This window comes from Ostrea edulis, chromosome 3, assembly GCF_947568905.1.
Source record: "Ostrea edulis chromosome 3, xbOstEdul1.1, whole genome shotgun sequence".
Lineage (NCBI taxonomy): Eukaryota > Metazoa > Mollusca > Bivalvia > Ostreida > Ostreidae > Ostrea > Ostrea edulis.
The window spans coordinates 96097363-96314862 of record NC_079166.1 but is presented as its reverse complement, the minus strand read 5'-3'; the positions used below and the strand labels follow the sequence as shown (position 1 = coordinate 96314862).

The window sequence follows — 217500 nt, the reverse complement described above, 5'->3', positions numbered from 1 at the left end:
ATAAGGCTTGAAATATGTCTCCTACGTAGTTATTTTTACTATACTGTCATTTAGGATAAAAGTGAAATTACGAAAATGATAAGGTTTTTTTGGAGGGGGATGCAAGTTCTCCCAATAAAAGTAATTAAATAAATCAAAACATTTTGTCATTTATTTCTCCGAGAGTGAAAGAAATTATTGCTTCTTTTATCGTTTACACTTTTCTAAACAAAAGACCATGATTTACCTTAATTTTGAAAATTTAAGGGGGGGGGGGGGGGGGGGGGGGGGGGGGGCGACTGCGCCCCTTTAACTCCGCCCCTGATACACTCATGATTTTAAAATCTCAAACTGTTAATTAATTTTTATGAATTAATTATCACTTTTTTAACTGTCTTATATAAATATAAATAGTATCTCATTTTGTGCCAGAATCAATGTTTACGAGTTTCATAATAACTCTTCTCATTTTCATCGATTTTTCTTCCAAAATAAGGCTTTACGTCTCATAAAAAAACATTCATTTGAAATTTTGGAATGAATAAAGTAGTTTGTGAATGTTAACACCGTTCCCAATGATTATAGCAATTATGTTTCTTTTATTTCTTTCATGTGTGAAAATAAAGGGTACCTGTAAAGTGCGAAACGAAATCGAAACGAAATGAAATCTACCGAAACGAAACGAAATCTACCGAAACGAAACGAAACCTACCGAAACGAAACCCACCGAAACGAAACGAAATCTATCGAAACGAAACCCACCCAAACGAAACCTACCGAAACGAAACGAAACAGATTGTATGATCGAACTCTTTAAATTATAATAATTGAAAATGGTATCTAAGGCCCCTGTTAAAGTTTACACATATAAATAAAATTCGCCTCCCCTTTGATGTAGGCTTTCGGCTTGACTGATACAAAGTTTTAAGAGTTGGAAAAGGGGGTACAAAGTACATAAATACCATGTGCAATTAGCTTCGGATCCATAAATTTCAGAATGGAAGGTTACAGGTTCACAGGTCAGAGGTCTGGGGAAACACACTAAACGAGGGATAGGGTTGTCGGCGTTGAATCCGATTTTGGGCATAAATACATGTTTCAGTATTTTTTGCTCTAAAGACAAATATATGTATACATGTGGATATTGTGTATTTGTATGTAGTATATCAAACGGTGGATTCTAAATATGTCCTCCCGTTCTCTTTGTGATTTCTGCTTAAAATCCCCTTGTTCATAAGCCTTTTCAGTTTACAAAATGCCGACCTCCTCCTAAAATTATTGCATTAAAAAAAATCTGTTTTCCGTCCCGTTTTCAATTCCCCGTCTTAGCAACATCCCAAATGTATAGAGTTTTTCCATTATTGAAAGTACTCGCACCTCAGCAGTTAGAGATAAAATAAAAGATTAAGAGCTCTTCCTGCTTTCAATTTTCTCAGACACCAGCTTCTTCAAACAATGTATCTATGCCCAAACGCGGATCCAACGTCGGTGACCCCACCCCTCGTATAGTGTGTTTCCCCAGATCTCTGAGACTGTAACCCTCGGTTCTGAAATGTATGAATCCGAAACTAATTGTACATGGCATTTAATCAACTACGGATATGTACTGTGTGCTTACTCCCCCCTTTCCAACTTTTAAAATTTTGTAACAGTCAAGCCAAAAGCCTACATCAAAGGGGAGGCAAATTTTATTTATATGTGGTAACTTTCACAGGGGCCTAAGATACCATTTTTAATTATTATAATTAAAAGAGCTCGGTTATACAATCTGTTTCGTTTCTTTTCGGTAGGTTTCGTTTCGTTTCGGTGGGTTTCGTTTCGTTTAGGTAGATTTCGTTTCGTTTCGGTAGATTTCGTTTCGTTTCGATTTCATTTCGCACTTTACAGGTACCCGAAAATAAATGATAAATCCTGGTTTTCTGTGATTTTTTATCAAAATGTACGATTTTGCCTCCAAAATACACGTTTCCCCTTTGTTTTGTGCTCTCGATTTTTTATATATGCTAGAGCATCCCTTGACTCACCGTTTGAAAACAAAAACATTTCTGTTGCAATTAGTTTGAGGTTACACTATATTTTTGGCTAGAATGACTGGACTATTTAAATAATAGGTGTATTAACATTAAAGCATCAAACGATATGACTAATTTGGACTCATCTTAAAGTCATAATCCTGGGTTGTGAAATTCACCATTTTTTGTACATCCTTTTCTGCTATTCCTAAGTATGCATTTAGATTTTATACAGTATCAGCAAACTTACACATACATACTACATACCACATACCAAGTTTGGCCCCACCCTGGGGTCAAAAACCCTTACTCGGGGGAAAATCAAATTTACAATTTTGGTAAAAGACTACCTGCTCTATCCATTTAGTTTGAATTTAGTATCAAAACCACTAAAGAAAATGTTAGTTAAGTGTTTTACACATAAACACTATATAACAAGTTAGGCTCTGCTCTGGGGTTTGAACCTCTACCCTCGGGATCATGAAATTTACAATTGTGGTAGAGGCCTTCCTGCTCTACATTACTATGCATTTAGTTTTTCTTACATGTGTCTGGTTCTTGAGAAGAATATTTTGAAAATTGGTCAATTTTGGGCAGTTTTTGCCCCACCCCTAGGGCCACAGGGGTGCTGGAGTCCTGGAATTTACAATTTATGTCCCCCTTCATACCAAATTTGAAATAATTGGACTGGTAGTTATTAAGAAGAAGTTAAAATTGTTCAATTGTTAACGCATGACGGACAACGACAAATGAAAACCAATTGCAATAGGTGACCTGAGTTTACTCAGGTGACCTAAAATCTTGAATTTGCACTATGTCAGGAAGCTTTCTGATAAATGCAAACTTTTTTGGCTCAGTGATTTTTCAGAAGACAAGACAAGATTTTCCGTATACATGTATATTTCTCTGTAAAACTTTGATCCCCTATCATGGCCCTATCCTACATTTGGGTGCCATCATTTTAATAAACTTGAATCTGCACTGTCAGGAAGATTTCATGTAAGTTTGTATTTTCCTGGCACAGTGGTTATTGAGAAGATTTTCAAAGACTTTACCTATACATTTGAATGTAAAAGTTTGATCCCCTATTGTGGCATTAATGAATCCCCAGGGGTCTTGGCTTTAACAAACTTAAATGTGTACTATTTCAGGAAACTTTCAGGTAAATTTCAGCTCTTCTGGCCAAATGGTTCCTGACAAGATCTTTTTTAAACAACCCCAAGCTGTTTTTGCATTTTTGTGATTATCTTCCCTTTGAAGGGGGCATGGACCTTCAATTGAACAAACTTGAATCCCCCTTTACCCAAGGATACTTTGTGACATGATTAGGTAAAATTGGCAGATTGTTTCTAGAGAAGATTTTCAAAAGTCGTCAATGTATTTCCACTATTTCGCTATTAACCCCCTTGGAAAGGGGCACGATCATTCATTTGAACAAACTTAAATCCCTTTGTGTCAGGTTTGGTTGAAATTGGCCCAGTGGTTCTGAAGAAGATTTTTTAAAGATGTTAATGTAGTTTCACTATTTCGCTATTATCTCCCCTTGCAGAAGGATGTGGCCCTTTATTTGAACAAACTTGAATTCCCTTTACCCAAGGATGTTTTGTGCCAAGCTTGGTTGAAATTGGCCCACTGGTTCTGGAGAAGAAGATGGACATGTGAAAAATTTATGATGACCCCCTATGACAAAGATGACAGACAATGGATAAATTTCGGTAAGAAAAAATGGCCCTAATGTACATTATTTCAGCCCAATAAATTTCAGAATGTACCCACCGTGTTCCCAAAAATGGGGTCTATGGCTTATTGTGTTTGTCCTTCTCATGCATCGATGACCCTAATCCTATCCTCTGGAACCAGACTTCAAACAATTTACAATATGTCAGGAAGGTTTCACATGACTTATAGAGGTTTCGTCATTTCTAGCTCAGTAGTTATGGACACGATTCTTAAATGACCCAACTCTATCTGTTTTCATTTGTTGATTATCTTTGAAGGTCCTTCATTTAAACGATTTTTAATCCTTTAACGGTACTGAGTTGATTGAAATTGATCTATGTGATTGTAGAGAAGTTGAAAATAAGTTTACAGACAGATGGACAGACAGATGTACAACAGACAAGGGGTTATCAGAAAAACCCACTTGAGCTTATAGCTCAAACAAAATAAAAAAATATAGAAAATTTACCAGCTCCATACAAAAGTTTGTCTCCAAAATGAATCAGATGCTAAGAAAACCTCTGTCTGCTTTTAAGAGATACCGGTAGGAACTGCTCCTACTGCAGAGTGTCAACATCTCATGAGGACCAGGGAGCTGAAAAACCAAAGTGACAATGAGAGCTGGAATGACCAGAAATCATACAGGTACCAGTAAATGAAAGTTTGAGCAAATTAAAATTCCCATTTTTTTTTCAAAAGAAACCAGCTTGTTATCTTCTAAACAAGAGACTCACTGGCCTTATCGGTCATCTGAGCATTGGTTATATGTAACAATAAGGATACAAAGGCAATAATAATTTTCCTATATTGACCCTATTTTGGAGCCTGACCCTGACAGAGGGGCAATGTATTTTACATTTAAATTCTGGGTTTTGAAGGTCTTCATTTGAAGGGCCTGGGCGTTTCCTATCGTGGCCCCCACCTAACCCCCCCCCCACCCCCCACGGGGGGGGGGGGGGGGGGGGGGGGGGGGGGGGGGGGGCATGATTTGAACAAACTTGAATCTGCACTATGTCAGGAAGCTTTTAAGAACATTTCAGTTCCTCTGGGCCGGTAGTTCTTGAGAAGAAGATTTGTAAAGATTTTTCCTAATTTTGCATTTTTGTGATGATCTCCCCTTTGAATGGGGCATGGCCCTTTATTTGAACAAACTTGAACACCCTTTACCCATGGATACTTTTTGTCAAGTTTGGTTATAATTGGCCCAGTGGTTCTTGATAAGATGAAAATGTGAAAAGTTTACAACGCTGTCGGCGCTGAAGCCACTGACGACAGACAATGGACAAATTTTGATCAGAAAAGCTCACTTGAGCCTTCAGCTCAGGTGGGCTAAAAAGATAAAAAAAAAAAAAAAAAAGAATACCAGCTCCATACTAAAGTTTGTCTCCAGAAATGGAGCAGATGCTAAGAAAACCTCTGTCTGCTTTTAAGAGATACCGGCAGGAACTGCTCCTACTGCAGGGTGTCAACATCTCATGAGGACCAGGGAGCTGAAAAACCAAAGTGACAATGAGTGCTGGAATGGCCAGAAATCAGACAAATACTAGTAAATAAAAGTTTGAGGAAATTACAATCCTCATGAATTTTTTTCAAAAGTTTAGCCAGCTTGTTATTTTCTAAACAGGAAACTCACTGGTCTTATTGGTCACCTGAGCATTGGTTATATGTAACAATAAGGATACAAAAGCAATAATAATTTTTCTAAATTGACCCTGTTTTGGAGCCTGACCCTGACAGAGGGGCAATGGATTTTACATTTTAAATTCTGTTTTTTTAAGGTCTTCATTTGAACGACCTTGGCTTTTCCAATTGGGTAAAAATAATGGCATTTGTTTGAACTTGGGAGAAATGTTTCACACAAAGAAGTAGGGAGAAAATCAATCCACAGTGAATTAAGGTAGAACTGGACTCTTTCTGACTTTCAATTTGGTCAGAGCTTATGTACCTCATTAAAATAAGCAGAGGACAAAATATTAGGTTTATATAACAATTGTTAGGCAAAAATTGTAATCTATGGGCTAGTGAAGATTATTAACAATTAGGCTACCCTGCTTTGATTTGTTTTCATTGCTTGGGAATTTCACAGTACAGAATGGGAAAATACCTGCTTTTTTAGCATGGGAATGGAACCTTAATTCAGCCCCCTAGGACCCTAAAATTCCTGAAATTAGAGGGCATTTCATACATCATGACAAAGCATTCAGATGGTGGACAATGCATCCCATCTTAAGACAGATATACATGCATCGCTGTACCATAATACGTCCCACCTACAGTGATATACCATAATACGTCCCATCTACAAACAGACATACAGACATTGCTGTACCATAATACGTCCCACCTACAGTGATATACCATAATGTATCCCATCTATAGACAGACATACAGACATTGCTGTACCATAATACGTCCCATCTACAAACAGACATACAGACATTGCTGTGTTATGATACGTCCGATCTGCATTCTGCAGACAGACATATAGACATTGCTGTACCATAATACATCCCATCTACAGACAGACATACAGACATTGCTGTACCATAATACATCCCATCTACAGACAGACACACAGACATTGCTGGCAGCTGTACCATAATACATCCCATCTACAGACAGACATACAGACATTGCTGTACCATAAAACATCCCATCTACAGACATACAGACATTGCTGTACCATAATACGTCCCATTTAAAGACAGGTATATAACATGCTCAATTGGTAATGCACGACAGACGTAACACAATGATGTATGCAGACCAACAGCAATAATCACTCAGGTAAAAATGCATCCCTGAAGAGTCAGGTACATGTAATCTACCATTAATTCTGTAGGTAACTGTCTGTAAACTGGTACAATACAGGCAGCTATAACTCATGTCAGGTACATGTAATCTACCGTTAATTCTGTAGGTAACTGTCTGTAAACTGGTACAATACAGACAGCTATAACTCATGTCAGGTACATGTAATCTACTGTTAATTCTGTAGGTAACTGTATGTAAACTGGTACAATACAGGCAGCTATAACTCATGTCAGGTACATGTAATCTACTGTTAATTCTGTAGGTAACTGTATGTAAACTGGTATAATACAGGCAGCTATAACTCATGTCAGGTACATGTAATCTACTGTTAATTCTGTAGGTAACTGTCTGTAAACTGGTACAATACAGGCAGCTATAACTCATGTCAGGTACATGTAATCTACTGTTAATTCTGTAGGTAACTGTCTGTAAACTGGTACAATACAGGCAGCTATAACTCATGTCAGGTACATGTAATCTACTGTTAATTCTGTAGGTAACTGTCTGTAAACTGGTACAATACAGGCAGCTATAACTCATGTCTTTGACTACAAACCAAATTGACAACATTCAAACAACATTTAATATGTAAAATAACACCATTAGCAAGTGCTTATTATAATTTACATAGTCTAAGGGAGATAACTGTAAAATCTGCCTTCATGCTCTTTACATGAACTAAACTTTTTACAGTAAAAATGAATACTTCTCTGACTCTTCTCAGGGCAAATGAGGACACCCACTGATTGCTACACCCCAGCAATTTTCAATAAAGTGTTCAGTCTCCAACAGCAGGCAATGATGGGATAGTCAGTTAAAAAAAATTCTTCTGCCCATTCATACAAGTGCCTAAAAATTTTAATGATAATTGTTAAATATTGCCAAAATTGAGAATGTAAATGAGGCTGAGCAGATCGAGACACATATCTTGCCAGCTGGTGAATGTCAAGACACTCGGGAGAAATGAGTCCCTACAAGAAATCCCTGTTTAGAGTGAGTGGTACCTACTATAATCCCCTGTACACATTATGTACTCGGGGGTAGGCGAGTCGTTCTTGCAGCCAGCAACACAAACTGCATGTGTACTCCTTCCTTAAAAGTGTCACCTCAAAGCATGAAATAATTAAAATGGTGACAAAGAATGAACTTTGCTGAATACGTGGTCACTTACTAGATGACAATAAGAAAACGAAGATGATGTTGACTATTGTGTTAGTTTTATGTGACAAACAAGACAACTTCTATATATAGATTCCAATAACCATTATGGTTCTTGAGATATACGACAGAGACTTGATGGGCCTTACTACTCACACGAGTTTTTGTATGTTTGTATTTCTGTAGCCATGTACTGTCCGAGATCATTGTGTCTACAAACTGGAATCTACACTACATGAGGGTGCGGGCATTACAGCATAAAGAATTATATATATCATTGTGGATTTTAAATGCATTTTGAAAGAATTCTTTCAAATACACTTCTATATAAAACTTTAGACTCCTATGCTGTCACATACCAATGGGGTAGGACTTGAAGCTAATTACCTTTTATGTCAACAGTCCAGCCAGACTGATAGGGGGTATACTATCATCCAGTCCGCAGAAAAAAATTACCAGTCCAACAGTTTTCCAGAAATAATTAAACATATTTCGTTAATGTACATGTATTCAAATACAATTTAATTCAATATGCCTCAGACAATATTGTAAGACTTAAATGTGGGATTTGTATTTACGAATCAGATTCACCTCATATCTACAGATCGAAGGTATTTCATAAGTATATCTTCCAAAATGATGCTTTAGAAAATTAACTAGTCCCATCGGACTGACTAAAACAAAAGTCAGTCAGTCCGCCAGACTTTTAACCAGTCACAGACTGACGGGCATATGTTAATTTCCATTATGGGTGGGTGGTGGTCACATTGGTGTGCATAAATTAAAATTTTCTAAAGTCCTAAGTAGTCCTTACTCCTAACACAGAGGTCACACTATTAAACAACTTGAACCTTTATATCAAATGTCATATTGTACCCATTGGTTCCTTGAACCTCTTCTAATACCTCATCCTTGTCCCCAGAGACAGCTGTGACATAAACCAGTGGCGGATCTACAGGGGGTTAAAAGCCCCCCCCCCCCCTCCCCACCCACCACATTTGGTTGAATATTTTTTTAAAAAGAAAGAATTTTTTGTCATTTTATAGTCTTGTGTAGAAAAAGTACACATTCAGGTCGCACCCCTTTCAAAATTGCATAGATCCGCCACTGGTGTAAACAAACTCAATGTTACATGTACGTCAGGCCTAGGTTGGCAATCCGACATTTCTTTGATGCAACTCGCATATATTATATAGATAAAAAACCAGACAATATATTCAGTGTATTATCTAATAGCACTGTACCCCACAGTCATTTTTGCTAAGTACCTGCAAAGATCCCAAAACAAGTTTTTCTTCAGAATCCAGCATGCATTTCCGTTTTCACAGAAAGTGTCTTCTGCTTCTTAAAGAACGACAACTCTTGTAGATTTTTTAGTGGGAATGAGTTGTATTTCTTGACAAATCAGTGGCGGATCCAGAAAATTCCTTCAAAAAGGGAGGTGAATCGAAGCCCGCAAAAGAGCAAATGCTGATAATTTTGGTTGGTAACGTTCAAATAAAACCTACCCACTAGATCCATCAATGTAAATTATGTAGTGCTCAGCTAAAATTATCATTTCTAAATATCAGCGTACAATATCTTCCCACTACACACACTTATTGAATTGTCAGAATATTGTAGATCACGCCACATTTTTTTACGCTTTCGCTGTAAGGTTGATTTGAAAAAAACCCCACTTTTCTCGCAATATTCAGATACGAAATAAGCCACAGGAAGACAAGCAGTAATTTCACCACCACCCCCCTTAATTGATTTGTAAATGACAAATGATATATCATATGATATATATATGTATGTATGTATATATACATACATTCATATTAGGTCCACCCCAATGCTCGAGCTGTGATATTGCAGTTTAAATTTAAATTTAAATTTAAATAGCCACTTTATAGATAGATAACTGTTATTTCTGATTTTGATGCGGGTTTTTACGCTCGACTCGGTAAATAAAATCTTTTTGAACAAATTTAAATACGATTTCAAAAGTGGAAAAAAAATCAAAAGTGACAAAAAAAAGTGTTTGCAATAAATCAGTTAAAATATATCTCACGTGTTTTCATTGAACACGTGGTTGACTATATTGAGTTAACTTACGGTATACATTTTGAGCTTTTCACACCATAGATTACAGCCACCCTCCCCCAGCTTCTGCAGTGAGGTTTTTTCGTTCCTTAAAAATTTGAATTTATGTTACAAAGTATGCGTATCGATGTAAATATCAAGTTTCTGAAACTGTTGGTGTATTCTGATACCAATCAGGTCTTACTTGAAAATGGAGGGAGAAAAACGAGGGTTTCGACTGCTATCAATAGCTGAGAATGATAATCTGTATGAAGCGACAGTTATTTATTACTGCGCAATGACATATCTGTACAAGTCTACAGTTATTTATAACTGCACAATGACAAATCTTTATAAATCTAGTTATTTATAACTGCGCAATGACAAATCTTTATAAATTTACAGTTATTTATAACTGCGCAATGACAAATCTTTATAAATCTAGTTATTTATAACTGCGCAATGACAAATCTTTATAAATCTAGTTATTTATAACTGCGCAATGACAAATCTTTATAAATTTACAGTTATTTATAACTGCGCAATGACAAATCTTTATAAGTCTACAGTTATTTATAACTGCACAATGACAAATCTTTATAAGTCTACAGTTATTTATAACTGCACAATGACAAATCTTTATAAGTCTACAGTTATTTATAACTGCGCAATGACAAATCTTTATAAATTTACAGTTATTTATAACTGCGCAATGACAAATCTTTATAAATCGACAGTTATTTATAACTGCGCAATGACAAATCTTTATAAATCTAGTTATTTATAACTGCACAATGACAGATCTTTATAAATTTAGTTATTTATAACTGCACAATGACAAATCTTTATAAATCTAGTTATTCATAACTGCACAATGACAAATCTTTATAAGTCTACAGTTATTTATAACTGTGCAATGACAAATCTTTATAAGTCTACAGTTATTTATAACTGCACAATGACAAATCTTTATAAATCTAGTTATTTATAACTGTGGAATGACAAATCTTTATAAATCTAGTTACTTATAACTGCGCAATGACAAATCTTTATAAATCTAGTTATTTATAACTGCGCAATGACAAATCTTTATAAATCTAGTTATTCATAACTGCACAATGACAAATCTTTATAAGTCTACAGTTATTTATAACTGTGCAATGACAAATCTTTATAAGTCTACAGTTATTTATAACTGCACAATGACAAATCTTTATAAATCTAGTTATTTATAACTGTGGAATGACAAATCTTTATAAATCTAGTTACTTATAACTGCGCAATGACAAATCTTTATAAATCTAGTTATTTATAACTGCGCAATGACAAATCTGTATAAGTCTACAGTTATTTAAAACTGCGCAATGACGAATCTTTATAAATCTAGTTATTTATAACTGCACAATGACAAATCTTTATAAATCTAGTTATTTATAACTGCGCAATGACAAATCTTTATAAATCTAGTTATTTATAACTGCGCAATGACAAATCTTTATAAGTCTACAGTTATTTATAACTGCGCAATGACAAATCTTTATAAGTCTACAGTTATTTATAACTGCACAATGACAAATCTTTATAAATCTAGTTATTTATAACTGCACAATGACAAATCTTTATAAATCTACAGTTATTTATAACTGCGCAATGACAAATCTTTATAAATCTATAGTTATTTATAACTGCGCAATGACAAATCTTTATAAATTTACAGTTATTTATAACTGCGCAATGACAAATCTTTATAAATCGGCAGTTATTTATAACTGCACAATGACAAATCTTTATAAGTCTACAGTTACTTATAACTGCACAATGACAAATCTTTATAAATCGACAGTTATTTATAACTGCACAATGACAAATCTTGATAAGTCTACAGTTATTTATAACTGCGCAATGACAAATCTTTATAAATCTAGTTATTTATAACTGCACAATGACAAATCTTTATAAATCTACAGTTATTTATAACTGCGCAATGACAAATCTTTATAAATCTATAGTTATTTATAACTGCACAATGACAAATCTTTATAAATTTACAGTTATTTATAACTGCGCAATGACAAATCTTTATAAATCGGCAGTTATTTATAACTGCACAATGACAAATCTTTATAAGTCTACAGTTACTTATAACTGCACAATGACAAATCTTTATAAATCGACAGTTATTTATAACTGCACAATGACAAATCTTGATAAGTCTACAGTTATTTATAACTGCGCAATGACAAATCTTTATAAATCTAGTTATTTATAACTGCACAATGACAAATCTTTATAAATCTACAGTTATTTATAACTGCGCAATGACAAATCTTTATAAATCTATAGTTATTTATAACTGCGCAATGACAAATCTTTATAAGTCTACAGTTATTTATAACTGCACAATGACAAATCTTTATAAATCTAGTAATTCATAACTGCACAATGACAAATCTTTATAAATCTAGTTATTTATAACTGTGGAATGACAAATCTTTATAAATCTAGTTATTTATAACTGCGCAATGACAAATCTTTATAAGTCTACAGTTATTTATAACTGCGCAATGACAAATCTGTATAAGTCTACAGTTATTCATAACTGCACAATGACAAATCTTTATAAGTCTACAGTTATTTATAACTGCACAATGACAAATCTTTATAAGTCTACAGTTATTGACAAATCTTTATAAGTCTACAGTTATTTATAACTGCACAATGACAAATCTTTATAAGTCTACAGTTATTGACAAATCTTTATAAGTCTACAGTTATTTATAACTGTGCAATGACAAATCTTTATAAATCTAGTTATTTATAATTGCACAATGACAAATCTTTATAAATGTAGTTATTTATAACTGCACAATGACAAATCTTTATAAATCTAGTTATTTATAACTGCACAATGACAAATCTTTATAAGTCTACAGTTATTTATAACTGCGCAATGACAAATCTTTATAAATCTAGTTATTTATAACTGCGCAATGACAAATCTTTATAAGTCTACAGTTATTTATAACTGCGCAATGACAAATCTTTATAAATCTAGTTATTTATAACTGCGCAATGACAAATCTTTATAAATCTAGTTATTTATAACTGCACAATGACAAATCTTTATAAGTCTACAGTTATTTATAACTGCGCAATGACAAATCTTTATAAGTCTACAGTTATTTATAACTGCGCAATGACAAATCTTTATAAATCTAGTTATTTATAACTGCACAATGACAAATCTTTATAAATCTACAGTTATTTATATCTGCGCAATGACGAATCTTTATAAATCTAGTTATTTATAACTGCGCAATGACAAATCTGTATAAGTCTACAGTTATTTATAACTGCACAATGACAAATCTTTATAAATCTAGTTATTTATAACTGCGCAATGACAAATCTTTATAAATCTAGTTATTTATAACTGCACAATGACAAATCTTTATAAGTCTACAGTTATTTATAACTACGCAATGACAAATCTTCATAAATCTACAGTTATTTATAACTGCACAATGACAAATCTTTATAAGTCTACAGTTATTTATAACTGAGCAATGACAAATTTTTATAAATTTACAGTTATTTATAACTGCGCAATGACAAATCTTTATAAGTCTACAGTTATTTATAACTGCACAATGACAAATCTTTATAAATCTAGTTATTTATAACTGCACAATGACAAATCTTTATAAAACTAGTTATTTATAACTGCACAATGACAAATCTTTATAAGTCTACAGTTATTTATAACTGCGCAATGACAAATCATTATAAGTCTACAGTAATTTATAACTGCGCAACGACAAATCTTGATAAGTCTACAGTTATTTATAACTGCGCAATGACAAATCTTTATAAATCTAGTTATTAATAACTGCACAATGACAAATCTTTATAAGTCTACAGTTATTTATAACTGCACAATAAGAAAGTCTATCAATTCAAAGTGAAGATAACGATCAGTGATCAATGTCACAACTCCTATTAGCAGTTATTTAGGCGTAAACACTGAAAAATCTGTATAAATCTACCATCATTTATAACTTGACAGTGACAAATCTGTATCTATCTACTGCTGTCAATTTTTAAGCTGCTGTACACAGTACAATCAGTATCACAGTACACAGTACAATCAGTACACAATACACGGTACAATCAGTACACAGTACAATCAGTACACAATACACGGTACAATCAGTACACAGTACACAGTACAATCAGAATCAATAAACACCAAATGTCAGTACGTAGTATTTCACTTTTTCGAAAACATACATATGGATATTTGTTTTTATTATACTTTCATGTAAAATACTTGAACCTGATTGGCCGAGAAGCATTTGAAAAAACATATTGTTACCCTCAGAGAACAGAAAACACGCACCCCAGGGTGATAGTATCTAGCAACGGGTAACAGTACTTGACAACGGGTGATGTTATAAAAAATTATCACATGCGTCAAATTTATGCGCATACGGTTCGCCGTAGATTGCTAGACGACGTCGTTTGAGCGTTTGTAATAAACGCGAGTACCCGCATCGAAATACGAAATATCGCATGACAGTGATTGATCAAATGTCAACAGACGTAAGTTTTTCTGCTTTCCAGTTTACATAATATTCAGTATAATAAAACAAATATTGCATGTAGCTGAGGGTAACATTGAAATTTTCACCCCTCCTGAAACCACTGTCAACCTCGGCTACGCCTCGGTTGACAATGGTTTTCTCGGGGTGAAAATTTTCAATGTTACCTTCAACTACATGCAATATTTATATAGTAGTATTATCAGTAGATATAACGGTACCTCAGAATGTAGTATTATCGGTAGATAACCTCAGAATGAAGTATTAGCAGTAGATATAATGATACCCCAGAATGCAGTATGATCAGTAGATATAACGGTACCCCAGAATGTAGTATCATCGGTAAATATAATGATACCTCAGAATGCAGTATTATCAATAGATATAAAATTACCTCAGAATGTAGTATTATCGGTAGATATAACGGTACATCAAACTGTTGTATTATCAGTAGATATAACGGTACCTCAGAATGCAGTATTATCAGTAGATATAACGGTACCTCAGAATGTAGTATTATCGGTAGATAACATCAGAATGAAGTATTAGCAGTAGATATAATGATACCCCAGAATGCAGTATGATCAGTAGATATAACGGTACCCCAGAATGTAGTATCATCGGTAAATATAATGATACCTCAGAATGCAGTATTATCAATAGATATAAAATTACCTCAGAATGTAGTATTATCGGTAGATATAACGGTACATCAAACTGTTGTATTATCAGTAGATATAACGGTACCTCAGAATGCAGTATTATCAGTAGATATAACGGTACCTCAGAATGTAGTATTATCAGTAGATATAACGGTACCTCAGAATGTGGTATTATCAGTAGATATAACGGTACCTCAGAATGTAGTATTATCAGTAGATATAACAGTACCTCAGAATGTAGTATTATCAGTAGATATAACGGTACCTCAGAATGTAGTATTATCAGTTGATATAACGGTACCTCAGAATGTAGTATTATCAGTAGATATAACGGTACCTCAGAATGTAGTATTATCAGTAGATATAACGGTACCTCAGAATGTGGTATTATCAGTAGATATAACAGTACCTCAGAATGTAGTATTATCAGTAGATATAACGGTACCTCAGAATGTAGTATTATCAGTAGATATAACGGTACATCAGAATATAGTATTATCGGTAGATATAAGAGAACCTCAGAATGAAGTATTAGCAGTAGATATAACGGTACCTCAGAATGGAGAATTATTAGTAGCACGTATTATCACTAGATATAACTGTGCCTCAGAATGTAGTATTATCAGTAGGTATAATGGTACCTCAGAATGTAGTATTATCAGTAGATATAACAGTACCTGAGAATGTAGTATTATCAGTAGATATAACGGTACTTCAGAATGTAGTATCATCAGTAGATAATGACAGTAAATCATAATTTAGTATTATCTGGAGATATAACGGTACTTCAGAATGTAGTATTATCAGTAGATATAACGGTACCTCAGAATGTAGTATTATCAGTAGATATAACGGTACCTCAGAATGTATTATTATTAGCAGTAGATATATTATTTGTTTTGGTTCAACACATTTATTCAATTCTTTTAGTCAGGATTTTTACAACTGCCCCTACATCCCAACCTGACCAGCGGGTATGGGGACTGAATGCTATTTACACAAACACTCACTTTCATACTAATGATAGGCTTTCATACCAAAGATAGAAGTAAAGAGTAAGAAGATAGAGGGAAAAGTTACTCTGGCTGCTGAACAAATACATCAAATAATGGGAAATAATTGCCAACATAGGTGATGTTGTTTTGTTTACCCTGTGCGCAATCTAAGTCTTAACATTTTGGTATCAAAATCAGTAGAAATATATATTCATGCACAAATTATGCTGATGTAATGTAGCATCTTTGCCTATAATATTCTTACACACAATGTAATATAAAATCATTCATTCAGTTTTTTAAACAATTTCCATTTTTCCTCAAATAGTTCAATACAACTCTTCTTAAGAGCTATGTGTCTTTCAATATGATATACATTTATCAGATATTCCGACACAAATTTTATCTCATCCATTGACATTTAAAATACATCTACCATGACTCAAATTTTTTTAAGGAAATTCAGCCAGAGTAAGAAAGAGCAAATAGTAAATAAGAAAGAGCAAAATACAAAAGTGACAAAAAACATTGTTCATAAACTTTAAAACTATGTGTTGTTTTAAACATGGCAATATTGTGGTGTATATATATGAAAAACCACTTACCGACAAAAAGGCTCATTTGTTTAAATATGTACATGCAATCCAATCATTTGGGAAAGTCAAGCCCAATTCTAAATTTTAGATATTGAGCCCCCTTGTCAGTATAAATGTTATATATATATATATATATATATATAGGACAAGAACTAATGTATAACGTTGCATTAAGTAGAATGTAATGATTATAAATTACGAGTATAAAATCATATAAGTAAATATTACAAAGTTTTTCATCAGTTTCTGTGGCCATATATATATATTTTATAGGGAGGCTTTGTGCATATGTGGTCGCCTCTCAAAGAGCCACACAGAAGGTGTAAATGTTACTGTATAAAAAGTTTGTTTAGTTCACATGTTTGAGAAGCACATTACCTTCTCTTATCTGATTCCTCCTGAATGCGTTGTTCAACATTGTCAAATAGATCGATTTTCAACTGGAGTCCTGATTTTGTTCCCCCATACACGCAGGTGTTGTAATACCATGCCGATTCCATCTTTTCATTTTCACGAATGTTCTTCATCAGATCCAGATTTCGTTTTGTAACGTCATCTGCGAATCGAACACTGTTCTTCAGGTTTTTCTTCTGTCTCATTATCTTTTGTTTCACTTCAGCAGATGCAAAGCGCACAATGATGGGGTTATCTCGAAGATTTGGGGTTTTTGATGGAATCCTATGGATTGCTGAGATGTCCGTGGGATCAAGTTGCAAATTAAGGTAACATTTTGCAAGGTTCACCAGGTCCTGTCGAAGATCCTGTCTTGGTGTTGTCTTTAGGTTGAAGATTTTAATGTTGTTCTTTCTAGAATACTGTTCATTGAAATTAGCAGCCTTTATTGCTTCCTGGGAAGTTGCCTTATTTGTATTCACTTCTCTTTTTAGTTTCTGATTCGTATCTCTCACTAATTTGAGTTCCTTTGCTAAGCTATCATTTTCCATCTCTAGTGCCTGTATTTTATTCTGATAGTCCTCTCTCAGATCTTCTATCCTTCTATCCACTTCTTCATGCAATCTTTTTTCAAATGTTGTAAGCACTCCTTTCACAATATCTGTAACCAATGACTTTAACTCATCTTTCCATACTAATGATTCCCTCAAAGAACCAATGTCTTTTTTCGTTGGAAGGTCAAGTAATTGGCTTTTTATAGAGCCCAATTTTTCTGTAAGGTGTCCTGAGTCAAAACTTGTTTCACTTATGCTGGACACATCAGAGAGGGCATGCGTGACTGATTTCTCACTGGCCTGTGTTGTTGAGATATAATGCAGTAGATATAATGATACCTCAGAATGTAGGATTATTACTAGATATAACGGCACATTTGAATGTAGTATAATCAGTAGATATAACGGTAACTCAGAATGTAGTATTATCAGTAGATATAACGGTAACTCAGAATGTAGTATTATCAGTAGATATAACAGTACTTCAGAATGTAGTATAATCAGTAGATATAACAGTACTTCAGAATGTAGTATTATCAGTAGATATAACAGTACTTCAGAATGTAGTATTATCAGTAGATATAACAGTACTTCAGAATGTAGTATATTCAGTAGATATAACAGTACCTCAAAAGTTAGTATTATCAGTAGCTATAACATTACCTCAGAATGTAGTATTATCAGTAGATATAATGGTACCTCAGAATGTAGTATATTCAGTAGATATAACAGTACCTCAGACTGTAGTATAATCAGTAGATATAACAGTACCTCAAAAGTTAGTATTATCAGTAGCTATAACATTACCTCAGAATGTAGTATTATCAGTAGATATAACGGTACCTCAGAATGTAGTATTATCAGTAGATATAACAGTACCTCAGAATGTAGTATTGTCAGTAGATATAACGGTAACTCAGAATGTAGTATTATCAGTAGATATAACGGTACATCAGAATGTAGTATTATCGGTAGATATAACAGTACTTCAGAATGTAGTATTATCAGTAAATATAACAGTAACTCAGATTGTTGTATTAGCAGTAGATATAACGGTACCTCAGAATGTATCATTATTAGCAGATATAATGGTAAATCAAAATGTAGTATTAGCAGTTGATATAACGGTATTTCAGAATGTATTAGTATTAATAGATATGACGGTACTTCAGAATGTATTATTATTAGTAGATATGACGGTACTTCAGAGTGTAGTATTATCAGTTGATATAACGGTACCTTAAAAAGTAGTATTATCAGTTGATATAACGGTACCTTAAAAAGTAGTATTATCAGTAGATATAACAGTATCTCAGAATGCAGTATTATCAGTAGATATAACGGTACCTCAGAATGTAGTATTATCAATACATGTAACAGTACCTCAGAATGTAGTATTATCAGTAGATATAACAGTACCTCAGAATGTAGTATTATCAGTAGATATAACATTACCTCAGAATGTAGTATGATCAGTAGATATAACATTACCTCAGAATGTAGTATTATCAGTAGATATAACGGTAACTCAGAATGTAGTATTAACAGTAGATATAACGGTATCTCAGAATGTAGTATTATCAGTAGATAATAACAGTAAATCAGAATGTAGTATTATCAGTAAATATAACGGTATCTCAGAATGTAGTATTATCAGTAGATATAATGGTACCTCAGAATGTAGTATAATCAGTAGATATAACAGTACCTCAAAATTTAGTATTATCAGTAGCTATAACATTACCTCAGAATGTAGTATTTTCAGTAGATATAACGGTAACTCAGAATGTAGTATAATCCGTAGATATAACAGTACCTCAGAATGTAGTATTATCAGTAGATATAACATTACCTCAGAATGTAGTATTATCAGTAGATATAACAGTAACTCAGAATGTAGTATTAACAGTAGATATAACGGTATCTCAGAATGTAGTATTATCAGTAGATAATAACAGTAAATCAGAATGTAGTATTATCAGTAGCTATAACATTACCTCAGAATGTAGTATTATCAGTAGATATAACGGTACCTCAGAATGTAGTATTATCAGTAGATATAACAGTACCTCAGAATGTAGTATTGTCAGTAGATATAACGGTAACTCAGAATATAGTATTATCAGTAGATATAACGGTACCTCAGAATGTAGTATTATCAGTAGATATAACGGTGCCTCAGAATATAGGATAATCAGTAGATATAACGGTACCTCAGAATGTAGTATTATCAATAGATATAACAGTACCTCAGAATGTAGTATGATCAGTAGATATAACGGTAAATCAGAATGTAGTATTATCAGTAGATATAACGGTGCCTCAGAATATAGGATAATCAGTAGATATAACGGTACCTCAGAATGTAGTATTATCAATAGATATAACAGTACCTCAGAATGTAGTATGATCAGTAGATATAACGGTACCTCAGAATGTAGTATTATCGGTAGATAACCTCAGAATGAAGTATTAGCAGTAGATATAATGATACCCCAGAATGCAGTATGATCAGTAGATATAACGGTACCCCAGAATGTAGTATCATCGGTAAATATAATGATACCTCAGAATGCAGTATTATCAATAGATATAACATTACCTCAGAATGTAGTATTATCGGTAGATATAACGGTACATCAAACTGTTGTATTATCAGTAGATATAACGGTACCTCAGAATGCAGTATTATCAGTAGATATAACGGTGCCTCAGAATATAGGATAATCAGTAGATATAACAGTACCTCAGAATGTAGTATTATCAATAGATATAACAGTACCTCAGAATGTAGTATGATCAGTAGATATAACGGTAACTCAGAATGTAGTATTATCGGTAAATATAATGATACCTCAGAATGCAGTATTATCAATAGATATAGCATTACCTCAGAATGTAGTATAATCAGTAGATATAACGGTACCCCAGAATGTAGTATTATCGGTAAATATAATGATACCTCAGAATGCAGTATTATCAATAGGTATAACATTACCTCAGAATGTAGTATAATCAGTAGATATAATGGTACCTCAGAATGTAGTATTATCAGTAGATATAACGGTACCTCAGAATGTAGTATTATCAGTAGATTTAACGGTACCTCAGAATGTAGTATAATCATTAGATATAACGGTACCTAAGACTGTAGTATTTGCCACCTCTGGTATTTCAAGGGGCCCATGTTTACCCTACTCGTTATTTTGTATTCCTTATAGAATTTTTTTTATATTAATCACTGTTCGTTATATTTACCTTTATTCCTTGTTTGTCGTAAGAAGCGACTAATGGGACGGTGCTTCGGATGTGACCACACAAACCTATGTGTCACGACAGGTGCGGCACGATAAAGATCTGTCCCTGCTCAAAGGTTGTAAGCGCCGAACATAGGTCTAAATTTTGCAGCCCTTCACCGGTAATTGTGACGTCGTCATGTGAGTCAAAGTTCTCGTCCCCTTAAACAATATATAATCATTTAATCAAGCATTTATTTAGGTTTGATCGCCGAGAACATCACACCTTTCAAATGTCGCCAGGGATTCGCCAAGGTCAGTCGCTGGTGCCTTTACTTTCATACAGAGCCCACCAGTATATTGAACTCCAACGAGATGTTTTGATCAAGGCGCACATATGGTTGTGTTGGATTCAAAGGAAAAGGAAAAGGTCATTACGACTTTCATCGAAGGTGAGTAATGGCGGATTCTAATACGGTATTTTCCAGTTCAGATTACTAAAGTTACAAACGTAAATGGATCCTTTGAAAATATAGTCTTTTAAAGAGAAGGGGGCGTGGTGGCTAGGACTATGCTATCGGCCTGGATAGTTGAGTGATTAAAGCACATGACTAGTGATTCGGAGTCATAGGTTCTATTCCAAGTTCATCCATATTTTTTCTCTCAAATTCTTGGTTGCAAAGGTATACGACACACAAGTATATATATTTTCACAAAATAGAAATTATCTTTAGCAATAAATATGACTATGGACTACTCCGTTTACCTGATCAAGACATAGGACGGGTGTGGTCGGTCATCAGGGGACGCTTCCTCCTCCGTGATTGACCAACTGTTTTATGTTGTATTCCTTATAAGAGTTATGAAATTGACCATTCTTCAATATCTTTACCTTTTATTCTTTTAAAATCGATATCTGATTATTTGGAAGTCTGCTGCATATATCGTAGCTGTCGTTTCTCTGAGGTTCCTTTTTTGTTGTCAAATGTCCATATTTTTAGATTTTTAGTAGAGTAATGTATAATGTGCATATTTTGGAGACAACTGCTATGACAGTGTGAGTTCTCTTTGAAGATATCAATAAACGTGTCAGCAATGTATTTTCTCACAGGGATTATTGTTAGTTTTCGTCATATGCATGTTCTAAATGACGAGAGATAACTTAATTAATTTGAGTGTTGTTGGCCTCTCATTGCAGGTATAACATCAGTTTAAATAATGCTGAGTTTGAGTGAGAGGGTGAATGTCAATAGATTCTAACCATGAGACATTCATTTTTTCTTCAGACATGAACTTGATCAACTTAACCCTTTCTCTACCGGCACATTTTAGAGGTTTTTAAAGACTAAATGACAATATTTTAAAATCGAGTTACATCTACATGCAAGGTGAAGATAACGAACAGTGATCAATCTCATAACTCCTACAAGCAATACAAAATAGATAGTTGGGCAAACACGGACCCCTGGACACACCAGAGGTGGGATGAGGTGCCTAGGAGGAGTAAGCATCCCCTTTTAGGTAGGCATGTGACATATAATTTTGTTACGAATTGGACAGGGAACATTTTGTTTATAAAGTTTGTCATCTTATCCCATGACCTCAAAGAGTTATACAGGGTCGAAGGTCATTTATGTGCACAATTTTGCAATCTTTTTTCTCTGGAATATATATATTACGACCCCAATCACTAGATTCAAGTCAAAAATAGGAAATTCTAAATGTATGAGCTGGTGTGTCTTTTAAAATACTACAAAAACATCACAATCAAATTAATCAATTTTATTGACAAACAAATATTTTTGGTTGCTAAGTAACAACACTCTTGGTGTAATTTTGACCATAATTTGCCTTTCTACATCCATTCGACACAATTTAAACATAATTACATTGCATGATGATTAGTAAATGTCACAGTATTTTAAAAATATAATCTTTGACTAGATCTTAATCATTTCAAAAGGTTTTTAACAAAAAATATAATGAAGAGAATTAAGGTCAAAGGTCCTAAAATGCAAATGTCGTACTTCATATGTACTTCATATACGTCTTCATCATTTTCTAATAATATGACGTTTTGCCATTATGTTCCACTAAATAGTATAAATATTGCAACATTAAAACAAAGATATTTTCTCTTAAAATCTAAAATAATCTATATTTTATATTCAAATATATTTGGTTGCTAAGCAACAACACCATTATGATATCAAATGTTATGAGAAAGTAATGCCAATTTTTCCTCCCTAAGTTCATTGTATACGAATGTTCAAGTACTTACTTTCAATCACTAAATTTAAATGTACTTGTATTGTATTTAACAAAAATGTTCTTCTTATATTCAACCTCTTAAAACATATTTTTAGACATAATTCTTGATACTGGGTTGTTCTGATAGGGGCATGCGTTGACCAATATCTGTCTATCGACTGGAACTTTCTCTGCAGACATGTATAAAATAATGCCCAAAAATCTGAAAAAAAAAGGATTTCTTTATACTTAACCCCAAATACTGATGTATTCTCAGAGCTTTTGAATATTCAATTGGCTCTGTAAATGTTTTTTTATAATCAAGGCCCTCTGAAAATCATGCATTTAATGACTTGTAAAATTTTATCTGGGGTAATTATAATACACATTTAATATATGTGTTAGATGCACAGTTAGATTAATTTTGGTAAAGGTAATCTTATTAAAATGCATTTTATTATTCGTTTTAAACTGGAAATCACTGTTACAATATCGGTACTTTAAAACTAGTAATACATGTACAGTTTCTCTTCAGCGAGAGGTTGTGGACTTCCTTGGGAAGCATATGACAATCCTTCCCCCTAGATATGACCATCTCAGCATAATGGTTGGTGGCAACACAGATGGAGAAAACCAAATCCTTTGTCAAAAACAGTTTCATAAAATCTGCAATGCTCTGAATAATCAGGTTCCATATCTGAAACAAAATTGCAAATAAAATCAGTATTGGCCATCATACCTTATTTGTCAGCATTTAAAACACTTATCATACCTTATAATTAGAAACAGAATAATGATTTTCCATGTTTTGCCTCTTTTTGTGTGCATGTTATATCTAGTAATGCAACGATAAACAGTAAAATGGTACACGCATATCAGTGTTCCATAATGTCATGATTCCATGCAAGGTGAAGGTAACGAACAATGATCAATCTCATAACTCCTACAAGCAATACAAAATAGATAGTTGGGCAAACACGGAACCCTGGACACACCAGAGGTGGGATGAGGTGCCTAGGAGGAGTAAGCATCCCCTGTTGTGAATGAATTATCTGGATTAATTTGATTGTTAACCAAATGTATACGGATTTAACCCTATATTCAACCTCAAAGAGTCCTACCAACTGAATGTCAGGTTTTCATTCCGAATGAAATGTCACAGTTCTTGGATCAGGTGTCCATGTGTCCTCCTCATCAACAAGCTTCCAATGCATGTCTGGATTTGCCAGTAGACTGTCACTAGCGGAAGATACCAGGAAGCTTCCCACTAAAGATTGGGATGTCAATAACCTTTTTTAAAGATGAAAAAATACAATTAAGAATTATTGGTTTATGTTTTAAAGCAAAATATAAGCTTTATAGTAGTAAGGGACAGTTTCGCACGAAAGTACATGTCATATTTATTTAGATGGATGTCCTATATTTAAAGTGTCATTTGGTAAGGGATATTACATACATGTGTTAGAAATCAAATGAATGGAATATTTCATTATACATTGCGAGTGTAGCAGAGTGCGTATTGAAAAAACAAATGCATCATGGAGGCGTTAGCATTATGCCCAACATATAAATGGGAGCAAATACTGAAGAAATTCAGGTTAAAACATACAATGTCCAGCGAAAATATTGTGTCTCTGAGGGAAATAGAATGGCCCCTGATTTAAAGTAGAATTGAATTGGTTCTTCATTGTACACAGTGTCTAAATCCCCTGGCATGGTACTCTGATGGGGTGTGAATTTAGTCGAAATTAGAGAAATACAAGAAGTGGGCACATGCCTATCAGTTCATAGCACATCAGCATGTATAGATCATATAATTAAATGATTTTTCAATAGCCTGCCATAACCAGATTTTGATTGATGATACCCCCCCCCCCAACCCCCACCTTTTGTCCCAAACATACATTTCGTTTTTATTTCTTTACAATATGAAGAAAAAACTCCAATTACGGTAATAAGTTCTATTATTACGATAATACAATAATGTAATATATGCTTTCCTAACAGATTATTATTTCTTTTCATAGAAAGATACTTTTTTTTTTATAAACATAGAAAAATCTTGGAAAATAGCTTCCTCAACAATGGTCACGAATGCCCAGTCTGATTAAAACCATCCCACCCTTTTCTCATCATACACTAAATCCACCCTCTACCACAGAGTTTTGACACAATATGAGCAAATTGGTATATATAGTATAATAGTATACTATATATACCAATTTGCTAATATTGTGTCAAAACCCTGTGCCCTCTACTTACACTCGCGCGTCAGGTGAAGAGAGCGTGGGGGGGGGGGGGGGGGGAGGTAATCAGACTGACTAATGCCGGACCAGGACAGATTAATTGATTTAAGATATGTTTAGCTCTTAAAAAACAATTGGGTCTTATACACTTGGTTTAGATATCATTAAATATAAATATTTTCTTTCATGAAACGACAAATTATGGCATCAAATCGCGGATTTTTCATAAGATGACCGCGAACACTCTTTTTTCCTAGTTGGCCTATGTGGCTACATCAACTTACATGTTTATACTGAATGCTAGCTGGATATCTGTAGCGTTATGGTTTTATATTCTTGTCTTTGACCATAACGCTACAGTTCCTGTAACGTAAATATTGTGCAATTTACGGCGCAAGATTTTCTGCGCACGTTTGGGGATGTATTTATCCACTTTCCAGCATTGGGTAATCATCTACCCTTCATTCCCTAATTGTAAACATATTTCATTACCAACCTGTATATTCTATTCACCCCTCAATCCTTTATAATCGTCTCTACAGACCGATAAACTCGCTTGTTTTGAATTTTCTGCCATCCGACAGCAATGTTGACTTACTGATGAAATCTCGCTAAAAGGTCACGCGATATATGGAATGTAGAACACATATGTTCTAAAATATATAGGTTGGTAATAAAATATTAAAATATAGATGATGTTCTTAATAATGTATTATTTTTGGATATAGAATCTGTATAGATTGACGCTCAATAATCACTGATCTGTGTCACGTGTTGGTGACGTTAAGTTTGCTGTATATATAGATTGTCATTCAATGTTCTGTGTCACGTGTTGGTGACGTTAAGTTTGCTGTATATATAGATTGTCATTCAATGTTCTGTGTCACGTGTTGGTGACGTTAAGTTTGCTGTATATATAGATTGTCATTCAATGTTCTGTGTCACGTGTTGGTGACGTTAAGTTTGCTGTATATATAGATTGTCATTCAATGTTCTGTGTCACGTGTTGGTGACGTTAAGTTTGCTGTATATATAGATTGTCATTCAATGTTCTGTGTCACGTGTTGGTGACGTTAAGTTTGCTGTATATATAGATTGTCATTCAATGTTCTGTGTCACGTGTTGGTGACGTTAAGTTTCATGTTTGTATAGATTGTCATTCAATGACCTGTATCACGTGTTGGTGACGTTAAGTTTGCTGTATATATAGATTGTCATTCAATGTTCTGTGTCACGTGTTGGTGACGTTAAGTTTCATGTTTGTATAGATTGCCATTCAATGACCTGTATCACGTGTTGGTGACGTTAAGTTTGCTGTATATATAGATTGTCATTCAATGTTCTGTGTCACGTGTTCTTGACACTATCTTGTACACGTAAGATTCCTCTAGGTTCACCCCCACATCACAGAGCAAAGCTAGCCACGCCCACTGGATTCTCTGTCAAACTGTCCTCCATTCCGGGTGCAGGGATGGGCGCATTTGCCGAAATGTTCGTACCAAAATACACGATGCTTGGCATGTACGAAGGACAGACCCACACATGGGACACCGGATGATCTTTATTCTTGGCAGGCAAGATTTTGATTTCAAATAAGAGTCTAGAGTTTGATGTGATTTAAGATGTTCTTATATCAAATACCATTCGCGATAAATATTACAAACCCTGAACCATATTACTACTGCATCTAAACTGTTCTGTTCTCGATAAGAAACGTTCCATCCCAACATTAAACCGTTCCTTTCAAACCGCCCATCGCTCCGTTCCCAGATCAAACCGCCCATCGCTCCGTTCCCAGATCAAAGCCTTTTGCTTTCGTCTGAACCATTTGCTACCTCAAACCATTTGTTCCCGCATGGTCTTTCATAGCTCACATCTGTCAGTCACTGTAGGGTAGCACGACACCACTAGTCTACGGGAGATTCGAGCCCACCCTATAGGTCCCCGTCTCACTAGTCTACGGGAGAATTGAGCCCACCCTATAGGTCCCCGTCGCATTTGTCTCCGGGAGAATTGAGCCCACCCTATAGGTCACCGTCTTACTAATCTCCGGGAGAATTGAGCCCACCCTATAGGTCCCCGTCTCACTAGTCTCCGGGAGAATTGAGCTCACCCTATAGGTCCCCGTCTCACTAGTCTACGGGAGATTGAGCCCACCCTATAGGTCCCCGTCTCACTAGTTTCCGGGAGAATTGAGCCCACTATATAGGTCCCTGTCTCATATGACATTGATTACCTTGATATCCATCTCTAAATTTTGGCATGTGTCGTTAAAAATTTAAAAATTCTTAATTATTATTTATTGTTGAGTTACATTGATAAGATTAAGAAACTCATTTCAAAATTAAGGATTATCTCCCTCATGTATATCTCTTATCTTTAGACGAATCTGACTACTCTACTTTTTGACACTTTGTTTCTCCCTAAAATAGCTCTTACAAGTTTATTGTTGTTTCGGATTTCAAACATTTTGGTTGAGCATCACTAAAGAGACATTATTTGTCGAAATCGGCATCTGGTGCATCGAACTTGGTATCGTATAAGTTTTACATGTGCACTTCTAAATATGGTATGCATAAGAAAAAAGGATCCAAACAGTTCAACGAGCTTTATATACTGCGATGTGCATTTTTATAGGTGTGAACCACTGATTTGAAGTTTACAGGAAATACAGAATGGAAATTAATTCTTTTAAAGGAAAAAATGTCTGCATAAAGTAATCAGAAAAGTCATACAGAATTGACTTAACTGTGACAATGTTACTGATATGACCCAATGCAATTATTATTCCTAAATAAAGCTGTTTACTTGCTTTTATTCTAGATGACATTTCCACCTCTGGTATATTTAGGAGCCCGTGTTAGCCGAAATCTCTATTTTGTATTGCTTATTGGAGTTATGAGATAGATTACTGTTCGTTATATTCGATTTTTATACATGTAAATTTTAAGATATAAAATCTAAAGCACGTGTAACTGTATGTATCAAATTATGTCCTTCAGTTTTGAAATGTTAATTTTTCTAAATGTAAAACTTATACGGTACCAATTTTGATGCACCAGATGTGCATTTCGACAAATAATGTCTCTTCAGTGATGCTCAACCGAAATGTTTGAAATCCGAAATAACTATGAAGTTTTAGAGCTAAATATAGCCATAAACAGCATACCCAAAAAATGGAGCCAAATTCGTCCAATAGATTAAACCGATGTGTGGTATCTGAAATCCAGGTTAATCCTTTTGTTCCCATTTTGACCTAATGTGCAACGTTCTAAATAAGAATCACTCGTTCCCTACTTTAAAATATTCTGCTCTCGTTAAGAGTCATTTCGTCCTCACCGAGAACCGTTCTGTTGAAACCGTTGAATGTTCGTCCCAACAAATAAACTTTCGATCCCCAAACTAAACATTTCGTCCAGGAACCGATCAGCGTTTCAGTGTTGTAATAGTACCCCTCAGTGTCTGTATCACAGCATACACATCTGTGATTCTGTGAAATTCAGCTGCCATAAATCATGTTACGATTCTAATATCTCTATATAATAATAAAGTCTGGAAATAGGATTGTTCTGTAGTTATGATTATCTTACTGGGTCTTGCAGAGACAGTTCGTATTTTCAGGTAGACATGCAAGAGACCAATGGAACCTATATCATAGACGCCTCTGCTCGAATTGGCTCAGATTCTTGAATGCTCCATCCTCATACGAACAGGAAATCGTGGTCCCCGTGTCATGTGCTGGGACCATCTTCTAAATGGCTTCACGTGACATCGAGCCTGGAACGGAACTTTTGGTGTGTTGCGGGAACAGTTATGGAAGCTATTTGGGGTTAAACCGTATTCACCCAGGTAAGTTAGTATTTTTTTTCGTTGCTATTTTCTGCAAAATGGAAGAGGTATAAAACATTAGCAGCTTTTCTAGATGTAGCTTTTTAAAAATAAATACTTTATTTTGCTAGTTTTCTTGAACTACATAGGTATATGACTAATCGTGTAACTCGGAAAAATAACATTGTCAAAATGCTTGTCATTCTCCTTCGATATTCTTCTCAGCTTTGAATTCAAATGTAGCTCTGATTGTATTGTTTTATACAACATTCAAACGCGCAATATAAACGTGGTTCCTTGTTGTGTAGGGGCGGTAAGCAATACACAGTATTTGTTTGTATAAATATTTCGATGAGATGGTTGGCATTGATGTATGTACAATGATTATTTTCTTTCAGAGAATGACCCGAATGGCTCATTCGCATTTCGAGCATATGTATTAACGTTTGACGACAATGACCGACTCATATTTGATAACTGGGCACCTGTTACATATCAAAACTGGTTCCTAAACACGGAGGACGAGGCCGACACACCGGTTGACCACATTTTCGGTGTCCTGCTGACATTTCATCACGACGAGCAATGGCGTTGGGTAGCGAAGAGGAACTACTCTTATTACACTGGAGAAGAAGGACTGAAACTTCCGTTCATTTGTGAGCATTCCGCGTTCCACGTTGAACCAGGATGATGTTTGTAAATTCAATGCTATCAGATGTGTGATTGATGTCTCTATGCTATTGAATAAACCTTACAAAGTCACTATAGTAATTTACAATCCTCTTCTCCATTCACCTTTCAAATTTATGGGGTGAATATGATAAAAGGTATCAAAATGGATCCCCCAAATAATATACCCCACTGTAAATAGGACCACAACAGTTTGATCATGTTCATGGTTTTAATTGCTTGTTCGTTTACTTATATTAAGACATCGCCAGATGTAGGCGAAGTATCACAAATTCAGAATTCAAAGCCGTATCAGTGAGGGTTCTCTGACTTACCAAGGACTATTACACCATATGACCTGTACTCTGAGTCATATACAAACGAGCTGTGGTTCTCCTATCTAAATACTCATTGTCGTCCATATGTCTAATTGTCGATTCAAAATATCGCAGTAAAACTCGAAACAAAACTAGGCATGGTTCTTTGCTTTTGTTTCATACTTAATACTCTATAGAAAATAAATAATAGCGGCAAACTAACAACTCAGCTTTACACCAAAATGGGATGGATTTACCTTGTTAATCGTAAACTTTCCATATTTATGTAGCAACATTCCATTATCATATCCATAATACCGGGTTATGTCTCTCATTGGATAAGCAAGATCTTGTTCTACATATGATCAGTTTATAAATCTAGACAAACTACTGAGAAACAATTTAATGTTATGGGATTACAACAGTCTGGTTTAAAGTAGGCATTTTGCAAATTTTATGGTTGTTATAATGATCTACTTTGCAAATACAACCTATCATATGATCAAGTGTTGTCTGACGTGTTTCATACCAACTGTTAGGCAAGTCTTTACACATTAATTTTAACTACGGATTTCTCTGTTTTCCTAATCAAGACATAGGGTGTGACAGGTCAACTCCTCCTAGACACCTGATCACATCCCTAGTATGTCCAGGGGTCTGCGTTTGCACTACTTTTAATTTTGCATTCTTTGTAAAGGGTTTTGAGGTTAATCGTTCTCACTATTTCCACCTCTTCGTGAGATTGATCACTGTTCGTTATCTTCGCCTTTTAATCCGTATACAAGCATTGCACTGTAGCGCAGATTACATTAGACCTGGGGCTAAAATTGGGTTAAAATAGGGATCCAGGGTATTGAATGAGAATATACAACATCTTTAAAAACACCTCTTTCAATATAAAAAGGACACACTACGTTTTATCCTAGAATAAACAAATACTACTAAGCAATATAGATTCATTTGTTTTTTTAATTATGAACTCTAGGGTTAGCGATTTCTATTTTCATGTTAAAGAATCGTCGATATGCACGTTTATCATGATACATACATACTGGTAGAAGTCAAATCAGAAATGTCTTTTAATGTATTGCAACTTTCCTCAATATCGGGGTTTTAAATGCTAGGTGAAATAATGCAGTGTACTTTTTCTTCAGATATATCGATCTCCATATGACTTATCAATATTAATGATTGAAAGTTGAAAACCTCTATTAATTTTCACTCAATATAGTTGAATTCAATCATTAACCATAGAAAATACGTATGTCGCCACTTGACAGACAAACAAAAAAGCTCAGAAATATATGTGAACATCGGAAAAGCATACATTTTCGTCAAACAAAATAATAAATATAGATAAAAAATTGCTAAAGTATCAAAATTTTGATGGGAACAGCTTAGGAAAACTACTAATTTATGAATATGTATAAAGTAATTTCAGACATTATGAAAACCTATGAATGGTAGGCATACAGTCGAGGGAATACCAGCATAAGAGTAATGAACCATGGCAATATTTTTTTTTTAAAATCACAAATAATTGATTGATTATGTATGGACAAATATTGACACTTCAACTCTATATTTCACCATTTTTCATTTTATTCAGTGAATTAAATTTCTCTAAAATATGTATTTCTACTCGTATCGTGCACAAAGTTAAATGTACGAAAGAATTTTGCTAACACCTATGACATCACGAGGTTTCATCTACCTTAACTAGCCTTAGGAAATCCATCATATGAGTGAACCAATCAATACACATGAATGCAATCCTCTCCAAATACGTAAATTACATGCATGTTAGTATGCCGTATAACAAAGGAAACACATCCGCCATGTTGATAGTAAGTATTCATTCCAGATAGTATGGCTGCCTTTTTATGAAAGGTGAAGATAACGAACAGTGATCAATCTCATAAGTCCTATAACCAATACAAAATAGATAGTTGAGCAAACACGGACCCCTGGACACACCAGAGGTGGGATCAGGTGCCTAGGGTGAATAAGCATCCCCTGTCGACCGGTCACACCCGCCGTGAGTCCTATATCCTGATCAGGTAAACGGGGTTATTTGTAGTCAAAATCAGAGTGTCAAGAACTAACAATCGGTATAAAACACATCAGACAACAATTGACACAATGATAGGTTGCATCGACGAACTAGAGCGTTATAACGACCATAGAAATTGCGAAATGCTGACTTAAATCGAGACAGTTGAAACCCCTGTACCATTAACTTGTTTGTCAGTAGCTTGCCTCGATTTAAAGTGGGTAGATAGAATACACGTTTTCATGAGCGTATCCACTAATGATATAATCGTTTATTGACCTCCAACCCAGAAGTAAATTTTGATAGGTATAAAGGTGTATTTATTTTTGTAATGATAAAATACTGTTCCCTTGTTGGCATCAGTGGAGGACATTTAGCATATTTCCACTACAATTTGTATTGGTAAGGAACTGCTTATTTGTTATCTAGTGTTAAAGATTGTCTTGTTATCTTTATTAGCTAACAGATTAGCATTTATACGAAGCACATCAGACTACGTTCGGTCTAACAGCATGTTCTAATTGTAAGGATGACAAAAAACTGACCATAAAACAGACTGTTTCAGCCTCTGTACAAAAGGCGTTATTCGTTCAGTATCCACCGGCAATGATACATAACTCATCGGGCAATGATACATAACTCATCGGGCAATGATACATAACTCATCGGGCAATGTTACATAACCCCATTGTTAATCATACATAAATTCATTGGCAATGCCACATAATTCCTCAGGGAACAATACTTAATTCTTTAGGTACATAACATTATTGATAACGATACATAACTCCATTGCTACTGTTACATAACGATATTGGTAACAATATATAACTCCATTGGTAACGATACATCAATCCATTGATAATGTTACAGTGACGATATTGGTAACAATACAAAACTCCATTGGCAATAACACACAATTTCTCGGGGAACAATACTTAGCTCTATGGACAATAATACATTTTAAGGAATTAGGAAAGATATGTTCTAAAATAAAGCGATAGTATCGTGATATTTTAGAAAAAAATTCGTGATATATTGCGACATATTTTTTTTTTTGACGATGACCATCCCTACACTATAAATATACCCCTCAGTTCAAAGGACATAAGCTCCCAACATAGGCCTAAACTTTGCAGCCCTTCACCGGCAATGGTGACGTTGCCTGATAAGTGAAAAAATCTCAAGCGAAGCATTAAACAATATACAAGTAACTCTAACTCCATGAACAATGGTACATTTATATGTTCATGGGGATTTATACCTAACTTAACTAAGTGACTGCGTGGATTTAGATATTCCAAAGTCAGTTTGCTATATCAAACATGCTTCAGTATATATGACATTAGACATTGATATCGTCACATGTTTAGTCCCAGCTCTGTGCTTAGATCAATAATTGATTGCTGATTCCAAATTGATGGAATATGTCTATTTTGGAAAACGTTATCTCCTTAAATCGTTTGACGTTAATTGATGTTTGATAATAAACAATTTAGTAAATGATTAATTTACAGAATAAGGTTTACACAGGATGGAGTGCGTATTTTAATGACATTCTGAACTTTAACCTGTGTCCACTCGCTGTGTACATAATAATCTTGTCTTTCCATTTGTCTCCCAGTAAGACCTGTGATGTTCTCTCTAATTACCGGCGTGAGTGGAACACTATAATACTATCTTTTGTAACTGATCACGAGTTACATAATGCTGTCACGTCACTAGTGTTGTGGCTTGATATATGACTCACGGTGGGTGTGACCGGTTGACGGGGGATGCTCACTACAACTAGACAACTGATTCTACCTCTGGTGTTGGCGAGAATCAGTGTTTGGCCAACACCATTTTATTCCTTGTCGACTGGTCACACCCGCCGTGAGCCCTATATCCTCATCAGGTAAACGGAGTTATCCGTAGTCAAAATTAGTGTTCCACAAACGATCTAACAATCGCTATGAAATAAGTCAGACAGCATTTGACTCAACAAAAGGTTGCATTGGCAAACTAGATCACTATAACAACCACAGAATTTCAAAAAGATGACTTTAAAAGAAACTGTTGAAGCCCCTGTACCATCAACTTATTTGTCAGTAGCTTGCCTCGTTTTAAAAATTTATCGTACGCAAAACAAGCTTTTGCATATCGAATCAGTTGAGAGCTATAATCTCATGTGCAGGTGGTAATGGAATATTGCTACATTTGCCCAACTCTCTATTTTGTATTGTTGATGGGAGTTATGAGATTGATCAATGTTCATTATCTTCGCCTTTTATAGATAAGGGAAGATGACGATGTAGAAGCTGAAATCATCCCGTTTGTCAAAAAGTTGAGTTGTTAGTTTGCCGTTAACAGCTACTTCCAATGAAATGTCTGAGTATGAAGCAGAAGTGGATGACCGAGGTGTCTTTTATTTCGAGCTAGCTCGGATATATCGAGTTGGCATATGAATGAAAGTTATTATTGTTAATAGATAAAACGTCGTATATATATCTAGATGTCGAATTGTAGGACACAGCAAGATATTCTTTTCTTCTCACGTGGAAGTTTCTGAATAAATTCTGGTTATATGCATATAAAAATAGGTCAGCTAACAAAAGGTTACTCTATCAGTTTATTACCATACCCCCATCGATTGGTTATTTGTGTTCAAATACAAGGTCAACGTTTTGATTTTGATTATTTTAGGAATGTCCCATACCTTGTGTTGGTAGATTGAATACTTATTTGCCATGTATTTCTATAGAACCATGGGTTTCTAGTCAATTTACCCTCAACTTATTAGGTTTAGAAAATAGATACACATATCAAGCCACTTTATTTTTTTTTCAAATTCTTTTAATCTTGGCATTTGTTACAGTTCTACCGGTTCCTTGGTCAGTTGAAACAAACTACAAAGTGAGATAGCGCTTTACTTCTATCTAAATCTTCCTATACTACAATATGAGAGAGCGCTTTACTTCTCTCTCTCTATCTCCGTATACAAACAAACTACAAAATGAAATATCGCTTTACTTCTCTCTCTCTATCTCCCTATACAAACAAACTACAAAATGAAATATCGCTTTACTTCTCTCTCTATCTCCCTATACAAACAAACTACAAAATGAAATATCGTTTTACTTCTCTCTCTATCTCCCTATACAAACAAACTACAAAATGAAATATCGCTTTACTTCTCTCTCTATCTCCCTATACAAACAAACTACAAAATGAAATATCGCTTTACTTTTCTCTCTCTATCTCCCTATACAAACAAACTACAAAATGAAATATCGCTTTACTTCTCTCTCTCTATCTCCCTATACAAACAAACTACAAAATGAAATATCGCTTTACTTCTCTCTCTCTATCTCCCTATACAAACAAACTACAAAATGAAATATCGCTTTACTTCTCTCTCTCTATCTCCCTATACAAACAAACTACAAAATGAAATATCGCTTTACTTCTCTCTCTATCTCCCTATACAAACAAACTACAAAATGAAATATCACTTTACTTTTCTCTCTCTATCTCCCTATACAAACAAACTACAAAATGAAATATCGCTTTACTTTTCTCTCTCTATCTCCCTATACAAACAAACTACAAAATGAAATATCGCTTTACTTTTCTCTCTCTATCTCCCTATACAAACAAACTACAATATGAAATATCGCTTTACTTCTCTCTCTCTATCTTCCTATACAAACAAACTACAAAATGAAATATCGCTTTACTTCTCTCTCTCTATCTTCCTATACAAACAAACTACAAAATGAAATATCGCTTTACTTCTTTCTCTATCACCCTATACAAACAAACTACAAAATGAAATATCGCTTTACTTCTCTCTCTCTATCTCCCTATACAAACAAACTACAAAATGAAATATCGCTTTACTTCTCTCTCTCTATCTTCCTATACAAACAAACTACAAAATGAAATATCGCTTTACTTCTCTCTCTATCTTCCTATACAAACAAACTACAAAATGAAATATCGCTTTACTTCTCTCTCTCTATCTCCCTATACAAACAAACTACAAAATGAAATATCGCTTTACTTCTCTCTCTCTATCTCCCTATACAAACAAACTACAAAATGAAATATCGCTTTACTTCTCTCTCTCTATCTCCCTATACAAACAAACTACAAAATGAAATATCGCTTTACTTCTCTCTCTCTATCTCCGTGTACAAACAAACTACAAAATGAAATATCGCTTTACTTCTCTCTCTCTATCTCCCTATACAAACAAACTACAAAATGAAATATCGCTTTACTTCTCTCTCTATATCTCCCTATACAAACAAACTACAAAATGAAATATCGCTTTACTTTTCTCTCTCTATCTCCCTATACAAACAAACTACAAAATGAAATATCGCTTTACTTCTCTCTCTCTATCTCCCTATACAAACAAACTACAAAATGAAATATCGCTTTACTTTTCTCTCTCTATCTCCCTATACAAACAAACTACAAAATGAAATATCGCTTTACTTCTCTCTCTCTATCTCCCTATACAAACAAACTACAAAATGAAATATCGCTTTACTTCTCTCTCTCTATCTCCCTATACAAACAAACTACAAAATGAAATATCGCTTTACTTCTCTCTCTATCTCCCTATACAAACAAACTACAAAATGAAATATCGCTTTACTTTTCTCTCTCCATCTCCCTATGCAAACAAACTACAAAATGAAATATCGCTTTACTTCTTTCTCTATATCTCCCTATACAAACAAACTACAAAATGAAATATCGCTTTACTTTTCTCTCTCTATCTCCCTATACAAACAAACTACAAAATGAAATATCGCTTTACTTCTCTCTCTCTATCTCCCTATACAAACAAACTACAAAATGAAATATCGCTTTACTTCTCTCTCTATCTCCCTATACAAACAAACTACAAAATGAAATATCGCTTTACTTTTCTCTCTCCATCTCCCTATACAAACAAACTACAAAATGAAATATCGCTTTACTTCTTTCTCTATATCTCCCTATACAAACAAACTACAAAATGAAATATCGCTTTACTTCTCCCTTTATCTTTTATTATGTCCCTTTACAAACGGACTTAAAACTGAGGGTTTACTTCACTTACATAAATTATCATGTTGATTGTCACAGCATTCACTCCTATCCAAAATACAACTGTAGTAAAAAAAAAATGTTGACAATATTCAGTCTGAGAAACGTTTTGGGTAATTATTATGAAATACAACTCAAAACTAGTGACTTGCAATTTCCAACTTCAAATGTAAAATACATTATGCATATAGAATACTGTTTCAAATAGAGTTAAAATTTGCAATACTTTTGGATATATATATATATATATATATAAATAAATTAGGTTTCTAACTTACATCTGCTATCAAATGAAGTATGTCAGCATATGAAATAAGCGTTGATAGAAGCAATATTGTTTCTGTCTATAACAGATACACGTACCTAGTAGTAGGCCACAATTAACATATAGAACGGATGTATAAAACCAGGAAGTGGAATGTAGTGTCTTAAATAGCTATCAAAACTGCATAAATCCCTTTAGGGTAACTAACGAACGAACTAAACGATATGAGCGATTATACAGGGGCATATAAGTCATCCTTCTAAAATTAAAACATAGCAACACAAAATATCCACTGTATGTAAAGAGAGATAACTCTTTAGGGAAAAGTACAAACACAGAGGTTTAACAGAATGTGTCGTTTACCATTTAATAGTTTGAACAACTAGTTATATATCTACTGACTATTTTTCTCTTGAATAAATGCTTGCATTCAACCGTTTGATCGTCCTTAAGAATACCATAGTTTTAAACCTCTAGAGTTTTTGTATGTAAAATGTCAATGTATTCTGTACAATACTCCTTATATCCTTGTTTGCATTTCGCCGAAAATAATGTATCAATACATGTGATAATTACATGTATATAGACGGACTTCATATCAAATCCTTAAATGATATTTCTCAATCAAGGGTTTTAAGAGTCAAATGAATCAACGTTTATATATTCTAAACTTTCTTACTAATAATTTTCCTGAACTATGTACAGTTTGTAAAAACGGCACTTCAGAAATCATTTGTTATGTCGCCAAAACCCATTCCATTACATACATGTTTATCAATTAGACGAAATTAAGAATATATGATATTCCAGAGAGGACCCTCTTCTTATTACACGATCATAACATTCACGTTACCGATATTTATACAATTTACTGACCCTGAAGTAAAGCACTTCTGCACGGGTGAAAGATCCCATAGTATTGATATATAAAGTTGTTAAAGAGACAAATCATAGTTAGATTTCATTGGAATTTGCTTTAGAAATTCATAAATATCCTTAACATCGTTGACCGAAGGCGAACATCGTCAAATTTGGCGATTTTTTTTTTCAGAAACAAGTATCGATTATAACAACGTCAGGATGATTTGTACCTCCCTCAAGCAAGATTCGCATAATACCATTGGCTGTCTTTAATATCAATGACGATTTCAAAGTGACGATGTAATGTTAAAATGATTAGTGCATACTATATAGAGAGATTGCAGATATATATTATCAAAGAAAAATAATTCAGAAAAAACCGACCATTTGCCAAGCAAATTTATTTTACATATACAGCTAAACACTTCAAAGCGTTTTGCTTTGACGTCATATAGCTGACTTGTTTTGGTATTCTTATGAAGCAGAATTTATTCCAACTCTTTTACATGAGAAAAATATCCTGCTATGGCCTTCAACCTGATAGTTAGATGTATTGACGTTCTTGTATATATCAGGATATGGTGCTCACGGCGGGTGTGACCAGTCAACAGGGGATGCTTACTCCTCCTAGGCACCTGATTCCACCTCTAGTGTGTCCAGGGGTCCGTGTTTGCCCAACTATCTATTTTGTGTTGCTTGTGGGAGTTATAAGATTGATCACTGTTCGTTATCTTCACCTTGCATATATCAGCAGTAATCATTTCATTAATATGTCGACTCTTTATATCCCAGTGAACTGAGTCTCTACATCTGCTTTGTACTTAAATGTTTTATTGAATATATAAATCCTAACATCAAATAAAAAACTCAACTTTATGACAAACGGAATACCGTGAGCTTCCCCACCATCAACTTCTCATATTCATGACGCCATACTACATTATCATCTGCATATGTTGTTTATTCTCTCTTAGCCAATTCGATACACAAGAGTTTGTTCCGCGTACGATCATTTGATTTAAATTGATGCACGCTGCTGACAAAAAACACGGTTGATGCTACATGAGTTTCTACAGCCTCGTTTAAAGTCAACAATTTACAAATTCTATGGTCGTTTCAACGATCTTATCTGCAAATACAACCTGCCATTAGGTCAAATGCCGTCAAAAGTGTTTCATACCAATAATTAGGCCATTTTACACACTGCTTTTGATTACGGATTAATCCGTTTATCTAATTAAGATATGGGGCTTACAGCAAGTGTGACTGGTCCACAGGGACTGCTTACACCGCCTAGACACATCAACCCAACTCTTGTATGTCCAGGTGTCCGTGTTTGTCCAACTCTCTTTGTATTTGTTATAATCTCCGAAAACCTTTGCTACACTGTGTAATTGTGCTATGTTTCTTTTTAGTAATGCAGTGGTTCTCCATTGTTTGCTTCTACAAAAGGCGGAGGGTCTTTCTCTCGAAACAGTAAAAAATTAATTTGATATAACGAGCTTCTAATTCTAACGCCAACCATCTTGTTATAACAAGTCAGTGCCTCGTTATAAAAGACACTATATAATTTTCCACATTTGCGCGATATTTCGATGTTTCATTGCATGTATCTCCCAATGGCAAACTAACAGCTCAGCATTATTACAAAAAGGATTATTTCAGATTTGTTATCGTCAACTTCCCATATGCAAGGTGAAGATAACGAACAGTGATCAATATCATAACTCCTATAAGTAATACAACATAGATAGTTGGGCAAACACGGACCCCTGGACACATCAGAGGTGGGATCAGGTGCCTAGGAGGAGTAAGCATCCCCTGTTGACCGGTCACACCCGCCGTGAGCCCCATATCCTGATCAGATAAACGGAGTTATCCACAGTCAAAATCAGTGTGCCAAGAACGGCTTAACAATCGGTATGAAACACGTCAGACAGCATTTGACCCAATGCGAGGTTGTACGGACGAAGTAGATCGTTATAACGACCATAGAATTTGCGAAATGCTGACTTCAATATCTATATAGAAATAAATCTTTATAACGTCTACTTTTTCTATACACTCAAGCATTTTCGAGTTCTGTGACCGGTCGACTTGGGATGGTTACTCCTTCCAGGCACCTGATTTCACCTCTGGTATATCCAAAAATCATTGTCTAACTATCAATTTTGCGTTCCCTCAGAAAGTTATAATATTGGGCAGTGTGCTTTTCTTTCACCTTTCATGATTCGTCTTTTATTTTCAAATCGAGGCAAACTACCAACAAATAAGCTAACGTTAGGGTGATTTTCACAGTCTCATTTAAAATCAGCATTTTGCAAAGTCTATCGTCGTAATAATAACCAATGTTTCATGTGAATTTTCAGGCTGTGCTTTGTAGAATTATTTTATTTACCACGTCTTACTCCTAGTAATAGTGCCCATGTTGTGCATGACCAGTTAAGAAGAGCTAATGACGGGTGTGACCAGTCAGGAGTTGATGTTCACTAATCTTAGGCGCATCACCCCACTTCTGTTGTATACTATGCTTCGTGTTTTCTTTCTCTTAACTTTCGGGTTGTGATATTTATGAAATTAACCACCGTTCGTTATCTTCACTTTTTATGTAGTAATCGATTGGTCAGTCTTGTTTCTGTTGACCTGTAGACTGGTTTGTCTTATTCTGTGGTATCTGGCACCTAGCATTTAGGAATTGTTTGAGAACTTCCTCTGAAAAGGATATAAAATATGTAACAAGCACTTCATTTTTAAGGTAGCCTTGCGAATCTGGAAGATGGAATATACCTTATAAAGTGAAGTGCGCATCTTTGTGCATTCACTGCCATCTGGTATTTTATGAACATGTCAACTCCTGAGTTATGCTATAAAGGGTCGATTTATTAGAACAATAGTGAATAAAACGATGGGTAAATTTAATTGATGATGTAAAATGAGACAATCCATCAATTCCATCAAGATCAGGCTACATAATCCTACTGTACTTATGATGTTTCGTATGAAGTTTGATTTGGATGTCATTGAGCAGACTACATAATCCTACTGTCCTTATGATGTTTCGTATGAAGTTTGATTTGGATGTCATTGAGCAGACTACATAATCCTACTGTACTTATGATGTTTCGTATGAAGTTTGATTTGGATGTCATTGAGCAGGCTACATAATACTAGTGTACTTATGATGTTTCTTATGAAGTTTGATTTGGATATCATTGAGCAGACTATACATAATCCTAGTGTACTTATGATGTTTCGTATGAAGAATGATTTGGATGTCATTGAGCAGACTAAATACATCATCTTATGATTTGTCACACACGACTGGTCGTTATGGTGAACACTGGAATTAACGTTTGTCGATTAATTCATTTCGTTTTCTACTGAATGTAGTGTATCAGATTGTAGTAGATCTAAGAGTTACTCCCCTTTAAATACTTTTAGAAGATAATTTAGAAGATACATAAATTGTGTATCATAATGTTTCGAAAACATCAAACTGTAGACATGGCTGTTTGTGACATTTTGGGAGACATTCAATTCTTCAGACGACAATGTATAACTTGCTGCTTCATCCATATTCTTCATCTATAAACGAATTCCGAGGTGATGCAAAGTAACTGTTGTGAGCAATTGTTTAATGAATCAACTGAAAAGGACAATTAGGCTTTGAATTAACAGAGTCAACCCAGGCTATTAATAGGCTTTTGAAACTCAGATTTTCAATATACCTCGCGTCACCATACATGTAATTACAAGCACAATAATTAGAAACTGATGGGATGGACAACGCAGTGGTTAAATACAGTTATATGAATACATATCCGTGCATTACGATATTACCCTGTGATAGTTTAACAGCAGCACATAATTACAGATAACTCTGGAGCTGTATGAATCGTTAGATTTTGATAGTTTAACAGCAGCATAGAATTACAGATAACTCTGGAGCTGTATGAATTGTAAGATTTTGATAGTTTAACAGCAGCACAATATTACGGATAGCTCTGGAGCTGTATGCAAGGTGAAGATAACGAACAGTGATCAATCTCATAACTCCTATAAGCAATACAAAATAGATAGTTGGGCAAACACGGACCCCTGGACACACCAGAGGTGGGATCAGGTGCCCAACAGGAGTAAGCATCCCCTGTTGACCGGTCACACCCGCCGTGAGCCCTATATCCTGATCAGGTAAACGGAGTTATCCGCAGTCATAATCAGTGTGCCAAGAACGGTTTAACAATCGGTATGAAACACGTCAGACAGCATTTGACCCAATGCGAGGTTGTATTGACGAACTAGAGCGTTATAACGACCATATAATTTGCGAAATGCTGACTTCAATCGAGATTGTTGAAATCCCTGTACCATCAACGTGTCTGTCAGTAGCTTACTTCGATTTAAAAACTGATTATACGCAGAACAAGCTCTTGCATATCGAATCAGTTGAATGTGATTGTAATTATATAATCACAATTCTGGTGTATCTCCTGCTCAGACTTATTTGACACTTATTGATTGATTCAGAGAGTGGAAGATTTGTTGAATTTACTTAACCTTGAATATAGATCTTTTACTAATATATTCATGATAATTTTTATTTTTTGCTTGTTTTTTCACTTTCCGATTCAGAATGTTTTACTTATGTAAGCATGTTACCATTTGAAAGTGAATTATCAAATTTTACCTATGGTGTCAGTGTGGTCGCAGTGAGGTTTCGTTAGCCTGCCAACACTCACCACGACACAAGACCTCTATTTTAATATCATATCCAAAGGCCAATGACTTTCAACTCGCAGCATCATCGCGACCTATTTCCACATGGGAAAACCATAGACAGATTGTATGTACTTTCTTTGTTAACTCTAATTGTGTACTTAGCGATAGTGTCCGGTACAGCACAACAATCCTCTTCACTAGACCTTATGTACTCATCCCATAAAACCTCCCAGTCACTACTTCCTGTTGATGTAAAGACCGTATTGTTGTAGATGAGTTTCTGTCCTCTCTCTTTCTTGTAAAAGTTTGTGTCAGCACTTCCCATTGATATAAGGATGATATTGTCGTAGATGAGTTTCTTTCCTCTATCTTTCTTGTAGAAGTTTGTGTCACCACTTCCTATTGTTAGGAGGACTCTGCTGTCGTCAAAGTGTTTTATTTCCCCTGTTTCTTGTACAATGAATGTGTTCTAATTGATATCAATAACATACCGTTCATCTTATATCCTGTATTATTGCAAATCATGCATTTAGAAATAAAAAAGAAAGAAGATATATTGAAATGTTTAATGCAATTTTTGCAGGAAAATAGATATAGCTAGACTAAAAATTGAACCCAGGACCTCTTACATAACTGGCCAGGTGTTCTCTCCACTGAACAATTTAAAGACGAGTGCATCTGGAACCTCTTTTGGAGAGAAAGAATGCCGGTAATAATAGTTAAGAAAATAGTTTTAGATTTTATCTTCACAATTGTTATCTATTCTACAAGTTACATAAACCCACCTATAATCTTGAAAAGTTTACAGACAATATCTTCTTCCTGTTCAAAGTATGTTTATTCTCTCCAGTAGATTCATTTCACCTAGACCTTTCATTTGCTAATACACATTTGACCTTGTGATATTGACCTTGGAGTTTCATTCTTAATTCAAAACTTTAACCAAAATTTCCGGTTTTTGATTTGTTACCAAAGTGTATACCGTTTTATTGGTCTTTGTTACGGTCGAGGGCTTAGTGTTTCACAACCAAACCTCGCTTTCTTATCTTCCTTTATAAATATTACAAAATTAATGCCTAAGTAACCAAAGCAGGTGCCGAGTTGACCATTTTTTGATGCCAAATTCACTAGGCGCACAGTTAAAAGAGTGTCGAATTCATTTTCTTTCTTTCTTTTTCACCGGGTGCTGACTTGATGTGCCTAGTTGTCCCGGTCCATATATATGGTTCAGTAAGTTTAGTACCATGTAACTGTTTCTTATACTTCAAAGATATCAACACCTGTTCATCCTTGGTAGGACTAATATTGATAAAAAGCCTAAACCATTGTACAATACATAGCGTTCGAAATTAATTTTGATTGCCTATCTGAACGAGGAATCGATATCAAGGCCACCTATAAAGTAGAACAGGGAGATTTATATAACTTTTTCCAGGATTATGTATTTATATTTCATTATTTTTGGAATGTTGTGAAAAACAAGTTTGAAACTAATGTAAGATGTGGGAACAACATCGGATTGATAGGAAATGTAAACTTTTCAAACTTACATATCGTGTGTATGTCACTTATTTCATAATTTGCAATCATGTACCGCATTCCATCTCTAGTAAGGGACACAACTCTGTATTGGAGAAGAGGCTTACAATGATACTTTATTGGGACACATATTACGGTTGAAAATCTCCACAAGTCATCTAAGTTTTATGGAAAATGCGAAATAATGTAAAATGTGCAGGTCATAGCCCTCTTCATCTAGTTTACATACAGATCAGGATTCACTTCGTGAAATGCTGTTTTTAAGGCAAATAACTCATAAACAAGTGACCAAAATATCCGTTTGATTTTAAGAGTGTGCAAAATGAGAGCTTCATTTGGTCACCCATTTTAAGTAAACACTTAAAAGACAGACGGCGTTGATCAAGAGCTGCACTTGGTGCTTGGTGCGCATGAATTTAGGTCATTATGTTCAGATACATTTTGTTATCAAGCTCCTAGTTCATTAAGAGCATTTTATTTGTTAACAGAAAAATATTAAGAACTTTACACAATATTCTGCACAACAGACCATCGATTTCTTCACAATCTGGAGCATTCTACTAACAGGTTTTCAGGTGAAAGCTGAGAGGTCGGGATTTTCCCGAATACTCGTTGTGCGGTTCTCATTGAGAAAAGATAATTGTAATTGGAAAGTCAATGCTTTAGACAGAGCCGATAGCGATCATTTTGACAATGGTTTCTGCTGTGTCTACTGTTCAGATTTTTTGACAGTTATTTTTTTCAATACAGAGATAAATGAAGATTTGTGGAGTTTTCTATACACATAATCATGTACAGCAGAAATGCCTCAATCGCATTATGTAAGATGAAGATAACGAATAGTGATCAATCTCTTAACTCCTATAAGCAATACAAAATAGATATTTGGGCAAACACGGACTCCTGGACACACCAGAGGTGGGATCAGGTGCCTAGGAGGAGTAAGCATCCCATGTTGACCGGTCACACCCGCCGTGAGCCCTATATCCTGACCAGGTTAACGGAGTTATCCGCAGTCAAAATCAGTGTGCCAAGAACGGCTTAAAGACCCAACTTTAAGTTAACGCCCCCAAATTTTACCTGTGTTGTGATCAATGATAAGACGCCGGTCAATCAAACTTTTAACAATAGAGCCTATGTTGATTGACGTTTGCAGAGACTGTAGACAATCACGGCTAATGATGACCGGCAGTCTTTAGATCTCGAGGAAAGCCCGGTATACCCGAGTTTTGACAGCATTGACTCGCACCTAGGAAATTGTTCACTGCCTTCGTCCACATTGAACGAGAATGACCTCCAAAATTTCTGCAAGTCTCTCTGAGGAAAAATTAGCGGCAATCCGTGCATTATTTGCATATATGATAAATTACTCAATATTTTAATGGCTAACGTCCCCTACACAATGAAATTTATTATCGTATTTTCTCTCTCCATCTATATACATGTATTATAGATTAAACAATCAGAAATCAAACAATAATAATTTTAAAAAACCAAACAAACATAAGTTATTGAAATATTTTCTATTAATGATTTATTAGGACTTTATATTTATAGAAAAAGGAACAATTCTTTATTGGTGCAGCACATCAACATGTAATGGTTATATTGCCCTTGTGTAAAACTGTTACAGTAGTAAAAAAAATACTTCTGTTTGAGATACCACATGGATTATAAATTACACAATCAGAAATCAAACAATAGTAAAAAAGCATAAATAAGTTATTGAGATATTTCTATTTATAATTTATCATGGCTTTATATTGATAAAGAGAGAGAGAGAGAGAGAGAGAGAGAGAGAGAGAGAGAGAGAAATGTGTAAAACTGTAGAAATAATAAAGATAGATGAAATAATATGGCATGGCAATAGTGTTGCATACGTATGACAATAATTACTCATTTAGTCAATGATTGAGAGTAAGGGACAGAGAAAAGGGGGGGGGGTAGACTAGCTATGTGTCAGCTACTGTTTGGGATACCATCATTACACAAACATTACGTCCACAGAAACCCTAAAGAGAGAGAGAGAGAGAGGAGGGGGGTGTAGACTTCGTGTCAGCTTCTGTTTGGGATACCATCGTTACACAAACACTACAGCCACAGAAACCCTACAGACGGCCCATATTGAGGGGTATCTTGATCATTCTTCATTTGGTTGTACATATACACAGATTTACTTGGGTTTATTCATTCTCTCGAAACATGAATATTTTATCTACTACACCCACGACACCGCGAACTCCTAGGACACCAGAAAGTGCCCGGAAACACCGGGTAATATTATATTTAAGAAATTATTTATATACGATATATAACAGATTAATTAGAAGTTTTAAAAAAAAAGCACAGGTTTAGAAATGAGCTAAACCTGTTATCTGCAATACATAAATATGACTAAGTTTAAGGTTTACGGTAAATAGAAATGCGGTATGCATGTAGGTAGAATTTTTTTTTTGCACAAATCAAGACACTAAGCATAATGTTGATAACCTGAGAAGTTTCCTGTGTATATCATAAAAATATACACAACAACCGATCTCTTGGCCAGGTAAATTCCAGGTAAATAACATTGACCATGGACAAGCTCCGCCCACATTCAGTGATCCGTGGAGAAACCGTACGGTGTTATTTTTGGGTCCTTAACAATCGTTATGAAACACGTCAGACAACATTTGACCCAATGCGAGGTTATCATTCCTTGCGTAGAAGTTTGGACTCAAGGCGGCACAAAAACCGGCATATGAAAGGTGGAGATAACGAACAGTGATCAATCTCACAACTCATACAAGCAATACAAAATAGATAGTTGGGCAAACACGGACCCCTGGAGAGACCAGAGGTAGGGTCAGGTGCCCAGGAGGAGCAACCATCCCCTGTCGACCGGTTACACCCGCCGCGAGCCCTATATATAATTTTTATTCAAATAACATTATCTATAAGGTGTAGAAGACTTTCGTTACCTTACAAATTTCATAGTGATACTCAGTTAACTCAGATAGTTGATAACGCCTGTGTGTGTCTTGTTTTACTCAAGGAAAGGAAAATAGTTTTAAGTGAAGTGTCAAATTTTAATTTTAACTTCTGCATGACGCTCAGGACCGCACCGATAAAGGTCCTTTATCGTCTCAATGAATACCTAAACACCGATACAGGCCCTTCACCGTCTCAATGAATACCTAAACACCGATACAGGCCCTTCACTGTCTCAATGAATACCTAAACACCGATATAGGCCCTTCACCGTCTCAAAGTTCCCCTAAACATCGGTAATGGTCCTCTATCGTAGTAATGCCTACCTAACCCCTGGGACTCGGTTTTAAGGTCACATTAAAAGACTTCCACTACGACAAGAACATCCTAAACACTACGATGCTGCGACCTGTCCATACAGAACTAATCATAGGAAGATTAATGTACTTGGTACATAAAATCCTATCAATATTTTATTTCGATCAAGGCATATTGTTAAAGGTAACTAGTTGCAGATTTAGGATTTTGATACGGAAAGTACAATATTTTGCCTCGTTTAGATACGATCTGGATGTGAATGTCGAAAATCCCCAGCATCTGAGTTGAGATTATGGAAATTGTTATATTTGAGATGATATTGTACTGATCCGTATCCGTTGTTAAATTTACCATATCAATGTCGATATATCAAGCCCAAACTGCAAATGATTTGAGTGCATATTACACCTGTGCCGAGGTGATAAACAACTAAAAGTCTAGTGGATAAAAATAGCTCTACGTCACTTGTATGACCATGTAATAGTTAAGCGAAGGATTTCCCCACGTGATACGATGTTTGTTTATGTATTGACAAACGATTTTTACTAGAAATATGTGACGCTTTGAAGAACTTTACTTTAATATGAATATCCAGTTATTACTTGTTATTTTACTCGGGACACCTAAACTCCGCTGTGTATGGAATCTTTTCACTATCGTTTTCCTCAATGCACAAATTGCAGTTCATAATGTCTATGTCCCTGCTCATGTTTTCTCCATATCGTGCAGTGCATTAAGGTGGTGTAATTTGGAGTAATTTCAATATGGAGAGCTGGGGAGACATTTTGTCTTAGATCACCAGAGTCACTCAGATGACATAATGTATTTGGGAACCATCTGTCAGTCCGTCAGTCCTTTTCTTGTCAGCGCAACTCCTCTGAGACCGCTCAACAAAATTTCGTGAAACTATGTAGTTATTAAGGACACACTGTGTAAACGTGTATACTCCCTGGAAATTCTTATTCAATAATTTTTGTAGGAATTACGCTCCTTTTGAACTTAGAACTGAGCCCATTTGTCCTGTTCCTGTCAGTGCAACTCCTCTCAGACCGCTCAACATAATTTCATGAAACTATGTAGTTTTTGGCAGATATGCACCTTTTTAACTTAGAATTTCGAGCCCATCCGCCCGGTTGAAGCGCGGTGTATGCGAGCTTGCTCACCTCTGCTTTATTTCACTCACATATGTACTCCTTGTGACAAGACCTTTCCTCTTGTAAATGTTGACCTCATGACCTTGTTTGCAATTTACTACTTTGGCAATAACTTTTGAACGGTTAGTGTTACCAGAATTTACTTGTCTGTTATACATTACCATCAGTGTTTCACAAACACACCTTGTCAATCCTGTAACTATGCAAGCGTCCCCAGGTAGCATATATTCAAGTTTGTTTAATTCACAACCTCAGACATGGAGGTTAGTCAGGGCTAGATAGGAGATCAAATACTTGTAACAGCTGTGTCATGATTATTCAAACAAGCACCCTCAGGTAGAGCACATTCAAGAGGATTCTTTGCTTACCAGACATCAAACGTACTACACTGGTACACCGTAATGAGTAGATGACCCCTAGTGCTTTTGAGGTGACATGATCAAATGTCAAACTGAACATAGACATACATCGTCCGCTCAATATCTTGATAACCCTTTGCTTGACAGATATTTATCATGGTGCACTGGTATATCATAAGGAGTAGATGAGCCCAATTAATTTTGGGTTCATATGGTCAAGGGTTAAACTGGACATAGTAATATATTGTCTCCTATATTTTAAGAATCATTTGCTTGATGACGCCAAATTTGGTACACTTGTACATCCTAAGGGATACATGACCCCTATTGATTTTAGGTCACATAGTTAAAGGACACATCTCGCGTTTTCAAAGTTCTCAAAATTATACGTAATTTACCTTCCTTATATACACAGTAATGAATTCTAATGGTTAGTTTGTGGACATAAAGTGATAATTAGCCAAATTATGGCTTCAAAGCTAGGACCCGATTGTAAAAACATCTCGCTAATTAGGTAGGGAGTCACGTGGTACCGTGACGTCATATGCGACCTTCCTCGATCAGCTTATAGTAAAAATAGTGTGGAAATCTTAAAGAACTCTGCTTTTAATCACCATAATTCACCATGGACGACATCTGTTCCGATTTTGAAGAAATTCCCGAAAATCTTCACATTCAACCTTATATGTTTGAACCACCATCGCGTTCAAATAGGAATGTAAATACCCAAGAAAGTAAAGAGGAAAGCGAGGATGAAATCTGCAATGATGAGAAAATTTATCGCCGTCGGAACACTATTTGGTAAGGATATTCATTTAAACCTCTGTGATGGACGTTGTTTTTATAAAATGTGCAATAAATATTTATTTAAAGATTGGGGGAAATAATAATTTCACGATACCGTTGACTACTATGGACGAATTTCGAAGGACAAGATAATACATTCAAAGTTGAAATCATGTTATGCACTTTATTATAAACGCAGCCACGCACATACAATGAAGGCGGGTACACTTTTCAAAAACATTTTCCGTTATGTATCTACGCATGGAAAGATATATTGGGTATTCCCTCCTTGTTAAATTATACAGTCCCCCCCCCCTTCAATAAATCGTAGTTCACGATATTTTTCATTAAATCATATTAACACCCTCCCCCCCCCCGGGCATTTGGTTTTTGAAGACGAGTATAATTTTTATTTAGAACTTTAGACAATTTCCAAGAAGGGGTCTTGTTCCCCACCCCCACCCCAGAAAAGCGTTACTATGTATTCTTATGTAATATTTCATTTCTTGTCATAAAATGTGATCTACACTTAATTATTCTTCATGATATAAAAGTGTTTTCTTTTTCCACAAGAACTTTGGTCAAAATGTGAAAACATTCAATTTAAAGTGGGAATTATATTATTATATCACCAATGCAAATGCAAGCTTTTAAAAAAAATGTACATGTAAATATTTACAAGTTTCTGTTTTGTATTTCCAAGGTGCGAGTGTGGGATTTATGAAGTGATGGAGACCAGAACAGAATGCATATGCTGTGCTGAGATTCCAGTCATATATGAGCTTCGAGAGTCGAGTGACCTTGAATGCATCACACAACACAGAACTTTCATAGGCAATTGTTTGAATGCACGAGTACTGGAAGTCAGTCTTTATGACTTCATTCAAAGATAGGGGCCTTTGGATGACAATGAAACCATTAATGAGTAAGATAATATTCAAATCTTGATCAGTTGAATACTCAAATGTAAATAATGATTCCTGTTTTCTTTAATTCTGTACAAAAACAATCACATAAAAGTTACAAACAATTCACAACAACAGTATTTCCAACAACAGTCTCCAACTAACTTCACTTAGTTCATGGCACATAAACCAAATCAGTTACAGCTGTAATTGTTTTATCGTTGACAGAACATACAGACACAAATCAGTTACAGCTGTAATTGTTTTATCGTTGACAGAACATACAGACACAAATCAGTTACAACTGTAACTGTTTTATCGTTGACAGAACATACAGACACATTGCATATCGCCGGTTTGTCCTCTGGATATGGTATCGACTCGGACGGAGGAATCGTAAAGTTTTGGTACCATGTGTTGTCACAACAATTCGCAGGACATTCCTATCAGAGGATTACACAGGATTCCAAGCCCACTGTATAGAACCATAGCTCTACCGTGCACATCTAGTACGCCTTGTAACAATGAGCTGGTCTTTGTTGACTGCAGCATAGCCTGATGTAAGGGTTGGTGGTTGGTATCCAAGAGAAGCTTTTCCATCAGATGAAGCTGCTGAACACGAGGGTAGCTGGAGCCTGCGTTCCACAAGATTCAGTCGCAAGATGTCAATATAATCGGAAAAGTATGAAACTGTTTAAATATGTGATTTGAAAATTTTTATGTTATGAATCCTTTTCTGATTGATATTATCTACATTGACCAACAGTGTTAAAACAAATAAAAAGATGTAGAATTAATGTGTAATTTTGTTGTTCTGTATTTAATATTGAAAATTACAGCAAAGTTTAAAAGACTAAACACATACCATAAGTAACTGGAGTCTTCCTTGGCTTTACAACAACATGCTTTCCTTTTTTCCCTTTCGGGTAGCTCAACTGCCACTGTGGTACACCAGCTCTTGTCACAGCCTGGTGACGCCGACCATTTTCGTTAAAGTGAAGAGCTGCTACACACAATCTATAAATAACAACATTAATATCATTAGTTTTAATAAGAAGTTGCAAGTTCAGACATACTAAGGAAAAAACTTTAAAGACTCGTAGCTCTTAGAAAGAACCACATAGAACAATTTGAGGAGGAATGGTAATTTTTAAAGAAGAAAAACTGAGTTAATGAACTTTATATCACATTATGCATGTATAAGAAGCATTTAGACATAAATGGTATTAGCAATGTAATTTGTACATGAATAGTATATACAGTGAAACTTCTCCATACCGGCCCCTCAGAAAACCGGTTCTCCCTGAATATCGGCCGATTTTCAAAGTCCCGGCAGAAATCTTAACATTTCCTTACAAAGAAAGTCTTACAAAACCAGTCACCTCTGAAAACCGGACATCGGCCACTTTTTAAAGTACATTTGTTAACAAACATGTGTAATTTACCCTTAACATACCGGCCACTTTTTGAAGACAAGAAAAGTTTGGCCAGAGGTTGATCAAGATCGTCCAGGTGTGCAAATTGCCTGACTGACTGGCCAGGTGGATAATTATCAACCGGAGGTGTGAAAAACACTAGTGGCCTCTTTATTTTCTATTGTATACCTGTGCTGTCAAGGGTGTTAATTGACACTTAGCTAATCCAAGAGACCCTTCCAAATTCTGTACAAAATGTAAAAAACAGATGGGAACATATTGAATGAATGCCATATTGTTACACTACATTACCGTATGGATATAAGTGGTAGTTAATAAAGAACAAACCCATAACTGTTAATGATGATTATTAAAAGATAGATTAATTTTCTTGGTTTCCATAGACTTAATATTCCAAAGAAATATTCAAATTACAATTTCATTTTTACTACTGTACTTTTTAAAAACGTCAAAACAAAATTTTTAATGACATAAGCGATGAATGTAAACAGTTTTTATAGGTAAGAGGAATTCCAATAATAGGCCTCTGTGTTTTCTTTATGTATCCTGTTATAGATTTTCAGTTTAAAATTAGATGATTTCAGCGAGAATATTTTTTGTAATTCATAATTACTTTTAGGTACAAGCGGACTAATTTAATCTCCACCAATAATTGATCATAGATCACCAGATGAAAGTGAACAGTACCTACTTTGTGAATATTGAGATAAAACGTCTATAATTGCTAAATTCTCGGTATACCGGCCATCCTTCTAAACCGGCCGTTCTGTCCAGTCCGAGAGCCGGCCGGTTTAGAGAAGTTTCACTGTATATAACCAAAAGAACTGACTAAATGAATTTTCTTAATTTAAAAAAAGGGGGAGGGGGTTATAAATTTGAAGTTCAAATACACTTTTAAATTTACAAATACATACCTTGCTGTCATAGCAGGGAAGAAAAAATGCGTTGTCTTTGGGGCAAAGCTATTCACCACACTACGGAAAACCTCTAGACTGAAAGTTTGGTGAAGAGGAGATAACTTGGACACATCCTTCAACAAAAATTTACTCTCTACTCATAAAATTAACTTACAATTGATAAACAGCAAATACTATTTTAAAATTTGCAGCCGGTATAATAATTAAATCATATATTCATCTGAACCAATTGAAAATCCACCACTTTCCCCATCTCCAAGTCCAACAATGTATAGGAGCCAAACTTGGCAGAGAAGCCTGGAGAATCGCATCTTGCATCGCCTCCTAATATAAGGGGTCTTCCTGCATTCTTATTCAGCAACTCTGCTTGATGAAAGTCCCACGTGAATAAGGCTGCTGACACAACATACGAAGACTGGATTCTGCTGAATGTAGATGCTGAGATTGTTGACACTTTGAGATGTCTAAAAAAAAACGGACACACTTAGAGCTGTTGATGCCACTAAATACAATGGCACCTGCCAGAAGAAGATTTGACCATGGCATTCTGTGGTAACATGTCTGACTTTCCCATTGCATGGTATGTCCATTCACACATTTTGACACAGTCCCAATCATGGTGCCCCTCGTGAACTGCACAACTGGATTGCATACTTCACCACAAATGTCACATTTCCCCAATAATTTTGCTAGGGAAGACTCTGCAACCAGGAATTGTCCCTCTTCCTCTGGTGGAGGATTGGTCCTCAGGGGATATGATTTGTTCGGGATGTCTTCATCATCTTCCTCTGCCTCATCTAAATCAAAGTCTGGGTCACTATCATAATTGTCTTCCTCTTCACTGTCACTTTCAGGGGATAGCTGAGGCACATGACAAGGCACTAATCCTGCAGCGACCCTCAATGAAACACCATCGGAGAGGCTGGAACATTGAACTCCGGTAGACAGAGTCCTTACTGTCTTGTCATTTGTAAGAGACACTTGTATCTTACGTGTCCTCTGTGGGGGGTCGAATTGCTGCTTGGCATTGCTTCTCCATCTGGTTTGAGGTGATGGCAACTGTCTCCTCATCAGCTGATTGTGGTTCTGGCTCTATCTGCTCAGTAGGTGGCAGTTCAGGCAGAAGTGGAGGTTCTGTATCCTCATCATGGTCATTAGGCTGCTCCTCATTAGCACGAGGTTCCATTTCTTGAAGAACTTGGCGTAGAACCTGCAAAAAATAAAACAATGTTACATCTAAAAAGTGTCTGCTCTTGAATACTGCACTTATTCTGACACTATCTTACTATAAAAATAAAATTATAGTTTAGTACTAGCATTACTTCTTCATAACTATCTTACTGAATATTCCATTCTAATTCATTTAAATATGTTTATCATACAATAAGGTGGAAGATATTTGTAGTAGTCCTGGCCTAGCTTCTTTTTTTTTTTATTTTATAGAATTTGTTCTAAGCCAAACTAAATATCAGCAAATATATATATAATTTGTTTCCAATTTCCCCCACCTAGCTATGCTTTTGTTGCTGACCCTCTCCCTCTATACAAATGTATTGATGATACATGTATAACTATCAAAAATGAAAATCTCTCAATTTTTAAACTGGAATGTTTTCCTTTTCGCAATCAAGTTTCTCTAATTTACATAATTTAATTTTGTCTGGGTACTATTGATCTTCAAAATGCTGGACAAGTATTTATAAAGTATATAATATACCTGTATTCAAAGCGTATAAAACATAACAATTTCGAATACAATGCAATGTTTACCTACCTATCCTAGGTAATTATAGGAAATACACGTGTACACAATATTTACTCTAGTATGCCGAGGACGCAAGAATTGTATAAATCGTAATTATACTCCAAACAAATAATAACATATTTACAATTAGTTTTAATTAAAACTTACGTTGGCTCTCTGGCGTTTTGCATATGCTCCTCGGGGCTTTGATGCGGGTAGATGGCGGCATTCTCGTCATGGACATGATGCAGAGGGAGGGGGATATCGGGAATAGCATCAGTTCGCAACCGAATTTTGGCTCCATTATAACCATTTTCCTTCAGTTTATCTGGATCTCTGTCCAACTGCTCTTTAGAAAAGTGCAAAGAACACAGGCGACTGCTTTTGGATGGAACAAAGTCCTCGCGCGGACAAAAATTCACCCAAGTATTTTTCCTCAAACCTTCCTTAGGAAAACTGTAAAAAACTCAGTCCACATCCCTTCTTATGACGGCTAGTGCATCCGTAGGCGGCACAAAACACCATAATGAACCGTTATAAATAATCCGATAACGTGAAAAATGATTTGTTTAGCAATCAAAGCTGATCAAATGGCTTACACAATTTTACATCTGTTATCACACCTTCTCGCCAAAGGTCGCATATGACGTCACACATAATGGCGCGTAAATCGCGAGAAAAAATATGCATATTGAGAAATTTGAATTTCATCGCTCTAAAACTAGAAAACTACGCAAAATATTTCCTTTTTTACACGTTAACATTTATTTTTGGCATGAAAAGAATTCAGTTTGCACAAAAAATCAAAATGTTTGAAAACTCGAGATGTGTCCTTTAAAGACCACGGGTCAATCCACTCAGGACATAGGAAGATATCGTTCACTCAATTTCTTGAATTGTTTTGACACTATCAATTAAATAATGCATGTTGATGACCCTTTCGAATTTTGCACCATGGTGGCATTTATGTTTTTACAAACATTTCTTGCTTATATACATGTACAGTGTAGCTTCGTTATGACAGATCTTGTATTTCATACAATACCTTATGTTACGGATATGAAAAGACCCTTTATGGCTAGGTTGGGAACATACTATGTGATCTAACCTTGTCGTGGAAATAAAGATTGAAAAATAAAAATAAATATTTTTTTTTTTTAATATGGCCTATGAGTTTGGTTTGTCATTACAATCTATCATTGGGTCAATTGTTGCCTGACGTGTTTGATAGTTAGACGCTCTTTTGACACTGCTTTTGATTACGGATTACTCAGTTTACTTGATTAAGACATGGAGCACACAACAGGTATGACCATTCGACAGGGGATGTATACCCCTCCTAGGCATCTGATCCCACCTCTGGTGTGTCCATGGGTCCGTGTTTGGGCAACTCTTTATTTTATATTTCTGATAGGAGTGATATGATTCATTACTGTTCGCTATTTTCAGAAATGCATATGCATAATACAGTCTCTACCAAACTTGTAAAATTCACGGTCCGTGTGTCAGACTGCGGTGTACTTCTTAGTTGTGATTTATAACACGATTTATATACTAGGGAGCCTATTGAAGCTCATGTATGGATCCAAGGTAGCTAATGACAGATAGTAACATTGAACCTTGATTGCTCGAGCAAGGTCAAGGTCACTGTTGATAAATGTTTGAAATAATTCTCATGAGCTTAATTTTTGAAATATAAACGTTAAAAAACATGAATGTCGCTTTCAATCAGCCAGTCGTAATAGTTCTGTGGTAGGCTCTTCCATTCTCAAATTTAACGCCAGGTGTTAAAACTCCTATTGTGCCACTGTCGAATAAAACCTAAGATTTAAACATAGGCATTTATCGCTCCTTTGCCAAACATACCGGTAACTTGATATGATCTTTAAAATGGAGCTCCCATTTTATGTCATGCATGAACATGTTAAAGATTCCTCACTGATACAGCCCTGAGCACTATGCAAAGGTATAAATTTGTTTTACTTCACCTGCAGCTTGTGACGTCTCACTATGAGTGAATAATTCTCATAGGGACCTAAAACAAACAGGCACTTTTAATCGCATAGATTGAAACCTTAGTTTTCTGAGTTTGACAGATACACCCATTGCACCATTAATATTCATTTTTATAAGTACATACAAAGCAAGTACATTACCAAGCTGATTAAAATAAGATCTTTGATCCGCTCCGTTATTGTTATGTCGCTACACAAAGTACGGAGCGTATCAAAGATCTTATTTTAATCAGATTGGCACATTACCCAATTATTTCAGGATTCTTATCATTTTACATTGTCTTTATTTGGAAATTTCTTTTGATAAACTGGACTGGCGTAAGAAATAGCGGTATGATATAGGGAGGTGATTGGATGTATAAAGTTCTTCTCGTATTCCAGGAACCACACTGAGACAAGTCTACTGGACTCCAACAGATTCTGATTAACACCTTGGTCATTCAACTAGACTGGAGAGCAGCCTTGGCCTGATAAATTGTTAATCTAACTGGTCAGTTAAATTATGTGTTTCGAAAGGGCGGTGTGGGGTGCTTGAGTTTTGAGTTAAACCGTGTATCATCTTCTCTTTGTTCGCTGAGCTTTTCTGATCGCTTGTTGTCCGCCATCTGTGCGTCTGTTCTTCTGATTGTCCGTCTGTAACCGTTTTACATTTTCGACTTCTTCTTCAGAAGCAATGTGCCAATTTTAACCAATTTGGCGAAAAGCATAATCTGATAATTGCGGGAAGGGTTCTCAAGTTTGTTCAAATGAAGGACCATACCTCCTCCAAAGAGGAGATAATCACAACAATGTACAAATAGGGCGGGTCACTTAAAATCATCCCAAGAACCACTGGGTCAGAAGTGCTGAGATTTATATCAACGTTTCCTGACATAATTTAGATTCAAGTTTGGTAAAATCATGACCTCGGGGGATAGGATGGGGCCACAATAGGGGATCAAAGTTTTACATACAAATGCATCGGGAAAATCTTTTTAAAAATCTTCTTCTCAAGAACCAGTGGGCCAGGAAAGTACAAATTTACATGACAGCATTCTCACGTGCAGATTCAAGTCTGTTAAGATAATGGTCCCCGGGGGTAGGCTGGGGTCACAATAAGGGATGAAAGTTTTACATACAAATATAGGGACATGTTTAAAAATCTTAAGAACCACTGAGCCAGGAAAGTTAACATTTACATGAAAGCTTCCTGACATAGTGCAGATTCAAGTTTGGAAAAATCATGGTTCCCGGGGGTAGGTCGGGGTCACAATCGAGATCACAGTTTTGATGCCTCGAAGATCAGGGGGTTGGGGGGCATATTGTTTTTGTCCTGTCTGCCATCCTGTAATTCTGTCATCCTGTCTGAAACTTTAACCTTGCTAATAACTTTTGAACAGTAAGTTCTAGAGCTTTGATATTTCACAGGAGTATTCCTTGTGACAAGATCTTTCCATGGGTACTAAACCTTTTGACCTTGACATTTGACCTACTTTTTGAAAAATGACATTGGTCATAACTACATAATGGTAAATATTAGAGCTTTCATATTGCACATGAGCATTTCTTGTGACAAGATCTTTCTACTGGTACCAATATATTTGTCCTTGTGACATTGGCCATCTTTGGAATTGACCATTTTCGGGGGCATTTGTGTTTCACAAACACATTTTGTTCATTCTAATATATAGGGAAATCTTTAAATATGGGCCAAGGTGACTCAGATGAACGATGTGGGCCATGGGCTTCTTGTTTTTATTAAGTTGCCATAAAGGAAGATTCAGAAAACACATAGATTTTGGTCTGTATGTCTGTTTGTGTGCAGAAATTTAACCTCAACCACAACTTTAAAATGGTTGGTGATAGGGTTTTCATGTTTCACATATCTATTCCCGTGACGTGTTGTTTCTTTTCGTATCAAAGGTTTTTGGCTTCGTGACTTTGACATTTGGGTTTGACACATTTAAAAAACTTTAACCTTTGGCAAAATCAGCTACTTAATTACTTTGCTGTGATACCGGGGTTCAGTAATTTTTGTTTTTGGTATGATAATTTCTGCAATAATTTCTGAACCGCCAAAATAATGACAATCGCTAATTCTACACCATTTTCATGTTTTTCCATGCTCAAAACATGTAATATGAAAATCTCCAAATTTAGAACTTTAAAATTACTCAGCTACCTTTACCTCTCAAATTCATTAAATCTTACACCCACCAACAATATGTTTTTATGAAAGAGTATGGCCCCAAGAACAACAAGAGGCCTATCGGCGACGTTGCTCACCTGAGTCACATTAGCCCTGCCATTGTTCAGCTGTTATGGTTTTAAAAAGATTTATTCCCCTTAATTTTTTTGACTCCATATTATGGTCCTAACTCAGGATCAAACCATAACTGTAAATGAATTCGAATGCGAGATGCATCAACACCAATATGACTAACATGATCTTGCTGTTTTGAATAAAACCATGGTCACAAGGTCATAGATCGTGTTATGATATGAAAACATATTTCCTTAAGAAATATAAATACAGAATATGAAAACTTAAATTGTTCAAGAGATATAGTTCTGCAGATATTCAACAGATCCTGTTTTCTTCAAAGGAAGTCAAATTTCAATGTCACATGGACAAAGCCATAGTAAAAAGTAAAAGGTCTTGCCACAGGAAATCAACATTATACACAAAATATGAAAGATATACCTAGAATAGTCCAGAAGACATTGAATAAGTCAGCTATGTACGAATTGGGTCCACCTCAAAGGTGACGGTCATAAGGTCAAACTTCACAAAATAATAAGGACTTGCCATAAAAAAATATATCGGTATATAGAAAATATGAAAGCCCTATCTTAAATAGTTCAAGAGAAATTGAATAGATCAGGGATTTTTAAAGTAGGTCAAGCTCCAAGGTCAAAAGATAAAACACCATTGTTACAAGGTCTTGCAGTAAAGAATCTGTACACAAAATGCGAAAGCTCCACCTAAAATATTTCCGGATTTATTTAATGTTATGCTTCCTTGAAATTAGAGGTCAAACTCCAAGGTCACAAGGTCGAATATCAAGTTATGAAATGAAAGGTCTTGCCATAAGAAATATCTCAACAAGATATGAGAGATGTGTCTTCCTTAGTTCAGGATATATTCTATAGGTCAGATTTAAATTTTGTTATAAAACTGGGTCAAACTTTCAGCTCAAGGTCAGAAGATCACACACCATTGCAAAACATGTAAAGCTGAGTAATTTTATTTTGTTTAACGTCCCTCTCGAGAATTTTTCACTCATACGGATACGGAAATGTCACCAAGACCGGTGAAGAGCTTCAAATTTAGGCCTATGGTCGGCGCTTACGAGTTTTGAGCAATGAGGGTTCTTTTGGTGTACCACACCTGCTGTGGGACGAGACATCCATTTTTAAGGCTATGTCGGACATTGACACATGATGCCGACCGTTTGGAGATGGATCATCCTGTTACTTCCTGTTTAACGACTTAGGTCTGTCGCGGCTGGTATTTGAACTCTGACCTTCTGCATGCGGGACGAACGCTCTACCTGTTGACACGGTGATAGTCTTATCACTCTTCATTCATAAGATTTTAAGTAGGTTGAAGTTTTGGAGATTTGAGTCAAACTCGAAGGTCACCAGGTGAAATATATTATCAAATGGAAAGTCATGTCATAGAAAATGTACAAAATACGAAAACTCTACCTTAAATAGTTCAGGAGATATTGTCTATGTTAAGTATTGTTAAACATGGGTCAAATTCCAGAGCCAAGGTCACAAGGAAAGCATAATCATGGAGTCAAATGAAAAGAATTGTCATTAGGAATTCATACACAAAATATGAATGTTCTATCTTGAATAATTCAGGCAATATTGTGTAGGTGCAGTATGCGTTAAAAGTAGGTCAAACTCCAAAGTGAAGGCCATGACATAAAAAAATCATAAGAAATTTACATATAATTTGTGAAATCTTGTCCTTAAATAGTTCGGATGATAATGCCTAGATTAGGTTTTGTAAAAGTAGGTCAAATATCAAGGTCACAATTTTTTGTACGAACAGAAAGATTGTATTTGTGGGATATGAAATCCTTCTTATGTTATATCTTTATTTTCTTATCATTCAATAGTTATGAGTGAGATAAAAATTTCGGACAGACAAACGGACAGGACGAAACTTATACCCCCCACTTTAGTCATGTTATCATGAAATAACACTAAATACTAATGTCCAACCTGTTTAAAACATAATTCTTATATATTATTTATCAGTCAAAAATTTGAAAATAAATATCATCGTGGTGGGAAGGGTCCCGCTTTGTGCCATTATTTGCTATGTTCAAGGTCCATAACTCTAGGAAAATAGGTCAACAGAGCATAAGTTTATATATAAATTTTCAACTCAATGGCTGCAGGAATAATCACAACAAATCAATAAAACTATCAATGTACAGACACACAGGCTGATCACTATAGACAGTCAATGTACAGACACACAGGCTGATCACTATAGGCCAATCAATGTACAGACACACAGGCTGATCACTATAGACAGTCAATGTACAGACACACAGGCTGATCACTATAGACCAGTCAATGTACAGACACACAGGCTGATCACTATAGACAGTCAATGTACAGAAACACAGGCTGATCACTATAGACAGTCAATGTACAGACACACAGGCTGATCACTATAGACAGTCAATGTACAGACACACAGGCTGATCACTATAGACAGTCAATGTACAGACACACAGGCTGATCACTATAGACCAGTCAATGTACAGACACACAGGCTGATCACTATAGGCAGTCAATGTACAGACACACAGGCTGATCACTATCGGGCTCCCGTCTATATAACAGTTTTTACCTTTTGTAAAGAGTAATTAACTCTTCATTACAGGTTCATTTAGTTATGATTTTAATTTGTGAGTGTTTATTTTGTAGGATGTTGGAGACTTAGATACTTGTTGTTTATTGACGTGATAAACAGAAGACTGTGACCTTGTATCTGAAGATCTGTGAAGGAGGCCGGACGTTTATGGTCACTCTCTATTACAGTACTACATATCTAAGTAAGTACTCAGTAATAAAGTAAGACTGTACACTAAATCATGTTTATCTATCTGTACTGACAGTAATAATGCAAGACTGTACACTAAATCATGTTTATCTATCTTTACTGACAGTAATAATGTAAGACTGTACACTAAATCATGTTTATCTATCTGTACTGACAGTAATAATGTAAGACTGTACACTAAATCATGTTTATCTATCTGTACTGACAGTAATAATCTAAGACTGTACACTAAATCATGTTTATCTATCTGTACTGACAGTAATAATGTAAGACTGTACACTAAATCATGTTTATTTATCTGTACTGACAGTAATAATCTAAGACTGTACACTAAATCATGTTTATCTATCTGTACTGACAGTAATAATGTAAGACTGTACACTAAATCATGTTTATCTATCTGTACTGACAGTAATAATGTAAGACTGTACACTAAATCATGTTTATTTATCTGTACTGACAGTAATAATCTAAGACTGTACACTAAATCATGTTTATCTATCTGTACTGACAGTAATAATGTAAGACTGTATACTGAATCATGTTTATCTATAATATATACATTGAAATATAACACAGATAACAAACAAAAGTTCAATCAAACACTCATAAACAAACACACATTTACTGTCAATGCACGCGTTAATCTCAAACACTGGTGTAATTAACACAGCTGTAATCAACACAGGACTGTAATTAACATCGTGTTTATTACGGTAATCAACACAGAACTTTGTAGATATGTAATTAACACTGGATATATGAAATTAACACTGTGCTGGTAGATGTAATTAACACTGTGCTGAGCTGTGTTATTAACACTGTGATTATAGATATTGGATTTTTCTCACTTTAGCAGTGTAACACTCAGCCACAAAGAGGTTGTCTCTGATGTCCACACATAAACCTAATGGAGACTCTAAATGACAGTGAATGTAACGGAGGAACTGTCCGTCCTGATCTAGGATGTGGATACGGTGATTGTTAATGTCTGCTGTCAGGATGTGACTCTGGCTGTCTGTAGTGATGCCGCGTGGATTAAATGATTGCTTGGTATTAGAGGGATGACCAGTGTATTTAAATCGGAGTTTTCCTGACTGATTGACCACCACTACTACACTAGTGTCAGCCACACAGATATCCAGGTTCCTGTTTTCACTGATGTATTGATATAAACCATGAGATGAATAGAGAGGATGACCCTGATCATCAAACTGAATGCTTTGTTTCTCTGTGGAGCCGGAGTAACGCATGACTTTGGATGGTTTTATATCATCACTGTGCATGGTAACCAGGAGATCGTTACACGCGGTACTGCAGACATTGTGAGGTCTCCATCCCTGTAGTGTGATCACGGTCTGTATTTTCTTATTATTTACTAAGTTCACAGTTCTATTCTTATAGTCAGTATAAACAAGATATCTGTCCCGTGTCACTGCTATGTCTGTTGGTCGTCTCCCTGACTTGGTTTGTATTGATGTCAGTAGTTTACTCTGGAGGTTGAGGAGCTTCATGGTTTTGTTCTCCCCGCATGTCCAGACTTGATCTTCACTCAGACAGCTAACACTGAATAGTCCGCGATACGTGCTATACCCAGTGTCTATGGTGGCGGTGAGGCGCGGCTCATCAAGCAGTGATCCGACTTTTGTAACGGATAGTGAGGTTAATGAACCAAACATCTCATTAAGTATTTCTGTGTTAATTGTTGGAGTAGATAAGCTTGGTAATGTAACTTTGATTTTAGGTGGCAGTTTATTGAATTCATCATTTCTAGATTTGTAAGTTGATGTTAAGGAGATATCATTGGTGTCCAGGATGTTTTTCATTTCTAGAATGACATGGTTGATTTCAGTCATTCTGTGCGTGATTTCATCTGCTTGTTTATCTAATATAGAGAGATGTTTAGTTTTTGTCTCTACAATGTCTGCTTTCCGTTTGTTGACAATGGCGGTGACCTCGCGATGCCAGAATTCTCCTTGTTGGTCAGCAGTTGTGGCCAGTTTTCCGTAATTCATTTCTACTTCGACTTTCTCGTTTTGGACAGCGGAGGAAATTTCCTTATATCGGGGGTAAATCTTGTTCTCGAGTTCTTCTAAATCTTTTTGTATGCGTTGTTTTTTAGAGCCGAGTGTTTCCAGAATATCTGATATATCGTGACCTTTGTGTTTACCTGAGGAGACGCAGGCAATACACACAGGAATGTGACAGCTCTCACAGTATATTTCGCAATCTTTGTCGGCGTGTTTCAGACATTTTGAGTATTTAGGAGTAAACAAATGATAGGGTGCGATTTTGTGTTTTTTAGAGGAATTTGAGAGATGTTTACTGACACAGTCAGGACAAATATTGATATCGCAATGTTCACAGAGATACTGTAGGGGGTCAGTTTCACAGAGGTCACAAAGTAGAACGTCCTGAGCACGCGGGTCCATCTCTGGGGTCAGGGGTCACGAGTAGTTAACTGTCAATGAAAAAAAAATGTTAAAACAATATATTTACATTAAATGCTGTTTTGTTTGTAATAATTAATGTATCAAGGTTTTATCTCGATTTAAGCAGCATCTTTCAATTTGACTTAAAAACAAAATATATGTATTACACAACATTTTTTGTCTGTAGCATACAGGAAACATGCACAACGGAATAATGGGGTAATTTCTACAGAATTGGCGAGACTATTAAATTGCCTGAATTTTATTTATTTATTTATCGTATAAGTTTTACATTATGACCCCTGGATCGAGGCCTCTGCTGGTGGACTGTTAGTCCCCGAGAGTCTCTACAGCCCAGTAGCTAAGTACTTCGTTACTAGCTTGAAAATACGGATGTATATTTAATTGCTGTTACAAAATTTAGAAATTCATTTCAAAATTAAGGATTATCTCCTTCATGCATAGCTCTTATCCTTGGACGAATTTGGCTCCACTTTTTTGGCACGCTGTTTTTGGCTATATTTAGCTCTAAAACTTCATAGTTATTTCGGATTTCAAAGATTTCGGTTGAGCATCACTGAAGAGACATTATTTGTCGAAATGCGCATCTGGTGCATCAAAATTGGTACCGTACAAGTTTTACATTATCATAGATGAATTTTTTAATATATTAAGATCATGAAATGTATAATATTTATAGGTTATAGACTTTGTATGGGAAAATATGACGACCGAGTTTTTTGGCGCGTAGACAAGGTCGTCATATTTTCCCACACAAAGTCTATAACCTTTTTATTATATGCTTTCAATTTCATTTAGAAACTATCAATAATTTATTTTTAACAATTTCTTTATTGATTTAACTGAGTAAAAGATGAAAAACACGAAAACTTTTAAAATTATCGACGTAGTAATTTGCTTGTGTATTGATTGTGACGTAATGTTTGCGGGCCGGAATGTTTCCGGGCATATATCACACGATATATGCCCGCAAACTTTAAAAAAAAAAAAAAGAGATGAAATTGAAAGTATATAATAAAGATAGATGCCCCCTCCCCCTCCGCTGCGCTCTGAATTACATAAAATGAAGATGCTCGCGGGTAAGCATATCTTAATAATTGTACTTGTTTAAAACAATTTTCCGATACATTTCTAACATTTTAGTTGTTATACAATGCGTATTGTAAAATAATGATGTCTAACCTGTAAATATCCAAAATGTCCTCTGTACAGCCGCCTCTTCCTGGTATGTCGACCTGATGATGATGAGTGAATTTAATGTGCGGGCCCAGCTACACTATATATGTAGACATTCCGTCCTGTCACGTGATCATTTATCCAAATAAACCACGCCTCATTTACATAGCCACTAAAACTTTCTAATGGAAACAATACATTTATAACGGCGGGGGTATTTATGAAATACATATATAGAAATAATTTGTCTTTAGACAAACAAATCAGTTACCTGTTTAGGGGCGGATCAAAACAAGCTTAGGTGGTGGTAGCAGCTACCCAAGTTCCCCCATTAGATCCGCCACAGCTGTTTACTTGACCTTTTCATAATTAATGTTCCGTGAATTTCAGTTTCGACTTGAAAAGGCGAATAGCTGTAAAACTAATATTTTCAGATATCGGAAAATTTACACCACGTGTCCCACTGGGTCGTTATTTAGCGGTATTAATCATTTGTCTGAGTCGTTATTTAGCGGTATTAATCATTTGTCCTAGGAAAAATATTCATAAGATCTGTAAATGTGCATATATATATAACTACAATAGTTCTTGTTTGTTAATTAGCAATTTTTATACCCCCCGCAACAAGTTGTGTGGGGGGGGGGGGGTATACTGGAATCGGGTTGTCCGTCTGTCTGTCCGTCCGTCCGTCCGTCTGTAGACAAAATGGTTTCCGGACTCTAAAGCATTATCCTTTCCACCTACCGTCACCATATCATATATATGGATTACCCATGGACTGAAGGTGTTCCCTATCGATTTTGGGGTCAAAAGGTCAAAGGTCAATCTAGCTCCAAAATGAGCAAAACCTCAAACTAATTGCAACAGAAATGAAATTTTGATTATTCATGCAAGAAAACACATGCAAACAACATATTAAAAATCGGCTTTTGTATTTCCATGGGAAAATTGGAATTTTGGGGTAAAAGATGTGTTTTTTTTTTCATGAAAATCGCTAGAATCTGGAAATTGAAGAAAATGTCCATTTTATGTAACATACAGTAAAAATAAGTTTCATGTCTCAAATTTCAACCTGTAAATGTTCGATTAATTTTTTACAGCAGAATATATTCTTTCCTTGACTAATTTTTGGGTAAAATCTTGCTTTTTTGAATATAATTGTTAAAGATTGAAATTTTAAGAAGAAAACCCACATTTTGTCATACATTTGAGTTTACCAATAAAAAATTGAAGTTAGAATTTATTTTAAAAACTGCTCAACAAGTAAGATATAAAGATTATTGGCAATATATATGAAAAATACCATTTTAGGTAGGTAAGCCTACCTTTTTCTAAAACAAAAATAGTGAAAAAATAGAAATGATAGGAAATGACTGTTTTATAGAAGAGATGACATTGATCTTATAAATTTAAGAATAAAACGTCCAATTGCACAACTAAACTTTTCTGCACCAAAATTTATTTTCCCTTGCTGAATTTTGGGCTGAAATCTTCATTTTCCAACAAAAATCGTTAAAAACTGGATTTTGGAAGAAAATACTTTTTCCTGTCCATTAGGCATATATGAGTTACCACATGAAGATTTATACATTAAAATAAACTGTTACCACAAAATAAGTGCCCTTTCAAAAATGGTCTGTAAAAGATGACCTACATTTTTGCAGTTGCTCCCCTTACATCGGAAGTTGGAGGCGCGCTTACCATTCCGGTCCTATGTTTCACATAAATACACGTAGTATTTTAAAACAAACAGTGTATACAGTAAAGCTTACGTTACCAAATTCTTTATTAAGCTGAATTTTAACAGTTTGTACTACATCTATGACGAAACAAGGTTCAGTTTCTTCGATTTTATAAAGAAATTTTTAATACGTGCACTTTGTCAAGTTCTAGAGTTTGGGAAAGAGGGGGTTGGGGTTATAGCCGTATTTGATGTTTAGTTATATCCAAATTATTGTGCAATTAATACCGAGAATTTCAGGAGTAATCTGTTTTAAAAACAATGGACACATAGAGTTAAAAGCAAAATGAATCAGGCACGCAGCATCGTAAAAAAAGGGGGGGGGGGGTGTGTGAAGATAATTTGACAATATTGCCTGAAAATTGACAAGTAAATTTTAATCCAAAGTTATAAAAATCCTTGATGGTGTATGTGATGGTGGTGGTGGTGGTGGGGGGGGGGGGCTAAGGTTGTTCTCTCAGTTCAATTTTACACTTCCACTGTGTACAGTTCACGACAATGCTATTTAAAAAAAAAAAAAAGAGGAGGGAGGGCAACCAATCTGTCTAAAAATCGACCTCTGTACGTAAAAATTTATCAACTTTGCATGTAATGATAAAAGGTGTAGAGCCATTATTGCTATGTGCCTGATAATTATATAAGTGATCATTTGAGTAATTGCAGTACAGTTCAGTCCATGTTTTTACAACTACAACGGCTAGTGTCACAATTTGCCTTGCATTTACAGTGAAAAACGTTCAAAAGTTTATCTGGCGCGACTTGTAATTTAGTTTTAACGGATACAAGAATTGCTGAAAGCAGTGATAAGCCCCAATTCGAAGGATCCAAATTAATCATTTCTTTAGTCCACTCTATGACTTAAAAAATTCTTGCAGTGCTCCTTTTCTGCAGCTGTAGTTAGTAGTTAGTGGCAATGACTGAACTTATAAAAATGAGATTGTGTTAGACAATTCTTCACAAAGCAAATCTCCTATAAGTGTCTCTATGGTATTCCATCGTACAAAGTCGATATGACATCGACACCAGAATATATCTTTTTCTCTATGAAATCCTCATATACGAAGGTGAAGATAACGAACAGTGATCCATCTCGTAACTCCTATAAGCAATACAAAATAGAGAGGTGGGCAAACACGGACCCCTGGATATACCAGAAGTGGGATCAGGTGCCTATGGACTATAAGGAGTAAGCACCCCCTGTTGACCGGTTACACCCGCCGTGAGCTCTATATCTTAATAAGGCAAACGGAGTTACCCTTATTCAATATCATTGTGCCAAAAACGGCCGCCTAACAATCTATATGAAACAAGTGAGACAGATTTGACCCAATGATAGGTTGTATTGGCAAAGTAGATTGTTATAACGACCATATAATCGCAAAATGCTGACTTTAAACGAAACAGTTGAAACCCCTTCACCATCAACTTGTTTGTCAGTAGCCTGCCTCCATTTAAAAACTAATCATATACAGAATTTTTTCGCGATTTGTCTACATCTTGACAACACAGGACCTGTTCCGATGCCGAACATTCTTGACGTTGTGTCGCATCCTGTGAATGCATGTAGAAAGGGCAAGGATTGACAAACTTCGTTTCCTAAAAAGACGTCTGGTTTTAACGATATTCTTCACTTAGGGGCAAGATCAAAAATTCAATGTCTCACAGAAAACTAAGTTCACATAGTTTTCACCAAGAACACCCCCCACCCTTTAAAACTTAATATGACAAATGTTGAAACTAATCGAATAACAAGAAAAGAAACGTACGATTATAAATAACACCCTGTATACCTCTGTATACCTTTTCTACTGTTTATTCACAAATGATAGTGTACATTAAATCTATTAAATGTTCATTAATATGTTTTAAATATTATGTGGTATTCAACAGTCGCTTGTCTTTTTCCACTAAAGTGTTATTGATGTCGGATGACAGAAACTTGCGGGAATTTTTATTCCCCTACCCCTAACTTATTGAATTTAAATTTTCATCCGACATTGATTTCGTCCCTTAGGGCAGTTATGTTTATTTTAGAGTTCGTTGCTATTTCTGTGCTTTTAATATAGACATTTCAAACACAATGTGCATTTTGTATGATCCTCCAAAATTTACGATAAATAACTGTATCCCATTTCCATTCTCAATGATCGTGTGCCAGCGTGGCGAGAATTCCATCGTCATCGAAAACAAGTTTTGTATTGAATAGATGGCCGGGCGGTCTAGCGCGCTGTTTGCATGTTGCTAGGAGTTGTGGTTACGCAGGTCGTGAGCCCAAGACTAATTAGAAAGAGTAACTACTCGATTTTACATTAAATCATGATACTATGCGCAAGTGTTTACTTACATTGATTTTTATTATTATATTATCAATGTTTTATTATCATTATTATTACCCATGAATGACTCCCCAAACCTGAATTTGAAAAAGAAAAGCAAAAATACTTTACTTACTTAATTTTATAAAAGTTTTTAATACAAAACGCTTGCTCAAATGATGAAGATACAAAATAACTGAAATTTTTAACCCGAATAGCTTTCCATACTTTCTTTTTTAGTTTAAACAATATTTATTCGTAAATAATTCGATAATGTTTACAAACAATGTTTTATACATGAAATAAATTGAGAAACAAGCCAAAAGGCTTATATTAATCTCGCTCTAAATATCTTACAAGTAAGAGGTGAATGAAAATTCTAAGTAAAATAAGTCGTATACTAATTATTACAATACATGCAAAAAGAAATAGGAATAAGAAAGAAAAGCTGGAATTGAGTATTGGGAGAGAAAAATAACACACAATATTGTCAACAAATCAAGAGTATAATTGTGTTTTATGGTTTGAGACATATCATAGTATAAACCTGTCCTGATCCTGTGAATAGTACTACTAACTGGCATTATGTAATAGGTCTGTGGAAGAAAATAAGAAGCAGAATAGAGAGAGTAAGGATCAGGCTCAAGGACACAAGTAAAATGCAAAAAACAAATAAGTAAAACATCCCCTCACTTAGGAGGGACTCAATTCCAGCTTTGTATTGGGAGTTGTGTCCCAGAAAAACAAATACAATCTTGATAGTTAGGGAAAAAAACATATATACAGTTATGAAATACGTTGTGAAAATTATTCAGTCTTTATATAGTGAAAGGAAAGTGATCTATTTCACTCGCTAATATATCTAAAAATAGATTTTAAGAGGGCCTGAAATTAAAGAAAGTAATTATAATAATTTATGTTCGAAAAGGTATATTGTTTATAAGTATGGGACTTAAATAAATATATAAACTAACATTCAGATTTCATGAATAAATCTATTGAATTTACAAAATGACTTCTTGAAATATAGGTCGTTTACAAGAAGAACTGGTATTAAACTGGTATTAAACATCGGGATCAAACATTTACACATCATAGTCAAGCGTATGTTTGACGTAGATTGTTTTTACACGTGTTGACATTATAACAATATTGGAATTTTAAGACAGTTACTTATGAGTAATTCATAGGTGTTCATGTAGAAAAAGTGTTGTTTTGGAGCTCATTAAGCAGTGTTAAGAGTGTCTTTATTTGGAAAACACATTTCACATTTCCATTACGGACGAATAACCCACAGATTCAGGTTGGACACCCAGTTGAGTGAGGAGTTCAATCATGTCAGGTGGACAAAGGATTTTGTGCTTTTTGTCACTGTAATCGATCACAAATATTTTCCCATCCCATACAAAAGAAGATTTGGCTTTACCTGATTTTACTAACTTCCGTGCATCATATGAAAGTTTGTTCCGGGTTTTCGTAAGATCCTGGTTTACAGCTACATTTTCCATCCCCGTGATTTTTCTCAGATGTTTGCTGGATTTGAGCATTCGATGACGCAGTTCATAATTTGTAATCCTGGCAATTATTTGCCTCGGTATGTCACTCCTTTTGGGACCAACTCTGTGCGATACAGCAATTTCCTCTCTTTTCATGGGAATCTTAAGTTTGTCAGCAATATCCAATATGACGTCGTCTGTGTCCGTTCTATCCTCAGAAATTCCAGCTACACGAATGCAGTCACGGCGACTATACATTTCAAGTTCGTCTACTTCCCTACGGAGTTTTGAATTCTCTTTCTGAAGAGTAGAAATCTGTTCCTGTAGTGGTGATATGATGGTTTGGACGTCCTTGACTATGATGCCCCTGACAGCCTCGGCAATGCGTTGGACGTCTACGTCGGAGATGAAGGCCTGTTGAGGCCCAGTACATGCCCCCGGTGATGGCATAGGGTATGATCCTGGAAATCCCATAGGTGGATAAGGAACATGGTACTGTGTTGGACTCGGAGTTGAGTGCGTAATAGGAGTTGAAGGACCGACTGAATTTTGCGTAGCCATTTTTTTGGATAGTTGCACTGAAGAAGGAGAGAGTTCAGTATCCGTAGATTCTTGGGAACGTCTACGTTTAGAGAGTTCACTGTTTTTTAGCATAACACAGTCACAGATAGAAATATCACAATACACAGTTCACAAGTGCAATACGTTATCGGTATATCTTCAAAGTCATGAAAGTGAACAATGACCAGAGTGAAAACAACTCACCAGGAATTGGAGCACCGTTCGAAACCAACAAAATATAAAGTTATGCACACATTTACAAGTTCATTTTCAAGAAACAACCTTACCCTCTATTGTTGAACATTCAGATCACAAAATTCTTTTTTAACAACTGTAATTCCCCCTTGTAAATTGACACTAATTCTTTAGGATTTCATTACAATTGATTATGTATAACTTCTAAAGTGAATATTGTGTTTTATAATTAAAATTAATTCAGTAGAGGATCAAACAAAATATTTTGAAGCTTTATTCGCGAAAGTTCCCCGGGAATGGAAGTTGGCAAAGAATATGAGATGCTGAGCAATATTGTATGTATATAGAAGGTCTTAAAATCACCTTTTTAATTGTTAAGCTGTTTAATCACGTTTTTTATTACATGCACTTTAGATCGTCGTGTATAACTTTATTCCGATGATTGTCGCAGTTAAGTTACTCCCCTTTACGTGAACGGCGTGCCGTAAACACCAAAAAATATCGATGGTTTACTAAAACATTTAAGTCTAAATTTTAGATATTTCCCATTGTCCGATTTTGTCCGGTTTTTTTTTTTTTTTGTATGTTGTTAATCACGCTTTTGTTTATTCCGTCGAGTTTGTTTCTGTTGCAATTACTTTGAGGTGATTTGCTAGATTGACTAGACTATTAGGATCGATTGATTGATTGTATCTTGTTTAACGTCCCTCTCGATAATTTTTCACTCATATGGAGACGTCACCAAGACCTATGAAGGGAGTCCTGGACAGATTTAGAAAGGGGGATGGGGCTTGTAAAATGGTTTACGTATTCATATCGCATCCTGTCTAGAGCTACAGGAAAATGGTCATCAATACAGTAATTATGGATAATTCTCTTGTTCTTTTTCAGGAATCATGATTTTGGGAGGAATGTCTTCTGAGGGGTCCATGAAAAAGCCCCGCCCTACATACCAGTGAACAAAGAATGGAAGAAACCTCAAACATTATAGAATCATTGAAATAAAGAATCATTTCCAGACTAGATGTGTTATTATCTAGCTTATCACGTGACCTCAGTGGTCAGAGTTGATTCATGACAAGGAGGTCGTGAGTTCGATTGATTGATTGATGATTTCCGCTACACAAAACAATTGGTCAGTTTATTTTTCAATTTATGGTGGTGGCTAGTTTTTGTTGCTGGAAGAGAGAAAGAACTCTGATACAATTTACCTCGGAAGAGACCACCGACCTTCCGCTAGTAAACTGGGAAACTTTCTCACTTACTTCGAACCCCCACCGACAGAGGTGAGAGGCCGTATGATTTTGAACGCAATGCTCTAACCACTACGCTACGGAGCCCCCGTCGCGAGTTTGAGTCCCGTTTGTGCTATGGTCGCGTCAATTTCAGTTCTTTATTGTCCTTGAGTTATACAACTCATCGGAATACATCTAGTACATAAACATTTGTATACACAATATATCAAATTGTATAAGATAAACAACAGGTGAGTGGACAGGAGAAGATAGGAGGAGAAGAAATTACACAATATATAAATAATATATATGTAACCGCATTATGAGATACACATGTTATTAGAAAAATACTATAATCATATTATTGATTTACAATGCTAAACTTCGTATTTTCACAGCTTGAACTAAGAATTTCCCCAAGTTATTGAGTTCTTTGGTATTGTCTACACTAAGGAGTTTAATTAATTTAAAGACACTTGGTTTTGTGTAATAAAAACTCTTAATATATTTCTTTCTCAAATCTTTGTAAAATGGACATTTCAGGATAAAATGAAATTCATCTTCCATATCATTATAATCACATAATTTACAAAGCCTCGCAGTCCTTAAAACATTATTGTGTCTGCCTTTTTCAATATTCAAAGAATGTGAAGACGTTCTGAATTTAATGATACATTTTTCCTTATTAAGTTGATTGGTCTTTTGAGATATGATTGTAAACAAAGGTTATCCATTAAATGTTGATAAAGAACACTTTTTGGTGAACTTGAAAGAGACGACATTAGGTTTTGTTTGTAAATATCCAATATTCTGAATTCTATTATTTTATAATCTTTAAGCTGATTCACACACGACTTTTCAAACAAATATTCTAAACCAATCAAACCTAAGACATTAACTTTGTTAGTAGTTGGTGCTTGGCCCTTCCTCGAACGCTTGGCGTTTACAAAACTACCCCGAAATAGCAGACATGAGAGAGTACCTTGGCGAAGCCGCTTTGGCGTATCTAAACCAGTTTTTTTTTGTTTTTTTTTACATTATGGAATAAATTCATTGTTTTATCGATGCTTGATTTTGATCTAGCAGAATAGATAAGTTTCGATAATTTTTTAATCAATAACATATGCCTCTTCGTTTTTTTTTTTTTGTTTTTTTTTTTGTTGTTGTTTTTTTGTTGGTTTTTTTTTTGTTGGTGTTTTTTGTTGTTGTCTTTTTTAATTCGTGATTTTAGTCTTGAATCAGCCTTATGGAAAATTTCAGAACGAAGCATCACAATAGACGCTTAAGTCAACAAGCAATCGTATATTCTCGGAGGCGGACCTTTCCGGCAAGTCGAGAAGTGATACATGATCAGCATACAATTGTGTAGGTGTTCAGTGTTAGTTATACTTATAATACTTCTGACTAGCCCCATATTTATCACTTGATGAGAACTTCTACGAACGACACCCCCCACCATTTCCGAGACCAACGATTTGTGACACATCGATTAATTATTTTATTACGATAGTCATCTGATATTTTCGATGTTCTTAAATTCCCCCCTTAGTTATAGAAGTTACTATTACGATTTTTTGTAATGCTTTATCAACAGTTACCAGTATGTACAAACACATGGAAAATCACAAAAGTTTTTATTTTTTCTGGTTGATTATATTTTGTGATGACACAGAACATGAAATTAAGTAATAAGTCGAAAACTGTCCAATATGTCAGATATCTAAAGGTCCGGGACTTTCTGGAAAGTTTGTGCCTTATAACTTTAAAGTTAAAACATTTTACCGAAATTATGTTGAACATCTACACTAACCGACAACGTCCAAGGAATCAGGCCACTGTTTACAGTACAGCAGTGTTTCTGTTTGTCATTCATATAGTGCGTTGTGTTTTAATTGAGTATTGTGTCTGACGAGAAGAAACAATGTGTATTCATAACTTTGCCCTCAGATATCGCACTGGACAAAAACTACCATTATCAACTTATTCTCAATACAAAAACTACCATTATATTCTCCCTCACTTTGTTCGTCCGAATATAAATTAATTAGATGCTAATTACCAAAAAACAAGAAACTATATAATATAAGTAGGATGGCAGCTCGCTAGCACTTTATTCATCACTCGTAATGTCCTTAAGAAATATATCGCAAACAAAACTACTCATGTTAATACACATCAATATATACACAGATTAATGTCATCTGATAAATGGTTACTATCCGCCATAGAAATATTGTAAAATTTACCTGTACGTAGAACTAGCGAGCGTGCTTAGAATGCCGCACAAACACATGTTCGCCTATTTATATGCCTTCACCACGTGACCAATACAAATGATATTCGAACCCGACTACCTATAAAACACCCGCATATAATTATAATTATATTCTCCCTCACTTTGTTCGTCCGAATATAAATTAATTAGATGCTAATTACCAAAAAACAAGAAACTATATAATATAAGTAGGATGGCAGCTCGCTAGCACTTAGAAAAACAAAGAGAGAAAAATCTAATGGCGGAAGTAACATATTTGTTATTAATTATATAAACAAAAGTGAACAATATATAAACCTTTCATATGTTCAAATTTTTGGTAACATGAAGTTGCTTTTGCACACAATCTTTAATGTAGTTGTCCCTTGAAAAATCCGATTTCCATCGACCATGAATTTTTAACAACCTGTCACTTACGCCGCTTGAAGCCGCTGAAGTAGCGCCGCCACTTCGTAGACTGTGTAAACCAAACAACTTTGAATTCAAACCAATGGACGATAAAGCACTAAGTAGTATTTCTCGTGCTCTAGTATAAGAAATGGGTTTGTTAATCTCACAAAGCTTATAACGTTTTGATGACTTGTAAAAACGTATAGATCGAAAGATGAAATCGTCAGGTTTTTCAGTAATACCTGCAAGTTGTAAATAGTGCTTTAACCAAAAAACAGAACAGGTTGATTTACCTGTGCTTGCAATTAAAACATCATTACCTCGTCTATATACGTCTGTCTTGCTACTTTCAAGATGAACAGACATAAATAATGCATGAAAAGATATATTTCTAACACGTAAATTTGAAAGTTCGTTAAATCTGAAAAATCCCGCAAAACCCAACAATACCATTGTACAAACTCTCACATTAGACAAGTCATTTTTACAACTATCATTGCCGTATTTGCTTATAATCTGCTCTAAAATTTCAGGCGTTATTGGATCCTTCTTCTGAATCGGTTTCGAAAGAATTCGTTTTCCTCCTTCCATGAGCATATGGAGAATTTTTTGATCACACGGGTTAGAGCACATATTGCAATCATGATACCACTTGATACTGTAGAAATATGTTGATAACACAGATTCGGAAACCGATTGCTGTACAAGACCGCTTAGAAATACTGCCACAGTACTCACTGCTGCGGGTAAATAGGAAACATCGTGAGCCGAACACCAGCCTTTAAATTTTTGGAAATAAGTGTCGTATTTTCTATTAGAGTTGTCGCTCTTTCCTTTCCGTAGAATGTAATGAATGTGTGATGCTGCCGATGCAAACCTGCTGTCTTTTTTCATTTCCTGGATTTCCGACAGAATGTTATTGTGTACCTATAAAAAAGACAGATTTTATCAATGCAAAGTTGTCCCACAACTTTCCACCTTGAGACTTAAGATATAGTTCATGCATGCCCCGTTCAATTACATTTGATTTTCTGAAAACGCACATGGTGCCTTATCTCTAATTCATATTTAGCTCACAAAATCCCACTTCGTTTCAATTCAAAATTCTCTTAGTATACACAAGAAAACGCACATGGTGCTTTGTTTACAATTTCATATGTAGCTCATAAGGTATATGCACATGGTGCTCAAAATACTGCTCTAGAATTCATTATGCACATGGTGCCATGCAAGATATGCCATGTGGTTCATGGAACCTTGTTGATCATCCATATGATCTATCTAAAATCAACTCTCAGCACTAGAACATTACTAGCAAACTTATATGCCGCAAAAATACTGTTTATATCTGATCCAGCTTTGAAAAAATTTTTTGGATTATTATACTCAATAAATCCTTTTACAAAATAATGAAAATTGTTTTGCTTTGCATTCCAAATCAGAGGCCAAAACATTGAAGATTTCCATTTTGGAATAATTAGTGTACCAAAAGCTTTACATATCTGCAAGTGCGTAAGTACTCGACAAATCAACACGGGTGGAGGTACTATCCAACAGTTTTCATCTGACCAATTTTGCGCAAAAGCATCAACTCCAGAAGTGTCGGGTGTCCAAAATTTTGAAAAGAATTTTTTGCATTTTTTGTTTTTACTGTCTGCAAATAAATCACATGTAAACTTTCCCCACGTTTTATCCAAAAATTCAAAAATCCTGTCTGAAACACCCCAGTCATCAAAATCGTAAATTTTGCTTAACTCATCTGCTAACGAGTTCATATTTCTAGGAATCCATTCCACTTCCAATTTTACTGAATGTGTTACACACAATCCAAACATTTCCAAAGCGAGCTGATGCAGCTCAAAATTCATACTTCCTTTACATGCAATCAGTACAACATTTTGATTATCTGTATATACTTTCACAAGTTTCCCTGATAGATAACTGTGTAAACTCTCAATAAGAATACAGATAGTTTTTAACTCTCGCCACGTAGAACTTTTCAATCTTTCAGAATCACTCCACATATAATGTACAATTTTTGAGTCTTGTTCTACAGAAATCCCTGCACCAGCAAAAGCACTAGCATCTGAAAATAAAATTTTTTCAGGTACACTGCTACAACTTTCAATTTGACAATTTGGCAGACTGGGTAAATTCTTATTCCAAAATAACAATTCTGTTATACAATCAGATGACAAATTTAATATACTATCCCAGCTAAATCTCTGACATAGAGCCATGCTTAAATGCCTTGTCATCAACTGACAAATACTTCCGATCGCTGGTTTTAATGATATCACCTTGCCGACGAAAGAAGCTATCTTTCGAGCACTGATTTTACCTACATTTTGAATGACTGAATCAACCATTGAATGGATGTTTTTTATTTTCTCGCTTGGGATCTCTAAAGTGCCGTCTTGCAAATTCCATAAAAAACCTAGCCAAATAATTTTGTCTACGGGAATAAATTGAGATTTTTCAAAATTTATCTGAAAACCAGAGTTTTTTAAAACTTTTTGAAGAAAATACGCTATTTCCAAGCAAGAATTATAATCTGAACACACCCAGCCGTCGTCTAAATATACTACGATAGGAACGCTAAAAGTTCTCCAGTATCTTACCAATACTCTAACAACCTTTGTGAAAATGTGGCCAGCTGATGACAAACCAAAAGGTAGAACAGTAAATTCAAAAAACCGTTTTTTGCCCTCCAAATCCCAACTAAATCCAAGATATTTTTGAAAATCTGAGTGAATATCTATGTGATGGTATCCAGATTTTAGGTCAAACTTTATCATGTAGTGCCCTTTTTTAGCATAAGCCATACCTTCCTTGATTCCCTCGAATTTGACCTTTTGTTTTTCTACAAATTGATTGACATGTCTGAGATCTAGAACTAGCCGTTTCTTACCTTTCCCGTTCACTGAAACTGTTAAAGGGTTAACAACAAAAGAGGGCTTAAAAACTTCTTTCACACAACCACTTTTCATGAGATCTAAAATAGCCCCGTTAACAAATTCTGCATGATCTAATGACGACCTGTTGTTTCTTAGCATTATTCCGGGTGGAAACTCGCTGAAAGGAATAACATATCCGTGTCTTATAACATTCAAAATAAAACAATTAGCATTGAGCTCCGATTCCCAAAATGCTGCATTTTGCTTAAGCATAAATTTAACACTAGTTGCTTCTGTATCTTGCTCATATTCAAAATTTTCATGTAAATCAAACATATACTCAACTTCAACGTTTTCATTGCTTGGTACTGGTATTTGGCCCACTTGGAACTGGGATTGACAGAGAGGGGATTGGCTGGCCTCTGAGGTACGGGCAGTCTCTGACCATGTGTCCGAATTGACGGCAAAAGAAACATTTCCCTCGATCGTCTTTTGAATATTGAAAACCTGCGGCTCCGAACCTGTTATCTTTGTCTCTACCTGTGCTGGATCTGGACGCCGATCCTGAGGCGTTAAATGATTGGCCAAAGCCACGAAAAAAGTCATTTGGCGCGAAATTGCCTCTCCGTTTGTCGTAGGGCTTGCTTCGATAGGAGCGTTTCCTAGCAGCACGACTAACAGCGTAACGAAGCTTAGTAGCATCTTCGGTGTCGTCCGCTAAGGGGTCGTCAAGGTATTCACTCACGGTATCCCATCCGTGCCGGTCTGCAATCTTTAAAATCTTGTTTCTTTGAAGTATTGCTGCTTGTTCCTCTTTTACGATGTCTGCTGCTTTCTGAAAATCACACTCCTGAATCAACTTTCCTAGCTCTGACAACTTGGAATATCTTGCTTGATTAAAGTTAAACTGAATCTTGTGTCCCTCGTGTTTGAATTCGAATCCTGGTGACCCGTTAACTGAAACTGTTGATTCCTCCACGTGCGGCACGTTTTTCCCCGCGTTGCTTTTTGTCAACTTTTCTGTAAGGCCCGTTATAGTGCTCACAATAACATTGCTCTGCCTTTCTAAAGCTTTGTTCAGTGAAGAACTGAATAAAGAAACGGCCTCTTCATTAGATAAACCAAATTCTTCTCCCGGAGTTTTCATGCAATGGTCACTTTCAGCCATAGAGTTTTTGTAGTGTATAAAATTTACCTGTACGTAGAACTAGCGAGCGTGCTTAGAATGCCGCACAAACACATGTTCGCCTATTTATATGCCTTCACCACGTGACCAATACAAATGATATTCGAACCCGACTACCTATAAAACACCCGCATATAATTATAATTATCAACTTATTCTCAATACAAAAACTACCATTATCAACTTATTCTCAATGCAAAAACTACCATTATCAATTTATTCTCAATACACAAACTACCATTATCAACTTATTCTCAATACACAAACTACCATTATAAACTTATTCTCAATACACAAACTACCATTATCAACTTATTCTCAATACACAAACTACCATTATCAACTTATTCTCAATACACAAACTACCATTATCAACTTATTCTCAATACAAAAACTACCATTATCAACTTATTCTCAATACAAAAACTACCATTATCAACTTATTCTCAATACAAAAACTACCATTATCTACTTATTCTCAATGCAAAAACTACCATTATTAACTTATTCTCAATACACAAACTACCATTATCAACTTATTCTCAATACAAAAACTACCATTATCAACTTATTCTCAATGCAAAAACTACCATTATCAACTTATTCTCAATACACAAACTACCATTATTAACTTATTCTCAATACACAAACTACCATTATAAACTTATTCTCAATACACAAACTACCATTATAAACTTATTCTCAATACAAAAACTACCACTATCAACTTATTCTCAATACAAAAACTACCATTATCAACTTATTCTCAATGCAAAAACTACCATTATTAACTTATTCTCAATACACAAACTACCATTATCAACTTATTCTCAATACAAAAACTACCATTATCAACTTATTCTCAATGCAAAAACTACCATTATCAACTTATTCTCAATACACAAACTACCATTATAAACTTATTCTCAATACACAAACTACCATTATAAACTTATTCTCAATACACAAACTACCATTATCAACTTATTCTCAATACACAAACTACCATTATCAACTTATTCTCAATACACAAACTACCATTATAAACTTATTCTCAATACACAAACTACCATTATCAACTTATTCTCAATACACAAACTACCATTATCAACTTATTCTCAATACACAAACTACCATTATAAACTTATTCTCATTCCACAAACTACCATTATCAACTTATTCTCAATACAAAAACTACCACTATCAACTTATTCTCAATACAAAAACTACCATTATCAACTTATTCTCAATACACAAACTACCACTATCAACTTATTCTCAATACACAAACTACCACTATCAACTTATTCTCAATACAAAAACTACCACTATCAACTTATTCTCAATAAAAAAAACTACCATTATCAACTTATTCTCAATACAAAATCTACCATTATAAACTTATTATCAATACAAAATTTCGAAATTATGAACGACCGTTCATGTTGTCTTTTATCAACTATTCCTCATGAAGGATCAGGGCGAATCCAGGAATTGCGATTAGGGGGGAGAGGTAACTTTATAAGGCTGGGGGACTGGGGCCGCCTTGAGGCTTCCAGTGGGCACAAGATGAAGCCCGGGGGTGGGGAAACCCCGGAAGCTTCTGGATTTTACAGAGCTTGAAATATGGTTCCTATGTAGTGATTTTTTTTTTTTTACTGTTTTCTGTCATTTTGAAAAAGTAAAATCAAAAGAATGGCGCAAAGTTTAATAGTTTTTGGAAAAAAAGTAAGTTCCCCCAATAAAAGTAATTCAATAAATCAGAAGATTCATTTATTTCTCCGAGAGTGGAAGAAATTAGTGCTTATTTTATCGTTATTTTTTTTCTCAATAAAAGATCACAATTTACCTTCAATTTTGAAAATTTTAGCCTCTAAAATCCGCCACTGCGGATTGCAATTGCTTTAGTAAAATCATTATCAAATACCCATTACGGAGACAAATCATTTTTGTTACATAAGGAACATTTAATTTGGAGATCAAGTGACTTCCCAATAATGAAGTTTTATTTATTGTATATGATATCAATACATATAACAGAACTAATGCAGACAATTATTAATCAATTGTTCTGTAATTCATTCGAATTAGATATATCTTTCATTCAGTACAAGTGCGCAAACACGCATTAAAAATCCTTCCCTGTGCAACATTTTGTGATTCCCTATATCTAATGCTATATTTTATGTAAAACTTATACGGTACCAATTCTGATGCACCAGATGCGCATTTCGACAAATAATGTCCCTCCAGTGATGCTCAACCGAAAGGTTTGAAATCCGAAATATATTGAAGTTTTGGAGCTAAATATAGCCAAAAACAGCGTGTCAAACAAGTGGAGCCAAATTCGTCCAAGGATAAGAGCTATGCATGAGAGAGATAATCCTTAATTTTGAAATGAATTTCTAAATTTTATAACAGCAATTAAATATACATCCGTATTTTCAAGCTAGTAACGAAAAACTTAGCTACTGGGCTGTAGAGATCCTCGGGGACTAACAGTCCATCTAGTATTATAATAAATAATTACCAATGCTCTCTCTCTCTCTCTCTCTCTCTCTCTCTCTCTCGCGCGCGCGCGCGCGCGCGCGCGCGATGTTATAGATTCAGTAGAACTTTACTTTCATTATTTTCATACATTTAAAAGAAAATTGTTGAATTATCTGTGTCTATCAAATGATTTTCATGAACTAGTATTCGACCGAGGCTATACATCCTTGCATATTGATTGCAGACCACGACAAATTAAGGGGAGGGGCTGCCACAATTTTGATGACGAACATTATATTGAGTGTCTCGCTTATTTTGATTTCAGCAGTGAATGAATGTGAGACGAATGAACATGTAATATATAAGCTTTAAAGTTAAGAATTCAATCCATGCAGCGACCACAGCACGATTTAAGAAATTGAAGTTGGGAGGGGGGTGGGCAGTTTGAATGGATGACGGTTAATACTCCACCCCCTCCATGACAAACATATAAATCTACGCGAATTAGGGTCTTGAAGATCGGATAATTTAAACATCAACTTATTTTTTTCAGGAGGAATTGAGCTTCAGATTGGATGCTATAAATTGATGGACATTTAGTTACTAGTCTTTGTGTATACCTTATCTATCTTATCTGGCGATCGAGGCGTCCGTGCTATATTTTGATGCTTACCGCGTAAACCAGCTCGAGAGGGAAACGGGTTTGAGTTTTTCACGTTGAGATAATCACACAATAATAGTAGTGAATTTTACATACAATTACACGAATTATTTCAAAATATAGTAGGTTATGCTTAGGAACGGGTACGATTGATAATAATTATTATGGATTTTTAGCATATAATGTGCACGGACATCGATTTTATACTAAACAGATTAATTATGAATAAATACATTGCATGTTTATGAAATTTTGTTTACACTCGGTTGAAAAATTATAAGTGTAATTTTCCCTCGAAACATGTCGACAAAAGTACATGTAGCGGTGTCATCTTATGAGAAGAGAAATTAACCGCTATAAGGGCTCTTTCTTGCGCATAATGGTTGATGTTGGGATCCAGATTCGGAAGAAAGAATTCTTCGTCTGGACCAGAAAATCCGAATGTCCTGACCGTTTGTGTAGGTCATGCGTTATAGACGAGTCACATAGACAACTTTGGTAGCCAGATAATTCTGGTGTGTGGTCCAGAAAAACTAATTCAAACATAGTAAAACTTTCTAAGCAGTTTTCGAATTAGCTGCGGAACTGTAGAAAAATATGTAAACTGTAAAAATATTTTGACGGAACAGAAAGTCACAGATCCACCCCTTATAAAAACCTTCGATTTACGGCGGACAAAAAGCTGCGCATGGTTGAGGCCTGATATCGTTAAAGTTTTATTCTTGTGTTACTGTCTCAAAAATAAGATATAAAGAATTCTTAACATATTTTTCCAATATACTTGTGTCCAAACATACCTTCAAATATTGATTAAAGTTCCATACGACCCGAAAACTCACAGCTTTGAAATTATTTCGCTTGTTGAGGTAGCCGGTCTGTCAACATATTTTTTTCTCTCGGAGAGCTACAGTTCTGCAGCTAACCTACAACACCCCCCCCCCCCCTTGATACATTGAAATTTAAGTAATGATATGATCTATGTCTATAACAATGACTTATGTATAGCTTGTATGCTACATGCGAATTCGAAGAACTTTCGCCACAATAAAAATATTGGTGGTCAGCAAATTCGGGTATTTGAAATCAACACAAGTGTTTGACTTCTAGCGAAATGTGTGAAAGATGTATTTGAAATCAACACAAGTATATGACTTCTAGCGAAATGTGTGTAATACGTGTACATTGCATAACGTGTATCTTGTACCGAACCAATTTCAAACTCCCTGCAAGAAGTCGAGCACTTTTGTTAATTTGAAATACCGGGACTTACTACCCGTAATTTAGTCCTATTGTGACAAAGGTCCCCAGAATGTGTAGGGAATATACTAGTTATACATAAATCAGTGTGTTATCCAGGCCCATCTGATGAACAAGTGTTTATGCTTCTGTTATCAATTCTATCCAATTTGTTAATTAACAGCATTGCTCTAATTTCTATTTTGAATCAAATGTACCTAAACACTTGTCAGGGAGAGAGACCACATCCATAATTATTCAATATCCATATTTACATGTAGCATGTTTTCGATCCTTTACTGATACTAATTTGCATTCAAAATAGAGATTACTCATAAGTATTACTATTATTGTTAAACAGTGAATTTAAGGAATGACGAACGGGATTAGGGGTTTAAAACCAGTGGTTTTTTCACAAGCATACCTATAAAGTGTTTGTTTCGTTGGAATTGTTTCAAAGAGCTGGGAAAAAAATATGCATATCGGGAAAAAAATGATTTTTTTTCTAGATATCACCTTTACTATGATTATTTAGCCTACTGTAATTTTTCACGCCTCCTGCGAAGCGCTGATATAGGCACAAAAAGGTCCCAGAAGGCTATATGTATTGGCAAATAACACACACCGTGGGACACAGAATACTATCCGTGTTCCTTCCACGGTGCAATCTGATGAAAATTAGACCCTATGATCCGCTCACGTCGATCACTGCACTAAGGAGCGGATCATAGGATCTGATTTTAATCAGATAGTGCAGGGTGGGGCGTAAAAAACTCGCGTCATGTACTGTATATGTGTATTTAACATAGTCGAGTCACAAAAAAAGAACAATGTTAGGGAAACATTGAGTGTAATCAAGGTGGCTCGATAGATAAAAAAAACTTCACACATCCCTATCCTATGTCATGGGGGAGCCTCGATACCTGCTTCCTGTTTACAGGGACTCGACGTCACGCATGGTCTCCCCGGGACAGGGGTATGCTGGGGTCAGTCTGACCGCGGGGTATCGCTTGTCTTTTTCTGTAGAACAGTGGCTGGGATTGGGCTGAATTCCTGGATCCGCCCCTGAACACACTCACATCCACCCCCCTCCCCCTCCACACAGACACATGCACACACACACACACACACACGGTGTTAAAACGGGTAGTGACAGTTCCATCCCCAAACGCTCTGCATCAGGTGTGAATGTCACTGGTCCTCGGAGATGACCCTAAAAACGGATGACCCATGTCTCAATAGGTGTGGCATGCTAAAGAACCCTTAATGCTCAATGACTGTAAGCGCCGGGCATATGCCTGAATTTGAAGCCCTTCACCGGTCTTGGTAATGTCTCCATATGCGATACAATCAATCAATCAATCTCAAACATGTTTACTTCGAATTTTTAGATGAAACACATGGTTTGAGGTCGTTCTTTTGACACTTTGGTCATTTTTTTTTTTTTTGGTTTGTATATGTTGATCATTATTGATCATTAGGGCACCTGCAATACCACGAAACAAAATCGAAACGAGCCTAGGCCTACGTAGGAACAAAACGAAACCAACCTAAGTGAGGGGTGGATCCAGGTAATATTTCCAGGGAGTCCAAATATTTTAAGTATAGACCCAATTTTCCCAGGGGGTTCAACATTTGGGGGAAGGGGGGGTGCATATATATATGTCATTTAATTTTACATGTTACACGTTTTTACATTGGTTGAAAAGTTATTGGAATATCATATCTAACAAAAATAAATAAATAAATAAAAGGTCGGAACTGCTTTCTATTGGAATGTTGGAGATTCCTCTGGATGCTTCGTATTTATATATAGATTGGGTAATCCTGAAAAGAAAAAGTTAACAATTCTATCGATCTATATAAATTCATTAAACAAAATCAAACAAATGTCAAATAATAATTTATTATGCAAAATGAAATAAGCATAGTTATTTGAGGACCCCCCCCCCCCCCCCCCCCCCCCCCCCCCCCCCCCCAATATAACAACACACGTCTGCTTCTGCAATTCCGGGCTGAGAGTTAAATGTATTCAACCGTGGATGACAATAGTCCAGTTTGCACCTTGCGACAACTTACTTCATGTCACGAACCCAAATACCAGATACACCGCACACTGCCTCAGGGATACTGCACTATCGTAGCCCTTAACGACTATGGTTTCGAACTCCAGCATAATATGTTTATGATTGGGCACCGAAACGAGGCATCCGTACGACGTTACAACAGCTGTGAGGCCTTAGAAATTCACTGATAAAACTCGAAAAACGCTCTGTAACACTCACTTGTCCACTTTGAAGCCGTGACAACACTCAAGAGAACCCTACCTGGCATCCGACACCATGATTAGAGGGGCGGATCCAGGAATTGTGGTTACGGGGTGTGCCACTTTATGAGGCAGTGGGTCCAGGTCGAAGCCCTGGTGGGGGTTTAGGGCATTTCGTGGAAGTCGCCATTAACAGATTTAGGGTTGTTGGTTTTTTTTATGTCTCGAAATGGCATAAAATGTAGTACAAGAATAACTCGTTAATTCAAATCAAAGCATATCATGTTTTATCATATAAACTCAGTGTTTTAAAATATTAAATGATAACGAATAAATTTATAAAATCATATCATGTTTTATCATATAAACTCAATGTTTTGAAATATTAAATGATAACGAATAAATTTATTTTTTTCGTTGAAAAATAGCACGAAGAAAAAGTACGGAAAACTTTTCCGGTTTTTTTTTCCGTTTTTTTTTTTCTTTCTTGGTGGTATACCTCCATCCAACGAAAAAATAATAAATTAATTCCTTAAAGTAAAAAAATTTGAATTTCAAAATAGTACCCCGAATCTTCGTTTTCATTTTTTAATACAATCTGGGATATTTCAGGATAGCAGATACATGTAATATAGATGTTGGGCATGTACATGTAATAAATTATGATGGCAAAATGAATGATAGTTAAGCTTTCAGCTCAGGTGAGCTGAAAAGTTTGAAGAGTGCAAGTTAAATATCAAACTTTTTCCAGAATATTCTTTGTATGGGAATAAAGTATGATGACGTTGTCCTTCTGTAGGATTCAAAATAAATTCATCTTTGGAGAAATTTATGTAAACGCATAAATCAAGGTACTGACAGTACAGCTGGGAGTTGCACCGCCTGGAATGGTTACGATTATATATCGATAGCATGTTCACATCTATTAATACACCGATGATCCGTTAAGCAAAGGGGGGTGTTCCTCTCAAAAACCTCTATTTCAATTGTAAAATCCAATTTTTCCAATGAGGTGTTACAGAGACACTACAGCTCATTGTGCGCAATAATAATGAAATGACAATTTTCCTAGCGCTTCCTCCATTTTTCTTGCATTGTTGAATGAATGAACTTTGCGAAAATAACACTCATCTAAAGTTAAAAATTCTCATTGTAACGTAAGAATTAATACTTTTCGATGGCCTATACAAAAAACCGAGACTCCTCCTTTCGGTCCTCAGACGCATGTGCATAAACAGTAAACAGTGCAGCATGTCGTCCATTGAGAGAAAGTGTAGTGAATAGATCCAGAATGTTTACAGATTCTGTTAGAAAAGGTGTAAAAATAGAATGAGATAAAGCTCATTCGTGAACTAGAATTTACTTTGGAATCAGTATGACGCTTTAAGTCTAATGTTAGCCAAAGTACTCAGCCATTGTGGGAGCCAAATCTGGCGTTTTACTCACAATTTGTTGGAAAAGGGGCGAGGGGTCCTGTCCCTACTGAAAAAAAAAATAACACTGGGACTAGCCGCGAAAACACTGCATTAAAAGTATGTGCTATTTTTTATGTTAGTTGTAAAAACATTGGTCAATAGGAACAAAGAAGGGTTTCTGTTAAAATAATGATTTTTTTAAACAACACCTTTACTGTCATTCAAAATCACGTGATACAAATAAGCATTCAAAATTCAGTATGAAGACACCTTTGAATTCCGGATGATTTTCAAAGCGTAGTTGAGAGCAAATTGATGCATCCAAATTGTTCAAAATTGCCAGGTTCGTTATGATTTTTATCATTTGGTCAATACGTGCTTTAAAAAACACTTCATTAAAATGTGGAAAATGAGCTGTACATAGTGTCTCTTTAAGAATCATGTCTAGCGAGAAAGCGAGTTGATTCCTTATAGCAGCGGTGTTTTAGAATCAGGGGTAGACAATCAACAGAGCTGTAGAATTTAAGTTTTACTCCACTATCTGTATGAAAAGCTTTTGTGTTAGTTTCGATTTCTCGTACGATAAATACTTATTTGTGTAACAAACAAATTCTGAGTTGCTTAAATAAGTGCTGTTTTACAAGCACGGGGTATTCTGATTTCACATTCTAAATATATCATTGTTTTACATAAAATTCGACCAACTGAAGTGTTTTTTGAATAATAAATATTTCCAAAAACCCTAATCGAGGGAATTCGGAAATTAATTCTGTATTTAGGATATAAAAGAAATAAATAGCCAGAAAAGTATTAATTTCAGAATGGAAATAAATATGCATGGGAGTGGTCCGCTGTAAACGTAACCGGAATAAAAAGAGGGGGGATCTGCTAAATAGTAGGTTTTCCGTGGGCGTAATCTGGCTATAAAAAGGGGCAATTCCTACTATATACCCAAATTTCCGTGGGGGGAGATCTACTATATAGACAATTTCCGGGGGAAAATACTATACAGCCATTTTTTCCGGGGGAAAGATGGCTAGGAGAAAAGGCTACTATATCACACCCCAATGCCTAATATTATTTATCAAACAAAAAGTTAAAAATAATTGTTAAATGAGCTGCGCTGAAGCGATTTATGTGAAACACTTCAAACAATTATAAATGACGGTCAGGTGATCAACGAAGTCATGTGATATCATAACAGATATGTTAATATATAGCCGAGAGAACCTTCTATATAAATTGTCTATACTTAAGTATATAAATTACAAGTGAAAACCAAAAACCGACCTCGCAATCCAATGTATGTTTTGAACGCATTTCAAACTCCGGGAAGCCTTAACATAGCTGCGTTATTAGATGAGTGTAAAAAATATAGATAAAAATTCCATCAAATTATTTTTTTTTTAATTGAAAATCGGAATGATCTTGTAAAATTAACAAATTTCGAAAACGGGGGTAATTCAAAGCTTATTATCTCCTTTGTATACTACGGCGGCGTAGAAAGGCCAAGTAAAAAAAATATTATTCGTTCGGACGAATTAGCAATTTGTTCGGACGAATTAGCTATTCGTTCGGACGAATTATAGCAATTTGTTCGGACAAATAAGTTATTTGTTCGGACGAATTAGCTATTTGTTCGGACAAATTAGCAATTCGTTCGGACGAATTAGTTATTTGTTCGGACAAATTAGTAATTCGTTCGGACGAATTAGCAATTTGTTCGGACGAAGTAGAAATTCGTTCGAACGAATAAGTAAATTTGTTCGGGCAAATTAGTAATTTGTTCGGACGAGTAACAATTTGTTCGGACGAATTTGTAATTAGCTATAAGGCAACGCCAATGCCGTAGTGAAACATCGTAAAGTGGTGGTTGGGAAGCACAAAACTTAAATTGGGGCACAAGCTAAAATGGGATTCAATTCCAAAATTTTCCATATAAACATCATGAAGATGGCGACGGAAAATACAGTAAACTTCATAACCACCCCCATCCCCCAAATAACAAGCTAAAAATTGTGGGAATCCCTACACCTTGCTCAGTCTTAAAAGTTTGAGGTAGGCCTCAAGCCCCCCTCACCCCGGGCATAAGTATATTAAATGAACATTTTCTGTACAACGGAGTGTAACACATTCAATAAGAAACTAATTTTTTGTATAGGACGACAATAATGCAATTATGCGCCAATCAAAGTTTTGTCAACGCAAATCTGGATATCCAAATTTTATGATATACTAGTAGGCCTACCTTTCTTTATAGCAAATTACAATTTTAGAACAGAAATTTCCCAGAAGTGTAGTGAGGGACACAAACATACTCTTGTCCCCACTCCCTACTTTTGAAAGTGTTATGGGGACACGAGCAGGCGCGTAGCATCGTTTTTGAAAGGGGGAAGCTGGGGGCCAGCCAAAAAGGAGTCGGGGAGGGGGGGGGGGGGTCAGCCGGACCAAAAAGAATTTTAATATGTAAAAAAGAAAAAGAAAAAGGGAAGACTTTTTTTTTAAAGTGGGGAGGGGACCAGGTCCTTCCTGTCCCCCTCCCTCCCTGTTGCTTCGTCTCTGACGAGTACCCGCTGCCAACCCTCCCTACAAGCTTATAGATCTCTGTATATGTGTGTACAGAGCTCTCTATAAAGACAGCATATATCATTTTGTCCCATCAAAAAACTTTTTTGTCCGAACAAAAAAAAAAGTAAAAAAAATATAGCGTTCGTTTGGACGAAATAGAAATTCGTTCGGACGAATTAACAATTTGTTCGGACGAATTAGGAATTCCTTCGGACGAATTAACAATTTGTTCAGACAAATTAACAATTTGTTCGGACAAATTAACAATTTGTTCGGACAAATTAACAATTTGTTCGGACAAATTAGTTTTTTGTTCGGACGAATTGATAGTTCGTCCGAACGAATAAGCAATTTGTTCGGACGGAATAGAAATTCGTTCGGACGAATTAGCAATTTATTCGGACGAAATAAAATTCGTTCCGAAATACTTATTAGACGTATTTTGTGTTGAAAATATGAAAGAAACGAATCTTATTATTCGCAACTTTAGGACTAGGCTATTGCGCATGCGCCAAATATTGACAACAAATGTCCAGCTCGAATGTGTTCAGTTTTTGTAAACAAAAGACCAATCGACATGTGTCACAGTATCAGTACGTATTACACACAGAAAACGATTTGCTTTACACATATATTACAACGTACAACACTCGTAAGGTTACAGATTGAAAATGCACTGTACAACAAGTGTGCTATATGGGTAGTAAAGTAAAACAATATTATTATACAATTATTGCTGTTTTTGAGGTCAATACGATGATTTAGACACCTGAGGAGTACAATATTCACCGAGCCCGAAGGGCGAGGTGAATATTGTACTTCGAAGGTGGCTAAATCATCGTATTGACCTCAAAAACAGCAATAATTGTTTTATTATATGATTAAAAAACCCTTCAAGATTGTTCTTTGCTTTAATTGTAAGTTTCAACGACCTATTTTTGGTCCTATGTGGAAAAAATAATTCCTTATGTTCACCTGGAAGGTCTATTTTTAGTCCTATGTGGAAAAAATAATTCCTTATGTTCACCTGGAAGGTCACGTGCAGGTAAACATAACGTAGTATGATTTCTACATTGTTGGATCTCAGCCAATGAGAGAGCTAGGAATTATTCAATCATGTAATAAAAAATGTTGTCATGAACACAGAGGGTACCCAGGGACGGTGCCTGTGCCAAGTCCATTAGACTGGCAGTCTTGTACCCCAAGAATCCGAGACAGCTTATTTATAGATGTATTTATGATGTCTTTATAGTGAGCCACATCTTGCATATTCTGTTTCAGTATTCTATGGATTTAAAGCAAACCTTTTGAGTAAATATTACTTTGAATAGCCTCATTTAGAAATCATATGTTGCTGTTTATTCTGAACTAGGATAGTACGTTTATCTAGGATTATACTCTGTATTCTTTACTATAGCAAGAAAAGTGTGTCTGGAGAAAATGGAAGAAATTCACACAATGACTACATAATTATATCATTAAAACTTAGTCAAATAATTATGTCTCTTACTATCACAAGTTCTAAGATGCCATAGAATACAATAGATTTATTTCTAATCCAGAGCCCCAACAGGGCATAAGGAGATGTTACATACATAGGGGGGGGGGGGGGGGGGGGGGGGGCACCAAAAGACAGAATTGAAACAGGACAAAAATTACATTGGACAAGGAAGGAGGAGTCACTGCACCTCTTATTGTTATATTTCAAGTAAACGATTGGAGCAGATCTTCAAGCTAAATAACACATAAACATACACACCTATACATAAAGGTGTATACACACGCACATCTATATATTAAAAATCATTAATACACAAACATTGTTAGCATGTCATTAAGTAATTAGCCATAGGGTTTAAAACGCCTACTCTATATGCAGTAGAAAACTCCATGCTTACTTACTCCGACATGTAAACATAACGGAGCCTGATCCCTAAAGTCATAAATTTCACAACTATAGCATATGACTCATTATAATAATGCAAACATTTTGTCTCCTTGCTCTCTAGAAGTGAAAAAGTTTTTCGGTGATAAAACATATTTTCAATATATGACCAATTTAGCTCCACTCTGTGTCCTAAACCCAGGGTTTATAAATTTCACAATTTTAGTAGAGGGCTCATTGCTTATTTTAATCATGCCCAGGGGAGGTAGGGTCAATGAAATTCACAATTTTCATTCCCCTTTACCCATAGATACTTTATACCAAATTTTGTTAGAATTGGTTCAGCTGTTCAAAAGAAGCTTCAAATGTTTCATTGTTTATGACTGACTGATAAAGACAGATAGCAATAGGTCTCCTGAATGATTCAGGTGACCTAAAAAGTTTAAAGTCCCTTAACTCCGCAACAACGAAGCCAGAAAGACAGTATTGATGGATGGACGTGCAGACAGATTATACTCTAGGGAACCTGCCATATGATGGGGACCTATAAATTACTTTGATTTTTATACCAATAAATATGGATGAAAATAAATAGTTTATGTTATATGGTATTATTAAAAGAAGTCATTTCTGCCAAATGTATTCTCCTTGATGTATTTTCCACTGAACATGCGTAACCTTTAAAGGGACTGATTTTCTCCAAAATTTTGTTTCTCACTTTCAATGATCAAAATCTAATGTGTTTAAAAGATTTGACATAGAAATTAAGGTTATACATTTATCAAATAAGCTCATTTTATAGAGTTTATTATTTCTTTTGTAAACAAAGATGGTGGTATGTTGCTTTTTATGAAATTTTCAAAAGAAATGGATATTGATCTAAGTTTATTACATCTTTCACATCTCAAGCATTCTTTGGGTAAAATGTGTCAGCTAAAAGTTATAATTTGTGACTATGTAAAATTAAGATACTTTATATAACAAAATTAATAAATATTTCACTGGTTTGTTTGTATTCATTAAAAGATTCAAGTCTTTGTTTACATAACACATATCTAAGGCTAAAATATTTCTTTTATTCTTGCATTCAGAAGGTCAGAATTTTGGCTGTCAACATTAAATGAGTTATATTTTTAATGGTTAACATAAAAAATGAAAAATATTTTATTCAACAATCATGAACCAATCCCTTTAACCCTGTCCATGCTGAATGGTGTGCAATAGTAACAGCTGTTTATTACATATGTATAAACAATAGATGTTTTAGTCTTCTCAAAACATCCAATAATCTTGAGAAAATATAAACTCTTTTATTTCACAAAAACCAACAAATTTCCTTGCAGGAGTTGATGGATCAATTTGGTACACATATCGTCTTTTCCTGTAAAGGAAATTTAGTCATGTTAATTTTGTGTACAACTTTCATTTTTACAAATTCATAGTTGATCATAACAACAAGAGGCCCACAGGCCTTATCAGTCACCTGAATACTAGTTAAAAAGTATCACTACTTCCACAGGCTATGAAATCTAGAAAAAAATTCCTGTTCTAAATATGTAAGCTAAATTCTAATGTTCAGCAACAGTATAAAACAAGATGTGTTCTTAAAACTTCACTGCCCTCAAAAGTGCATACACTGATGAAAGGCTTTAAATAATAGGTGTATTAGCATTAAACCATCAAAAGATATGACTAATTTGGACTCATCTTAAAGTCATAACCCTGGGTTGTGAAATTCACCATTTTTGTACATCCTTTTCTGTTATTCCTAAGTATGCATTTAGATTTTATACAGTATGCAGGAAACTTACACATAAATACTATATACTAAGTTTGGCCCCACCCTGGGGTCAAAACCCTTACTCTGGGGAAAATCAAATTTACAATTTTGGTAAAAGACTACCTGCATGCTCTATCCATTTAGTTTCAATATAGTATCAAAAGCACTAAAGAAAATGTTGTTTAAGTGTTTTACACATAAACACTATATAACAAGCTAGGCTCTGCCCTGGGGTCATAACCCCTACCCCGTGGATCATGAAATTTACAAGTTTGATAGAGGTCTTCCTGCTCCACATCACTATGCATTTAGTTTTTCTTACATGTGTGTGGTTCTTGAAAAGAAGATTTTTGAAAATTGGTCATTTATGGGCAGTTTTTGCCCTGCCCCTATGGCCCCAGTGGTGCAGGAATCCTGAAATTTACAATTTATGTTCCCCTTGTTCCAAAGATGTTTCATACCTAATTTGAAAAGAATTGGAATAATAGTTATCAAGAAGTTAAAAATGTCTATTGTTCACACAATAAATAACTGACCATGTTGGCCCCACCCTGATACCAAAATCCTACCCCTGGGATCATCAAATTTACAATTTTGGTAAAGGACTACCTCTTCTTTCTAAATATCTATTTACTTTCCATTTAGTATAAATAGAACTAAAGACAAGAGGCCCATGGGCCACATCGCTCACCTGAGTCACCTTGGTCCATATCAGAAGATTTTCCATATCTATTTGCATGTAAAACCGTAGTCCCTATTATGGCCCCAAACCTAACCCTGGAGGCCATGGTTTTTGCAAACTTGAATCTACACTATGTCAGAAAGCTTCCATGTAAATGTGAACTTCTTTGGCCCAATGGTTCTTGAGAAGAAGATTCTTAAAGATTTTCCCTATATATTTGTATGTAAAACTTTGATCCCCTATTGTGGCCCCATCCTACCCCAGGGGGTCATGATTTTAACAAACCTGAATCTGCACTATATCAGAAAGCTTTCATATAAATGTCAGCTTTTCTGGCTTAGTGGTTCTGGGAAGAAGATTTTTAAAGATTTTTCCTATATATTTGTATGTAAAACTTTGATCCCCTATTGTGGCCCCATCCGACCCCCAGGGGCCATGATCTTAACAATTTATAATCTACACTATATCAGGAAGCTTTCATATAAATCTCAGCTTTTCTGGCTCAGTGGTTCTTGAGTAGAAGATTTTAAAAGATTTTTCCTATACATTTGTATGTAAAACTTTGATGCCCCTCTTGAGGCCCCATCCAATCCCCGGGGTCCATGATTTTAACAAACTTGAATTTGCACTATATAAAAAAAAAAACAAAAAACAAAAAACAAAACCCAAACAACAAAAAAAAACAACAACTTTGACCCCCTATTGTGGCCCCATCCGATCCCCGGGGCCATGATTTTAACAATTTAGAATCTGTACTATATCAGGAAGCTTTATATAAATCTCAGCTTTTCTGGCTCAGTGGTTCTTGGGAAGAAGATTTTTAAAGATTTTTCCTATATATTTGTATGTAAAACTTTGACCCCCTATTGTGGCCCCATCCGACCCCCGGGGGCCATGATTTTAACAATTTAGAATCTGTACTATTTCAGAAAGCTTTCATATAAATCTCAGTTTTTCTGGCTCAGTGGTTCTTGAGAAGAAGATTTTTAAAGATTTTTCCTATATATTTGTATGTAAAAGTTTGATCCCCTATTGTGGCCCCATCCTACCCCAGGGGGCCATGATTTTATCAATTTAGAATCTGCATTATATAAGGAAGCTTTCAAATAAATCTCAACTTTTCTGGCTCAGTGATTCTTGAGAAGATTTTTAAAGATTTTCCCTATATATTTGTATGTAAAACTTTGATCCCCTATTGTGGCCCCATCCGACCCCCGGGGGCCATGATTCTAACAATTTAGAATCTGCACTACCTAATAAAGCTTATCTATAAATTTCATCTTTTCTGGCCCAGTGGTTCTTGAGAAGAAGATTTTTTAATGACCCTACCCTATTTTTACCTTTTCTTGATTATCTCCCCTTGGAAGGTGGCCTGGCCCTTTATTTTAACAATTTAGAATTCCCTTTACCTAAGGATGTTTTGTGCCAACTGTGGTTGAAATTGGCCCAGTGGTTGTTGAGAAGTTGAAAATGTGAAAAGTTTACAGACGGACGGACGGACGCCGGAGTACGGGTGATCAGAAAAGCTCACTTGAGCTTTCAGCTCAGGTGAGCTAAAAATCAAAGGAATTTGATTAAAAACAAAAACGTTATCTTCCTTTAAAAAATTAAGTTTTGAAAGACGATGCACGCGCATGCGCGTGTGTGTTGGCATTTTTCATTACACCAATATATAGATATTCATATTATCTACCTATGCTGTGAATGCCAACTCATTCGCTTCATTCATAAGAGAGTTAAAGACGTTTTAGTATTATCCAATCAAAATGAAGTGCATGCGCGTGCAGATTGGTAATTTTGGCCATGCAGATCAGTTAAGGATCTCAATACCTACCTATGATACGAATATCAAACCATTTCGATGCACAACAAAGAAGTTAGACTGATTACAAAGTTAGTATATGAAAATTTGTGATGCACGTGCATGCGCATGCACGCGCGTGCAGACAAAATGAATATCATTTTTCACATCTACAAATGATATACTATCATCCTACTAAGGTTTCATATTGATCCCGTGTGAATTTCGATTTCGTAAATTTTGCACGTGCAGAAAAAATGACTATCGTTCTGCACATCTACAAACGCTATATTATCATCCTGGAAAGTCTCATATTGATCCCTTTTGTACTTTCTGAGAGCACTCCCGGACAAAAAAGTCCAGAGAAAAATAAGAATAACTAGAAACTTGTTGCCATGGCAACAAGAAGGTCTTCCGTTCTTTATGTGTCCAGTAGATAACCTTAAATTCTTCATTTGTTATAAAGTGGGAAAAAAATATTCGAGTAATCTCGGGGATTGAACCCGGGTCGCCCGCATGGAAATCCACCACGCTAACCATTAGGCTAGCGAGGACCTCGCTTCAAAATTAAAACTACGAATATCTAGAGTTTGGTTTCATCAATTTAAAAACAAATATCATATTCAGCATTCTATAAAGAGTCTCTATTTATCTTACCTTTATCAAAGAAAAACATTAAAAATCAAAAAAGTTGAAAAAATCCATTTTTTAAATTCGCTTCCGGTAGCGACCGGAAGTGATGACGACGTACAAAATAGTGATTCTGCAAATCTATAAGTCATGTTCTATCATCTCTAATAAATCTCCAGTTCATATCTTTAGCCCTTCCTGTAGATCACCCGCGGACAAAGTTTCATTTGAAAATCAGGAAATTGTCCATAACTTGGAACCGAAATGGAATTTTCCCAATTTTTTTTTGTGATAAACAACTTTCATAATATAATGCATTGTTCCTGAAAGTTTCACTGAAAACCACTGTATAGTTTTCGAAAAAAATTTGGTCAAAATAATAATAATAATAAGAAGAAGAAGAAACTGTAGAATCACTATAAGGTCTTCCGTGAAGAACGGATGACCTTAATAATAATAACTAGAGCAAAGCTCATTGCATGGCAACGAGTGGGTCTTCCTTCATAGCTGTGTGATTGATTTTATGTTGTTTTTGTCTCCTTTGAGAATTTTTTAATCATGTGGAGACATCACCATATACTGGTGATTGGCTTCAAATTTAGACCTTTACTTGGTAATTAGGGGCATTTAACTGTGAATGATGGCCAACATTGGCCATAACAGTGGGCCTTGGATTTTCAGGCTTTATCTGAATGGTTGATTCACTTCAAAGTATCGAGCTCTTGGCGATGGAACGGTTTCTATAATTTTTTATCAACTTGGGCAAGTTGAGGCCAGGATTTGAACATTTACCTTTTGCGCACAGTGGGAGCGCTCTAACTGACTGAGCTATTGGGACAATAACTGTGTGATTGAAGGATAAGCTTAGAAATTGTCAAAATTTATAATTAATCATTATTTTATGGGGGTCAAACATTTTCGTATGGACTTTCAACCTTGTTTTTCCTTTAACCAATGTTATTTGAACTTTTTGTTGGAACTCTGCATCTCTAAAATAATTTGCTTCAATACAAAAAAATCACAATGTAATAATCTTTCTGTGAGCTTTAAAAATTTCAGATAAATATAACAGGAAATGAAGAATTCTCTATGTTTATTTTTTGATCTGTTGGGAATAAAAACTGTACATAATTAAAAAAACAACAACAGGATTCAGCTGTAAAAGCTTTGTTGTATTTTAAATGTGATTCAACATCACATTGAAATAACACATGAAAGTTGTACATTATAGTAGTACATGTTCTATACACTGAGTCAACAAACAAGCAACCATGTATACACAATTGTATACATTAAAACAGCTCTAATACTGTAAACGTATTACATTTGGTTGTGTATTCTTTTTAGCGCCTTTGGTGGAAAGCAACTTCCGCTCATTCAAATACAACGCTAAATGTCTTACACTCTACACATAAATAAAAAAAAACAAAAAGGAATTCGCTAAATCAAATTCACGCTAACTTGTTCAAAAATCAATTTCTGCCAAATATCGTACATGCTGAATATAATACATTTACAGTAAATATATGCATACATTTAAATTTCACTTGTTACATGTTCTAGTTGTATAGGCCTAATATGTAAATTATATTAGATAGAGGGTTTTTGTCCATCTGTGTCTCTTAATTTCTGTATTCTGCTGATATTTTTAAGCATCACCAATTTTCTATTCATATGCTCTTTTGGCAAATCATCGTTATGCTGGGAATCAATCTACACAATCACTTAACCTGGAGACATACTGTCGCACCTAAAACAAATATGAAAATTCTTGATTTTAATAGATAAATAAATTATAAACCATGTGTTCAGAGCCATTCACTATTTTTTTTTATGTAAAAGTACATGTATTTCACTTAGATATTTAGTACAAGCTGTTAAAAACAGTAATGAAATTCAAGTAATGCTTTGGGGTATATGTAGAATTTTTTCATCATTTCAAAAAACGCAGTATTAAGTCTTCCCCGGAAGACATGTGTCGCCTGCTAGTTCATTCTATATGTAATATATCACGTATAATGTTGAAAAAGTAAATTATTCAAATGGTTTTTGTCAGTTTAATACTCCTTTTAAAGGTTTTGAGAATTACTAAACATTCTTTAACGATAACTTAATTGAAATTGAAAGATGAGACATTATTATGCAATGGAATTTGTGGGAGAATCTGTTTGAAATTAAGACATTTATTAAATGTAGACTGAATGAAAACATATGTTTGAAAATATGTATCAACTTGTTACTGTGCTCTTCAAGACAATGGTAATAACCATAAGTAATTATCTGTTGGGTTTACTGCTTAGTCTTGTTGTCTTTTTATATATCCAATTTACTGTTTCTCAAGAAAAATCATAATTAGTGCTGTTCTGAAATCACATATACTGTCCTTCAGTATAGGAATTACAAATACTGTCCTTTTGTACATAAAAATACTGTCCTTCAGTTAATCATGAAATAAAATCTTCAGCAAAAAAATTTTTGCTGTAAAAAATTCTAAGTCCCGGCAAACAGGAAGTTGATAAGCGACAGATTCGAAAATGTCTTACACAATACAGTTGGCCACACTGATGCTCTGTGCCAAATATCAGGGAGTTGCCCCATGTGGTTCTTGAGAAATGGGTGACAGAATTTTTTTTTGCTGTAAAAAATTCTAAGTCCCGGCAAACAGGAAGTTGATAAGCGACAGATTCGAAAATGTCTTACACAATACAGTTGGCCACACTGATGCTCTGTGCCAAATATCAGGGAGTTGCCCCATGTGGTTCTTGATAAAAGTGTGACAGAAATTTTTTTGCTGTAAAAAATTCTAAGTCCCGGCAAACAGGAAGTTGATAAGCGACAGATTCAAAAATGTCTTACACAATACAGTTGGCCACACTGATGCCAAATATCAGGGAGTTGCCCCATGTGGTTCTTGAGAAAACTGTGACAGAATTTTTTTGTGACGACGCCAGACGACGACGGATAGTGATCCCTATATGTTGCCACTGCGTGTAACGCAGGCGACACAATGAATGCACATAACTAGCACAGTATAATATTTACTTTTAACATGTTTAAAGAACTGACTAATTATGAATCCTGGCAACAATTTTGTTAAACTATTCAAAATGGATTTTGCTTTCCGACACGACTATCAAGGGAAAGTTTGTTTAACATGTTTAAGGAAATAATTTCACTATATGTTACTATATAGCTTTAATTAAATTAATTAAGTAACTAGACTCTCAGTAGATAATTAATGAAAGAGAAAATAAAAATTAATTCTTGGGCAAAAATTTGAGATCAGAAAAAGGACGCCTTATGCGGCATTTAAGAGAGAAAATTGACAGTAAACACACCTACCTCAAAATACACGTGGGTTTCACATGTTGACAAACAGACTACACACCATCCAGGAAGTTGCATCATGCGCACCTGAAAAAAGAATTCACTTTAATTCAGTGGGACAATTCCAATAAAGTTATAGTATTCCTAGTAAATGAGCCCAAAATTAATACTGTAGGCCTAAAATAGGATGCAGAAAAAAGAAAAAAAGAACAGAAATTCTCTCTATATATAGAACTACAATTGACTAAGTTCATTTTGATTGGCTATTTCCTTGCGTAAGACCTTTAAGATGACTAAAAGTTAATGAAATTTGCAGAAAAATGTCTATTAGTTATTTATCTCTCATATACTAGTGCATCAAAATCTATTTTTGACCCTAAGGGATGAAAAATAGGAGATAACTCTTCCAAACAGATTGCAGAATTTTAGGCTAAATTTCTGGTCAAATTGATCTCCAGTATATCATTTTCAAAACACAAAAAAATCTAATGAGTGAATTATTTAGGAAAAAATTTGGAATGATATGCAAGCTGAGATGTTGGAGTTTGTGTCCATCTGCATAAAAGTTTTTTCAACTCTAATTAACAAGCCCTAATTAACTAAGAAACAGGAAGTTTACTGATTTATAAGGAAGTAATTAGCAAAAAATTGTCAATCTTAATTCTAAACAAAGTCAGGGACTGGAAAAAATGGTGCCAAGAAAGACTTCAATGACATACCATGGAGCTTTGATAACAGTGATCACTGATAAATGGTTGGTGATTAAGATAAGTGGTTCTTTAGCAGCAGGGAGTGATGAGGCTTTTCCATCAGTCATCAAAGAATGGAGTTTCTCTTAGAAGACCAGGCAGCTCTAAAATAAATAAACAAGATAAAAATTTACAATACATAAACATGCACACCACAACACAATAGCATATTCTTAGAAAAGGTCTGCAAGTGTACAGTTAAATAATAATCATGCCAAAGAAGGGACCAAAGTGGTTGCATCAACATCAATTCAAAAAAGGAAGTATTCCTCACAACAAGGGCCAGCATAGTATAGGGACCACCAGCCCAGTCCAATCTCTAGTACCCATAAGAAGGCTAAGTAAAGAAGAGTTTCAGGATGTTGTATGGCCACAGAAGAATGGAATGTTTGCAGTTACCGATGCTGAGAGCCGAAGCAGTGAAATGAAGATTTTGCGACCCGGACCAAGTGAAGTCCAGCCTGTAGACTCCAACATGGACGCTGTGTCAGATGACCCAAACTCAAAACCATACAAAGTACTTCACCAAGAGAAGACTGCTAAATTGTCGAATAATGCATTTAAAGAACACTCACAGAAGTTTCCAGACTGTAATGGTTCACTGGACTGGAACCAGCATGGGGAGGAAAAACGAGGCCTGGCATGGATCCTTTCCATCCGATGTAAGAAGTGCCACTATACAAGTCACCGTGAAAAGCTGTATGAAGAGGTGGGGAGATCCAGAAGGGGACGCAGAGCTGCACAGCTAAATGTGGCTATGGCTGTCAGTCACATGGGTACCAGCCTTACTACAGAGGGTATGCGTGGTATGCTTCTTGGCGCAAATATTGAACCAGCATCAGCTACCAACATGCAGCAGACCTGCAACAAAGTGGGAAAAATTATCACAGATGTGAATAAAACCAGCATGAAGAAAATAAGGCAGGCAGGGTGATGACCGTCCACTAGACATTTCCCATTATACCAGTGATGGGGATAGTGCTGCTGCATCCGGGGCATCTGAAAAACAAGAACATGTCATCGAAAACCTTAAAGACTTGCGTCATTTCTTTGACTCTCAAAGAAAACAGACAGCTAAGGCGCTGTTCAGCAGTCACATGTTTCCTGGGAGATCCAAAGCCATAAAAGAATACATGCAGAGATTTGCCTTAGATCTGAAGCTTCGAAGTAGGACAGAGTACGAGAATTGCTACAAACACTACTCCGGAGACTTACCTTTGATGAAGCGGGCTATGTCTACTGCTGTCCGTTCTATCATAAGCTGCTACCAAGGACAGTGCGGGAAATCCTGTCAATTTCATTCCTTTTCCTGTCGCGGACTGAAAAGCAAGAAGTGAAAATCTTCAGTGTTGCCTAGTGACTTTGAATTAAACATGACAGAAGAAGACAAATGTTTGATAAAAGACTGTATAAATTTGACTTTAGGACCAAATAATCTTGATAAAATTAAATATCATACTTCTACACAAAAATCTGAATCTGTGATTAGGGCATATTAAAAATCAAATCCAAAATGTATTACAAGTAGTAGAAATTTTGAAAGTAGAATACATTAAGTTGTGCACTCACTGAATGGGGGTCATGGAAAATCAACATTGGAACTTTGTGAATCTGTAGGGGCACCTGTTGTAAAAGGAAGTAGAGTGGTCCATCATCTAAAACAACAACAAAATAGGCAAAATTACTTTAAAATGAAACAAAATCTTCTAAAATATAAATATCAACGAAAATACTACAGATCTAAGAGATATCAGCTCTAAGATAAAAAATCAAAAGACACTTACAGTAAATCACTAACAGATCCAAAATTAATCAAAGTACTGAAAGTACTGAAAAGCGCTAAACTGACTTCATGAATTCTGTATGTAATGTTAATGAGCAGGAACAACATTAAAAAAAAAGGTTTATGCATTATTCTTTATTTTCGCATACCTAAGTAGTACATTTACTGTAAGAAAATAACAAATATGGATTGGAAGCAATGTCCTGAAACTTTTCAACACGTTGAAATATAAATTTTATATGATGTTGTTAAAACAATGGTCACTATGATAATTTTGATCCCACACTAAACTAAAACCCTGTCCTTGGATCATGAAATTTACAATTTTGGTAAAGGACACCTGTTCTTATTAAATATCTATAATCAGAATTTAGTATCAATAGCATTACCACCGCTGCGGTGGTCCAGAGGTAAAGTGTTCGCTCTGTATGCGGGTGGTCGGGGTTCGAATCCCGGCCGCGACAGACCTAGTTCGTTAAACAGGTAGTGACAGTTCCATCACCAAACTCTCGGCATCAGGTGTGAATGTCACGGGTCCTCGGAGATGGCCTTTAAAACGGATGTCCTGTGTCACAGTAGGTGTGGTACGCTAAAGAACCCTCACTGCTCAATGGCCGTAAGCGCCGAGCATAGGCCTAAATTTGAAGCCCTTCACCGGTCTTGGTGACGTCTCCATATGAATTAAAAATTATTGAGAAGAACGTTAAACAAGATACAATTAATCAATAGCATTTAAGGCTATGTTATTCAAATATTTGACAAATGAACACTTTATACCCTGTTTAGCTCCCACCCATCTTCCCAAGGCAAGGGTTTCTGATCCGCTCTGCTCTGGTCCCTGGATCATTAAATGCTCTACATGACTATGCATTTTTTTTTCTTACAGATGTGATGTTATAGAGAAGAATATTTTTGGTAGAAAATGTGAAAACAGTTGTAATGGTAGTTTTCAGTATAAAGTGTTCAATTGTTATTACGCAACTAACTTACTGTTGTGTTCCAGTTAAATAGTGTATGAAATATTTTTAGAATATAACTGAAATGAAACAAATCAATAGTTTGATACATATATGTAGGTCACTTATAATAGAAAGGAACAAACAAACTGGACAAAAAAGAAAATTGCACATAACCACATACACTAACAAATGCCACATGTCAAAACACACCAATAATGCAGGATTATGAAACACTTTACATCCATTTCATTACCTTACCAGAAATCATTTAAATACACACATAAACATGCATCTGTATGACTTGTACTACAGAATCCAGTGCATAATTATCTGTAAATAGCAATCAAACCATGAAAGTGGAATTATTTTTTGTAATCAATAATGAAGTTATTTTCAATTCAAAATCAAGTTGGAGAGAATGTGAATCCAAATAAGTCCGATAAATACATGTATAACTGAAAACAAAATTTAGGAAGTTATTTAGAAAAGATGTTCATCATACATGTCCAATATTACTTTGAAACTGAATACTGCATCATCAACAAGAGTGGAGATAGCTCATTTTTAACATGAAAGTTAGTGCAAGAAGATATACTAATTCAAATATGATGATGAATTAGACTAACATATAAGCATGGATTTACATTTAGCAATTGTAGTGATTGTTTGTTATACGTAAATCTAAAAACAAAAACAAAAAACAAAAAAAACAAGAGTTTGTACACAGGTACATTAAACGCTGTACTCATCAACTTGTGTGTATTACACTTCTTGTGTAAAAGCTCATATTCAATATGACTCATCCATTTGTCTGAATGAGACATAATACACATTGCTATTGTTTTAATTTTATGAAACAGTTCTTTATATGAAAATTCTAATAACCTTAGCAAAAAACCATAAGATTCGAAGCTTGTGTAGTAGTTCTAATATGAAAAAAAAAAAACGTAACAGAAGTGACTCGCAATAAATATGCAAGATTTACAACATGTAAATGTAGCTAAATGAGAATCCCAAACTAGGTACTGAAAAGTTACAAAAGCAATTTTCAAACGGTAATGTTCAAACCGCTGTTAGAAATAATGAAGAGGCATCTCACCAAAAAACTAAATGCATCTTTTTTATATGAAAAGATCGTTCAGCGAAAACAAAATGTGGGGACAGGGAACAACGACAGTACATCCATGCCCCTCCCCCTTCTTCATCATTTGTATGTTCGGAAATACATGTAGCATATGCATGTCATTGTCAATTGTTTGTTTGAAGTACAAAGAAATTGAAAACACGATTACTTTTCGTTGTATGTAGCGTGCTGTGTACCGCAAACCATTTCACATTCATGCTTGACAAAATGGCAATGTTTATCTAACACTTGTTCTAAACATGTGTATTTCAGTATACAGTGCTCGTAAAATTCCACGCGGTGTTTTGAATACTTGAAACCGGGGTATTGTCTTCCATAATATAATATAATATAATATAATGTTGTACCTTTTATCTTTTCCTTCCCCCAAGACTATTATTTTTAGTCTTATTTTTGAAACTAAATCACGAAATCAAAATTTGATTGTGTTGACGATGATTCTGAAGAATATCTTGGTCATTTAGAAATAATAAAGTAAGCTTAAGTTACACCGTTGCATCCTCTAAATTTCTGCATGACCGACTTACATATATGATCGGGGAAGGTGTAAGCAGTTACGCAATATCATCCTTCTGAGATACCGATCTCTGTCAGCATAATCGTGAACAAATTCTTTCTCGTTCACAATGGACGCGGATCAGTTAATTTTTTACTGTGTTGCACACATTTTTGCTGCGTCGGACAAAAATTTTACTGAGTCGGAACAGCAGCCAAAACACAAGTGGAAAACCCTCCTGACTCGTGTATAGCTTAATGACGTGGCTTCTAATTATAGATTGCACCATGCAAATTAATTTCCCTGGCCTCTAAGCGCCATGCGAAGGTAACAATTCAAAGGCACCCTAGCTAAAACGGTTTCATATACATATTCTTATTCAATTGTAGATTTTGAATCACTTTAATTATCACAGACGCAGATTCAAATGGGAATTTTAACTGAAGAATGACCTGCATCTGTTTCTCACTTTCCCCAAGAATGAGGACAAAAATATCATCCTTTTATATATATTTTATTCACTGTTCAACGAACTGTATTTCCGAGGGGGGTGGGGGGGTGGGGGGGTGGGGGGGATGCAACTGCAGATATGAATGTTATCCCCGTGCTAGATCGGTTGCAAAATTACGACTACTTTAAACACGACTTGTTGACTACAGCGATGCATAAATTCGCCTATAGGTGGCGATAAACCGGAAACATGATGACGAAAGCAAAATTCAACTGGCAGCAATAAGCGATTAAGCTACGCTTAGCGCTTAAAAAGGAAGTTGTAAGTGTGAAAAAAAGGGCGGGGGTATTGATGATGTGTATCATTTGTGTATGTAATTTAAATGTATGAAATTTGTATTTAATACATATTCTGTAAATTGTGTTGCATGTAATAAATGTTATGTTTTATCATGCACTGTTTCTATTCAACTGCGTCTATGAGGATATGTATAAATGATGTATAATCGTATTGTAAAATGTGACATTTTCTTATACGAGGAAGTCTGTACAAGTAAATTTGTTCTATTTTTTATTATTCATTTTAATAAAGTTATTTAAAATAATTATCATGTATTTCTTACCTGTCTGATGAACACAACAAAGGTTACAGAGGTGATTGGTAGAAATACGGGTATACGAGTGTCAAAACTCTCTGTTGATGACATGACAGCATCCTGCATTGTTTATCCACCATTATTGATCTTTAACAGGGGAGGCTACTCCTGAAATCAGAGAAATTGCAGTCAAAATGAACGTTACATGTTACTCTTAAGGTCTCACACAAGGAAATAATTTCACTATATGTTACTATATAGCTTTAATTAAATTAATTAATTAAATAGACTGTCATCAGATAATTAATGAAAGAGAAAATAAAGATTAATTCTTGGGCAAAAATTTGAGATCAGAAAAAAGACGTCTTATGTGGCATTTAAGAGAGAAAATTGACAGTAAACACACCTACCTCAAAATACACGTGGGTTTCACATGTTGACAAAAAGACTACACACCATCCAGAAAGTTGCATCATGTGCACCTGAAAAAAGAGTTCCCTTTAATTCAGTGGGACAATTCCAATAAAGTTATAATATTCCTAGTAAATGAGCCCAAAATTAATACTGTAGGCCTATAATAAGATGCCAAAAAAGAAAAAAAGGAAAAGAAATTGTCTCTATATATATATGTAACAGGAAAGGAGAAAATGTACGGCTGGACCGGGAATCGAACCCGGGAGCCCTGCATCACTAGTCAGGTGCTCTACCGACTGAGCTACCCAGGCCGATATCCACGGCCAGAACCATTACATTCCTCCCTCCTTAAATTGTCTTCGCCCTCGAAGACGCAACCCAAGTTCTTATTTGCCCCTGGGAGGACTTTCACCTCCAAGTCCAGGGGTGGTTAACGGCACCAAATCTGTAACAGGAAATGAGAAAATGTATGGCAGGACCGGGAATCGAACCCGGGACCCCTGCATCACTAGTCAGGTGCTCTACTGACTGAGCTACCCAGGCCGATATCCACGGCCCAAACCATTACATATAGAACTACAATTGAATAAATCATTTTGATTGGCTATTTCCTTGCGTAAGACCTTTAAGTGTATATTAATTGTAAACTTTGGCAGCATGAAGTGTGCATTTATGACTGAGAGAATAATTTAACTCTAGAGGCTAGCTTATAAATCATTAAAGATAAAATATTTCAACATTTATGACATTTGAGAAAGGTAATAATGGCTTAGAAAACTTTTTTTTGGTAATTATGGTCACCTTTTTTTAAACATTAAACTTTATGACTCAACACTATACCAAGGTTAAAAAATTTTTCTCTTGACAAACATATTTATCCATATGATATAATTTTGTAAACAAATGTTTGCAACTCGTGTATTCATTCCAGAATATGCTTGTTTAACTTTTGGGGTGCTCTAATCCAACATACCTCTAACTCTAACCCCTGCTTTTATATTGTGACATGTGCGGGGTTAGAGTCAGAGGTATCACAGATTTGGAGTGCTCAGAATATGTATTATGGGTACTTATGAATAAAATTGGGGGAGGGGGGGGGGCAATACTACATGAACTTGGTTGCCCCTGAAATTTTTTTTGGAAAGTTTGTGCATGGGGCATTTCCGTTTTGGGACAAAGCGACTTCGTAACCATTCAACATAAACAATATTTATAGTATTCTAGCCTGTGTATTGTTGAACTTTTGCATATTTTGTTTAAAGAATGACAGACAAAAGACTAATAAGGATTTGTAACAAATTCTTTTATCTTCATTCAAAAGTGGTAAAGTGGTTAGACAGTATCTTTCAAGAGTCATGAAATAAGGGACTCCTTACCTAGTCCGAGATAACATACATACATACATGATGTTTAACATTTCATCGTGTAAAAACATTGCATTTTGTTAATTATTTAAATAAATTGCACATTAAATATCAAAATCGGAAAAAAGCCTGGAAAACGTCAGATATTTCGGACTACTCCTTATAATGCGAATGAATTTTGTCCTTGAGTGAATGAAGACCGAGCATATAAACAAGGTCTCATGTCACGCAAAAAAGATCTCCCCTTTCAGTGAACCTAGGACAGCAGAGAATAAATCTAAATTTGCACTCTCCTAATAGCATTGGTGGAGTCCATGAATGAAAATTTCACGAGGGAATTTTAACAAACAAATACACCTAAATCATGGGAAATTTGAGAATGTCATTAGAAAGCTTATGAACACAGTATCGACATTAAATAAAAATCAGTGTGCGTATACGCAAAATACTGACATTTTAATACACCCTATCTGTTAATCCGAGATTCCTCTGACTCTTACCCCCGCTTTTATATTTGACACCCCCGCAGAAGTCACAAAATAAAAGCGAGGTTAAGAGTCAGAGGAATCTCGGATTACCTATCTGTCTGTGTGGATTTTAGATAAGTAAAACGTTCTATCCTTTTTAGCAACGTCTAATTCCATCACACATTAAAGTGTCACCATTAACTTTTCCTTACTAGTTACAATATCACTGGGGACAGTTTATAAATATATCTGCACTGTATCTTTATGTGTTTATCAATCCATTGCAAATATGACCGTCAGAATTTTCTCGTAGTCGAAACATGGTAAACGATTCAGACAACAATATATCCTTCGTTAGTATTGACTAATGCTCCAAGTGCGTAATCGAGGGCAGTTCATGTGCTCGAAGCTGTACATTGAATATACATGTCTACATACGGTGATAAAATGTACACATCACAATTTGATTTCGCCATTCTCTGGCCTTCCCACAATGCCTCTCGTGAATGTTTACATCCAGGAGGCCCCGTAAAGACTTGCTCTGCACTGATAACATACATACATACATGATGTTTAACAGTTCATCGTGTAAAAACATTGCATTTTGTTAATTATTTAAATAAATTAAAAAAGAGAAGTCGAATCAAAACAATGTATCTAAATCAACTATCTAAGCACTACACAAGCATGAGGCCCCGAAACAGCTTGGCGGGCTTGTATAGACAACTTGTTCCTGTACGATTCTCACACATTTCTTTTATGAAATAGAAATAAATATAGCACAAAGCTTGTTTCTTATCATACCAAATGACAAGATTGTTATTTCGGATTACAAACATTTCGGTTGAGCATCACTGAAGAGACATTATTTGTCGAAATGCGTATCTGGTGCATCAAAATTGGTACCGTATAAGTTTTACATTATGACCCCTGGGTCGAGGCCTCTGCTGGTGGACTGTTAGTCCCCGAGGGTCTCTACAGCCCAGTAGCTAAGTACTTCGTTACTAGCTTGAAAATACGGATGTATATTTAATTGCTGTTATAAAATTTAGAAATTCATTTCAAAATTAAGGATTATCTCCCTCATGCATAGCTCTTATCCTTGGACGAATTTGGCTCCACTTGTTTGGCACGCTGTTTTTGGCTATATTTAGATCTAAAACTTCATAGTTATTTCGGATTACAAACATTTCGGTTGAGCATCACTGAAGAGACATTATTTGTCGAAATCGCATCTGGTGCATCAAAATTGGTACCGTATAAGTTTTACATCCTAAAGATTATTTCATTCAAACTTTTTCAATATATGTAAGGTGAAGATAACGAACAGTGATCAATCTCATAACTCCCACAAGTATTACAAAATAGATAGTTGGGCAAACACGGACCCTGGACACACCAGAGGCGGGATCAGGTGCTTAGGAGGAGTAAGCATCCCCTGTTGACCGGTCACACCCGCCGTGAGCCCCATATCCTGATCAGGTAAACGGAGTTATCCGCAGTCAAAATCAGTGTGCCAAGAACGGCTTAACAATCGGTATGAAACACGTCAGACAGCATTTGACCCAATGCGAGGTTTTATTGACGAACTAGATCGTTATAACGACCATAGAATTTGCGAAATGCTGACTTCAATCGAGACTGTTGAAATCCCTGTACCATCAACTTGTTTGTCACTTAGCTTACCTCGATTTAAAAACTGACTATACCCAGAACAAGTTCTTCCATATCGAATCAGTTGAGATATATAAACACCATATGCAGGTGATAATGGAATATTGCTACATAAATGTGGGAAGTTGACGATGGAGAAGCTGAAATCATCCCGTTTGTCATACAGTTGAGTTGTCAGTTTGCCGTTAATGTCTACTTTCAATAAAATATCTAAGTATGAAGCAGAAGTGGATGATATAAAACTAGCATGGATCAACAGGAACAATGCAATAATGAATTGTCATATTTTTAAATTAGATGTTTACATGTATATTTCGTTTTGCAAATTTCACCTCAACTTATGACCTTGAATTTAACCTTGACATTGAAAGTGTCCTTGAACTTCACTAAATTTTGTGTAATGTCACAATGCACCATACATACAAGTTTCACTGAGATATGTTGAATATTAATCAAAATATAGTGATTTTCCAGTTTTCCTCAATTTCATTTGTATTTTTCATGTTTTTCTCCCAAAACAAAAACGTATTTCCCATTCACTCAGAGAGGAGGACTTTTTTTCAAGTAAACTTTACATCTTGTCAGAACGGAAAATGCACTAACAAATTCTTTTGTAATTAGTTCGATATGGAGTGATTTTTGGAGTTATTATGACTGGACTAATGGGTGATTCTTTTCATAAATAATATGTTCCTTGAAGATTCAAGCATTATTTTTTTACCATTCACATTCATTTGATTAAATGGAAAACGGCATGTGGTATATTTCATGTAACAGCAGACGACAATATTCACCTAAGTACGTACGTACATCAGTGACGTACATGTATTTAGTGCAAGTGTAAAATTCTATATCTTTAAAAAAAAAAAAAATTCATTTGTCAAAAAGTATACGATGGTTATTCACGAATATAAAAACACACTATCTATAAATACATACAACGCGTACAGTATGTCATGAAAATCCGTGAGGTACAGAGTGGTGCAAAATTCATCTGATGTTTGGGCATGGGGGGGGGGGGGGTCCGGTTCAGTGGTCTACTATATCTGCAATGTTTACAAAAATATTTCGTTGTTTGGGGAACACAAATTCACTTTCATTTTTGAAAAAACAATACGCAAAACAAAAACAGTTTGTGTAGCTAAGATAGGGATTAATATACATTTCCTGCAAGGCACTATTTACTTGCATGTAGTCCTAGGAGAAATTAAAAATATGTTACTCATTAAAATCATTTTTAAATGGTATAATTAGGGTGCCTAAAAGATAATATGCTATACGTTTTACTCGTATTACAATGTGTGTTTTAATTTACAATGATTGAAGTAGAATATAGGTCCACACACAGATGGTTTTTCAAAAAAAAAAAAAAAAAAGAGGGGGTTCACTTCGCGAAAACATACTGACAAACACAAAAAATAGGTATTTTGGTATCATTGGAGTGGGTTGAATATATGTATCCAATGTATCACTTACAATTACATTTCATCTATCTTTCTCTACTGCTATAAAATGCAGTCCGGGGGAGGGGGTTTACGCAAAGCGAATACACAACATATAGATATATACAAATATACAGACTCGCAGTATTGAGCATTCCGTCAACATTTTGTTTTTCTCCATTCAAGATAAATATACGATGTATGTATATTGATTGATTTAATAATGTTTAGCGTCCTTCTCGAGAATATTTTATTCATATGGAGGCATCAGCACTGACGGTGAAGGGCTGCAAAATTTAGGCCTATGTTCGGCGCTTAAGTTTTTCATGTTTGTTTGTTTATTTTACATCCTTTCGAGAACTTTTCACTCAAATTGAGAGGTCACCAGCTGTGTGAGAAGTACCACATATAAAACCTATGCTTAGCACTCAAGGATTTAGCGATGAATTCTTAAACGTGCCAACAGTTGTGACACAGGACCTTCTTTTTTAACGTCGTAAAAAAACTAAAGATGTCGAATAATGATCAATTTGCATAATTTCTATAAAGAATACAAAATGAAGAGTAGGGCAAACACGGACCCCTGGACACACTCGAGGTGACATCAGGTGCCTATCTCAAAGACCCATGATTCTCACTTTTGACGAAGAGCACATGTAGGCCTATCTCTACGTCCCAGGTTCGACGTGGCCATGACATCAGCGGGGTTCGAACTCACTATACCTCCCGGTTACGGAGCAGAATGCTCTACCACTGATCTCCGTAACTGTTTTATAATTATTTCCCTTTTGAAGTTGTGTTTCTAGTTTCTCAGATACATTGCGGTTTTTTCCTGAGTATATCTATGAAATGACATTTTGCTCCAAATACCACGCATATAATATTGAGAATATACATTTATGATGTTTTATCATCAAGGTTCATGGAATATTGCGTATACCAATTAAAAACAAATACCGATGAATTCCATTGTGTTCCATTTCGTGAAGAATTACATTGGTGATAACCCAAACTTCGCAGGAAATTCAGTGATTTGAATTTGAACCACCTTTAATGTCGTCATTTTTTCCCGAATGCACACAAGGCTCTAACAAATATATACATGATTTTTCTTAAAATCCGCCACAATAAAGGAAGTTGGGGACAGAAATAAGAAATCGCTGTTACCAGTACATATGTATATACATGTTCGGACCATTATATTTCCGCACAAGAAAAGCTTTCTGCGAATACCTGCAGTTTTTGCCCCTGCGCGGCATATCTGATGTGGTTTCAATTCCATTTATTACCCATTCAAATCAGTACAAAAACCAATAATTTCGCATTTATAAAAAATTAATACTTCCATATGGGATACAATTTTTATTTTGCTACTCATAACATCACTTGGGGAGAACTCTCGTTTATTACGTCAAAATTAACGTCAAAGTTGATGACGTCGTCAGTTTAATATAGAGTTTTCAGTTGAATATATTACAGCTGATATGGTAGATAAAGAATAACAGTGGTCATTTTCATAAATCGCACATTCTCAAATACACTTTACCAGGTTAGTATTTTGGTGAATTTTCTTGACAGGGCAGATTTTGGCTAAAACCGTACCTTGTCCTTTATAAAGGAAACTAATTTCTTGATGAACAGTGCATACAATCAGCAACAATATAATTATTTTAGTGATTTCTACCAATTTTGATCGGGATCGGTACTTTGTTCTCCAGTTTGAATATAGTGATTATATCTAAAATTTGGTCATTTCGTTTCAATAATATTTTATAATATATTTCTTGGATATATATCTTTTCTGACATGTTTTTTGAAGATTTTTTATTCTTAGATTTAAAAATATTAGCAAATAGCGTTTTAAATTTTCATAGATATTTTTCTTAAAAAAATAGAATGTTTATATCTGAATCTTTTAGGCATGTTTTATCAGATATTCATATCATGCACCAAATCACAGCGAAATGTGGACTCAAGAAACTCTTATTTGCAAACAAAACACCCTTTTTACCATTCCGGGAAAAATTACAGAAAAATCATATAAAATGATTGAAAGCTTGCTTCATTCTTTCGATGGTGAAACCATACTTCATAAGTGTATTAACGAGCCATTATATAAAATTTTAGTGTAGTGAGCTACCTTAAATGATATACTGTTGTTGATAAATTTGAATGATGCAAGTATCCACCTTTCATATCATTTACACTCAAAAAAAAAGGGGGGGGGGGGGGTAGGGGGTCCAGACCCCCTCTATATCCGCCATATAACAACAAACACATCATTATGAAACAAGGTGTACTGTAAGCAATGCTCACTAAGAATACCCCCCCCCCCCGCTTACCCCAATCTCCAAAAGGGTATTGTTAATAGGTATAAATTACCTCTTCCCCGAGCGTAAAAATATGGTATGCCTTTGTAGAAGAAAATGGAAGATATAGTCTGAACACAAAGCCATGGCATAAACCTATAATTCTGACCTTAAGATCAAAGGTCAAGGTCATAAAGAGGTCATGAATGTACAAGACACATAGTCTCATGATGATACACCCATGTCTTATGGTATGACCATGTCAAAACCCTATAATAAATTTTGCCCTTGAGGTCAAAGTTCAAGGTCATATAGAGGTCATGAAGGTACTCGACACATCGTCTCATGGTGATACACTCATGTGTCAAATATGATATGCCTATGTCAAAGAAAAAATAAGTCATGGCCCGGACACGAATCCATTGTAAAAATCCTTTAATTTTGACCTTGAGGTAAAGGTCATATAGAGGTCATAAAGGTACTTGACATATCGTTTCATGTTGATCTACCCGTGTGCCAAATATGGTATGCCTAAGTCAAAGAACAAAGAAGTTATGGCCCGGACACGAATCTGCACAGACAGACAGACAGTGATTCCTATATACCCCCACCCCCGAAACGAAGTATAATAAATCACTGGAAGAAAGTCCTTTTTCATAATCCCTGTTGTAATTCACTATAGTGCCGGTGTTGTAGCATAGACTTTCCCTCCGAAAAAACGGGCCCGGGATAGATATTCCCCCGGAATGATGGGCCTGGTATAGAATTCCCCCCTAGGAAGAATTAACCTGGGCCCAATCCCCCCCCCCCCCCCCCCCCCGAGGAAAAACCGTCCCAGTATAGAATTTCCCCCTAAATGACAGTACGCTTTTCCCCCTTCTTACATTTAAGCTATGTATCCGTTTCCATTACTAGAATTCCCTTGCTTACCTAGACCCAGAAATTCTTCTTATTTTTTTTATTTTGAGCAGGATCTTGTGTGTTTTAAAAAAGGAAATTATTCAAATCGTGTAATGGTATATCAAAATTTATTCAGACATCTCAAGTCTTTATCGTTATTTACTAGCAGGGGCGGATCCATGAATTACGGTTACGAGGGGTGCCACTTTATGAGGCAGGGGGTCTGAGGACGAAGCCCTGGTGGGGGCCAAGCTCCTGGATTTTACAGATTTTATAGGTCTTGAAATATATCTCCTATTTAGTCTTTTGTACTATTTTTTATCATTTTTTATGAGGTAAATTAATAAAATGACGCAAATTTTTAAGGGTTTTTGGAAAAAATTAAGTTCTCCCAATAAAGTAATTGAAGAAATCAATAAATTTTGTCATTTACATGTATTTCTCCGAGAGTGGAAGAAATTATTGCTTCTTACGTTGTTTTGTACATTTTTTTTAAACAAGATACCACGATTTACGTTAAGTTTGAAAATTTTATCCGCCACTGACTAGTATCTAACATTTGAAATAGTGAAGTTGGGGAGAAGCATGCCAAGAAATCCCGTCCGGTCTTGAATTCGTTGGCTTCAATAGGGCCATATTACATGCTGATTAATAGCAGCCGTCGCTTATCTCTTAATTGCGGTCACTGATTTATATCGGTTTTTCTACACCGGAGATTTTGCTAAGAATTTCTTGGCATGTTAATGTTTTTTAAATTTAAATAAACGAGAACAAATTACTTTTATTTGTGCAGTTCACATATTTTACTTTTCAGATATTTTAATTGTATATCTATTAGTCGACCTTTTACGAAAAATCCTAATGATATTGATCATCGTTAAAGTCTTTTGGGAAGCATATTGTATTTACAATATGCATTTCAAAGTTTTTCAGCGAGTAAACCCAAATTCAACATCTCAAAAACATATTCCTTTGTTTTATGAATATCGTAATATTGATGAGCGCATATCTATTTCATTAAACTATAACAAACGAAATCCGGAGGGGGGGGGGGGGGGGGGGGGGGGGGGGGGGGAATTCTATACCAGGGCGGTTTTTCCGCCCAGGGTGAAACTCTACCGGTATACTGACTGTACATTGGGGGAAATTATTTGCTGGGGTGCCTAGACCCCCCACTTTCAAAACTTCCTGGATCCGTCCCTGCACTAATTCAACAAATCCTAAAATATTAAGGAAATAAAACTCGAACACATAATATAGGATAATCTCGCATGCGCGAGTACAACAGTTTATTCATACACGTGTACATAGACATCTGGAGGTTCATTATTCCACTCAACTCATTCTACAACAGAAACAGAAAGTGTAAAGTACATGTATATCAAAACACAAATATGTATTTAGTACCAAAAAAACGGAGGTCTGCTGCATGAACACCCCACCCCCCCCCCCCCCCCCCCCCCCCCCCCCTCCCCGTCCACTGATCGAATTTCGCTAATCTTTTTTTTTTAACTATAGATATTATTATATTTTAACAAAAAGCCGAATTCAATATAAAAAGGGATATAATCAATGAGGTCATATCTATACATTGTTTTCCGATTCCAATTTTTTTAATGGAAGGAAATCTTTACCTGTGATGTAAATATTAGCAAAATTACACGATATAAACTAGGTCAAGCCAAACTTTAAAACTATATATTTACTGGTGGGCGGTAAATCTAGTAGATTTACCGCTTTTGAGTAGGCGACACTTCAAGTTTAAGAATTTATACTTATTATTATTGGGTTTTTTTAATTGTATGAATCAATTTAGACATAAAGATTGTTCCCGAGAAGTATGAAGTAATTCTGTTCGTCGGTTTTAATATTATCTATAAAAAAATTGCAATCCGGGACCATCGGGAGTCGGGATTCGGCAGTACTAGATTTACCGCCCACCATATTTACTCAAGCGATAACACGACGTAGTGTATTCAGGCTGACACGCCGCACAGGTATTTATTGCTCAGGACTAGACGGAAGGTCGAAAGAACAGGGAGGCCATATTGGATTTTAAGGTGAGACTAAATTATTACTATAGTAATGACCGCTGTGTTTTATATCATACTATAATTCTATTTCGTTAATTGTTTTAATCTGTCAAAATCTTTAAATAAAATTCTGTTTTTATTTTATCAACAGTACACTTCTCGTGTGATCCCGCCATCAGAAATGCATCCCCGGCGCAGTGCTCAGGAAGTCCTACTGTGTGACCTCTGTGAAACTGTCCCCCTACAGAGTCACTGTGAACTTTGTAATATAAATCTCTGTGTCAACTGTGCAGTAAAGCATCTCTCAGACTCGTCTAAAAGACACAATGTCGTGCCCTTTTTACACAGAAAGTCTACTAACTACCACAAATGTCCAGACCACGCCGATAAATATTGTGAAATTTACTGTGAAAAATGTGGCATTCCTGTCTGTTCTACCTGCGCCTTATTTGGAAAACACAAAGGTCACGAAATGTCAGATATTCTGGAAAAACTCAGCGCTAAAACAGAAAGCTTACAAAAAGATCTAGAGGAATTAGAGACGAGAATTTATCCCCGGTATGAAGAAATGTCGTCTAATGTCGAAACCGAGAAAGCCGAAATAGAAACGAAATACGGGAAACTGACGACAGATGCCGATGAACAAGGAGAAATCCTACACCGGGAGATTACCGCCATTGTCAACCAGCGGAAATCCGCCATTACGGAGATGAAAACTAAACATCTGGACGCGCTAAATAAAAACACAGAAGAAATCACACAGAAAATGGCGGAACTCAAACAGATCATGTCCGACTTGAAATCAATGCTAAAATCAAATGACGTCTCCTTAACCTCTACTTACAAATCTAGGAATTCCGAGTTTAGAACATTACCGCCTAAAGTCCGAGTCACAGTACCGAGTTTCTCTCCTCAGAAAATAAACAAAGATCAGCTCAATGAAATGTTTGGTTCTCTGCCGCCATTATCCATTAACACAGAACATGGCGACACAATGAAGTCAGCAGAAGCTGTATCGTCTCCTCCAGTCAAACCACTGCTTGATGAGCCGCGCGTCACCGCCGCCATAGACACTGGGTATAACATGTTGTTTGGCATTTTGAATGGCGGACTATACAATGTTAGCTGTCTGAGTGAAGATCAAGTCTGGACGTGCGGGAATAATAACACCATGAAACTGCTCAACCTCCAGAGTAAACTACTGACATCAATACAAACCAAGTCAGGGAACGAACCAACAGACATAGCAGTGACACGGGACGGAGATCTTGTTTATACTGATAGAAACACTATAAACTTAGTTAAGAATAAACAGATACAGACCGTGATCACACTACAGGGGTGGAGACCTTGCCGTGTCTGCTGTACCGCGGGTAACGATCTCCTGGTTACCATGATCAGTGATGATAGAAAACAATCCAAAGTCGTGCGTTACTCCGGCTCCACAGAGAAACAAAGCATTCAGTTTGATGATCAGGGTCGTCCTCTCTACTCATCGGGTTATATTGGTGATATTATCAATCCCTTTGATGATATCATTCTTAACACTAAATACCTCAGTGAGAACAAGAACCTGGATATCTGTGTGGCTGACCTGTTAGCTAGTGCAGTAGTGGTGGTCAATCAGTCAGGAAAACTCCGATTTAGATACACTGGTCATCCCTCTAATACCAAGCAATCATTTAAACCACACGGCATCACTACAGACAGCCAGAGTCACATCCTGACAGCAGACATTAACAATCACCGTATCCACATCCTAGATCAGGACGGACAGTTCCTCCGTTACATTCACTGTGATTTAGAGTTTCCACGGGGTTTATGTGTGGACATCAGAGACAACCTCTTTGTGGCTGAGTGTGGCACTGCTAAAGTGAAGAAAATCCAATATCTATAATCACAGTGTTAATTACACAGCTCTATACAGTGTTAATTACATCTACCAACACAGTGTTAATTACACATCTCAATATACTGTAATTTACAGAACTGTGTTAATTCCTTCTTCTTGTTAATTACATCAGCTTGTTAATTACAGTCCTGTGTTAATTACAGCCCTGTGTTAATTACAGCCCTGTGTTAATTACAGCCCTGTGTTAATTACAGCCCTGTGTACATTACAGTCCTCTGTTTGTGATGTGTAACATGTACTTGTGTTTGTGAGTTTAACAGAACATTATTTTGTTTGTGAATGAATTCAATATGTGTTTGATTTTACAATGTTTATATTAGATAAACATGATACAGAGTTCAGTCTTACATTATTACTGAGTACTTACTTAGATTTGTAGTACTGTAACAGAGAGTGACCCCAAACGTCCAGTCTTCATCACAGATCTTCAGATTCAAGGTCACAGTCTTCTGTTTACCATCAATAACATCACACCACTTATCTAAATCTCCACCGTCCTACAAAATAAACAAAGTGTAATCATATCAAACTGAATTATCAAGGATAGTCTGTCATATGTAAATGTAATGGGAAGGAAAAGAAGATATGGCTGAACCGGGAATCAAACCCAATACCCCTGTATTACATATGTCAGGTGCTCTAACCACAGAACTATCCAGGCCAATATCCACAATACAAAGTGAGCTTTTCCAATTGAAATTTATCTGTTATTAATTTTTTACATTATCATCTTCTTCTCCACAACCACTTGGCCAATTCCAATCAAAATTGCTACCATTCTTCCTTAGGTAAAGGGAATTCATGTTTGTTCAAATTATTGATTGTATTTTGTTTAACATTTAAATTTAGACCTATACTCGTCATTTACGGCCATTGAGCAGTGAGGGTTTTTTAGCATGCCACACCTACAATGTACTGTGACATGGTACATCCATTTTTAGCTCACCTGAACCGAAGGTTCAAATGAGCTATTCTGATTACATTTTGTCCGGCGTCCGTCTGTCTGTAAACTTTTCACATTTTCGACTTCTTCTCCAGAACCAGTGGGCCAATTTCAACCTAACCTGGCCAAAAGCATCCTTGGGTGAAGGGCTTTCAAGTTTGTTCAAATGAAGGGCCATGTCCCTTTCAAAGGGGAGATAATCACAAAAATGCCAAAATAGGGTGGGGTCATTTAAAAATCTTCTTCTCAAGAACCACTGAGTCAGAAAAGCTGATTTTTACATGAAAACTTCCTGACATAGTGTAGATTCAAGCTTGTTCAAATCATGGCCCCCGGGGATAGGATGGGGCCCCAAGGGGGTATCAAAGTTTTACACACAAATATATAGGGAAAAACTTTAAAAATCTTCTTCTCAAGAACCACTAAGCCAGAAAAGCTGAGATTTACATGAAAGCTTCCTGACATAATGCAGATTCAAGTTTGTTCAAATCATGGGCCCCTGGGGTTGGATGGGGCCACAATAGGGGATCAAAGTTTTACATACAAATATATAGGAAAAATCTTTAAAAATCTTCTTCTCAAGAACCACTAAGCCAGAAAAGCTGATTTTTACATGAAAACTTTCTGACATAGTGCAGATTCAAGTTTGTTCAAATCATGGCCCCCGGGGATAAGATGGGGCCCCAAGGGGGGGATCAAAGTTTTACACACAAATATACAGGGAAAAACTTTAAAAATCTTCTCAAGAACCACTAAGCCAGAAAAGCTGATTTTTACATGAAAACTTTCTGACATACTGCAGATTCAAGTTTGTTCAAATCATGGCCCCCGGGGATAAGATGGGGCCCCAAGGGGGGGTCAAAGTTTTACACACAAATATATAGGGAAAAACTTTAAAAATCTTCTTCTCAAGAACCACTAAGTCAGAAAAGCTGAGATTTACATTGAAAGCTTCCTGACTTAGTGTAGATTCAAGTTTGTTCAAATCATGGCCCCCGGGGATAAGATGGGGCCCCAGGGGAGATCAAAGTTTTACACACAAATATATAGGGAAAAACTTTAAAAATCTTCTTCTCAAGAACCACTAAGCCAGAAAAGCTGAGATTTACATGAAAGCTTCCTGACATAATGCAGATTCAAGTTTGTTCAAATCATGGGCTCCGGGGGTTGGATGGGGCCACAATAGGGGATCAAAGTTTTACATACAAATATATAGGAAAAATCTTCTTCTCAAGAACCACTGAGCCAGAAAAGCTGATTTTTACATGAAAACTTTCTGACATAGTGCAGATTCAAGTTTCTTCAAATCATGGGCTCTGGGGGTAGGATGGGGCCACAAGGGGGATCAAAGTTTTACATACAAATATATAGTTAAAATCTTTTTCTCAATAACCACTGAGTCAGAAAAGCTGATATTTATAAGAAAACTTTCTGACATAGTGCAGATTCAAGTTTGTTCAAATCATGGTCCCCGGGGGGTAGGATAGGGCCACAAGTGGGGGGGGGGGGGGTCAAAGTTTTATATACAAATATAGAAAAAAGCTTTAAAAGAACCATTGAGCCACAGAAGTTGACATTTACATGAAAGCTTTCTGACATAGTTGCTTCTTCAACGAAAACGGAAATATTCATATCTAGTGATCAGTCATTCAAAAACTTACTTTGTTAAACACCACTCTGATTCCACGCACAAGTACGTGTACTCTGAAGTTGAAATAAAAAATATGCTAGAGTTCCTCATTGACAATATCTTCGTGTTCTTTGGTGATCAGGTCTTCCAACAGTCTGTTGGAATTCCCATGGGCACGAATTGTGCTTCTTTGTTAGCTGACCTGTTTTTATATTCATATGAAGCAGAATTTATTCAAAAACTTCTACGTGAGAAGAAAAAATCTCTCGCTGTGACCTTCAGTTCGACTTTTAGATATATCGATGACGTTTTGTCTATTAACAATGATAGCTTTCATTCATATGTCGATTTGATATATCCCTGTGAGCTCGAAATAAAGGACACCACAGAGTCGTCCACTTCTGCTTCATACTTAGATATTTTATTGAAAGTAGACACTAACGGCAAACTAACAACTCAACTGTATGACAAACGGGATGATTTCAGCTTCTCCATCGTCAACTTCCCACATTTATGTAGCAATATTCCATTATCACCTGCATATGGTGTTTATATATCTCAACTGATTCGATATGCAAGAGCTTATTCTGGGTATAGTCAGTTTTTAAATCGAGGTAAGCTACTGACAAACAAGTTGATGGTACAGGGATTTCAACAGTCTCGATTGAAGTCAGCATTTCGCAAATTCTATGGTCGTTATAACGATCTAGTTCGTCAATACAACCTCGCATTGGGTCAAATGCTGTCTGACGTGTTTCATACCGATTGTTAAGCCGTTCTTGGCACACTGATTTTGACTGCGGATAACTCCGTTTACCTGATCAGGATATGGGGCTCACGGCGGGTGTGACCGGTCAACAGGGGATGCTTACTCCTCCTAGGCACCTGATCCCACCTCTGGTGTGTCCAGGGGTCCGTGTTTGCCCAACTATCTATTTTGTATTGCTTGTAGGAATTATGAGATTGATCACTGTTCGTTATCTTCACCTTGCATAGTGTAGATTCAAGTTTGCAAAGGGTAGTTTGGGCCATAATAAGGACCAAGGTTTTACATGCAAATATATATGGAAAGTCTTCAGATATGGGCCAAGGTGACTCAGGTGAGCGATGTGGCCCATGGGCCTCTTGTTAAGGTCATCTCCGAGGACCCGTGACATTCACATCTGATGCCGAGCGTCTGACGATGGAACTGTCACTACCTGTTTTAACGACTTAGGTCTGTCGTGGCCAGGATTTGAACCCTGGCCTTCCACATGCAGGGCGTGCGCTCTAATATCTAGACCACCATGGCTGTACCGTTAGTTCAAATGAAGGGTCAAACAGAAAATAATCAAGAAAAGGCAAAAATAGGGTGGGTCATTTAAAAATCCTCTCAAGAACCATTGGGCCAGAAAAAATGAGATTCACCTTGCATAGTATAGAAACAAGTTTGTTAGATCCATGACCTCCTTGGGTTTGGGTAAGACCTCATCAGGGGGGCAAAGTTTTACATGTAGATATAAAGGAAAAATCTTTTTCACAAGAACGAGGTCATAATTAATCATATCAATATGCAAGCATCCCCAGGTAGTGCAGATTCAAGTTTGTTCACAATGAAAGGCCAAGATAACGAACAGTGATCAATTTCATAACTCCTATAAGCAATGCAAAATAGATAGTTGGGCAAACAGGGACCCCTGGACACACCAGGGATGGGATCAGGTGCCTAGGAGGAGTAAGCATCCCCTGTTGACCGGTCACACCTGCCATGAGCCCTATATCCTGATCAGGTAAACGGAGTTATCCGCAGTCAAAATCAGTGTGCCAAGAACGGCTTAACAATCAGTATAAAACACGTCAGACTGCATTTGACCCAATGTGGTCCTCGAGGAAAGGTGGGGGGGGGGGGGGGGGGGGGGGGGGGGGTGAACCACAATAATAGACACACGTTTTTAAGGGGATGTATAGGTAAATGTTTTTGAAATTCATCTCAAAACAGCAGGGTCATGATTAGTCATGTTAATATGCAAACACGTTTAGATAGTGAAGGTAATTCACTTAAACAAATCATTTTCTAGTGTAGCAGGTGTGTGGATTCAAGTGTTTTATACCCCTGCGACTATAGCTGGGGAGGGGTAGGCATATTGTCCTGTCCTGTATATCTGCCCCCCTACTTTAACATTGCCACTAATTTTGAATTTTAAGTCATATGGCTCTCATATTTCATATATCGGCATTCATGTAAAAGACCTTCCTGATATTACCAGAGATTTCAACCTTGTTTGCTAATCCTTACCGTTTTAATTTTTTTTAAAAGAAACCCAAACTTAGACAGTATCTCCTGAACTATTTAAAGTATGGCCTTTAGATTTAGTATATAGATTCCTTCTGATAGAACCTTTCATTTTACACCATTGTCAGATGTCTTTGAATTTGCAATCTTGACCTTGAAGTTTGACTTATTATATATTTCAAAACTTCAGGTGAAACTTGAACCTTGCTGCTCATCACTTTTGAATTGTAAGAGATAGGTCAAATTTGCCAAATATTCTCCAACCCAGGTAGTAGAATTTTGGCATCCATTACGGATTTTTACCGCGACCAACATTCTCAGTTAAACTACCAACAATTGGTTTAACATACACTACTAGCTTCCAAGAACCAATGGAATTGCATGTTACGTCCAATGATGAAAGATAGTATGAAAGGATCTAAAATAGATTCACCGGACAAAAATAGTCATGTATATCTATTTTTAAAAAGCAGAATACAAATATATTAACGGATTGTACAAATGTAAAGAGAGGAATTCCACTAAAAAACGGAAGAGAATCAGGTGAGGGTTAGATTTTAGCCCTGTGGTGCTTGAGAAGAAGTCGAAAATGTTAAAAGTTTATGAAGAGACGAAAAGACTGATGCTGACAAAATGTGATCAGAATAGCTCACTTTAGCTTTCAGCTCATGTGAGCTAAAAAGGGTTATCACTATATATTCATATTACAAATCACATTTTCCTCTATGAACAAACCTATTTCAGCGCACAACACAATCCGTTCACATTAACTATGAACGGATTATGAGCTAGCTTAAAGCACGCGACCGAGAGAGCGGAATGGTTTGAAAAAGTTAGAACATATGTTACAAAGATCTCGCAAGTCACACCTTTGGATTAAGATTGTAAACTTACGTGGATTATCATCCCAATGTTGCGGTCTCCTACCTCCAAAATACAGTGCACCTTGCAATGTTGATAAAAGCTAAAAGGAAGGGCGAGATGAAATGTGACGTCATGTCTGTGTTGACGTACGTCACAATAACTATTGTGACAGAGGCTAGGATTTCGTTTGATGCAACAAAATAGAGGCAATGTAAACAAACGGTGTTTTAGTAAATGAATATAAATATAAGAAATGAACATCACCTTTGAGCTGTTCATGGTCAATATGAACAGATTTGGATATGAGGCAAATTCTCTTTGAATCCGCTTAAGCGATTCGCAGAATTTGCCTCAAATCCAAATCCGTTCATACTGACCACGAACAGCTCAAAAGTGATGTTTACTTCTTAAATGTCCCAGCCATTGTCTGAATGAGGCATAAAACATTTTACATAATTGCATTAACAAACCTGACATTTTCTATCGCAATAGAGCTATCCAAGTCCTACAGATTGTCAGAGTCTTAGGGAACTATCCTCGTCAATCAGCCGGACATCTTAAGTAACTGTTACCCTGTAAAATTGATTTCAACATTAAGTACTAAGTAACCAAAATGATTTCTTCCCACCATTATATTATGCTATTAGAACACGAATGTCTACAAAAAATCCATGTAATTATTCTTAATGTACCAAATTGAGAAGAAACGTCAATTTAAAAACACTCATAACACAACATCTAATCTCTGTATACATTAAGTCCTATACGACATCAATGAAAAGTTTCTCACCCCCTCACCCCCCAACGTAAAGTTCAGAAAATAGTTCTCCATCCCCTCTTGTCTCAACGTAAAGTTCAGAAAATAATTCTCAATCCCCGTCAATTCACTACACAAAGTTCTGAAAACATTACTCCAACACACCACGTCTCGACGTCAAGTTCAGAAAATAGTTCTCCACCCCTCATCTCCCAACGTAAAGTTCAAATAATAGTTCTCCACCCCTCACCTTCCAACATAATGTTCAGAAAAAGCTCTCCACCCCACCACAACCCAATGTAAATTTCAGAAAAGAGTTCTCCACCCCCTAATAATAATGATTATAATAATAATAATAACTAGAACTGTCCTAATTGGACTAATACCCCCGCGGGGCATATAAGATGATGGGAAATATTTAATGCAAGCACATTGGATATTTTCACATTATCTAAAGGGCAATCAATGTGAATGCAGAAGTGTATATTCTACAGTACAGCAGTACATGAAATATTAAAAATATGCTTAATATAAACAATGAATACTATTTGGCACATTTTAGGCTGTATGATTGCAAATCCCTGGTCAACTCTTCTAGTCTTTAGTATATATTCACTTTGGTAAAGATCATTATGTCAACTTTACTTTGTCATTGATTTTGTCAGTAAATAAATGACATTAGCTCAAGTATTGGTATTATTGTTATCTTTTCCACTGGTATAACAACTCTAAGTAGCTGCAATAAAGGCAGTTTACTATGAATCCCATTGCCAGGGATAGTTGAGATTATAAATACTATCTGACAAATAAGTATTCAACACACATAAGGCACTTTATGTTTTACCGAGAAGTCACAAGATTGCAGATACAGTATGTGGATGCCAAACCCGAAAATGTCCGTAACTTTCATAACTGTTAAAATATTTCAATGAAAATAGAAGATGCACAACTATATTATATATATAAGATGAGAATAAAGTTTGCATCAAATCTGTTCAACGTTATTAGAATTAAACTCTGGACAAAGTGCGCAACCCCCAAAATGAAAAGAAAATGTGCGTAAGTTCTATAACTGTTAAAATATTTCAATGAAAATAGGAGATGCACAACTACATAATATATAGAAGATGTGCATAAAGTTTGAATGGAATATGCCCAGCGGTATTAGAAATAAACTTCGGACAAATTGCGGCTACGGACAAACGGACGGACAAAGTGATTCCAGTATACCCCCCAAACTTCGTTTGCGGGGGGTAAAATAATAACCTTTATTTATCCAGGATAATACAAATTAGCATATAGTTAGTTTCCATTGATTTCCCCTCACCTCCCAACGTAAATTTCAGAAATCAGTTCTCACCACCCAACGTAAAGCTCAGAAAATAGTTCTCCAACCCATCATGTCTCAACGTAAAGTTCAGAAAATAGTTCTCCTATCCTAAGGATATAAGGACTTCCCCATATGTTCACATGTAAAACTTTGATCCCTATTGTGGCCCATCCTAACTCCAGGTTCCATGAATTTTAACAACTTTAATCTGCACTATGTCAGGAAGCTTTCATGTAACTGTAAACTTTTTTGGCCCAATGGTTCTTGAGAAGTAGATTTTTAAAGATTTTCCCTTTAAATTTGTATATAAAACTTTGATCCCTTATTGTGACTCCACCCTTCTCCGGACGTCTCCATATAAGTGAAATATTCTTGAGAGGGACGTTAAACAATATACAATCAATCAATTCACCCTTCTCCTGGGGGCATGATTTAAACAAGAGGCCCACAGGCCTATCGGTCACCTGAATACTAAGGAAAAAGTATCACTACTTCCATGGGCTATGAAATCTAGAAAAAAAAATTCCTGTTTTAAATATCTGAGCTTAATTCTAATGTCCAGCAACATTATAAAACAAGATGTGTTCTTAAAACGTCATTGCCCCCAAAAGTGCATACACTGATGAAAGACTTTAAATAACAGGTGTATTAACATTAAAACAGCAAAAGATATGACTAATTTGGACTCATCTTAAAGTCATAACCCTGGGTTGTGAAATTCACCATTTTTTGTACATCCTTTTCTGCTATTCCTAAGTATGCATTTAGATTTGATACAGTATCGGCAAACTTACACATGCATACTATATACCAAGTTTGGCCACTAAGTCCCCAGGTGTACAGGAATCCTGAAATTTACAATTTATGTCCCCCTTGTTCCAAAGATGTTTCATACCAAATTTGAAAAGAATTGGAATGATGGTTATCAAGAAGTTAAAAATGTCTATTGTTCACACACTTAATAACTGATCATTTTGGCCTCACCCTGATACCAAAACCCCTATGCCTGGAATAATCAAATTTACAATTTTGGTAAAGGACTACTTCTTCTTTCTAAATATCTATTTACTTTCAATTTAGTATCAATAGCAATAAAGAAGATGTAATTTATGTGTTTTACAGATAAATACTATATAACAAGATTTGCCCCGCCCTGGGGTCATAACCCCTACCCCGGGGATCATGAAATTTACAATTTTGGTACCGGCCTTCCTGCTCTACATCACTATGCATTTAGTTTTTCTTACATGTGTGTGGTTCTTGAGAAGAAGATTTTGGAAAATTGGTCAATTTTGGGCAGTTTTTGCCCTACCCCTAGGGCCCCAGGGGTACTGGAGTCCTGCAATTTACAATTTATGTCCTCCTTGTCCCATTGATGCTTCATACCAAATTTGAAATAATTGGACTGGTAGTTATTAAGAAGTTAAAAATGTTCAATTGTTAATGCATGGCGGACGAAAACCAATTGCAATAGGTCACCTGAGTTTACTTGAATTTGCACTATGTCAGGAAGCTTTCTGGTAAATGCAAATTTTTGGCACAGTGATTTTTCAGAAGACACTTTCTAAAAGATTTTCTTTATACATGTATATTTCTCTTTAAACTTTGATCCCCTATCATGGCCCTATCCTACACTCGGGCACCATAATTTTAATAAACTTGAATCTGCACTATGTCAGGTAGTGTTCATGTAAGTTTGTATTTTCCTGGCACAGTGGTTCTTGAGATTTCCAAAGATTTTACCTATACATTTGAATGTAAAAGTTTGATCCTGTATTGTGGCATTAATGAATCCCTGGGGATCATGGTTTTAACAAAGTTAAATTTGTACTATGTCAGGAAGCTTTCATGTAAATTTGTATTTTTTTCTGGCACAGTGGTTCTTGAGAAGATTTTCAAAGATTTTACCTATACATTTGAATGTAAAAGTTTGATCCCCTATTGTGGCCCCATCCGACCCCCGGGGACCATGGTTTTAACAAACTTAAATTTGTACTATGTCAGGAAGCTTTCATTTAAATTTCAGCTCTTCTGCCCCAGTGGTTCCTGACAAGATCTTTTTTAAACAACCCCACCCTGTTTTTGCATTTTTGTGATTATCTTCCCTTTGAAGGGGGCATGACCCTTCATTTGAAAAAACTTGAATCCCCTTTACCCAAAGATACTTTGTGTCATGATTGGCTGAAATTGGCGGATTGTTTCTGGAGAAGATTTTCAAAAGTCATCAATGTATTTCCACTATTTCGCTATTAACCCCCTTGGAATGGGGCACAATCATTCATTTGAACAAACTTAAATCCCTTTGTGTCAGGTTTGGTTGAAATTGGCCCCGTTGTTCTGAAGAAGATTTTTTAAAGATGTTAATGTAGTTTCACTATTTTGCTATTATCTCCCCTTGGAGACGGGCGTGGCCCTTCATTTGAACAAACTTGAATTCCCTTTACCCAAGGATGCTTTGTGCCAAGCTTGGTTGAAATTGGCCCACTGGTTCTGGAGAAGATGGACATGTGAAAAGATTATGATGACCCCTACGACAAAGATGACAGACAATGGACAAATTTCTGTAAGAAAAAAATGGCCCCAATGTACATTATTTCAGCCCAATAAATTTCAGAATGTCCCCACCGTTTTACCATATATGGGGTCACTGGCCTGTTGCGTTTGTCCTTCCCAGGCACCGATGACCCCAATCCTATCCCCTGAAGTCAAACTTCAAACAATTTACAATATGTCAGGAAGGTTTCACATGACTTATAGAGGTTTCGTCATTTCTAGCTCAGTAGTTATGGAGATGATTCTTAAATGACCCAATGCTATCTGTTTTCATTTGTTGATTATCTAATCTTTGAAGGTCCTTCATTTAAACGATTTTTAATTCTTTAACGGTATTAAGTTTGATTGAAATTGATTTATGTGATTGTAGAGAAGTTGAAAATAAGTTTACAGACAGATGGACAGACAGATGTACAACAGACAAGGGGTTATCAGAAAAGCCCACTTAAGCTTATAGCTCAAACAAGCTAAAAAAAGATAGAAATTTTACCAGCTCCATACAAAAGTTTGTCTCCAGAAATCGATCAGATGCTAAGAAAACCTCTCTCTGCTTTCAAGAGATACCAGTAGGAACTGCTCCTACTGCAGGGTGTCACCATCTCATGAGGACCAGGGAGCTGAAAAACCAAAGTGACAATGAGTGCTGGAAAGACCAGAAATCACACAGGTACTAGTAAATGAAAGTTTGAGCAAATTAAAATTCTCATTATTTTTTTCCAAAACAAGCCAGCTTGTTATTTTCTAAACAAGAGACTCGTTGGCCTTATCGGTCACCTGAGCATTGGTTATATGTAACAGTAAGGATACACAGGCAATAATAATGTTCCTATATTGACCCTGTTTTGGAGCCTGACCCTGACAGAGGGGCAATGGATTTTACATTTTAAATACTGGGTGTTTAAGGTCTTCATTTGAAGGGCCTGGGCCTTTCCTATTGTGGCCCCCACCTTCCCCAGGGGGGCATGATTTGAACAAACTTGAATCTGCACTATGTCAGGAAGCTTTTAAGAAAATTTCAGTTCCTCTGGCCCGGTGGTTCTTGAGAAGATTTGTAAAGATTTTCCCTCATTTTTTGTGATGATCTCCCCTTTGAATGGGGCATGGCCCTTTATTTGAACAAACTTGAATGCCCTTTACCCATGGCTACTTTTGGTCAAGTTGGGTTATAATTGGCCCAGTGGTTCTTGATAAGATGAAAATGTGAAAAGTTTACGACGCCGCCGCCGCTGAGGCAACTGACGACAGACAATGGACAAATTTTGATCAGAAAAGCTCACTTGAGCCTTCGACTCAGGTGAGCTAAACAGATAACAAAAATTTACCAGCTCCATACAAAATTTTGTCTCCAGAAATGGATCAGATGCTAAGAAAACCTCTGTCTGCTTTTAAGAGATACCGATAGGAACTGCTCCTACTGCAGGGTGTCACCATCTCATGAGGACCAGGGAGCTGAAAAACAAAAGTTACAATGAGTGCTGGAATGACCAGAAATCAGACAAATACTAGTAAATGAAAGTATGAGGAAATTACAATCCTCATGAATTTTGTCAAAAGAAGCCAGCTTGTTATTTTCTAAACAGGAAACTAACTGACGTTATCGGTCACCTGAGCATTGGTTATATGTAACAATAAGGATACAAAGGCAATAATAATTTTCTTATACTGACCCTGTTTTGGAGCCTGACCCTGACAGAGGGGCAATGGATTTTACATTTTAAATTCTGGTTTTTTTAAGGTCTTCATTTGAACAACCTCGGCTTTTCCAGTTTTAAGGTAGAACTGGACTCTTTCTGACTTTCAATTTGGTCAGAGCTTACGTACCTCATTCAAATAAGCAGAGGCCAAAATATTAGGTTTATATAACAATTGTTAGGCAAAATTTGTAATCTATGGGCCAGTGAAGATTTATGAACAATTAGGCTACCCTGCTTTAATTTGTTTTCATTGCTTGGGAATTTCACAGTACAAAATGGGAAAATACCTGCTTTTTTAGCATGGGAATGGAACCTTAATTCAGCCCCCGAGGACCCCAAAATTCCTGAAATTAGAGGGCATTTCATACATCATGACAAAGCATTCAGATGGTGGACTATGCATCCCATCCTAAGACAGACATACATGCATTGCTGTACCATAATACGTCCCACCTACAAAAGGACTTACAGATATTGATGTACCATAATACCTCTCATCTACAGACAGACGTACAGACATTGATATACCATAATACGTCCTACCTACAGTGATATACCATAATACATCCATCTACAGACAGATATACAAGCATCACTGTACCATAATACATCCCATCTACAGACGGACATAAAAACATTGCTGTATCATAATACGTCCCATCTACAGACAGACATACAGACATTGCTGTACCATAAAACATCCCATCTACAGACAGACATATATACATTGCTGTACCATAAAACGTCCCATCTACAGACGGACATAAAAACATTGCTGTACCATAATACGTCCCATCTACAGACAGATATACAGACATTGCTGTACCATAAAACATCCCATCTACAGACAGACATACAGATATTGCTGTACCATAATACGTCCCATCTACAGACAGACATACAGACATTGCTGTACCATAATACATCCCATCTGCAGACAGACATACAGACATTGCTGTACCATAATACATCCCATCTACAGACAGACATACATACATTACTGTACCATAATACATCCCATCTACAGACAGACATACAGACATTACTGTACCATAATACATCCCATCTACAGACAGACATACAGACATTGCTGTACCATAATACGTCCCATCTACAGACAGACATACAGACATTACTGTACCATAATACATCCCATCTACAGACAGACATACAGACATTGCTGTACCATAATACGTCCCATCTACAGACAGACATACAGACATTACTGTACCATAATACATCCCATCTACAGACAGACATACAGACATTACTGTACCATAATACATCCCATCTGCAGACAGACATACAGACATTGCTGTACCATAATACATCCCATCTACAGACATACAGACATTGCTGTACCATAATACATCCATCTACAGACAGACATACAAGCATTACTGTACCATAATACATCCCATCTACAGACAGACATACAGACATTGCTGTACCATAATACGTCCCATCTACAGACAGACATACATACATTGCTGTACCATAATACATCCCATCTACAGACAGACACACAGACATTGCTGGCAGCTGTACCATAATACATCCCATCTACAGACAGACATACAGACATTGTTGTACCATAATACGTCCCATCTACAGACAGACATTGCTGTACCATAATACGTCCCATCTACAGAGAGACATACAGACATTGCTGTACCATAATACACCCCATCTACAGACAGACATACAGACATTGCTGTACCATAAAACGTCCCATTTAAAGACAGGTATATAACATGCTCAATTGGTAATGCATGACAGACGAAACACAATGATGTATGCAGACCAACAGCAATAATCACTCAGGTAAAAATGCATTCCTGGAGAGTCAGGTACATGTAATCTACCGTTAATTCAATAGGTAACTGTCTGTAAACTGGTACAATACAGGCAGCTATAACTCATGTCAGGTACATGTAATCTACCGTTAATTCAATAGGTAACTGTATGTAAACTGGTACAATACAGGGAGCTATAACTCATGTCAGGTACATGTAATCTACTGTTAATTCTGTAGGTAACTGTCTGTAAACTGGTACAATACAGGCAGCTATAACTCATGTCAGGTACATGTAATCTACTGTTAATTCTGTAGGTAACTGTCTGTAAACTGGTACAATACAGGCAGCTATAACTCATGTCAGGTACATGTAATCTACTGTTAATTCTGTAGGTAACTGTATGTAAACTGGAACAATACAGGCAGCTATAACTCATGTCAGGTACATGTAATCTACTGTTAATTCTGTAGGTAACTGTATGTAAACTGGAACAATACAGGCAGCTATAACTCATGTCAGGTACATGTAATCTACTGTTAATTCTGTAGGTAACTGTCTGTAAACTGGTACAATACAGGCAGCTATAACTCATGTCAGGTACATGTAATCTACTGTTAATTCTGTAGGTAACTGTCTGTAAACTGGTACAATACAGGCAGCTATAACTCATGTCAGGTACATGTAATCTACTGTTAATTCTGTAGGTAACTGTATGTAAACTGGTACAATACAGGCAGCTATAACTCATGTCAGGTACATGTAATCTACTGTTAATTCTGTAGGTAATTGTATGTAAACTGGTACAATACAGGCAGCTATAACTCATGTCAGGTACATGTAATCTACTGTTAATTCTGTAGGTAATTGTATGTAAACTGGTACAATACAGGCAGCTATAACTCATATTTGACTACAAACCAAATTGACAACATTCAAACAACATTTAATATGTAAAATAACATCATTAGCAAGTGTTTATTATAATTTACATAGTCTAAGGGAGATAACTGTAAAATCTTCCTTCATGCTCTTTACATGAACTAAACTTTTTACAGTAAAAATGAATACTTCTCTGACTCTTCTCAGGGCAAATGATGACACCCACTGATTGCTACACCCCAGCAATTTTTAATGAAGTGTTCAGTCTCCAACAGCAGGCAATGATGGGATAGTCAGTTAAAAAAATTCTTCTGCCCATTCAGTACCTAAAAATTTTAATGATAATTTATTGCCAAAATTGAGAATGTAAATGAGGCTGAACTGATCGAGACACATATGTTGCCAGCTGGTGAATGTCAAGACACTCGGGAAAAATAAATCCCTACATGAAATCCCTGTTTAGAGTGAGTGGTACAGGTACCCCCTGTATACATTATGTACTCGGGGATAGGCGAGTCGTTCTTGCAGCCAGCAACACAAACTGCAAGTGTACTCCTTCCTTAAAAGTGTCACCTCAAAGCATGAAATAATTAAAATGGTGACAAAGAATAAACTTTGCTGAACACATGGTCACTTACTAGATGACAATAAGAAAACGAAGATAACGTCGACTATATTGTGTTAGTTTTATGTGACAAAAATAAAAAACCAAGCTCAAACTCATTTTCAAATATTATCAATAAATTATGTATTAAACAAAAAAAAAACTTGATTTATTTCTTCAAGAGATTATAAATACAGTGTACGTATTTTTTTCTTTTTTTTAATTATTTGCTAGCAATTAACATGGTTATTTTACAATATATATACTATGTGTTAGTAAGTTTAACAATGAATGTTTGAAATCTAAGAACTTGTTTTTAATAAAAGTGTTTTATTATATTCATGAATCATGAAAATTGAGCCAGCTGTTTTCATATTCATTGGACCCAAGGGGCGATAAAAGTTTTCAAATGATTATTCAAAAAATAAGTTGAAAGCCGGCCAAGTGACCAGGAAGTAAAACTAATTTAAAATAATGTAACTCTGTACCTTGTAATGCTTCTCGAGACACTTCTCTGACGGGACGAACAGTCCCGGTCACTCTTCTGATAATGGACTAGGCAGATCCATTCCATGTCTGTGTGCAGGGTAGTGCTACGATCCCCATCATTAGCTTAGTGGACAACATCCTAGATAAAATAGACAATACAAATTAAACAAAAGACATAAACAAATATCTCAGTACAAAAACAAAACGTGCGAGACACAAAGTAGACAGGATGACGAGCCCGAGACAAAAAAGTGGACATCCTGAGCAGCGTTCAGATCCAAATCATAAGTTTTTGAAGTATTCTTTGATATTAATATTCTTTTAATTATTACACTGTGACACAGGTGGATATAGTGTATCTTCCCCTACCTGGACTCAGGGGTCGCGATGTTAACTATGAATCTACAAGACATGGAGATATGCTAGTACAAATAATTTAAAAAAATAGAATTCATCATGATTTGGCCCTTTAAAAAATTTTCATTAAAAATGTCTACTTTATTCATAGGTAATTATTACAACTCTTTTGTGACTTCTTTCTAATCCCGCAGGGGTCATCTTACCACGAAATAACTGTAATCTAAAGTGAATGAGGATGCCTCATCTCTTTTAAAACAAAAATCTCAGTTCTGTGTATTCCTCTTTAGTGACTTCATCTTGAACACAAGAGTCGTTGTGTACAAATTTTAAAAAGTACAAGATGATGCTTGCATATAGATTTATTTGTAAAATGAATTTAAATTTGTGGTTCCTAAAAAGAAAATTTATCTTGGAAGAAAACACCTTTTCCTCTTGTGACCTCACCCTGACCTCAGTAGTCATTGTGTGAACAAACTTGAATGTACACTTCATGAGGATGTATGGATATTAATTTAACTTAAATAATAAAAACAGTGATTTTTCTACATTTTTAACAAGGGTCCTGTGGTTTTCTAAAGTCCTAAGTAGTCCTTACTCCTAAACAGGCCACACTATTAAACAACTTGAACCTTTATATCAAATGTCATATTGCACCCTGTGGTTCTTTGAACCTCTTCTAATACCTCATCCTTGTCCCCAGAGACAGCTGTGACATAAACCAGTGGCAGATCCACAGGGGGTTAAAAGACCCCCCCCCCCCTCCCCACCCACCACATTTGGTTGAATAATTTTTTAAAAAGAAAGAATTTTTTCTCATTTCATCCATTTGGTCTTGTGTAGAAAAAGTACACATTAAGGTCGAACCCCTTTCATCCTAGATCCGCCACTGGTGTACACAAATTCAATGTTACAATTTACATACACGTTTGGCCTAGGTTGACAATCCGACATTTCTTTTATGCAACTCACATAACATATAGATAAATAACCAGACAATATATTCAGTATATTACCTAATAGCACTGTACCCGACAGTCAGTTTTGTTAAGTACCTTTAAAGATCCCTAAAAACAAGTTTTTCTTCAGAACTCGGCATGCATTTCCGTTTTCACAGCAAGTGTCTTCTGCTTCTTAAAGAACGACAACTCTTGTAGATTTTTAGTAGCCTGGTTCCCGAGGCCTTCCGATGTGCAAGCACGAAGGCCAGGCACTCACTGTCGAATGGATTCTTCCACTGATCAAAATCCAATATGGCGGACTCAATGGTAAGTAATGGGAATGTACGTAAATGAGCGTATCATGGCTTAATTAGCTGTGTCACTTTCGATTTTATGTCATTAATTGTCAGAGACAGACCTTAGGAAATGTATAATACTTGGTTTTCCATGTGACACGCTTGTTTGATATAGTCTTATCCCTTTGTGTTCAAGCAAGTATAGGTGATTCATCAACTCGCATAACTTCCACGTGTGTTAAATTAAATCTAACCGTATCACTTCGTTTTACTACTATTGATGGGTTGCATTGGGTTGCTGGCGAAGATACATACTGAGTTTTATAGATGACACGCACCAGTTTTCCTATTTTGAACCGACAATTATTTCAGATCGAATTTCCTCCACTCATTTTGACTGGTTATCCTTGTAAAGCAGTATTAATATTATTGTAACTGCTTGCTGTTTATGAGTCTCCCTTGCATGTTGTAAATAATTGATATTAAGCAAGGCATAACATTTTATCCTAGAAAGATAGAAGTTACACCTACATGCACTAATTGTGTAAACACATACAATGTGAAAATGGACAATAAAGTTTTAATTTGGCCTTATGATTGATTGACTGTATATTGTTTAACGTCCATCTCGAGAATATTTCACTCATATGGACCCAAGAACTTCCATCCAATGATTTTCAGGACCTATTATGTTGCAATCTTATGCTAGTTCAGTTCTTAATATGTAAGTTAGTCATTATTTGTTTCTCTATTTCTTAAAATTCATTCATATTCAAGGGTCACCATCAATTGCTTGTATTTAGACCTATACTTGATACTTTGGTCTTTTGAGCAGTAAGGGTCAGATCGTTCTTAATTAATTGTGTCACACTTGTGAAACAAGATTTCAGTTTATAATCTTATTCAATGATCACTCTTTGTTCACAATATGCAATCAGGTACAGAGGACCTATTCTGACCCAGATAATCACTGGGTTACAAAGACATTTCTTTAAACTAGTTTTAAAGGTATTTCACATACAGAAATGCTAGATTTATTTAAATTTCAGAATATTAGACTTTCTTCATGAACAAGGAATATATTCAATTCAAATGCTTTATTGACGACTCCCAAACATGAGGCATACATTATATATACTTGTATATATATATATATATATATATATATATACATATATCACACAAACCAGTATCAACTGTACAGAATAATGTAATATTTACTCTCCAAGGCTACCAGTTCTTAATGTATGCCAACATGGTGTAATGGTGCACACTTTCGTATCTGTACGATGGAGGAACAGGTTCGATTCCTGTTGTTGGCTTTCCTTTGAAAGAACTAGTAGAGATCTTCCATTGTTTAAGAATACGACAATATCATAGCATTTAATGTCAAAGACACACACTTGCGCAGAAAACATGTTTACTAATGAAATAGCTAAATTTCATTTACACTAATTATTTGCATGGAAAAGGTTTTTAACAGAAGAGGGTTGTGATCAAGCATTTCTTGTGCAACACATTCCAATCTGAAAGTTAGCAAAATTCCTCATAAGTGTTATTCCCAAGTAACTGAAACATGTCTGTGTTATATATTTCGAAGGTTCTTTAATCTCCACGTGAAACAATGCCAAATCTCCTTTTTAAGGTCTTTCTAGTCATGTATTTCTCATGTCATACTGTGGAATGAATTGCTACTCCTCCTACTGTTAGCTAACTTTTTGATCTGAGAACTGACACTCTCAAACTTCCTCCATGAGTCTTTCTCAAAAAGCTCACCTCTGATCTAAAAATTATAAACAATGTCACAAACATCAGTATAATCAGTAAAGATTTGTATCAGGAATAGTAGTAAATACACAATACACATACATCATAAATATTAATTATGTCATAATTTTATCATAGATAAATAATGAAACAAGTCTGTAATTTTTGTAGAAGATGAACAACCAACTGTGAATTTTGAATGTCAATATATTTCCCTTTTCTTCTAAAGTTTTATATTCATGCAGGTTTTACTTACACAAACAAGAGGGAGGGAATGCTGATGTCTGCTTGTATGCATGCCACATTCGTCACTTCCACTCAGAAATTTCTCATTTTCAATAAAGTCATCTGAAGATCTGGCCATGAATCGAAGACCGCAAAAGAGCAAATGCTGATAATATTTGGTTGATAACATTCCAGTGGCGTCCAGGGCAGGGCCCTGATAGGGGGTCCGGGGGAGACTAATGTACCGCAGATACTGCACACACTTATTTTCCACCTATGTTTGTATCATAATATTGTTACACACAAAGTTTCATCAAAATCTGTGACATACCGTGGCCAGAATCAGACTTAATACGTTTTTTTTTTTTTTTTTTTTTTTTTTATGTGTACGCCCGGGCGTTTTGACGTAAACGTAGAGCTTTACGCGCCTGCATTCAAATAAACCCCACCCATTAGATCCGCTACTGTAAATTATGTAGTGCTCAGCTAAAATTATCATTTCAAAATAGCAGCACATAATCTTCCCACTCCACATACTTATTGAATTGTCAAAATATTGTAGATCCCGCCACATCTTTTGCGCTTCGGCTGTAAGGTTGATTTGGAAAAAAACTTTTCTCGCAATATTCAGATACGAAATTTCACCCACCCACCCCCCACCTTAATTGATTTGCAAATGACAAGGGATATATCATATGATATATATATATATATATGTATGTATATATACATACATTCATATGAGGTCCGCCCCAATGCTCGAGCTGTGATATTGCAGTTTAAATTTAAATTTGCAATTTAAATAGCCACTTTATAGATCGATAACTGTTATTTCTGCACCGATTTTGATGCGGTTTTTTACGCTCGACTTGGTAAAGAAAATTCTTTTTGGACAAAATTAAATACGATTTTAAAAGGGGAAAAAATCAAAAGTGATAAACAAAAGTTTTTGCAATAAATCAGTTAAATATGTCTCGTGTGTTAATTTTTAGTAGTATTATAGACTACCTATGCAAATACTTCTGTTATTTCAATCATCACCAGGTCGCTTTAGTGCAGACAGATCTCAGGTAGATTAAATTTAAAATAACCCCAGGTAGTTTGGGCCTTCAGAAAATCGATAATAATGCAATGTGTATATAAGATGGGTGTTTGACATTTAAGGTAGTACTCTACATCGTCATAATGGCTGACTTCCTTTAAAAACATGGATGACAAAATCGATATCAGCAATATTTGACTTTTCCTTTTCCATTTAAATACCTAGCCGAGTAGCTCAGTAGGTTAGAATACCAACTGCTGAACTGTACGTCGCAGGTTCGAGTCCAGCAGGGGTTTTAAATTTTTTTTCAGATTACCTTCTACTAAAACTGTATTTTTTGACAAAATAAAGTAAAGGACCAGAGCCACAAACCCCATATTATGGCCCTTAAAATTTATAAAAATGAAAGTAAGTGTTGAATAGGAGTATTGGTGTTATAAATATGTATCAGAATCCGGGGCTTAAAAAAACATGTTAGATTTTAAAAATAGGAGCACAACTAAAGCTGTATACATACTAGAACCGGATATGGTACCGTATTTCTGTCATTTTCCACCAAAAACTGGTTATTTTGTAAAGGTTTTGTCATACTGGTTTCATCTCGCCCAAAATATTTAAAGTATTTTTATAATATACACCTTTTCAATTGACCATAAATGCAAAAATATTTTAGGGCGAGCTATGAGCACTATTTTTATTTTTTAAAAAAACGATATTCCGGATTGCTGAAAAATATTACGGTTATAATGCGCTAGTGGTGGTAAACTTGAATTTTACAGAAAATATGGCTGGTTTAAGTATCTTATGGAGAAGGAAACTACGTTTTTTATTTCGTGTCATGTATATGTACATAGGTCATTTTAGTTCGGTGTTTATTTTTAAAGCAAGGGAAATTCCCTCACCTAATAATAGTTTTCGGTTGCAGCTTGTTTTGCCCTTTTACTATAGATGTTCATTTTCAATACCTAGTTGTTTTCATCTTTTAAAGTCGTTCACAATACATCTTCATTGCATCGTTGCTTCAAAAATGTGTACAATTTTGGTAGTTTTACATTATTATCATAAACATTATCATTGAACGAAACGACAGTTACCGAAACTGTTAGGCCTAGTGACTGAAATGAACATGGCGCGGCGTCTTCTTTCACTTTGGGATATCGGAAAATATTCAGGCTTCACGCAAGTATTCTTGTATGGTACTGATATCATATCGAATAATTTTTGCTCTATTTATTTTACAAAAGTGTTACTACGCAGCTTTAGACTGTCAACATTCGAAATAACTGTTTTATTTAACCTAACTTTACGTACATTGGGAGCAAGTCCTTCTTTGATTTACAGTACATCCAAGTTTCGGGCTGAATATTAGCATGACCTGGTCAGGCAAAAAGGAATTCAAAATAACAGATTTAAACTACAACATGACTTACCATAGCATGCAGCATTGCCGCCAGTTAAATCCGACAGTAAATCATGTAAGCAATTCATAGCATAGATAGCGATCCACATGTTATCGATGAGACATGACGTCATCTGTTGTAAGAGATTCATGACGCATTTTATGCTTCGATAGGCGGATCAAGTAACCCCCATATGAAAATACTCGATATACTGGTTTTGTTTTGTTTTGATTTCACATATGATATCGTTGTACACGTCATGAGTTTTTTATTTTCTATTTTTATGTAACTTTACTTGTAAACAAAGACTGTGCGTTTTGTTTTTTGTTTGTGTGTGTGTGTGTGTGTGGGGGGGGGGGGGGGGGGGTAAGACAGTACAGTATTTATAAATTGTGCATGTTTGATTCCGTTGATTTTCAATTTCATGGCCTAGTTCGAAGGCCTATCAACGTATCAGTGTTCCATTGTCCAATATAAAATTAGAAAAGGAAAAATAGTGTCGTCTTGGTTGTCAAGGAGGTGTGTCCCAATGCCAAGTTACATTTAAACAATATAAACAAATATTTTTTCAGCGTGCTCAACAAATCAAATTGCGTGATACAAGTAAAATTAGATTATGACAGACGGACTGAATGCTATATTATATATGTTTTGCCAATTAATAAACTGGACATGTGTTGTGCCAATAAATATATCTTAATTTAATAATCCAGCCTACAATAGCAACAGGAAATTGTGCTTAAATTGTCCAATCTTCAAAACCTTAAATTGTGTACATGTGTGTGGTGGCGGTGGTGGTTTTCATCCACTCAAACTGTCCCAATCCCCCTCCCAAATTCAATTTCTTTAAGTGTGCAGTGGATAGATCGCCACATGGACCCATCCAAGTCTACTGTAAGGATGTTTTAAAATATCGGTTTCAAATGCAATTAGTTAACACACAAATATATATAGACAACATTATTTGACGATTTGCATTTTAGTTGCTTCTATTCATACACGCTATACAACAGTACTGAATCTATAACTGAGAGAGAGAGAGAGAGAGAGAGAGAGAGAGAGAGAGAGAGCACCAGTAATTGTATACAGGTACGGGAAGTTTAATCAAATCTTAAATGTACAATATTATTCTTACTAATTAACCATTCCACTTCATTCTGATATATTTAATTTCTCTTTTTTCCATGTTAAATTATTCGGCTGGCGCGAGTTAGGACTGCCCCCCCCCCCCCATCCCTTTTTTAAACCGATGTTACGTGCCTAGCTATCTAACGCCCTCTCAGTCAAAAATGAAATAAATATAAAATCTATATTACTACAACTTCATTGGATTTACTAGACTTTTTTTTTTTACCACCGTAATACATGTTTATGCAAGCGGACAATCTAGGCATTTTAAAGAAAATTTCCATCTTCGATAGCAAAATGTGTTCAGCCCACGAAGAGCAGAATCGAAGATGATTTTTGCCCCCGTTTTCGGGTGTTATAACTGATATAAAAAAAATAGTATGTTCTATAACTTTCATTCAGAAGACGGGTAAGTTCGTGAGTCACTGAATAAACAAAAAATTGTCCGCATTCTTATTTCAATCGCGTTGTCAACTGTACACTTTTTGATATTTCTACACTACCTGTAAACATGTAGGCAGCGGATCTAAATCATCTAATATTCTTAATTACAATGAAAATTATACATTAAAATACATGTGGTGCACTAATATAAATGTCAATCTTTTAAAATAATCGCACAAATAAACCAATGCTTTTACTTGTCATTTTATGGTCCACATTTCTTTGAGCTGATATAATTCATGCTATTTAACAAATTGAAATCAATGCTAATTTATACCATGTGATATTCGTTTGTTCATTTTCAAAGTCAAATGATCCTTCTCTTGGTGAACTCGTGCTGCTCGTGCTGTGAAACAATGTGCGACTAACACGTACAGGTGTTTGTGTACGGGATGTCGAGAATTTGGGAGTTTCATAAAGGTGTGAACGTCTGCGGGGAAGTCTACATACGGATATATATCAATATCTTGATATATCTATATACAAGAAATAATCCCGATTTACAAACATGTTGAGGTTTCTACTTAGAGATAATTAAAATCCATTTAGTGACACTGTCCACTCTATATCTGCTTCAAACATATAAACGTGGAAAGTTAATACAGAACGGACGTCATAAGTTAAGGGTAATTAAGATGAATTGTTTCGAATAGCAAACTCCAACATGTAAACAATTTAAGTAAGTTATCAAATCAGTATGGTAATTCTTTAAAGATAGACAGTGAAGGTACATTTTTAAAAATTAAATTACTATTTTGAATTTACAATAATATATATCATTAAATGATATGAATATATACAAGTCGCCGTTTTATACGTTTTAATTTTCACCCACTAATATTTCGCTTAATATTTTTTTTTTTATCACACGAAGGTGCACGGTGGCACAAAGGAGGCACAGATGTCAGATCTCCGTGGACTTAAATGTCTACCTCGCTCAGAAAATTAAGACTTCAGAGGTGCCGACAATTTTCAAGGTCCACCGTGTTTTATTTTTTAAAAAAATAGTTTGAAAACTCCATTTTTGTAATTAGTTACTATAATAACTCAAGTTTAATCAAAATTATACAGTTGTCTCTCTCTTTTTTTTTTTATCCTCAATTATATCAATTTTAATGGGAGTTGATACAAATAGATATATGCAACTTGAAAATATAAACTCGTCTTTGAGATAGACGGTAAAACAATACTGTTTGCTGTGGTCCTTTCACTGCAAGGAATTTTAATTTTTGATCACGATTTTTCAATTACATGTATGTCCAATACAGCGGGGAAAAAATTGTAGTGTTATGTAGTGGGAAGGGGGGGGGGGGCAATATATCACAAATTTAAACATCGTGATAGAAAATATACAAGTTCCTAATATTTTAACAGTTGTGATTTACAATCAGAATAAGCCCAAAAAATATATATTAACCTATGCGTCCATTATTTGTGTATTACAATGTGATTCTCATAACGTCAACATCATGACGTTATATAGTTTTTCTGTTGAAAAACAACACAAAGTTTAAACGACTGTAAAACGAAAACTAATAAAGATATTGTTATAAAATAAATTGTTCTATGACCTATAAATCCTAGAGCATCGTCTGTGAAAGTCTCATTTATTTTGGTGAAAGGGCCAATTTTAGTACTTTGTGGCTCTGGTCCTTTGAAAATTTTCATATTCAAAATATTTTTGTACATATCCTACACTTTTCATCTACATCAAATTTCTCTGGTGTAGCATACCTCCTTAAAGATAGCATTATCGTCTCCATATCGTATACATCGTGTAGAAATCTCACGTGTTTTCATTGAACCCGTGGTGGACTATTGAGTTAACTTATGCGTATTCATTTTGAGCTTTTCACACCATATTGATTGATTGATTGATGTCTTTGCGCCACACTCAACATTTTTTCAGTTATCTGGTGGCGCCCAGTTTTTATTGGTGGAAGAGAGAACCCAGATACAATGCACCTGGGAAGAGACCACCGACCTTCCGCAAGTAAACTGGGAAACTTTCTCACTTACCGGCGCAAGAGAGATTCGAATCCGCGATGACAGAGGTGAGAGGCCGTATGATTTTGAGCGCGATGCTCTAACAACATAGATTACAGCCACTCACCCTCAGCTTCTGCATTGACATTTTTTCGTTAAATTCCTTAAAAGATTTGAATTTATATTACAAAGTATTCGTATCGTTGTAAATATAAAGTTCTATATCAAGACGACGAGGCTGATATTCACGTGGTCTATGTACTTTACCCCCACCCTTCCTCCTAATTTTTTTTTAATTTGGTGTAACTTTTGGTCTCTCGTTTAGAAATAATGTAAACGATAAAAGAAGCAATAATTTCCTACACTCTCGAAAATTTAAACGACAAAATCTTTTGATTTATTGAATTACCTTTATATCGGGAGAACTTACATGTTTTCTCTGAACCCCTTAAAATTTGCGTCATTTTATTAATTTCACCTGGTTAAATATTGACAGACAATAGTAAAGATTACTACTGCATCTAGGACATATTTCAAGCCCTATAAAAATTTTAAAATCTAGGAGGTTTCAGAAACTTTGTTCGAATCCCGGCTTCGAGTCTGCGACAAACCTAAGTCGTTAAAACAGGTAGTGACAGTTCCATCGCCAAAGACTCCACATCAGGTGTGAATGTCACGGGTCCTCGGAGATGACCTTAAAAACGGATGTCTCGTGTCACAGTAGATGTGGCACGCTAAAGAACCCTCACTGCTCATTGGCGGTAAGCTCAGAGCAAAGGCCTAAATTTGAAGCCCTTCTCTGGTCTTGGTGACTTCTCCACATGAGTGATAAATTATCAAAAGGGGCGTTAAACAAGATACAATTAATCAATCATGAAGTTGCACCCCCACCCTAACCGCAATTACTATATAAAGTATATAACTGTTTCCCATTTCCATTCTCAGTGACCACGCAGCAAGTGACAACATGGCGATAATTCAGTCGTCATGGAAAGCACGGGGTTTGACTTGCCTAGATCACGCCAGGTATTCGGATACTAAGAACAGGGGTTGTAGGATAGACCCCCCCCCCCCCCCCCCCCCCGCATAGACTTCGGAAAAACGGGCCCGGGATAAATATTCCCCCAAGGAAAAACGCCCCAACATATAATTTCCACCTATGTACAAAGTCAGTATAGATGCTAAGAACAGTGTCAGATATTTAAAACGCCGTTTTGGTACAAGTACATAATATAAGGGTTGAATTCTTGGATAGAAGTCGCGCACGATACTGGTGTTACTTTCATACGTGTATTAGAAAATGCTTCCGCTGTGTTTACACAGATGTATAGTTTGTGGATTATTAAAGTCTTATACATCAATGGCAAGGAAAATATATAAATAATGATAATAGCTTATATAAAATATAATTTACAAGCATTTCATTATCAATAACGGAGTTATGATACACGCAGATGTCATTTTTCGCTGTCCCGCGTTATATGAAATACGCATACGCTTTATCCACAAATTAATAAAATGATTGATTTTATCCCAAATAACGTAAGAATTGGTGTATGATTGTGACGTCCTTATCTAAAAACCATAAACCAATTACTTTAAACATTTAGTTCATAGAATTGATATAGCGACCTTAAGAATGGCAAAGACAGTGGTGTCCCGTGTTTGTAGATAGACTGCAAATGCAAATCATCATGACCAGTAGCATGCCTAATGCAGGGGGAAGTTGACTATCCTTGTTACATTTATAATGTAAATATATCATGGAACACAGTGAATGCCAGTATTTAATAATTCTGAGTATATCCATGAAGTAGATTGATTTTATCGGTGTCCAGTGAAATGTCCTTATTCTACAAATACCGCGCTTTTTAAACAATTCTACCATTTTATGTCTTATTTCTAAGTATTATTCCAACGCGAATATTTTAATGAATATAACTTACAGAAAGTACATAAAATTTACTATATAGAATATACAGCATTTCATTTTATCCCGCGTCCATTTAGGAAAACAAAAAGATACTTAATGTCCAAATAAATGTCCCATGTGATTTTGTCGCGCAATGACGCGACATCAATGTACACAACCTACGTCTAGCTAAACGTGAAATGTTGCTATTGCTTTTTTAAATGATCTAAATTAAAATGATTTTTAAAACCAGTATACAAGGTATTTAAGCTATAGCATGTGTATCTCATAGATATGTTTTACTCTGGTACATGTACTTTAATTGGCTTTATCAAATGACAATTATACAGACAACATTTTGTTGCATGTACTACTGTATGTATGCATATAAAAATTCAGCATTGAACAGCTACACTTACGGTGTGTAAAACGTTGCAATATTATACAAATCTTGATTTATATACGAAACTCTTTAATCATGTTCGATAATCTTGTTATTCATATGAGAAAATTTTAATTATATTCGATAATCTTAATATTTATATGCGAAAAGTTTGATTTATATTCGATAATCTTGTTATTTATTTACATTTGGTAACCTTGTTATTTATATTCGATATAATATTTGATTCGTATTTGATAATGTTGATGTACACGTGCTAGATGTACGCATGGATTTAGTCATATTGATTGCAGGTGAAATGCATAATTTCAAAAATTGATAAAAGAATTGGCTTCATTGACCATGACCTGACCTCGGATGTCTTACATTTAACTAGAGGAGCTACTCTGCTAGAATTAAACTTTAATAAATATACAGCACTACCAGCCGTGAGACATTTGGCCTGAATTGAATAGTTGACCTTGCCCTAATATGCTGAATAAACCCAGTAGGTATGTCGAAGCTTGGGTGGCTGCCCTGTAATCCCCCATAGGCTGCTTAGCTAGCTGGATTAACAAGAGTGATACAAAGGACTAAGAACATGTTTATCAAAATTCGGCCTAACGTCCAAAGTGAATAATTTTTTTGTTAGAAATATTCTCTAACATGTTCTTTTCCTGTAATGTACTGGTTTTTATATGTAGAGTTGGTGAAAGAACACAATTTTTAGGTTTACATTACTAGTATAAATCCTATAATTTGCGCTACTTTTTAAGATTGCGTCATACAACGTCGCTATATATTATTAGAAGTGGTAACGTATTGTAAAACATGATTATGCAATGAGTGGTTTAATATATAATAAGATCTTGAAAAAGAAATTTTCTTTCCCAAATACGCAAGAAGGTTATTTTACTTATAGCCCGAATGGCACACCATATTTTTCAATCCTTCATTCGGCCATTTTCACACGCGGCGCTGTTAGTCTGTTTGCGCTGTTCGTGGAAGTTGCAGAGGATGTACTCATCGCATTTCAACGTAAGTTTTAGAAATATGAATATACTTCACCTCTACTCGTTAAACTGTATAACCAAATAGGTGTACCAATTGCTCTTAAAAATAATAAACAAGTCGCGTGGAACGTATAGTATGGTGCGCATGTGGTGTGTTGACATAAACTCATAATATTCACGCATTGGGCTGTTGGAAATCCCACAACAAATCTGTTAACTGTTGTCAACATATATTTATTGTTTATCTATTATAATTTATATTGTTAAGATTTAAAATTGTATGTATATCAGCTGATCAGAAAAATCAGCTGTTTCACGATCGAACGATCATGCCATTTTCAATTCCGAGTGCATGACCTTCTCGGGTCTATTTGAATTTTCTTACATGATGTTTGACTCACTTTACACTTTGAACTTTCCATGTATCATTGTATGGTCTAAAAAGTATTTGTATAGGTTAAAGAGACATATAATTGTATATAGATGTATATTTCCATAATGGTATATGTCTCTGGGGTAACATGTAGGCCTGTGGGGGGTTATAGGTTGAATAATTTTCGAATGATTTGGTATTCTAGTATTCTACTATGTTTAAACTTAACTTAGTGATTATTTAGTAATCAAATAAAAGTTATATGATGAATCGATACATTTCTTCAATTTACTGTAAACAAAAACTGTTTCTGTGTTTTGGAATCTGTCTGGTATTAGTGCATAATAAATAACTTCATAAGTCAATAAATATATTCTTGTTGTAGTGATGACATTTGCAAAATCTGTGAGAATAGAAAAAAATGTGTTAGGGTCAACAGAAATTTTTGATTAGGGTAGGTCGGGAAAGTGGAAACCAATTAACATATATATATATTTTTTGGCCTTACGCGGAAACATGGATTAGAAAAGTCGGAATGATTTTTACATTCAATAATTTGTAAATACTTAAAAGCACCATTAAGCCAGGAAAATCATAAGAAGAGTTTGGTTTTATAATTTAAATATGCCTTATTTCAAGATAAATTGTAAACATGTCAAACTTAATTTCAACAATTACGCTTACAACTTACATGCCTGCATTGGGATTAGACATAGAATCACTCAGAGAATGTTGAATTTCATGAGTACTACCATGATTTAAGCAAATAATTTTTTTTTAGCTTAAATCTCCTTTATATTATTGAATATTAAATTTTTCCATACATCTACCACAAGAAAGAGTGTGAAAGATAAAAATATTTTGTGAATTTGCTGATAATTGTGAAGTAAGATAATATATCGACATTAGCTACAACAAAAATTATTAGATGGGGAATCAAATTCAAATGAAATGTTTGTGTATATAATTATTTATGCAGAAATGTACATGTAGCTAAACTGTCCTCTGTTGTTTAGTTGGAGACATGTCAATCTCCCACCGAATACATAAATGTAATTTTTCTGAATTCTATATCAATGAAAATACATGAGGGCATGAAAGTACAACTTTTATATGAATATTATAATACAGGGGTCCGTGTTTGCCCAATTATCTATTTTGTATTGCTTGTAGGAATTATGAGATTGATCACTGTTTGTTATCTTCACCTTTCATTTATGATATAGTTTTGATAAATTAATGATATAATACTGGAGTAATTTGAATTTCAGGATGATATAATATGTACAGCAAAAATTTATGGCAAGGGTGACATGAATCAGATTGACAAGAATCCATATTCCTACTCCTCAATAATGCTATCATCACTGCCATCAGATTCATCAATGATAGTGGCATCAGTGACACATGCGGATAAGTGTTGGACATCACTGCAGGAATAGCTTCCTTGTTGTGCCTGCCAATAGCAAGGTACCAGATTATACAGCAGTTATGTGGAAACAGATTCCCACAGATTGACACCTACATTGTACAGTATCAGGCAGTTATATCAGAACTGGAAAAACTGGATCCAAACAAGACTATATTGCTTGGAAGAAACATGTCGACTCTGAAGTTTAACCCTTATTCAGTGCTCCCACTGGACCAAAATTCCCTTTCGCCACTTTTTCGGGGTGCGGCGCAGCGCAAATAATCTCATGCTTTACAATTATATAGATCATATTATTTTATTCATTACACTGATTTTAGCATTTTGAATCAGTTACATTACTTAATCATATCCAGCTATCATACCTAAACACTTCTTTCTGAAATAATAAGTTGATTTGTTTGATAAATTCTATTATGGAAATCAAAACTCAGATAATAAATCATATATAAACTTCATGATGCTACACCCCTCAGTGAAAACATTGTGTACATTGCCCGAAATGCAGATGTCACAAAACATCAAGCCCAATTTAGAGTCGTATCTCAACCATTCCCTATTAAATTTCCGTTTTGGTATGGAAGATTTTGCAATTTGGACAGAATCGGATGTTTGAGCAGGTGGGGTTGACTGTAAAGCCAAACATAGATATCTTTTGAAATTTAGACTGACTAGGGTCAGAAGCTACAAGTTTAGTGTCAAAATAGAATGGGGTGCATAGTCTTATGAGATTAGCATTTTTATACTGTTGCGCACTGAACTTCAAAGAAAATTATTTATTAAAATTGCTATGTCCATATCAATGGTGACCGACCGCATTGTTTATGAAATATTCGAACTAAAATCAAACACATCAAAATCAAAATCTTGTAATCAACGAGCTTGGTCACAAAAACAAACAATTGATGTATATACATTATACACAATAATACGGCCAATTTAATTACTGGTCGGTTCTTGACATTAATGTGGAAATGATAACACAATAATGAATAAGACTTTAAATGTTAAACAATTGACCACAGCAGGGTACATAGCTGTCCGATGTACTTTATTACATAATCACCGACTTTTTTGCAGCCATACATTACCTGAGGCTATTATCTGGCCTTGTGACCAGCTCTGTGTGCACTGGAACGACACAAGATTTCCGGTCGCACGCGTTGACTGAATAAACAAATTTTGACTGCATAAACAAACTGGCGATAATGTGTCACTGACAAAGGAAATCACAAGATAGATTTTAAAATACAATTTATTGCAAAAAGGGATTTTCGCCACTTTGAATTTTTTTTCGCCAACTTTGAAAAAAATTCGCCATTGGCGAAAATGGTTAAGCCCAGGTCGAGCACTGCTGCGATTGCTGTTGTAGAGGACGGTGCAGTAGTTGGACACGTGCCTCGAAAAATAAGTAAAGTTGTAGCATTCTTTTTAACAACATTGGAGGAGGGGGGGGGGGGGGGGGCTTTGGAATGCATTGTAAATGGAAACTATCACTACTCCTAAGATACCGGTATTGGTGAACTAGAGATACCATGTATTATGAAATTCAGTGCGGAACCAAGAGATTGCTAGAAAGATTAAAAACAAAAACTCTGTTATCAGAAAGGTGAGTAGTACTGTATTTCAAGGAGGGGGGGGGGCTTAATTTTTGAGAGTTGAAAAAAGGCCCTGGATTTTTTTTAGGGGTGGTAGGGGCACTCAATAGGTCAAATATTTATAAATAAACTGTTTTTCTATATGGTTGACATTAAAAATTTGTCATTTTAACACATTTTTCTCATGTTTTATTACTCTGCTTTACGAAAATGTGTGTGTTTTTGATGTTGACCTATACTTCTGTTCTTATATGTTTGACATCTTAAAAAAGGTGGCAACACATACATTTGCTTTGGTTATTAATAAAATCAAACTATACCGAGTGGAAATTAATACAGTGTTTCCATTTTCAACCATTAGTATTGATGAGTCGCATAAGGGTAGAGCTACCTTGAATCTGCATAAATGGTATTAAACATGCAGTATGCAGGTATACATTCCACTGATTTCTTGTTCCGTGTTCAGGTTGTGATTGCTGACTTTATGTTTTCCTTGTGTGTGTTTTACATAAAATCTTGTCTAAAGTATGCATGTACTTGCAGAAAAATTAATTTTAAAAAACCCCCGTTTTATAATAGTCAACAAACACACACATGTACATAGCCGGGCCTCCAAAAATGGAAAATGCAGATGCTTGGATATGTTTTGGTAGATGATTGAAATGGAATTCACAAATAAAATGTTGATAAATTAAAAAAAAATATTGGCTAAGAAAAAGTGACAATGTTGAAAGTACTAAGGGCACAAACAGCATCTGTGTACATGTGTGTGTACAAATGTATACTGTCCTCCTAAGAGGGGTAACATATATACATGTAAAATAAAATGGAGAATATGACATGGAGACAAAGACAAAAAGGACTTTAAATCGTGTGTGTTTTTGGGGATTGTAGCCAAAACTCTTGCATATCATTGCAACATTACTGTGTTAAAACCTGTAGTATGCATTATGTACAAGTATGTGTTTGATTTGTAAAATTTTGTCTCTAGGAGAAACAATCCTGCACATCATTTGTGGAAACGGAAGAGTTAGAGGCAGAACAGGTAGGGAACATAATTTTTATCTAAGATTATACCTCACCATCACATTGCAACAGTCTCTATGAAATCAATCAGAAGTGACAATTGGGGATCAATGACAAGTGTACCTAAAGTAGAAAATGTATATACATGTATATATGCATATATATTATAAGCATGTAGGTTTTGGAAGATGAAAAATATGGCATTGAAAAAATAGGTTGATGATATTAAGAAAGTGGTCTGTAATTGTATGTGTGCAAGTGTATATTGTCCTCCTAAGTGGGGTAACATATATACATACAAAATAAAATGAGGTCCTGCTAAGAGGGGTAACATATAAGATAAAGTGGAGAATATGACACAGAGACAAAAACTAAAATAACTTTTGATTAAATCTTGTATGTTTTAGGAGATTGTAGCCAAGGCTCTTGCTTATCATTGTACCATTACTGTGTTAAAACCTGTATAATGCATTATGTACATGTATGTGTAAAATTTTGTTTCTAGGAGGAACAATCATGAACATCATTAGTTGAAATGGAAGAGTTAGAGGCAGAACAGGTAGGGAACATAATTTACATCTAAGGTTATATATCACATATCACCATTACATCACAACAGACTGCTTGAAATGAAATATTTTAAAAATTAAAAAAATCAAGGAAAATAAACATATAAAGTTCAAAGACTAATTCCAGTTATTAGTCCCCTACCGGTTTATAAAACGAAAGTGGATTTTAGGTTTCCTCTCTGTCAATCAGTCTGTCCCATTGGTTTTCCAGATATTTTTGCATAATGCTTGCGAGAATTCATTGAAACTTGTAGTGCAGTAACTACAGATTGAGTTCAAGTTTCACATCGTTTGATGCATAAGTGTGAAAGAAATTAATTTTTATATTGTTATGTCTTTGTATTGATCAAGATTGGGATGTGTTCCAATGGAAAGGCTGTAAAAGCAGGACATCTGAATAGATCGAGGCTGGGGTTGCGTAAATAATCTTTTAATTAATTCCACATTTCAAATTCATTAATCGCAAAAGGAAAATATCAATAACTAGTGATCCTAATTGTTCACGAACAATTAGAGGGCTTCCCACCTTCTACCGGTTTTTCAGTAGTGTTCAAATGCTAAACAATTTGATTTGGATAGAAAAGAAATTCAAATTTGCCGCCTTGAGTGTTGAAGTGTTGGAGATTGAGGCCTTGGTTTCGCACGATAGTACCGGTCAAATATTTGAAAAAAAGGGGTGTGGGTGTTGGATAGCCAGCACATATCGGGTAAAAGTGTAATAGGACTTGTGCAGGTGTTTGGGGGTGACTTTAGACCTGTTAGATATGATATTTGGAGGTGTAAAGAAACCGGAAGTGACATTTTCAGAGATTACACATGTAGTGCTGACACTCTGCTCATGCATGCTGGGACTATGAGCCTCATGTTGAGAAGATGGTAGGAGTCTGTGCACTGGATTTTACCATGTGTGTTATGGATTGTGGAATTTGATATACAGTTTGTAATTGCTCATCCTATGTGTTCTAATTCACGGAGACAATGTCTTTCAGTCATTTCACCCAAGGAGGCATGCATATGGATTTAGGCTGTGAAAAAGAACCCCAAACAAAATGGCGGCTGGTGAATTAGGTAAAGTTTTTGAGTGTAGGATCTGAACGGAGAATAGGAATACTGCATCCCATCTGACCCTGCAGGTAAGTGTTTATTTGTTTACAATGACAGTCGGGATGGAATGTCAAGGAGTTCAATTGTCGAGTAAAGTTGCATCATCATTATCATAAAAAAAACCAACAACTTAACTTAGTTTTTATGTTGATGCAGGCAGACATTAATGGAATCTGGCACATGTTTTTTCTTGAATGCAAATGGAAATATTTGATTTACAAGACAGTCAAGAAATGGTGAAAATGGGTGTACATGTAGGTCAGATGTGTATGTGTAGATCAGATTAGCTAGAATCCTTTTGTTGGGCATGTGACCGGTCAAAATGGTGTAAACAACTGATCTAACATACAGATCACTTGAAGGGTGGGGGATTTCTTCCTTTGGGACGATAGGCGTGATGTGTGGGTTTGCCTTGCTCGTGGAGACTGGCCCCTTGATGTGTGGCCTTGACCTTTGACCTTGACCCACTTTCATGGTCAAACCTCGAAAACTTCATGAGAGGGAAAGATTGACCTTGACCTCATTTTGAAGGTGAGAGAAGTCACGGGGCTTCGCACAAGTGGTCCCGCGTGTCTATCTAGATCCGTGAAAAAGTTGTGGGCTCGAATGAGAACGTCAGAGACTTTCGGGGCGAGAACCGTGCTTCAGGGTTCTCGGTTTCCCTGTGTCAACTTCTCTGTGCGAGAGTGTTTTATTGTGAATTCGTAGGCGAAGGTCTCACGTCTCCATGACTTTCGGTCTAGTAGGAGTAGCGATAACAGGGTTTTCGATGCGAGTCGCCGACATTCGCAGTGTGGTCAAAGTTTTAGAGTTGTAATTCATGATATCGAGACCAATCGAGAATTCCTTGCTGACCCATGTGATATTTCGATGCTATCTGAAGAGGGAAAGAGAGTATAAAAAGTGCCATTTTCTCGCCATTCTGGATGACCTTTGACACTTGACCTACTTTTCAAGGTCAAGGTCACACAACCCATTCCAGTGTGTTCCGTCTCTCTACGACGAATACTTTAGGAGTCATCAATTTTTTAGGTAGAAATCGCGAAACATAAGGGGCATTAACTCCTTTTGACGGTCAGCTAATCCCTTCATTTAAAGTTCTTCGATTCTACTAATTGACCTGTAAAGGTTTCATCCTCCTATTATTTACGGTTAAAAAGTAGTAGCGATAACAATGATTTCTGCCAAAGGTCAGATAACTCCGTAAGGGGTCAAAGCTCCATGACGCAGGTTGAAATGTATTCGTTTCTCAAGAAGTGAACTTTAAAGTTTTCAATAAGTCTGAAGACGAAAAAAAATTTTGACGGTAGGAAAATAATAAACAGAACAATAACAATAGGACTTTCCACAGAAAGGTGGAAAGTCTTAAAAATATGAATGAAATCTGTTAATCACACAAGTATTTTTCTGTACTCGGTGAGAGAGGTCTGAAAATTATAGAGTTTTGAATAAGATTATTTCATTCCTTAAAAAAAAACTATATGAGACAACTGTATGAACTGTGAAAGATCAAACTATTATACTAATATTCAATACTGGTATTAAACATGGTAACATGTAGGGGTGCAACGATACGCTTGCCTCATGATACGATACATTGTATGATACAGACTTGACAATACAATACGTATCATGATACTTTTAACATGCTACAAGTGTATCAATATGAATGATAACTAATGAACAATGACACTGGTTTTGGTATCATTGAATTGCACCTTACTGTTACAACTGCATGTCCAAAATGCTCCCGTATTTGGGATTAATGGTTCACAGGGTGAGAAATAATTCACTGGCACCACATTTTTCCATTTCCGGAAACCATCTTTATTTGGACAGGGTGTATTATGGTAACCATCGTCCATTTGTCTGTCCAGACCTTTTGGGCAAGATACATACTGAACTGTAACATCTAGGATTTTGCAACTTGGTACATTTGATCCCCATAATGAGAGGAAGATGCCTAACATTTTTCAAGGTCAGAAATCAAAGGTTAAGGTCGTAGTATCACTAAGTAGGAAAACTTTGTGGGCAAGATACAGACCAAACCATAAACTCCAGGATATTGCAACTTAGTACATTCGATCACCATGATGAGAAGATGTCTATTGTTTTTCAAGGTCAAGTTCACAGTATCACTTAGTAGGAAAACCTTGTAGGCAGTATACAAACTGAACTGTTGGGGCTAAGACTGTCAAACTTGGTACACATACACTTCTTGCCAAGTGGAGAATGTCGATTGTTTCTCAAGATCAAAGGTCAAGATAGTAGTAGCAGGATAAAGACTGAACCATTGGAGCTGGTACCATCAAACTTGGTACACATACACCTTATGCCAAATGAAAATATTACATAGAGAGTACATGATTGATCTGTTTTTATGATGCAAAGAAAGTATGTCACACCCTGACATTGATTGTTGATACTACTTGAAGCCATGTTCTACAAATCATAATGTAAGGAAACACCTTATATTAGCTTTTCACGGGCATATTATGAACCATTGGTGGTACTCTTGTTACAACATACATGTAATCTTAAAGCCAAATTGGACAGTTCAAATTAATCCAGATACAGAATACCAAACTGCGGTATAGTAAAATATTGTGAATCGAACAGTTGTATAATATTACAGTGATATACCGTGTCTTGGTTAATCGTTGCACCCTTTGTGACATGATACCAATGTATTTAGTCACAGTTCAAGGGAGGGGGGGGGGGGGGGGGGTGTGTATTCTTCTGTTCATGAGTTGAAATCAATCTAGCCTTACATTTCCAGTACTATTCACCGCTACTATATCAAGTGACCAGCTAATGAATCGATCTTTGCATGTACTAATAACAAACTTTAATATTGTATGTGATAATTTAACGCAATCTCAGGAAAACGGGGGGGGGGGGGGGGGGGGGGGGGGGGGGGTTACATGTTGCTGCATGTATATGTACATTTCTGGAGATATATTTATAAATAATTTATTGTGATTTTTTATATCATTTCATAACGGTTGGTTGTTATAACTCAAGAAAATCTTATAAAGTAAATATCCATACAAGTGCATACGGTGTAGGAAATAGACTTTTTCTTTTGTGTTTATCTCTGCTACCAAACATCAGAAATTTAATCCAATAACTCATGTTTTAGTACAAGGACATTCACTTGCAACATTCTGAAAAATAATTTTTAAACCAGGCATATATTTTTATATCAGAAATGAGTTGTCTTTAGCCATCACTAATTTGTATACAAGAGTTTCCCAAGTGACGTATAATTTTCGTAACTTCTTTTCCTGAAGAGTTCCAAAATTTTCTAGTTCTGATATCCCATATTTACCTTTCAATAACATACATGTATAGATTATGTAATGTAGTAATATCAATTCAGATTTCGGGAAAGTCATCTTTTTGAAAGTGCTAAGCATATTGTACAGACACTTAGGTGTGATAAATGTAGTACATGTATATAATATTACAGGAAGAAAGACCTCTGGCAAAGACAAGAACAAAGGAGGGAGAACATTTTTGGAAATTTATGAAATCTTCAGTGTGTTTGGACACAGGAGCTATGATATCCATCCATTCTGGTTGCCTCAGGATCGATTCTTGTGAATATAGAAAATTGGAAATTCAAATGTTGGTTATTTTACACTTTAAAAGTGCTTACTGCTTAGTCCAATATCTTGATAAATCTAGTCTTTTGTGATTTTTCAGGCAAATTAAATCTCCAACAAATGTATACATTTTTGATAAATTACCCCAAGGACCCTATATTTTTTCAAAAGCAATATATATCTGAAGTAAATAAAACCATTTTTGTTGGGTCACACAATGAATAGAAATGATAGATGTAGTGCTTATATCATGGAATTTCTGTAAACAGATGATATTTTTTACACAGGTTTTAGCTCACCTGAGCCAAAAGCTCAAGTAAGCTTTTCTGATCAAAATTTGTCCGTTGTCTGTCGTTGTCGTAAACTTTTCACGTTTTCGACTTCTTCTCAAGAACCACTGGCCAATTTCAACCAAATTTGTCACAAAGCATCCTTGGGTGAAGGACTTTCAAGTTTGTTCAAATTAAGGGCCGTGTCCCGTTCAAAGGGAAGATAATCACAAAAATGCAAAAATAGGGTGGGGTCATTTAAAAATCTTCTTGTCAAGAACCACTGGACCAGAAAAGCTGAAATTTACATGAAAGCTTCCTGATATAGTGCAGATTCAAGTTTGTTCAAATCATGGCCCCCGGGGATTGGATGGGACCACAATAGGGGATTAAAGTTTTACATACTGATATATAGGATAAATCTTTAAAATTCTTCTTCTCAAGAACTACTGAGCCAGAAAAGCTGAGATTTACATGAAAGCTATCTGACATAATGCAAATTCAAGATTGTTCAAATCATGGCCCCTGGGGTATGATGGGGGTCGCAATTGGGAATCAAAGTTTTACCTGCAAATATATAGGAAAAATGTTTAAAATTGTTCTTCTCAAGAACCACTGGGCCAGAAAAGCTTAGATTTACATGAAAGCTTCCTGACATAATGCAGATTCAAGTTTGTTTAAATCATGGCCCCTGGGGGTATGATGGGGCCACATTAGGGGATCAAAGTTTTACATACGAATATATAAGGAAACTCTTCTTCTCAAGAACCACTGAGCCAGAAAAGCTGATATTTACATGAAAGATCTCTGACATATATTTCAGATTTCAGTTTGTTAAAATCATGGCCCCCAGGGTAGGATGGGGTCAAAAGGGAGGATCAAAGTTTTACTTACAATTATATAGGGAAAATATTTAAATATGAGCTAAGGTGACTCAGGTGAGTGATGTGGCCGTTGGGCCTCTTCTTTAAAGCCTTTCATAATTACCAAATTTAAAAATTGGTCTGAAACTGGAAGGTACAAACGAATCCATTACCATTTTGAATATTCAAAACCTAGTATGTTCTGTTGACATGTTTTGTTTAGAATTTTGTTCAGAGAAATGTAGTTCAAATGATCACAAAATATACACTGTCATTGGTTTTGGTATACATATAAAAGGTAAATCCTGGTTTACCATGTTCATAATATATGCCATGCAAAAGAACTAAGTGCTCTGTTGTTGAAACTGTATTGTTATAGGATTTTCGTTTAGTGTTTATGACTATCTCATGTGAGCATTACTGCCTATGATATTTTCTCTTTAAATATAATTGTTTTGAAAATATGTTGATAAATGACCACTACAGTTTGATTCATATGTATATTATCTGAGTTCAGAATGTTCTCTTGTGTTTTGTCTTATTGAGATGATATATTGTGCTCTTTGACTTAATGATGCTGCTTTAAGGCATAATTGTTGGACCTATAGTGTATTCATTTTCAAATGTATTGAAATATAATTTTTGATAATAATGAGGCAATGCTATACTTGTTAGGGTAGTAATGCACCAGTAATTCAAATGTACATTGATGTCTTACCTGAATGTTTTTATATGGTTACAATTTTGGTTTTTGATAAGAATTTTAGGTCATATAGGTAATCTCTGGTGACCTGTCTTCTGAGTAAATTCAGGTAACAATTGAACATTTTGTAAGAAAAACGTATGCATAGTCAGGTAGAGGAGGAAGGCCTTTACTAAAAATGTAGATGTCGTAATCCATGGGGTAGGGTTTCTGACTCTAGGGTAAGACCAAACTTGGTATACATAGTGCATATGTGTTAAGGGCATAGGATCTATCTTTTATCTAAAAAATGACATCACAATATTTTGCAAGAAGAACTCCAAAAAACAAATTTGTAGTATTAATTATGAGTTATCTATAGCTGCAGCGCTTTGAAATTTAAGTCATTTTGACGTTTTAGCCCTATTTAAAAATTTTGTCAGGAGGACAATATATTAAACTGGTACCCTGCTGATTGATGGCTACACACAAACATAAGAGATGCGAAATCAACAGGGTACCAATTTAGGCAAATGAGAACAGGGAATTATTTTGTAATTACTATCGTTATCCAATGTGTTTGTAAACATTCTGAAGAACTTTGTGTGATTTTCTAGTTAATATGATCTTAAATTTCGCCACCTTTTTGGAACATGCAACATTTCACCAATATCTTAGACCCTATGCCTTTAAGATAATTCCACCCCTGTAGAGTTATAGGTTCAATCTTATATTTGATTAATGATTATCTTAGTAACAAATAAAAATGATAAGATAAGTATGTTGCAGCATTGATAAAAAGATTTATCAATTAGCACGCATATACCTGTTATTGATGTCAGAAATTTACAATTGTCATTAAATACATTTCATTATCACAAAAACTTGTTAAAACGATATAATGGTATTCATAACAATTTCATGAAACTGTTTCTTAAAAAAAATATACAATATGTTTGTGAAAAGTAAAAGATATCTATGCATAAAAAATTGATAAATAATTTAATGAAAAAGGAGTTATTACTCTTGGATTCGGTATTTCGAAACTCATACGTGACTTTTGAAATATATTATGGTTAACAAGATATTTTACAATAACTATTAAAAAAGACTTCAACAAAATTTATGTTCCCATCATGCATAAATCTTATCAAATCATTGACTTTGCGAAATCTTATGACATCACAGGAGAGTGGAACTACGTTACACAATTATAAAATATCTTTTTAGCTCACCTGAGCTGAAAGATCAAGTGAGCTTTTCTGATCGCTGTTTGTCCGTCGTCTGTCTGTCTGTCTGTCTGTTAAACATTTACATTTTCAACTTCTTCTCCAAAACCACTGGGCCAATTTTAACCAATGTTGGCACAAATCATCCTTGGGTGAAGGGGAATCAAAATTGTTCAAATGAGGGCCAACCCCCTTATCCAAGGGGAGATAATAGCAAATCAGTAAAAACACACTGAAATTTTTTAAAAATCTTCTTCTCCAGAACCAGTAAGCCAATTTCATTCAAACTTAATGCAAATCATCCTTAGTTGAAGGGAATTCAAAATTGTTCAAATTAAGGGCCAGGTTTTCTTCAAAGGGGAGAGAATCACAAAAGTGTAAAAATAGGGTGGGGTCATTTAAAAATCTTCTTCTCATGAACCACTGTGCCAGTATAGTTCAAATTTACATGGAAGCTTCCTGACATAATGCAGATTCAAATTGTTCATATCATGGCCCCCAGGGGTCGGGTGGGGCCACAATAGGGGAACCATATTTTATATGTGTTTATATAGGAAAAATCTTTTAAAATCTTCTTAAGAACCATTGAGCCAGAAGAGTTCAACTTTACATGGAAGCTTCCTGACATAATGCAGATTCAAATTTGTTCATATCATGGCCGCTGGGGGTCGGGTGGGGCCACACTAGGGGAAACCACATTTTATATGTATTTATATAGGAAAAATCTTCTTCTCAAGAACCATTGAGCCAGAAGAGTTCAAATTTACATCGAAGTTTCCTGACATAGTTCAGATTCAAGTTTGAAGCTTTATGACATAGTTCAAATTAAAGTTTGTTGAAATCATGGCCCCGGGGTGTCAGGTTTTGCCACAATAAGGGAAACTGTATTTCCTATGTGTAAATATATGATAACTCAGGTGAGCGATGTGGCCCATGGGCCTCTTGTTTAAAGGTTGATATTAACATGAAACTAAATTAATATGTGGTAGTCCTTAATAAAAATTGTAAAATACATGATTTCCTGGACAAGGGTTTAGTTTCCAGGATAAGGCCAAGATTATAGTAGCAACTATTGTGATATGGTAAATAACTAAATGCATGCTTATTAGAAGCAGAACAGGATATACCAAAGTGGTGATTTACACAACCCCAGGGTTTTAACTGTACACAGGTCCAAAGTAGTCATATTATTTAATGTTGTATATATAACGTCTCCTTATTGGTGAAATATTCTCGAGAGGGACGTTAAACAATACACAATCAATCATCTGGACTGTATAGGCACTTTCGGGGCATTTAAGTTTTATGAACACATCTTGTTTTATTCTGTTTTGTATGTTAGGATTTAATTTAGGTATGCAGAACAGGAATTTTTCTCAAGATTTCATAATCCTTGGGGCTAGTGATACCTTTAATTAATTCTCATGTACCCAATAAGGCCTGTGGGCCTTTTATTTCATGAAATGCATTAAATTCTGATTGTTATGTCTTTTGTAATTTTTCATGAAATGGATGAAAATCCTGTATGTTTTATTAATATTTGACCAGCAACCATACTTGAAAATGATTTGTATGACATGCCAGTTTTTGTTACAAAGTAACAATTATATAATGAATAAATTTCATGTTAAAGTTAACTTTTAAATTGTCTTTTATGTACTGTTTTGAAAGTAATTATTTTGTATGACAGTATTCGTGTACAGTGCAGATGGTGGTTATTTAAATGAATGCGAATAACATGATCAAAGTTAATTAATATTGCTATGGATAATTTGTTGGACTCTGTAAAGATTATAAATTAGTCAAAATTGCTGCAGAAAAGCTGGTTGAATAGATAAAGAGATTTATCAGAGGCAAATGTTCTACAACTTTTTGTGGAAATTGAATGGATATGCATTGTCAGGTATAATTTCAGTGATAGCAAACTTGAATAATTAAATCGTATTCCAAGATAGGTTGTCCCAAAAAACAGTAGCCACACAAAGGTTATAGATGTTTGGAAAATTGACTGGTATTTCATCTGTGCTGGAAATCAATCGCATGCAGTTTTTATACGCCCGTCTTAAGACGGGCCGTATTATGTTATGGCCTTCATGTCCGTCCGTCTGTCCGTCCGTCCGTCCGTCCGTCTGTTAGCTTTTTCGTGTCCGGCTCATAACTTAGATACTATAAGGCCTAGAATAATCAAACTTTGTCAGTTGATACATCTTGGGTAGAAGGTGTGTCGCACATTAAAACCAGGTCGCTGTGACTTTTAATTAAGAAGATATGGCCAAATATGGTAAAACCCTGTCCCGCTCATAACTTGAAAACTATTTGATCTAGAATCATGAAACTTGGTCAACTTATGCATCTTAGGTAGAAGGTGTGTCGCACTGTACTTTAAGGTCACTGTGACATTTAGTTGAAGTGATTTTTTGAAAAAAGTATGTTATAATTGGTACAATCCCTACTCATATAAGAGTTTTGTAGAAAACCTCATTCAAAAATGTTACATCAAGAAAACACATATTTTTTTTATGATATACTGTACAACTTTTTTTAGCTTATGTAATGTTTACTTTGTTTCTAACAATAACATGAGAAATTCCACTTGTCCCATGGGAGTAGCATGCAAAGGGCATTTTGACAAGACTAATTAATGAGTTTTGTGTAGAGCATCTCTGATCAACATGATCAAGCAGGTGTTATCTTTATCTCTAGGGAATTGGGCAGAGAGATCTTAGCCTCTTAATTGCAGATATACCAGAAATTATTTGTGAAAGTGAATTTGTTTGTTGTGGTTAGTCTTTATTTTCAAAATTAATTTGACATTGTACTATATAATTTTTAATTTTTTTTCTCGGCAACCTATATGCAGAGTATCATTTCTCACTAAGACAACAAATGGTTGCAATATGTATAAAGGCCTATTTTAATGATTAGTATTTTGATGTTTTGTTATGGCTGTGGCATTGTTCAGAAAAAAGATATACAATAAACAAAGCTGCAGATTGGGCATTTGTGTAAATCTGAACAGATGAAATAGTATTGCAATAACCATATTAAAAAATGTTAATTCAAGAAACTACACATTCTTCATTATATACACTGTACTATACAGCAGTATATAACAAACAAATTATTTCTTTTGTGTCAGTAACAAGAGAAATTTCCCTTGTCCCATGGGTGTAATTATCAAGCAATTCAGGAGGCATTTTGCTAACAGAAAAATTGCATTCTGTCAAATTACAGATTAATTAATGAGTTTAGAAGATTTCTGTTACAGCAATCTAATCAAGGAGGTGCTATCTATATCTCTTGCAATCGGGAATTGGGCAGAGGAATCTGGCCTTCTAATTGATCTGTCAAATTTTAGAACAGTTCTAATTGGTAGCCATTACTTTGAAAGTTAATTTGGTATAAAGTTTAAGAATTAATATGATATTGTAAAATATATTTTTATTTTATATCTCAACAACAAGGTGCAGATTGTCATGTCTCACTAAGATGACAGTTTTACAGTCTAAGAATAAACATAATGACTAATGTTTGATGTTTTATTACGCTGTGCATTGTTCTTCATTCCTTAAAATACAATGAACAAAGCTGCAGATGTACATTTCTCAAGTCTAACACAACCAGTTGAGAAATATATGATGTATTATTTTTTTCTAATTAATAACTACACCATAGGAGATGCACCAGTGTTTGAAATAACCGTTTTTAATCTATATTTATTTATATTGACATCACCATGCATATTTTACTTTTATACTTGAAGATTTGACAAAGGCAGATACTGATATATGTATTTTTTGATATGTTGAATAAATCAACCTTTTTGAGTACTCCCATTTATTGTAAGTTGTTTGCTTGGATAAAGGGCTATCTTGCACTTTAATCATTTCATTGAAAACATTTGGGAAAATGTTTTTATATCCTTTTAAAAATCATTAAGCTTACATTATCAATATTTGAAGCAATGTCACATGAGGCCATAAAGTGGGTAAGATTCTTAAAGGAAGGATGACATTTGGTTCCATGCATACCTATCTCTTCATGGTGATATGTTCATGTTAACAATATGTGACGGGCGTATCATGTGCCGTGGCGGTGCACTTTATTGCATAATTGTAGTTTAAATGCCGTCTCTCTAAAGTCTTCAGCTGATTTGGAAAATACTGTCCACCTTCTGGTGGAATTGTATAAATTTATATGAATATACAATGTCTGCCCAAGGCCTACTGCGCATATAAAATATATTGTCTACCTTACGATGGAATTGTATAAAATTATATACAATGTCTGCCTAAGGATTACTACGGATATCTGAAAAATTAAGCAGACATCATAAATTGTATATCTTTCATTCTTGGTATATTATCTTTAATTGATTTGAAAAGTACAAATAGGGTGATAGCTAAACAAAATGATCGAATGCATGATGAAAAATATTGAAGTTTAAACATGGACTATATATGTCTGCCTAAGTATGATTTTATGGATGTGCCTGCCTAATGCTGAAAGCAGATATATATATATATATATATATATATACATATATATATATATATATATATACATATATATATAAATATATATATATATATATATATATATATATATATATATATATACTCATTGCGTATTTGTCAGTTAAGGTATCACACCGGTATTTATTTTCACTATGTATTACTACAGAGGAAAAGAAATCATTAAAAATCAGTTTACAGAATTGATGCTGAATAACGCAGTCAGAAACGTTCTATGTTACCTATCTCGTCTGCCGACACCAGAAAAACAACACCCTACGCGGCATTAATGAAAATAAATTACCCGCAAAGAAGACTACCCTCAAATCCACGTGTTTTTCACATGTGTGTAAACAGCCGAAGTGCACCTCAGGAAGTAGCCTCAGCGACCAACAGCAAATAGTTCCTTGGTATACACTTGGTTATTTCTACAAATTACACAAAATTTCCTAATCAGGGGTTCAAAAATTAAGAGAAAAGAAGAAGAGGAAATGAGAAAAATCGTGCAAGGAAAAACAATATTTCTTTAAATATATGCAACTACAATTGACTAAATTCATTTTGATTGGACAATTACCGGTGTGATACCTTAAATACCTGAAGGATTCCCCAATACTAGGGAGAATTCTAAAACATTTTATTTGTCAATAGGGTCGGAAAGTCTCGTTTACTTTCACTTTCGATTTACTACTTCCGGGCAGTAGGCGAAGATGCCGCTTTGTTTTGCTTTCGGCTGTACCCATATGACAGGGTCTAAACGTACTTGCAGTCTGTTTAGATTCCCCACTGATGCCAAGAAGAGGAAGAAATGGATTGATAGATGCAGGTAAATTAAATAAAAAATAAATTATCTTAATAATGAAATGGTGAAAAGCTGTCGATGACCGAGTATTAATGGTAATCATATCACCGTTGTGACAACTTGTGTCCTATACAAACACTTACAGTAATAATTTCATGTAATAAAAAAGTTATATACTATAAAGTATTGCCTATACTGCACTAAAATACAGTGATTCCTTTTTTATATCAAACAATATCTTGCACTGCAGGGCATGTTGCAAACGTGTACCTTTAACAGCTGTTTAACCCAACGATATGTATACCAGCTGTATTTAAAATTAAAATGTCTTCAGCTTGTGTAATATCCTTTACTTTTCAGGAGAGCAGATAGAGAATACAACAGCAATGACAGAATTTGTAGTTGCCATTTTAAAGATGGTAAAAAGGAAAATGGACCTACAATTTTTGTATATAGCAAGAATGTTGACTGCTTTCCTGAAGTTTTGAAACCCAAAAGGTGAATTACAGAATAATGCACATACAGATACTGGTTTCAAATTCATTCCCTTATTATATGTGGCATAGTCTACAATTTTGATCAATTCGTTGTCCCTGTTTATTGATGTATATTTAAGGAGGGGGGGGGGGTAATTAATTAATGTTTCGATGAATATTTTTTTATGTCTCCCCCTGGAAGACATCCAGTTGTTTTCCTTAAAGTTATAGTGGATCTGAGGGTGTAAAATAGTTTGTGAACACTTCTCCAATATGACTTATCAGAGTTCATAATGTCTATATTCCTGCTTTCCGTACCATTCAGTTCATTAAGGGGGAAAAGGTTTCATTTAATAGAGCACTTCCAATTTGGGGTGCTGCCGGGAGACATTGTTTTTCATAAAAACAATCTCTAGTTTTTATATAAAAATGTCCATATAGGTAAGGTAATGTAATATAAAACTTTGAATGAATTTTACAGATGCAAACTTATGGATATCGATACAGAGAGGTCCCTCAATGCAGAACCAAACCGTGACCATCCATATGCAGTTGATAATCACACAGTCTCTATAGGTTGTTAAATCATTATCATTATATTCACATTGTAAACATATCATGTATATATCAAACAGATAACTTCTTCAATCTTAGTTGTGATTTTTTCATGAAATGTACTTTAACACTTCAATAATTACATGTTCTTTCACAATTATAGGATTAAACATTCTTTTTAAAGAATTTATCAATGCGTAAACCCTGGACATTTTACTCACAAACTGAAAACTGATTCTTATAATTCCAATTTGTTCCCTGTATTATCAATTTCAAAAATAATTTGAACAGTTTCCCCTCATTATGTTAATTGCTTTCAGGTGCATATGTATAAATCTACATAGCATTTTTGGATTTATTGATGTGTAAATTCTCATTTAGCTTTATCAATCAACAAAACTGTAATAAATAACATTGTAATTTTATAATTATAACATTATCAATTTATGTTTCATACAGATGACTGTGGTGGAGCATGTGCAATGGAAGTACCAATGTCGCAGTTTGAAGCACATGGGAGCAACACTGACCATTGTTATGCTGGTTCACTTCCAAATGCACCCAAAGGTACTAAATGGTTTATAAAATGAATTCAATTTCATTTTTGCTATAGTATCTATCTGTCTGTACAGCAGTCAACACATGTACATTTATTTCAAGTACATGACAGGCAACATAGTGTTTTGATTTCCTTATCAGGATTGTGGATAACCATTCTCCAATATGAGTAATATTTTCTGTGGGCGATTATATATCAAAAATCGCCTCGCTCACATGGTGACCATATCTTCCCCCAAACTTTCCCTTTCAATAAAATGTTATAATAAATGTAGTAATTAGGGCTATATGGACTGTGGATATCGGCCTGGATAGCTCAGTGGTTAGAGCACCTAACAGGGGTCCTGGGTTCGATTCCCGGTCCAGCCAAAGATTTTCTCCTCTCTCCTATACTACACTAACCATAATATGTCATGTCATGTGTAAAGCAGATGCTAAGCATTGGTGATATCAAGCATATAATGTGATCTAGACTAGCCGCATATAAACAGTGTGGTGATTTCAGAACCCTAGAAGAAAAATACAAATATAGACCACAACCCTGATTATGGTTTACTGAGATTGTTGCTTATATTATTTTCAATATGTATAATTACATTTACAGAAAGTGTCACTGAATTGGAGAAAAAAGTGCAAGATCTTCAGAGAGAACTAGAATCTGTTAAACTTAGAAAAAAAGCTTTCTCAATCAGCAACATCATACAAGACCCAGACAAGGTTGGTCATATATATAACAAAGATTATTTAAATAAGCATTCTGAGAGTATTGCATAAGCAATATATGTCCCCTATTGTCGCCCCCCCCCCCATTCATTGACAGTTGTAATATTCGAAAGAATGTACATTTAATGTTGTTTGACCTTGAACTGTGGCTTAAAACATTGGCACCAGGTCACCATGTGAAATTAATATGACCAGTAGGGAACTAATTGGTGTTAACCTATTGCAGAAATGCAGCATTAATTCTTGAAAAATTTACCACAATGCTAAAATTACACTGTCGCTTTTCTGATCGAAGATTGTCCATCGTCTCGTGATCATAAACTTTTCATCTTCTCCAGAATCATTATACCTATTTCAATCACAGTGTACAAAGCATCCCTTGATGAAGGGGATTCAAGTTCATTCAATTGAAGGGTCATACTACATTCAAGGGGAAATAATCAAGAAAAGGCAAATATAGTGGGTCATTTAAAGATCTCAAGAACCATTGGGCCAGAAAAGTTGACATTTATATGAAAGCTTCCCGAAATAGAGTGGATTCATGTTTCTTGCTTTTAACTTTGACCTTGGAGTTTGACCTGCTTTTAAGAAAACCAAACTACTAGTATTCAATATCTCCTGTAGAATTTAAGAAAGAACTTTCATATTTTGTAAATAGATTTCTGATGGCAATATTTTTTGTTTCTTCAACTAAATGTGACCTTGACCTTCCCCAGAACAACAATGTTATGTAAGTTATGCATTTGTATCGAGACATCCCCATGATGTGTGAATTCAGTTTGATTATGTCATGACCCTTTGGGATTAGATTAGGACCACAATATGGCAATTTTTTGGTGGAAAAAACTTTGAAAAATGACAACAGCTGGGCCAAGGTGACTCAGCCCATGGGCTTCTTGTTTCATGCAAGTGTTTAAATTCTTTATGATGGTAAAGCGAAATAAATTAATATGTGTGGTTCTTGTTACACTCCCTTGAAAAATAGGGTAGGAAGGTAGGGACTTTATTAATGATAGATTTTAGATGGAAACACAATTCTCCTTTACTTTCACTTCTTTACCATTTATACATGTATATGGTGTGATATATATATATATATATATATATATATATATATATATATATACATATCAAAATGGTAGGGATCACTCTAGTTTCGGTAACTCTTTTATATAAATATATATTTCAAATAAATAGACAAGTACAGAAAAAAATCTGTGCATGTTTTTGAATATGAAAGTTGGAAATGATATTTCAACCAGAGTCCGCATGATGTTAGATGGCCTGTATTAAGTGTTTACAGCTTAGCATTTTAGCGGTATCTATATATTGGCTATGAATGAACTTACAGTCAAGCTTCACCTGAAGGAAATTGGGTCTAAACCCTATAAGTATAGTGGTATATATTATGCACCCCTAGGGACAGTTGGGTAGCTGGAACCACACATTTTTTTTTATTTGGCCTAATAATAGTATTCCTTTCCACAATTATAAATTGCTGTTATTTTGTTTCAGATGCTGCTATATACATCGTTTCCATCGGATGTGTTTAACGTGTTGGTGGCTATGTTAGAGAGAATGGGTCCATTTAACTATTATAGTGGTTGGACGGTACAGGGATTGAGTATTTGTGATCAACTTCTCTTAACTCTGATGGAATTGCGTCTTAATCTCAGGGACCTCGATTTAGCAGAGAGATTTAATATCAGCAAATCTACAGTATCAAACATTTTTAACACCTTTGTTGCAGCTCTGCACGAAATTTTATTTGATGGCATTTTGAATGTAGTTGGAATACCTTCCCAGTTAAAATGTAAAGGATCACTGCCCAAATCTTTCGAAGACTTTTCATCTGCAAGAATAGCTATGGATGCAACAGAAATAACACAGGATGTTCCATCCAATATGAACAACCAGTCAGTATCTTATAGCAACTACAAAAGTCGACACACAGTGAAGGCCGTCACTTGTGTAGCACCAAATGGTGCTTTGGTCTATAGTTCAGATCTTTATCCTGGATCCACTTCTGATGCTGCTATTGTCGACCACTGTAGTGTATTAGATCAGTTGAAAGCAGGGGATATGATACTAGCAGATAAGGGATTTAACATTTTCGACAAACTTCCTTCAGGTGTTACGTTAAACATTCCACCTTTTCTTTCTTCAAAGTCCCATTTTACTAAAGAGGAAGCACAGCTCTGTTACAAGATTGGGAGAAGTAGGATACACATTGAGCGTGCAAATGAAAGAATCAAGAACTATAGTATTCTAAACCATATACCGTCACAATACAGACACCTATCTACTAAAATGTTTCAACTCTGTGTGGCATTGGTAAATTTACAGTCTCCTCTATTGAAGGAAATTGCAGACAAATATGAAATTAATAATGTGTAGTGCAATTTATTTCAGATACATGTATTAAGGGGGAATGCTACACCAGAGAAATTTTATGTGAATATAAAGTGTAGGATATGTACAACAATATTTTTATATTGAAAACTTTCAAATTTAATTTACCTACTGAGCTACTCAGTTAGGCGATTTAATCTTAAGCAATATGATTGATTGATTGATGTTTTGATTTTGAGCGCGATGCTCTAACCACTTGCCCATGAAGACGAATATTGCTGATATTTATTTAAAAGGGTGTCAACCATTATGATGATGTAGTATACCTTTTTAATGTGTCCTGGAACTCTACTGCTGAAATAATCTAAGATTCTTCTTACTCTTACCCCAGCTTATATTTTTCTGACATGTATATGGGATTAGGTTTGTATTGATACATCACTTGTCTTTTTCCATCTTTATAGAAATTTATGAACTGTAATATTTTAAATTCTTCAATTGTTCCTTGGAAATTGTTAATAAGACTGGGAATTTTAAAGACTTGGATAATTTGATGCTATGCATCCAATCTAAATCTTGTTGTGAACTGTCAACTTGCATGTAAATTTGAACAATTTGATGTGTAACATAATTACTAGTGTAAAGAAAATTGTCAACATATGATACATGTATTTATTTGTTATACATGGATTTTTTTGTTGCACACATAAATTAATTTCAATACTGTATTATAAGTTTTCATCTCATGTCTTGATGAAGGTCTCATTTTTAGCCGAGTTGCAACGAAGTTCAACTCGGCTATTGGTTTGGTGATGCGGGCGGGCATCAACAATTGGTTTCCGGATAACTCGAATAAAGTGCACCGCCACGGCACATGATACGCCCGTCACATATTGTTAACAGTATAAATTGTACCCATTAAAACATTTTTTTTATATCACCTTAATTAAATGTCACAGTGACCTTAAAGTAGGATGCGACACACCTTCTACCTAAGATGCATTAGTTGACCAATTTTGGTGATTCTAGGTCTAATAGTTTTTAAGTTATGAGCCGGACAAGTTTTTGCCATATATGGCCATATCTTCTTAATGAAAAGTCACAGTGACCTGGTTTTAATGTGCGACACACCTTCTACCCAAGATGTATCTACAGACAAAGTTTGATGATTCTAGGCCTTGTAGTATTTAAGTTACGGGTCGGACACGAAAAAGCTAACAGACGGACGGACATGAACGCCATACCATAATACGTCCCGTCTTAAGACGGGCGTATAAAAACTTACAATCTAATCAAATGAAACTTTGAAACAATGTATCCCATGCAACTCGGCTCATGCACCCCTGGGTGCATACATTTATTTTTAATGCTAAAAAGCAAATATTTTTCATAATCTTTACTTTAAATTTCCCAAGCAATGAAAACAGATCGAAGCAGGTATGCCTTGTTCATAACTCATTCACAGGCCACAAATGACAAATTTTGCTTTAGAATTGTTAAGTAAACCTTATATTTTGGCATCTACTTATTTAAATGAGGTAGGCTTTGACCAAATTGAAAGTCACAAAGAGTCCAATCATACCTCATGCACTTAAGTTTTTTTCTCTACCTCGTTTGTATGAAACGTTTTCCCCAATTTCAAGCAAATGTCACTATCATTTCCCAATTGAAAAGGCCCAAGCCCTTGATATCAAGACATAAAAAAACCTGTGTGTGGATGGGAAATGTAAGAAAATACAAATATCTTTCAAGCTTGTTATTACACAGATGGTAAAAAATCATTGAAATAGAATTCGATCATATTTGTCAAGTTTGACTGCCACAACTCATCTCGAAGAATTCGAATCACTGCCATATCCACTGGTGTCCACACCACGAAATCACAGCAAGTAGTGCCTGTAAGGTAAAGTTGACCTTGAATTTGATGCCAATAGTCATGGCGCTCCTTCAGATTCAGGGTTCCTGCAGAATTGCACTCTGGAAAAAAAAATGAAAAACTGACATCTACCATTCCTTCATGATTATTATTTTAGACCATTATACATCCTAGAAAAATGAGAACTTACACAGGATGAAACTTACTACACCAAAGGAATTTGATATCAATGATGTGGTGGATATGTACAACAATATTTTGAAATTTAAAACTATTAAATTTACATATACTTCATTGGTCAAAAACGCAGTTTTAGTAAAAAGTAATCTGGGGGAAAACTTAAAACCCCTGGTGGACTCGAGCCTGTGACCTACAGTTCAACAGTCGACATGGTAACTTGCATTGTAACTTAGGTAGGTAATTTATTCTTTAAAAAAATGAACTGATATTTATGTTTAAAGACATCTGCCTGAGAATGTAGTACCTCCTTTTAAGGAAACATTGTCATTAAAATCTTATCCATTACTTACCCAGATAAAAAGCTTTCAAGTTGGCACAGGCATCCTTAATGGCCATCCCTTTAGCGGAAAAGGGGCATTTCACTTCAATGATATCTGGTGATATACATCCAGCTACTTTTCCTTGAAGATGGAACTTCTGGAGTTTAGGATATCCTTGGACAAATCCATCGGGAGAGGCACCAAGAACTCCAGATTCATGAAGCCATATGCCTATAAATACAAATAATGATTGTTAAATAAATTTGACCAAATTGTACATACATGTACTAAAGCAGAGTTTCAGCTTCGTATATAATAGATTCCATAATGATATTGACTTTTATTTCAAAATAAGAAAATTTAATTTAATTTAATTAATTAATTTAATATGAAACTTAAGCAAGAGTATTCTTTTCTTCTAAAATCGATATCTATAGTTGCATGTAAATGGTATCATAACTCGCACAAATATATCAAGATACCTGTTTGCACTACTGTGACGTCCCCTGCTTTGCAATATTCTGCTATTGCAACACTCTCGTGGTTTATACCCCACTGGATGGAGGCTCTCTTCTCCAAGTTGTAGGCACTTAGAAGCCTTTTCTTCAGCGAATTAGTCAATCTGATTAGAAAAAAATGGATGAGGTTATTAACTGTACTATCAATTGGACAATGAATATATATTTAACACTTTAAATCACATGCACTAACATCAAGTGTATTTAATGCAATGTTTATATACGATAATACATTTGAGGGATTTCTAGGAAGTCAATATAGACTAATAGTTTTTTTAACTAAAATAATCTGAGATGCAAATATCAAAGTACTTAAGTAAAGTAAATGTAAAGTTTACCTGTTGCGCTTTGTAGCTGCTATGATTTGACCAAAATTAGAGGCAGTAAATCGAAGTTTCCGTACTGCTGCCCATACAGCATTTTCTCTTTGGCCAGTGGTCAGAAAGGCTGTATGAATAACCTTGTCAGGTGATACCGCAAGCTGCTGTCTCAGCCATGGAAGAGGCTCCTTTGCTTCGAGGTACTCCTGACATGTGATAAGGTCTTCAACTGTTGGCACAGGTGGTGCCTCAACCTCTGGTTCCTTGGAGAGAATCCAGTGCATAGCTTTAAAGAAAAAACACCTCAAATTAAATGCATATTTAGATACATGAGATATATTATCAAAGACAGGACAATACTGAATAGCACAATATTGTGCAACATACTTTACTTCCACAGTGCATATAATATTGCTAACCCTGGTACCAGTATACTAATTGCATTACTCTCTTGGTGTAAATCAATTAAACAAGTGGAAACAATAAACTTGCATCTAAAAGTACCTGTACTCGGAAATTGACCGAGCTCTCATATTAGATCAAAATATTCAATGCCATTTGTTTCAAATGAAACAAAGATGAATATTTAGACCTAGTATAATTTAATAAGTTTCATTAGTACAATATTCACAAAAATCATTTTTGAGCACTGACCATTTAGGCCTCTGTATCTGGACTAGACAAAAGAGAAATTCAGACACACAGTTTTGAAAAGAGCTTTAAAGAGAAGAAGAGTTCAAGTGTATATTAATACACTTGTAGCTTTAGTTAATATTAGTTCAAGTGTGATAAAAACACTATCTTATTAATTCTGATTACAATCATTACTCCAAATCAATATATATGTGAATTATAATTTGATGATAAGCACAGGTCTGGCAGTCTTTGCATTAGTAATAATTTTACAAGCCCAACCTCAATTTCACTAGACTGATATGTACTGTATGTAACAATAATTGTCTTTCTAATATGTACAATGACTTTCACTGGCCAAAAATTTAAATAATTGTTGCATCTGTCATCAGTAATTTTAAAATTTCAATAACAATCCAATTTCAACACAACTGTAAAGGAAAATCAATTAAACCAATTTAACTCCTTAAAAACAACAAGAAAATCAACTGCTGACAACAAAAAACATTTTTTCAGAACAATGAAAACAACCTGTATACCGCCCCAACTGTCCAAGTTGATTATGTAAAAATAATCTATCCTCATCAGCTACTACTCGTTTTAGTGCTCTGATTATATAGGGAAATCATGCAAACTTAAGTAATTTTGTTTCCGTTCATTAATCATTACGCAAAATTGCAAACCAACATTTTTATCCTTCACAAAATATGAGTTGTCTTTAAAGATGCATAGCTTTGACAAATATTGATAGCCATGATAACAATTTTGGAGCAGGTACCTGTAGTTAGGTTGATTTGATGGATACAGCTCCTGCATTGTCATTGTAGTCTTTGGTCCAGCCGATTTTGGATGTTTAATCCAGCTACACTTCACGTCAGTTTTTGTTGCCCTTTTGTAACTGTAACAAATACATGTATACATTTATTGCTGTCATCATTTATATAGTTCAGAGGGAAACCCAGATATGAAAAACTTCCAATAAATCAGTATCACATTAAATAATGCAAATGGTGAATTTAAAATTAACTATTTACCATTACAAGTGAAATCTGCATGCAATTGATAAATAAAACACATTTAGAAAGCATTTTGGTTATTCGGTTCTACAGCTGTTCTTTGCAAATGTAAATCAAACATACCCAAATAAAAGTGTTGCTGCTACATGGTGACACTTGAATTCCCCCATCGGACATTCACATGACGCATCTTTTACAACGCCATTGTCATTTTCTTCCAGAAATACCTGCTCATAAAATTTTTGATGTGTATCTAATAACACGCAGAGTTCTTGAAAAGTGTCGGTAATGTCGGATTATCCGATAAAAGTAGTAAATGTCCGACACGAGTTACTTAATTGTCGGTCCTGATGGCCGATATAAGATATAAGAAAAATGGCGGCCATGTGGCCCATAAATTTTCAAACCGATGCTAAATCCGGCAACACATTGAAACGTAAACGTGAGGAATCAGTTGTGGGGAACTACGAGGAGAAGAGAAACCGATTGTGTCTCCGTCTGGCAATCTGGGAGACAATGGTTTTTATTTGCAGCATTTTTACCTACTGCTTGATGACACAATCTGCTCAAAGTCGAAACTGACGAAAGACCAACTACACTCGAGCTTAAGTGAGAGAAAAAGTAGTTACAACGATTGCAGAGGCAGATGAGAAAGAAGTTGAGAGGAATATACAGGATAGAGAAATGGAGGATGAGAGAAAAGTGGAGGTTGAGAGAGAAATAGAGCAAGAAAGTCACTCGGATAGTGAAAGTGAGGAAGATCCATTCAGAGTGTAAGGAAGATGAGAAAGGGTATGAAAAGATAATTTATAAACTTATAACTGAGATGGAGATTGAATACAATTACACATGTAGTTGATTTTAAATAAAAATATCAGAAAACCTCAAAAGCGATGCATTTTTATCTGGACTGACAAAATTTTGTTTGGGCTGACACTATTTCTAACAGTGTCAGACCAAATGTCTGACACTTCAAAAGAAATTTCAAGAACTCTGGTGTAACACGATTGAATAAATCAACAATAAATACAATATGTAATTAAATTTAGTAAATATATTGGTTTAACTTCCCTGACAAGCAGTGTTGTCAAACGGCATGGCCATGCCATGCCCAGGGGAATATTTTCCCATTATATTTACATGGTAAGCTCAATGTTTGCTCCACCATATTGTTCAGGTTCAGATGTGAACATGCATACAGTGCGCTGGACATATGCATACACTAAAATTCATTGACAATTCTTCAATTTTGGCTCATAACTTTTGATTTTCATATATTATCAATGCAATTTTTTGTTTCAGCTGCTACCAGTTAATTTATGATCATTACTGTACGAAGATTAAGTGTAATTGCCTACGATGACTATATAGTATGCCTTGAATAGATAAATTGCTTATATTTAAAAGATTCCGCTTAACTGACATTGAACTGTTATGGTTACACTGTTAAACAAAAGTCAAAACTTACCTGAACTTTGTAAGAAGTATCTCGCATTGACGCTTGCACTGACGAATTAACAACCCGCAATTCCCGGTCGAAAACGAAACGTAACACTCTATCACTTTCCACCGCTGCCTCACTCTTTTTTGTAAGTTTACTTTGACCGTTTACGTAATTTGCCCAGTATGTTATTGATAAAGCCATAATGGGTTACTGCCCGGAAGTGAATTTTATCGCGCTTTCTCGCAGGTCACGTGCCGAGACTTTCCGACCCTATACATTATATATGTAGTCTAAAGATAATTTTTGAAATCGTGAAAATTAAATTGTCTTCTTTTTTTCTGAGTATCAGATACAATATACCGCGCTGAAAGAGCTGGAGCTAGAAAGAGCCGGAACCACGAAGAGCCATAGTCGGAAAGAGCGTCGAGAGCCGACCTGTAAGAGCCGGAGCCACGGAGAGCCAGAAAGAGTCGAGCTGTAAGAGCCGGAGCCACGGAGAGCCAGAAAGAGCCGAGCTGTAAGAGCCGGAGCCACGGAGAGCCAGAAAGAGCCGAGCTGTAAGAGCCGGAGCCACGGAGAGCCAGAAAGACCCGAGCTGTAAGAGCCGGAGCCACGGAGAGCCAGAAAGACCCGAGCTGTAAGAGTCGGAGCCACGAAGAACCAGTAAGAGCCGAACTGTAAGAGCCGGAGCCACGGAGAGCCAGAAAGAGCCGAGCTGTAAGAGCCGGAGCCACGGAGAGCCAGAAAGAGCCGAGCTGTAAGAGCCGGAGCCACGGAGAGCCAGAAAGACCCGAGCTGTAAGAGCCGGAGCCACGAAGAACCAGTAAGAGCCGGAGCCACGAAGAGCTAGAGTCGGAAAGAGCGACGAGAGCCGAGCTGTATGAGACAATCTCAGAGAGATAGAGCCAGCTGCATCAGAATCCTGTACATACTTATTCAAGACAAATAGTCCAGTTTTTCCTGTACCAATCATTATATGTATATATTGAAATAAAATATTAGAAAGTTAACTGAGAGTGCCCATCCGCTTCTTACTGTTTATATATGTATTTTTTGGGGTTGCACGCTACAATATCAAAGTCGAATATTTTTCCCTTATTCAATGCTTGACCGCTCAAGGTTTTTTGCAGTTTCTGATCATGCATGCGCATGTACACAGTGCGTCTATGTTGATGAATTGAATTCAATTCAATTCACAATTCAATATTTATAGATAATTATATACAAGCAAGATTAATAATCAATAACATAAATGTAGGGTGTGATACGGGTATGACATGCACAATCCAAAATAGACATTTGATTACACAAAAAATATATACATGTATATAAGAGGGAATATAGTGCAGCTTTCAAACTTTGTTGTCTCTTCGGGATTGGCAATTACTTACCGTCACTTTGCATGTACACGCATGGAGAGAGAGAGAGAGAGAGAGAGAGAGAGAGAGAGAGAGAGAGAGAGAGAGAGAGATGTCCTATTTCGATGTATAATGTTATTTGACAGGAGGAAAGAACATTGATCACTACGTGTTAGCTTACAAACATTCGTGAATTTCAACTATTAAAAATTTGTATTTACAATATAGTGGAAACTTACAAGAGTGACATCGGTGTTCATGTTTGAATCCAATTAGATTTTTTTTAAAAATTAATAGTTTGGGTTTGGACATAAACAAATTCAATTGTAAAGTACTAAAAGTCTTTCAAGTTGCACGGAACTCTACGTTTAATAATTCCTTCTTGATATTGTGATATACAGGCACGTAGCATTGTATTTTAAAGTAGGGGAAGGGTCAGCCAGGGTTCACTTCGCACTTGCATTAAAATTGTTGACAAGTACTTCTGCCCAAATCTCATTATCTTATAAAACGTAGGATAGGGGGGGGGAGGGGGGGGCAAAGATTAGTTCACTACACGTATTCTTCAATTCAGCACTTCCCGTGGGGATCCGGTTTAGAATAAGTACTCAGTAGCCCTTGCTTGTCATAATGGGACAGTCCTTCGGATGACACCGCAAAATCCGAGGTTCCGTGTCACAGTAGGCGTGGCACGATAAAGATCCCCCTGTTCATAGGCCGTAAGCACCGAACATAGCCCTACATTTTGCAGCCCTTCACCAACAATGGTGACGTCTCCATATTCAGTGAAATATTCTCGAGAGGGACGTTAAACAATATATGTAATTCATCAATCAATTCAGAAGTTTAAACATCAACTGTCTTTCATTACTACTTTGGAAAATGGGGAGGAGGCAGGAGATCAATGGAACTTTGCATGTAGAAAATTTGGGATTTGTGTGTTAAAATAACGAAAAAGTAAATTGTAAAAAGGGGATAGACCAGGCAGCCTGCCCACCTCAAGCCCTGTTTTAGCATGCCTAGTATAACATTCACACAAAAAGATTTCTTCAGTAGAATACACTTATCTGAGTACCTTAATTTAATTTTAAAAGTTTCCTTCTTTGTATATGTAATTAATGATTATCCACAACAATCAGCAAATTTCATATTCAATTCCTATAAAATCAGACAGAAAAAATAATTGGGAAACCTGTTCATGTATTTTGTTGCCTTTCGTTTTTTTTTTTTTTTTTTTTTTTTTTAGTTTTTTGTTTGTTTGTTTGTTGTTGTTTTTTTTGAAGGCGAAAAGTCGCTAATTATCGTTTTGTCGTCTTTCCACCTCGAAAAGACGACAAATTCTAAAATGGAACAAATCAGTCACCATCCCTAACCCAATTTCATTTTAAAAGTAATCCTAGAAACACTCTGTTTGAATTTGTGAATTTAGCGCGCTATTTTGCATCTGTATCAATCTCGATCACTTGAAAATTTATCATGACATAATGATGTTTGCACATAACATAATGATGTAACCACATAACATAAAAAAGTATCGGCATAACGTAATGATGTAACCACATAACGTAATGATGTAACCACATAACGAAATGATGTAACCACATAGCATAAACAGGTATCGACATAACGTAATTATGTAACCACATAACATAAAGAAGTATCGACATAACGTAATGATGTAACCACATAACATAAATAAATATTGACATAACGTAATGATGTAACCACATAACGAAATGATGTAACCACATAACATAAATAAATATTGACATAACGTAATGATGTAACCACATAACGAAATGATGCAACCACATAACATAAAGAGGTATCAACATAACGTAATGATGTAACCACATAACATTAAGATGTATCGACATAACGCAATGATGTAACCACATAACGTAATGATGTAACCACATAAATAAAGACGTATCGGCAAAACGTAAAGCTGAATTATACTATAAAGCAGAAACGGCTTTCCATAGATAAATCCTTCGAGATACCAGAGTTCCATCATTTTCAGGGAGAGTAAGTATTTAAATTTTTGAAAGTCAAACCATCTTATGACATAGAATAGGTGTAGAATTCTGATTTATGTGAATTTAAACGACAAAACATACATAATGTGATACTTCTCATTTCATTCTAAATTTGAGATAAAAACAGACTAGCTGTAGATTTATGAAAATTGTATCGGAAGTTAATGAATACAATGGATTACTTTGGCGATCATAGACGGAAAATTATGCCAAGAATATGAAGTCACATAATTCAGATGATAAAGCATATTGTATGATTAACCATTCTAAAGCCAGCGAATATGTAACATATATCATTTTACAAATGATACTATCCTCCAGGTTTGGTAACGGAAGTTACCACAGGAAGTTACCACAAATATAAAATATTCTATTTTCCCTGGGATTTGACCTTTACAGTGTGATCATTTCATGATTAATTTGTCAGTAGCATTATAACAGAGAAAGGAAGTCATGAAGTATCTCCTGTAAGAAATTTAATTCATGATAAATTGATAAGTAACAGAAGTTACTAACGAAACAGTTACATGTATAAACTACATATTGGACACAAATTGCACACACAAGCCCTGAAATATGATACAAAGTTGTGCTCTTTTAATTTTCAGATAAATGGCTCTCTCAAGACAAGAAATTCAGAGGCATTACAGAGAACGGAAGAAACAAACGGACCCCAATTATACACACAAAATAAATGAACTTCCGTCATCCTTTACTTACTCAGTACTTAACTGACTTTATTCATGCCTTAACATGAATTATTGCATTGATCCCCATTTACATTTGTTACGGCATAGATAATGCTATTGTTTTGTTTCTGATCAAACTATTTAGAGAATACATTTGATAAACAAAACGTACATTGATAACTTCCGTTACAAAATCTAAATGTAGGAAATTGATGAAAATAAATAATTCTTCTCGTGGACTTGTATAAACTACATTGGAAATCAACCATTTCATCGACTCGAGACAAAAAAAGGAACCTTTGAAGAGATAATTCTATCCCCTAATTTGTATAATAACTTCTGTGACTTTGATGTGTTCATTTCAAAGTGTAAGCATTTGATACCAAAATTGTTCCGTAAATAAAAACATTGTTCAGATAAATTTGATACGACCTAAAGTTTGAAGTACAATACATGTATATATTTCGTCATTGTGAGACATATTTTCCCCATGATTCAGTTTGTTGTTGAACAAAAATATGGTTTCAAATTTTGTCAACTATAGCTACTTTGAATGAATAGCTTTTCGGGGAAAAAATGTTGTTGATAAGTGTGAATGTTCTTTACGAACAATAAATTGCTTTAGGTCACAAATTAGCAGCAAATTTACTACCATGACAAGATTATCTGACTGAAAATGCTACATTCAGTGTTCTACACATCAACTTTAACCTCCGTTACTTCCAAATACATACCCATGATCAAGCAATCATAACTTTTTGATGAGAACACTTTTACGGGTGAAATTTTGCGATTAGTTTCAGGTGATGGTCTTCTATTAGGAAAACGTAAAATAATTAGTGGATTTTAAGATTCATTATTTAGCTCTTCTGAGCCGAAGGCTGAAAGAGCTAATGCTATGGCCATTTGTGCGGTGTGCGGTGTGCGTAAACTTTTTAGAAAAAGGGCTATAACTCAAGAACCCCTTGGCCAATTTTTTTTCAAATTTGTTACAGGGTATCATTGGCCCAAGGGCTTTCATACATACTATATAGAAGGATGTGACCCTTTAACAAGGGGAGATAATCAGGAAAATACAAACAAAAGTAGTGGTTGCTAAAAAATCTTCTTCTCAAGAACCACTGGGCAGATTATCACCAAACTTACACATAAGAATGAGGATATGTTGTAGATTAAAAATTGTTCAAGGCATTACCCTGGGGCAAAGGGCGTGGTCTCAAGGTCACTTCAAAGTTGACCTAAATTTATATTTCCTTAAATCTTTGATATTTTAGTCATTATAAGGACTAGGATCATCAAATTTTGACAGTTGATGCATCTTAGGACCTTGTGTCAAGTTGTCTCAAAAGTAGGTCACGGTGACCTACTTTTTGAATTTTGCAGGTATTTATCTTAAAATTAATTTTGATGCATATATTGGACACTTTGAAGCATATGATCATCAAAACTTGTCAGTTGGTGGATCATGGGACCTTGAAATGCGTCAACTGAAAAATAGGTCACTGTGACCTACTTTTTGAATTTTATGGCTTATCATTTATAGATATATTTTAAGTTGTTATTTCAAATACCGAGAGGTTTAGAATCATCAAATCTTGTAAGTTGATGCATCTTGAGGCCTTGAAGCATATTTATAAAAAAAAAGTAGGTCACAGTGACCTACTTTTTGAATTTTGCAGATTTTCAAATTTCACATTTTCAATTTTAGATGCATATTTTGGGCACTGTAAAACCTTTGTCAGTTGATGCGTCTTCAGTCTTCGGTTTGTGTCGACCAAAAAGTAGGTCACCGTGACCTACTTTTGGTATTTGACAGCTAAATTACTATATTTCAGACACTATTTGACCTACAATCATCAAACTTTGTCAGTTGATGCATCTTGAGTCTTCGGAGTGTATCGGAATTTGACGGCTATATTTATATATTTCAGATACTATTTGACCTACAGTCATCAAACTTTGTCAGTTGATGGGTCTTGCATGTTTTGAGTTCGCTGACCAAAAAGTAGGTCACCATGACCTACGATTGGAATTTGACAGCTATATTTCAATATTCAGATACTAATTGGCTTAAAATCATCAAACTTTGTCAGTTGATATTTCTTGGGTTCTCAAAATGTGTAAACCAAAAAGTAGGTCACATTGACCTACTTTTTTTGAATTCTTAGGATTTAACTAAAGATTTAGAATACTAAGAGGCTAAGAATAGAAATGGTGGGGTTGTACAATTTATCAGAAGAGCGATTCTAGGCCCTTGGGCCTCTTGTTATCATTTGCTACTAGTAAAAAGTGTCATTTCGCTAGAATGACTGATTTATGTATAAACATATTGGTTTGAACTTTTACATGCTTCATTTTATATTGTTTCTTTAATCAAATCGCAAAGGGCTACAAGTACATTAGTATTTTCACAATTGAGTAACCATATTAATCTATTCATGTTGTCAAGACTGGAAAACTGTTCACATTGTTGTTTTATAATTTTATACATGTTCTGCCTGAGTGAGTTATAAGTTGAACATTCAAAAATTAGATGAATTTCATCACCAATTTTACAAGAAGAACACTTTGTACAAAATCTTAAATGTCTAGGGATTCCTGTGTAACGACCTCGTTCTACTGGTAAATTGTGCGTTGATGTACGTAATCTTGCACGTGCTTTATGATGTGCAGGTGGTAAAAGTGTTAAGTAGTTTTCAAAAACAAAATCAGTTTTAAATTTAACATAAGTTTAATATAAGTTTCAAGTTTTCCATATTGTAAACTTCTGATATATCCCCATTCTTTCAAATAAAGATGGCATAACAATTCCTTACATTTTTTAAAAATTGATAGGTTATTGATTGCAATATGATTGTTTCTAATTCCAACAATTCCAAATAACTTTGTACGACACCATACCATGACTGCGATTTTAATGTACAAGCATTACGCTTACTTTGCGTGTATGCAGCATTTAGTAGAGGAAAAGAAGTACCCAGATTTTCTAATCTGTTTACATATTTTATTATATTTTTCACTACATCAAAATGTAGTGGAAACCTGCCAAGTTCGGATAGTGTTGCAAAGTTTGAGCTTTTTCTATGAAGACCTAGAATAAATTTACAGAATTTCATATGAAGGTTTTCACATTTTAATTTAGAGTAAAAAATCATATAAGGATATATCATTGCGATTGAAAAAAGAAGGGCGATTAGAAATTCCCCAAATCTCACTGCCATAGAGTAAAATTGGTTTGATTGTGTGATCAAAGACATGAAGGGATGTTTTAATCCTAGGTTGTAATGATAAAAAACACGCCATGAGGTAAAACGTGTTTAGTCCGTTTGGCTAGGTATACATTATTATGTATTTCGGGTGTCGGAGGAGCGTACAAAATGCAGATATACTCATCCTCCCTTGAGTGATTCTAGTTTTTTACCTTAGTGATTTACAAACGGAGGAGGGGAAGTAACACGTGATAAAAATAATCTCTCATGATTTGTGGTTTGATCTGATTTATATTCAACAAGTTGTGTGTTTTTCTATGGAGATTTTATATATATTGGTCAATATATGATACAAAATTGCGAAATCATGAATGAAGTTTTTGAACGTTTGAACTATTGTGGCTGCTTTTTGTACTGCCCAGTGCACAATAGCGGAAATTGCTTGATTTAGCTTAGTATTTCAAAGGAAAGCAGAATTTTCGCCAACGACACTCTTGTAGTATGGATGGATGCGTACCATTTATGCGCTGAAATGAACGTCAGTCTTCCTGATGAGAGACAACATTTCTTACACCACGGCCGAGTTCCCCTGTCAGGGAGTATTCAAAAGTAGCAAACTATCTTTCGAGGGCAAGTATCTTTCCAGGGTGTATTTTCGAACGAATTCACACTCTTTTAGAACTCAATTCCGAAAAAGTACCCAAAAAATTACCAAAATTCAAAACTAATATGATGTTAAGAAAAGTGAATATGTTACTCTAATGCATCTTTTTCGTAATGAGCATCTTTATTATATGATGTCTATGACGTAATATATTCACAATTATCACGTCATAGTCGCTGTTAAGAGCTTCGGATTTTTTAAAACTCACTGGTCCTCATCAGATTTGTCAATCCCTTTAGTGACTAAAGATAGCATGCAATGTATTACTTAAATTTTACTATTACACTGGTTTTGACTATTGAAAACTCCGTTTACCTGATCAAGATATAGGGATCACGGCGGATGTGACCGGTCGACAGGGGATGCTTTCTCCTCCTGGGTACCTGATTCCACCTCTAGTGTGTCCAGGGGTCAGTGTTTGACCAACTATCTATTTTGTATTGCTTGTAGGAGTTATGAGATTGATCGCTGTTCGCTATCTTCACCTTGCATAAAGGTATGGAACAAAGTTGACATATGACAGTATATGTTTAATAGCTTATTTTTTATGGACCAACATAATGAAACCATATTTTTAAAGATAAAATTGATAATGGCATACTTTGGAATTGCACAATACAACCTGTCATTACATTTAGCACATGAAAGTTTAAAATCAAGTGGATATGTAAACACTCCAATTCTTTCTTTAGTAAAGGAGATTTTCTTAACTACTAAAACTGTGAACAAGAACATGTAAATTGTAAACATTGTAACAAAAATTGGTAACATAGTAATTTCAAATTTTTGGACACACATTTGGGCTAGAAGTTTCCTATGCAATGAAAAATATTTACATGTTACTGACCAACATAAATAAACAAGTCCACAAGCCAGACAACTGTCTTCTCAAGTGAAACAATATGACATGAAGTGCTGCAAATTCGGGCATTTTAGAATATTATGCATATGCCAGTATTATGACAATTAACAATTGTAAAAGCATTACAGTTGAATAGTAATAACATTGATATAGAACAGCGAACTATGATTGTGTAAAGAATATGATACTGTTGCAATGTGATATTTTGAGTTAATAATACAGATTGATGCCTGATCAGGTTTAAATAAATTGCAATGCTGGGTTTCAATCGCTATTTTCAGTATCACAGAAAAGGTTATACTGAAAAGGACATGTAAGCACTCCAAACTTGTGTAAAACAATATATGTTTGTGAAACACAAAATACCCCCGATAATGGCCAATTCCGAAGATGGCCAGAGTCACAAAGACAAATATCTTGGTACCAGTAGAAAGATATTGTCATACGAAATGCTCAAATGCAATATGAAAGCTCTAATATTTATCATTAAGAAGTTAAGACCAATGTCAATATTTTTAAAAGTAAGTCAAATGTCAAGGTCAAAAGATATAGTACAAACGGAAAGGTCTTGTCATAAGGAATATTCATGTGGTATATCAGAGCTCTATTACTTACTGTTCAAAAGTTAAAAAAAATTAAAAAGTAGGTCAAACTCCAAGGTCAAATGGTCAAACATTTTGGTACCCACAAAAAGGTATTGTCACAAGAAATACTAATGTCAAATATCAAAGCTCTAGCTCTTACTGTTCAAAAGTTATTGGCAGAGTTAAAGTTTTTTAAAAGTAGGTCAAACTCCAAGGTGAAGGTCACAGGGTAAAAAATGTTGATACCCATGGAAAGGTATTGCCATAAAGAATACTCACGTGAAATATCATTTACCGTTCAAAAGTTATTAGCAAGGTTAAAGTTTTCAAAGACTAGGTCAAACTCCAAGGTCAAGGTCACAGAATAAAAAATGTTGGTACCCACAAAAAGGTCTTGTCCCAAGAAATACTCTAATGAGATATCAGAACTCTAGATCTTACTACTAGAACTGTAAATATGTATACGTAAATTGTAAACATTTTAACAAATTATTTACATAATTTCAATTTTGTTGACACATATTAGAAATAGAAGTTTAATATGCAATGAAAGATATATACATGTTATAGTCAATCAAAATATACAAGTCCAAAAGCTAGACATCTTTTTTAAATAATATAATATAAAGAGCTGTAAATTATATAATTTTTAATATACGTACATGTATGGCCGAGTTACAGTTTGGAAAATTATGCACGCTTGCATTCACGAAATAAAACCATGCACGTATAGTTTATAAGTATGAACCTTTGAATAGCCGCAATAGGTATTTAATGTGATAATGACCTTGGCCTTTGGATTTCAAAAGCAACATGAATCTTGAATATCATCAGGATTTGAAATCTGATAAACATGCACCAGCAAGTACATGTATAATAGTTAGAGGCAAGCTCAAATCTACAGTATATAGTGAAAAAGAGACTTTGACCTTTTGACCTCAAAATAAATAAGAAAAACGTCCAAAAACTCGCCTGTACAGTTGTCAAGGGGTAATATTGTTGGCTTGCATTAAAATTATTTTTTTCATGCATAGAATAAATGACACGACAAACTCCGGATACATTCGCATATTCTCGGTTTCTTCCGTAAAAAGGTCGGATGTAAACAAAGTAAGGGTATTTGCTCATGGAAACAACAATCGTTTCTGCTTGAAAGATAATTCTAATTCATTTAATAAATCAATGAACTTTTTTTCAAAATATTGAAATTTTCAAATCTGTGTACAAAATGATCAGCGCAATTTATGCACTTTTCTTCCACGTAGATTCAATTCATGTGTTATCCGCAAGGCCCCGTCTAAAATGTAGTCATGAGAACATTGTAATCAGAAAACTGCACTCTCTTGATGCAAAATGGTTTACAAATTAAACAAAGAAGAAGATACGGTTTTAGTCAAATTCTGCCCGGCTTTTATGGAGGAAAATTATTTTGCGTTGCAGATATTTTCCTGTCAAATTTTTAAATGAGTAGCTCATAGTAACTCTCAAAAGCATATGGAAATCAAGTTATCTATGCGCATGCGTAATACAAAATCAAGTAAATTGGGGGCTTTGAGCCTATTTGTGGTGTTTTCATGGTTTTTGTATAGATAAACCAGTGAAATTGAACACCTCTTCCCTCTTCGCACGGAGCAATTTTTATATGGTTTAAAAATTTACTAAATAACTTACAATTCTTCCTAGTTTCATCCTGGGCAATGATGGAAGAGGGCTTTGAATATCAGTTGAAAGATGCTAACAAATTCGCCATCGTGACGCACTTAGAGGAAACGAGAATCATTTGGGTAGTAAATATATTTTCAAATAATATATGCTCATATGGTTATTTATTTAAACAGTTTGACATTTATTAAAGTCATCATAATAATAAAAATCCGGATAAATTTCAGTCTATCTTACAGACCGGATGCCATTTTTGTTGTTATGGCTATAGTGTAAACACAAACTCCGTACACTATCGTAACTGCTCGGCTATTTCCGTAACCGCAACTGAACCGGTTACGGAAAAGGACGAGCGCGTGATCCGATTGACTCCATACAGTGTCAATTCTCCGGGACTACTTTTCCCTACGAATATTTTGGACTTTAGGGGTATGCACGACGTTGTTGGCATGTATTAGAAATATTTTCATTAAAAAAAATAATTTGTTCAACTCTGTAAGAAAATAAATAATTATATGAGGACCAGAGTCATATAATTACAAACATCATCAGAGCATGGCGTATATTACAAAGAATTATACTTCCGGCAACTAGAACTTGGAAGGGGGGTACCCATATCTTTTCCACTTTTTATGACAAATATGCCTTCCATGTAAAATAATACAATGGACAATATATTATATAATCTAAAATTATCATCAAATCAATAAAGTAAGTTGCTTCATGCCAACAAGAGTAACAGTGGGTGGTGGGGTGGGACGAGGGGGGGGGGGGGGTCCTCTCTCTTCTTCATTTTTTGCTTGTCGACACCCCCCCCCTTTGTACTTATATTATATATCTCAAATGCAACCTGCTAAGAAACGCTGATGTGTTTTAAAATATAGATAATGGTGACTGCAATTTTTGTTCGTTTAATTTGGGTGCATGCAGGTGAGTTGTAATACACCTCAAGTTCATATGTTAGTTTGTTTCGATCTGGGATGTTAACAACTCCCCCTCCTCCTATATGCCCATTTTCATAAATGTGCACCAGATGTATACGTAAATTTCTTTATATTGCTGTGCACACATTTCTAAATGTAGGCCAAAGTTTATCAACGGCGCCTCACATATTGATCCATGACGTCAAAAGATGAAAACGGAAACTATGATTTTAAAAATCCACCGGGCATCGTGTACAGCTACAAGGAATAGGTCTGCATCAAATTCTTTTAAAATGAATACGAATGGACGTTTTCTTATCTGATTCTAGCGAAATTGCATTTGTAGCGGTCAGTATAAGAGGGAACTTATACTGCCTCGTTAGAGAGCTAGGTTTTCTAGTGATGTGGTAGAATGTCTCTCGTGATCAGGCAAGTTAAGCAAGTCAGTCTGGTGTTGTGGTAGAGAGTCTGTCGCCATGATGCAAGTTAAGATGCATTCATCGCGACGAGTGGTTGGATGGGTGACCGCTACACGTTACACATATATCTGAATCAAATAATTTGACTCTACAATTCTATTTACTTTACTTACCTTCTCTTTCATTGATTTATATAGTATGTACGTTATTGATAGATCTATGAATATTTATTTGAAGAAATTTGAAAGAAAATGATAATCTAAGACTTGATAATCTATCAGATGCAAGAAAACCGATATCGACATTAGGGAACCACTACATGCACAATGAAATTGAATGATCGCGTAAACATTTTGCTGTGAATGTCATAATTATTTTTCTATACATTAGCTCTATAATTTACCGCGCTTTTGCAACTGTGACGTCATGCCGTCAACACGATTCATATCTGAAAGCCTATGGCAACGCCCGAGAGGAATATGGTTTTTCTTGGGTGAATAAATGTTCATATCTCCCGAACATTCATGCAATAAATTGTTTATTATACCGAAACAAAGCAAGACCACAAAATTGCATTTCAAATTGGAGTCCGCTCAACTATACATTGTACATGTAGGTGAGATTACCCTAACGGTAACACCGCGCCTCAACGAATTAGAGGTACAAACAGCGAAATACAGTGATGTGATAACCAGTTTTTGTTTTAACATTCTCCTTGAATGCTGATTTACTTGCATGTTTTTATATCAACCAAAATCAGTCGATTTTAAAACTGTATATCAGAGACCCGCATATTTTGTGCCTTACGAACTATGAAAGTAGAATGACTTATGGTGACGTCATAATACACTTCGTCTACTTTGACGTTAAATTTATGGAAAATGCACGAGGCTGCCCAAGCGGTAAATATGATAGGGAAATATGATGTTTGAGAGGGAGATATGAAGTTTTGTTATCCCTAGCATGTGACCGTCTAGACCAATCAGATTACGCGTTGCATAGAATTCTCATACTGAGGTATCAAACTTCCACCAGAGTTCGTAGGTGACGTAATGAGGCCTCGACGGGGAGTTTGACTGAGGTATAATAAGATATTTTAAAGAGTTGTAGCGTAACGGAATATACTGAGTTGACCGGAGCTTGGTGTAAACATATATAAATAGCACCAACCAACGATTCGTGAGAATTCCTGTTACATACCAGGTAAACTACATTTAAATAGTTTATATAACGATGTAGTCCAGTCATCAAATCGAACTAATTGCAAAATAATTTATTTTCAATCTGTGAGATACTTTATGGCGTCAATGTTAACATATCAAAAGTCCTAGAAAGTCCTCTAGGTGGAAATCCCTGAAATTTGAGTTCAAACTTTGAAAAAAAATCTTTTTACACCATAACACGAAGAAACTTTCATACACCTAGAATTCTGCTTTTGATGACGTCATACATGTATAAACGGCGTGTTTTGCAGCAATATGGAAACTAAACAAAGTAAGTATATATAAATTTTTTTTTAAAAAGAAGAAAACCTTTTAATTTATATAGCATATCTAGTCACAGAGTCTACAACATCCCAGTTGTTTACTGTATGTAACCCCGAATTTGTTCGATTTTCTGCTTTGCATCACATGTGCTTGGGTTCAGGACCCCCCCCCCCCCCCCTCCGAATAAGCTGCATGAGTTGATTGAAATTACTGGTTATTATAACAGAATGTACGTATGGATCCGAAACTAATTGAACATGGTATTTAATCAACTTCGGATATATACTTTGTGCTTACTTACCCCCTTCCAACTTTTAAAACTTTGTATCAGTCAAGCCGAAAGCCTACATCAAAGGGGAGGCGAATTTTATTGATTTGTGGTAACTTTCACGGGGGCCTAAGATGCCATTTTTAGTTATTATAATTAAAAGAGTTCGGTTATACAATCTGTTTCATTTCCTTTAGGTAGGTTTCGTTGCGTTTCGTTTCGTTTCTTTGGGTTTCGTTTCGTTTCAGTATAGTTCGTTTCCTTTCGGTGGATTTCATTTTGTTTCGTTTCGATTTCGTTTCGCACTTTACAGGTACCCCTGTTGATCAGATAAATTTTGAAAACACAAAATTAGACGTATAAATGATCCGGTTCTAATGATATTCGTCTTTGATTATTGTATAACCCGACGAAAGAAATAAAACCCACAAGAAATGTGTGTAAACATATGCGTTTCATATTTCTAAAAGTGTGATAATGACCAGAACTAAACGTGAGCGGACCGAAACGTAATTTATAACCCGGTACGAAAATTATAAGTATTTGGCGTTTCGATGGAAACTCTAAACTATCCGTAACAAAATCATGCGACACCGGACGACAATATGTACCGTCACACACACTTTAAATAAGATCACTTCGCTTTGCTGACCAATCAACAAAGAGGGAAGTAATGTCAAACACGTTTCCAGAATTATCCACGAGTTGTGCAACTCGGTATTATCTCGTGATTATGAGATCTTTTCTCGACTCGTAATTACGAGAACTTTCCTCGTAATTACGAGATCTTTTCTCGTAATTACGAGATCTTTTCTCGTAATTAAGATATAATGGAATGTGAATTGATTTCTTTTGTACATAATACTAATAGGCTTTCATATGATGTACATATTTTGATCAAACAGAATTTTTGTGCGGCTTGGTTTCAGAGAATTTTTGTGTAAACACATAAGCGTATCCAGGAAATTGTGAAGGAGGGGGGGGGGGGGGTTGTCATGATCTTTTATGTACTTTTCAGAATCTTCACCCCCTTTTACATCTTTTGCTTGTGTACATAATATCTTAGGAGTATCTCGAAACGGTTTTTATACATGGAAACTCCTTATTAATTTGCTTGTTCCGCCCAGTTCTAGCCATTGATATCGCTATACCCAGATCTAATATTAAATTAAAAAGGGATCTGATTTCAAATTTTAAAAGGGATGTTTTAAAAGTTAATCCAAATTAGGCCAGGGGTCTGGGGTTCTGTAGTAAATGGTGTTAACTCCTGCATTCTGAGCATTTCCTGACACTTCTTTTTCACTTTTAAATTGTCTGCTTCTTGAACAAAACTTTTATGTTACTCATACTTTTTAAGAAATCTTAAGGTAGCTTATTATATTAAATTTTTATTTCAAAATGGCTCGTTAAAACACCTGTTATGACGTGTAATTTTACCATACAATAAGTGATACAAGCTGTCAATTACTTTATAACATAGAATAAGTGATACAAGCTCTCAATTACTCTATGTGATACAAGCTCTCAATTACTTTATAACATAGAATAAGTGATACAAGCTCTCAATTACTTTATAACATAGAATAAGTGATACAAGCTCTCAATTACTTTATATGAATTTTTGTGATTTATCCCGGAATGATAAAAAGGTACTTTGTTTCCAAATAAAATACTATAGAGTCCAAATTTCTCTGTGATTTGATGCATGTTATAAAAACAAGCCTAAACGACTCAGATAAACGTGCTAATTTTTTAACAAAAAATATTTATGAAAATCTGAAAGATTATTTACTATTTTTTCTTAAATCTACGGATGAAATCTTCTGAAAAAAAATGTCAATTTGAAACAAAAAGATATAGCAGAGAAATATATTTCAAAAAGAAATTGAAATGAAATGGTCAAAATTAAGAAATATTACAATTTTTCTAAATTGAACTAAGCCCGATGGGATTATAAAAGGTAGTCATAAGAACATTGTAATCAGAAAACTACATTCCCTTGATGTAAAAAGGTTTACAAATTAAACGATTTTATAAAGGAAACTAATTTCTTGATGAACAGTGCATACAATCAGCAACAATATAATGATTTTAGTGATTTCTACCAATTTTGATTGGGATGTATTTTCTCCAGTTTGAATATAGTGATTATATCTAAAATTTGGTAATTTCGTTTCATTTTTTTTAATAATATATTTCTAAGATATATATCTTTTCTGACATGTTTTTTGAAGATTTTATTCGTAGATTTAAAAAATATTAGCAAATAACGTTTTAAATTTTCATAGATATTTTTCTAACAAATTAGAACGCTTATATCTGAATCTTTTAGGCATGTTTTATCAGATATTTATATCATGCACCAAATCACATCGAAATTTGGACTCAAGAATCTCTTATTTGAAAAAAAAAACCCACCTGTTTTATCATTCCGAGAAAAATCACCAAAAAAAAAAATCATATAAAATAATTGCGAGCTTGTGTCACTCTTTCGATGGTGAAACCATACTTCATAAGAAGTGTATTAACGAACCATTAAATACTTTTTTTGTGTAGTGAGCTACCTTAAGTGATACTTGTATATGACGAAAATATGGTAATTTATATATATATCAGTGTTTCGTCTTATTTACCGTAGAATTAAATGATATACTGGTGTTGATAAATTTGAATGATGTAAGTATCCACCTTTCATATCACTTAGACTCAAAATCTTGTTAAAATTGAATAATTCAAATTGTTTGATCTGCAACAAAAAAAGAAGAAGAAGGTGGGGGGGTCCGGATCTCCCTCTGGATCCGCCAACAACAAACACGTCATTATGAAATAAATCACTGGAAGGAAGTACTTTTTTATAATCTCTGTTGTAATTCATCACAGTGCCTTATCCAGAGGGGGTCTGGGAGTTGTAATTTACTACAGTGCCGGATCTAGAGGGAGGCCTGGGAGTTGGACACCTCCTTTGTCAAAAGACTTTATTAAATAACGCATTTTGAGGATGGACCCATCCTTCCTTTGAAAACCAAAATTAATGGTGGACCCCACACTTTCAAAACTTTCTGGATCCACCCCTGCACTAATTCAACAAATCATAGAATTTTAAGAAAATAAAACTCGAATACATAATGTAGAGTAATCTCGCATGCGCGAGTACAACGGAGTTTATTCATACACGTGTACATAGACATCTGCAGGTTCATTATTCCACTCAACTCATTCTACAACAGAAACAGAAAATGTTAAGTATATCAAAACACAAATATATGTATTTAGTACCAAAAAAACGGAGGTCTGCTGCATGAACAACTCCCCCCCCCCCCCCCCTTCACTGATCGAATTCCGCTAATCAGGTTCATTATTCCACTCAACTCAACAGAAAATAAAATGGTAAGTATATCAAAACACAAATATGTCTTTAGTACCATAAACGGATGTCCGCTGCAGGGACACCCCCCCCCCCCCCCAGTCCAATGGATATTGCTAATCGGATTATATTTGTACAAAAGGCCGGATTCAATATAAAAAGGGGTATACTCAAAGAAGTTATATCTATACATTGTTTGCATATTCCAATTTTTTAATGGAAGGGAATCTTTAGCTTTGACATAAATGTTCGCAAAACTACCCAACATGAACTAGGTCAAACCAAACTTTAAAACTAAAATACATTTACTCAAGCGATAACACGTAGATAGTGTATATAGGCTGACACGTCGCACAGGTGTTTAATTATCAGGAGTAGACGGAAGGTCGAAAGAAGAGGGAGACCATATTGGATTTTAAGGTGAGACTAAATTAATTATTATTATAGTAATGGCCGCTGTGTATTATATCATACCATAATTCTATTTCGTTAATTGTTTTAATATGTCAAAATCTTTAAATGAAATTCCGTTTTTATTTAATTAACAGTAAACTTTCCGTGTGATCCCGGAATTAGAAATGCATCCCCGGCGCAGTGCTCAGGAAGTCTTACTGTGTGACCTTTGTGAAACTGTCCCCCTACAAAGTCATTGTGAACTTTGTAATATAAATCTCTGTGTTAACTGTGTAGGAAAGCACGTTTCAGACTCGTCTAAAAGACACAATGTCGTGCCCTTTTTACACAGAAAGTCTACTCCTAACTACCACAAATGTCCAGACCACACCGATAAACACTGTGAAATGTTCTGTGAAAAATGTGGCATTCCTGTCTGTTCTACCTGCGTCACTTCAGGTAAACACAAAGGTCACGATATATCAGATATTCTGGAAAAACTCAGCACTAAAACAGAAAGTTTACAAAAAGATCTAGAGGAGCTAGAGACGAGAACTTATCCCCGGTATGAGAAAATGATGTCTGATGTCGAAAGGGAGAAAGCCGAATTAGAAACCAATTACGGGAAACTGACGACAGATGCCGATGAACAAGGAGAAATCCTACACCGGGAGATCACCGCCATTGTCAACCAGCGGAAATCCGCCATTGCGGAGATGAAAACCAAACATTTGGACGCGCTAAATAAAGATACAGAAGAAATCACACAGAAAATGGCGGAACTCAAACAGATCATGTCCGACTTGAAATCAATGCTAAAATCAAATGACGTCTCCTTATTCTCTACTTACAAATCTAGGAATTCCGAATTTAGAACATTACCGCCTAAAGTCCGAGTCATATTACCGAGTATATCTCTTCAAAAAATAAACACAGATCAGCTCAATGAAATGTTGGGTTCTCTGTCGCCATTATCCATTAACACAGAACATGGCGACACAATGAAGTCAGCAGAAGCTGTATCGTCTCCTCCAGTCAAACCACTGCTTGATGAACCGCGCCTCACCGCCACCATAGACACTGGGTATGAATATCTAGCCAGTGTTAGCTGTCTGAGTGAAGATCAAGTCTGGACATGCGGGGATAACGAAATCATGAAGCTCCTCAACCTCCAGAGTAAACTATTGACATCAAAAGAAACCAAATCCGGGGGGATGCCAACAGACATAGCAGTGCTACGGGATGGAGGTCTTGTTTACACTGACGATAAGAATACCACTATAAACCTAATTAACAATGAACAGATACAGACCGTGATCACACTACAAAAGGGATGGGTACCCTTTAGACAGAGGTGGAAACCTGTCAATGTATGCAGTACCGCATCTAACGATCTCCTGGTTACCATGATCAGTGATGATGAAAAACAATCCAAAGTTGTGCGTTACTCTGGTTCCACAGAGAAACAAAGCATTCAGTTTGATGATCAGGGTCGTCCTCTTTATTCATCTGGTCCTTTCACTAAATACCTCAGTGAAAATAGGAACCTGGATATCTGTGTAGCTGACCGGTCAGCTAGTGTAGTAGTGGTGGTCAATCAGTCAGGAAAACTCCGATTTACATATACTGGTCATCCCTCAAATACCGAGCTATCATTTGATCCACGCGGTATCACTACAGACAGCCAGAGTCACATCCTGACAGCAGACTGTGTCAATAACTGTGTCCACATCCTAGATCAGGACGGACAGTTCCTCCGTTACATTCACTGTGATTTAAAGCTTCCATTCGGTTTATGTGTGGACATCAGAGACAACCTCTTTGTGGCTGAGTGGAAAACTGCTAAAGTGAAGAAAATCCAATATCTATAAACACAGTGTTAATTACACATCTCTACAGTGGTAATTACATCTACCAACACAGTGTTAATTACACAGCTCTACACAGAGTTAATTACACAGCTCAATATACTGTAATTTACAGAACTGTGTCAATTCCTTCTACTTCTTAATTACATCAGTTTGTTAATTACAGTTCTGTGTTAATTACAGTTCTGTGTTAATTACAGCCCTGTGTTAATTACAGTCCTGTGTTTGTGATGTGTAACATGTACTTGTGTTTGTGAGTTTAAAGTGTTAATTACACATCTCTACACAGAGTTAATTATACAACTCTACACAGCGTTAATTGCACAGCTCAATATACTGTTATTTACAGAACTGTGTTAATTCCTTCTGCTTGTTAATTACAGACCTATGTACATTACATCGCCGTGTTAATTACAGCCCTGTGTTAATAATATTTCTGTGTACATTACAGTCCTGTGTTTGTGATGTGTAATACGAACTTGTGTTTGTGAGTTTAAAGGAACATTATTTTTTATGAATTAATTCAATCTGTGTTTGATTTTTTAATGTTTATATTAGATAAACATGATAAAGAGTTCAGTCTTACATTATTAATGAGTACTTACTTAGCTTTGTAGTACTGTAACAGACAGTGACCCCAAACAGATCTTCAGATTCAAGGTCACAGTCTTCTGTTTACCATCAATAACTTCACAAGACTTATCTAAATCTCCAACGTCCTACAAAATAAACAAAGTGTAATTATATCAAACTGAATTGTCAAGGATAGTATGTGATATGTAAATGTGATGGAAGGAAAAGAAGATATGGCTGAACCGGAAATCGAATCCAAGGCCCTTCGTTCCCATGATATGACTGGACCAGGAATTGGACCCGAGACCCCTGTATTACTAGTCAGGTGATCTAACCACTGAGCTATCCAGGACGATATCCATGGGGGTAGTGAAAAACTAGGGCCATCGAAGACACTGGGTCCAGGGCAAAGACCCCTGCAACTACTGATTTTTAACAAAACAAGACATTTTAAAAACGTTATTGGACCTATTTTTATGTATAAGAAAAGATCATATTTTGTGATAATTATTAGCAACAGAAAAAGAATTCTAGAAGTAACATTATTTTTTTTTTGCATTTTCAGTGGGCAACTGTAAAAGAATTTGTCACTAATGCTTGACCAGAAAACTTGTGGTGTCTCTAGAGATCTAAAAGTATATATTTGTTATATCATGTATTAGAAAATACTTGGAGAAATAGTACATGCCTGCTTATATGTATTTGGGGTTGTTTTTTTATTATTAGTGCAAGTTACGTACATCTCTTGCACTGATAAATAATTGTATTGGGGGGGGGGGGGTGATTATTGATTGTGTCAAGTCGATGTTTGGAAATAATACTTGACATTAGGGTATTCTCTTTCGAGAAATGTTGAAAATTGAAGTGAAGTGCATATAACGTTAGATCTGTCAAGAACGACATTAAAACAAAAACAAAAAATTCTCTGCAACAACTTTTTAATTTTTCACCAAAGAAAGCAGACGATATATAGAACTTCTCTATCCACTGGACTGTAAAAAAAATCGGATATATAGACCTAATGTATACTGACAATTCAGAAATAGTGTGCAAACATGCATATTGATAAGGCTTAAACACAATCCTAATCTCAAACTCCAATGAACATTTTCATCTTCCGACGTTAGGTCGTCGCACTGCACGTCTCTCAAAACCGGATATCTATTTTGAAGGCTTATTTATATATTTTTAGGGTTAATCTCGCCATTTCATAGATCTGATATTAACAAAATATATTATTCAACTTGCTCGATATCCAAGAAAGTGTTTATTTTCCGCCATTTTATCTAGCCGCTACATTGAGCGAACCGTTCAAGATTGCTAGATATCTAGCACGTAGCCCCTAGGCTAGCCGCTACGATCTTGGACGCAGCCCAGTGGCGGATCTACAGGGGGTTAACACCCCCCTCCCACATTTGGTTGATTACTTTTTTAAAAAGAAAGATTTTTTTGTCATTTTATGGTCTTGTGTAGAAAAAGTACACATTTAGGTCGCACTCCTTTCAAAATTGCCTAGATCCGCCACTGGTATAAACAAACTCAATGTTGCATGTACGTGAGGTCTAGGTTGACAATCCGACATTTCTTTTATGCAATTCACATATATAGATAAATAACCAGACATTATATTCAGTGTATTACCTATTAGCATTGTACCCGACAGTCAGTTTTGCTAAGTACCTGTAAATATCCCTAAAAACAAGCTTTTCTTCAGAATTCGGCATGCATTTCCGTTTTCAAAATAATTGTCTTCTGCTTCTTAAAGAAAGACTACTCATACTTATACTCCAACTGCACTTTTAAAAGATGAAATTCTTCAAAACCATGCTTCAGTTTTAGACACATTTAATATCCCAGTCAATGGGTCGAATGAATATGAGTTACCGTACCTATACTGGATTCCTAAACTACATAAAAACCCTTACAAACAAAGATACATTGCTGGATCCAGTAAGTGTTCTACCAAGCTCCTATCTTTGCTTCTCACGAAAATGTTAACATCTGTGAAGGAGAAACTTCAAACTTACTGTGCGACTACATATGTCAGAAGTGGTGTTAATCAAATGTGGATTCTAAAAAATTCTAAAAAACTTTTAGTAAACTTGAAATCGCAGAATTTTCCCCAAATCAATAACATTAAAACCTATGACTTTTCAACACTATACACGACCATTCCTCACGATAATTTAAAGAATAGACTTTTTGACATCATAGACAGTTGCTTATTCAACAAAAACGGAAAACGGAAATATTCATATCTAGCGATCAGTCATTCAAAAACTTAATTTGTTAAACACCACTCTGATTCCACGCACAAGTACTCTGAAGTTGAAATAAAAAATATGCTAGAGTTCCTCATTGACAATATCTTCGTGGTCTTTGGGGATCAGGTCTTCCAACAGTCTGTTGGAATTCCCATGGGCACGAATTGTGCTCCTTTGTTAGCTGACCTGTTTCCATATTCACATCAAGCAGAATTTATTCAAAAACTTCTACGCGAGAAGAAAAAATCTCTCACTGTGGCCTTCAATTCGACATTTAGATATATCGATGACGTTTTGTCTATTAACAATGATAGCTTTCATTCATATGACGATTTGATATATCCCTGTGAGCTCGAGATAAAGCACACCACAGAGTCGTCCACTTCTGCTTCATACTTAGATATTTTATTGAAAGTAGACATTAACGGCAAACTGACAACTCGACTGTATGACAAACGGGATGAGTTCAGCTTCTCCATCGTCAACTTCCCATATTTATGTAGCAATATTCCATTATCACCTGCATATGGTGCTTATATATCTCAACTGATTCCATATGCAAGAACTTGTTCTGCGTATAGTCAGTTTTTCAATCGAGGTAAGCTACTGACAAACAAGTTGATGGTACAGTGGTTTCGACAGTCTCGATTGAAGTCATCATTTCGCAAATTCTATGGTGGTTATAACGATCTAGTTCATCAATACAACCTCGCATTGGGTCAAATGCTGTCTGACGTGTTTCATACCGATTATTAAGCCGGTCTTGGCACACTGATTTTGACTGCGGATAACTCCGTTTACCTGATCAGGATATAGGGCTCACGGCGGGTGTGACTGGTCAACAGGGAATGCTTACTCCTCCTAGGCACCTGATCCTACCTCTGGTGTGTCCAGGGGTCCGTGTTTGCCCAACTACCTAGTTTGTATTGCTTATAGGAGTTATGAGATTGATCACAGTTCGTTATCTTCACCTCTTGTAGATTTTTAGTGGCATAAATGAACATGGACTGAGTTATATTTCTTGATAACAAATCAGTGGCGGATCCAGAAAATTCCTTCAAAAAGGGAAGTGAATTGAAGGCAGCAAAAGAGCAAATGCTGATAATTTTTGGATAACATTCAAATAAAACCCACCGACTAGATCCGCTACTGTAAATTATGTAGTGTTCAGCTAAAATTATCATTTCAAAATAACAGCACATAATGTTCCCACTCCACATACTTATTGAATTGTCAAAATATTGTAGATCCCGCCACATTTTTTTACGCTTTGGCCGTAACGTTGATTTAAACAAACTTTTCTCGCAATACTCAGATACGAAATAAGCCACAGGAAGACAAGCAGTAATTTCACCCCCCCCCCTTGATTGATTTGTAAATGACAAAGGATATATCATATTATATATATATATATATATATATATTTATTTTAAATTTAAAATTTGTATTCACCTGAGGATGGATGTTAAAATCCAGAAAGCGCTAGTGATTTAAATATATTTTGAAACTGTATATTTTCCTGATTTTTTTATTGAATTATTTTGACTGTGTGATATCAACTCTTTCTATTTGGATTATATATATATATATATATATATATATATATATATATATATATATATATATATATGGATGTATGTATATATACATACATTCATTTTATGTCCACCCCAATGCTCGAGCTGTGATATTGCATTTTAAATTTAAATTTGCAATTTCAATGGCCACTTTATAGATCGATAACTGTTATTTCTGCACCGATTTTGATGCGGTTTTTTACACTCGACTCGGTAAAGAAAATTCTTTTTGAACAAAATTAAATACGATTTCAAAAGTGAAAAAAAAATCAAAAGCGATAAACAAAATGTTTGCAAGAAATCAGTTAAAATATGTCTTGTGTGTTAATTTTTAGTAGTATTATAGACTACCTATGCAAATACTTCTGTTATTTCAATCAGCGCCGTGTCGCTTTAGTGGAGACAGATCTCAGGTAGATTAAATTTAAAATAACCCCAGGTAGTTTGGGCCTTTAGAAAATCGATAATAATGCAATGTGTATATAAGATGGGTGTTTGACATTTAAAGATAGCATTATCGTCTCCATATCGTATATATCGAGTAGAAATCTCACGTGTTTTCATTGAACACGTGGTTGGCTATTGAGTTAACTTATGCGTATTCATTTTGAGCTTTTCACACCATATTGATTGATTGATGTCTTTGCGCCACACTCAACATTTTTTCCGTCATCTGGTGGCGCCCAGTTTTATTGGTGGAAGAGAGAACCCAGATACAATGTACCTGGAAAGAGACCACCGACCTTCCGAAAGTAAACTGGGAAACTTTCTCACTTATACCGGCGCCAGCGGTATTCGAACCCGCGCCGACAGAGGTGAGAGGCGGTTTGATTTTGAGCGCGATGCTCTAACACCATAGATTACAGCCACCCACCCTCAGCTTCTGCATTGACATTTTTTCGTTCCTTAAAAGATTTGAATTTATATTACAATGTATTCATATCGTTGTAAATATAAAGTTCTATATCAAGACGACGAGGCTGATATTCACGTGGTCTATGTATTTTAAATACAATGACGGATTTACGGAGTGGCGTAGCCACCCCTCCTCCTCATTTTTTTTTTATTTGATGTAACTTTTGATCTCTCGTTTAGAAATAATGTAAACGATAAAAGAAGCAATAATTTCCTCCACTCTCGAAAATTTAAACGACAAAATCTTTGGATTTATTGAATTACCTTTATATCGAGAAAACTTACATTTTTTCCCCTGAACCCCTTAAAATTTGCATCATTTTATTAATTTCACCTGGTTAAATTGACAGACAATAGTAAAGATGACTACTGCATCTAGGACATATTTCAAGCCCTATAAAAATTTTAAAATGAAGGAGGTTTCAGAAACTTTGTTCGAATCCCGGCTTCGAGTCTGCGACAAACTTAAGTCGTTAAAACAGGTAGTGACAGTTCCATCGCCAAAGACTCCACATCAGGTGTGAATGTCACGGGTCCTCGGATATGACATTAAGAACGGATGTCCCGTGCCACAGTAGGTGTGGCACGCTAAAGAACCCTCACTGCTCATTGGCGGTACGCTCAGAGCAAAGGCCTAAATTTGAAGCCCTTCTCTGGTCTTGGTGACTTCTCCATATGAGTGATAAATTATCAAAAGGGGCGTTAAACAAGATACAATTAATCAATCATGAAGTTGCACCCCCACCCTAACCGCAATTACTATGTATGTATATAAAGTATATAACTGCTTCCCATTTCCATTCTCAATGACCACACAGCAAGTGACAACATGGCGAGAATTCAGTCGTCATCGAAAGCACGGGGTTTGACTTGCCTAGATCACGCCAGGTATTCGGATATTAAGAACAGGGGTTGTAGGATAGACCCCCCCCCCCCCCCCACGCATATACTTTCCCCCGGAAAAACGGGCCCGGGATAGATATTTCCCCATAAGGGGAAAAACGCCCCAACAAATAATTTCCACCTATGTACAAAGTCAGTATAGATGCTAAGAGCAGTGTCAGATATTTAAAACGCCGTTTTGGTATAAGTACATCATATCAGGGTTAAATTCTTGGATAACACTTTCTAACTTTTATACAAACATTTACCTAATGCCTTGTTCACACGAGGAATTTAATTTGTATAAAACGTAATGTAAGTTAATGCGAATTAAATCTGAACCGCTTTTACACGGAAATTTTAATGCGCATCCGTTTGAACGAAGCATAAACGTAATCAATACGGAATATCGGAACCATTATTTCGTCTCCGATTCCGTCCTGGTTTTAATATTTAGGATGTTCAACGAGATCACGTTTTCTGCGTTAACTTGGGCAGCTTTTCAGTAAACAAGCACATGTTACTTATGTACTAACAGATATAGTGAATTCAGGCACATTTTAGCACCATATTTAAAGATGGGAAACAAATGAAGAAAAAAAGTGCCGTTATATTATATGAAAAATCTTAGTTAGCAAGAAAAGCAGTTCTGCTCAAACCCCTAAATCGTAAAAAAAAAGTTCATGAGTTCAACTCATCGATCTAACCTTGCATATTCCAGTACCATTCACTGCTACTATATCAAGTGACCAGCTAATGAATCGATCTTTGTATGTACTAATAACAAACTTTAATGTTGTATGTGATAATTTAACTCAATCTGAGGAAGGGGGGGGGGGGGGGGGGCAGAAGTCAGAATTGTGTGGGGGAGGTGGCTGCATGTATATGTACGTTTCTGGAGATCGATTTATAAATAATTTATTGTGATTAATTATATCATTTCATAGCGGTCGGTTGTAATAACTCAAGGAAATCTCAAAGTAAATATCCATACTTGTAAGTGTATACGGTGTAGGAAATATACTTTTTCTTTTGTTTTATCTCTGCTACCAAACATCAGAAATTTAATCCAACAACTCATGTTTTAGTACAAGGATATTCACTTGCAACAATCCGAAAAATAATCTTTAAACCAGGCATATTTTTTTATATCAGAAATGAGTCGTCTTTAGCCATCACTAATTTGTATACAAGAGTTGCCCAAGTGACGCATAAATTTCGTAACTTCTTTTTCTGAAGAGTTCCAAAATTTTCTTGTTCCGATATCCCGTATTTATGGTGCAGAATATTTTAAGAAGGTACTCTACATCGTCACAATGGCTGACTTTCTTTGAAAACTATTAATATTAGCAATATTTACCTATTATTTAAAAAAAATTCTCGCCTAACTGAGTAGCTCAGTAGGTTAGCACGTCGACTACCAGTAGAGAGAGAGAGAGAGAGAGAGAGAGAGAGAGAGAGAGAGAGAGAGAGAGAGAGCAAGTCGACCGCTGAACTGAATATCACGTGTTCGAGTCCCGCAGGGGATTTTTATTTTTCTCAGATTACGTTCAACTTAAACTGCATTTTTTGACTAAATAAAGTAAATTTGAAAGTTTTCAATTTCAAAATATTGTTGTACAAATCCTCCACTTTTCATCCATATCAAATGTCTCAGGTGTAGCATACCTCCTTACAAATTTTTACCACTTGTAAAGAAATTCCTGAAACTTTGATTTAAATGAAATTAATTAGGGCTGTGCGGTGCACCGAAAATGTCGGTGCACCGCGATTCATACCATTCGATTCGATGCACCGATTACAAATTCCGGATTTCGGTTCGGTTCGGTTTAGATTTTACTTACACCAAAACAACAAATATGGCGTCCAAATTATGTTGAAAACATGTGGTTTTTTATGCAATAGAGATTTAAATCACTACTGTGTTGAGAGTTAGCATTTTCACCACTCAGATACCAACAGAATATGGTCCGTAAGGTCATTGCAATTTATCTTTACATGACATATAGCATTTCTGTCAGTGGTGGAGTGAAATCAACATCGTAGGTAATGACACAGATTTGACAGTTAATATGAGAGAGAAGTAAAACAATAAAGGAGAGATTTTCAAAGACTCATGACAATTGATAGAATTGTTGAATTTTTGCATATCAATGAAAACAATATCATATACATTTTAGATTCACTATAGATTTGTTTAATAATCCATATCTGATGCAGCACATTAATATAACAAATTTTGATAGACTGTCAGTGTTTTCTTTTTTCTATCAAAGTTATAAAATGCCATTATGAATAGATATGCTGTTTACAAATGACGACTTATAGTTATATAACTTGAATAAAATCAAATCAAATGTGCAACTCATTAAAATTGTTAATTTTTGTGGTGTCATTAGATAAATTGGACCTAACATGAACCGAATCGAAAATAACCGAACCGTGCTGTTCTGAATCGAAACCGAACCGAATCGAGCTAACCCTGAATCGTCCCAGCCCTAAAATTAATGCATTTGCCCAATAAAAAAAACAACTTAACTGCTTATGTTATTTTAAATCCCCGTTAATCTAGTGTAAAAACAAATCATTGGTTGCCTTTTGAAGGATTTAATTAACGGTTTACAATAGTCTTACAACCCAGCATTGACAGAGACATGTACATGTACATATTGAGTTTTTCACCCCACCCACCCTCCTTCAAAAAGACAAAACCAAAGTAAGAAGCGGAAAAAATGATCCATTAAGGGACTGGTGACATTTAATATTAGTGATTGAGTATTGTGAGTAATTTGGAAAGAGGGGGTTGCAGCGAAGCGGGAATTTTCCCTAATCGGAACTCTGTGCCTGCACTCGAGACGTAGAACCGATCTTCATTTATATATACTCATTGCGTATTTGCCATTTAAGGTATCACACCGGTAATCATTCTCACTATATATTGCTACAAAGGAAAAAAATCATTAAAAATCAGTTTACAGAATTGATGCCGAATAACGCAGTCAGACACGTTCTATGTTACCTATCTCGTCTGCCGACACCAGAAAAACACCACCCTACGCGGCATTCTCGAAAATAAATTACCCGCAAACAAGACTGCCCTCAAATCCACGTGTTTTTCACATGTGTGAAAACAGCTGGAGTGCACCTCAGGAAGTAGCCTCGGCGACCAACAGCAAATAGTTGCTTTGTATACACTTGGTCATTTCTACAAATTACACAAAATTTCCTAATCAGGGGTACAAAAAATAAGAGAAAAGAAGAAGAGGAAATGAGAAATATCGCGCAAGGAAAAAAATATTTCTTTAAATACTAGTATATGGAACTACAATTGACTGAGTTCATTTTGATTGGACAATTAGCGGTGTGATACCTTAAATACCTGAAGGATTCCCCGATACTAGGGAGAATCCTAAAACATTTTATTTGTCAATACATTATATATGTAGTCTAAAGATAATTTTTGAAATCGTGAAAATTAAATTGTCTTCTTTTTTTCTGAGTATCAGATACAATGTACATGTATACGGTTACACGTTGCGAGTGTATCACATATTTAATATTCTATACTACTACAGTCCAGAAGCTCTTATACTCGTATGTATTATTTTCTGCAACCAACAATTGGCAACTGTACATGACTCTGACCACAAAACAAAATATGGGAATTTAATACGCATTAATAAAGTTCAACATTAGTCAAAGTACATGTAAAAATTGATTCAATATAGCAATTTGCTACTGGATTACATATAAACTCAAACTGTTTAAGGTTTATTTACCTTGTTTGGCCTTAAAGTTTTTCATCCGAAGCTTTGCATTTGCATAGTCCACAACGGTTTTTCGTAAAAGGCACCATGCCTTTGTCAACAACTTTCATTCAGAAAAACATACAAGTTCTCGTTAGCAACCTTGACTATTAAAACACAGGTATTGCATGCTGTATTCGGCGTGTTTGTTGAGGGTCCTATTCACAAACTAAACAGTGTCCAGGTTGGAAGCTTATTTCAAACTCGGCACATGGTAATACACAGAGATTTGACATGAAATATATATAAAAATTAGAAGCGTGTTTCAGTTAAGAAAAAAAATGTAGATGGAAAACGTAATATGAAAAAATAAATGTGTTCGTGAGGGAGTCGAACCCGGTCGTTTTAAAAATAGAAAATCTTTACAAATAAGAGTCAACGACCTTACCCGCTGGACCACGCAGTTGGCCACACATTACTAAGGAAAATTAACGTACAGGTGAAGTTGAAAATAATACCAGTGAAATCGTTTCTATTTTTTTTTTTAAATTTACAACAACAACAACAACAACAACAACAAAATGCCCTCATGAAACAAAATTTCAAAGCTACTTTTTTAGAGGAAATCTCGAAGAACATGTCCATGCTAAATTCATTTTGTTTCACAGAGGCAGTTTTTCTGAAATTCGGGGATACCCCTCCATTTTAACGATAAAAATCATATAAATCGCTTATTGCTTGATTTAAACTTGAAATATTTTGGCTAATTTTGTCAATACACGTCTTATAAACTTGTTTTCAAAACTTATTGAATCAAGAGATACGTTCCAATTGGTTTTATCATGCAAGGTGAAGATAACGAACAGAGATCAATCTCATATATTTGAATAACTTAATTTTTTTCGATTTTTCATGCAACACCCTTAGAGAGATTAACATGAGACGTGCAACACCTTCTTTTGTTCAAATGAATACCGACTGGTCACTGCGTCGTATATCCAAAAAATAGAATGTTAGATATGAAATCGGGAAAACGTTCTTTAAAAATATATAATCATGTAGAACACAAAACAATGTTTCAAGTTTGTCTTTTAAGAAATCATTGGGTCAAATGCTGTCTGACGTGTTTCATACCGATTGTTAAGCCGTTCTTGGCACACTGATTTTGACTGCGGATAACTCCGTTTACCTGATCAGGTTTGCCCAATTATCTATTTTGTATTGCTTATAGGAATTATGAGATTTGAACAAACTTGAATCTGCACTATGTTAGGAAGCTTTCATGTAAATCTCAGCTTCTCTGGCCCATTGGTTCTTAAGAAAAATATTTTTAAAAGACCCCACCCTATTTTTGTGATTATCTCCCTTTTGAAAGGGACATGGCCCTTCATTTTAACAAACTTGAAAGCCCTTTACCCAAGGATGCGTTTGGCCGAGTTTGGTTGAAATTGGCCCAGTGATTCTGGAGAAGAAATCGAAAATGTAAAAAGTTTACAGACAGACAGACAGACGACGGACAACAGGCGATCAGAAAAGCTGACTTGAACTTTCAGCTCAGGTGAGCTAAAAATGAATGCTGCTGGGGGGGGGTTTCCCAGTCAATACGATGATTTAGTAATCTTCGAAGTACAGTATTCACCTCGTCCTTTGGGCTCGATGAATATTGTACTACTCAGGCGGCTTAATCACTGTATTGACCTCAAAAACAGCAATATTTGTGTAATGTTAATTTTTGATCAATTTGTTAGTCACTGGTGTCTCGCACGCTATTGGTGTCAATTTTGGTAACGTCAAAATGACGTTTAAAACGCAACGTCATAACATTGATATATTTTACGTTACAAGAAGTTTTGATGAAAAAAAATAAAATATAAAATTGATATGACAGGAGTATGACAGTTGAAGCGAACGCAGCATAAAACGAATGAGATATTTTTCCTGAGACATTATACTTAGATAGATTATAATGGCTAAACTAAACTTGTGACTTAATCAGAATTAGTCTATATTTCCTCCGTGATCTTCATAACTTTTCTGTTTTAAACCAAAAGGAATATATTATCACAATACTACGTATTTTAAAAGAAAAGTCCATAATGAACTCTTCAAAATGTTTTCGTTCATCTTGTGATTTTCAGTAATTTGTCATGCAATAATTGTAAATTAATCTGAAATGATTACAATAAAAAGGAATAGTTATAATTATGTAATTTTGGTACAGATGTACCAAAATTGACTAGCACGTCAACCGCTTTTACACCGAAATATTATTTCTATTTACAATTTCTGTTAATTTAGAAAAATAAAATATTGAATATAAGCATGCTACGAGGATTTGGGTATGAATTCATTCTCACATGCATGCCGACTAATTGAAATTTACTATCCATAATTCAGTGCTTGCCTCTAATACTATACATGATGGGTTGATACATGTATATATGTGTAAACACCACATCACTGAAGTGAACACAAACGCTTACACTGTAAAATTGTGAGATGAATACATGCATATATTCTCCAAAATCACAATTTCATTCTGCATTTCGTTTTTAGAATACATCTAAAACATTGATAAAACAGACACAGTTACAGATATTTTTCTGGGTAACCTTGAATTCTAAAGGATTGTTTAGCAATGCAGGCATGTAGAAAAAAAAGGGGGGATGGGGTGACAATGATCAATATCTGTTATTTCTATATTCAAATGAAGATGTTTTTCGTGACTGCCCCCCCCCCCCCCCCCTCTCTTCCCACTATATGCCATTGTACTGTAGTGAATGAGAAGAGTGTAAGCTATGATGTGAAGACATGTAGTGAAGGATAAATCCCCACTCTCATTGCCTGGGGAAATATGAGGCAGTTTCAGCTTACGAGGACCCTAACCCCACCCACCCCCACCCCTTATTTTGGGTTTGCATTTCAAGAACTTTATACGAATCTTCTTCGGCTGCCCCCCCCCCTTTTTTTTTAAAAAACGATGCTACGTGCCGGTGTTGTAGCATAGACTTCCCCCCCGGAAAAACGGGCCCGGGATAGATCTTCCCCCATAGGGTGAAAAAGCGCCCCAGCATATAATTTCCCCTTATGTACAAAGTCAGTATAGCATTTCCCCCTGAGCGGAAAAACCGCCCTGGTATACAATTTCCCCCCTCCTGTTTCCGGATTTCATTGACTGGAATCTTTTTCTTCTCATGTAGAAGCTTTTGAATAGATATAGAATGAAGCAAATCCATGCAATTGAAGATAATAATCAATTAAATTTGTTATTATTGCTATAATACGAAAGCCGGATAGTCTCATATTTGAAAAAGTAAAAAAAAAATTTTAGCTCGTTATAATGAGTTAAGTATCTCGTTATGACGAGTTAGTATCTCGTTATAACGAGTTAGTATCTCGTTATAATGAGTTAAGTATCTCGTTATGACGAGTTAGTATCTCGTAATAACGAGTTAATTATCTCGTTATAACGAGTTAATTATCTCGTTATAACGAGTTAGCATCTCGTTATAACGAATTAATTATCTCGTTATAACGAGTTAGTTATCTCGTTATAACGAGTTAAGTATCTCGTTATAACGAGTTAATTATCTCGTTATAACGAGTTAGTTATCTCGTTATAACGAGTTAGTTATCTCGTTATAACGAGTTAAGTATCTCGTTATAACGAGTTAAGTATCTCGTTATAACGAATTAGTATTTATGGAGGGCCTGTAAATTCCAAAATTTCGACAAACTGATTAGAAATTTTTTGAATTGCATACGATTATTTCATAATGACTATTGTGCAAGATTTTATTTGTCGTAAAGACGACAAGAAAATGTTAGTTATTGCTTCAAACAAATTAACATGTGATGATTCATTTTCTTCCTACTTAACAAAAATACCTACTTTCCCTTGTCAAGAATAAATGTAAATTGTGTCGTTTTGATAACAAGTCGAGTAAATACAACAATGCTTTGGCAAAATGTTTGAGCTAATTTCATATTTGAACAAAAATCAGCCAGCCTAGATGCTGATGATTCTTTTGAGAATATAGATATATTTATACATCTTATGCAAGCTTGTTAGTACAAGAACTAAAGTCCCCTTCCCCCTTTTTAACAGCGTTGATTTACCGTTAATTTCTACATTAAAAACTTTCTTTGCAATCCAAAGTAAGATAGTTTGGTTTATTCTCCCTTTTATTTCCTTTTTTCAAAGTATATCGAGTGTTAAGGATGTAGACTTGAACAAGTAGAGGTAACGAACGTTGACGGTCACACAGCCGTGAACCCTATATCTGTAAGAGATACAAGACTCCGATGGTCTATCATGTCAGATACGGGACTGACACGATCCGCGTAGCGACGAGTGATCAGTCCCGTATCTGACATAATAGACCATCGGAGTCTTGTATCTTACTTAAAACATTGTTCTATCTAAAACAGTATTTCTCATAATATTGGCCTGCTCTTAATAATACTGGACTATGTTCAGTACAGTATGAAAATTAAAGTACTGTCAAGACAAAGAACTAACGTCACAACAATGTTTTAATGATCAGGTAAGCAAGTAATCTGTGGTTGAAATTACTCTGTAAAGAACGTCCTACCAATTGATATAATGAATTGAACTCATGTAGAAAAGGACGAATACTCGCTAAATCCCGCCTCCTCTGATTACAATATTGTGGGTATGCTTTCACTTGCGCCCACTCCATCCCGGATTTTAAAGTTTGGATTTTCATTCTTTTTTATTTGATTTTGCTTGTCAAGAATTACATGTATAGACAATTGTGACGTCAACTTCCCAGAAGATTACCCCTACCACTTCTCTCACTTTGAAAACAGTTCTACGTGCTTGATTTATCAATCCACCAATAAATGATAGAATCATTCATGGGTCAAATGCTGTCTGATGTGTTTCATACCAATTGTTAGTTTATTCTTGACGCGCGGATTCTGACTACGGATTACTCCGTTTACCTGATCAAGATATAGAGCTCTTGGCGGATGTGACCGGTCGGCAGGGCACCTGATCCCAACTCTGGTATATGCAGGGGTCCGTGTTTGCCCATTTTTAAAATTTGTATTCCTTATAGGAATTATGAGATTGATCACTGTTCGTTATCTTCACCTTTTCATGAAGATAGAGTAGGTAGCAGGACATATCTGTCTTGCAAAGAAAATTAATACTACATGTACTTTAAATTCATGCTTTTAATAGACCCAAGCCAACAGCAGATTGGATTTATTTATGTTATATCACCATAAAAAGGTATAACCGATAAGTGATATATTTACTTACAAACATCGGTAAATTAATATACAGGGTACTGTGGTGATTTACTTTTACACCATACACGCATTTTTACCAACATTTACAAAGTTGATATGTGTTTTTTACTCTGAAAAATCTAGATTAAAGACCCCCAAAAAACACCGTACGGTTGCTCCACGGATCACTGAATGTGGGCGGAGCTTATCCATGGTCAATGTTATTTACCTGGAATTTACCTGGCCAAGAGATCCGTTGTTGTGTATATTTTTATGATATACACAGGAAATTTCTCAGGTTATTACAAATTATGCTTAGTGTCTTGATTTGTGCAAAAAAAAAAAAAAAAAAAAAAAAAAAAAAAAAAAAAATTCTACCTACATGCATACCGCATTTCTATTTCCCGTAAACCTTTAAACTTTGTCATATTTATGTATTGCAAATGACAGGTTTAGCCCATTTCTAAACCTTTGCTTTTTAAAACTTATAATTAAATTGCTATATGTCGTATATAAATAATTTCCTAAATATAATATTACCCGTTTCCGGGCACTTCCTGGTGTCCTGGGAGTTCGCGGTGTCGTGGGTGTAGTAGGTAAAATATCCATGTTTCGAGAGAATGAATAAATCCAAGTAGATCTGTGTACATGTACAACCAAATGAAGAATGATCAATATAGGCCGTCTGTAGGGTTTCTGTAGCTGTAGTGTTTACGTAATGGTGGTATCCCAAACAGAAGCTGACACGAAGTTTACCCCCCCCCCCTCTCTCTCTCTTTAGGGTTTCTGTGGACGTAGTGTTTGTGTAACGATGGCATCCCAAACAGAAGCTGACACAAGTCTACACCCCTGCCTCTCTCTCTCTCTCTCTCTCTCTCTCTCTCTCTCTCTCTCTCTCTCTCTCTCTCTCTCTCTTTAGGGTTTCTGTGGACGTAGTGTTTGTGTAACGATGGTATCCCAAACAGAAGCTGACACATAGCTAGTATACCCCCCCCCTTTCTCTCTCTCCCTTACTCTCAATCATTGACTAAACTAGAGCAAAGCTCGTTGCAAAGCAACGAGAGGTCTTCCGTCGGAGCTGTGTGACATAAAAACCTTGAACTTGACCATATGTCCTTGGGTCAGGTCCTAATGCAGCCTCAATTAACATGAAAATCTGTTGTAAGTATGAAATCTAAATGTTTCTTCATTACAGCATATGGTCAGGACAGGGTTTGTATTTTCAAAAAAGTGAACTTGACAATATGAGCATGGGTCAAGGCCAGGACACTTTCTTTGATCATATGGAAACTTTTCTTTCAGTATTAATTAAAATTTGCCATTAGTTAGATCTATTAAGACTCTAATCAATTTTTAACTTTTAGACCTTTAGAAATGGTGCAAATGACCTTACATCAAGATTATTTATGTTATTGTCATTAATAATCTTTATGTGAAGATTGAGCTTACGGTGTATTTTTAAAAGTTGCGGTCTGGGCACATTTGCACGGATAGGCGGACTTGGTGATATCTTAAACTTTGTTTGCTGGAACTATAATTAGTGTTCGGTAATATTGCTATCTGTTCTTCCGGCTCGAAGAGACAGTCTCTTTTGTTAGATTGTCAGATATTAATGGGAAGGTTTTATGAAAAGTAGTGTTTTATGATGTGGATATCATAAAAACATTGCTTTTCACCAAGGTGCAATGGGCAATAACGGTGACGGTTTTCCATTGAAATGCAACCTGTTTTTGGACCGATAAAATGCTGAAAATTGTAAATGATGTTGTTTTTCATCCTTGGATATATGTAACATCATCCCCCCTCCCCCGACAAAAATGGTTATCCTGCTTTCCCAAAGCATCCACAGATACAGAACAGGGAACAGTGGTCAGAAAGAGGACTAATATTGGTTTGTTTCAGACCATACTTCAATGCGTCGAGTCAAAGCACCTTATCCTGCTTGGTTGTTGTTTTTTTCCTTTGAGTTCACCCTCGTAGGGTTAGCCAGAAAATCATCGACATGCAAAAATTTTTACAAAAAGGCTTCCCAGAGTCTAGTGTATGTGTGAGTGTATGTGTGTGTGTGTGTGGGGGGGGGGGGTCGATTTACTACTTTGTGACCAGAAAAGAATTCTTTACGTTAACCGCAATGGTACATTTCAAAAAAGTGGGGGGCTGGACTGTCAATGAACATCTTCCTAGTAGAATAACAGTAATATTTATGTTTGAAAAAAAAGCAGAGGGGACAGGCCTCCCCTCTGACACCCCCACTCCCAACACTACGTGCCCGCATCCTTCAAGAACACATATTTTCGACATCATCGACAATGCAAAAAAAAAAATTAATTAAAAGGCTTCCCAGAGTATAGTGTATGTGTGATTGTATGTGTGTGTGTGTGTGTGTGTGTGGAGGGGGGGGTGTCATTAAATAAGGAAAATGTCCGTCATTCAAATCGTAATTAAAAAAGCGTAGGGGACAAGCTTCTCCTCTCACACCCACCCTCTTCCCCCGATACTACGTGCGCACATCCTTCTAGAACACATATTCCCTTCCCCCGATACTACGTGCGCACATCCTTCTAGAACACATATTCCCTTCCCCCGATACTACGTGCGCACATCCTTCTAGAACACATATTCCCTTCCCCCGATACTACGTGCGCACATCCTTCTAGAACACATATTCCCTTCCCCCGATACTACGTGCGCACATCCTTCTAGAACACATATTCCCTTCCCCCGATACTACGAGCGCACATCCTTCTAGAACACATATTCCCTTCCCCCGATACTACGTGCGCACATCCTTCTAGAACACATATTCCCTTCCCCCGATACTACGTGCGCACATCCTTCTAGAACACATATTTTCATTTCATTAGTATCAGAAAAGTGTCTGTCATTCAAATCGTAAGTAACACGTTTTTTATTTTGATATACAGTGCTTATGACCTATAGGCCTAAAGAATGTAATTTACAATATAATAGCACCTTTTTTCACTGACCCTATAGTTCTCACACTTTTAAAAAAATATCTAAAGGAAATTATCTTTCCCGCCAGATGACCGAAAATTGAAACTCTAATTATTGTTTTGAACATATTGACACAATCAATAGATCTATCAACTTACGAGTTCCACACTTTAATTGTGAGTGTGTTTTGGAGGTCCCCCCCCCCCCCCCTCGAACTTTGATAAGCAACAATTGCTTTTTTTCTCATTGAGTTCATCCCAGTGATTATATGATCTATTGTATATGTTTTACGTCCTATACAGGTCTTTGAAAATGTCGACATCTTTGTTGTTGAACTGCTCTGGCCTTGAATCTCGAAGCCCAGGAAGCAGGTTTTTTGAATTACTATAAATTAAAGTAATACATGTATGCAATTCAGAATCTGTGTTAAAATTTTCATGTTTCAACAGGAAAATATGATTAATCAATTCTTTAATAAGTAAATCTTAATAAGGTTTTTTCATATATAAAATGATGTATCAATTTAAAGTCCTATCTCAATTTTTATTTCTAAAAAATCTAAATCCAAACCTTCCATTGACCGGCAAGTGTATTCATTTTCAACACCGAAATGAACGCGCAAAGACATTTTCATCAGCGTACTATCATTATAAGAGTCACGAGTCAAGTCCGTAGAAAGCAATATAGTTAGAGGCAGGCAACCAAACAGAAAATCCTCAATAGGTAAAAACAAAAGAGGTAGACATAAGGCAGATTGAAAGCAGGCACGTAACATCGTTTTTGAAAGTGGGGGGGGGGGGGGGCAGCCAGAAAAAAAATAATTCCTCTTACCAAAAAATCTTTGACAAGCAAAAAAAAAAAAAAAAGAAAAAGAAAGAAAACGGATAATTTCCCAAAGTCAAAAATCCTATTTCGGGGGGGGTGGGGGGTGGGGTAGGTTCCAACTTTTCTGTACACCAAAAAATTACATTACATTAGCGCATTTCACTACAAAAGTGGGGGGGGGGGGGCAACAGGCCTTCCAATGACCATTTTCATAGTAAATTAACAGTAAAACGTTAGGTTTCCTGCCCCCCCCCCCGGGTTTTACGTGCCTGGAAAGGGCATGACCGTAAATTAACGATCTGTATTGTATACTGTCAAGCATATGTTGGCAAAAATATTGGAGGGTGGGAACTGGAACTTCCTGTCCTTCCACCAATCATTTGAAAAATCCGATTTTATTAAAAACATAATTTTCTGTAAATCGTTGTGTTTGCAAATTACATTAAAACGGTAATGTTTTTGTGTGTACATGTATTGCCGCTGATCGCTGGTACACATGCGATGGCTCCGAACTCGGGCAATCGAGCCATGGGTTACGTAATTGTAAACAAGAACAAACCCCGGTGTGTATGTAAAATGCTTGCAGTTAATGACTGAATGAAATGAGACTGATTCGATGTGGATTTCTGATGATTTTCTATACATGTTTAGAGTTGGTATAATCATGATAAGAACCCGTGATTTAAAAATAAAGTTTATAAATTATTTGTTATGCTTACAAAAAGGATCCATTTTTTTCACTTTGTAAAGAATGCAGAAAGCTTGTGTATCAACTGGCTAAAGTAGAGTTAAATCACAGATTGCTTGTCCACATGTGATGAATCTCCAAAATTAAACACAATAAGACGCTTTAGATGTATATATATATATTTGGGGCGCTCTTGCCTTTTTCATTTCACTTATAAAAATCGCATCTACTTGCACGCATGATTGTATTTAGATGAAATGAAATGAACCGACAAATAAATCCTTCTGTATGCAGACAATTATAAGTTAATAAAACTTAAAACTACTTCATTTTATTTAGTACGATTTTTTCTGACAATTAGAAACGTCACATACCCTTCCCGTAAACTTATTGTGAGGAAAATGACAACCCCGATAAATAATCAGGAAAATTGTGTAGGTTTTTTAAATGTATGTATAACTTGACACAAATATTATGAGGTCCATTGATCACTAACTCGAAATGTTTGCGGTAGCATCTTTACAATTACTTTATAATTGAAATAAAACATAATATAATTGTTAATTAAGTATGATATAATGTAAAAGGATTCAAAATGATTTCAAACATAATTTTCCAGTAATTGATGTGTTTATTT

At 35.4% G+C, this 217500-nt stretch overlaps 8 protein-coding genes and 6 long non-coding RNA genes across 27 annotated transcripts in view; 7 read left to right on the top strand and 7 right to left on the bottom strand.

The window, feature by feature from the left end:
- LOC125673964 (uncharacterized) overlaps window positions 1-9069 on the bottom strand; it is a 16185-nt gene extending 7116 nt beyond the window's left edge. Inside the window, exons 1-4 of one of the 2 annotated variants that reach the window (XR_008801512.1) lie at window positions 8951-9069; window positions 7231-7373; window positions 5085-5200; window positions 4180-4305 (exon numbers count right to left, since the gene is read on the bottom strand). This is a non-coding gene — a long non-coding RNA (uncharacterized LOC125673964). Of the gene's footprint in view, window positions 1-4179; window positions 4306-5084; window positions 5201-5814; window positions 6173-7230; window positions 7374-8950 lie in introns of those variants that run through there. The other variant, XR_008801513.1, reaches the window with a different exon arrangement.
- A 5138-nt stretch (window positions 9070-14207) lies between these two features.
- Window positions 14208-23773, top strand: LOC130053052 (uncharacterized). 3 transcript variants are annotated; one of them, XR_008801499.1, is made up of 4 exons: window positions 14208-14351; window positions 17223-17325; window positions 21049-21238; window positions 23572-23773. XR_008801499.1 is itself a non-coding variant. In XM_056159592.1 (3 exons), the coding sequence occupies exons 1-3, from the start codon at window positions 17120-17122 to the stop codon at window positions 23752-23754; spliced, it is 579 nt and encodes a 192-aa protein (XP_056015567.1). In that variant the 5' UTR covers window positions 17041-17119; the 3' UTR covers window positions 23755-23773. The 3 variants fall into 3 exon arrangements, 1 of the variants encoding a protein (XP_056015567.1); XR_008801500.1 differs by having other exon boundaries at window positions 23561-23773; XM_056159592.1 differs by lacking the exon at window positions 14208-14351 and having other exon boundaries at window positions 17041-17325.
- On the bottom strand, window positions 23621-25935 carry LOC130053061 (uncharacterized). The gene is made up of 3 exons (XR_008801518.1): window positions 25779-25935; window positions 24158-24326; window positions 23621-23733 (listed from the first exon to the last, which is right to left on the bottom strand). It is a non-coding gene; the product is annotated as an uncharacterized LOC130053061 (long non-coding RNA).
- Window positions 25936-26516: 581 nt separating this feature from the next.
- Window positions 26517-29868, top strand: LOC125673957 (uncharacterized). The gene is made up of 2 exons (XM_048910930.2): window positions 26517-29131; window positions 29509-29868. The coding sequence occupies exons 1-2, from the start codon at window positions 29038-29040 to the stop codon at window positions 29799-29801; spliced, it is 387 nt and encodes a 128-aa protein (XP_048766887.2). The 5' UTR covers window positions 26517-29037; the 3' UTR covers window positions 29802-29868.
- An 18434-nt stretch (window positions 29869-48302) lies between these two features.
- LOC130053060 (uncharacterized) lies at window positions 48303-51907 on the top strand. The gene is made up of 2 exons (XR_008801517.1): window positions 48303-50220; window positions 50909-51907. It is a non-coding gene; the product is annotated as an uncharacterized LOC130053060 (long non-coding RNA).
- On the bottom strand, window positions 51531-53550 carry LOC130053054 (uncharacterized). The gene is made up of 3 exons (XM_056159594.1): window positions 53461-53550; window positions 51976-52127; window positions 51531-51745 (listed from the first exon to the last, which is right to left on the bottom strand). The coding sequence occupies exons 1-3, from the start codon at window positions 53469-53471 to the stop codon at window positions 51531-51533; spliced, it is 378 nt and encodes a 125-aa protein (XP_056015569.1). The 5' UTR covers window positions 53472-53550.
- A 3953-nt stretch (window positions 53551-57503) lies between these two features.
- Window positions 57504-73251, top strand: LOC130053058 (uncharacterized). Its single transcript, XR_008801514.1, has 4 exons — window positions 57504-57712; window positions 62158-62285; window positions 63150-63649; window positions 73122-73251. It is a non-coding gene; the product is annotated as an uncharacterized LOC130053058 (long non-coding RNA).
- Window positions 62374-66016, bottom strand: LOC125673955 (uncharacterized). Its single transcript, XM_048910928.2, has 2 exons — window positions 65929-66016; window positions 62374-64754 (listed from the first exon to the last, which is right to left on the bottom strand). The coding sequence occupies exon 2, from the start codon at window positions 64723-64725 to the stop codon at window positions 63121-63123; it is 1605 nt and encodes a 534-aa protein (XP_048766885.2). The 5' UTR covers window positions 64726-64754; window positions 65929-66016; the 3' UTR covers window positions 62374-63120.
- Window positions 73252-92481: 19230 nt separating the features above from the next.
- Window positions 92482-110079, bottom strand: LOC125673958 (uncharacterized). Of its 8 annotated transcripts, none has more exons than XR_008801502.1 (8): window positions 107542-108590; window positions 107159-107299; window positions 103273-103358; window positions 102919-103022; window positions 102279-102564; window positions 101674-101807; window positions 100970-101041; window positions 92482-94115 (listed from the first exon to the last, which is right to left on the bottom strand). It is a non-coding gene; the product is annotated as an uncharacterized LOC125673958 (long non-coding RNA). The 8 variants fall into 8 exon arrangements; XR_008801501.1 differs by lacking the exon at window positions 92482-94115 and adding an exon at window positions 98704-99377 and having other exon boundaries at window positions 107542-108589; XR_008801503.1 differs by lacking the exon at window positions 92482-94115 and adding an exon at window positions 109589-109797 and having other exon boundaries at window positions 100579-101041; window positions 107542-107613.
- Window positions 110080-119462: 9383 nt separating this feature from the next.
- LOC125676160 (uncharacterized) lies at window positions 119463-166285 on the bottom strand. Of its 4 annotated transcripts, none has more exons than XM_056159587.1 (10): window positions 166206-166285; window positions 165922-166045; window positions 165356-165414; window positions 135460-135599; window positions 131977-134693; window positions 131318-131444; window positions 130486-130612; window positions 125826-125928; window positions 120014-120143; window positions 119463-119602 (listed from the first exon to the last, which is right to left on the bottom strand). In XM_056159587.1, the coding sequence occupies exon 5, from the start codon at window positions 133250-133252 to the stop codon at window positions 132335-132337; it is 918 nt and encodes a 305-aa protein (XP_056015562.1). In that variant the 5' UTR covers window positions 133253-134693; window positions 135460-135599; window positions 165356-165414; window positions 165922-166045; window positions 166206-166285; the 3' UTR covers window positions 119463-119602; window positions 120014-120143; window positions 125826-125928; window positions 130486-130612; window positions 131318-131444; window positions 131977-132334. The 4 variants fall into 4 exon arrangements, with proteins under 4 accessions (XP_056015562.1, XP_056015563.1, XP_056015565.1 ...); XM_056159588.1 differs by having other exon boundaries at window positions 166195-166256; XM_056159590.1 differs by lacking the exons at window positions 165356-165414; window positions 165922-166045; window positions 166206-166285 and adding an exon at window positions 141519-141823.
- On the top strand, window positions 148291-164025 carry LOC130053055 (uncharacterized). Its single transcript, XR_008801507.1, has 6 exons — window positions 148291-148378; window positions 149998-150196; window positions 152745-152798; window positions 153285-153338; window positions 154338-154481; window positions 157925-164025. It is a non-coding gene; the product is annotated as an uncharacterized LOC130053055 (long non-coding RNA).
- Window positions 166173-171811, top strand: LOC125656058 (uncharacterized). The gene is made up of 6 exons (XM_048886641.2): window positions 166173-166443; window positions 166780-166917; window positions 167377-167471; window positions 167910-168017; window positions 168613-168725; window positions 170247-171811. Exons 1-6 carry the CDS (start codon window positions 166328-166330, stop codon window positions 171126-171128), a joined length of 1452 nt encoding a protein of 483 aa, XP_048742598.2. The 5' UTR covers window positions 166173-166327; the 3' UTR covers window positions 171129-171811.
- Window positions 171805-175829, bottom strand: LOC130053051 (uncharacterized). The gene is made up of 5 exons (XM_056159591.1): window positions 175709-175829; window positions 174316-174583; window positions 173942-174081; window positions 173490-173690; window positions 171805-173060 (listed from the first exon to the last, which is right to left on the bottom strand). Exons 2-5 carry the CDS (start codon window positions 174579-174581, stop codon window positions 172843-172845), a joined length of 825 nt encoding a protein of 274 aa, XP_056015566.1. The 5' UTR covers window positions 174582-174583; window positions 175709-175829; the 3' UTR covers window positions 171805-172842.
- An 18935-nt stretch (window positions 175830-194764) lies between these two features.
- Window positions 194765-198445, top strand: LOC125676119 (E3 ubiquitin-protein ligase TRIM36-like). The gene is made up of 2 exons (XM_056159583.1): window positions 194765-195338; window positions 195467-198445. Exon 2 carries the CDS (start codon window positions 195497-195499, stop codon window positions 197180-197182), a length of 1686 nt encoding a protein of 561 aa, XP_056015558.1. The 5' UTR covers window positions 194765-195338; window positions 195467-195496; the 3' UTR covers window positions 197183-198445.
- Window positions 198446-217500: the final 19055 nt, after the last annotated feature.

Excerpts from the sequence above, each read along its gene's own strand:
- LOC130053052 (XM_056159592.1), top strand. The coding sequence starts at position 17,120 with ATGTTCTTCATCAGATCCAGATTTCGTTTTGTAACGTCATCTGCGAAT. Across the intron at positions 17,326-21,048 it reads GGATCAAGTTGCAAATTAAG|GTTTGATCGCCGAGAACATC; the intron begins GTAACATTTTGC and ends GCATTTATTTAG. Across the intron at positions 21,239-23,571 it reads CATTACGACTTTCATCGAAG|CGAGAGGTTGTGGACTTCCT; the intron begins GTGAGTAATGGC and ends GTTTCTCTTCAG.
- LOC125673957 (XM_048910930.2), top strand. The coding sequence starts at position 29,038 with ATGGCTTCACGTGACATCGAGCCTGGAACGGAACTTTTGGTGTGTTGC. Across the intron at positions 29,132-29,508 it reads GTTAAACCGTATTCACCCAG|AGAATGACCCGAATGGCTCA; the intron begins GTAAGTTAGTAT and ends ATTTTCTTTCAG.
- LOC130053054 (XM_056159594.1), bottom strand. Across the intron at positions 51,746-51,975 it reads GAAGACTCCAGTTACTTATG|GCTCCAGCTACCCTCGTGTT; the intron begins GTATGTGTTTAG and ends TGTGGAACGCAG.
- LOC125673955 (XM_048910928.2), bottom strand. The coding sequence starts at position 64,725 with ATGGACCCGCGTGCTCAGGACGTTCTACTTTGTGACCTCTGTGAAACT.
- LOC125676160 (XM_056159587.1), bottom strand. The coding sequence starts at position 133,252 with ATGGGATGTATTATGGTACAGCTGCCAGCAATGTCTGTGTGTCTGTCT.
- LOC125656058 (XM_048886641.2), top strand. The coding sequence starts at position 166,328 with ATGCCGCTTTGTTTTGCTTTCGGCTGTACCCATATGACAGGGTCTAAA. Across the intron at positions 166,918-167,376 it reads GAAGTTTTGAAACCCAAAAG|ATGCAAACTTATGGATATCG; the intron begins GTGAATTACAGA and ends TGAATTTTACAG. Across the intron at positions 167,472-167,909 it reads TAATCACACAGTCTCTATAG|ATGACTGTGGTGGAGCATGT; the intron begins GTTGTTAAATCA and ends TGTTTCATACAG.
- LOC130053051 (XM_056159591.1), bottom strand. The coding sequence starts at position 174,581 with ATGCACTGGATTCTCTCCAAGGAACCAGAGGTTGAGGCACCACCTGTG. Across the intron at positions 174,082-174,315 it reads GCAGCTACAAAGCGCAACAG|ATTGACTAATTCGCTGAAGA; the intron begins GTAAACTTTACA and ends TTTTCTAATCAG. Across the intron at positions 173,061-173,489 it reads CTTGAAAGCTTTTTATCTGG|AGTGCAATTCTGCAGGAACC; the intron begins GTAAGTAATGGA and ends TTTTTTTTCCAG.
- LOC125676119 (XM_056159583.1), top strand. The coding sequence starts at position 195,497 with ATGCATCCCCGGCGCAGTGCTCAGGAAGTCTTACTGTGTGACCTTTGT.